General features: G+C 38.7%; 1 protein-coding gene and 1 long non-coding RNA gene across 7 annotated transcripts; one reads left to right on the top strand and one right to left on the bottom strand.

Moving 5' to 3' along the window:
• Positions 1 to 32,510: 32,510 nt before the first annotated feature.
• MITF (melanocyte inducing transcription factor) lies at positions 32,511 to 260,539 on the bottom strand. Of its 6 annotated transcripts, none has more exons than XM_008963956.4 (10): positions 260,228 to 260,539; positions 121,460 to 121,709; positions 62,794 to 63,021; positions 61,662 to 61,745; positions 59,509 to 59,604; positions 51,644 to 51,761; positions 48,983 to 49,057; positions 44,323 to 44,398; positions 41,451 to 41,598; positions 32,511 to 35,995 (listed from the first exon to the last, which is right to left on the bottom strand). In XM_008963956.4, exons 1-10 carry the CDS (start codon positions 260,329 to 260,331, stop codon positions 35,594 to 35,596), a joined length of 1,581 nt encoding a protein of 526 aa, XP_008962204.1. In that variant the 5' UTR covers positions 260,332 to 260,539; the 3' UTR covers positions 32,511 to 35,593. The 6 variants fall into 6 exon arrangements, with proteins under 6 accessions (XP_008962204.1, XP_063458887.1, XP_003811624.1 ...); XM_063602817.1 differs by having other exon boundaries at positions 48,983 to 49,039; positions 121,460 to 121,706; XM_003811576.5 differs by having other exon boundaries at positions 48,983 to 49,039; positions 260,228 to 260,518.
• Positions 96,106 to 165,376, top strand: LOC134729989 (uncharacterized). The gene is made up of 4 exons (XR_010111573.1): positions 96,106 to 112,394; positions 122,887 to 122,972; positions 140,829 to 140,911; positions 157,702 to 165,376. It is a non-coding gene; the product is annotated as an uncharacterized LOC134729989 (long non-coding RNA).
• Positions 260,540 to 269,164: the final 8,625 nt, after the last annotated feature.

Genomic DNA, 269,164 nt, shown 5'->3' with positions numbered 1-269,164 from the left:
TTTAACAAGTATCCAAAACAGTAGATGGTTCAGTTCCTATCTTCTGTATTTCCTCTTCCACTTGGAGGAGAACTGACAGGGATCATCTTCAAAAAGTGGGGTTGACTAACGAAAGTTTAAGGAAGGACTAAGGAAGCACTACAGAGGCTCCCAGGCTGGCTAACAGGTTCTATGTGAACCATGACGGATTAAACAGAAAGCCTTATATGACAAATATGCAAACACAACTTATCACACTCAAATTAAAGTGGTAAATATAAAAATATAAATATAACAATAATAGACACATTTTCTGTGGTGCTTTACAGTTTTCAAAGCACTTTAAAATACCTTATCGTGGTTCGTTCTCACAACAGACTAGGTGGGAGGGAGGCAATTTATGCCCAGATTGCAGGTGGAGAAACTGATCTTCCAAGAGGTGAAGAGACCTTGCTGGAAGAACAAAGCTGAATCGTGGGTAAGGGCACACGTGGTACAGTCAGAGACTGGGGTTGGAATTTTGGTTCCCACTTTTTATTAGCTGAATGGATTGGGACAAATTATTTAATCTGTCTATGCCTTGATTTATTTATCTGGAAAATTGAACAAAATGCTGAGCACTGCTGTGAGAGCTACAAATGCATGATTCTCCCAACAACCCTATATAAAGTAGGATCCCCATTTGACAGATAAAGAAACCGAGGCAAGCAAAGATTCAGGAACTTGCTTAAGATTACACAGAGTAAGTGGCAGAGGCAGGCTGCAAGCCCGGGCAATGTACTACCATTGTATAGCCTCCGTACCTCTTTCATTGATTGGTGAGAGGAGTAAATAACACCACGAATTGACTATAAGTCTAGCATAGTGAGAGTTCAATATGCACTAATAATCCATTCCTATTTGTAAAGAGCCCCTCTTACTTACTGGCTGTCTTTCACTATAGAATGGAAGCTCCACAAGGGCAAAGGTAATGGATTTGTTCACCATTATGTAATCAAGTTCCCTGGGTTTCAGAGTATACACTGGAAAAAGTACCTATTTGTAACTGTTACACCTTGAGTTCTTGTTGTTTCATGAATGTTCCAGGAAGAAGCTCAGCCCTGGAATAGCAAAAATGGGTTGGATCCAGAGATGCCTGAGTTAGACATGAACTTTAGTGAACTCCCCTCATTGCCATACTAAAAACCCTGCCCAGGGAGGAGCTTATTGGCCATTTTCTATACACGTGATGTATGTGGAAGCATGATCAGTGACTGCACACACACTGTGGTGACGCCAGCTCTACATACAATGACTCAGCTAACTAGCCCAAGAAAAGCCCTGTTTTTACCTTTGTTTGGAGAGCTACTGCTTTGGGAACTATGCCCAGTGCCCTCCTTACCTGTTGTAAGTAATAGTAATAATATCTGTTTAATAAATCCTTCTTGGTTGTGGTCATCTGACTATCACCCACCAAGCAATGGAACCCACCCATGAGTAACAATATGAGCCCTAGAACATAGAATGGTACAAAATAGGGGCTTGGAAAATTAATAGTTGAGGGAATGAATGAATGAGTAAATGCGACTTATATTTTGAAGTCTTTTTGGAAGTTGAGGAAGGAGGGGGCCAGAACAGAAGCATGAGTTATTATCCCTAAGCTTATTCTCCAAAACAGATACACTTCAACAATTTTAAAGAAATACCATTAATGTAAAAATTAAGGCTCTGATGAAAAGCATCTTTGGAATCAGAGTGAAATATACAATTGAAGCTTCAGAGGTCAGACCTTAAGACACATAGAAAGGTGGTAGAGGGCTGTTTTGTGTACGTGTGCACTTGCTCACACACCAATGTTGCAAACCCTGCCTCCTTCCTCCCCCATCCTCCTCCAGTCTTGCATGCACCCCACCACAGCCTCTGTACCTCAGAGGAGAGAATTTGGCTGCACCCCTGGGCACAATAAACCAGTTTGAGGGCTGAATGGATCTTAAACCTCCTGAGTCCTATCTCAGTTTTCTATCACCCCTTATGACCTTAAATGCCCCCCAAAGAATTTCATAAATAGACTAGGATCCAAATTAAAGAACTAGATTGAACTTAGGCAGAAAAGTGAGAGTGTCCTTTAAATGCCAATAGGCATTGCCTTTGGCATAACAAAGGAGTTAAAACATAATTAAGATCTGAAGACTGATTACAGGAATGTGTATGATTATTTTTATTATTTTTCTTCTTTCTATCTTTGTGATAGGATGTGATCAACCTCTGCCATGCTCCGTTGCTTAGTAGCAGACAGTCAGAGTTTTAATTATATACTAAAATAAGCTAAAGAACAGAAAACTGCTTTATGTCTAATACGTATATATCAAGAAAGGCATGTGACAGCATCTAAATTGCTTTAGTGCCTGATAAAGAGTGTCTCCGGTAGGGTTGTCATCAAAAGATCACGAATGGAGTAGGAAAGTATTATTAATAAAGCTGCTACTCTCTTTATATGTCCTCCATTGTTTGTGATTCCTTGTTAGAAGCTAGAAATGAATTTTTATCTACCACTAATTTCATCAGGTTTTTTTTTTGAGTCTGGGAGAAAAAAAAAACTTTTGTCAATTCCACTGCCAACCCTAGTTCTCCAAATAGAATTCTTTTCACTCCTCCAGATCTGCAATTCCCAAAATATTATATCTCGCAATAAAAAATTAAAGAAATAGTTCATTCATTCTTTTAACATTCAACAGAGCAATGTTCCAGCAGCAAACCCCAGAGGAGTTTCTGCCCTCATAGAGATTAGATTTTAAGGGGAGGGAAAGATAATGAACAAGTAAAACAATGAAAAGATAATCACAGACTACAACCAGGGTTATAAAGAAAATGAAATATACTTCATAGGATTAGGTTTAGCTGCAAGTGACAGAAGATTCAAAATCATTTGGCTTTAACCAAGCCTGTGTTGTGATTCAGCCTATATATAGGGGCAGCTACAATTTTTTAACACTGGCATCAATTCGGATTGACCAGTGCCCTATTTTGTTTGGTTGGAACAGGTTTATATGCTGGAGCAGTTGCTATATAAGTTGAATGTTAATTGTGGCTTAGAAAGTTTATTTCTCTCTTTCTCACATTAAAGAAGGTCAGAGATAGGTTCTTCAAGTATGCATAAGGCAGCTTCATGAATTCATCAAAGATCCAGATTTGCTCATCATTCTCAACGTATGCTTTCTACCGCGTAGACCAAAGATGGTTGCTTGGCCTTCAGCCATTACATCTGCATAGAGGACAAAGGTGAGAAGAGGGCCATATCTCCTCCCTGTAAGGGTAATTAGTGTTTTGTCCCAACAGTAAGAATGTAGTTTGTGGCTGAAGGGAAAGCTGGAATAGGAAGACATCATTCTGGTTGGCCATAGGCTCACCTAGAAATTAGGTAGCAATTCGATTGCTAAGGAAAAAGGGAGAGCAGGCAGGTAGTTGAGATCACCAAACAGAGTGATGTGATAGGGAGTAACTGATACAGAGGGGCCTGCTCTAAATAGGGGAGTCAGAGGCCTTCTTAGGAGCTAACAACTGAGCTGAGACCTACAGGATGCCACTGAGCCAGCCATATAAAGTGGGAGGAAAAGACTTCAGGCAGAAAGAATGTCTCATCTCAAAATAGACTGGACTTTTGCTCATGGAATGATTTTAACCTCACTTCATAATAATACTATGCAGTTGTTAAATTTCCCTGGGCTGGGATTATAACCTGTTTTCCTCCTAATTTTTAGTTCTCCAAACTCTGAGGCATGTTACATTATAGGGATTTTTGAGTTATTGAAAAAATCAACTGATGCCTGTCTGTAATTTGGCAGCTGGTAGGAAGATGGTTGAGAACATATTTAGTAGTAAAATATTAATATTATTTGATATACTACTTAGGGTTGTGTCTATGTGGGGGCATTGGACAGAGGTAGCCAAGCCAAATAAAGTGTGCATGTACTATGTCTTTGAAACCACCATGAGTGGTGTAAACAACATGTTAGGTTCAGACAAAACTACTTACAAATTAGGATATTAAATCACAACTCACATTACAATAACGTGATTTGGTTTGATGTTCACTGGAATAGAGCTGATCATATGGAACTAATGTAATGTTTTGTGTGAATGTCGCATTAGTTATGCATTTGTTATGTGATTTTCGTGGGTGCCAGAATGTAATTCATTGGAATAAGCAGAAGAGACTAGTGGCATTAAAGCCTAAGGCTAGAAAGGGGAATTTATTTTCATTAAACTTTCCCATACCATAATTAAGGTGACATTATATCCAGTGCATTTTCTAAATGAATATCTTATACTGACATCAAACAAAAGAAGAAATTGGCAATACTATTTATTACTGGAGATCTCATGTGAACAAAGATCACTATAAAGTAAGTGGTTTTTGTCTAAATATATTATGTGGTGGCAACGTGCTCTATTCCAGAACATAGAGATGGTGTGCATGGATACATGTGTATGTGTTTCAAAGCTTTCTCTTTTGTCTGTTGACCAACTCACAGAAGGAGGAAATTGCCACAGGAATCATTATGTGTTTGAATGAAGAACTCTAAGAGCGTACTTCTTCCAAACTGACCAGATTTCCCGCACATTGGCATGTGCCTAGCTGTGAACCTAAGACCAAGTCTATGAAACAAAGAAATCATGTCTGTTCTAAAGCTGTTTGAATGTGAGCTCCGTTTTCAAGGGCAAAGACTACATCCTTTTCATTTCTGTAACCCCAACTTCGAACACAATGTTTGTCCTATAGTAGGTGCTCAGTAAGGTTTAAATGAATGAATGGCAACTCCCATTTGTAACAATTTCCATTTACCTAATAGCTCTCTTAGTCCCTTTCAATGCATTTAACAAGGATCTAATATATAATATAATTTCAAGAGAACAGAAATTAGAACTGATAATGAAACCAATGCCATATAGTATTTATTCTATTGCATGCACCCACCTCTCTCTGGAAACCTCTATCAGTATGAAACATTAAGTATATGTGACTCTGAATCACACAGTACACTTTCAGGTGTGCTTTTTTTGCTTTATTTTTCTAGAATTAGAACCTACCACCTCTTATTAAGGAGATGGAAGGTTAATCTTTGTCATTTGGGCTTCTCTTTCCTTTTCCATGAATTTTTATGTTTCAGGGGGAGCTTGTTGAAAAGAACATTGAGGGAGCAAGGCATTTGGTCCACAGTGCCATTCTCTTTTATCCTTGGTGAAAAGCCCATAGGAATCTTTCTCAACTCCCTCTGCAAGGTCTTTTCACAATTGGCTGTTTCCTTCTTTAATTCCAAGTCTTTCTAAGTGGGTGGTTAGGCTGCTAAGGCCTCATCCTACCTAAATACAGTCATTTTTTTTCTTCAAGGTATTGCTACTTCTCCAGGGACTACATCTCCACGGACCTAGGAACAGCCTCAGGTCCTTTCTGCTCTCAGGTCCCATAAAACTATTTGGGATTTTTACTATCTCCCTAAAGCTTTGACCTAAGTCATAGTGCACAGAGCTCATCTCTCTGCTACCCACCGATATTTCTGTTCTCATTACTCTCTCTCGGACTTTTTCTTCTCCCCTAACTGGGAACTCGTTCTGAAGTTTCTTGAGGGAATCTTTGTAACCAAATATTTGTGCTTCAGTGTTTTTTCTACTTTTCTAGGAGGAGCTGCCTCTGTTTCCTACTGTCTGAAGGTACATTCCTTCTCTAAGTCCATAAAACAGAATAATGTGAGCTTCACAAAGTTGAGGATAGACCAAGGAGGAAGTTATAATATGGAGGGAAATTCTGGTTAGTATTATACAAATATTATTCTACCTAATGGCTCTTCTGTAGGCAGGTAGAGCTAGTGCAAACAAAAAGGATGTGAGGTGGGGCTTGTGGAGTGGGCAGTGACAGGGAATGCCATCTGGGCTGTGTGAAGAGCAGCAAAGATTACCAGAGGGATGATTAGAGTTCAGATTTTGGGGTTGAGAGTTTATCAAAGTTATACAGAGCTTGAGGAAGATTAGGGACCAGTAATCACGAAAACTTGGAGAATAAGTGCTATAGATAAAATGGAGATAGCTATATAGGAAGAAAGTTTTTAAAAAGAAGGGGAAAAGACTGGGCGCAGTGGCTCACGCCTGTAATCCCAGCACTTTGGGAGGCCCAGGCGGGCAGATCACCTGAGGTCAGGAGTTCGAGGCCAGCCTGACCAACATGGAGAAACCCCGTCTCTACTAAAAACACAAAAATTAGCCGGGCATGGTGGCGCATGCCTGTAATCCCAGCTACTCAGGAGGTTTAGGTGGGAGAATCGCTTGAACCCGGGACACGGAGGTTGCAGTGAGCTGAGATCATGCCATTGCACTCCAGCCTGGGTAACAGGAGCAAAAACTTCGTCTCTAAAAAAATAAATAAATTAATTTAATTAAATTAAATAAAAAGAAGGGAAAAAAATCTGAAATCTTTGACACTTCTCCTATCCAGAGTGGAGTTTACCTCCCCTCCCCTTGAATCAGAAAGGGCTCATGATTGCTTGGAGCAGCAAAGTATGGTAGAATGCTCCCTGACTTTCGAGGCCAGGTCATCAAGGGCCTTGCAGCTGCTGTCTGGCTTTTTGGAACACTCGCTCTGGGGTTGCTCCCATTGAGGAACCAGCCACCATGGAGAAAGAAACCCAAGCCACATGGAAAGGCTACGTGTAGGCGCTGTGGTCAACAGTTCCAGCTGAGCCAAGTCTTTGAGTCATTCCAATCAAGGCCTCAGACTTGTGAGTTGAAGGAGCCTCCAAATGATTCTAGCTCCGAGTCGTTAAGTTACCACTCTCTGTTGGAGTCTTCTCAGCTGAGTCCCCAGACACCATGGAGTAGAGATGAGACAAGCAATTCCCCCTGAGCCCTGTTCACTTCTTGACCCACAAAATCTGTGGACATAACAAAATGCCTTTTGTTTTATGCTGCTGTTTTGGGCTGCTTTCTTATATATCAAAGGATATGTGAAACTGTCAGGAAGCAAATAAGAAAAATACTGGAAAATTTGTAGGTTGGAGCTACCCATAGCTGGATTAGAAAGACAGTCCAAAATCAGCCTCTGTGGCACAAGAAGAGGTAACATTTATTGAATGTTAGCCTGAAACAGGTACAGGTCCTTTGACATGTATTAATGCATTTATCCTTGCAACTGTCTGCAACAAGGGATATTATTTAGTGCCTTTTTATAGATGAGGAAAAGAGAAGTTAAATACCTTGCTCAAGGTTATAAGGTGTGAATGGAGAGCATAGAATTAAAACTCAGTCTGTCTCCAGCATCCGTGTTCTTGACCACAACATTATAGAACCTACTGTGATTCAGAACTTGTGTAGACCTTGCAGAAAAATCCGCAGACTTATGAATGTTCCATTAACATATTTGATAAAAGAAAAACGACTATTAGCCTTTCCCCTTATGAAACTCTATTTTAAAGCTTCATCTTTTTATCACTGAAAAATGAAGTTTGGCGTCTTATACCTTTTTAAACACTGTGATCAAATGCCGTTTGGACTTTACAACCTCTAACCAAGATACGATGGCTAATAACAGTTATTTTTGACAGAGATAAGACAACTATTGTTTGAAGGAAAACGTTATGGTACAAACACAACTGAAGAGAAAATAGCAACAGTCATCAAGTGTTGCCAAGTGTGGAAATAGTGTTTTCTATATTTTTTCTCATTAATTTTCACTCCAACCCTCTGAGATGGGCATTTTTACTTCCATTTTCTAGATAAGGAAACTGAGATTCAAAAACCTGAAATTATTTGTCTAAGGTTACATGGTAAGCGATCTATCCTTCTAATTCAAAACCTTGTGTTCTATCTGTGCTTGGTGTCTTAAACAACAAAGGCAGGCAAACAACTCTTATTAACTATCCAAAGTTCTCACAAGGGTTTCTTCTTTGTAGGATAACTCATAGGCTCTATGTAGAATTACATATATTTTTAAGATGTTGCATTAACCAGGTTGAGGATTTCATAAGCCAAGAATCTTTCATCAAAATCTGAATAAACAATGTTGGGATCTCAATCTTTAAAATTATAAAAGAAAGGTAATTTTAATAATAAAAATGATAAAGTATATTCATGCAGAATAAAGGGCACTTCTTTAAACTAAGCACTTTTAGGTTTATGGAAGGCTCAAACAGTTGTCCTGATTTTTCTCACTTAACCATAAATACCTGTAGATGAATGTCATGCTTTGCACAAGCGCTATTTTGTGGAATGGTATTTGGAAACCGATTGTTTAGCTGACTTTGATAAATGCTTTTAGTTTTGTTTTTGCACATGTGCATGCACTCATGCGTACATGAGTGCTTGTGCATGGGCGGGCAAGCGAGTGTGTTGCCAGAATAGAAAAAGACATCAATATTACTAGCTGATTTATATTTTAACTGGTGGCTCATAGCACACCATTATTGAACACAACTCAATGAAATAACTAAACTAGGTTAGTCTAGCATTTTCAGTTAAATGCAAAGGCCTAATCATTAAATGCAACCAACATCCTTATTGAAATTCTAGTACAATCTCATGGCAAAAAAAAAAAAAAAGAAAAACCAACAAACACAAACGTAACCAGTGTTTATGAAATAGAATATCATTGTCTTATCGTAACAATATTTCATCTTCAGACAACGTTTACTTGGTTTTTGACAAATGAAGAAACAATCTATTAGTCAAGAGTTGTCCTTGGGGAAACATGAATGAAAACACTATTCTGTTTCTGGTCTCATTACAATTGTGGTAAAGTTGAACATTTCTTTCCCCTCTCCTTCCTAACTTAAATTTTGCTGTATCCCCAACATTCACACCCAGAGCTCAGGAACAAACTTAACCCCAGCAGCCCCCGCCCAAAGTATGATATCCCTTCCAACCTGCCCTCTTCATCTCTAACATTTGTTTCCAACCCAGCTTCCTGCTTTGGCTCTACTCTGCAGCATCCCATTCCAGGTAGAAGTTTGTGGAGAAATCTTCTCCCTACCTTAAAACAGCTATTCTCCAGCCTAAAGCAATGTATCTTGTTTCTCTCTGCTTTCTTTTCTCCAATTTTTTAATTAGAAAAATTTCACAAAACATAATGTTTATCATCTTAAAATGTACAATTCAGTGGGTTTTAGTATATTCACAGCAATGTGAAACCATAGCCACTGTCTAATTCCAGAACATTTTCATCACCTTCAAAGAAACTTGGACCCATTAAACAGGTACTCCTCAATCCCCCTCCCCACATCCCTTCTCCCTCCCTACCTTCTTGAGCCAACTAATAGCTTGTCTTCGCTGAACCATGAATCCCAGTGTAGTAAATGCACATCTAGCTTCTGTAACTTGATGTTTTCACATTTGTCTTATAGGCGTATGTTGGACATGCCTTGTCCTGGGCAACCTGGTAGTATGTTTGAGTCACCTTGCCTTGGCTCCCCACCTCCCCCATCACCCCTCCCCACCCTTTGGGAGGAGTCCTCCTCCCATGAGTTTACTTTTCAATGTAAACCAGCCAATCCAGACTTTACACTTCTAGCCACCTATCTTGTTGGGCTCTTACATTCCTGGCCACTATCCACGTGCCCCAACCATTCCAAGGACAGTATTAGAAAATTAGGGACAACCTCTATACCCCAGAGCCCACGGAAATGATTCAAACTGGCCAATTCTAGGTCTGCTTCTTTGCTTTTCCCATTCCCTCCCATAAAAACCACAATAGAGGCTCTTGCCTGTAATTCCCTACTCTGTCTTGTGACCTACCCTGGTGCTTCCCCATGTGGCCCCTATGGCATGGAGTGGCACCCACCTGAATCTATCTTTTCAATGGCAATTGTCTCCTGATCTGTTGGTCTTATCATACCTCAAAATCGCAAATATACTATACTCTAAAACACTCTGTTGCCATCTCTCTTGCTGGCCTCACTGAACACAAAGTCAGGAAACAAGGTACTAGCATATGCTCTGCCACAGAGCAGCTGTGTGATCTTAGAGATGTCTGTTAATCTCTCAGGTCCATTTGTTTATCTGTCAAGTGATGAGCACTTCTTAACATTTTATAACACATATCCCACTTTTGGAAACAGAAGAATCTTACGCCTCTATTCCCCTCCTCTGCATATTTGTCTTCACACTCAAGAAGTGGTACCTCCACACTTCCCCAATAAAAAGATCTTTCCTTTCTACATTATTAAATAGCTACTTTTGCTTTTTGAAGTAAAAAAGTTATACTATTTACTATACTTTTTTAAAACTCTGCACCCTGTCTTGTAAATCATTGGAATAGGTGCTTCTAATTTCTCTCCAAATTCTGAAATTCTATTCAGAACATATTCAAAAATATTACTTGAACTGTTACACATGAGCATTCATTTACTCATCCATTCAAATATTTATTGGTTAAATACTGGGTACACAAAAAAGAAAGGCATAGGAATAACTGGTATTGAAGTGTTCTGGATCCAGATTGAGAAGTAACTATGTTCTCTTTTATTTGTAGGTTTAATGTAGGAATACTCCCAAGGATAGATTACATTTTAACATGGCACACATTTTTTCCTTTGTTTTTGGAGGTGACAGAGAAGCTACCTACTTATGGTCCTGAAATTGGGCCAAATAATGCACTTTAGTAGCATCTTATTGGGTAAGAAAATTTGTGAACCAGATATATCCTCCTAAACGCATGCCTTTTTCACCAAGTAGATTGGAGCTGGAAAATAGGTTTCACATTCAGAAACAACTGTGATCAATCAGCTGTGGCTGCCAAGAACACATCTTTATGACTTGTGAAGCCATGTTCAGGCTCAGAGAGATACTGTAGCCACTGATTAGTAATGCCAGCCATGAAAGTGGTTTCAGGAAGTGGTGATGTGAGAACCAAGGGTGGTGTTTTTGTCACCCTTGAGCTAGATTTTCAATAGCAGAGAAAGTTTGCTCACGCTCCTTACTGCTCAGAAACACTAGTAGAGACTGGGTATGAGAAAAAGTGGAAAGCTATGGTGATGTTAGACATTGCTAGGGCAGGATCCTTCTCGCACATTAAATTTGTTGGGAGATGTCAACTTTCGGGGGGCAGGAGAGATCTGAACTTAGCAAGTTAACACATAACTCATAGCCAACCGCCCCCCAAAAAAGTTAAGAAAAGTATCATTATAACTATCCTTTTCTACAGTGAATCATAGCATTTGTGCTAGTTTTATTTCTTGTATAATTTTCAATTTTGAATAATATGTATATGTATAACACTCCATAGTCAGCAGTTTCTCATCTCAAACTAGATATGATTAAAGAAAAAGTTCATCTGACAATGAAAGAAATAAATATTCAATACTATTATCCAGTCTTTTATACTAATCCCAATAAACAGATAAAATCTGCCTGCAGGTTTCACTAACCAAAGTAAGATATACATCCCATGTTTTTTGCTTCCCACTGTTACAAAAGAACAACTACATCTCATTAGCTTTGTTTAGGAAACATACAAAATCCTTAGATACCTTTTAAATTCAAATTCAGCTATTCTTATTCAAGCTACAAAGGGAATTTAATTTGTTTTTGCTTAAGCAGAGAAAACCTCATTAATTTAGATTATCTGAGTAGTAAGGCTAGTAGGGAATAGTGAAAATTCTGAATTAATAGCATTCAAGAAAAGGATGAAGAGGAGCAGCAGGAAAAAGAGAAGGAAGAGGAGGAGAAAAAACTCCTTTCTTCTAACTGTAGCGTATAATATATGTGTCCGCATAGCTAAGCTGTTATTACAAAAGATCCTATACACACACACACACACACACACACACACACACACACACACACACAGGGGAGCTTGTTAAGTATTAACTCACATGATCACAAGGTTTCACAATAGGCCGTCTGCAGGCTGAGGAGCAAGGAGAGCCAGTTCGAGTTCCAAAACTGAAGAACTTGGAGCCCAATGTTTGAGGGCAGGAAGCACCCCACATGGGAGAAAGATGTAGGCTGGGAGGCTAGGCCAGTCTCTCTTTTTCACACTTTTCTGCCTGCTTATATTCTAGCTGCACTGGCAGCTGATTAGATTGTGCCCTCCAGATTAAGGGTGGGTTTGCCTTTCCCAGCCCACTGACTCAAATGTGAATCTCCTTTGGCAACACCCTCACAGACACACCCAGGACCAATGCTTTGCATCCTTTAATCTAATCAAGTTGACACTCAGTATTAACCATTTCAAGTCCACCCTTTGTTAACTTGAACCCAGACACGTCTCCTAAGATCGTACGTAATCTTCAAATAAAGACAACAATGAGGTCATAATTACCCCTAACATAATACAGCTATCCTTCATACAACAGCAAATGCACCAATACCCTACTCAAATATTGTTACATAAAGTTAACAATACTTAAATGCTTATATAAAGTCAATAAATCTTATGTCACATGATAAAGGAGAAAGGAAATAAAATGAAGGTATTTTCTTAGTGCGAGTGTATACTTGCCCAAACATGTTTTTAGCAAAAGGAGGAGGAAATACTCATGACAATTACCGTCCTCGTTTCTAGAGATGGTCACGTAGTGGTAGCTGGTATTAATGATCACCTTCTTCTAATACACATTCTGTATTCCCTTTGCCTTCAGCAAGCATCTCAGTAGGTCGTCATTTTTTTTTCCTGGTGGAGTGACCCAAACCTTCATTCCTGAAGGGTCTGGGTCATTTGTAGTCCTGCCTGGATTGGGCTGTTGTAGTTTCCCATTGGCCTTAACCAGAGGACATGGTAATACTAAGAGACGCCCAGTGGATCTCCTGTATTCCGTTCATACTCTTCCTTACCTCCATTGTGGAGTAGTAGACTGATTTCATCTTGATAGCCTGGGTCAATCACCCCAGCCAACACTATAGCTCCCTTCTTAGCCCGTTGACTTAAAGGTAGGGAGGGCTCAAAGTGTTCAGGTGGCAACCTTAATTTCCAGTTTAATACAAATGTTGTTTTGTCTCCTGGTGGCAGCATTCCTCCCTCTGGAACTAAGACCTCTAGGCCGGCAGAATATAATGTCGCGGAAACAGGAAGGAAAAATTTTTGCTAGTGGATCACTAGGGGTGATGGTGAGTGGTGCCATTTCCACTTCCACCCCTTGATTCCTGGACCCGTGAATTCTGGCTATGGGAGAAACAGTGCTATACATTGGGCGCTGATTCATAGCATACACAGCCTTCTGGAGAACTTTGCCACAGCCTTGCAAAGTATTGTCACCTCGTTGACACTGTAATTGTTACTTCAAAAGGCCATTTCATTGATCTATCAATCCAGCTGCTTCAGGATGATGGTAAGGCCAGTGAATTCCATGAGTATGAGCCCACTGTCACACTCCTTTAGCTGTAAAGTGAGTGCCTTGGTCAGAGGCAATGCTGTATGGAATACCATGATGGTGGATAAGGCATTCCATGAGCACATGGATGGTAGTCTTGGCAGAAGCACTGCGTGTAGGATACACCAACCCATATCTGGAGTAAGTGTCTATTCCAGTGAGGACAAACCTCTGCCCTTTCAATGATGGAAGAGGTCCAATATAATCAATCTGCCACCAGGTACCTGGTTGATCACTGCAAGTAATGGTGCCATATCGATGGCTCAGGGTTGGTCTGTGCTGCTGGCAAATTGGGCACTCAGCAGTGGCCGTAATCAGGTCAGCCTTGGTGAGTGGAAGCCCATGTTGCTGAGCCCATGTGTAACCTCCATCCCTGCCACCATGGCCTCTTTGTTCATGGGCCCATTGGGCGGTGACAGGGGTGGCTGGGGAAAGAGGCTAGTGGTGTCCACAGAATCCTATCCACCTGATTATTAAAATCCTCCTCTGCTGATATCACCTGTTGGTGAGCACTCAAATGGGATACAAATATCTTCCCAGTTTTTAACCACTCAGAAAGGTCCATCCACATACCTCCTCCCCAAATTTCTTTGTCAGCAATTTTCTAATCATTCTTCTTCCAAGTCCTTGACCATCCAGCCAAACCATTGGCTACAGCCCATGAATCAATATATAATAGCACATCTGGCCATTTCACCTTCCATGCAAAATGCACAACCAGGTGAACTGCTCAAAGTTCTGCCCACTGGGAAGATTTCCCTTCACCATTGTGCTACAGGGATATCCTAGAAAGGGGCTGTAGTGCTACAGCTGTCCACTTTCGGGTGGTGCCTGCATATAGTGCAGAACCACCTGTGAACCAGGCTCTAGTCTTCTCTTCCTCTGTCAACTGATCATGGAGAACTCACCATGAGGTCATTGGTGCAGGCTGGGAAAGAGAAGGCAGGGTGGCAGGAGTGGAGACCATGGGCATTTGAACCCCTTCCCCATGTAACTTACTTGTGCCTTCAGGACCTGCTCAAACCCAATTATATATCTACCACTTCCATTTGATGATGGAATGCTGCTGTGCATGGCCCACTTTATGGTTAGATAGATCAGAAAGCACCCAGATCATGATAAGCAGTTCAGGTTGCATGGTGACTTGATGATCCATAGTCAAACATTCAGTTTCCACAAAAGCCCAGTAACAGGCCAAGAGCTGTCTCTCAAAAGGAGAGTAGTTATCTGCAGAAGATGGGAGGGCCTTGCTCCAAAATCCTAGAGGCCTCCACTATGATATACCTAGGGGGCCTGCGAAAGGCTCCAAAGAGCATCCTGTCTGCCACTGACACCTCAGGCACCATTGTTTCTGCTGTGTCATGTGTCCCAAGTGGCAGAGCAGCTTACACAGCAGCCTGAACCTGTTGCAGAGCCTTCTTCTATTCTGGACCCCACTCAAAACTGGCAGTCTTTCGGGTCACTCGATAAATGGGCAAGAGTAACAAACCCAAATGAGGAATGTGTTACCTCCAAAATCCAAATAGGCCCACTAGGTATTGTGCCTCTTTCTTGGCTGTAGGAGGGGCCAAATGCAGCAACTTATCCTTCACCTTAGAAGGGATATCTCAACAGCCCCCATACCACTAGTCCCCTGGAAATTTTGCTGAGGTAGAAGGTCCCTGAATTTTAGTTGGATTTACTTCCCATCCTCTGGCACACAAATGTCTCACCAATAAGTCCAGTGTGTTTGCTACTTCTTGCTCACTGGATCCAATCAGCATAATGTCATCAATGTAATGGACCAGTGTGATATCTTGCAGAAGTGAAAAGCGATCAAGTTCTCTCTGAATAAGATTATGACACAAAGGAGAAGACTAGAGATACCCCTAAGGTAGGACAGTAAAGGTATATTGCTGGACTTACCAGCTGAAGGCAGACTGCTTCTGGTGGGCCTTATGGACAGGAATGGAGAAAAAGGCATTTTCCAAGTCAATGGCTCCATACCAGGTACCATGAGTTGTGTTAATTCACTCAAGCAATGAAGCCACATCTAGTACAGCAGTTCCAATTGGAGTCATCACTTGGTTAAGGTTATGACAATCCACTGTCATTCTCCAAGATCCAGCTGTCTTCCGCAGAGGCCAAATGGGATAGTTGAACAGGGATGTGGTGGGAATCACCACCCCTGCATCTTTCAAGTCCTTGATGGTGGCACTAATCCCTGCAATCCCTCCAGGGTACAATATTGTTACTCATTTACTATCTTTTGAGGTAGAGCCAGCTCTGATGGCTTCCATTTGGTCTTTCCCACCATAATAACCCTCACCCTATCAGTCAGGGAGCCAATGTGGGGGTTCTGCCAGCTGCTAAGTATGTCTATGCCAACTCTGCATTCTGGCACTGGGGAAATGACCACAGGAAGAGTCCAGGGACCCACTGGACCCACTGGACCCACTGTAAGTTGGACCTGAGCTAAAATATCATTAATTACCTGACCTCCATAAACCCTACTTTAACTGGAGGACCACAGTGATGTTTTGGGTCCTTTGGAATCCAAGAGCCAGTGTCCAGCAGTCCCCTAAATGTCTGATCATTTCCCTTTCCCCAGTGCACAGTTACCCTGGAAAAAGGCCAGAGGTCTCCATGGGGAAGTATGGGAGAAATATTCACTGCATAAATTGTTGGTAATGTAGTGGGGTCCTTCCTCAAGGGGACCTGGCCTCCCCTTCATTCAAGGGGTTCTGGGTCTGTAAACTGGCTCAAGTCTGGGAATTGACTGAGGGGCCATGAGTCTGTTTTCATAATTCAAATTAGTCTTTTGTGCATTTGACCTAGAAGTTTTCTGCTTGTATAAATTAAGTAGGAATGCAGTAGGCTTACTATCAATTTCACTTGTAGGAACACTGTGATTAATTAGCCAATGCCAGAGCTCTACAGGAGTCAGACTATTCTGATTGCTGCTTTGCCTCTGCTGTCCATTATGGTAGCTATACCCACCTTGCCTTTGACAGTTGAGTGCCACCACTTGGCCTCTGCCACCTCAGTATACAATTATCCCCATTGTATTTAAATTTTGTAGTTGAGTGACTGTGGTTCCCACTGTTGGATCTGACATACAGAGAAGAGCAATTACAAGGCTCTTCAAAGATGCAGGTGCGGCCCTCACAAATCTATTTCACAAGGCATTGGTCAAGGGTATATCTTCTGGACCCTCCCAGCTGGGATGAGTAGGTCTAAAGCAACTAATCCACTCCACCATCCCAATCTCCCTAAGCCTTTGGATCCCTTCATCTACATTAAACCAAGGGAGATCAGGCATTTCCCGTTCACTCACAGCTAATTTCATATTTCAGCTAACCAAGCAAATAAATGATTAGAACATTTTTAACTCCCCAAGCTGCAATATTAAATGCAGAGTCCCTACTTAGTGGGCCCAAATCAATAAATTCAGCCTGATCCAGCTCTATGTTCCTTCCACCATTATCCCACACTGTTAATATCCATTCCCATGCCTGTTCTCCAGATTTCTGTTTATATAAATTAGAAAACTCAAGCAGGTATTTTCAAGTGTAGCACACCTCCTCATGGGTCACACTCTCAACCTCACCTCTAGGGGCCCACCAGGACTTTAGTCTAGTTACAGATCTAGAAGCAAACAGGGGTGTTGGGGGTGGCTCTTGAGGAGAATCAACATTATCTTGCCTGGCAACTGCCTCAGGGGTGGCCATCGCTCTTGCCTCACGCAGCACGGGGTTTATCTCCTCAGACAAAGGTAGAAAGGTTCCTGGCAGCATGGTTTGGGGAGGGAATGTTGCCACTACTGGGGATGGGGAAGCTGTTTCTTCTGGCCAAAAGGGTTCGTCAGAGTTTACAAACTCAGTGTCCCTAGCGTCATCAGGGTCCTCCCACACATCCCCATTCCAAGTTGCAGGGTCCCATTCTTTTCCAATCAATGCTCTCACTTCAACAGCAGACACCTGGTAAAGCTGTACATGCACCTTTTTTTGCTGGTCAACCACTTATATGATAAGAGCTTGTGTCTGTTTTTCTACAATTTCAGCTGTTTCTCTACGGAAGATAAGACTTTCACTCAGGGCAATCTTAGCAGATTTGAGGCTCAGTATCTGCTTCTGAAGCCGGGACATAGAATCCCTGAGTTCATCATTTTCTTTCATCACTTTGCTCACTGAACGTAGGAGCAACCAACCAGCTTCATTATGTTCCTTGGTTCTCTATATATGGTCAAAGTTATTATGTATAGAGTCACTAAACTCTTTGCCTCTCACTAGCGATGAATCGGGAATGTCAAATGCATTTATTTTGCATAATGCTCTAAATGGTTAATGCCAAGGACTATCAGTGGTGTTCTCCATACTATTAGAGGTAGAGTCCTTAGCATTTTGGGGTCTAATCGTATTAAGCAGCCAACTCCAGAAACCCCAAAACTGACTAAAGAACTCCATCCTTAATATTCTGTTCCTTTACAATCACTCCTGGTACCAAAATCTGTATTAATCAGGGTTATCTAGAGACAGAACTAAAGGAAAATATATATATATATATATGAACTAATGGAATATATATATATTCACTCACACAATCACGAGGTCCCATAATAGGCCATCTGCAGGCTGAGGAGCAAGGAGAGCCAGTCTGAGTTCCAAAACTGAAGAACTTGGTGTTCGATGTTCAAGGACAGGAAGCATCCAGCACAGGAGAAAGATGTAGGCTGGGAGTCTAGGCCGGTCTCTCTTTTTCACATTTTTCTGCCTGCTTATATTCTAGCCGTGCTGGCAGCTGATTAGATTGTGCCCACCAGATTAACGGTGGGTCTGCCTTCCCCAGCCCACTGACTCAATTGTTAATCTCCTTTGGAAACACCCTCATAGACACACTCAAGATCCATACTTCGTATCCTTCAATCCAATAAAGTTAATACTCAGTATTAACCATCACACAGGTCTTAAATAAGACAACCATTTCTTTTTTTTTTCTACACAGCATTCCGGAGATGCAAGATGAAGCAGCTCCACCATATCCAACATAGGACCTTTATCTCTGGTCCAAGGAAGCTATTTCAGCTCTCACTCTTTCCTAGACAGTAGGAAGAAATGGAGGACTGCTCACATCCCATTATGCAGCATTTAATGATAGGGTCACACCTACTTATAACAGAGGCTGGGAACTATGGAACCCAGCAATACGGCTATGTGCTGACCTACAATTCAGGGCATTCTATTGCTAAAATGAAGAAGAGAAAACAGTTATCAGGGGACATTAGACTGCCACAGTCCAGGGGTTGAGAAAAGATAGCCTGCAGGCCAAATCTGGCCTGCCACCTGTTTTTGAACAGTCTGTGAGTTAAGAGTGGCTTTTACAGATAAGCATTTACAATCAGTTTGAGGCTAGGGGACAGGAACTTTGAACCGCAATTAATCAAAATGTTATTTTTCTCCCAAAAGAATTCCATTTTTCTTCATAGTAGAGTTGTATTACAAGAATGATATTCAATTATTATTAAACTTAGCATTTCATCAATGAAAAACTTATAGAAATTTGTTTTCTCTCTTGTTACATAAGCACCAATACTATATATTTAATTTTGCCTTTTGGCTCGAAAAGCCTAAAGTATTTATTTCCTGGCCCTTTACAGAAAAGTTTGCTGACTCTGTCATCATCTGAGTTGGACTAACCTAACAGAATTTCTACGAAGTGTTGAAAGAATGGCTTACAAGTGGCTTAACAAAATGAAATCTCATGACCCTAACGAGTCCAACCTGTGTTTCTAATTATAGAAAAACTTATTTAACTACGTCACAGATCCAGCAACTTCTAATTAGCTAAAGTCCAGTGGAAAAAACAGGCAACTAGGTGAGGAAAAGATTTCTTCATAGCCAAAATCAAAGCACTAAAGCTTATGCATTGCAGCACAGGCAGCAGAATGCCCAGATATTTACACGAGGCACATTTACCTTATACAAGACACAATTCTATTAACTATTAAAGACTTAACTGGATTAGCAATTCTCTCAAGCCCACAGCAGAGCTGGAGCAGTAAATCTGAAGGGGTTTGGGGGGAAAGAAGATGGAGTGAAAGTGCTGCTCTCTAGGGCCTCTTCATATAGAGACCAAAACCTTCATTACATCTCTGAAGCCTCCAAGGACACCATTGCGTTAGAGCTCAAAGTAATAATAATCTTAAAGATGGGTGGAGGAGCCAAGATGGCCAAATAGGAACAGCTCCGGTTTACAGGTCCCAGCGTGAGCGACACAGAAGACAGGTGATTTCTGCATTTCCATCTGAGGTACCGGGTTCATCTCACTAGGGAGTGCCAGACAGTGGGCGCAGGCCAGTGGGTGCGCGCACCGTGCGCGAGCCGAAGCAGGGCGAGGCATTGCCTCACCTGGGAAGCGCAAGGGGTCAGGGAGTTCCCTTTCCGAGTCAAAGAAAGGGGTGACGGACGCACCTGGAAAATCGGGTCACTCCCACCCGAATATTGCGCTTTTCAGACCGGCTTAAAAAACGGCGCACCACGAGACTATATCCCACACCTGGCTCGGAGGGTCCTACGCCCACGGAGTCTCGCTGATTGCTAGCACAGCAGTCTGAGATCAAACTGCAAGGCGGCAGCGAGGCTGGGGGAGGGGCGCCCGCCATTGCCCAGGCTTGCTTAGGTAAACAAAGCAGCCGGGAAGCTCCAACTGGGTGGAGCCCACCACAGCTCAAGGAGCCCTGCCTGCCTCTGTAGGCTCCACCTCTGGGGGCAGGGCACAGACAAACAAAAAGACAGCAGTAACCTCTGCAGACTTAAATGTCCCTGTCTGACAGCTTTGAAGAGAGCAGTGGTTCTCCCAGCACGCAGCTGGAGATCTGAGAACGGGCAGACTGCCTCCTCCAGTGGGTCCCTGACCCCTGACCCCCGAGCAGCCTAACTGGGAGGCACCCCCCAGCAGGGGCACACTGACACCTCACAGGGCAGGGTATTCCAACAGACCTGCAGCTGAGGGTCCTGTCTGTTAGAAGGAAAACTAACAAACAGAAAGGACATCCGCACTGAAAACCCATCTGTACATCACCATCAACAAAGACCAAAAGTAGATAAAACCACAAAGATGGGGAAAAAACAGAACAGAAAAACAGGAAACTCTAAAATGCAGAGCGCCTCTTCTCCTCCAAAGGAACGCAGTTCCTCACCAGCAACGGAACAAAGCTGGATGGAGAATGATTTTGACGAGCTGAGAGAAGAAGGCTTCAGACGATCAAATTACTCTGAGCTACGGGAGGACATTCAAACCAAAGGCAAAGAAGTTGAAAACTTTGAAAAAAATTTAGAAGAATGTATAACTAGAATAACCAATACAGAGAAGTGCTTAAAGGAGCTGATGGAGCTGAAAACCAAGGCTCGAGAACTACGTGAATAATGCAGAAGCCTCAGGAGCCGATGCGATCAACTGGAAGAAAGGGTATCAGCAATGGAAGATGAAATGAATGAAATGAAGCGAGAAGGGAAGTCTAGAGAAAAAAGAATAAAAAGAAATGAGCAAAGCCTCCAAGAAATATGGGACTATGTGAAAAGACCAAATCTACGTCTGATTGGTGTACCTGAAAGTGATGCGGAGAATGAAACCAAGTTGGAAAACACTCTGCAGGATATTATCCAGGAGAACTTCCCCAATCTAGCAAGGCAGGCCAACGTTCAGATTCAGGAAATACAGAGAACTCCACAAAGATACTCCTCGAGAAGAGCAACTCCAAGACACATAATTGTCAGATTCACCAAAGTTGAAATGAAGGAAAAAATGTTAAGGGCAGCCAGACAGAAAGGTCGGGTTACCCTCAAAGGGAAGCCCATCAGACTAACAGTGGATCTCTCGGCAGAAACCCTACAAGCCAGAAGAGAGTGGGGGCCAATATTCAACATTCTTAAAGAAAAGAATTTTCAACCCAGAATTTCATATCCAGCCAAACTAAGCTTCATAAGTGAAGGAGAAATAAAATACTTTACAGACAAGCAAATGCTGACCGATTTTGTCACCACCAGGCCTGCTCTAAAAGAGCTCCTGAAGGAAGCGCTAAACATGGAAAGGAACAACCGGTACCAGCCGCTGCAAAATCATGCCAAAATGTAAAGACCATCAAGACTAGGAAGAAACTGCATCAACTAACGAGCAAAATAACCAGCTAACATCATAATGACAGGATCAAATTCACACATAACAATATTAACTTTAAATGTAAATGGACTAAATTCTCCAATTAAAAGACACAGACTGGCAAGTTGGATAAAGAGTCAAGACCCATCAGTGTGCTGTATTCAGGAAACCCATCTCACGTGCAGAGACACACATAGGCTCAAAATAAAAGGATGGAGGAAGATCTACCAAGCAAATGGAAAACAAAAAAAGGCAGGGGTTGCAATCCTAGTCTCTGATAAAACAGACTTTAAACCAACAAAGATCAAAAGAGACAACGAAGGCCATTACATAATGGTAAAGGGATCAATTCAACAAGAGGAGCTAACTATCCTAAATATTTATGCACCCAATACAGGAGCACCCAGATTCATAAAGCAAGTCCTGAGTGACCTACAAAGAGACTTAGACTCACACACATTAATAATGGGAGACTTTAACACCCCACTGTCAACATTAGACAGATCAACAAGACAGAAAGTCAACAAGGATACCCAGGAATTGAACTCAGCTCTGCACCAAGTGGACCTAATAGACATCTACAGAACTCTCCACCCCAAATCAACAGAATATACATTTTTTTCAGCACCACACCACACCTATTCCAAAATTGACCACATACTTGGAAGTAAAGCTCTCCTCAGCAAATGTAAAAGAACAGAAATTATAACAAACTATCTCTCAGACCACAGTGCAATCAAACTAGAACTCAGGATTAAGAATCTCACTCAAAGCCGCTCAACTACATGGAAACTGAACAACCTGCTCCTGAATGACTACTGGGTACATAACGAAATGAAGGCAGAAATAAAGATGTTCTTTGAAACCAAAGAGAACAAAGACACAACATACCAGAATTTCTGGGACGCATTCAAAGCAGTGTGTAGAGGGAAATTTATAGCACTAAATGCCCACAAGAGAAAGCAGGAAAGATCCAAAATTGACACCCTAACATCACAATTAAAAGAACTAGAAAAGCAAGAGCAAACACATTCAAAAGCTAGCAGAAGGCAAGAAATAACTAAAATCAGAGCAGAACTGAAGGAAATAGAGACACAAAAAACCCTTCAAAAAATCAATGAATCCAGGAGCTGGTTTTTTGAAAGGATCAACAAAATTGATAGACCGCTAGCAAGACTAATAAAGAAAAAAAGAGAGAAGAATCAAATAGACACAATAAAAAATGATAAAGGGGATATCACCACCGATCCCACAGAAATACAAACTACCATCAGAGAATACTACAAACAACTCTACGCAAATAAACTAGAAAATCTAGAAGAAATGGATACATTCCTCGACACATACACTCTCCCAAGACTAAACCAGGAAGAAGTTGAATCTCTGAATAGACCAATAACAGGAGCTGAAATTGTGGCAATAATCAATAGTTTACCAACCAAAAAGAGTCCAGGACCAGATGGATTCACAGCCGAATTCTACCAGAGGTACCAGGAGGAACTGGTACCATTCCTTCTGAAACTATTCCAATCAATAGAAAAAGAGGGAATCCTCCCTAACTCATTTTATGAGGCCAGCATCATTCTGATACCAAAGCCGGGCAGAGACACAACCAAAAAAGAGAATTTTAGACCAATATCCTTGATGAACATTGATGCAAAAATCCTCAATAAAATACTGGCAAACCAAATCCAGCAGCACATCAAAAAGCTTATCCACCATGATCAAGTGGGCTTCATCCCTGGGATGCAAGGCTGGTTCAATATACGCAAATCAATAAATGTAATCCAGCATATAAACAGAGCCAAAGACAAAAACCACATGATTATCTCAATAGATGCAGAAAAAGCCTTTGACAAAATTCAACAACCCTTCATGCTAAAAACTCTCAATAAATTAGGTATTGATGGGACGTATTTCAAAATAATAAGAGCTATCTATGAAAAACCCACAGCCAATATCATACTGAATGGGCAAAAACTGGAAGCATTCCCTTTGAAAACTGGCACAAGACAGGGATGCCCTCTCTCACCACTCCTATTCAACATAGTGTTGGAAGTTCTGGCCAGGGCAATCAGGCAGGAGAAGGAAATAAAGGGTATTCAATTAGGAAAAGAGGAAGTCAAATTGTCCCTGTTTGCAGACGACATGATTGTATATCTAGAAAACCCCATCGTCTCAGCCCAAAATCTCCTTAAGCTGATAAGCAACTTCAGCAAAGTCTCAGGATACAAAATCAATGTACAAAAATCACAAGCATTCCTATACACCAACAACAGACAAACAGAGAGCCAAATCATGAGTGAACTCCCATTCACAATTGCTTCAAAGAGAATAAAATACCTAGGAATCCAACTTACAAGGGATGTGAAGCACCTCTTCAAGGAGAACTACAAACCACTGCTCAAGGAAATAAAAGAGGATACAAACAAATGGAAGAACATTCCATGCTCATGGGTAGGAAGAATCAATATCGTGAAAATGGCCATACTGCCCAAGGTAATTTACAGATTCAATGCCATCCCCATCAAGCTACCAATGACTTTCTTCACAGAATTGGAAAAAACTACTTTAAAGTTCATATGGAACCAAAAGAGAGCCCGCATCGCCAAGTCAATCCTAAGCCAAAAGAACAAAGCTGGAGGCATCACACTACCCGACTTCAAACTATACTACAAGGCTACAGTAACCAAAACAGCATGGTACTGGTACCAAAACAGAAATATAGATCAATGGAACAGAACAGAGCCCTCAGAAATAATGCCGCTTACCTACAACTATCTGATCTTTGACAAACCTGAGAAAAACAAGCAATAGGGAAAGGATTCCCTATTTAATAAATGGTGCTGGGAAAACTGGCTAGCCATATGTAGAAAGCTGAAACTGGATCCCTTCCTTACACCTTATACAAAAATCAATTCAAGATGGATTAAAGATTTAAACATTAGATCTAAAACCATAAAAACCCTAGAAGAAAACCTAGGCATTACCATTCAGGACATAGGCGTGGGCAAGGACTTCATGTCCAAAACACCAAAAGCAATGGCAACAAAAGCCAAAATTGACAAATGGGATCTAATTAAACTAAAGAGCTTCTGCACAGCAAAAGAAACTACCATCAGAGTGAATAGGCAACCTACAACATGGGAGAAAATTTTCGCAACCTACTCATCTGACAAAGGGCTAATATCCAGAATCTACAGTGAACTCAAACAAATTTACAAGAAAAAAACAAACAACCCCATCAAAAAGTGGGCGAAGGACATGAACAGACACTTCTCAAAAGAAGACATTTATGCAGCCAAAAAACACATGAAAAAATGCTCATCATCACTGGCCATCAGAGAAATGCAAATCAAAACCACTATGAGATATCATCTCACACCAGTTAGAATGGCAATCATTAAAAAGTCAGGAAACAACAGGTGCTGGAGAGGATGTGGAGAAATAGGAACACTTTTACACTGTTGGTGGGACTGTAAACTAGTTCAACCACTGTGGAAGTCAGTGTGGCGATTCCTCAGGGATCTAGAACTAGAAATACCATTTGACCCAGCCATCCCATTACTGGGTATATACCCAAATGACTATAAATCATGCTGCTATAAAGACACATGCACATGTATGTTTATTGCGGCATTATTCACAATAGCAAAGACTTAGAACCAACCTAAATGTCCAACAATGATAGACTGGATTAAGAAAATGTGGCACATATACACCATGGAATACTATGCAGCCATAAAAAATGATGAGTTCATATCCTTTGTAGGGACATGGATGAAATTGGAAACCATCATTCTCAGTAAACTATCGCAAGAACAAAAAACCAAACACCGCATATTCTCACTCATAGGTGGGAATTGAACAATGAGATCACATGGACACAGGAAGGGGAATATCACACTCGGGGGACTGCGGTGGGGAGGGGGTGGGGGGAGGGATAGCATTGGGAGATATACCTAATGCTAGATGACGAGTTAGTGGGTGCAGCGCACCAGCATGGCACATGTATACATATGTAACTAACCTGCACAATGTGCACATGTACCCTAAAACTTAAAGTATAATTAAAAAAAATAATAATAATAAAAAAAATAAAATTAAAAAAAAATGAAAATAAATAATCTTAAAGATGACCCTGAGCCATCAAGCACAGGTAAAATTATATTCTTTACAGTCTGTTTCAAGAGGTAGAGAATCATACACTTGAGAAAGCCTATCATCAAAAATAGTGAAAATAAAATTTCGGCCATTTAAAGCGCTAAGTTCAGCTATCCATAAGTTAATTCATGTGGAAGTTTTATTCTCCCAAGAACTCATGTAAATAAGATGTGATAACATGCTGCTTATAAACAAATCCTTCCACAGTCCTAGCAAACAGATTCTCTTAACCTAGTACTTTCACTTATTTTATTTTTTTAAAATAAGACTGTATTCTTATTGACAATATTGTGGCAAAACTTGCCAACCCTTGTCTACTGATCACAAATATGAATACTTTCTATGAAAGGGACAAGAAACCAGCTCAAACTGATAGAATAAGGAGATAGAGAAGGAGAAGGAGAAGGAGCAGGAGATGGAGATGGAGAAGGAGAAGGAGAAGGAGAAAAGGCAAACCAAGGCTATGAAGGAAATAAACAAGATGGTAGGTTAAGGAAAGGCAAATAGAGTCTCCTTTCTATTATGTAAGGTGGTTAGTGCCCTCTTCTCTGAGAAGGTGAAATTTCATCTGAAACCTGAAAGATAAGGAGCTGATTGTTGGAAAAGCAGGTGGACACAGTCAGAAAGGACAACTTGGATGAGGGCTTCTCAGTTTTTAGGGTTGCCTCCTTCCCCTCCAAAAAGGCTAAGTCAATCCCAGCCCTATGGGTAAAAATATGATTAGGAATAGCCTGTCAGTGTATTCCATGCCGCTGGAAATAATGACTGGTCCAGGATTAAACATACTGGCCAATTTGGGCCAATGAGACTCTGGGAGGAGAGAAATGCTCTTTCCAGGCTGGTTGATAAACTGCAAGGTTGTGTTTGGGGCCATTAGCCATTTTGCCACCTCATAGGGAGAGTTTGCCTAAAAATGAAGCCAACACAGAGGAGAGCAGGTCTAAGAAGAGGGAGCAATGCATGCATGAAGTGGTCATTTGAGCACCTGAAGTCACCATTCTGAGTTTCACCCCTGGAGTTTTGTTATGAAAACCAGTAAACTCCCCTCTCTCCTCCCTGCCTTTTTTTTTTTTTTTTTTTTTTTTTCCAAATGGAGTTTCGTTTCTGCAATGGGCAACTGAAAACATCATGATAACAAAGTTGGCTTTAGAAATGACAGAAGTAAGAGTCCATTTGTATTTAGAGGAGTGAGTGCTTGGTGAGCCCTCTGAATACTGAATATTGTAGGTAATTTTAACATAATGGCATTTGTGTATCTAAACATAGAAAAAGTACAGTAAAAGTACTGTATAAAAGATTTTAAAAATAGGATACCTGTACAGGGCTCGTGAATGGGGCTTACAGGACTAGAAGGTAGTCTGGGTGGGTCAATGAGTGAGTGGTAAATGAATGTGAAGGCCCAGGACATTACTGTACTACTGTAGACTTTATAAATACCGTACACTTAGGTTACATTACATTTACATAAAATTTTTTTTTCAGTAATAAATTAACCTTGGCTTACTATAATTTTTTACTTTATAAACTTTTTGATGCTTTTAACTTTTTGACTGTTTTGTAATAACACAGTGTGAAACACACATTGTACAGATGTACACAAATATTTTCTTGGCTGGGTGCAGAGGCTCACACCTGAATTCTCTTCACTTTGGGAGGCCGAGGTGGGTGTATTACTTGAGGTCAGAAGTGTGAGACCAGCTGGGCCAGCAAGGCGCAACCCTGTCTCCACCAAAAAATACAAAAATTCGCCAGGCTTGGTGGCACACACCTGTAGTCCCAGCTACTCAGGAGGCTGAGGCAGGAGAATCGCTTGAACCCGGGAGGCGGAGGTTGCAGTGAGCCAAGATCGCACCACTGTACTCCAGCGTGGGGGATAGAGTGAGACTCTGTCTCAAAGAGAATAAAAATAAAAGTAAATAAAATAATTTTTCTTTTTTATATCCTTATTCTATAAGTTTTTTACTATTTTTCATTTTAAAACAATTTTTAACTTTTTTGTTAAAAACAAGGACAAAAACAGAGACATTAGCTTAGGCCTTCACAGGGTCAGGATCATCAATATCACTGTCTTCCACCTCCACATCTTGTTCCTCTGGAAGGTTTTCATGGGCAGGAACATGCATGGAGCTGTCATCTCCTCTGATGACAATGCCTTCTTCTGGAATACTTCCTGAAGGACCAGCCATTTTAACAAGTAGGAGTACTCTCTACAATAATGATAAATAGAAAATACATAAATCCATAATATAGTCATTTATTATCAAGTATTATGTTACTGTTCATAATTGTATGTGCTATAATTCTCTATGACTGACAGTGCAGTAGGCTTGTTTATACCAACATCACCACAAACATGTGAGTAATGCATTGAGCTCATGGCATGACAGCTGCAATGTCACTAGGTGATAGAAAGTTTTCAGCTCCATTGTAATCTTATGGGACCACCATCACATATGCAATCCATCATTGACCAAAACATCATTATGTGGCACATGACTGTATTTTATTGCAAAACTTGGGTCTTAGGATCTCTGTCTGGCAGAGGATTGAGTAGGGGGTGAGAGCCGGAGAGCTGGTTATGAGAAATGAGCCATGAATAATGAGGAAGAGGGAGATGCAGCTGTAGGGATTTAGTATCTTCCTTCCCTCCCTTTCTATCACCCTGGGGTTAAGGGTGAAGGAAGAAAAAAGTCCCAAATCTGTGCATCTGAAAAGGCAAAAGATTGGCAAGGGTAGAGTTTGTCCAGTCCTCTTGAAGTCTAAGCAATGAGTATCTGTTGTTTTGCTTACAGAGATTCCTCTTCCCGCTTTGGGAACAGTATCCTTTGGAGTCTGGGTGAGTCCCACCTCCTTGTCTCTTGGTCTACAAGGTTTAGGTGCTGCTGAATGAATCTAGCAGAGTGGACACGTGACCCAGACCTGGCCCACTGGTGTGTTCCATTTTTGGGTTATGGTGATCATAACCAAGTAGGGCTGATCAGAACTACTACAGGGACTTCACCATAGCAACTGGGAAAGAGGTGCCGGCTTTCTACTGGACTTTGAAACTGCCAGAGGGGACCTCATGGAGAAGACCTGCCTCCAAGAGGAGGTTGGCACCAAGAAAATTAGAGACAAGCAGATTGAATGCTTGTTTGAGCCCTTGAACCCAGGCATACGTGAAGTTATATTTGCCATTTGGACTTTATGGTAATATGAGCCAATAAATTCGTTCATTCCACTGGAGTGAAATTCCTCTGCTCACCGTTTATTCCTAGGCGAAGAGTGAGGGCTGAAAAGTATTTTTAAAAGACATTGAATGAAAGAAATCTGTGATCTCATCTGTAAGGAGTGGAAAAGGTGTGTTAATGTATTTTCCCTTGGGCTTCATAATACAGTGTTGAAATTCTAAAACAATCTTAGTAAGTCCTATAATATACTACAGGCATGTAAGAATTAATATAGCTCTTGTGGGTTGGCCTATAACCAATTAACAACCGAACTTTGGAGATACAACCTGATCCATCTGTCAGAACTTACCTTCATTGAAAAAGAGTCATTGACAAGACTACATCAATTCTGAATACCATGCAATTCTTCCTAATGTCCTTCCAGCAAAAACCAGTGAGCTGAACCTAAAGTTATAAACCAAATATTTCCTAAACATTAGGTTGTCCATATTTAAAGATGTGGGAGACATTCAACGTAAAGAACTTTTTATAGTACCACTCATAGAAAAGGTACATTGAACATGTGTGTAACCAGAGTGAATATTTTCTTTGAAAATGAAAACATGTTACTTTTTAAATTCAGGAATAACTGTTTCTTAATGCCAATATTTTCCTTAATCAGAATTTTATATTTTCAATGGAGATGAAAACCTAAGCTAATTTGTTTCTTCAGAGTAATACTTTTTTAATGACAATGACTTCTACCTATGGAATCATAAACAAACATAAGCATACTTGCCTTAGGAAAACAAAAAAATATATTTATTGAGTTTAAAAAATTTCTGTAAAATCTCCAGAATTTCCCAAACTGTGTTCTTTGGAACAATTAGCAGGTGTCTTACACACGCGCGCACACACACACACACACAATCCTGTGGCCAAATAAGACTGGGAAATGTTACGAACTCTCAATCCCATTAGCATAATTTAGAATGTGAGAAGTCTTGCAGTAGAAATACCGGTTCACATTTGTTTAGCTCAGCATTTCCCAAAGCTAACTTCCTCAAAATTAACTACAGTATAGCATTTCCCGACCCCAGCCCACCTCCAAACTCCCATTCCTCAAAGCAACTTGTGCAACAGCTTGTGGAACTAGTTCCATAAAGTGAAGTTTGGGAAACACTAGTTTCGTGGTTTCTATTTACATAGATTTTGCTGTCTGAATAATATGTAAGGAATTTTGAGTGACAATTGCACCCATTTGGATATATCTTCAACTGACTCCATAATTAGAAATTTAAAATGCAAATTTTTCAAAAGCAAACTGTCTTTACCATTTAGATGTGTTGCTGAAATTTATTTGGTTTTGTGTATACGCATATTACTTTCCAGTGTATCTGGTATAGGTAATAGGCTCAAAAGACCTACAAATACTGAACACAAATACAATTAACCATGTCTACATTTTATGTATATACAGGACCTTGACAATTTTAATATGGCAGATTTACTCTACACTTTTTTGAGGGGAGGAGGATATATGCCTCTTGGGAAAACCCGGATAATAAAAGCTTCTCCACTTACACTCTGTTCAGACGTGTATTATGGATTCATGTTATTATGGGTGCAGACATAAAGCCACTGCTATTGAGCCTCAGATGTGGCAGCAAAGAATTAAGAGATCATCACCACCTCTCTCTAAATATAATGAAAATCTAACTTTACAACCCTCCTCTTAAAGGAGATTTCCTCATGCTACTTGGCTATGCATGAAGTCTTGGCATACACAAAAAAATAAAAACAGGGTAATTCTAACAGTTCATTTATGTTGGCTGGATTATGAAGATTAACTTCTCAGATGGTTTTCCAAAGAAGTCATCAAATGTAAGTACAATTGAAAATAAAATCCTGAGAAACATTTCAATATTGATAGGAAACTGAAGACAGGATATAGTCAAGACACCACTCTTAGCTGTATAATATCAGTGTATATTGCAAAGGATTAAACAGTTTAATTTTCTAAAGAATATAATAAAGATTTCAGCTTCACTAAGGCATATTTTATGAAAATAATATAATTATTCTCATGGCAGAAGCATACATGCAGAATGTACAGGTTTAAAACAATTTAAATTTTAGGTCATTTGTGCTGAAGATACTTTAATGTGATACATTGAGTTTATTACTAATTCTCTAAAATATTCCTACCCTAGGTCTTACAAACAGCAAGGTTCCTTTCTCCTAAATAGCCTGTGGCTTCTGTCCCCTGGCCAGTTTACACACGTCTTCAATCTATGTTGTAATTCAGTGCTTTGCCAAATGTGGTGTGCATGTCACTGCTAATACATATGATGATTTTAGTTGGTCCAGAAAGTATTTTCCATTTTAGTAATGAAGGTGATTATTATAAGAAAAGCTATCATTTACTAAGCATTTACTATGTGCTGTCAAGCACAAATTCTAGTATTATTAACTCGAATGGTCTTCACAAGACCACTATGTGGTAGCTACTTTTGAGGCACAAGGAGGCCAAATAACGTGCGCAAAATCATAGAGCTAGACATGGGCAGAGATAAGATTCAAACCCAGGAAGATTAACTGAGAGGTCATGTGTGGTGATTGAACGGATATAATTTATTTGAAAGTGAATTGGCTTAATAAAATTTTAAGAAATGTAACTCTGTGGATATCAACTGAAGTCATACACACTGTAGGCAAATGTCTAATCTTCAGGTAACACCACTATAACACGTTAATTGTGTGTGTGTGTGTGTGTGTGTGTGTAAGTGGGGGAAGCAAAAGATGAAGGATCCTTATGGGCTGTGAAATGACTATTTACTGGTAAATATCAGGACAGAAATGTGGGTGAAGGTATTGCTGCAGATCCCCCGGAGATGAAAAGCCCCAATTTTCAACTTACTTGCTTTTGATTTTGCCCAGAATATTCTCTCTTGTTCCAAAAGGAAATCTTCCTACTTTTACATGTTTTTAAGGGATCCTACAGTTATACTTCTAGGGAAAATATAAATAATTCAAATAGGTCTAAAAAAGAAAGGCTTTGATTATTGTATATTACAATTTAAGAAGAAAATTAAACGTAGGAAAAAGCTGACAGTCAGATCAGAAGCATTACAGGAAGTTTCTTGCTCATTTTCTCCAGAGGTTAAACCAGAATATATTTTTTAAAAGGGCAGAAGTTTAAGGTCTAGCTAGGGAATAAAGACATGTTTTGTCTGACACTTCCCAATTCAAATCCAACATTTATCAAATGATTCTTAAGTAGTGTATTAAAAAAAAAAAGGCAACCAGGAGCTGGCAGCCTGGGTATATTAAGCTTTCATTATTGTAAATTTGTATTTTAAAAACCCAATATCTTTTCTGTAAATATGCAAGGGTTTCTCTGACAATTTCTCTTTTTTAAAGCCACCTCTCAATGAAACATTTTAAATAAAACTCCTATATCTAAAATGAAGTCTTGGCATTTGGGAGTTTAAAATCTCCCCAAATTCAGAGGGGGATAAAAAAGCTGCATAATTATAGCTCATCTGAGTGTAAGTCAAAAAGTAATCAAAAATGTTTAAAACCAAAAAGTAACATCTTAGAGTGGCATTTTAAACAAAAAAAGTACTTACTGGCATTTTCTAAATTTTCATGCAATTTGTTATTCATTAAATCAGAAGAAAATGTGCACTACCATTTTTTGATAAGGCAGATAACATTCAAAATTGGCATTAACACAATAGGCCACCACTATGTGAAAAACCAAATGCTTTAATGAGGCTATCAAGAACAAGTCGATTATTTCATTGGATACATTAATATCGATCCATAATATACAGTGCTATGGACCATACAGAAATTATTGCTGCATCCAACAGCAGGTGACTATTATTAACATTACAGTACCAAGCATCCGCAAGAGACAGTCATTTGTCATTTTTTATCAAGAAATAGGGCTGTTTTATACTGTTATTGACATCAACTTTTTCCCAGTGCATTTTTCAAAAATATTAATAAGTTCATTCCTTTGTGCTTTTAACTTCCTATGTATTGTATTTGTTCTTATTGCTTTATTGTCTAAAAACAACCAGAAAGAATTTTGTCATCCTATGTATGACCAGGTTGCTTGTATGCTTTTTGGCAAAGTCAGAAGGTTTGGTATTTCCATTGCCCTACTCAGAGGCAGATGGACAATTTTGGCATTTTGGTCACTCCATATAGAGGCCCAACCCCAAGTTACAATTCTGCACCCGGGAATCGGGGGAGTGGTGTGGATCATTTTCTTGTTACAAACAACAAGCCCAAACCACTGCCTCTTGGCTTAACTAGCCCCTAAAATGAATCCACACTCTATTTGGCAAAAAAGAAATAAATAAAACCACCCCCAAGATTGCAGCATTCTCCTGGGCTTGCTCACCTGCCACCTGCAGAAATTGTCTCTTAAGGAGAAGGGGAGGGGGAGGCAGGCAATGGCAAGGTTAGGAGTTGTGACAGTCAGGGCAGTGGTACAAGATGCCATACTTTCTTTCAACAAAGCTTTCTATATGGTTGCTTAACCATGGTCCTGTTCCCGTGGCTGTAGGTTAGTCAACCTTGCTTTATTTTTAAAAACCCTCAAAATCAGCTAAGGAAAACTAACATCATAGCATCATGATCTTCAACTTTTGCATCCAGCGCCCTCCCCCCCATATAAATATGAAGAGAAAAATAGACAATGCTATGATTGTATCAATGAACACTATGGTACAATTAGCTGTTCATGCAGATTTGCATCACTATTCTAGGAAAAGAGCTATACAGTTAAGGGGGTTGAAAGAATGGGAACTAATTTTCCCTACCCCCTTAAGAAATAAAGCTATAAAACTGATAGCATCACCAATGTTTCCAAGGATTCTCATTGCCCAGCGTGCATGGGAACTATGCAGTTGATTATTTTCACCTAAACCGTCCATTCACACATCTGACGATCACTCCTCTCTGAACCCTCCATCACCCATCACCAATTCACATTTGACATTTAAACACTTTTTAAAAACCCTCCTGAATAAGGTTTCCTGATGAAAGAAGTTGGCACTCTGTCACTAAAATATATTTAATATTAAAAATATCTGAAGGAAAATTGGAAGCTCTTATATTGTCTACATAGGCACCATGCTACATGTTCGTCTTGACTATAGATACCATCATGAAACTTTCCCCTACATTACAGTTCAGTCAGTGCTAGTCCAAAAAAGACTACTGCTATATTTAAGGCACTTCATTCTGAATGGATATGCTTTATGCCACTTGCTATTCAGTTGTAGGCTGCTACTGAGAAATTCCATTCAACAGCCTGGCTCATAACACTATATGGCATCTGTATAAAACATCTAGGCTTGATACATGTAACACTACTGTTATTGCATAGGACTACACAAGTAGATAATGCACTGAAACTAACTTTACAACATTGCTTCTTGTTAAAACATTGTTACCAAGTAACAGTAACTTCCCAATACAGTATTTCTTTCTTAAAAATAAGTTCAACAAGTTTGCTGAAATAAACCCCAATTTAAATGACCATAATGGGCGTATTAATGCTATGGTTATCAATCTCCAAGAATATTGCTATTTTCATGTCCTAAAAATAAATATGTAAGTTTATTCTTTCTAGAAAGCCTGGTTTTAACCTATTAATACTACACCTTAAATGTGTCCAAAAACAGTTCTGAGTGAGACTGTAATTTACAAAATATTCGCAAAGCTGTCTTTTAAACGCAAGACCTTGCATAAAAGTTTTCTTTCATGGGTGTACAAAGAATGCGGAAAACCACCAGTGAGTTGTAAAAATATGGAAAACTTGCCATTTTAAGATGCATATTCTTACAAATTAATACAAACATATTGAAAAGAACAATGATAATAAAGAACCTGTACAAATCAAATGAACAGTAAAACATAATTTAAAAATAAAAATAGTAAAGCCAATTAGAAATATGCCCAGTTCGGTTTTCTTATCAAAAGCAAAAATAAAATAAAAAAAAGTAAAACATACTTTCAGTGCTCCTCAATATTTTACTTTGAGAGGACATTAATTTCCATTTCAAAATAAAATATCTTATGAAAAACTGAATCACACTCATTGATGAAGAAAACTGTAACAGCACAGAATAAAAGAGAGCAAGATTAGACTTTATATTTCAGAGCCTTGGTCTAACTCCCTTCAGTTTCGGTTGGTATCAGTTATGTTTTCTAACCAGACGATCCTCATGAAAAGGCTGCATTTTTTTTTCTTTTACAGAATACGTATTTCTTTAAATAGTTTGCAGTATAAAGACTAAACAAAGCTAGAGGGGTACTGTATCTTTAAGGCAGTACCAATGAATCAATACATTTATAAAATGGAAAAGGGTTAGTATGGATTTCTTTTCCTCTTTCTTTTTTTTTTTTCTTTTTGGTTGCTTTACATTCTTTCAGTTAAACTTTACATTTGATTTCCAAGGAAGTCACAGGCATAAAAATCTCAAATCAAGTTTCCCCTGAATAAAAATGGACAGACATTTCTCTGACGCAAAATCCTCTTGCTCAGAAAGCTAAAGTCTGTGGTGAATTCAGTTCACAGATACTGCACAATTATTTGTACAATACTTTGGAGGCATTTGTAGTTGTAAAATAGAATATACAAGTCTGTTTCACAAAATTCTAAAAATAAAATATATCCTGGGCTATTGATAAAGCATGAAAAAAAATTTCATATTAAAGGAAAATTATCAAGAAAACCCCTTCAGGTAAGTTATTAAATCTAAGAATCAAGAAAGGAAGCAGTTTGTGCGAATGCAGTGCGGGGAGGATTCGCTAACAAGTGTGCTCCGTCTCTTCCATGCTCATACTGCTCCTCCGGCTGCTTGTTTTGGAAGCTCCGGGGGACACTGAGGAAAGGAGTGGATCAGTGACACCGACGGGAGAAAGGGTGTCGTCCATCAGGATGTCTTCCAGTTTGGATCCCATTTTTGTGGGGACACTATAGGCTTGGTTGGCCTCAGTCCCAGTTCCGAGGTTGTTGTTGAAGGTGATGGTGCCATCCGTGAGATCGAGAGTTGTTGTACAAGTTAGGTCTGCGTGATGCTGAAGGAGGTCTTGGCTGCAGTTCTCAAGAACGGGTTCTTGCTTGATGATCCGATTCACCAAATCTGGAGAGCAGAGACCCGTGGATGGAATAAGGGAAAGTCCATGAGCTCGAGCCTGCATTTCAAGTTCCTATAATAAGAGTAAAGATAAAACACTGAAATAGGCAGAGCACAGAGGACTTTTAAGCCCGTGAAACCACTCTATATGATACTATAATGGTAGATGCACGTCATTAGACATTTGGCCAAACCCACAAAATGTACAATACCAGAGGGAATGTAAAGTATAGACTTTGGAGGATAATGAAATGTCACTGCGGGTTCATTGATTCTAATAAATGTGCCACTCTGGTAGGGAATGTTGATAATGGGGAAGGCTGTGCGTGCTTGGGGGAATGAGGTGTATGGGAAATATCTGCAGCTTCATTTCAATTTTACTGTGAACCAAAAACTGTCCTGAAAAATAAAGTCTATTTTTAAAAATCAGATACTTGGAAAACAACAAATCCTCAAAATAAAAGTTTTTTGTTCTTTTAAATTAATGAGCTCTGTATGTTCTAAAGTATAGGAGAAGTACCACTGGTAGTATGTGAAATAAATTTTTAGGTGTTTTATAGATTTGATTATGTATGAAAAATAGAGAGAGATGGTCTCTCACAGATATTAATGTTCACACTGAGGATAAGTTAAAAAATACAAAAATAAAGTTTTAAATGCGAGCTGATAAAAGAAAAATATTATTTGGGAGGCCAAGGGGGGGCGGATCACCTGAGGTCAGGAGTTCGAGATCAGCCTGGTCAACATGGTTGAAACCCCGTCTCTACTAAAAATACAAAAATTAGCCAGGTGTGGTGGCGCATGCCTGTAATCCCAGCTACTTGGGAGGCTGAGGCAGGAGAATCGTTTGAACCTGGGAGGTGGAGGTTGCAGTGAGCCGAGATTGCGCCATTGCGCTCCAGCCTGGGCAAGAAGAGTGAAAGGCCATCTCAAAAAGAAAAAAAAAAGAAAAGAAAAAAGAAACATATTCAGTAAAGAGTTACATAGTTTCATGGTCCTTCAGCTTTCATGGTCCTTCAGCTTTGCACTGAGGTCCCCATGGGTGCTGCAATGAACTCACAGAGCACTGGAGATAGCCTAACATTTCAAGTGCAATGGCAATTCTACCTGAGAACTACTAAACTCAAGATAGTTCTCTTCTAGCATCAGACTTTTCAACCACATGATATCATTGCAAAGTTGGGCTTTTGGCAGTTGCTGTGATTGAAGGAAAACAAGTGTCACATGAACATCATTGTGGCCTGGGAAACAAGGGCGATGGGGTGATGGTGTCCAATCTGATTCCAAGACTTTAGAAGTTGTGCAGTGCCCAACAGACACACACATCCAGTTAGTAAGTAATATGATTATTTAATAACAAAATAAAAATGCTATTTCCTTTCAATTTATATGTTTTATTTTTTCAAATGGCTACCAAGTTGTTAGAACCTAAATACTTAATAAGTTGTTCAGACCTAACAAAAAGAGTAGGTATTTCTTTTGGTCTAGGGGGATGGTAAAAAGATTGCTAAAACACTAAGAGTGCCATGAAGTAAAAAATTTGGGTAGTGATAGCAAAAGCTGTGAAAGTTCTATGCCAGTAACTAAAGTTTTAGAAGCATCATTTAGCCCATCTCACCATGGCAAAGGGGAAGTATTTTTTTAACTCAACAAGTACGTTCTCATCTATAAGATGAACAATTTTTTTCCTTTCCTTCCTCACATACATTCCTATTATTGGCTAAATTGTGTCCTGGAAAACATTTGAATGTTGAAGTCCTAACCTTAGTACCTTGGAATGTGACTGTATTTGGAGATAGGGCCTTTAAAGAGGCAATTAATTTAAAATGAGATTTTACTAGTGGGCCTAAACCCAATAGGACTGGTGTCATTGTAAGAAGAGGAGATTGGGACAGACACACACAGGAAAAAAGACCATGTGAACACACAGGGAGAAGACAGGCATCTCTACAAGCCAAGGAGAGAGGCCTCAGAAGGGACCAACCCTGCTGACAACTTGATCTTGGACAACAACTAGCCTCCAGAATTGTGAGAAAATAACTCTTGTTTACCACCCAGTCAGTGGCATTTCACTACAGCAGCACTAGCTGGGTAATACACTTCCTAAATACCATTGATTCCCCCTGTATCTCATTGCAAAATGCCTTCCAAGCAAACTCTTTCCCTTTTTCCTTTCTGAGTATATCCCTGGGCAGTCCTAAAATGAACCATACAGACTTTAATTGATTCCTGATAAGCATTCTGCTTCTCCATTCCAATGCTATCCCTTCCACGATTGTGAAACAATAATATATAGCAAGAGAATATAAATTTGAAGCAAGTCACCTTTCCTTATCAGAGAGGGGAAGGACTCTCCACATGACATGACCTCTCAACCTCTGCCCACAAGCTGAGAAACATATGTGCCTGCAAAGCCACGTTTCAGTCTAAATTCAAGGTTTTTGGGTCTGCAAAATCCTTCTTTGGATACAATATGAGTAAAAGCCAGGAGCTTGAGATGTCACACAAGTACCTTCAAGTTCCTTTACATAATCTCCAGAAACACAAGTTTCTTCAGGCATCATTTGAAAGCCCTGGGCTATTTAATAAAATAGCAGTTCCACTGACATGAAGGATTCATGCTCTTTCTTCTGTGAAAACTTTTGCGTGCATCACTTAGAGTGAAAATGAAAGAAAGCCCTTAGGCCCATACTGAAAACATGGACTCTTGCAAATCTACACCAACATGCTAATAAGAACAGTACCTCCACACATGCAGATTGTCTTTTCAGAAAAAGAATAATAAAGTTGGATTACGAGAGGCAAACATCTCACTCTAATCCTTTGTTGTCTAATTAAAAATATTTATCAGCAATTAAAGCATTACTCAGATTTCTAAATAAGGTGATAAATCTCATCTAGAGAACTCTGGCTTAATTGCATCGCAGAGCTTTCCTAATTAATAATGTTTTCTGTGATATGCAAAAGTTCTAAAGGCTGCCTCACACCGTCATTGGAAGAAAACCAAGATATCGTCACCATGGAATTTCCAATGCACATATTTCACAATATTCGTATTTCATATGAATATACATGTTTGGAACCCTAAAATAAAACCTAGCTTCTCTTTCAAAATAGTTATTACATTTTAATACTTGTAGAAGGAAACGACACATTAGTACAAGCTGCTTTTTTTTGTTTGTTTTTTGAGACGGAGTCTTGCTCTATAGCCTAGGCTGGAGTGCAATAGCACAATCTCAGCTCACGGCAACCTCTGCCTCCCGGGTTCTCCTGCCTCAGCCTCCTGAGTAGCTGGGATTATAGGCATCCACCACCATGCCCAGCTAATTTTTCTTTTCTTTTTTTTTTTTTGTATTTTTGGTAAAGACAGGGTTTCACCATGTTGGCCAGACTGGTCTCGAACTCCTGACCTCGTGATCCACCCACCTTGGCCTCTCAAAGTGCTGGGATTAGAGGCGTGAACCACCGCACCCAGCCACAAGCTGGTTTTATTTTTATTTTTATTTTTTGTTTTTTTTTGAGATGGAGTCTCACTCTGTCGCCTAGGCTGGAATGCAGTGGCGCGATCTTGGCTCACTGCAACCTCCGCCTCCCAGGTTCAAGTGATTCTCTGCCTCAGCCTCACGAGTAGCTGGGATTACAGGCACCCGCCACCATGCCCAGCTAATTTTTCTATTTTTAGTAGAGATGGGGCTTCAACATCTTGGCCAGGCTGGTCTTGAACTCCTGATCTTGTGATCCACCCGCCTTGGCCCCCCAAAGTGCTGGGATTACAGGCGTGAGCCACGCGCCCGGCCCACAAGCTGCTTTTATAAATAGGTAGACTATGTTCGAGAGATTAAATACCTATAGCTACTTATTGAAGAGACAGAACATAAAACCAACAACAAAAGCCAAAGTAGAGGAGGGGAGGGGAAAGGAGGGCTTTCAAATTACACACAACCTCTACTTCACTACCCAGAGTCTAAAATGCACCCCAACAGGGAAGTGGCTTCCCACCTCCCCGCCCCACAGCTGAGGAATCACTGCAGTGAATGAGAGATGTGGCATTTCAAAATATAAGCATTCAGAAGACTGGAGACCATTATTATAAGTGAATTGCTCTGTTTGAAAAGTTCAACGTCCGGGAGGAGCACTACTAGGTGAAACACAATGGTCGCTAGGGTGTCATACTTCTCATTGCTGTTTCGTAAAATAACTCCATGAATAGTTGCACTGGAAAAGTTGAAAGACAACCCTTGCTTTATGGCAAAATCTAGTAAAAGGTGGGTCAGCCTACTCAAGAAGAAGATATGGTGTCACTGACTCTTACAGATAGGTTGTGTTCAAAGTCAGCAAATTAAAATTACCCTCACAAACCCCTTTTGGTCCATAACAGGGAGTCCGTTTTTGAGGATCATTTCAGAGGAAGTAGTGCCCTTTCACTCAACAAGAGAGGCCAAGCCCCTGAAAGAAGTTCCAGGAGTTGATACCAAAGAGGAATTCCCCATCTCCGGCTTACACTGGTGCATATACCCACTGAATAGGATGACGCACAAATTGCACATATTAATAAAATTAGTATGTCTTCTTCTAAGGGTGTATAGTTTAAGTTAAAGATATATATGTTATAATTCCACTATTTATAACTATCTCCAGGAATTATGTCCTTAATATAAGATCCTCTGGGTGCTCCCAAGTTCCCTGTAAACACAGACTTTGACCATCAACTGCTTCCCGGACCCTGCAAATACTAAGGCATCTTCTTGTTTAACGTGTATAGTCAGTACTTATTTTTTTTATGTTCTACAAAGTCACTGTGAACACTGAATTGGTGAACACTGAAGCACTGTTCCCAGGGGAATTACAAGTTAGGTTCCTGTGAGACCCTAGTCGCAACACTTAATCTGGTTTTATGTATGTTTCTGTTGAAGGTCACCTTATGTAATATATGTTGTTGACTCATGAATATTAAACTCACAGCCAATAGCACTGTAACTCATGCCTGAACGAAGCTTATCCAACACCTGTATTTTCTCTGTAAGCACATCACGGCCTTCTTGCCCTCAGGAACTCTAGACAGTGCTTTAGCATTATGCTTGGGGGTCATTTTAAACAGTGAAATCACCAACAGAAACCACAAAAATGTAGAAAGTACTGAACAGACCACGAAAGGAGCACTTGTTTAGAGGATGAGAGCTGAAACAAGAAAGCAGACAGTCAACCTCGGGCAGGGTCATTCAACCTCACCTGGAAATGCGTGCCATGGGCAGCTCAAACTTGCCACTCTGCACTTGTCCAGGAATGACTGTAGGCACACAGCTCAAACTTGCCACTCTGCACATGTCCAAGAATGACTGTGGAAGTGCCACAGATACTGACTTTGGGGTTACAAGTAGGCAAATTCACACACACAGAATCCACAAATAATAAGGATTGACTGTGTTAGGATCACGTAAGTCAACTCCCCTATGGCTCATTATATCCGTCTTTCTACTGTCCTGAAGTCGGTAAAAAGCAGTAAACTTTACACAACTCAGGCTGCGTACCTGTATTCTGAGCAACAAATGCCGGTTGGCGTGCTCCAGTTTCTTCTGTCGGTTTTCAAGTTCTTTTGCGCGTTGCTGTTCTCGTTGCAACTTTCGGATATAGTCCACGGATGCTTTTAAGATGGTTCCCTTGTTCCAGCGCATGTCTCTGCGATGAAAATGGAGGAAAACAGACATTTTTAGGATTTGAGGCTCAATGAAAATTCAATATTCAAAGCACTCCATTTCTTTTTGAACTTTTAAAATTTTTTTTTTATTTCAGTAGTTTTGGGGGAACAGGTGGTGCTTGGTTACATGGATAAGTTCTTTAGTGGTGATTTCTGCGATTTTGGTACAGCCACCACCCAAGCCGTGTACACTGTACCCAACGTGTAGTCTTTTATCCTCCCTCCCTTCCCCGCAAGTCCCCAAAGTCCATTGTATCATTTTTAAAAGCATTCAATTTTAAAAATAAAATAATCATACATTAATTATAGCTGCCATTCACGAGTGTTTGCCACGTGCCTAGTGTTGCCCACCCAGTTTGTACACATTGTCTTACTTAACCCAGACAAGCACCTTGTAAGAGAGAGACTTTGTGCACATGTTGAAACAGAGACAATTCAACTTGTCCTAGGCCACACAGTACTATACGACAGAGTCAGGACTTAAAGTTAGGTCTGTTGATTACAAAGTCAGTTTCCTTAAACACTATGTTAAAGAGTTATAGGTTTCTAAAACTATAAAAGTTAACTCAGTGAGAATAAACGATGGTAAAACAGATCTGTGAGATCTCACTACTAAATTGTTTATGGCATAAACCCAGCATCCTTCTTTTTTTTTTTTTTAATCAAGGATTATCATGGGCAGGCTATCTAGCCTCTCTTTGTCCATTTCCTCATCTACAAGTATCAGGTGGAACCGGTGAATGGAGGGTCATTAAACAAGTCACCAAGTAATTGATCCTCATCTGGGTTACATTAAGAACAACACAGAAGTTCTCCCATAAGAGGGACAGTTCCAGCCCCCAGAGAATTCCCTGGAGTTGATCCCTGGGGTCTGAACACCAAAGATGGCAACCCAGGGGAATGTCCTGAGATACCCACAGTGAGCGCAGAGACTTAATATTCAGAGCTAAGATCAAAGTAAGAGAAGTAACTTTAGCAGCCAGAGAGAAATGTAGTTAAAATAAATGATGCTTCACGTAGGCCAGCAAGAAGAGAAATCAGAACTGGGATATTTGAGGGGTCACTCAGTTTAAAAGAAGTGATTGTTTCAACCAATTATCTTGGGTTTTGCTTCCTTGTGAGATCCAATCAATCAATTATGCTTCTGAGTTTAAGAAAGGGTTTTCAAACTTTTTTTTTGTTTGGTAATAAGAGGGACTCTTTTTTTCACAGAATAGTGAATATAGATCTCCATTATATAAAATCGACAAATGCAGACTTGCTCTGGTGGGAGAAAAGGTACCGGGCTGAGACCCCAGTCTGTAAGACTGTGTCTCTATAGCAGCCCCAAGGCACATTCTAGAAACCTGGTGTGGGAAAACCACCATATAGATTATAGTCTGTTTTGTCTTAAAACAATGCCTACAATTAAAGATCATTATCAGTTCAGATTATAAACCCGCAAGTATTCTAATACAACGGGGAAAGAAGATATGCAAATAGAGGCTTTCACTGCAGCCCCATAATTTCATAATATGTTGCTAAAGAGATTCACATGCTACAGTTTAAAAGAATATGCTAAAAAGTGAAAGCTGATAAAGAAGAGGAAAATGGGAATTCAATTTCAACTATCATGCAAGACTGACTATAGGAAATGAAGGTCACAGCCCTTTAGTAGGATAAATTTGTGCTGCAGAACTGAGAATCTGAAATGTTTCGGGTTTGAAAATGCCTTTCCTTGAAACCTGGGAAAGCAAAACATTGAAGATGGAATTGTTCTTGTACATTCATCAAAACCACCTCACAATAGGTAATGGTTTTATTTTATTTTGTTACAAATTCTCTAACAGTAACGTGAACAGCAAATTTAATAAGCCTTGCATGAATAATACTTGATTTCATCTTTACATTTTATTAGGTAGCTAAAAGGTCATATTCAAAGGCTAATTTCACAGAATGCCTGTGGGGGCCATTAAAATGTATACATTTTCTAGCCCCTTGCTTCAAATGGGCCAATTTCTAATGGATAAAAACTGTGTGTTTGTTGTCCTATCTGCTGACGTTGCAGGTAACTATAGGCTGGTAGGAAAGACTTGAGAAAATCATCTTTACAGCTGTTATCTCTGAAGGGCACAGGGTGGGTAAAGAGAGACCAAAAGCTGAAATCTAAATTAGCTGACCTGTACTTAATAAGAGGATTAAAACACTACTTTTTTTCCCCTACAATGGTAAAACATACAAAGAGTAGGCAAGTTTTCATAAAAATAATTGACCCTTTTTGTCTGTTGAGTATCATTAAACTTTAAGTCTCTAATGTCTGTTCATCAGTGCCTATTTAGAGATACTGTACAAGTCAAAGAGCAAACAGTCAACAAATCTAGCTGTAACAACTATTGAAAGTTCTGTTCTGCATGAACCATTAAAGGAAATTTTTTTTAAGCTCAGTATTTGTTTGCAAAGAATTCTTAGGTTTCAGAAAGCCACCTCCTCACAACCAAAACATCTAGTGTCCAACAATCCTTTTGCACAATTCAATGCTTTTGTCTTGAAATTTTAGCTTGATGAGACTAACCAAAAGAAAGGTGTAAGAAGAATTTAGGAATAGAACCAAAGGGAGAGGGGAGACTTATTTACTTTAGTTTTTACAACTGCATTTTTTACAACGTATGAAAAAACATTCAGGTATGAAAAATATATGATGCAGATTAACACGCGATTGTACTCACGGATCATTTGACTTGGGAATCAAAGTACCTAGTTCTTTAATGCGGTCATTTATGTTAAATCTTCTTCTTCGTTCAACTTCAAGAAAAGAGCACAGGAAAGGCTATTAGTAACAGTGCCATGTATGCATTTAGCATATCTCATTAAAGGCATGTGCATATTAACTTCTCCAGGTCATGACAATGGAAACCTGAACCTACTTTTTCCCTATTTTTACTATGTTCTTGGTATTGCAGTTAAACATGAGCTACATTTCTTTATCATTTCCAAAGCCCTTAGATACAGACGATTTCTCATTTGCTCTTATAACAACCCTGAAATCAGTTACTAACCTTAGTTACAAATAATGAAATTGCCTTGGAGATACTGTTATTAGGGACTTGGCGAGGACATCCAACAATACCTGGTGAAAGCCCAAATTCTAACCTAAACCCTTAGAGCAGAAGTCAGCAAACTTTCTGAAAAGAGCCAGGAAGTTAGTACTTCTGGCTTTGTGGGATAAGTAGCAAAATTGAGGATATTATGCAGATATTTACTTAAGCGGAGGGAAAACAAATTTCCACACATTTTTTACTGACAAAATTCAAAATATACGAGTACAGTTTTTTGCAAGGCAAATCTAATGAAAAGCATTAGAATTTGCTTGTCATGCTGAAATTTGCATTGTATATAATTTTCATGTCACAGGTTTTTTTTTAGCATTTATTTATTTATTGAGACGGAGTCTTGCTCTGTCACCCAGGCTGGAGTGCAGTGGTAGGATCTCAGCTCACTGCAACCTCCATCTCCTGGGTCATGAGATTCTTGTGCTTCAGCCTCCCAAGTAGCTGGGACTACAGGCACGTGCCACCACACCTGACTAATTTTTGTACTTTTAGTAGAGAGAGGGGTTTCACTGTGTTGGCCAGGTTGGTCTCGAGCTCCTGACCTCAAGTGATCTATCCGCCTCAGCCTCCCAAAGTGCTGGGATTACAGGTGTGAGCCACTGCGCCCAGCCTTTTTTAACCATTTAAAAATGTAAAAAACATTCTTAACTCATGGGCCACACAAAAAACCCACGCCCTAGCCTAGTGCTACCCAACAGAAATATAATATAATTTACATATAAGTTTAAATTTTCTAGTAGTACTATTTAAAAAGTAAAAAGAAAGACATGAAATTAACATTTTCTTAAATCCATTATATCCAAAATATTATTATTTTAACAGGCAATCAATGTAAACATTTACAAATTAAGTACTTAACATTCTTTTCTTCACTCTAAGTTTTTGGAATCCAGGGCGCATTTTACACTTTCAGTTTTACGTCACAATTTGGACCAGCCATATTTCAAGTCTGAGTAGGCACCGGTGGTGAATGGCTACTGTACTAGATAGCACAGCCCTAGAACTGAAGTCTAGCATTTTTAGCTATACCATGAATCTTCACAGCATTCCTATTTTATAAATCTCAGTGTAAGGTCAACTATCATCTTCTTAGGGGAGGATGACATAATAAGGCATATGACATGATAAATGTCTCTAATTAATGTAGTCAAACAAATAAATTCCAAATAATTTAAAGTCTAACAAAATGGATTAAAGTTGTTAATAGTTACTCTAAATACCAGAATATATGCTTCTTTTTGTTCCACTAATAGTCTGTACACCTAGATAAATAATGTGATTCCCTGCTTTCCCAACATAAATTGCAGTTTGTTTTGGCTGAGGGATTATTCCAATGATGAAATCCGTTTTATATAATACGAAGTCCTACCATTAGGCTTGTATAAAATAGAAACCCTAAGTGATGGTCAATGGTTTTGAAGAAGGAATTGTGGGGTCCTTGATCCACTAGCTAACCTTCCCCAAAACTCTGAAGTATGATACTTTCTTCTTTTTTTTTTTCCAAGCACATAATAATCATAAAATTACTCTAGCCCCTCTGGCTCCTTGCTATTCCTCAAGCAAGCCAGACACGCCCCATTGGAGGACTTCATATGGCTGTTCCACCTGCCTGGAACACCGTACCTCCAGATATGTGAACGGCACTGCACTCACCTCCCTCAGGTAGACTCAGATTTACCTAAGAGACTTTCTGGTCACCCTCTTTGAAACTGATTCACTACCTCCCATGTCCATGCTGACACTATACTCCCTTGCCTGCCCTTTGACTCCACGTGGAACTTTCTGCCATCCCATATTCATGTATCCCATTGATCTATTTGTTATGTTTATTCACTGTTGCATTCCAAGTAACCTTGTGCATCTGGCACATAGTACGCTCTCAACAAATATGTGTTAAATAAGAAACAAAACATTTAAAGTGGGATCATACTAAAAAGGACTCTGCATCTTTTTTTCATTCACCAGCATATAGCTGACACCTTTCACTGTCAATATTTAGGTGTACTACATTTTATTTTTAGTTCAGTGACTTCCCTTTCCAATCATTTATTAGAAAGAAGATATAAGCTAGTAAAAAATTTCAAAAAATACAAAGGTGTATTAAAGAAAAAGTAAAAGCCAAGTCTTTATACTATCCAACATCTATATGCCTGGGCAAATTGTCACTGATAAGGGTGATGTCTAGATTGTCTCCCAAGCACATATACATTCATATAAACACATACACAAGCACGTCTCTCCCCAGTGTGCTATTTTTACACAATGGGATATTATACATATTATTCTGCCCCTTGCTCATCTTACTCAGCAATACATGGTAGATGACCCCTAACTCAAAGGCAAGCTTCCCAGGATGGGAAACTCATTTTCTGGTTCACATTGTAGAAAAGTGCCTCACACAAAACAGGGGCGCTCTCGCTCTCTTTCTTTCTCTGTCTCTGTCTCTCTGTCTCTCTCTCTCTCTCTCTCTCTATATATATATACATATATATATACACACATACATATATACATATACATACATATATATACACATACATATATACATATACATACATATATATATATACATACACATACACACATACATACAGTAATGGCTGATTGAATGAGTGAATAAATGAATGTATCCTTTTGTACATTTTGGCAAGTATTCTTACAAAATAAATTCCTAGAAGAGGAACAGCTTGACTAAGGGGCAATCTAACCTTGAGTATTAATTCCCAATGGTTGGCTGAGACTTTTAGATTGCTTCATAGCCTTCAGAGTTTGAGCTGATCATGTTTGCACTTTACTGACAACCTTGACCTTGAGAGTTCAGGTGCCTAATTACAGGTATCTATTGTTTTTGACAAGATCCAACTCAGTTTTCCACATCTCACTTAAGTAGTTTTGGATAATGCCTAATTATCTTGTTTCTAAGGTGTTTTAAAAGAAGAAATATCTTAGGGTAAAATTACTTAGAAGCTGGAGGAGGCCTTGGAGATAACAGTTTATCTCTTGGTTAAAAGATAAGGAGAGCTTCTTACACTTGACATGAGAACTGGGGAGGGGTGTAGCTTTTAAAGTAAAAACCAGCACCCTCAGGACCCAGAAGTTGTGCCTCTCAGTTCGGTTTCTAACCTAGAGAAACAAACTTTCTTGTACACAAAGAGACACATATAAAAATGTTAACTGTGGCATTGCTTATGATAGGAAAAAACTAGAAACAACATAAACTCACAGCAGTTGGGAAGTTACTAAATATCATATAGTCACACTGTAAAATACTATGCAATTTGTTTTCAAAAAGTAGATAGATCTAGATTTCTAACAGCAAAAGGTCTTCAAAACATGCTGCTTAGTAGAAAAAAATCAACATAAAATGGACAATATGATACCGTTTGTGTTAAAACATATAGAAATCCATACGATTTATTTTCTGTGTGCATGTGTCTATATTCTTAACACACAGAAAAAGGTCAGGAAGAGCAATGCCAAATTGAAACCAACATGCATATTCCTGGGGACTAAAGGAGAACTCTGGCCTTATTCTATCATTTTTATAAGGAGAAAGTGTTTATATATGACTCACATTCTTAAAAATCAATTTAAGAAACAGAGGACATGAGGCCATGAGATGAGAAATTCACACACAATTTCCTACCTCCAAGCCCAATCCCTTTTTAAAAAAATCTGTGCAACTTGTCTTACTTGTTTATATTAAACCAAAATTAAAGTATTCGTAGGAGACAACTTGAAGATTTGATCAAGAGTAAATTAAACACGTAAAAAATATTTTAAATGCTTTAGGACTATTTTTTTTAAGTCACGAATAACGTCAGAAATTTAGGAGGCTGCCTCATCCATTTACTCCCCTTCAGATCTGTTTCTTTCTTTCTTTTTCTTTCAAATCTCATTGGAGAAGGTGCTTCCCTAATCCCCTTTTGTTAATAAGTTCCAGTGTGAGCAACACTTATAATTGGGTAGTTGGGGATCAATTCTCCCTCTTACCAAAAAAGAGAGAGAGAGAGAGAGAGAAAACCACTACTAGAAACAAGAAAAATAAAAACTCTTCAGAAACTGAAAATAAGTATATATACAAAATTCAATTTGATCTGAGATAAAATATGGGGAAAATATATACCTTGGTTTCTGTCAAATACAATTTTCTTCCATAAGAGATAATTTTAACAGCTGTAGGAATCAATTCTCCTCTACAGAATTTCTGGAAACATTTTTGATATATGGGGAACATTAATATCAAATGTCATGAACATAAATAAAACCAACTTACTCAGGTTGTGATTGTCCTTTTTCTGCCTCTCTTTGGCCAGTGCTCTTGCTTCAGACTCTGTGGGAAAAATACACGCTGTGCACGTGAATGAAGTCATTAGAAGTTGGAACTGTTTGAAGTTGCACAAAACGTAAACTACAAAATATCTCATTTCCCAAACATACGGAAGCTTATTTGACTTGACTCTAAGTAAAAATATGTTTTTTAAAAAATGATATCTTTCTAAAAAGCTTGCATGTTTTCAAAAGCAATATATATCATATATACAATATGTAAAAACTGGGCTTCCACAAAATGGTAAAAAAAACCCTGGTAAAAATTATATATAGCACACTGTAAACATATATAGATACTAGCAAGAAAGAAATCGATAATTAGAAAACTATGTCAATTTGCTGTTGATACTCTATTATCAGGGGTCTGATATATTTTCTTTTCAGGCCTTAGAAGCTTTCAATCCTTTTTTGATGCCTGTGTAACATGCTGATATAAAAACTGAGTAGTGGCCCAGCATGGTTGCTTGCACCTGTAATTCCAGCACTTTGGGAAGTGGAAGTGGAAAGATCACTTGAGCCCAGGAGTTCAAGATCAGCCTTGGTCTTTACAAAAAATAAAAAAAAATAAGTCCAGCATGGTGGTGCATGCTTGCAGTCCCAGCTACGGGAGGCTGAGGTGGGAGGATCACTTGAGCCCAGGAGGTCGAGGTTGCAGTGAGCCGTGATCACACCACTGCACACCAGCTCAGGAGACACAGAGAGACCCTGTCTCAAAAAAAAAAAAAAAAAAAAAAGCTGCCAAATTGGATCTCTGTCTCTTCTGACTAGTTCACTACTTCATAGAATGAACTCATTTTTTCAGAAGTTGGTGCCAGATTCTGTTAAAAACTGCTGTAATGAAATCATCTAATAACTTAGGAACCACTATTTACTAGCTTGAGTCTATAAAAACAAAATAGGAATAGAGGCATTTGGTGGCAACTGCAATTGGAAAGCTCTATTTGCGTAGCAACTCTTGTGAGATCTCTGGGATAAGAGATTACTTTTTGCCTTACAGATAACAAAACAAAACAAAACAGAATTAAAAACAAAACAAAACATGTTACTTGACCAATCTGGGGATCCAGAAAGCTCTGTTATTTCCTTTTCAGAAGTGATAGCTTAAGCATTACACTACCATAATTTAGAATTTTATCTCAAAATAGAAATCTTTTTAGCATAACTTATAGCCACTGAAGCATATATATATATACACCATATATATTTATTATATGGGTGTTATATATGTATATATGCATATCTATATGCATACATCCATGTATATATGCATATATATGCATATCTATGTGTGTGTGTGTGTATCTGTGTGTATATATATATATATATAAAACTCAGAAGTTGAATTCTTTCAGTTGTGATGGTCAGTTCAAATCATTTTCTAGTTTTTTTTTCCTCACACAGAAGCATGACTTACATACCCTCCACTTCAATGATTCTTAAGTTGTTGTTGTTGTTGTTTTGTTTTGTTTTGCTTTGTTTTGAGACAGGACTCATTCCTCTTGCCCAGGCTGGAGTGCAGTGGTGTGATCACAGCTCATTGCAGCCTGGAACTCCTGAGCTCAAGCGATCTGCCTGCCTCAGCTTCCCAAACTGCTGAGATTACAGGCGTGAGCTACTGTGCCTGCCCGACGATTCTTGCTTTTGTTGTTGTTGTTGTCTTGCAGTAATTTTCCTTTTTGGTAGGGTAGCTACTTGTGTTTTGGTTTTGGATGGTTTTTACTTATTAATTACTCTTTTCACTCAAATCCATGGTTTTTAAAAAACATCTTTCTCCTGCTTATTTTCTAAAAAAAATTTTTTTAAGACATCCTTGACTGGAACAGGAATTCTCTGTACCAAATCCATATTCCATATTCTCAGTCTGTTCATCCAATCCTGCAGGATGCAAGGATCAAATAATAAAAAGAGGGGTGTGGTAAGGGCCATAAAATTCACCATGGTAGAATGCCAGTTCTAATATAGTTTCCACCATGTTTTAATGACCAAATAAATGCCTTCCCTAAAGCATTAAGCAAAGTAGAGAAATAAGTAATTTCACACTTGCCTCAAGAACAAATAATATCCATTGCTCCATTTTATAATTGTTTCCCCTCTGTGTAATAAATCTTTTGCACACAATACAGCAAAAGACAACAGGAGGCATCTGAAGATGTGAGAAATATATTCTTATGCTATCCCAATTGTAGGCCTGAATGTGTGTCAAAGGAAAATTCAGATCTGGGTTCTCAAATGCAAATGCCTCTAAGGGCTTGTAAGAAACATACATATCAGGTAGGGTGGAGACAGTTACAGCTGAAAGAGTTGCCTACTGTCCCCAACACAAAGGGGACCTTCACCACAGACACAGTGATTGGTGACACGCAGTAATGGTGGCCCCGATTCCCAGTATCTCAGGAGATTTTCAAGGATCTCCTTGAAAAAAACAGAATTTTCAAGTATAAATCCTCCGTCTTAAAATATTGCATAATGTTTTAACCACTGCAGAGACCTATAAAAGTTACGTCCGTGAGTTGGATATAGTTTGCACATCACTATATCAATAACTTTGTCTTATCAGGAAATGGACAGAAGTATGCAGTAAGAGGCACATTTACTAGGTGTTTACCTGTGAGCTCCCTTTTTATGTTGGGAAGGTTGGCTGGACAGGAGTTGCTGATGGTGAGGCCTGGTGGGGGCAGACCTTGGTTTCCATAAAGATCAATCAAGTTTCCTGAGACAGGCAACTAGAGAGAGACAAACAGTAACAGAAATTAACTGTTGAACGATTCCCATGTTTTTTCAGATAAAACCTATATCCTACTCTAGGATTTATTTAAGAAAAATTATTTGATACAAAAAATCATTTTTAAAATAGGAAAATATGAGATGTTTACTTTTTCATTCACTCACAGGCATTAAAAGAGAGGTACAGGATCTCCTCAACCAGTTCCCTTTGAGGCAGGAAAGCACAGTCTCACACCCATAAAATGATTACTCTAACTAGCCAATCAGTTTATTTTGAGCATGGAGACAATGAATAATGTGGTGAATGCATTATCTAGTACAACTAGTAGCATACAGTGGGTGTTCAGGAAATGTTGGCTATTATTGTAAAACAGGATTGTATATAAAATGACCTTTTCACCAAATAGGACTTTCCATTAAAGTTAATTTTGTTCCTTCCTTCTCGTATCCACCTCTTCTTCTCTCTTTTTCTTTTGCAAGGAAAAGCAATGAAAGTTTTTTTTTTAATTGGAAATGATTTCCTTATTGCTAGAGAGAAAAAGCGTTTCCTTGAAATTGAAATTTTCCACAAAGCCACAAGAGGGAGCCCACAGACTTTAAAAGAGAGCAAAAATTTACACTTTCAAAAGAATAATAATTAAAAAAAAAAAAAAAGTAAAAGAAATATTTAGCCTTCCCCAAGCTAGCGTCAGAGTTTTTCCTCCAGTTCTGAATGGGCTGTTTTAAAGCAGCGAGTCCTCCTTTGGTTGTGTATGTGCATTTCTTGGTAACTAGCTAGTTGCAGCAGTTTATAGGCCTGTTTTTGTAGAAAAGGCCCAAGTTGATCTCCCTTCCCATGCCCTGAAATACAGTTTGAAATAGTAACTATGGAGAAATCGTTGACTGACCTCACTTCTTCCACTGCAGACACATACCATTACTAGATTGATTCAAACAATTTCTATAACCATGATTACTGGGTAAGACTTAAAGTTGTTTAGCCCTCCCATTTCTTGATTACACATGGAATTGTATTCTACATCTGAGAAAAGTACATTCAGAAAGCATTTAGGTGTGATTAAAGTGTTTAGTGACTGAGAAGTATCTAGTAAAAACTGTATTCAACAGAGTACCTTGCATCCTCTCCAATGACCACTAACATACAGATGAAAATATACCACAAAATACAAGTCGAATGTGCTTCCCCTCATTGATAACCATTGCATCTATTTCTGTGATGGCCTCTAAACATATACTCTATGAATTAAACCCCTAGCTAAAGAGATTTGGGTGGGAGGCAATGGACATGGAATAAGATACTTCTTGATGGGTGAATCAGACACTGGCTCGAACAGAATTGGGGTGGGCAGGGAGGACAGACAGACCAGCAGAATACAACTCCCTCTTTTGCTCCTTTTTGAAAGCAGCGTTTATAGTATATGCATAAAACCTAATACACATACCCCCATACACATGCACAAAAATAGACATCGTGGTCATTTAAAATGCCCTTGTATCGTATTTCAAGGCCCTCTAACTAAGGAATTGATAAAAAGTGACTTTGATTATTAGCTGTCATTTCACTAAGTGGTTTTATTTTAAATAGGTTACCTTCTCAGGGTCAACCTTGCTCTGTGTGTGTGTTTAGTTTTATTCTTGTCCAATTTAACGCAAAATGAAAGGCACTCACATGTTTCAAAACAGCCCTGTAAAGTACCAGAAAGACTAAACTTATACAGCTGCCATGATGTCTGGTAACTCCTTGGATTCCAAAGCTTTATTCCCCTATCTTTTGAGAATTTTGGATTTTGGGAAAACTTTGAGGTTTTAACAAACCAAGAATGTGACTTGAAAATCCAAAGCAATAAGCTAAAAGAAAAATTATTCCACTTGCTCCAGAAAGGTAAATCACACATAAGGTTTTCATATGCAAATTGTATGCAAAACTCACTGTGTTATTATGATGATTTGTTAGGGATAAATAATAGCAACTGATACACATCTCCAAGTCATTGATAGACCTATGTTGAACAGATATCTAATTCTAAGCTTCTTCTGGACAAGAACATATTTTCTAACTATATTCTAAAGAAGAGATATGTACATGACTGAGAGAGAGAATGCTTTCTGCCATAGACAGCGAGATGGACAGGGTGGGGGAGACAAAGAGCAACGTGGGGGATACCTAGTGAGAAATGGATTGAGATGCATGAAAAACTACAGAAAGTACTGCTGTGATTAGTATGGATTGACGACAGTGCACACCAATAAGGGAAATGAATTAAAATCCCTATAGCAAGATGCCTCATTGGGCACTCTACTGAGATCAGACATCATTACTTCCAGTTGAAAAAGCTTATAGCCCTCTATCTACTTCTCTGAAAGATTTCCTGCTTCGGCTGCTTTTCCCATACTTGCTGATTAGGAGTGGGAAGCAGAAAGCATGGCAGAATATTTTGCTGGAGGTCATCTCATTTTTTGGGTGCCTACTTTGGGCCAAGCACAGAATTAAAATGGCACTTTGTGTATGGCATCTTACTGCTTTTTACAGAAAGAAAAGCCAAGATTTTTCCCATTGCCGAAGGAGGTTTTTGGTTGGAGGCTCATGTCCCATGTTAACAGCAGAACTGGGGGTGGGGAGAGTATCAACATGCTGATATTAACCAGTTAGAAACTACAAACTTTCAATTCATCTCCAATTAAACCTGAGGAAATAAAAACCCTGCTGCTTACTAGCCGAATGTGGATACTCCAATTTACCGATTAATGGTGCAGAACTTTATAGCCTGTGCTTAGGAGTCAGAGACCCGGATTAAAATCCTGCCTCTTTAGGAACTTGCTATGTGATATTAAGCAAGTTCTCTGAGGCTTAGTGTCTCCAGTTGAAAAGTGACAACATTCTTCTCACAGGGGTCTTATAAGATTTTATAAGATTTAATAGAGATAAAGTAGGTGAAACAGTGCCTGCTACTTCAGTGATCAATAAGTGGTAACTGCTATGATTAACAATACAGTATTATAATTTTCTAGGGAGTACTGGATTCCCACTTTACAGTTTTGACAGGTGAGCTAATTTTCACTTGATCAACAAAACCACTTGCTATGTTAATTACTAAGTACATTGTCAACGATTAGACAATTTTTTACCAGACTGCAATGCAAATCTAGGAACAGAAATCAGGGAATCTGCAAGGCTGAGGTGACCAGTCATTATTCCAAGTCAGGCATTCTACACTAGAGCTGATTTTGTTTCCCCGGATCAATATCTGGAGGTATTTTCAGTTGATGCACCTGCAGGGGATTTGCTGCTGGCATCCAGTGGGTGAAGGCCAGGGATGCTGTTGAGCATCCTAAAATGCACAGGACAGTCTCCCACCACAAAGACTTATCCATCCCAAATGTCAACAGTTCCACATTTGAGAAACTGTGTCCTAAATGGTGGTGTATGTTCTTTCTATCAACCGTTGTTATTTGCTGAAGCTACTAAAAGGAAGGTTGATGGAAATAATTTAAAATGTGTCTCCTAGCCATGCATTTTAAAGAAAGGATTCTGTAGTTGGTTCTTCTGCATTAGAAAACTTTCCCGATAAATATAGTTAACATTATAATTAGGTCAAAATAACACCTTTAGAGCTAAGAAAGAGGAAGAGACTTCTTCTATTAACATGTATATTTCACATCTTTGTGGGATTTTTATCCAGTCCATTTACCTAAATGACAAGATTTCACTTCCAGAGCACAAACTGCACCATGGACAGATGAAAGCCACAGTCCAATCCGGACAAACAAATTGAAGGAAGATGTGCCTGGGTCTATGCCCCCATACTGGTCTGAATTGAGTTCTTCAATGTTGTGCTCCACCAAAATGAATATTTTTCCAAGTAAATGATAATTGTAAAATGTTATTATTTTTTCTCTCTGGATGGTCCCCTTTTCTGAATATCAATTGAGCACTGTTAACACAAGTAAACTGGGACTTTTATTCTTTGTTTGTGATAGTACAAGAGGGCCCTTGTGCTCTCAGAATAGTTATTTCTAGACTTCAATTCCCTTAGGACAGTTTCCTCTCTAAGTGTTCCTTCCACTTTATTTTTTCCTAAGTAGTTAACTTGAAATAAAGCATTTCAAATAATCAAATAAAAGAAAAAAAATGCCTAACACGAAGAACATTAAACTTTACCGTGGGAAAAAAATTAAAATGTTAATAGGTTGCAGTAGCTTTGTTACTTAATTTTGACAACTAAAACCCAAGTTCATCAAGAATAAGAGCTAGTAACTTACTTTTAGTGAGAGCTTATCAGGGCCCAACTGTTCTAAATGCTTTTTGTGGGCTATCTCTTATAATTCTCCCATTAATTCTATTGCAGTAGATGTTATTATGATCCCCATTTTACAGACAAGGAAACACAAGCAGAGAGGTTGAATCACTCAGTCAAGAATATGTATTCAGATGTCTGGTTCAGACTCTGTGCTCCTAATGTTGAAGTTACATTGTCTTTCCCTTAATGGCAAAATGCTGAAATAGATTTGTTGAAAGAAGACTCTAATGGAGCGCCATTTAGCCTTTCCAGTATGGGGATACAGAAGAGAAGTGGATGCCGGGATAAAGTCAGTGACTTCTAAGGGTGGCTGCAGGGGACTCCTCTCCTGTCTGGGAGTTAATTCAACTCTGCCCAGAGGATCTTTCTTATCTGGAAATTCACTTGAGATGGCCTCTCTGCTCCTGAATTGTCCTTCTCCCCTCAAGGGCTAAAAGAGTCTCCCCCTTCTAGACTGGTAACCCCCGTGAGAACAGGAAGCACACCTTAGTCACCTTCGCCTCCACAGCACCTTGCCTGGTGCTGGCCACCTATTAGGCATATCCATAAATGCTAAATTAATCTTTAATATAGTTTAGGAACAACCAGATAATGAAGGAACAAGGCCTCAACGCTAATGTAGATGGAATGAAGAGGTATGAGGATTCATTCTACTTTTTTATTTTTAAATGTGTTTTTTAAAAACAGGGTCTTGCTCTGTTGCCCAGGCTAAAGGACAGTGGCATGATCATGATTCATTGCATCCTTGAACTCTTGGTCTCAAGTGATCCTCCCATCTCAGCCTCCTGAGTAGCTAGGACTACAGGTATGTACTACTACCCCACCCAGCTAATTATTTACATTTTTACAGAGACGGATTCTCTCTGTGTTGCCTAGGCTGATCTCCAACTCCTGGTCTCAAGTGATCCTCCTGCCTCAGCCTCCCAAAGTACTAGGATTACAGGCGTGAACCATGGGCCCAGCCAGGTATTCATTCTAAAGGACAGAAGCATATATGGGGTCATGACAACTGTCTTCAGAAGGGGTGGTATGTGGAAAAGTTCTCCATGAAGCAAACTGGGACCCATGCTGCAATTTACAGAGTTATTTACTGTGAGGGATATTGTGAGATAGATATGTCTCACAGATAGCTAACATAGAGCTTGATACATTATAGGGGCTCAGTGAAGATCAGCTGAATAAACAAATACTATCAATATTATTTGATATTATAATTAATAAGTTATACTTAATAATTTAGATAACATTATTGAATACAACTTATGTTTCCAATGCTAAATACTACAGATGCTTTACCAAGTGAGTTGACCACATAATATAGGTATATATAACAGCCCCATTTTACAGATGGGGAAACGTAGGGTTTCAGGAAGCTAAATAACATGCAAGGTCACAGAGGAAATGGAAGATTCAGGGTTTGACCCCAGATCTGGTCAGAAACCTCCAAATTCTAACCATTGTGCTTTGCTATTTCCCTAGTGAGCTAGTACAGATCCTTTTATGGAGGCTTCCAAGAAGCTGGATGCCTTGATTTTTTTGTGGAGAATACTAACGAGATGCAAGAGAAGGTCAGGCCAGGTGTAGTGGCACACACCTATAATCCCAGCTACTTGAGGGAGGAAGATCACTTGAGCCCAGGAGCTCAAGATCAGCCTGGGCAACAAAATGAAACCCTGTAACAAAAAAAAAAAAAAAAAAAAAAAAAAAAAGAGGAGGCTAATGCATTGAGTACTAGGTTAGACCAAATGATATCAAAGGTCTTTGCCATTACAAAAAAAGTCAATGATTTTACAGAATCATGTCAATTCTACAGTTCACTTGAGTGTGCCCAGGGACCCATTTGACACCACTAGCAAAATGACCACTCTCACAGCAAAGTTCTTTTGAGATGACTGGGCCATTGCTAATTAATGCTGCTAGAGCAGTGAAATGTAAATATACCCATGTCTTTGGGTATATTTATAAATTCCCCAGGGCATGCTCCCCCAAGTGTTTTACTCATGTTTGTCCTAGGATTCTGAGTGCTAGATAAGTGTAGTTGGCCTCATGGGATGCAACAACTTGTAAGCAGGAAGGTTCCACAGAAGCCAACCAAGGATTCCAAGAGGTTCGGAGAGTATGGCATGGAAACTTTTATCACAATGGTAGAACACCTGGTTCTTCCAAAATCAGGGGGTGGGTTTAAATGGGCAGAAAGTAGACAAACTCTAAATATCATAAAAGAAGCTTGAGGTTTCAAGGGAAGTCCTCACCCCACATGAGTTCAAGGAAGTGAACTTGAAGAATTGGATCAAGATGGATTTAAAAAAAAAGAAAAGAAAATGCTAACTATAAGACTCAATTTTCTGAGGATTCTGGTGTACCTAAGTAAGTGTTATTTTGTCCTTTGACCAAGGGAATTTACTACTGGAAGTTAGTCATACCTTTAAAAAATTTCATTATGGTAAAAAACACATAGGATAAAATTTGCCGTCTTAACCAATTTTAAGTGTATGGTTCAGTAGTGTTATGTATGTTCACAATGTTATCAAACAGATCTCCAGAATTTTTCATCTTGCAAATCCGAAGCTCCATACCCATTAAACAACTCCCCTTTTCCCTTTCCTCTCAATAAATATTGGTCTTTAAAACACTAGTTATTAAGAATATGATAGTCTCATAGCATTGCTCTCAGAGGAAACGGAAAAGGATTGGAGAAGGCATTCAAAGACCTACCAAGCAGGCCTGGCTTTGATACACCCAAGCTATGTAATCTTGCGTAAGACTGTCTAACCTAGTTACAGTTTAAAACTGAGGGCAATGATACCATCCAAACTTGACTCACAGAATAACTGCAAGGACTAAATAAGATCTGCAATAAGACTTTGGTAAAACAGTAACATAAGACTAAAATGTAAGGAATGAAGGAAAATAAACAATATAGGCAAGCCTCTAAATTACAGAGAAAAACAAGTAACATACAATAGCAAATAGGACCACTTGTTTATGAACTGAAGTTGGAATAAATTTTGCTGTTGGAGAAGGGTAACCCCAATGTCCCTCTATCACCTAAGAATATGAAAAAACCTTCTTGAAAAACTGCACCAACTTTTTCAGGCCAACTAGAGCACCACTGTGAATAGTGCAGTTCACAATGGTTCCCTTGGCTGCAGTGTACTGGGTTGGGCATTAGATGTCAAGGGAATTGGAAGGGCTAATGCCCTGTCAAAACTGCCCGTGGACTCCAGGGAATGTAGAGTTTTATCATGGGATTATTCATAAACTCATAAAAACTTCTTAATTTCTGATGTTAAAGTCACTTATTTGTGATCCTGAGATAATTCTCCATTTTACTATTAATACATTTAATCAGTGAACCAGTTACAAAGATACAATAAAAGTTTAAGAAAAAAGAACAGAACCCTGGAAACACCTCAAGATTTTCTACTTAAAAAAAGGTTATCAATACCGTATTTGCCATTTGCAAAGCAGGATCCATCAAGCCCAAGATTTCCTCATTATAACTTGATTCTAGGCTAATGATGTCATCGATTACATCATCCATCTGTAGGAAAAAGGGTAAGAGAAGAGAGACAAAAATAAATAAACTATGCAACACAACCTAAAAAGAGACTCATGGTCTTTTTTTACCCAAAGCAATAATGGTCTTTAGTTAGATTCTAAGAAGTAACTGTCCTCTTTCCACTAAAATAGTATTGAAGTATAAAATAGTATTGAAGACCATTAACACGAATAGGTGATGAGAATAATACTTGCAGCCAGCATTTAATGAGTGATTATGAGTTGCCAAGCATTGGGTTCAAGGATTTTCATAGGCTAAGATTTTGCCCTAACGAAAACCGTGTCATGGCAGGTACTATTATTATAGCAATTTTCCAGGTGAAATAAATGAGAAGCAGCTTGCCCAAAGTCACACACTGAAGAAAGACTGGAGCCACAATTTAACCCATGCTTTCACAACTATGCTAAACTGCCTGCCCTAAACAGGAGAGATGTACCACAGCACTTCATCTTGAATGACAGCTGTCATTCTACTTCCTTTTTTCCCTAAAGACGATGGCCCCTACCCTTTTCTTGCAGAAGGAAAACACCGTCTGTAGTGTTCCACAGGGAAGTGTGGACACTGTGGCTCCCAGGCCACTGGCTATCCCTGCACCCATCTTACAGTGACTTGTAAAATAAGTTTCTCCTTGTACAGCTACCAGTGTGCTTGGTACTCCCCAAGGAGTACACCAGGATGAGGTTATCATTACAGTCGTGGAGCTGACATTCCCACTAGATCAATTTTATTTCTAAAGTACCAAAACATCAGTTATGATAATAAACAACAGTGATTACATGTGCATTGCAGCAGTTGCAAAGACAAGCCTGTGAAAACATTTCTTCGTAAACACCTTATGTATTTGAGCTAGTTGGTGTGTCTGTGCTTGGGTCTTAACAGGACTTCATAGTTACACAATGAAATCACAGAACTAACAGGGATGCTCTTCTGTCTCTTGCCACTTCCATTAAAGAGGAGAGAATCCAAAATTCATAGGTTTGGGTTGGAATCCCAGTTCTCCTGCTTTCTAGATTAGGGCAAAGCCTCCAATCTTTTAAAGCCTCAGTTTCTCAATCTATAAAATGGGGGTTCATAATATTTACTGTCTTATGGATTCTTGTATGATTTCAGGACAAACTGTACAGAGCATTCAAAGTACCAGGAACATAGTAAACACTCAAAAAAGGAGTCTTATTAAGTGACCCCTAAAAAGAATAATTGGCCAGTTTTGAATAACTACTATCCACTGTTTGTTAGGTTCCATTTCTATTGACACCACTTTTATTTGTTTTGTTTGTCTTTAAGAGATGATTTTCTAATTGAGTTGGTAAATATGCAAATAGGCTAGGAAACTTATGAACAACATTTCCTTGCCACTTTTAATTTTGTTCTTAGAAAAATAAAATTAGTGGGCTTGATGTAATAGCATTTTTAAAATATTTTTTTTCTCTTATGACAAAAATAATGCAAGTTGATGACAGGAAACATAGAAAGGCAACAAATTTTGTTGCTTATCATTCTCTCCTATATCTATATACATGCATAGATATATAAATAGATATAGCATAATTTATATATCCATTAAATAGGATGTAATAGAAGAAACTTTAGTTACTTGGGAAAGCATCCATTATATGTTATTAAATTAATATAGTTTCAAAATGTATGTTCCATGAGATTCCATTTAGGAAACAATATCTAGATTATACACACACATCTTGGTTTTACTAATACAAAAATTGCTAACCTACAAATTTGTATAACATATATTGATTATGTTAAAGTACATATTTCATATCTTATTAAAATTTATGTACTTTAAGAAGTTTTTAATCTTTGCAGCAACTTAGGGGAAAAACACATTTTAGTTTATTCTCCCTTGTCATTATTTAATCATGAGATACTATGAGGAAAATGGCAATGTTCCTAGCTTTCTCTATAAAAAAAAAAAAACCAATGGGGGAAAAAAAACGCTTAAGTTTTCAGGAAGGTGTGATCCACCACAAATATAGATTCTCATTACAAAGTGTTCATCCTCAGGCTGCCAAGTCATTCAGTACCTGCATACAGGACGCTCGTGAATGTGTGTTCATGCCTGGGCACTCGCTCTCCGCCCTGTTTTGCTCTTCAAACTTATAAAATCCCTGCAAAAACACAAGCAAAAACAGCCTATAACTTGGATTTGCAAATGACTTTTTAATGACCTGTTCACACAAAGCTGATGGCACAGCAACAAGATGAACCAAGCTTTCAAACAAAGTGGAATCTGACCAAAAGATGAAATAATGAAGGAAGAACTTGTGTCAAATCATCTTGCTAGATGACAAATTTGGGTAGAGAAAAATAAAGCAGTTGGTTTGGGCATAGGGGCAAAGACTTTAGTCCCTCTAGAAATTAAAATCAATCCAACTTTAGAAAAGTTGCCTCCGAATTTGCATAAACACTTCATAGTCCATAGTACGGTAAATCCCATTGAGATGAAGCTCATCATCTCATAATTTGGAAATAATGAGCATTAAATCACAGCTCTCAGGTATTTGTATGCTCCAAATTTTGATGCACCAATTAGCTTGAAGGTAGTTTGAGTCTTGTCTCCAATCCAGCCTTTACCAAAGCAGATTTAAAGGGCAGTGGCAATTTTATTATGAAACAGAATGTATCCAGCAATTAAACCTTTGCGTTTCCGTTAAAGTCTCATGTGCTATATGATTCAAATCCATCCATGCATATTCCATTCTTTCTTCCCCCAACTCAGGGAGAAATAAAAATAATATTCCAGACATTCACAACAAGCGGAACTTCTAAACCGCATGTCCCACACCTCTTCTATTTTTGCTTTTCCTTTTCCACCTCCCCTTCTCCTCTCTCTGCGTTCTCACTGCTTCATAAACTGAAAGGCATGGAAGAGAAGAGAGCACTCAGCTAAGGAAGAAGAAGCAAGTGGCGAAAGTGTCCTCGCCTCCACATTTCACTTGGAGAGGGCCAGGTCTCCCGTCATGTGCTCTACACCCAATAACCCCGCGACGGAGACAACAGGCTGGAATGCCACAGCCACGATGGTGAATCGGGGACAAAGGCTGGTAAATGTGGCCACAAGGACAAACTAGAGTCCACAGTTAAGTGTGGGAATCATATTCAACAGACAAGTTATTTAGCATAAGAAAACAGGAGAGGAGAGGAGACATGAATTACCTCTTTTTCACAGTTGGAGTTAAGCGTAAGCATAGCCATGGGGCTGTTGGGTGCGCTGCTCCCCGGCACCGGTGGCATGACATGATCGCCAGGCTGGTTTGGACATGGCAAGCTCAGGACTTGGTTGGCATGTTTATTTGCTAAAGTGGTAGAAAGGTACTGCTTTACCTGCTGCCGTTGGGCTTGCTGTATGTGGTACTTGGTGGGGTTTTCGAGGTGGGTCTGCACCTGAACATAGCCATGGAGGGAAAAGAAGACAGCGCTGTTATTTGTGAGTTTCAGACGGCTCTTCCTTCAGGCACAAACATGAAACTGACCAGGCCACCAACAGAATAAATTATTAAGCCTTTGTTATGTACCAGGCACTGTGCTAACGGATTTTGATATTACTGAAGTTTAAAGTCTAACTAGTAGGATTTGGGGTAATACTTTGCCCTATTTTATTTCCCTGCTAATTAACTATACATCTCTTTCAAACCTTGTATCCTTCTTCTCATATCTAATAATTAAAAGTTTGAAATTATCTTAGGGCAAAAATTTCCCCAACACACATGAAAGGGTTTATTAAGATCAAACAACAATGTAGAAGTGGCATAATTGTTTGTTTCACTTTCCTTGGCGAACAGAACAGCTTTCTTTTTAAAACACACACACATATACACACACACACACACACACACACACACACACACACACACCTCCTTAAGAACCAACTGTGTAAAATGGCTGTAGAAAATAAATATAAATCTTCCAATGATTAAATCAACTAGTTGTGGATTAATTCTCCCACTTTTCATTTGGACATGATTATTCAACGTTGTAATTAAGAAAAAACTCAACATAAAAAGCAATTCTACATTAAGTAGTTTCTTTCAAATGCATAACACTTACACGTATGTGTTTTAAAAGACATGACTATTAACAAGCCAACAGGATGTTTTTTCTCCTTTCCTACAGACATTAATTCAGAATGAGAAATACTTTTCCCCAAAAAACAACATTATTCAATTTTAAGTCACTTTTTTCTTGATAAAGACAATTTAATCTTATGAGCAATGAACAGCAGCTGATGAAGATAGTTTAGCCACACACTAGGCAAAAAAAAAAAAAAAAAAAGAATCCTACTAATATTTACTTTGTTCAAAACTACATTGAATTACTTCTTATGGCATCAAATAATAAACAGCATTAAAAGAGCAGATTTATACTTATTGAAAACAGTATGTCTATTACAATAACAAAAAGTGGATTAAATCAATTTATTGCATTATATTTCAAAGACTGAATATGAGTCAGAATAAATCTCACCTGATAGTGATTATATTCTAGCATTTCCAGCATAACAACGTTTTAGGTGGCACCAATCCAGTGAGAGACGGTAGACTATCCCTCCCTCTACTTTCTATAATTCCAATTTGAAGATGGACTGGCAAAGAGAAGGTACTATAAACAAGGTATCCCGAGACACCACCGGAAACTTTATCACAGAAGCCCTGCTTATAATAACCTAAGCTAATTAGTTATGCATGTAAAAAAAAACGTTCACATAAGGGCCTTTTTTTTGGAAGCCCTATGAGTTTGGTCTTAAATGTTGATATCAATTTTCCCCCCTGGCTTGACGTCATGCTTTTTTTCATAAATATAAAAGAACCTTTTTAAGTGACGAGCTATCAAAGTCAAACTCACTGTCAGATCAAGGCCAATTCACTATTCATCTTTAGTTCCAGTAGTATTAATAGACAATGGTATTTCTCTTTCAGCAATAGGTTAATAGCAGGATGCCCCTTTGGAGGAGACATCATCTAAAAGCTACTATTACATGAGACTTTTCCAATGGCCGAATAACTGCCACTTCCGACTGCAGGATGACTATCTTTTAGTATAGAAGAGAAGAGACTCTGTGCTGAATGTTCAAGTTCAACAGCCTCTTCTTGCATCCTGGTCTTAATATGCACCTTATTCTTAGCTACATAGATGTGTAACCTGCCTATTGACCTCACATCAGGAAGACCGGGCACTATCCTAAATAGAACATAGCACACATAGAAGTGGATATATATTTATGTGGATAATAAGAAATAAATATCTCCCCTATTTAACTCTCAAATGAAAAAAGCATGAGCATTTTTGCTGAGAATTTTAAAATATTATTCTTAAGATTACAGAAGAATGAGTTATCATATACAACACTGATATATTTACATATTTATTCCTTTATTCATTCATTACTGACTGTTAAGTGTTAAACACTGTACAAAGCATAGAATATACATTGTGAACAAACAGATATAGTTTCCAGCTTTATGAAACTTATATTCTGGGGTGAGGCAAAAAAAGAAAAGAGGAAAGCAAATATATACTTATAAATTATGATAAATGCTTAATATCTACTGCTGACAAATGTTATGTTAAGCTAAAAATTTGAAGTTCAATAATGTTGTCTAAATGCCCAGGATAATGCAGTCCGTTAGGTTGACAATCTCATATTGTTTCAAATGACTGATTTAATATGTACACAGAGGTTCACAGAGATGTTTTTTTATAAAGGGTCCAGACATGATAATGATGAGGACAGTAGACATTACTAAAATAAACATAAAATGAGGGCAATGAGTAGAATGTGCTTATTTCACTATTACACTTAAAAAGAAAAGAGATTCATGTTTAAAAATAAATGTTAATTCACTGGCAGATCCTAATTCTTTAATGAATCAGAATATTATGCTTTAGAAAAGAAAGAAGCAATTTGCTTTCTATGTGGTACTGTCAGTGAGGTCTTTATTACATCCAGGTTTGGGTAAGCAGAATGGGATATATTTGGCTCTTTTACTGTTAATAACTTTTTATTTTTCAAGTAAGTTGAAAGCAGATGGCCTATAAACACTATGCAGTAGACAGAACATCTCCAGCTGTTTCTAACCCAAATACCTCAAACAGGCAACATAAATGAGGAACATGAGCTACGAGGAAGGTAATAAGGAGTAGTGAGGTCTGTGGCAAACCAGAGGACACACATCTATCTAGCAGGAACAGCAGATAAAAACTGCAGCTGATTGTGGCCATGTGGGAATATGAGTCCAGCCTAGCTCAAGATCTCCAAATTTTTCAAGGGTAGCTGGCAATCCAAACTTCTTTTTTAAGTAAAATCCTCCAGGTTTAAAGATCCGATGCTCAACTGTTTTGTGTTTCACAGAGTACAAGCCTCGGCCCACAAACCACTAGAAAATAATCTCTATTTTACACTGTCTATAAGGATAATCTTCATATTTACATTCCCTTGGAGATAGCCTAGGTTATGGGAAGAAGTTTCTCTTCTGAGAAATTAGTCCAAATCCAGGCATTTCCTGGTGCTTCTTTGAAAGACAATGTGCCTGACAACACAGTCAGCGGAGTTCTTAACTTGAAACCTGGGTTCAGATTCTATCTTTGCAACTTAACAACCCATGTACCTTCTGCAATTCATTAACTTCTCCAGGCCCTCATCTCCTAGCGTATTGAATGGGAATGACAGTAGAGCTTGCCTCATATGTGTGTTTTCTGCATTAAATGAGATCATGTTTCTAACAGCCTTAGCACAATATCTAAAACAGCAATTCTCAAACATTTTTGTCTTAGGATCCTTTTACACTTTTTAAATTTATTGTGTTTACATGGATTATATCTATCAATATTTAGCATATTAGAAATTAAAATTGAGAATTTTTGAAAAAACACGATTATACATTAGTAGATATCTCACAGGATGTCAGAACAATGACATCTCAACACGACATGTAGCCTTCGGAAAACTCTATTGTTTACTGGTGAAATGAGAGTGAAAAAGGAAAACAATATCTTAGTGTTATTCTGAAATAGTCCAGATCTGGCAGAACTCCTGCAAGGGTCTTAGATACAACCAGGGCCCTCCGATCACACTTTGAGAACCCCTGATCTAGAATGTGGTTGGCACTCTAGCAACATCACTGCACCAGCAATGTCACTCCCCACTGTGGACAGGTGGTGTGTGACATAGCCTCTATATGTTTACTTCCCTCCCCGAGAAGATGCTGGAGAAAGATACTAACCCTGCCCAAACTCCCTCATAGCATTATTATGAGGCTCTATAGCCCTCTGACAATTTAAAAAGCCATATAAATATAATTTTCTGTCTTCAGCCATCCTAATTCATAGCTTTTTAGTCAATAACTTTGCTTTCATTAATTTTTAAATAGCCAATCAAAGAAGTATGCAAATGAGAACATATATGTAGCATTAAAGAGGACAGAAACATCTTTATGATTTCCTGATAATGTTTGCATGTTTTTGACTTTCCAGACGACTAACCACACTAAGGAATTCAGATAGCAAAAGTTGAGTACTGCTGAACACCTGAAGTACAGACAGCAAAATAAAGCTAGAATACTTTATCATAAAATATTATTTATTGATATAACTTATATTTCATATAAATTATGCTAGCTATCTGAGTTAAAGGGCAAACACCCAAAGGCTTTGTAACTTTTATTCATTGTTAGCACTCCTATCATTTCACCTGTTTCCTTTCTTCATTCAGATCTTGAATGGATAGCAAGAGAATCGGAATGGATCACCTCCTAACTGTCACACTTCAGCTTTACCACTTCCTGGGTAAAACTGACAGGTTATTTTCCATCAGTTTCATTCTAAAGAGATCCTGGAGCACATCACATGTCAGTTTAAGATGGTAGCTATAGATACTACCATCTTAGCTGACAACAGAATTTACTGGGGAAGAAATATCCCTATCTAGATATCCACTATTCTTCTATTCTCTCTACTATTTGTAAACCAGAATTCAAGTAGAAGTGAGTGTAGATTCTCTTAATCCTTTTAGTTTATTTATTTATTTATTATATTTTTAGAGATAAGGGTCTTGCTATGTTGCCCAGGCTGGAGTGCAGTGGCTATTCACAAGTGCAATCATGGCACACTACAGCCTTGAACTCCTGGGCTCAAGTGATCTTCCCACTTCAGCCTCCTGAGTAGCTACGACATGCTTCTACACTCAAATGGCTTTATATATATATATTTTAATAATTCAACAAAATGTTCAGATTTATCACTTATGTTTAGAGAGATAATTTGTTCTTTTGCTCAGCAAGTTTAAAGAAAACTAAAGGGATTACCCTTTAATCAATTGTTACCTATCACCACACCACTATTCTTTTCATACTGTTTTAAAAATGGCAATCCATAGAGAATATCAGTTATGCAATCATATTTCCTGAAAAAAGTGGTAAAACAGAGAAAGCTAGCTTTCTTAAATAACTAGGATAGTCTTGCAAAAGGTCACATCTCATTAAGTGTTGAGGTTCTTTTCAGTCCCACAATTACATTACCACAAAAGAAAACAAAAGCCCAGAACATATATCCTTGGACACATAATATTGTTTACTGTACAATCTGTACAAAGCTGTCCTTAACAAAAAGTAAAAACAACAAGGGTATGAATCCTGGCCTAAGGGAGAAGAATCAAAATCAGATGCAAATACAAAGCAAACCAAAGAGTCTTAAATAAAGAAAGGTTCGAAATGGCTATGGTTGACAAACCCAGTGCTTTTTCTCTACAACAGGAGTCTGTCTACCCATCAGCCCAACTCGGTCTGCTGCCTGTATGGTCTATAAAGTAAGAATGGATTTTACATTTTTAAATAGTTGAAAAAAAATGAAAAGAAGAATATTTCATGACACATGAAAATTAAATAAAATTCAGATTTCAATGTGGATAAATAAAGTTTTATCAGAACACAGCCACACCCATTAGTTGACATGTTGTCCAGGGCGGCTCCCTTGCTGCAATAGCAGATTTGAAGAGTAGCAACAGAGTCTGCAGGGCCCCCAAGGCCTAAAATTATCTACATTGTGGCTTTTTATAGAAAATGCTGACCCCTGCTCTCCAGGAAAGTTTCACCAAACTAGAATTGAACTTTCCTACTCAATAGAAGTTTTAGCAGGATTTGAAGGAAAGAATGGGGTGATTTTAATAAAGAGAAATAGTATATGTATACGTAATTTTACAGTTGTTTTTCCAACTACTGTCTTAACTGGACAAGCATCTTTGTAAGAATACAGGATATGCTTAATTACCCCCCACCCCTTTTAAAGCTAAAGAAAACAGAAACTAAGAGGAAACCTAAACAACTTGCCAGGGTTAGAAACCATAGCCATGTCTCCATTATTCTGTCCGCAGAGGCGAACTAGAGAAGCACCCTCTTCTGTGGGTCAGTTCTGATCTAGGACTTTAACTGAATAAGAAGGGAAGATAAAACTGTGTAAATCCAGAGGTGTATTCCAGGTGCATATTCCAGGTGCATATCCCAGGTGTGCACAAATAAATATATATACATTTATATCACATATTTATGGGTCTGTATACTTTCATACTACTTCCTGTCTTATTACATTGCAGGCTTCTGAATTCAGAGAATTGAGCTGTAAATATGTATAAAAGAAAAGGATAACAAATGTACTTTTCTGAAAATTTGATGTTAAAACAGAATAGACTAGACTAGCCCTACCAAAAATTCCCAGCAAGTCTTTTATCCTTAGCTAATGACCTATAAAACAGTATGCTTATTATAAACCACAAGACGGGCATACTTTGGTTTGAGGACAAACAATATTTAGTAGCCTCAGAAAAAAGGTGTTATCATAAGAAAATCCCTAATATATACATTATTTTTTTCTCCCTCAGGCTAAAATAAGCCAGAGACCATGATAATAAAAAGAACATGTGGTTTTATCTCAGCCGAATAGAAGAGAAAACCATTTCTCTTAAATGAGGGTCTTATAAGACATTATGAGTGGATATGTTACATTAAATAGCACGATGTTTTAAAATATAAAGAACGGAATTAGTGCTCATTCTCTCAAACTTGTCTACCATGTACCAGATGCCATGCATTTTACATGCACTCCTAGCTTATGTCAATTCAAAGTAAAAGTAAGAAAGATATGTGGAATAATCACATAAAATAAAATAAAAGTAAAAAAGATATGGGGATAATCACATAAAATATTCTTGAAAGTCTCGACACAGTTTTCTTTTGCTTTTAAACTGTATCATAACTTTCTGATTGAATACGAAACAACTATTGAAGATATTTGATTTTGATTGTTTTAACTTCTTACTTTGAGTTGTTCCCATCTGAGAGAGTATACTCAATTGTCCTCTTGACATTCACAGAAAATTAAATACCGGACTGGGAGCAAATGTTAATGTGTATACAAATCACTGGAGGATCTTGTTAAATGCAGAGTGTGATGCCACAAGTCTGGGCTAGAGCCCAAGATTTCAGCATTTCTAACAAGTTGCCAGGGGATGCTGACCCAGCCGGTCCAGGGAACACGCTACATCCCGAGCAGCAAGGCTTTCATATGTTCTCACCTGGACTGCTGCCTTCATCAAAAGTTATATGTTCACCATTCAATCAACAAATATTGCTTGAGCACCAACTAGATGCCAGGCAACTGTGCAAATCTTACACAGTGTGTTTAGGTAAGGGCCTCACAGAGTATGACATTGACGCCCAGACCTGAAGTTGGAGAGATGAGCCAGGCAGATTGGCAGGAACGGCATTCCAGCCAAGCATACAGCCCTCAGGTGTGAACAAGCCTTGGTTGCTCAAAGAACAGCAAGGAGGCTCTTAATACATGTTATTTACTTGGCTTTCGATTTACCACACTTGCCTGGTTTTTCTCTCACCTTCTTCATTTCTTCTCACTCTCCTTAGCTAGCTTTCTCCTCTTCTCCCCCCTAAATGTCAGAGTGCCTCAAGGATCAGAGCTTGATTTCATCTATCTACACTCCCAGCCCTGGTGATCAAACCCAGTCACATGGATTTAAGCACCCCAGAACAGAGGTCTCTGAGAACCAGACTCATCTCCACTGGCCTACGAGACGGCACCTTTTGGAGGACTGCAGACTCTCAAGCTCAGCATGTTCATCCACTCTTCCAAATTGGCTCCTCCCACGGTCTTCTGCATCTTCATAGTTGGCAACTCCATTTTTTTCTATTAGGTTGAAACATAGAAAATTGCCATTTTTGTTGGGGGAGGGGGTAGGTCAAAAAATGGTCTCCCTCTGGCTTAACCTAGTTGTTCATTCCACAAATCATGGTTATCTTTGACTTCTTTCTTTCATACCCTGTATCCAACCCATCAAGAAGTATTGTTTCCATCTTCAGAAAATATCCAGAATATGATGGATTTTCATGCTCCACTGTTACCATCAGATCCAAGCCACCATCTCTTCAAACTTAGATGATGGAAAGCTTCCTGACTCTTCTACCTGCTTCTGTCTTGGCACTCTGATGGTGTATTTTCAATACAATGAATAGGGAGATCTTGTGATATTGTCAGATCAAGTCATTTCTCTATAGAAACTAAACCAAAACAAACAAAAAGAAAAACCCCACCTCTGTAATGGTTCCCTACTTATCTCTGAGAAAAAAAAAACAAAAACAAAGTATTTGCAATGGCCTAGAAGTCCCCACATCAATGCTATTCACAGTGCTTATTAGAAAGGCACATTCCAGGGCCCCAAACCAGAGCTAATGAATCAGAATCTCTGGGTATGGTGTTCAGAAATCCACACTAGCTTGTTAGTCCTCCAGGTAGATTCTACACACCCCTGTCCACTGTGCCCACTTCTCCCACTCCACCCCACCCCAGGAGCATTACCTCATTGACCTTGTCTCCTATAACTATCCTAAGGACATACTCACATATCCAGCCCACACGCTACCAGTGCTCCTGATTCTCCCTCCTCTGCTCTGCTTTGTCCAGAACACAGCTTGACACACTGTGGGCACTCAGCAAGTATTTGGTACGTCAGTGAAGCAGTGTGGAACCACTGTGGCTGGCATGCATGGATAAGGGGCAGAACCAAAGATCAAGGGGCCACACTGTGTAGGCAGGGGTTGTAGGCTAGGATTCTGACCACCTCTGGAAACGTCCTGAGGAAATGAAGTGTGACAGTCCCTCAGTCTTCCTAAGTTAGAAAGCTCTAGAGGAACTAAGTCTTCAGGCCAGGCAGTTGATTCACAGCCTGCCACCCTACTTCACATGATAAAGCTTCCTTATCTATCAGGGGCTGCCCAAAGATTGCCAATTCTTACAGCTCTCATCTAGCAGTACAAGCCATTGGGGCCTGTGGGTCTCAAACGACTGGCCGGAAGCCAGAGATTTGCTTTCACCTCTAGCCGTAGACCCCTAGATAAGTCACAGTTATTCCAAGGTCCCCAAGCTGGCAGTCCATGGACACAAACCACAGGCAAGTCTGTTCACCTAGACAGAATTTAGTGTTCTATGAATTGGTCACCAATGATGAAAAATTGGGAGTTTTCAACCCAAAATCTGGTTTCTGGTTTCTCAAACCAGAGTTTGGATTTCTCTTTTCTGGTTGAGAAATCAGAAGATCTAGAGATACCAAACTGCACTCCTACTGGGCCAGCAACTTATCACAGTTGAAAAGCAACAGAGTTGAGAAGTAGCTTCTCCCTTTCAATGAGCACTTACTTTTCATTCTGCAACTCTCATCACTCTTTATTCTGACACTGACAACTGGACTACTTTATTCATTAACCGGTCTGATTCCTGAAGACTTTTAAATCCGCAAATCCTACCTTACCCATTCACACTTCATATCCCTGAACAAGGTTCCAAATCTGATAGAATGATGGTGGCGCAAGTGTGTTCAGAAAGCTACATGAAATGAACAATCTCATATGAGAAAATAAAATAAATAGGTAGAACTGTAAAAGATAAAATAAAATAAATGGATATAAACTTTAAAAAGATACATACATGTTGCCCATGCAGCAATGGCTCTTTTCAAGAACTTTTCTAAGGAGATGATCAGATACAGGACAAAGATTTAGGTACACAGACATCTATTAGAGCATTATCTCTAACAGAAGTAGGTGGACTACTGCCTAGGGCATGCCGCCCATTTTTGTCAATAAGGTTTTATTGGAAAATATCCATGCTTTCATTTATGTATAGTCTATGGCTGCTTTCAAACTATAACAGTACAAGAGCATAGTTGAGTAATGGACCTGACAGCCCCAAAAGTCTAAAACACTCTGCTTTTTTATAGATACAGTTTTTCGGCCATTAATTTCTAATAAAAAAATTGAAAACAAATATCTCATAGGCCATGGATTCAATTAATTATAAGGGAGCCATATAGTTCAGGCTTTCAGCCTCAGCACTATTGACACTGGAGCCAGATACTGCTTTGTTGTGGGGGTGATGTGTGAACTGCCTGCTGTCTCCCAGCATCCCTAACCTATACCCATTAGATGCTAAGTAACACAGCATGTCCCACTCCAGTTATGACAACCAAAACTGGCTCCAAACATTGCTAAATGCCTCCTGGGGACAAAACAGCCCTCAGTTGAGAACCACTACATATAAATGGATCCTATGCAGTCATTACAATCCACATTTTATCTAACAATTTTTTGTTTATTTCTTGTCTAGTACACTACATTGAATTTCATATATCAAATTTTTTTTTTTTTTTTACTTTAAGTTCTGGGATACATGTGCAGAACGTGCAGGTTTGTTACATAGGTATGCATGTGCCATGGTGGTTTGCTGCACCTGTCAACCCGTCATCTAGGTTTTAAGCCCCACATGCATTAGGTATTTGTCCTAATGCTCTCCCTCCCCTTGTCCCCCACCCCTCAACAGGCCCCGGTGTGTGATGTTCCCCTCCCTGTGTCCATGTGTTCTCATTATTCAACTCCCACGTATGAATGAGAACATGTGGTGTTTGGTTTTCTCTTACTGTGTTAATCTAACAATATTTAATGAGAGGGAAAGTTCATTAATGTAAATGGGAACATAAAGCAGGTTAAAAACACTATACATGCTGCTATCCAAAATTGATTTTTAAATGCTATTTATATATATGCAAAGCCAAAAAAAAAATACTAATGACAAATTATTCGGTCAAGTCTCAACAATGACTATTCCCGAGTGATAAATTCTCAGTGATTGTTATTTTATTATTTTCTATAATGTACATGACACTGATTTTATAATTTAAACAAGCTAGACATTCCATGAGAATGAAAGCCTACAGATCTGGACAAATAAAAATATATTCAGGCCGAATTCCTCTACTGAAAATTTTGCAAGCAACAAATAAACCCATGAAGTGGTTACGCAATGGTGAAATTCACCTTGTTTCAACTTTTTCTTGAACTGTTTGATCAGATGGAGAGGACTTTGTTTTTTCTGAAATTTTTGGTCTAACGTTCAAGCTTGTACAGTTTGCATTTGTATAATATTTGACACATTTTTATGGTTTTTCTAAAGGGCCACAATTACGTGGTTCAATAGTGCCTTTATAATGGCCCATTGTCAGGACCGTCCAGATCCCCCCCACCATGGGAGCTGCGAGTGCAGCATTCCACATGCTAGAACTTTTCCACGTGCCCCAGTTTAGCCCTGCCTCAGAATCGCAGACGTCTTTTTGTTGTAGCATTTCCCCCCTCAAATGCCCCCATTGTTTGCAGTTTATCGGGTATTAGAGATGATTACAGCACAGGCAGAACAACTCCTTCTCATAAGTACTGACACTCTTAAGAAACTGGCAGTGGTCAAGTTTGTCAGAGATGAAAACATTGCCTTGGGCCTAAGCAAAAGGTCAGAAAGCCCCTAGGCAGAGATGAGAGCTGCTGAATGCTACTGGTTTGAAGGTCAAGCCCACATGAGCTAAAAACTGTCAAAAAGCAGCCATCTCCTAATAACACAACTTCAGGATCTATATCATGAGACTGAGGGTCCTTCTGGTTTTTGAGAAACTGCATTGGCTTGGGAAATTCTTAAAACTTGCCTTATAGATTATGTTATGATGAAGTTCCAGATTGGAATTAACCTCACCAACAACAGCAGCAGCTCGGCAGCGCTTTCCGACTGGGGCATGCACTGTGCTGAGAACTTTGCATGCAGGTTTAATGTAACCATCCCCACTTAACAAACCATTCATTCATTCAACCAGGATTTACTCAGCACTCATCTAGGTGCTGAAGACTGAGCAGCAACTAAAGCACAGGCCCTGATTGCATGAAAATCATATTTAAGGTGGGGAAGTAGAGACAAACACTGAGTAATGAACCAACAAAGGAATAAGAATCTCATACAATGAGAAGTGCAATGCAGACAGTAAAAGAGAAAAAAAAGGCCATTGCAACAAAGCTATTCTAGAAGCAACAAGTTGGGTGGAACCTCAATGATGAGAAGCCAGCTATGGTGAGGTACAGAAGAGATCAGATACTGAGGTAGGAAGCAGCCCAGCATATTGGATGAATAAGGACAAGATCAACAACCACAGAGCCAGCACTTTTGGAGTATTGACAAGGTCAGTGAGAGCCCTGAAAAGGATGTCTGGGCCAGATGTTGTAGGGCTTTGCAGGCCATTGAAAGGAATTTGATTTTTATTCTCTACTACTTGTAAGAAGCCATTGAGATGTTTTAATAAAGAGAATCAACATGATCTGATGAACACTTTGAAAATGCCCTTGGCTTCTTCTTGGCTTGCACTAAGTCTAATTTAAAAACAGCACAAACATTAAGAGACTTTCTTATATAATGCTCTGAAATGCCTCACGCCACCATGAAGAAGTTGTTATAAGTGGTGCACACAGCTATAAAATACTCCACGTATGCCTGCTTGGGACACACAGCTAAGAATATGACCCACTGTCAGAGTAAAATGGAGAGATGCAGTTTAGTATTGTTAAACATCTGAATGGAATTTCAAATAGATCTGAGTTCAAATCCTGGGCAAGTTGCTTAAATGTTTTGGACCTCAGTTTTCTGTTTACAAAATGGGCTCATGGATCCTACCTACCTAATAGTTGCTGGAGATGCGGATAAGCTTAAGTGATGAGATGCATGAAAAGTACTTGGCACATAGTAAATGCTCAGTAAATAAATAACGTTCTCTATGATTGTTAGCCTTGGAATTTTTACTTTCACATCCAAGTGGATTAGTGTTAAATCATATAGCTCACAATCTCAAAAAAAATATAAAGCCACCAAGAAGGAGAGGAGAGGACTTTAAAAGATGAAGGAAATATTCAGCCTCTTTCCTGTATCCTTTTATCTTTTTCTCTTTAGCTAACTCAAATATCATAGATGGATTGTGAGAGTAAGAGAAAAAGGGGAAAAACATGAACGTTAGAGCTGGGACACTTGCAGGCCACAGTCTCATACAGAAGGCTTTCGTGACATCTTTCCTCTCATACTTCCAAATGAGCTGGCTCAGTCAGTGGTTCTCTTTAACTGGGTTTTAGGGAAATTGTAAATTCCTGAAAATTGTAAGCAAACTTTGACTGTACATTTTTCTGGGGAGAGGTTGAACAAACTACGAGACAGATTTAAAGATGAAATTATGTCTAGGATTTGCAAGTTAGAGGGAGGTATCCGTGAAACAGGATGAGCCGAGTCAATAACTCTCAAAGCTGGGTGATGGGTTACGCGAAGGGTTCATTCTATCATTCACTCTGCTTTCGTATAAATTGAGACAACCTGTACATATTCACACAGTGCACACATATTTATGTATTTGATATTTTATTTTTATTTATTTATGTCCTCTTTCTCCATAAAAGGAAAAGTGTTATGGTAGCATGTTTACTAAGCAAGCACTTAGCACACCTATCAGCCTATTGCAAGTATCAAATATCTGCTTTTTAGCTTGCTATTCTGGACCTTCACCAGCAATTTTCTTCTAAGAGATCTGACTTGGTGTTGCATGAATTGATTATGGATTCAGGAGGATTCCTGTGATTCTTCTGTGGCATTGCCGGCACGAGAACTCAGAGAAATATCTTGTTAACAAGCAAAATAAGCTGGATTTGCCCATGGAGTGCTCTCATTGATCTAATCAGGAATGTGTGTTTTAGCCACAAATGAAACATTTTTAAAAAAACTTGTGCAGGGGATACAGAACTGAATTCATATTGACCTTTTCAGATCAAAAAAATCACGACTACCTCTTTCAAACAAATTGGCCAATGATCTACATGGATGTCATCTAAAACATGTAATCAACTGAAACTTAAGCTTACATAGGTATTTAGGTAGAGCTTTATTTTTCCTCACTATAAAAAGTACTTTGCCAAAAAAAAAAACAAAACCAAAAACCTATGATTTATCATACTCTACAAAGCAAATTCTCAGAGATTTAAAATTTTTTGAAAATCTATAAAAATCTGTAAAGGGAGGACACACCTATACCAGGCCAATATATGTGGTTTGGATAGTCCCATTTGGATTTGTGTGATAAAAATAATGGATAATGCATATAAAGAGGAAGAGGATAGACTACTTCTTTGGAGAATATAGGTAGGAATTTTAAAGGAGGTAGGAAAATGGGAAGATACAGAGACTCCTCATAATTAGGAGAAGAATTAAAAAGTGAAAATAGGCTAGGTGTGGTGACTCATGCCTGTAATCCCAGCACTTTGGGAGGCCAAGGCAGGCCGATCACTTCAGGCCAACATGGTGAAACCCCATCTCTACTAAAAATACAAAAATTAGCCTGGTGTGGTGGTGTGTGCCTGCAGTCCCAGCTACTCAGGAGGCTGAGGCAGGAGAATTGATTGAACCCGGGAGGCAGAGGTTGCAGTGAGCCAAGATCGCACCAATGCATTCCAGCCTAGGTGACAGAGCAAGACTCCATCTCCAAAAGAAAGAAAATAAAGCAATTACTGAGTGCTATGTTACAGGTAGTTTTTCTGAAAGTTTTCAATGGATTCACTTATTTAATCCTCATTACAATCCTAGGAAGTAGCAGATGTTATTATCCCCATTTTCAGGATGAGGAAATTGAGGCTTACTCCTAATCACTTTATGAAACACTACCAAACTATGAGTTATTTACAGGATTCATATTTTCAACGGAATTATTTCTGGTTTTGAAACTGTTCAGAGGGCCTATGTAATCACTATTTCTTCTCAGTATTTGTTTTTGTGCTTTATTATAAATAAGGCTTCTCCTGAGAATTTGGTCCTCAGCTGGGTGGACACTGCTGTTAAACCAAAACGCTACCCAATTCCAAAGTGAACAGAATCAGCCCCTCAAGCCAGCAACGGGTCAACAAGGACAGGACCTAACAACAGAGAAAGTCAATATGGACATTTGTTCTGGGAAAACTGCCTTAGGACTTTGACTAATTTAAGGGTTGAGGGTTTGTTTCTTTCTTTCTTTCTTTGTGAGAAGGATGAGATGAGGGGGCTGGTCAGTCAGCAAACAAACAATCTTCCAGACTCAATGGCAATTTTTGTTAACCAAAGGCATCTCAGTATCATGAGATTTGTAAAGGAAAGGTTAAAATACTGTATGATATAGTAATGTCTTTTATAAGAAAGAAAATAGGCCACTGTATCACTGAAGTACCAGTTGTTACGTACTCAGTTGTGAAGCAGTAACAAAAACGGGAAGAAGAGAAATGTCAAGACTACCCTTTTGTTAAAAACCCACTATATTATGTGGCTTGGATAAAAACAAAAACTAAAAAGCAATGGCGGCCGGGTGTAGTGGCTCACTCCTGTAATCCCAGCACTTTGGGAGGCCAAGGCAGGTGGATCACAACGTCAAGAGATCGAGACCATCCTGGCCAACATGGTGAAACCCTATCTTTACTAAAAATATAAAAATTAGCTGGGTGTGGTGGCATATGCTTGTAGTCCCAGCTACTTGGGAGGCTGAGGCAGGAGAATCACCTGAACCCAGGAGGCAGAGGTTGCAGTGAGCCGGGATTGTGCCACTGCACTCCAGCCTGGCGACAGAGTGAGACTCCATCTGAAAAAAAATGCAATGGCATAGTCAATCCTCAAATCTCTATATATTGTGTGGTAGACAGAAAAGAAAGCGAGACCTCAACATGAAAGAAAATACTTCATTTCTATCATCAAGGGGCTTACAACCGAAGGGTTAGGTGGGGGAAACAGGGAGAGTAACCCACACAGAAATTTACATTAAGGTGCTCCTGCCTATTAAGATGGGAGCTCTCAACTGTACAGGCAGTTTTGCCCTTCAAGGAATTTTAGGCAATGTCTGGAGATACTTTTGGTTGTCATAACTATGTGAGGAGGGGGTGCTACTACTGGCATCCAGTATGCGAGAGTCCAGGGGTGATGCTAAACATCCTACGATGCACAAGACAGCCTTTCAAAACAAAGACTCTTTCGTCCCAGTGTTAATAATGCCACAGTGTAGAAATCCTATCCTAGAAGAGGCTGTGCCAATTTCCTTCCCGACTCCTTTCAGTGGCAGATTTCAGAAGAGGCACAGAAACTAGTCAAGCCCCAGGAATGGCACAGGTATCTCATGAACTATTGACATGCTTCCTTCTTATATCGGATATTCACAGTTATCAAGAGTTATTTCACATCTTGTCTTGACATGCAAAGGAGATGTTTCTAGCTAATTGGAGGGTGCAGGAAACATCATCTTCACTGTAAATAGCCTAATTCAATACTCAAGAATTCATACTGATTTGAGTTCTGGACGTCCAGTCAGATGGACAGGAAAAGCTATGCTATAAATCAAGAATGATCAATTCAACACAATAATGATAAACTATGCCCTAAAACTATATAGAATGAAGCTGAACAATTCTAATGTTTCAAAAAGCACACTAGGAATCTGCTTTTGGTGTTTCTGAGTCATTCCGAACATCAACTATGAGTGCATTATTGATATCTGAGAGTGTCACTTAAAAGTCTCTTATGTCTGATAAAATAGTAAATAAAGGAACGTTTCTATACTTGCAAACAAAACCAGAAGTTGGCTAATGCTTAGCTTACAATAAGCTTACGGAGTTTCACATATAGCCTCCTTACTCTCCCAAATTCTCCACGATAAAACAGCAAATCAGCCGGGTGCAGTGGCTCATGCCTGTAATCCCAGCACTTTGGGAGGCCGAGGCAGATGGATTGCCTGAGGTTAGGTGTCCGAGACCAGTGTCTGGCCAACATGGTGAAACCCTGTCTCTACTAAAACTACAAAAAAATTATCTGGGCATGGTGGCGTGTGCCTGCAATCCCAGCTACTCGGGAGGCTGAGGCAGGGGAATTGCTTGAACCAGGGAGGTGGAGGTTGCAGTGAGCCGAGATCGAGCCACTGCACTCCGGCCTGGGCAACAGAGTGAGACTCTTGTCTTGTAGGGACCAGCCCCACAGGGTCGGTGGGTCTCTCCCCATGTGCAGTGACGAGAGAGTGTAGAAATAAAGACACAAGACAAAGAGATAAAAGAAAAGACAGCTGGGCCTGGGGAACCACTACCACAAATGTGCGGAGACCGGTAGCGGCCCCGAATGTCTGGCTGCACTGTTATTTACTGGATACAAAGCAAAAGGGGCAGGGTAAAGAGTGTGAGTCATCTCCAATGATAGGTAAGGTCACGTGTCCACTGGACAGGGAGCCCTTCCCTGCCTGGCAGCTGAGGCAGAGAGGGAGAGGAGACAGAGAGAAAGACAGCTTACGCCATTATTTCTGCATATCAGAGACTATTATTACTTTCACTAATTTACTACTGCTATCTAGAAGGCAGAGCCAGGTGTACAGGATGGAACATGAAGGCGGACTAGGAGTGTGACCACCGAAGCACAGCATCACAGGGAGATGGTTAGGCCTCCGGAAAACCACGGGCAAGCCTGACTGATGTCAGGCCCTCCACAAGAGGTGGAGGAGCAGAGTCTTCTCTAAACTCCCCCGGTGAAAAGGAGACTCCCTTTCCCTGTCTGCTAAGTAGTGGGTGTTATTCCTTGACACTTTCCGCTACCGCTAGACCACGGGTCCGCCTGGCAACGGGCATCTTCCCAGATGCTGGCATCACCGCTAGACCAAGGAGCCCTCTGGTGGCCCTGTCTGGGCATAACAGAAGGCTCGCACTCTTGTCTTCTGGTCACACCTCACTAAGTCCCCTCAGCTCCTATCTCTGTATGGCCTGGTTTTTCCTAGGTTATGATTACAGAGAGAGGATTATTATAATATTGGAATAAAAAGTAATTGCTACAAACTAATGATTAATGATATTCATATATAATCATATCTAAGATCTATATCTGGTATAACTATTCTTGTTTTATATTTTATTATACTGGAACAGCTGGTGTCCTCGGTCTCTTGCCGTGGCGCCTGGGTGGCTTGCTGCCCACACTGTCTGAAAACAACAACAGCAGCAGCAACAATAACAACAAAAAACAGCAACAAAAAAAAACCCCAGCAAATAATTTTTCATCTGTTCATTTCCTACATTTTGAAAAAAGAAGTTATTTCTTTCCAATATATTTTTTAAACTTTCCAAAGTCATTTGTTCATAATTTTATAAATAACCCCAGACTTTTATTTTCTAATTGCTCTTAAAGTATTATAGAAGTGTGCCAAATGCTCTCAGAGATGGGGCAAGAGGCACATTGTGCTATTCTTTTGTATTTATTAGAAATTTTCCATAATAAAGAGTTAGAAGGAAAGGAAAAAGTGTAGTTTTTAGATATATACACACACATGCACATACATGCACAAATGTTGTCTTGGGTGTTTACAAAAAAATAATTTAATCCTAATGGCTTCAATGGCAAATTCTTTGCAGTTTTAAAGATTCTAGATCGTTTTATTTTATTATTTGCCTCCCTACAAAACTATCTACAAACCACTTAGAAAAACAAAACAAAACAAAAGCTACAGTAGTAGAAATAGCATTAAATTAAACAAGATTGTTCCTACAAAGTTCTTGTCTCAAATGATACCCATGACAAATAAGTGCAGACCCAAATGATCTTAAATGGACTTAAATGGGCTCTTACTTTTAGCAAAATGGCAAGTGGTTTCAATCGCCAAACTGAAGCTTCCTTGTATTATGTATATTATTTAATTAACACTTTGGAAGATGCACTGTGGTGGCTGAATTTAAGTGTTTTCTTCTCCCCCTTTTGGTATTGAAATATGGGATGATGCAGTTATACCTTTACCACTGAATATGCTTAGAAAGTCAACCTTGGATATAAAAGAGAACGAGCGAGAAGAGACAGAGAAAGATTTCTTGAAATAATAGAAATGACTATGGAAAAACATAACAAAAGGCTAAATAATGCAAAATTTTTTATTCTTTTTCCGTAATATAGAACATGATTATTTACTTAACAACAAGCCATGCCATTTTCCATATTCAAAATAGTTATTGGAGAGTATGAGAATAAGTTGTAACAATTCTCACCTTCTCCCTTCAGAGAAAAGAAAATAAGAGAGGAAGGTTAACTTTTATTGAGCAACTCTTATATACAAAGCATAATGCTCAAGCCTTTTCATACATTAATATTTCTCGATGCTCACAATGAATGTAAGTGCTACCACTAGTCTCACTTCACAGATGAGGAAACTGAGGGCAGAGGGTTACATAACTAGCTTGATGTGACTTGCCTGCTTTCATATAACCAGAGATCTGAACCCTGGTGTGCTGGACTCCAAACCAACCAAATACGCAGGATGCATCGTGGCTTCATTTCTCAGAGGTAATCAATGCACTGCTATGAGTGATATGGCAAACATACTTATTTTAAAAGTCCCAAAATTGTTGTCACAAAAAGGAACATACGAGAGAAAAAAACACAAAGGAAATTTTATTGAATTCATCTTGTCATCCTTAATACCAGGAAAAAACACCAATTTTATTACTTTCCTTATTAAAAATATAATGTAGGCCAGGCGTGGTAACTCACACCTGTAATCCTAGCACTGTGGGAGGCTGAGGCAGGCAGATCACTTGAGGTCAGAAGTTCCAGACTAGCCTGGCCAACATGGTGAAAACAAAAAATTTAGCCAGGCGTGGTGGTGAACTCCTGTAATCCCAGCTACTCAGGAGGCTGAGGCACACGAATCACTGGAACCTGGGAGGTGGAGGTTGTAGTGAGCAGAGACCATGTCACTGCACTCCAGCCTGGGTGACAGAGTGAGACTGTGTCTCAACAAAAACAAAAACAAAACCCCAAAACCCATAATGTACTTGACTGGAGAAAATTTAGAGAAAAGGATGAGCAAAAGGAAGGAACAACATATAACAATCCCATGCTGAGAAAAAAACTCTGACAACATTATGGTATTTGTCTTTCTATTGATCAAAGTGGAATGTTAATGTGGTCCCCAACCATGCTAGCAGAGCTGGAGCAAAAGTTGTCTTACTCAAAAACAAAAACAAAAACAAAAACAAAAAACAGTCTCTATCTTTTCTAAAGGAGGATTTATACATATCCCTAAGACATAAAATGTACCAACCAACCTGCCCACCAAGATCCTGAAAGATTATGTCTGGTTTAACCTCTGAGAGTACAGTTCAGATCTGGATTATTAATTTAAATTACATTTTACGATGCTTGACTCTTTACATGTTGTAGGATCCCAATTCCAGGGAACACTTGCAGCTACAAATAGCCCTTTGCTAGATTGCAAGGGATAGAAATGGAATCATCAGTGGGAAGAAGAATATAAGGAATGTTATATGAGAGATTTAATGCTGAAAAACCCTATGCTTTTCCCCAAGCCTTCTGATTTTGCTACACTAATTCCTCTTCAGCACCATACCATGAATGAACCACCCTCATCTAAGAGCAGAATCATAAGCCAGGCTGACTTTAAGGGCTAAAGATGTCAAAAAAAAAAAAAAAAAAAAAAGAAGGCAACTGTATCAAGTCAAATATCATCATATTTTCATATTTCAAAGTCAGGGATGGTAACCAATACCTAAGAATTTCCCAGTTCCAAGTCCTCAAACCATGCATACTAACCTTCATGCCAGTAACGTAAATATTCACAAAAGAGACTTTTCGGTCATTATTCCCAGAACCAGTCTATTGTGATTTTTCAGATACACCCACACACATCCATTTCCAGACTATAATACCACCTGCTCGATTTAAGCCTCTAAATGGCAGGTCAGATGTCCTTCTTGTTTTTCTTGTTTTTATACCCTGTTACTTAATATGCTGCCCATAATGCACTGGACATATAATATGGACACTTAGTGTCCAACATGTACTAGACATGCACTAAACATATGTCAAATGAATAAGCAACAATACCAGAATCTTACAGGAGACAGAAGGTATTCTAAATATTAAAAATGGTAGACTGGCAGATTTACCAAGGGGCTAACTAATACACCATGATGTGTTTATTTTATGATAATATCACTTAATTCTACAAGAATCCACTTGTAAATACCGTAACTGACTCACAACATCCAAGGTAAGGAAAATATTCTGATATATGTAATCGTGATGAAATCGAAACTTTTTACTTTAAAAAATATTGAGGCCAGTGTTAACAGTCATATGACAGTCGTAAGTTTATTATGATGTGCATCATATTACCTTGTTTAGATACAGGATATTTATTATTAGGTCATTTATTTGTTTTCCTAGTATTAAATTAAAAAGCAGTACTTTTTAGTAAATATTTGCTTAACAAACATAGCTTGCCTACATAAAATGTTTAAAAATTTTTAAACAATCCCAAATTTAACTCACTCAATTCCGAACCTGTAAAATTTCACATCAAAAGGAGGACCGTGTTTGTGTTTAAGTCAATTAAGGAAAGGTATAAATCAAGTATACTAATTTTATTATTAAAGACTCAAGGGTTGATAAGATTTCCTTCTGGGTTCTGGAGCCCCAAATACAACATTCAGATGCCAAAGCTTTAGATGTGAACATATTCATAAAATTATGTTTCAAAATAATGAAAATTTATCAGTAATCTCTGACATTAGAAGAATGGCAAAATAAGTCCATTTATTTGAATTATTATGTGATTATTTAAAATGATATATGTGTATATAGCAACATAAAAAAGACACTGAAAATAAAATGCAGATGTAAAAGTATAAAATCTATGATTGCACAAATGTAAAAACATATGAATAGGAAAAAGACTGGGATAATTTTATTTTAAAATAGTTTTGTATCAGAACAATGGAATATGATGATGTTTTCATGTTTTCTGCCTTTCAAACTTTCTAGCATAATTATTGTAATAACAATTTGGCAATTGCTTTGGCTGCAGAATCATCCTCCTACTCTAGAAATGAGAAAATGCAGGTGTTGCTTTGCCAGCCTCCCTTGCAGCTAGGGAATGAACATGTGACTGAGGATCCACCAATCAGGTGTTCTGCACTGGACTCAGGTGTTAGAGAGAAAGGATAAGGAAAAGGAACAGGGACCACAGGGAGTGGGCAAGGCTGTGGGAAGACTGAATTATTGGTGCAATAGAAACAGAGAAGCAGGCTTCCATTGCTCTCCAGACCAATTCTGCAGTGTGTCTGAGGTACTGCTCCTGGTTCCAAGCCTGGTCTTCTTACTGCCTAGCAACTCAGCAGGTAACCCAATATCCTGTCAATAAATTCATTTTCTTTCAAAATTAACAAAAGTTGCTTATTGTTGCTAGCTATTAAAAACTCTGACATAGGGTTATGGTTTTATTAATCCTGTAAATACAGGCATTAGGTTATAAATATATATATTTTAAATAGATACATATTTAAGTATATATAAATATTTGTACATACAAATATATATATGAAGTGGCAATATCATTCATTAATTTTCATGTATTAGGATTTCTTTATACAAACAAGAATTGCGTGGTATGATTCATTTTTATTATGCTTATGATATATATTCTTGTGTTTAAAGGAAATCTATTATAGACTCTGGTTTAGAAAATAATTTTATAATATAGAAAATCTCAAATGAATGGATTCTCTTAGATTTCTTCCCATTGGAAATCACTGCAATGAGATTCTAACATTTTTCTCTAGGTTATATCTTACAATCAAATGTAATATGTGGAGACAGGTAGTATTTCTACTGAGCTTTAGAGAAAAGTGTGATTGATTTATTATGCTTAATACCTATCTCTGAATCTATGTAGTATTGCACAGTGATTGACCTACAGAACACAAGGGTTCCTTGTGACATAAAGGAATACACTTCTCGTAAGGTGTTTACATTTCATTAGAACCTATGAAGAACCTACTAAACTACGTTTTATATCTCCCTCTTGTGCTTAGTGGAATACATTACTCATAGCAGACATTTAATAAATATCTATTCAAATGCTGACTTTATATGAACTGTCCTGAATTGCTTATTATTTTTAAAGGTGGAGCCCTCCACTTCCTCTGGAATATATCTGTAGAGTATAATGGCCTTAACTGCTAAAGGAAAAAAGTCAGACAAAATGAGCTCATGGGTTGCAAAGGAAGAAGTCAGGCTCAGGATTCCTCTTCTTAATCTCCTATTTTAACAACCAGGCAACTAACACAGCCCATCCCCCTGAAGAACTACCCAGCCCTTGGCAATCACCCTTTCTCGAGTACTTACTCATCCAACACCGCACAATGATGACATCAGCCCAGTGCTCCAGGGGGGACAGGTAGGTGTCACCACTGCCAACTCACAAGTAGATGAAGTATCCCAAGCCAGAAGAAGCAATAATTTGTGCAAGGACAGACAATAACTGCACGATGAAGTGGCAGGCAGGTTCATCTCCTGGGGAGTTTTCCCAGCGTGACCCAATTGAAATATCCTCTTCTGAAATATAAAACCGTTCCTCAAAAACAAAGTTGTTCAGGCTGGGTGTGGTGGCTTATGCCTGTAATCCCAGCACTTTGGGAGGCCGAGGGAGGCGGATCACCTGAGGTCAAGAGTTCGAGACCAGCCTGGCCAACATGGTGAAACCCTGTCTCTACTAAAAATACAAAAATTAGCCAGTTGTGGTGGCATGCGCCTGTAATTCCAGCTACTCAAAAGGCTGAGGCAGGAGAATCTCTTGAACCCGGGAGGCAGAGGTTGCAGTGAGCCAAGATCGCACCATTGTACTCCAGCCTGGGTGACAAAGTGAGACTCCATCTCAAAAAACAAACAAACAAAAAAGTTCCATTCTAATAGCATGATTTAATGGGTACATGAACTATGTGTGTGTGACTGTTTGCCTGTCTAGCAAAGACGCAGTAGAGGAAGGCAACCACAGCAGAAATAAATGGAAAAGCCCATGAAAACAACTTCTACTGATAATAAGCATTTTGTTAATTCACATTTCAAAAAGGAAGAAAATTCCCCTTCTCATTTGAAGTGCCATAATCCATTGTGTCACAGTTAATAAAAAGCACTATATCAAATCTAGACTGCATTTCTGAAAGCCTGTTACAGCTTTATATCATCTTGAATATGGGAAGGTTGAGTAGGCATCACCACCAAAACAATTCAAGGGCCTTCGTTTTATCATGCTATTAATACGTTCGTTAGGATGATGTAAAATCACTGGCTTAGTTTACACATCCATGCAACCAGGGAACTACCTGGCTCTCCCTTCCTGTCCGATAAGCTGTGCTATTATTTATATCTGAAAAGAGTAGACTGCACCAGCATAAATGAGATGCAGTCAATCACTATGTGTGATGATCAGGCACAAGGGCTGAAATCTGAGTCACCTTCATGCAAACTCAACTGTGCACCATTGTCACTGCTCCATTACCTCAGGTTTCTTTGGAGTCTTAGAAAAACCTTAGACTACTAAAAAGGCAAATGAGATCTCTCAAGGAAGAATTCATCTCCTAAAGAAAAATAGTGGTATAAAACATGAAATGCAATACATGACATGCTTCCTTCATATCTTTAGGTGGAAGTGTCATTCAGACATCAGTAACTAACATTGTACATTAAAAATGAGAAAACAAGCTCATCAAAAAATCCCAAAAGAATAAAGACAAATATAAACAAATACAAAAAGCCCCCACTCCCTACTCTCTCTTATCTCTACTCTTTAATCAATTTTAGAGTTTACATGCATTCTCTGCTTTATTTATAGGCTAATTCAAATATAATTAAATAAAATATAATTATATATCTATATACATCCACTCAAAACAAACATCTGGTTACATGATACATATTTTTCTGCAGCTTGCTTTTTAAATAATAATAATATATCCTAGACAACTTTCCATGTCAACACACCTAGATCTATCTTTCTTTTCAAAAGCAGCCACCAAGTGTTCCATTTTATTACTAAAAATTTTTAATCATTCCCAGATTCAAAGGCATTTCTATTGTTCTCAATTTTCACTATGGTAAGTAATGCAGAATTGAATATTCTTGCATTATGAACATATTGGACCTTTATATAGGCTTTCTGGAGTGTGGGGTCTTTGAGGTAGAGGATAGTTGGCCAAAGAGACTGCCTGTTTTCCATGTTGAGAGATGCAGCCCAAATTCCTTGCAAAAAGCAATTCTGTTTATATTCTAACCAACAGAGAATCCAAGTGCCCATTCACCCACACTTTCCCCAACACTGACTCTAGCAGGTTTGTGAAGCTTTCTAACAATTTCTGTGTGTGGCTTATAGAATGATGATCATACTTTCTTTGGTAAATTGCATGAGGCTTGGCTTCAAAGAAATCATAGGCAAAGTTCCTGTCCTAAAAGATTATGATAGTATGAGGGAAAATACCAACAGAGATGACTAGAACATGTGCAAGCAAATACAGTGATGGCAAGTTTCTGATGAACACCTTGGTTGAGATGCACCTCATTACTTTTATTTCCCTGAAAGTAGTCCTTACCTTTTTTGTTAACTTTAAAAATTTGTGGTAAATGATAGAATAGTCATTGTTCTGTCTCCCAGAATGAAAAAAAAACCTAAAATATTACCATGTTTGCTTTGGATTAAATATTGAAGACAACAATAAGCCCCATAAGTTCCCTGCTCTCCCTCCCCAGAGGCAACTATTACCCAGAATTTGATGTGTAGTCATCCAATACATGTGTTTATGCTTTTGCAAGATAGCACCTATAACTTTGCGTGATTTTCTTCAAAAATTACATACTTGTTGACCATATATGTGCTTGAACAAACTTGCTTTTATCACTCAATATTTAGTTTCTGAGATCTATCCATGATAAAACACACCCATCTAATTCATTTATTTTCTCTCCTTTATGATGTGCCATGTAATCTACTCCCTTATTGATGGGCATTTAGGTTGACTGCAGTTTGTTGCAATCACAGATAATACTGCAGTGAACATCCCCATGTATGTCTCCTTTATGGCTTCTGCAGGGTGTAAGCCCTGAGGTGGAATCATTAAATGGTAGGTTGCACACACTGGAAACTTTATTAAATATTGCCAAACTGTTCTTCAAGGTATTTGTACCATCTTTGCTCCCACTAGCAATGTATGAAGGTTCTGATTTCCTTTTCTCTCCAAACATACCATTATCAGGCTCTCTAAATTTTGCCAACCTGATTGTAAAATACTATTTGTATCTGTGTATTACTTTAATGTGCAATTCCTTAGGTACAGATTGAATTTTTGTGAACTGCCTATGCATATTCTTTGCCTTCTTTCCCACCCCATCGTTTTCTTATTGATGTTCAGGAGTTCTTTATATATTCTAGGTACTAATCCTACGCTTGTTATTTATGTTATCAATATGGTTCTCCTATTTATTACTTTTTATCAACTTTGTCTTTCTAATTAACACCATCTCCTGGAAGTGTGGTTAAAAACCTAACAGGAATTGCGCACAGTGGTGCATGCCTGTTGTCCTGGCTACTGGGGAGGCAGAGGCAGGAGGATTGCTTGAGCCCAAGAGTCTGAGGCACAGTGAGCTATGATCATGTCACTTCACTCCTGCCTGGACAACATAGCAAGAGCCCATTTATATTGGTCCGTTTTCATGCTGCTGATAAAGACATACCTGAGATTGGGAAGAAAAAGAGGTTTAATTGGACTTACAGTTCCACACGGCCGGTGAGGCCTCAGAATCATGGTGGGAGGTGAAAGGCACTTCTTACATGGTGGCAGCAAGAGAAAATGAGGAAGAAGCAAAAGCAGAAACCCCTGATAAACCCATCAGATCTCATGAGATTTATTCACTATCATGAGAATAGCACGGGAAAGACTGGCCCCCCATGATTCATTTACCTCCCCCTGGGTCCCTGCCACAACATGTGGGAATTCTGGGAGATACAATTCAAGTTGAGATTTGGGTAGGAACAGAGCCAAACCATATCATTCCACCCCTGGCCCCTCCAAATCTCATGTCCTCACATTTCAAAACCAATCATGCCTTCCCAACAGGCTCTCAAAGTCTTAACTCATTTCAGCATTAACCCAAAAATCCACAGAAGGGACAAGGCAAGTCCCTTCTGCCTATGAGCCTGGAAAATCAAAAGCAATCTAGTTACTTCCTAGCTACAATGGGGGTATAGGTACTGGGTAAATACAGCTCTTCCAAGTGGGATAAACTGGCCAAAACAAAGCGGTTACAGGGCCCATGCAAGTGTGAAATCCAGCGGAGCAGTCAAGTCAAATTTTAAAGCTCCAAAATGATTTCCTTTGACTCCAAGTCTTACGTCCAGGTCATGCTGATGCAAAAGGTGGGTTCCTATGGTCTTGGGCAGCTCTGCCCCTGTGGCTTTGCAGGGTAGAGCCTCCCTCCTGACTGTTTTCATGGGCTGGCATTAAGTGTCTGAGGCTTTTCCAAGATCACACTTCACGCTGTTGGTGGATCTACCATTCTGGGGTCTGGAGGATAGTGGCCCTCTTCTCACAGCTCCACTAGGCAGTGTCCCACTAGGGACTCTATGTGGGGGCTCCAACCCCACATTTCTCTTCTGCACTGCCCTAGCAGAGGTTCTCCATGAGGGCCCCACCCCTATAGCAAACTTTTGCCTGAGCATCCAGGCATTTCCATACATCTTCTGAAATCTAGGCAAAGGTTCCCAAACCTCAATTCCTGACTTCTCTGCACATGCAGGCTCAACACCACATGGAAGTTGCCAAGGTTTGGGGCCTCCATCCTCTGAAGCCACAGCCCGAGCTCTATGTTGGCCCCTTTCAGCCACAGTTGGAGAGGCTGGGACACAGGGCACCAAGTCACTAGACTGCACACAGCACAGGGATTGTGCTGGGAATGGCACGTGGAACCACTTTTTCCTCCTGGGCCTCCAGGCCTGTTATGGAATGGGAAGGGCTGCCATGAAGGTCTCTGACATGGCCTGGAGACATTTTCCCCATGATATTGGGAATTAACATTAGGCTCCTTGCTACTTATGCAAATTTCTGAAGCCAGCTTGAATTTCTCCTCAAAAAATGGGTTTTTCTTTTCTACTGCATCATCAGGCTGCAAATTTTCTGAACTTTTATGCTCTGTTTTCCTTTTAAAATGGAATGGTTTTAACAGCATCCAAAGTTAACTTTTGAATACTTTGCTGCTTAGAAATTTCTTCCGCCAGATACCCTAAATCATCTCTGTCAAGTTTCAAAGTTCCACAAATCTCTAGGGCAGGGCAAAATGCTGCCAGTCTATTTGCTAAAACATAACAAGAGTTACCTTTGTTCCAGTTCCCAACAAGTTCCTCATCTCCATCTGAGACCACCTCAGCCTGGACCTTATTGTTCATATCACTATCAGCATTTTAGTCAAAGCCATTCAACAAGTCTCTTGGAGGTTCCAAACTTTCCCACATTTTTCTTTCTCCTTCCTAGCCCTCCAAACTGTTCCAACCTCTGCCTGTTACACAATTCCAAAGTCGCTTCCACATTTTTGGGTATCGTTTCAGCAACACCCCACTCTGCTGGTACCAATTTACTGTATTAGTCCATTTTCACACTGCTGATAAAGACTTACCTGAGACTGGGAGGAAAAAGAGGTTTAATTGGATTTACAGTTCCACATGGCTGGGGAGGCCTCAGAATCATGGTAGGAGGTGAAAGGCACTTATATGGTGGTGGCAAGAGAAAATGAGGAGGAAGCAAAAACAGAAACCCCTGATAAACCCATCAGATCTTGTGAGACTTATCCATTCACTATCATGAGAAAGACCAGCCCTCATGATTCAATTACCAACCCCCCCGGGTCCTTCCCACAACATGTGGGAATTCTGGGAGACACAATTCAAGTTGAGATTTGGTTGGGGACACAGCCAAGCCGTATCACCATGTCTTTAAAAAACAAACAAACAAAAAAACCTAATAGAACTTAGCAGCTGGTAAAGGAAATCACTATATCCTATAACTATAAGCATCAAAGATATTTTCTAAGGACTTATTTCACATAAATAAAACAAACATAAATAATCTCAACTTAAAAGCAAAACTGATAGGTGCAAAGGAACTAACTTTAATACAAATCTTAAAAGACTGTGTTAGCTCATGTAGGGACAAATACTCTCAGATTGTCACTTATTCCTTTCTTCTAACAAGAACAAAAATCCTAAGTGGAAGAATTACCAGATAAAAGGATATAAAAACCACTGAAGATTCTGATGCATTTTGCCAAATTTTCTTATAGGAAAGTTGTACCTAATTTCATTATTACCAGTAGTGCTCATTCATCCCACATCTTCATCAAAGGTTGAATGGCAGTGTGGTAAACAAACCACAAATATCAATGTGGTAAAGAAACAAAAAAAACTTACTATTATTTCCATATGATATTTAAAGAATAATGATTTCATTAAGTTTGTTGAAGTAACACTATTTTTTGAATTGCCAAATTTAAAAAACTTCTACTCAGTACTTTTTAAAAAATGGGGCTGGTGTAGAAAAAGAAAATATTAGTTTGAAAACTCATGCCAAATAAAGGAGCGATAAATGATGTAGAAGAGTTTTTTTTTATTGTTTTTGCTTTGTCTTTTTATTTCAATAGACAAAGCAGAAAATGGAAATTATTCTTCACTTTTCAACTGCATTGCAGACCAGGAGAGACATTCCTACACCCAAGGGGAGCACAGCTCCTTCTGGAATGTTTTCTCACTATGTAAAGTGGTACAAAACTGAGTCACACCCCTAGAGTTAATTGGGTGGCCCAACCACTTTGAGAACATTTCTGTATCCTTCTGCCTCATGTATCCATCTAGATTCTATAGCAAGATCAAAAGGCAAAAGGGCAGGGCAAATACCATAAGGTTTCCTGCAAAAGAGTTTTAGGGAAAAATAAAACAAAACAAACAACAACAAAAAAAGCTGGATATTTTGGTTTACTTCCCTCATTCTTGAAATGAAACTCTTAAAATAATAAATAAATAATTTCCTCTTCCTTTCAAAAAACCATTTGTAACACTTACTGATTTTAAGCCTCTTCTGAGTCAACTTTAAGAAACTCTCTTTGAGCCCAGCAGAATATGATTTTCTTGTGTTCACAGAGAAAACTGCTTATTCTCAAGAGCAATTACTGTGTTTTGGAGCTTAGCCCTCATAAACTTAAAATGTCCATGAAGAGGTGACTGGTCTGAGGAAAGCCTCAGACTACTGAAAAAGAGAGCCAATGATCTAAGCTTAGGTAAAGCAGATGGTCTACCCAGACTTAACAGTGCTCAAAATTACCAGGGATAGACAGGTCAGGCCTCCTGCCTGAAATCAAGGGTGATTTCAAATACAAATTTTGGCACCATAATACAGGCCATTAGACCAGGATCTGAGGAGAATACTACCTCCTGCTTATGAAGTGATTTCATCTACGTGATCTCAAAGTTGTCCATCATGAGTCTCTCTCCAGTAGAATATAACTTTCATGAAAAAAAGAGCTGTTTGTTCATTTGCTTGTTTTGCTGCAATATCCCTGGCACCTATAACAATGCCTGGTACATAGATACCCAATAGATTCATGCTGAATTACACAATGAATAACTGGTTCATTTATTTATTCAACCAGTTTGACACACAGAGCCCCATCTCTAAAACCCACATGACTTTTTCTTCCAGTGATTCAGAAGAAATCATAGACAGGAAAGTTTTGCACATAGAAAGTAGGAGTTCCAGAGCTCAATGGACGACTTAAGTTATATTTCAAGTTTGAATCCCTTTCATTCTTTAGTACCAAAGGTACTATAGCATAGCGATTAGGAACACAAGATTATGGAGGGAAAGGGGAGAGGATCAAACACTAGCTCTATTACTTCTGGTTGTGTAGCTTTGGGTAAGTTGTTAAACCTTTCTTCAGGCAAAACAAGGATTTATGGTGCCTACCTCACATGGACAATGTAAGTACCACATAGGGCAATTTACATAAAGTATTTAGCAGAGTGACCAGCATATATTAAGTAGCCAATTTTAAAAAGCTGCTATTTTTGTTGTGGATGTGTGGTCAAAGAAGCAGAAAGGGAGTGCGTTGACAGCTCCTATTTTCATTCACATCCAACCGTCTATAGGTTGCTAGTCTCCATTCTAGATGCTCTCCATCTGGGCATATTACACAATAAACAAACAAAAACCCAATCATAGTCCTGGACAGATCCTACAATCCACTTCAGAATCTACCAGGGTTTAATTGGCCTTGTGACATGTACTGTGAAGTCACTTCCCAAGTGATAAATAACTACAGGATTAAAGACCATGTAAAATAAGACTTAAAAAATGTTAAAGATTATACAAGTACACTTGCATATAACTCATCCCTCTGCTATTTGGGAAAATTCTGAAATGCTTCAGATAAATCACCTTCAGAGAAAGATAACTAGTAGAATGACAAATCATGGCACTTATTAACCAAAGCAACAAAGCAAAGTTTCAGTTTTACCTCCAATGATTGACATCATATACACAACTATTTACTCATTATATAATATTTTACTACAAAAAACAACAAAAAACAATTTGGAGGTCAGACAATACTTGACTCCAAGACTTACTTGCTACACTAATCAAGAGAGTTTGGTATTGGTGTCAAGGAAGAAAAATAGACCAGGACAGAGATTCTAGAAATAGACCCACACATATAATCAACTGATTTCTGACAAACATACAAAGGCAATGAAAGGGAAAAAGGATAGTTTTTTCAACAAATGATGTTGGAACAATTGGTCATCCATATTTACAAAAAACCCTTCAATTCATGTTTTATAACTTATATAAAAATTAACTCAAAATGAATCATAAAACTTAAAACTATAACATTCTAAAAGAAAACATAGGTGAAATCCTTATGACCTTGGGTTAGGCAAAGAGTTCTTAAATATGACATTAAAAGTATGATTAATTTACAAAACCAATGAACTTGGTTTTATCAAAATTTAAAACTTATGCTTTTCAAAAGACACTATTAATAGAATGGAAAGACATATCACAAACTGGGAGAAAATATTTGCAAAGCATATGATAGATCCAGAACAAATAAAGAACTCTCAAAACACAGACAAACAGCTCAGTTAAGAAACAGGCAAATGATTTGCACACACTTCACCAAAAGAAAATACGGAGATGGCAAATAAGCCCATGAGAAGATGCTCTACATCACCAGTCATTAGGGAAATGCAAAATTAAAAAAAAAACACACACACAATGAGATAGTATTACACACCCATCAGTACACAAAGCTAACAAAAAATTTTAAAGTCTGACCATACCAAGTGTTGGAGAGGATGTAAGGAAATAGAACTCTCATACATTGCTGGTGAGAATATAAATGACAAGACTACTTAGGAAAGCAAGTTTGGCACTTTCTCTAAAAGTTAAATATATGTCTACTATATGATTCAGCTGTTTCACTCCCAAATATTTACCCAGGAGAAATGAAAGAATGAATCCACACGAAGACCTGTACATAAATATTCATAGGAACTTTGTAATATTCTAAGGCTGAAAAAAAAAAGCAAATGCTCATCAAGAGGGGAATGGATAAAAAAAACTGTGGTCTATCTATATAAAAGAATACAGTTAGCAATATAAAGGAATGAGATATTGATACGTGCCACAAAATGGCTGAATTGCAAATTAATTATGCTGAGTAAAAGAAGCCAGGCCTCTCTCCCAAGAAACTACAAAAGGTATGAATCCATATTTTTTAAACTCTGGAAATTACAAAGTCATCTATAGTGACACAAATCAAATCAGTGGTTGCCTGGGGACAAGGGGAGTAGGGCCAAGCTGGGAAGGAAGAAGGGGTTACAAAGAGGTACAAGGATATGTTAATTTTCTTGATTGTAGGGATCATTTCACAGAGGTATAATGTGTCTAAATTTATCAAATTATATACTTGGAACATGTGTACTTTACTATATGCTAATTATGCCTCAATAAAACTGTTTTAAAAATAACAAGAAATAGCTATTATTGAAACTGTACTGTGAATGGGCTGTGCTAACATCTCCAACAATATGCATCATCTCACACTCCTACCAGCCTGTGAGCTAGGTACTCTTTATTCCCATTTTACAAAGGAGCAAAGAGAGAAAAATCTCACTTGTAGACTAAATTTTTCTTTTCTCTCTATGAACTCTGCATCCTACTGACTACTTAATATATACCTGGGACTGTCTTAAGAGCCAGGAGCCTGCAAGATGTAGAAGCCATGTGGTCCTACACATTACTTATGGTTTATAAGGGTGAAAATAACTAATGGGAATACAAAGGATACATTGATACAGACTATACATGGAATACAAGCCAAATTCTACGGAAGGAGTGAGTAGAGATTGGAGGAGAGAGAGGTAGAGGGACCAGGAGGGAAAACCTTGGGGCACCTCACATGGAAAGCAGTGTTTCAGTGGGTCTTATTGGGTGGGCAGGATTTGGCCAAGAATGGATAGAGACAGAAGGACAGACCAGTAGAAGACACATGGAAGAAATTATGTAGCATTTCTGTCACTATTTTTCATGCTAGTCAGCACCTGGTATGGGCAAATTCACAGAATCTAAAAATGATCAAACATTTCAGTTCTTCTCTCAGTCTTCAGTACGGTTAAATGGTAAGGCTGTTAAAATGTAGTGAAGCATCAATTTTTAAACTACCATTTATGTTTTGTCTCTTTTGTTCACTAGTGTATCCCCAGTGCCTAGTACCCGGCTTGGATAGTAAGTACTAAATAAGTATTTGTGAAATAAATGAATGGAAATCCCAGAGAGTGCAAAGGGAGGCAATAATTAATAAAAAAATTATGGGTGATACTGGTTCAAGCTAATCATGACAATACCTTGTTTCTAGATGTGTTTATTCAGAATTTGTGGTAAAAATTATAGTAATAATACCAGCCACTGACATGTGTTGAGTGCTTACCATTTTTGATGCATGAGCATTATCTCATATAATCCTCCGACAACCCTATATTAGTATTAATGTTATTGCCTTTTTGCCAACGGGAAAAACAAAGGCTCTTAGAGGTTAAGTAATTTTGCTTCCAAGTCGCACATCCAGTGCATGGGAGCAGCAGAGTCAGAACCCAGGCAATCTGATCCCAGCACCTTCTACTCACTTGCTGCCCAAACACCCACCATGCTGACGCAGAGTCAGAAGCTACGATTTCTAGAAGTGAGTTGGGTTTGTGAATTTTAGCTCCAGTAGATACTGGAAAAGACTAGTGAGTCTGAATTGGTTGGCAATTTAACAACACTCCTCTTGCTGATTTTTTTTTTAAAAAGGCCAAATTAAGAAAAAAGCCCCCAGTGACAAGGCTGTTGCTTGGCATAAGTAAAGAAATTAGCTGCCCTTAGAGAAGATGACCCTAGCTGCCTCATGACCTAAGATATTTGTATGGTAATTAAAATGGATCTAGGCTCAATGCCTCCCCTGTCCACACTCTCTTACCTACACCACAGCAAGAACATCCATCTGCAAGATAGTTAGTCAGGCTCAGAAGAAGGTCTCAGGTCACAGAACAGAGGACAACCAGTAGGCCGACTGACAAATCATACCCATGACTTGAGCTCATTGATCTAATGTTCTAAACTAGGCTATGCTTATCATCTGAAATAAACAGGGAGTTTTTATAAAAATACAGATTACAAGGCCATTCCTATACTCTAGGACTAGACCTAGCTATTCTTATGTTTAAAACCTCACCAGAGCAGTCCAAAGATTAGCTAATTTGAAAATCACTATTCTCAATTACAAACTCAATCCACATCATAGAGAAAAATTGTTCTTATGATACACATTGCATTTTCATCTCTATGGTTTCATAATAATTAAAAATAAAACCCATAGATTGTGGTCTTTTTAATTCCCAAACTCCTTGAAGACTCAGAGACCATAGCTTACAACCTCTACAAACAACATTGAAATAATAAAACACGATAGAAAGTAGCATTATTGCATTCTTCTAATTACTGTATATTTTTATAAAACAAAAATAATACAAAGTAATTTAAAATTCAAAACCAAACCTATTTGGTTTTTTTTTCTGCGTTTTACCTTAAAAAAAAAAAGGCAGACATTAAAATGTTTCAGAGGTACTTCCCTAAATATCATGGGCTAACAATAACCAAGGCAAAGGCAAGTTAATAACCAAGTCAAAGACAAAGAATTGAATGTGTTACCATCTCAGTGTCCCAGAGGTTATGGGTGTAACTAAAGACTGCACAGTAATTAAAAGTAGTATTTTTTGTCTGAAGATCAAACCAGCATTCTAATTTTTTAAAAAAGGAAAAAGAGCCTCAGGCTGGTTTTCAAAGGGTTCTATTCTATACCAGAATAACCTATGAGCTATCTATTTATCCCTTCATGTGGAGGAACATATAAATTATCCATGCAAACCCACTGGACAGCTAGGTCACTCAAACATAAGAACCAAAGGGTGAAGAATGAGTCATGAATTAAACTGCAATTTTATTTAGGAAGTATTTATGGAGTTTGTCATATGTCCCTGTAATATTTTAGGTGCTGGGGACCCAGCAGTAAACCAAATAGATATGTTCTCAGGAAGTTCAAAGCAAGCTTCAAGTATACATATATTTAGTATGGGGTTAGCTGTCATGGCCTTATTAATTTATGTAAATGGGAAAATAAATAAGGATGCAAAAGAGATGATAAGGATTATTCATTACTGGAAAAACAAAAGAAAAACTAAACAAAGGATAATTACATAACATGAATGCAATTCTTCCTAATAGATACTATGACTCACATATAAAAAGTCTCAAGTCAACTCATGGTCACCTCTCCATTTTTATTTTCACCAAACATTGGGGACACAATCTAAAATTAAGGTTCCATCTCCACTGCCAGTTGGAGTGTGGCCACAGCTCAGTCGCCAATGCAAAGCAAACAGTTATAAAGCAAATCACATTACTACTGCCCATTGCCCCCAACTTTGCCTGACTAAGCCAGCTCCCTCTACTATCCCCATGTAGGCCCAGAATAGTGGACACCTTCCAATTGCAAGGGTGACACGTGCTGGGAGAAATGGGTCCCTTAATTGCCTACACTACATGGACTCTTGATGACATAGGGAAGGGAGGCCATGCTCAGCACACGCTATGTCGTCAAGGCTCAAAGTACTGCCCAAGTCTTTCTGTGATCTCTGAATTAGACAGGGAGGGTTATTTTACATGCTTGCTTTCAGAATTCACCATATTAATTAATGTCATCATCTGGTTGCAATCTATGCAGAACTGTGGAGATACTCAGAGGGGAGGACCAACTATTCTCGGTCTAATATGTGATTAGACCATGGGCCATTGGGAGAAAAATAAGCAATAGGAAACTTCCATGGGCTCAGACTCTATTCACTCTAAGTGCACTCTAACAAAATCTTAAAGAAAATTGAAGTGTGGGGATTGGGGGAGGGATAGGAGATGAACAGAAGGATAGAGTCAGGGTGACAGGGCTAAAAACTTGAGTTAAGTTTAAAGGATTATGCTTAAACCCATGAAAATTATCTAAATCTTGGCAAAATGGAAATAGTAAAAATTGTTATAAAAGGTCATTTTTAAAGCTAAAACACTTGCATTATTAACAACACACTATATTTAGGGAAAGGGCTCTAAATGAAGCTAAATACAACTAATTTTAACACTGATAGTAGCAAAGTTAACTTAAAATTTATCTTTTTTTTTTTTTTTTTTTTTTGAAAAATCACACTGGTTCGTTATCCCTGATTATTTGGTTAAAGGGCCATTCTTTTTATCTAGCTGGTCTAGGAGTGCACTGCTTGAAATTACAACCAAAAACCAAGTCATGGAAATATAAAAGGTTATACTGTAGCAATCTTCCTCCAAACGGCTCAATTCACTTAACACATACCTCATTCCATCCTCATAGGTTTTTTTTGTTTTGTTTTGTTTTTTAATTGAAAACATCGTTTCTGGGAAAATGAACATAGGACAGCTTCCGGTGCTTATCGTGTGTTAAACCTATTTTTCCTTTCTGGCTATTACTTTTCCAGGTAAATTCTTCTGATTTTAATAGTTAACAAATGCAAGAATTTCATAAAGTACGTAATATCTCTAAAATAGACATGGTATAATCACTACTCTATCCCTCTACCTCATTTTTCCTGATTGAGCATTGCTCCTCATCCTTTATTTGCCTTAAACATGTTACTTTTGTTCTTGAACAAATAATTTTGTCAAATATTCCCAAAGTATTCAAAGCAGAACTTCTTCTTAATATGTTTACCCATGCTGCTTTCTCCTTAACGAAAAAAGGGCTGGCTGCAGGCTTCTGCCTCCCCCTTTTTACCCTGTTCTATCAGGTTTTGTCAACTCTAGCTCAAAAAGAAGGTCACTGGTTTGCCAAGTGTCAGCCAGTGTCACCTCATGAGTCAATCAGGATGAGCACAAAGAACAAAGACGTGGGAGGTGTTTGGTTAAACAGGGCCAAGAAGGAGGAGAAGGAATTCAGGTAACTGTACCACACATGTTATGCAAAACTAATTAAGGATGTGCTTTCCAAGCAAAAGGAAGAGAGTTGGTTGGTTCAGAAACAGGAAAATGTAGGCAAGAACCACAGGGAAATATCACGATTTTTTAATTCCATGGAGGACGGTTATTATTGATGCAAAAATAAACCGGCTGCAACAGGGTGGCTGAGGTGTGTGTTAGCTGGGAGCAGAGGGGAGGGTCACCCACTCTCTGTGATTAGAAGTGTGACCAAGAAGGCCACTGTTTTCTGCCTCCACTCCCAATAGGGCCCACCATTACCTTCCCTGAAAATCTATTATTTCCCCACCCCTCCCACTCGGCAGAAATCAAGTCCTCTTAATATGCAAAGACTTCTTTGAATATTAAGAGGTACTGAGCAAGTCAGTTATTCTTAGCAAAGCTTTCTCTATTCATCAAATCTGAGGACAGAATGGTGCATAAGTGGAGAGGGGTCAAAATGGCTTTTATAGAGAGAGGTCTCTAAAACACTTGCTGTATCACGTGCCCCGGCAGACCCCAATGAGAGACATCACTCAGAGGTAACTCAAGCCTAAAGCCCTTGAAATCATTTCTCTCAGAAGTTGCCTATGCTTTTTTCTTTTTGCCTGCAATTGGTTTAACCCAGAAATTCATGTCTCCTGAAGTTATAGCTTATGCAGTCCTTAGAAGACATTCTCCCCAGCAGAATTTTTTCCAGTGGGTTTTAGGAGAAACCTTCATGTGCTTCTGCCAAGGCAGGCATAAGTTATATCTGAGCTGGAGGTTTTCTGAAGAGCTTAGATGACTCCACACTCAGAAGAGGGAATGATAACCCCCTGAGATGAGAATCCTTCTCAGGGCCATGTACCCATGTTGGTTCAGAAAGGTCTAACAGGTTTACGCTGTCTCTGCAAAGAGCAGACTACACTCCTTAAAACCCAGGTGTGGCTCCCCTAGCCTATACCTTTCCATGGCTTCCCATGCCTTTCCATGGCTTCCCATTGCTCTTAAAATAAAGACAATAATCCTTTAGATGGTCTTAAGGATTAAGTCCTGGGAGCTTAAACCCTAGGCCCCTGGCCCCTGCCCACCTTTTAGCCTTGTATTGCACAATTCTCATCACTGCTCTTCACACATAACCACTCTGGACCTCACTTCTTATTTCCTGGAGCTTCTAGCTCTCTGACACTGCAGGGTCTCAGCATCTGCTTTTCTCCACCTGCTGAAATTTTCTCTCACCACAGCTTTCACAAAGCTCACACCTATGCTTCCTTCAGCTCCAAGATCACTTAGTTGGAGAACTCTTCCCGGCCCAAACACTTCCCCCGTTCTCTGCTACATATTCCTACAAAACTTTCTTTCTTTCCTTTACAGCAATTACTGTAGACTTTAGTGTTCATACATCTTTTTGGGTGGTGGTAGGGAGATTGTTTGACTAAGTACCCACCTCTCTACTTAACAGTAAGCCCCAGGAGAACAAGGATCTTACGTATTTTCACTCACCATTAGATCCCTAATACAAAGATGTTCAATAACTACTTGTTGGGTAAATGAATGAATAAATGCTTGTTTCCATTTCCTCTTCCCATTCATTCAACAAATTACCAGCTCCAGCCATTCCCCTCCACTCTCCCAAACCTGTTCTTTCCAAGGTCACAGTGATCACACAAAAGACCAACCCAATAGACACTTTTCAATCCTAGACATGCATGCCATAAACTTCCATTTCAAAACCTTTACCATCCTGGTTCTCCAAGCTTTGTTCCTGTTTTTTTTTTTACATTGCTTCATAAGTTCTCCCCCTCTGTCCTACTGGCTGCTTCATAGGTTCTCCCTCTCTGTCCTACTGGCATGTTCCAGAGTACTTCTCAAGGATCACATCTTCTCTCACAGCCCTCTCTCTGGTGTGTACAATACTCTTCTTTAACTACAATACTTACTCTATTACTGAGTCCCAAACTTGCAGCTCTAGTTTAGACTTGGCTCTAGAAGCAGACTGACTTCACTATCTTGATCACAAGACCCCATGCCTATCTCTCCAGCCTCAGTCCTTACCATGATCCCCTTTGCTGTTGCTCCTCCAGCAAGACCAACCTTCTCTTTGTTTCTTGCCTGCTCTCTCCTGACACAGGGCCTTTGCATATGCAGTGCTTGCTGCCTGAAATACTCATCCCACATCCCTTTTAAACTAAAGTTCACTCACTCTTCAGATCACAAGACAGGTGAACAGGGGAAAGACTTCTTGAACTCTTTACATCACATCTTCCCATTGGCAGCTCTCAAAACTCTGTGCCCCTCTCCTGTCTGGTACCTGTTGAGGCTGAAACTGTGCATGCATTTCTGTGATTATTTAATTAACATGTGTCTTCCCTGTTAGCAGTGAGTTCCACAAGGGCACATGAAAATCTGTTTTTCACTGTATCCTAAAACGAAGAACATGCCTTATATATTGTTGACACTCAATAAATATATTTGTTTTGTATATCAACTCCCATTCAACATCTTTGTAAGAATCAGTACAGAATAATAATGACTAGCACAAGCTGTGACTCAAGTAGACTTGACTTTGTGATTTTATTAATTAATTCACTCATTTGTAGGTTAATTCAATAAATGTTAATTTATGAGGGCTTACTATATGTTAGACACAATGCAAAATGCCCAGGATACAGAAGTGAGCAAAAGAGATATGATCCCAACTCTGGAAGATTTGAATCCCAGGTCTACTTACTAGCTATACACACAGATCAGCAGTCAGCAAACTTTCTCTATAAATGTCCAGAGGATAATTATTTTCAGCTTTGTGGGCACAAGGTCTCTGTTGTACTACTTAAATCTGTCATTGTAGTGTGAAAGGAACCAAAGACCCTATGAAAATAAATGAGCATGACTGTATTCTAATAAAACTTTACCAAAAAAGATGGTAGCAGGATTTGGCCCATGGACATTGTTTGTCAACTCCCAATATAGACCAATTTCTTAAGCTCTACTATGTTCAGTTTTTCTTCTCTGTAAAGCATTATAGTATTATGCCTTCTTCCTTCTGTCTGGCAAGGTTCCATATACTTTACTCCTTAATTTTCTTTAACCAGTGCTTTCTTCTTACGTCTTCTGGAGCCAACACTTTCATCACTCATTCCCCAAATCATTTTGATCGCCTCCCCACCTCCAACTGCATTCCTCCAAAACCAATGCCACCATCTTCACCAGCTCCCATAGAAGTCCACCTTAACCACCTTCTTCTTTCCTAAAAGGAAAATGAAGACACGCTGTTGATGGCTACCCAATCCTGACTGCATCAGACCCAAGCTCCTGGACCCTGCTCATCCATCCAGCTTCAGTTCCCAATACCCTCCTAGTCCTACCTTCTGCTACCTTGCATTTCACTGCTTCACACCAAAATCCAGAGTATGTATTGTTGCTTCATTTCTCTCCTTGTGCCATGCCCCCTCATCCTAGTCTTTTGGGTATAACCCTACTTGTTATTCAAGTTTCCACTCAACACAAACCACTACAGGGATACGTCCCTCACCTTCTGAGGCTGAACTGCAATGTTTGAAGGGTTCAACAGTACTAGCTGATACTGATTAAGCCCTTTCCTACTTGTCCTTCAAGAATCCAATCAAAGCCAACCAGCTCAGGGGCTGTGCTAGGTACTTACATACATGAATTCATTTAATTACAGCTCTGAGGTTGGTTCAGGTGTTTATGCTCTAATTCCATTTCTACAGTCCTGGAAAACATCACGTTCTACAAAAATCACACCTATGAATAGCAGGGCATATTAAGAAAAAAGAAGATTGGGGGCAGATCCCTCAAAACCTATGCACCTTTATAACCGGAGCATGAATAACAACAATCAGTAAACCCTAATTCAGCACCAGCTGGTTAAATTTCTACTGGATTCTGCAGCTAGCATCCCAGACAGCCTTAAACGCTGGGGCTCCTGCTTCCTCTCTCAAAAGGTAGACCACGGATAACAAGTATAGATGCTTCTAATGTTGATCCTTTTTTAAAAAATTAAAATCTGATCCCAGAGACAGCCTTCTTTATGAATGTCCTGTGTTAGCACAGACAGTAGTGTCTCTGCAGCTGCTACCTCTGTATTCTCAACTTCTCCAGAGAGCAGAGCCCTGTGGAAAGCCAAGTAATGCTTTATCTAGGGCTAAGGCTTTCTCTTTAAATATGATAAAACTTGTCTTTGACTACTTCAAGCATTAATATGCTGTGGGAAATGAGCCAAAAGGATTTTCATGTTATACTGACATGACTATCTTATTTGCCAACGACATGGGAGGTTTTCATGTTAAAGAAACACAGTGCAACAGATGTGGAAACTAAGGTTTAGACTAAGTCACTTGCCCAAGTTTATCTAAGGACAGAGCTAGGATTCAAGGGAAGGCAGGAAGGAGAAAGAGAGGGGGAGGAAGGGAGTGAGGGAGGGAGGGAGGTAAATAGGGGAAGGGGGGTGTTAGCATCTATAGAGGTATTCTCCAAGGATGGAAAAAGAGGAAAAGTTGAAAGATCAGTGAAAATGGAAAGCCTTTAAGAGAAAAATTGTCAAAACACACACACACACACCCAAACACTCCACACATTCTCTCTTAAGGAATGAATTAAAATTAGTATTAATATATAAACTGAAGGAAAGTGAGCAAAATATTTATAGAAGTGAGTCACATTGTAAATCCCCCTTCACCTGTCCTATACCCACTGACTGAACATAAAAAAGCATCCATAGCCTTTATTTGTTTTCTGCTTCATAAGGGAAAGAAAATAAGAGCTACAGAACATCCTGTGACCAAAAATTGTGTCAGAGATAAATTTTAATATTAGGGATTTAGCATACTTGAGAACTAAATATTTAATATAGACTTTAGGACATTTGTGTAAATAAACTCATGGCAGTTTAGTTGACAACCTCACCATCTATTCTGAATAAGTCTGTGCTCAATCTCTACTCAAAAGACCTTCAGAAAAGTCTCAGGAATGCAGTAAGTGATAACCAGGATTAACATTATTATTATAATTGGCAAAACACACTCAGACAAAATAATAGCGTATCTAAAAAAGCGGCTTTTCTCAACTCACCTGTTGCCACCCTCAAGGAGAAACTGGTGACTTAAACTATAGTGGAACTGTAAGTATTATATACACTGATGTTCTTTATCATTACAACTGTTTTATGTATCTAACACTTAAAATAAACCTAATGTTTCTTTCAAGGGCTTTTAAAGTCCTTTGTCACCTTCATCTTATCACAAATGAAACTTCAGTGGTCTGTAGGTGGGCGATTCTCCAGGAAAAAGGGGATAATTCATTGAAAGTCCAGGCTAGGAGGGAAGTCTGAGACGCCTCAGATGGGGAGACCTACACCCAGAAAGACAACTTCCCCTGGGTCATACTAGGGGTCCATGCAGAGGCATGTTTGATTTCATGGTTGCAGTATCAATTGTGAAGTAGTGAACTTTGCAAGACTGGTTGGAGAGAATGGCCTCTGGTCTTATCTGAAGATAGTCTATATAACGGAAGTAAGATAAATGGTTTAATAGCAAAAATAAAGGTCAGCAAGTAGTTAGAACTGACTACAGAACAGTCAAGGTGACATGTTTCTAAAAGGTAAAAAATACAAACAAATGAATAAACAATAAAAAATTAAACTTGTACCATAAATTACAGAGATTAGGGGTGGAGGAGTTAGGATAGCACAGTAGTCTTTTTTTTTTTTTTTCACTCTTGTTGCCCAGGCTGGGGTGCAATGGCATGATCTTGGCTCACTGCAACCTCTGCCTCCTGGGTTCAAGGGATTCTCCTTTCTCAGCCTCCCAAGTAGCAGGGATTACAGGTGCTCGCCACCAAGCCTGGCTAATTTTCATACTTTTAGTAGAGACGGGTTTTCAGCATGTTGATCAGGCTGGTCTCGAACTCCTGACCTCAGGTGATCCACCCACCTCGGCCTCCCAAAGCACTGGGGTTACAGGCGTGAGCCACTGTGCCCAGCCAGCATAGTGCAGTCCAATAACATTAAATGGACATATCATGTAAGGAAGAAGTCGAGTAATTCCAAAGCAAATGAATCAAAACACTTAGAGACTAGATAAAAATGGTGATGCAAATTGATTAGCAATGAAAACACTCTGAACACAGATTACTTGTTTTCATCAGTTGACTGGTTCTGCAATGTAGGCCCTGTGGCTTAGGGGCAAAAGGCTGTGATTAAATGTATTTTGAACCTTCAAGTTTCCCCAAAATAATAAGGCTTTCAAAAGTGAACAGTTAATAAAATCATATATGGTCACTCCTATTTAACCTGAATTCTAGAACCAAAACTGTTGGCTTCTCAGCTTATAAGTGAAAGTTTAATTTCAGAATCAGGAAACATTTTGATAGCCTGATGTCTATTAATTTTTCTTGAAACTTTAACCCCGATTTTTACCACTTTCCACAGAATTTTCTATAAGTAAGGATTTAACAGCTGCCTAATTTGGCTGTCAATCAATAAAAACAACATATAAGTCTTTTATGTAGTGGGTGTAATTTGGGGGAAAGTTAAAAACTTTGGCCAAGCATCTCACTACTCCTTATCCCCCAAAAATTACTGTTAGAGGAATCTACATAGCCAGGCAGTTTTTAAGAATTAAAATTCCTTGCTGCTGCAATGTAATTCAACAGTAATTGATTAAAAGAATCTTTACACATCCCATGCATCTCTAGAGAAATTAATTCTAGATCATAGGTAGAATCAACTTTCCTAATCTTCTACCAAAGCATTAACCTTCTAGTCACTTCTCAAGAACCCATTATGTGGCTCAATTACTGTGGACTGTGTGTCTCTGGTTGAAATGCTGATGACAGTGATCAGCATTAAAAAGTATTGTGCCTGGCACCGTGCTAAGTGCTTTGCAAGCATCATGTCACTTATTCCTCAGAGCAACCTTATGAGCTAGGGACCTTTATTATCTCTGTTATGCAAACAAGGGAATTCAGGTTGAGAAAACATATGGATATCGCCCGATCTAACTCCAGAGCCCATGCCTTTCAACACTGCAACCAGATAGCAGGTGTAGGCATAATCAAATGCCTCTGGGCAGGAGTTCTTTGAATGAATTTTAATTGAAAAATGCAAACCCTAACAGAAAAGAAAAGTAGGTCTAGGAAACAAGGTTCACGATCCAGTGCAGAAGTCCTCAGGGGATATCTTAGGGTGATTTCTCCTTTTCTTCTCTTACTAGGTGGACTATAACTATGAAAGGGAGGTAAGAAGGTGAGAAGGCAATCAGTATCATCTGGTGGAAGAAAAGTGCACTTCATGGCTATATATGAGCCAGATCTCACCTAAGGCTGTACTTGGTCATCGTGCTGGACATGCATGTTAAGGACTCCAGCATCAGAAAGAGTTGATCTTTCCCATGGAGCTTCCTAAAATGACCGTTTGTTTTATTTCAACAGAAAGGGCAGGATGGCCACATGCACTGGATATACTGCCTTCGGGCAGAAAACCAATACAAAAAAAGAAAGGAGAAAGGAAGAAAAACACTTTCTCTTGATGTCAATGCCCCAGTGTAAAAGACAAAGCCAAGACTACAGCCACGTCAGTAGAAAGACCTTTGATGTCAGAGACAGACCATGAAGGGCCTACTGCTGGGGGAATTACAGATGTCAGGGGTCTGCAGACTCTGAAAGGGCCATTTTGTGCTACCATTTATCTAAATCCAATTTTGTAAAAAGAGTAGCTTCTAAAAGTAGAATTTAAATAACTCTTGATAGCTAAAACACAGTTCCTAAAGAAAAGTGGCTTTTTTCTTTAGAGGAGCAACCAAAGCAGGGCACAGACCATTTTTATGGCAGTAAAAATACTGTCTATGATACTATCGTGGTGGATACATGTCATTACACATTTTCCCAAATTCATGGAATGCACAAAACCAAGAGTGAACACTAACATAAAGTTTGGACTTCGGGTGATAATGATATGTCAATCTAGGTTCCCTGACTGCAGCAAATGTACCACTCTGGGGTTAGAAGCTGTGAATACGCATGGGCAGGGATAAATGGCTATCTCCTTATCTTCCGGTCAATTTAGCTGTGAACCTAAAGCTGCTCTAAAAAATAAAGTCTAAAAAACAAAAAATAATATTTTTAAGTAGCTTTCAATCATTTTTAAAAGTCAAATATTTCAAGGCCCTATTTGATTACGAGTTGTGCTTTGGTTTTTGTTGATCAGGAAAATGCCTAAAAATAAGAAAAAAAAATGAAACATAGAGCTCTGATATCAATTTGTACTTTATCATAGCAGCATCTACATTTATTAGTAAAAGAGATGAATGGTACATATGTGACATACATATTTAATTTACAAATATTTGTGGACAAATGGATTCACTGACCCTCAGAGTTCCTGGAAAGGCCCAGTGCTAAAGCAAGTCATTTTAGAGTTTCTTATTGTTTTCTTATCCTCAATTCACCTCCTCAAGACTTGACAGAATTAACCTATTTTTATAAACTTTTCATAAATATATGCACATAATAGAATGTACCACATGTACAAAATACCCTAAATAGCTATTAGGTGTTTTGCATCTTCCACTGAGCAACTCAAGGCAACATTTCCTTTGCCTGTCTTACTCCTCCCCTTTCTTCTTAAAGTGCTTGCCCAGTGTACCACTGTTGGAGGTTTGCCATAAGTCTTTACATGTTAAAGGATCTCAGAGGCTCTACAGTAAAGAAATTTAATTGACTTTATTTGCATCTGCATTTTCTAATTTTTCTTACATTTCTTACAAATTAACCTCCAGGTTTCTACAGCAGTGATTCTCAAACATGAGCATACTTTAGAATCTTTCAGAAGGCTGGTTAAAACACAGATTAATGAGCTCCACCCACAGAGTTTCTGGTTCAGTAGGCCTGGGATAGGCACAGGGAATCTGTATTTCTAACGAGGTCCCAGGGGATGCAGTGGCTACAGGTTCCAGAGCACACTTTGAGAACCCCTGAGTTACACGATGCTTTCCACCATTTGAGGTTAAGTTCTAAACATCTTAGCTTCATGTCAAACTGATGAACAGAGATTTTATATCAAAATTAAATGGCTTGTCAGAATGTTCAATTTGTCTTCCCTCTCTATGAGACATTGGGAGTCCCAGGTGTCAATAAAAATGGTCACAATTGCCCATATTCATAACATTGTATTATGAGTTCTATCAAGATTCTTCTAATTCATTAGTTGAAAAATTATTTAGGTATATCATTTTAAAACAAACCTGGAAAGCTACTGGAAAACTGAAATCAACTTTGCAATGGCCTGAAAGTTTATTAACTTATGTTAATGGAAGATAATAAGAAAATATTGAGATTAATACAGACTCAGAAAATAGATCTAACTTCAAACTAAGGAAATCATGAAATCTGACAACGTGATGATTTTTCTTTCTGGAGGTCATAGCATGGTTAACATTTTTGCTCCCTTGGCTTTCTTGCTTTTTGTAATTGCACAAGAATGTGACTTTATAGGCTCTTAGTATTATATGAAGAACACATTAAATCTCTCTAACACAGTTTACTAATTCCAATATAATTGACTCATTGTTTGCATTAGGAATGAAAAGGTGACTAACAAAATATAAATTATCACTTAGGTATTATTTCTGGTTTAATAAGTGGTTGAAAATTACTATCAAAACAGAAAACTTGGGTATCTAATGAATTAGTAAAGAACTGTTTCATTGCATTATGAGTTGTGCTATAATTTCCTAAAAATATATCGCAAGTTAACTAAGAAAGAAAATTGCCTTAGAAACATCAGCACAAATAAAAATCATATATAAAGCCCCACCAAAAAAACCTAGTTTTCAATATCCTTCATGTTAATCAATCTATGTAATGTATGGTAAAGAACAATGTACGATTAACTAATCTCCTTGTCCCCTAATGTCTGTTTCACACCAAGAACGTTGATTAAATACTCATATATTCGCAAGATTTTAGACATCTTTAACACACCGGACAGGTGCTATGTAAGTGTGATATGTGTAGGTTTGAAAAGAACCTGGATTGAGAGTATGAGTAAGATGTGTGGCTAACAAGTTGAGGGCTGTCACCATGCTCAAGTCTGAATGGAAGGCTATTGGCAGAGATGAGTCAAAATGCCATGTTACCAAGGGTGACTCGTTGCTGCTTTCTCCTATAAGAGGCTGTTTTTGACAGGAAATATCAACCATACATAAGATATGTCAGCTAACATGGGCTCCAAATAATGAGCAAGAAAATAATGACTAATTTTTTTGTGTTTTCTTTGTGGCGGGCAGTAGGAAAACAGTAATACTTTGTAGGTACAATAGTGGCATATGAAGATGGCAACTTAGAGAAGATAATAATTTTTATATTCGTGTGATTAGTAATTGTAAATCATTATGTGATTTATTATTACCAACAGTAGAGCAGAATCCTTTCTTGAGCACTTTCCATCTACTTGGCTAATGCCTTAGTTCTGTGCTGTCCAATGCAAAGGCCACGTGCGGCTGCTGAGCACTGGAAATGTGGCTTGTTCAGACTCATTCAGACTGAACTTTTCATATAATTTAATTTAAATCTAAAGACATATTCAATTTATTTATTGGAAATCTTTTGAATATGTTTGAAACAAGTTAGGTATATGAATCTAACTTTTTCAATTATACATTTTATAAAATCTAAACACAGGTCAAATAAATTTTCTGATGAAAATTTAGTGTCCAAATTGGGGATGTGCTGGAGGTATAAAATATACATGCAATTTTAAAGGCAGCACAAAGACTTAGGAAAAAATGTGAAAATATCTTGTTGATAATTTTTATACTGATTACATGTTGAAGTGATATTTTAGATATTTTGGGTTAAATAAAATACATTAAAATTAGTTTCACTTTTTTTTTTTTTTTACTATTTTTAGTGAGAGTACTAGAAACTTTGAATTTATGTACTTGGTTCATATTCTATCAGACAGCACTGCTTTCGTGAATTATCTCATTTAACTCTCGCAAAAACTCCCCAGGGCGAGTATTATTACCTCCATTTTATAGATGAGGACACTGAGACCCAGAGGGAACAGGAAATGTGCCCAAGTTCACAGAGTTATGAATCAGAGACAGCCTAATCATAGATTTTCAACAGGGACCCTGATTAAGGTCTCATCTCAAAGCATAATGAGGTCCATCAGTTAGCATTAATGGGAATCTGGCATTCAAACTATAATGCACTACAGTGCTTGGATACTAAGGGTAAGAGGCTGAAGTCATGAGGTTCTGTGCTTCTCATAAATTCATTCTTTTAAGATTAGCCTGCCTGCCATAAATATCACCAAATATTTAACAATGCAAAAAAAAAAAAAAAAGGCTATTACTACAGCCTGTCTTACCAGACGAAGGATTCAAATTAAATTCCATCAAATCACACCGAGCCAATACACTTTGACAAGCACCTCACATCCCAAATCTCTAAGAGCCTGGATTTTTTCGTTTTTTGTTTTAAATTTGTTCCCCTTTTCTCTTCACCAAGACAGAAAAGAAAGCCCAGTAAAATGCTGAATGGGGCAAAAGAAAACGCAACAAAGTTAATAGGGGGGCCATAGATGGCCCTTCAGAATTTGTAAAAACACAAAAACAAGAGGGCGCATTTCCATCGCTGCACAATATTGCTTTTGTTTAAGAGCCAAGTACCAGTCTTGAAACGTGTGGGTAATAAATCAGCAGGCATTATTTTAAATCAACCGGTTTTATAAAATAAGCCAAGAGTTGAAAGAGGCAGGACTAATTACCAACATTCCTTGATGAATTACTTAGCGGCGTGTGCTAAGTCAATGTACGTCTACGGCTTGATCCCCAATTTTATCCCGTACTTATTTCCCAGGAGGTAAAAAGAACATGTGGCTAATTAAGGCACCGATCTCCACAGCCAGAAGTACTCAAGGTAAGATTTCTTTCAAAAGAAAAAAAAAAAAGAAAAAAGAAAAGGTTCTTTGCCTGGTACTTATTAATCTAATTTTTACTACTTCACTAGAAAAACAGAGCTAATCTTGTCACCTTTAGGCAGTCTGAACTACCATGCAGTGTTCAGAAAAAATGTTACATATTTGTAATTTAGCCAATAAGAATTTCTTAAGCCTTTCCTAACTGGCAGGAATGTCTCTGGTTTGTCACTTCCAATTAAGGCTCAACAAAATTTCCAGCCCCTAAATTTTAATTATACAAAACCCAGGCCCAACAGGGGAGATTACAACAGAGTTATGCATGGTAGTAAGGTAATAGAAGTCTGAATTTTGCTTTTCATTTTGGGCCTCTTAACTACTTTTAAAAATTACTTCCCAACCGGGTGATTGAAATCCTTTTGCTCACTTTGAATTTTCAGAATCCCTACACCTTGTTATCTTTCTTCTAGGAAAGACCACTAGAGTTACATCATGTGTCTAAGTCTAGTAAACTGGTGAGTTTACACCTGACAGAAGAACTGTGCTCCTCAAAAAGTTGTGGGTGACTCAAATAAAATGCATCAGGACATCACTTTACATAAAGAATGCATGCATATGCTCTCCTAGTAAAAATCATAATAATAATGATAAAGCCTTTGACCACCACCGCTTCCAATCCCAATACTCATTCCAGAGACAGCTGGTAGAAACAATGGTATAGAGGCACCTATACCCTTTTCTAGGACATTCCCTATTTTTAAAAAGAGTAATTAAAACAATTTCTTTTTTAGGACCATTCTCTCCTTTAACAGCCCCTTGCTTTACCTGATTCATATGCTCCAATTCAGATTCATTTCCTTTTCATAAAGTTATAAATTACTAAACAAAAAACATCTAAATTTATAAATAAGATCTGAATAACTGCTATATTATCTGGAGCTAAATGTTTTTTTAAGTTCAAGCTGATCCTCAAAGAAGTCAATAAAAGGAGACACATTCAGGGCAAGAGCCAATATTCTAGTACTGATTGCAGTTATAACCTTGAGTGAAGCCACTGTACTGATTTACATATTTTTAACACAGATCACACCCACCGATTTTAGTAGAGCAAAGTTAAAATTAGATTTTGCTTACACATGTTCACAATCTCTGTTCAAAAGCGTGCTTACTGAAGAGTCTTTCAAATTAAGTGGTCTTTCAAAGCTAAGTCCTTTCTTTAATTGTTGGGATTAAATAGGTAATATTTGTGAAGGAGACTCATGACTTTTTCAATATAGTAATAGAAGATTTATTACCACTGACATTTACTTAAAAGCAAATAGAAAAACCACCAGAAATGAAGTTCCAGTTGTTAAGTGCTAAAATATGGCAAGAGCTCTAATATTGCAAGGTGCATGGGAAAGGAAAAACCAAAAATGCAAACATAATTTCAGAAGAAAATTGATATCAAAAGTGTGTGAGTCTACTGAATTATTTCAAAAATCATCTAAAACAATGCAAATATATTAGTAAATACTCAGAACTATAAAGCATATGAATTGTAATAGCATGGACCATCAAGATCTTTAGAATATAAGTGACTTGAGTTATGATTTTTGGATGTTGTTACAGAAACTTTCACTGTAGTGCTTTTTAACCCATAATGATGACTATCAATAAAGCATAAATTACCATGGGGGTCAATGTGGCCAGGAAGTCTTTTTATATAATAAAAATACATCCAGTTCTTTCATCTGGCATATTGTGGAGACTCATGAGGATATTTTAACTATTCAATAGGGAAGCCCCTTACTAATTCAAATGTTTAAGTTCATGTATCTTTCTGTTAAGCCTGTGAGACTCCTCTGTAGTTTCTCTTTGACCTCCCATTTTGCTCTAATATATTCTGTTACTGGTGATTCTTTAGAAATGTTTAGAGCATGTCCTTACAGTAGGATGTGTGCTTATAAGCAAATAAGGTAGTGTGTGGAGTCTATGTAACCAGGGATCAGTGATAATCTCTCTAAGCCTCAGTTTCCCTATCTGGAAAATAAGGCTTATCCTACTTGTTTCCTAAGGTTACTAAAATAATAAATGAGCTAAAAGACCTGAAGTGTTCATCCCACCATCCAATCCACCCTATAATTAATATCCACGTTGTCAAGGAGGCACCATTGCCTTTCCTCCTCCAAGGTGCTTCAGGTAGTGTCACATTCACATCAGTAATTCCTATAAAAGTTTAAGCTATGGATTGAAGCTCTGTAGTAAACATTTGCTACAAGCCCCAAGCTACCGTGTCATTTGAGAGGCTGAACATTGCTATCTCTCCCTCCTAATGTTTCTCAGGTCATTCCCTCCAGGAGAGGTATTACCACTAATGGCCCATGGAGTTCAACTATATGAGTTCAAATCCTGACTGCACCACCTACTTGGGTGACTTTCTGATGACCTAGTTGACCCCTCTGTGACAGTTCCTGCATCTGTCAAATGGGGATGCTAATAATAACTACCTCACAGAGCAATGGTGGCATTAAATGAGTCAATACAGGTAAAGTTCAATGCTGGCACATGCTGATCATGATTGTTCTCATAACAGTTCTCCTGGGGAGACACAGACCAGACAGAATATAGGCATCACATCTATAGGAGCCTCCACAAATGGTCCCTAAACAAAACACAAAGAATTGGGAAAGATGCTGGTTCCTCTGCAGGAATGTTTCTCAATCTTTTATTCATTAGTATCCCAATAAAAAGCCTTTTTAGACATTTTTCCCCTAATTGCTTCTCCTTCATCCCCATCACCATAAAATTTTAAAAGATACATATACTGTTTATCGGTTTATGTACTGGGGCTTTGGAGGTTTAGAAACCATTGTAACATCTAAGACTTTTTTGCCCTCCAACAATCCATTTTTGTCCTACTTGTGGGGAGTGACTTCGCCCCTGTTGAGGATGCACGCTCTACTGGTCTCATGACATTAAAAAAGAAATTACCATTCAGAGTCAGATGACACTAGGCCCACTCCAATTTTTAGCCCTCACTTCCAGGCCCCAGACCTTACTATTTTCCTTATGATACTGCCTTCACCTCCAGCAGTATGGAATTATGAGAACTGTGTAAATGAAAGGAGACTGCACCTATTAGTGTAGCCTCCTCTAACAGGAGAAAACGAGGAGGAGCCAAACAGGTGTCTCTTCTCTTTGAAACCCACAGGATGAATTCAGTGACTGCAAAGGGGCTCATGGAGAAGATGGCAAAGATTCTCCTACTTAAAGAGAGAGCGCCATGCTGCATATCTGTCAGCATTTCATTACTAGCTACTAGTCAAGTGTCCACCAGGTACATCAAGCCCTATCCACAACCTGATGAAATCAAACCGAGATTCTGCTGTACAAAACCCAGATTGTGCTGTACCCCTCAGTTACATGAAAATGCCCTTGTGGTCATAAAGGGAGAAATCATTTCCATTTTGTGCCAATATTGCCCAATGAACATGTAATTAGAGCTGAAGTTCCAATGTTTCCAGAAACTGGGATTAATTCATAGGCTTAGTTGTGTAAAGGCTGAATATTTTGTTTCAGATAGTTGGTCTCATGGGTCTGCTCTTTTAAGTAGATAAAACCTAAAAATTTAAGCGAAGATGACTTTCTTCAGCCAGCATTTCATTACTAGCTACTAGTCACTAAAAGCAGTGCAGACAGAAAAACCAAGTCCAACATTAATCCAAAAGCACTTACTGTGATTCTTGCACTTATTGCAATTCTTGCACTACTGAGCCTGTGTTAAGTTTGACTTTACCAAGTAAGACAACTCTATGGAGCACCTTCTTGTGTCAGCCCTGAGATCGCTAAATCCTCACCCCCAAGTGTTCATAAAGCAGCCTGGGAAGCAAAGGGGCTGCCACTCAGTGCCGTGCAAGCTGGTACATACTTATACACTGAACCAATTAAACTGCTCTCAAGACACAGGGTGAGAAGTCCTCACTGCACATAGGGAAGAGTGGACCTTGAAGTGGGATTCTTAAAGATAGAGACAACCCAGAAGGAAAATAAATTATATATTTTTTTGTTCCATTTGCAAATATGAACAAAGAAAAATAAAGGGTTTATGTCTACCTGATAAAAACTGACTAACATATTTCTTCAGACCTCGCTCCTACAAAAGGCAACTGATGGTAGGGTTATTAAACAGAAAATAACAGGAAGGCTGCACCCTAAACTGTTAACAGTCGTTCCTTCCAGGGAACATGATGGAAGGGAGGCGGTGGTAGGCAGGGTGAGATTCATATTGAACTATTCTGCTGCATTGTTTAAATCTGTTAAAAGTTAACAAGTATTATCTGCAATTTAAAAAGTCAATAACGTGAGTTTTAAAGAGAGAGAAAATTACCTTATGTGTGACACTGAATGATTCAGATTCTGCAGGGAAATGAGGTTTCTGGGAGGATGAAGAGCTGTCTGTTGACCTGAAATCTGAGTCCCTTTCTCCCCCTGAATGAGGATGTAGCCTTGCAGACACCAACATTGATTCAAAAACAAAAGGACACCAATGTTTATAAATGATCCCTGAAATCAAGGCTGACAGGTTGTTTGTGTAAGTCAAACTACAAGGGTCATAAGTATATGCTGGTCCATGTGTGAATGGACTATGCTATAAGAAGAAATCTCAGACATAGCAGGTCTTCACCTTATGAGAATAACACCTCTAGCAACAGATCCCCTAACTGAGGGGACCAAGGCAAGCTGATCTGAGACACACTACATCTGTTCTGGCTTCTTGCAGCCACCATGATGCTATTTAGGGTCTGTATTCCTGGCTAAATAAACCAGAAACAAAATCTAAGGGTAGGTTGTGGGAGAAGTCCCTTTTGCCAATCTGTAGCCCACCAATCCACCTGTAACTCCACACACATTTTCATGTTCTGTGTTATACCTAAAAAATAAATCACACCTTGAAAATTCTACTCCATGCAGATTTCATAATTTACAGAGAAAGACTAGTTCAGTCATTAACCCTTCCCCTCACTAGTGAAATATGGAATGTCAGTTTTTGAAAGAGGGTAACAAGGAGCAGGGCTTCCAGCCCACCTCGCTAGAATCTCAATCCAAATGAGAGGCAACTTTGACGAGATAACCACCAAATAAATGCCCACGTAAATTTAGTTTACAATGTAGAGGGTCCCAGAAAAAGTGCTTCTGTATTTGACAAACAGCAAGCATCATCACTAATTACAGAGCAATTTGCGCAACTCTTGAGATGATTTGGAGAAAAGGGAACATTTAAAAATAAATTCCTTCAAAGTAGTTAAGAAATGCCCCAAAGTAATAAAAAAAAATTTTCCTTTTAAAATTCATGCAACTTTTCCCTTAAGCAGAACAGAAAAATTCAATGGACAATCCATTCCAGAGAAGACACTTCGACTTTGCCTTTAAAATTTTAAATTTCAAGGTGAAAGGAAGGGAGGGAGAGACAGAGGTAGTGGGGAATCCTTGGCAACTCCCTTCAGATTTCTGAACAGAGAAACATTTTCAAACTGTAAACTAATGTTTTCAAGCTTTCAACCGTCAAAGCCCATCTTGGGAAGGTAGTAGGGGAAGAAATCCTGATGAACTTCTCAGTCCAGGTGAGAGCGACCAGTGCTTTTATAATTCATCAAAGTCAGAGAGACAAAACTATGAAAACAGATGCTTGGTGACTATATAAATGATTAACTTGGTGGTTTGTACCGTGATGCTTTAGCTATAAGGCTGAACTCACCTACAGTCCTGTCCCGTTACTCTGTTTTTGTTTGAAAAAAGCTACATCAAATTTCAAACTTCAGGTTTGCATGACTTGCATGTCAGCAAAACCCACTTGTGGAAGAAACTGATTCCATTAATGGTTCTTGATGACTTTTTTTGTTGTTGTTAATTCACAACTCAAAATACAGGGTGTGTTCACCATTACAAAAAAATGCATTATGCACTCCAGGTGTTGGTTAATTTATGGTAAAAGAGCATCCTTAAATTACAATACCCAATTGGGTAAGGTTGTTCTTAAAAAACTTGGAGAATATCTTTACTATGTAAATATATAGCAATAAGACTCATGATTCCATGTCCCCAAAAATGAAAATCAATATGAAGGAAAATTCATATATTATTAAATCAATATAGAAACCAGAGGCTAATCTTACAAAGATTCATGAACTTACTCACGGCACAATGACTATACGTTGAGAAATGAGTGGTGCAGATTTTCGATCTCTAACCCAAAATCTGACTAGTCCTAAGTTTACCAGATGTCAATAATTTTTAAACATGCTTTATAAAGCTTCATATTTTAAATTTTACTCTGCCAAAAAAAGGGATTAACCTGAAAACACTGCTTTAGCTTTTTGAAATCAGTCATTCATCCAGATAGCAGAATGTTGGTAACTTAACTTTGAGTGTGTATGAAAACTAAACTATGACCTTTCTTCCCTCTGGTTCTTACAAACAACTTGGGAGACGGAGAGATTTAACCAGATTCTCTAGTGCATGCAAGTGTGACTAATTGTATACATCTACCTCCACTGAGAAGCAGGCATGTTCTGTTTTAGCAAGTTAAACCTTTAAAAATTAAGTGAATTTACTCAGGCCATACTATGAGAAAATATTTATTCAATATAATCTGTATCATAATGCACTCGATTAGTATACTTGGTATTACCATTCTTTGAAAATATATATTCATGGAGAAATAAATGGTCCAAGATTAAGCATATTAACTGTTTTGCTATTAACCACTTACTTCACAAAATTATGCTTATGATTTAAAAACTATAAAAAAGAAAAAATAACCACCTTTCTCTCACTTATCTTTCTATAATGTTTCATAATACTTTTATACACAAAATTTTGAAAATAAGCCAACTATATTTATGAAGTCCTAAGTCTTTAAGTATCTGAAGCAATCACTTATATGATATTCTCTTTAAAAATGTTATCTGATTTTCTTAAAATATTGTCTTAATAAAATCGTGTATTCTTATTTGTTTCTTCATTTAAGAATACTAAAATTTGTCTAAATAGCTATCAAACCTAACCATATAGCTATGGCAATAATTCTTTATTTTTATTTGTATGACATAGTTTACTAGTTTATATAACTGAAATATAAAAAAGCAGAAGTTAAATAGACATGAACTATATTCAGAATGAAAGAGAAATTTACCTAATACTTATTTTTAGTTAGAGTATGTCGTCCAGTTGTAACAATTTATTTGTGCTTTAACTTTGGACATTTTTCTGGCATACATAAGTTAGGGGTTGTAGCTCAATCCAGTGTCACCAGGACACAGCAACATATAAAAATATTGGTATGTTATTCAAACAACTTAATGTAGATTTTAATTTTAATCATTTTCAAAAATAATATATTTACAGTGACAAAAACATTTAGAAATTATGCTCATTTTTAAGATAATCTGGAAATGATGTTTCAACACGTTTTCATTTGGGTAATTTCCTCTCTATCAGTTGTAGCTGCCTTAACAGGAATATTGATTTTAATAAAAATTCTTTAACATTACCTTCAGTTGGATATAACCCACTAGTAGCCCAAATCCATGGCAACTCTTCTAAAATTTGCCCTACAGATTATAAAGGTAAACTATTATGATGAATAAAATAGACATATTTCTCCACATCTTGTTACTATTTAATTCATACAATTTTAAATAACCTAAGGTATACACAATAATTATCACCCCTGCAGGCATGAGACAACAACTTAAATCTTAAATAATTCTTAAATCTATAAAAACTTAGTGATCATATCAATTTTCACCCAAGCAGAACAGAAAGATTCAACGCATCATCTACTCCAGAGAGAAAACCTTGAGTTAACTGACGGGTAAAAAAAGAAAGAGTAAAAAATCCATTAACTGTGGCAATATCCAGAATTTCAAACAATCACATTAGAGTAAAACTTTATGCTAAACTATTTGTATCTTTTTTCCCTAACCCAGTTTCAGTTGGTTTCTTCATCCGAGTTCCATTATTGCATCACTATATTTTAAGTCTTCGCAAATAAAAAATAATTGACTCTTGATTTGTTTTTTAAAGAATCTCTTTCCTACTTCCTGGTAAGGTTCACAGATTGATTCCTGATTATAACACATCATCTCTCTATTTACTTTAATAGTAAACTTTAAATAATGGGAGACATTTTTTCCGTGCACACGGATGAATGCAAAAACCAATAATGAATCACCGGTCTGTAAAGTTCACATTGTTTAATGAACAGTAACACTTGAGACTTTTCAGAATTAGGTGAGCAGGTACTAAAATAAAAAAAACTAAAAATAAGGAAGTTCCTCTACTTTCCTTTTAACTTTCCTTGAATCAGTCATATTTAAGAACTAAAATGTTTATTCTTAAACAAGGAGTATCTCCCTATGTGATGTGGAAGACACATGTGTGAGATGGAATTCTATTCTTAGACTTGTTACAATTTTCCTTAGTAATTAGGAAGCTATATGTCCCTAATCGAATGATGCTAACAAGCTCCTGCAGTTTCTACTCTAGCAAGAAATCAAAGAGACCCAAAGCAGACAACTCACTTCAGTAAAAGGATTATGTAGTCTGGTTATCAAAGCACAGAAAGCTCTTCTTCAATCTTATATGTGAAGAGCTCTCTAAAACAGTCAGATTTTACAACCAATATTACATACTAAATAAAAAGAAAAGTAAAGAGTGGCTATGGAAGGTATTTAAGAAAAAAATATTTAAGATACACGAATTATCAGAAGAGGCCCACCTCAGATAACTCTGGTTTTGAAACTTTCCCAAAGAAAGATGTCATCACAACAAACATGTATTCCTACTTGCAATTTCTCATGGAACATTGACTCCCACCATTTACTGATTGTTACTATTACAGTTACAATGAGTTTGCATCCTTCTTTTAAAATATAAAGCCATGTAAGAATTAAGGGAGTTGGAGTTTTCAAATATAATTCTGAAGGGTCAGTCTAACAAAATACATATTCAGATAAACAAAACACCTAGCAAATGGAAAATGGAAGAGAGTTTGGTCCAACCAACAAGAGCAACACTCACGTACCTTAAGGACTTCCATCGGCACCTGCGTGGCAGAGGGAAGGGTGGTGGGCACACTGACGTTTATGGCTGGTGTCTGACTCACGGGCACTCTCTGTTGCATGAACTGGGCCGCCTGCAGCTTCTGCTGCTGCTCCCTGCGCTCCTGCTCCTGCATCTGCTCACGCATGAGTTGCTGGCGTAGCAAGATGCGTGATGTCATACTGGAGGAGCTTATCGGAGGCTTGGAGGCCCCAGGATGCTCCGCGGAACTGCTGTGGGAAAACCAAAATGCATACAACATTTAGTTTCCTAATGAGACCCTTCGTTTGCACTTTGGGGGTATCCTAAATTGCACCAAACTATAAAATGAGTCTGCGCAAATATAATCAAGTCACAGAATGGTACTCCACATAATTGAAAATCAAGAGGTGACAGGATTTAAGTCATTAGTAGTTGAATTAAAATAAGTCAGCTTGATTGCATCAAGGCATTTTTATCAGGCGGCTTAATTTTTTTAATTTTTTTTTTTTTTACATTTTATGCTGCACACTACTCATCACCACCAAATATAGCGCCGCCATATGCACTGCCAAGAAGCAAAGCATCTTAATGGCACCCAAATTTCCACATTTAAAAATAAATTGCTTGATTTGCTTTTTTGTATAACTGAATCTAACCAAATAACTACTCCTACATGTTATCTAAGTTCTTTGAAGATGCCTAAAATGTTTACTAACAAAAATTGATTAAAGAAAAGGTGAGCTTTGCCAAGAGGAAATTTTTCTAAGATAAAATAAGTAAAAATAATTAATGAAGGAAGCATTTGGGCCAGAATGTTAACACTGAACTCGACCTCGCTCTTTGGGTAAGGGGGCAGAAGACGAGCTGGTCTGACAAGCCAATACTTCTCTGTCTGGTTTTCTTTGTGCTGTCTTTTCTTCTGATTCACCTTGGCATGCCCTCTACTATGTTACAATGTGTTCTCTGTGCATTCCCCATGAGGACTACTTCTAATGGTTTTGGTACTCACTCTACCCAAAATAGTTTAAAATTCTGAAACCCTACTCACAAATTAAATAGAAAAAACTTCCTAATTTTCCTAAATATGGTTTCTGATAACTTATCTTGCCAGCTCTATAACATCAAGTTATTAAATCTCTCTCTGTCTTAGTATCCGGAAAAGAAGGATAACAATAGTTTTTTACCCACTTACCATTTATAAAGGTGGGAGCTGTTCTTTTAAAATTTCTATTGCATCATGTATATTTTAAAGCCCTACTTCCTAGGGATTTTGGGGGATTAAATAAAACAAGGCACATAAATCCCCTAGTACAATGAGTACCATGTAGTACTGGCTCAACAAATGTTTGCTGTCACTATTATTATAGGTAGAAAATGTTTCATTGTTTATTTCTCTCTCTCTATATATTTTTTAACGTCTGTGTTTAGGTCAACGGTTCAAAACCTTAGCACCTGGAACAGAAGAAAAGGAACATTTGAGAAAATATTCACTCTTGAGAAAGTCATGCTTCGAGGTAAGTATTTGTACTTTGAACTTCCTTCCTTGAATATAAACTCTGGTATTATCTTTTACCTTCTAATAAAAGGCAAAATGAAGCCTTAAATATCATTGACCATCCTCATGAGCTCCTTAAAGACAGGAACCTTCAGGCTCTGAAGGTAACAAAACATGCTAGGGGATGAAGAAGTATTGGTTTTACCCTCACGCTGTCCCAGAAAAACTACACAATAACAATTTAACAGTTCGCTTATTTTCACAACAGGAAATTGGCTCAGTATATTGTCAGAGAATCAAAATGTAACATGATGCAACCATTAAAACTAGTGTAAAAATATAGTTACTGATGTGAATAAAACTACACAATATAAAGAACTTAGAAAAGCCAGATACAAAATAGTATTTAAGGTAAGATCCAAGGTTTGTTTTTTTTTTTTAATAAACGAACTGTCCATGACAAGAAAAAGCATAAGAATAATGTTACTCTACACCATTGCTGGTATATATTAAAACAGCTTAACAACACTACCAAAAAGCTAAAAATTGTTCATACAATTTGATTCAGAAATGTTGTGATGGACAATTTTCCTAAGTAAATAACTTAAATGTGCAAAAACTGATATTAGAAAGCTCTTTACAAATTGCAAAACATATGAATAATAAAAAATTTGTCCCATAATATGAGAATGGTTAAATACATTATCATACATGAATTCAATAAAATACTACCTATTTTTTTAAATTGTGCAACTACAGAACAAAGTGGGAAATGTATGTAACAAGAGGGAATTTAAAAGTAGGATTCAAAAGTATATTTACATTCTAATTTAAAATAAGTGTAGTATATGCATGTATACAAGTATGCAAAATGATTAGTAGGGAATGTCCAAAGATCATGATAGTTGCCAGGGTGAGAATAGAACTACAGGTAAATTTATCTTTCTATCATTTTACTCCCCTCAACTATAAAGAAGTCATAGTATTTTTTCAATGGCAGAATATATGCCTCTAGACACTAATTTAAGACCACGAAAAAAGGACTTGAGTGATCAAAATCACCATTTGGCTAGAAGAAAGGGGACAGAATCCAACATAGACAAACACTTTGACAATACGATGGGAAAGTGGTGACTGTATCCAGTACATTGGCAAACTTGGAAGTGCTCAGCATTCCAGAAAACCCAAACCCTCTTTCCTTCATGTTTTCCTACATTTTCTACAGACACATACAAATCGAACAGCATTAATACCTTGCTTATTATTTAATATCATGCACTCATCCACATATTAAGGGCACTTGGCCATTATTCTAACTCACTTAAAATAATCTACTCACTTGACACAGCTCTACTAAAAGAGCATTAAAAAATGTATTTTCCCATTTTAGAGTATGTGTTCAAAGCTCAAATGTACCTTCCTAAGCCAAGAAAAGAAAGAGAGCTGTGATGAGGGGCATGGCGGGTGGCGGGGGGAAGCACGGGGGGAACAGTTATTTTAAAATAAATAAATAAATAAGCGGCCTTACTATTCAAAGCCTGTCAGGTTAAAACATTCCCAGAGAGACTGATCCTTTTGATAAAAACAGAAGCAAACCTTTGTGCTGTAGCAAATGCAGCTGTGGAATAATCGCACTAATTAGCTGCTCAAGACGAGTCATTGGCTGTGATACTGGGGGAAGAAATCCTTTCAATTAACAGTAAAGCATTCTTAAGACATCTTAAATTAAAATTTCTAGTTATCAACTGCACTAAGTCTTCATACGTGAAAGTCGACAACAATATCATTCAAAGCATTTTCTGAAATATCCTGTCTGAAAAACAAATACGTATGTATGAAGTAGACCAGTATAAGTAAAAAGAAACCCCACTAAAAAATAGAGCAAATATATTTTTATAGTTATATAAATATAGCACAGCTCAGTTAATTGACAGTGTTTTAATAAATCTTCCTGCAAAAAAACCCAAAAGTGCAAAGGAAGCATTAGAGTCGCCTCATGGCACACACTCCCTGCGGGATATTTCCACATTGTGAAAGATGACTCCCAGATTCTCAGCTTTGCTCTCAATCTTCTAAACATCCCTTTCTCTTAGAAGTAACTGAATCTGCAATTATCACCTTCTAGACAAAAATGAGGATATCTGCATGTCACAATGTTAGCAGGACAAATGAGCATAATGTCTTAAGCTCCAAATCGAGGTTTATGTGAGAACATTACAAGTGGCAACAATGCTTATTTTTTAAAACGAGGACTTGATGCTGAAGCTACTAATGATACACAAGGAGAGATGTCCAAATGTGTTTAATTTTAAAAGCTAACTGAACTCATCCCAGGCCATGAAGCTGAATCTTCGCTAGATAATCCTAATTCCATGAGTCTGATTCCTTTTAATCAGATTATGTAAAGGTCATTTATTCAACAAATAGTTATTGCCAGGTGCTGGGAATACCTGGTTTCTAATCTCATAGAGTTTAAAGCCACAGTCACATAATTCTTCTGAGACGCCTTAAAATTAAGTCAGTTACCTAGACTACGGAACTCTGATCAAGTCCCACATGGGAAGGTGGGCATCTCACCATCGGAAAGCTCCCTTTGAAAGCCGATGGGCAGAGAGACAAATGCCTTTACTGGCATGTATCGGCATCACTGAAGCCAGGCACACAACTCCCCTGAGAACTGAGAATTTGTCAGCAATGGCTCGAGGAGGAGGGCCACCGATTGGACTCAAGGGCTAGCTCAGTCACTGCCGAGCTGCATGAGCTTTAATGAGCCACTTGACCTCTCTGGGCTTTTCCAAAACCCAGCATTTTAATGTGCTGCAGGAATTGGGTCAGTTAATGTTCACTAAATTAAAGTGTTCAGCACAGTGGCTGGAGGTATACAGACACCAGATGGCCACCAAATGTGACCTGAGTTCCTACCTCTATGGCAGAATTTACATTCTTAACCTTCAAAGCCTCCCTCTTCTCTGTGATGGTATAGGTATTTTGGACATGGGCTCTGAACCATCTGACGTATTCCTAAATCCCAATACCTTATTCTACTATCTTTGTCAGCCACCTAACAATATCAGAAATTCCATTAAATTCAATGCTCCAGCATCCAAACATCTGTCTGCCCACCCCTCACCTTTGACATGATGCCAGTGTTCTTTTACCATCTCATAGGGACTGGTCTTTGGTCTCAATATCACAGTCCTCTAAGACAGTACTCTGGTCATCAGTAGAACTAGAGATGCTAAAGCAATGTTATACTTTTCCTTGCGTTTCCTTTAGTCCACTCCTCAGGCAGAGTTCAGCTGGGCTGTGCGGTAACTTGTGACTGTGGCCCAGTTAGTCTATCTCTGTGCTTTGCAATACATCTGCCTCTCAGCACTGTGGTGAGGATTAAAATTTTTAATAGATAGAAAAACTTAACACAATGACTGAAACATGGTCCAATAAACTGGAATACAGTTCAAAAATTAGTGGTAAAAATAATAATATTAAACCATGAGCATGCTTCTTCTTTTGGATACAAGGAATCTACTTTTTATATGCCTATGTGCAAGTTTGGACCACAGAAGATATGTCTTGTAAAGTTTAGCCAATATCCATTTAAATGAGAGAACTCAAAAAACTTTTTCAGGGATAGAGAGAGAAGATAATTTATTCTGCAAATCTCTCATGAGCCATAAAGTAGGAATTGTAGCATTTTTATTCAGTAAAAAATAATCTTCATCATAGTCATTTGGTTGATAGAGCTCAAAGCCTAGTATTTGTTTGCACTGATGTACAATTTATTTATGTCCAGGAGGCACAGTGGTTGACATTCACATACACAGTGAAGACACAGGAAGGTTCAATAGTGTTAACCTCCTGGGCAAAGGAGAAACCTATGTCATGTATGGGTTAAGCTACAGGGGTTTCAAAATGCAAAAGGCTAGCTGAGAAAAACAAAATTCGCTGAGAACTTCATCTCAAATAAAAATGTCCAGCCTCATTCCTGGAAATTCTGATTTGTTTAGGTAAGGCCCAGGAATCAATATGTCCACAAAAATTCTGCAGCCGATTCTGACACTTGACTGATTCTGATGTTTGGAAACTAATAGTAAAATACCCAGGATCACTTGTCTGCATAGTAGGAGAGCTGGAACATGAACCCATATCTCTAATTCTTAGACCAGAATACTTTCTTCCATGTCTGAGAAAATTTGCATTCCATTTCTCACCTCCAATCAGCCTTCCCAGAGGTCTGAAGAGTCCTTCTGATACTGAATGCAACATGTTGGATGGGACACAAGGAGAAAGACTACTTTACTCCTGCCAAATAGGCTATGAGACCAAACAAAAACATCTATCCAGAAACTTCCAACGGCCCTTTATGGGTACAGCACAACTGCTTTATCATAAATGAAAGGAACTGATAGGTTGAATCTACAAGAACTGCCCCCAACCAGTCCGTTCCACCAGCAAAAAGAAATTCTTCACAATCTATTGAAAGTGCCACCAACTGCACAAATCAGAGTTGGTAAATGGCTATATTTCTTTTAAATGGTAGTCTGGGTGTCTAACATTTCAGAGTGAATGGCACTTCTGTTATCTCAAACTTTCCATTCCTTCCAAAGTGATTCAGGATGAGTTTTTCACCGTGCATGGTGGAAAAAAATACTAATAAGAAACTATATCATCCCTCGTACTTAAAATAGCTGGGAGTGTAACCCATGTAAATGTGAAAGTACCAGATATCATAGTTTGGCTTCACACTGAGATCTTCTGGACTTCTGTCAACACCTAACTTGGGTTTTAGGCATCAAGAAAAAGAATGGAGATCTGCCAAGATTCCACCTTTTTGGGGGTAACATGAGCAGCTCAGATAATAAATACTCCAGGTCTCTGGCATAGCTAAAATACAAAGGCTTACAAAACATAGCCTCATGCCCCATGTAAATGCTTTCCAAAAGCTAGGTGCTGCTAGACATGCAGGATATCATGGTGTCTCAACTGGACAATGCTCCTATCTCCAGAGCTTTGTACATTTCACAGTACATAGGGAGAAAAGCATTCTAAAAATTAAGAACCACCAATCATACACAACTTAAAATCTGAAGTCTTTTCTTTCTAATGCTGAGACCTCAATTCGCTGCTAAAAATGGAAGATGTTTCATATCCATTCAGGATTCTCCACATTTTTTTTAAGCTGGACCTTCAACAGGTACCAGGAAAGACTAATCTCAATGACTGATTAGATAAAAATCAAGGAGAACCTTAAAAAGTTTCCCAATATATCAGTATTCTCCAAAAATCCATACCAAAAATGACAACCTGGGTGCAGGAAGAAAAAATTAAAACATTTCTTCATATATATTTTATATTATCACTTTCATTTTTTATTTTTGTACATGTTATATAATAGTATAGTGGCACATGTACATAACTTATAAATCAAATGAAAATGTGTTGAGAAGGTTTTCTTGAAAGAAATTAACTAGGAAGAAGGATCAAAAATGTTTAGAGACCTCTGTAACATATGAACAATGCTCTTCCAGGCAATTTTCATCAGCAGATTTTTTTTAAGTTGGTTATTTTTTTTTTACCAAAGTGTTTCTCACTTATGTATACTCCAACTAAGAGGAATATCAAGTTCTTACTAAAAGATATTTTAAACTAAGTATATGAATTTTGCCATTTCCTCATTTTATGACCACGACTGATCTCCATTTTCCACAGATGCCACTATGGGTTGGCACAATCTTAACACTCAATTCCTTTCAAGGAAATCGCCTCTGAGAGCCAAACCATTGAAAGGTTATAAAGAAGATAAAGTTGAAGTGCCCCACACTCAAGTTTTCTGTTTTTCATATCAAGCTTCCTTTCACTAGACTGTACTCTAGAATTCTTGCTTACTCTGTCCAACTATGGAATCCCATTCACATCTAACTGCCATGTTTTAAAGGGCTTTGAGAAATTCATCCCTTAAAGTAATTAATACGGCACGGCAAGATGCTCCACTGAGAGTATTTTAAAAGAAAAAGCAATTTTTAAAAATCTAACACAATGACAAACTAATGACAGAATTCAGACATGAGTGTGAAAGGAACTGGAAGAAACTTTTTAAAGGTAGAAAGCCCTTCTGTTTGTACTCAAATAATTGTTCCAATCACAGGGCATGCTCTGGCTGTTTTTCTAGACATTATAACAGATCAGAGAAAATTCAAAAGCCTTAGACCACCATCACTTAACAATTACTGCATGTCTAGCACACGTCAACCAAGATGCAAAGTTTCCAACATTGTGTTGAAATCAAGACAAAAGTACAAACTGTAATCTAAGGAGCAGTGAATGGGTACACCTGTCATGGTTTAACAGGCAACCTTACACATAGAAGTAATGATTTATGGTGGCCACATGGCATTTATAGCTGCCCAGCATCCTGTCCCACTTGTTTGGTAAAGTACCTGATTTAACCTTGAATAACCAGCCTCCTTCACTTTCAGTTCATGAGGTTATGGTGTTGCCACTACCTCCAGACATGGAAGTACGACCCTGGCCAATCAGGAAATCCATCCTTCTGGTCACAAAGACTAACTCAGGAATGTGCTTGTGCCCCAAGACAATCAAGTAAGAGTTATCCCTATTCCTTCAACTGAAACTATTAGGTTAAAATGAGTCTCTTTAAACTAAGGTTTGAAAAGCTGGTAGGATGTAAATCTGGAACTTCCTGGATCTATCCGAGAAGAAAGCCAAACTGGAGGAAACAGTAAAGAAAGAACAGAGGACTAATGAGAAGGAATAACAAAGAAAGAGGGAGCCAGTGTTTATATGACATTGAGCACCTGTATCAAATCATTCCTGAAGTCACGTTAGCCCTGGACTAACCCTGGACAAGGACTTCACGAGGGCCAATCAAACTCCATTTTTTCTTAAGCCAGTTTGATGTACCCTGGGATACTACAGCTGGTTTTGTAACATTTAAAAAATATCAGTAATACTGGGGAAAAAGTCAAAGTATCAGCCTAAGACCTACAATTCATAAAACCTAGCACCCATCTATTTTCCTATTTTCTCTTTGTTTTGGCTAGGCACACTCCCACCCACAACATTTCCCAGGTTTCCAGAGCTAGACTGGCTACATGCTAAGTTTTGCCAATTAGATTTAAGTAGATAACAGAAGTGCCAATCACTCTGAAATGTTAGACACCCAGACTGCCATTTAAAAATATATATATCCAGGTGGGTGGATCACGAGATCAAGAGACGGAGACCATCCTGGCCAACATGGTGAAACCCCGTCTCTACTAACAATACAAAATTTAGCTAGGCATGGTGGTACACGCCTGTAGTCCCAGCTACTTAAGAGGCTGAGGCAGGAGAATCACTTGAACCCAGGAGGTGGAGGTTGCAGTGAGCTGATATCCCACCACTGCACTCCAGCCTGGCGACAGAGCGAGATTCCGCCTCAAAAAAAAAAAAATATACATATATATATATAAAATACACATATATATACACACACATATATACACACACATATATATACACACATACATATATACACACATATATGTGTGTGTATATATATACATGTATATATGTATGTGTATATATATATAAACACACACATATGTGTGTGTGTGTGTGTGTGTGTGTGTGTGTATCCATTTACCAACTCTGATTTGTGCAGTTGGTGGCACTTTCAAAACATTCTTAAGAATTCCTTTTTGTGATGAAACAGACTGGCTTTTTTTTTTTTTTGCCTGTTTTTTTTATTAATTCAAATACAACTGACTACGGCAACTGTACTATAGCATAATATAAATTAAAGATCAAATATATACATCTCCATGGTGGTTCTAGGTGAAGAAAAATAGGAAAGAACAAAGATCTTCAAGAGTCTTCTAAGACAACCCCAAGAACACCACCAAAACTGTTTTCTGGAGTTCTATGTAAGACTCCATTTCAACATAACTTAAAGTTTACATCTTAGGAGACTGTGGGATCCTCAGCTGGAGAAGGACATGGGGTGAGAGGTATTGTGAAGTGAGTCCTACGAGCAGGAGGAGCTTCATACGACCCATCTCATAGTACCTCCTGAGGGGGAGGCAGTTCCTATAGATTCAGCCTATCGGTTCCTTTTGTTTATGACAAAGCAGTTGTGCTGTACCCACAAAAAGCCATGGGCAGTTTATGGATAGATGTTTTGGGGTGGTTTCATAGCCCATTTGGCAGGAGTGAGTAGTCCTTCCCATTTGATTCCATCCAAAACACTGAATTCAGTATCAGAAGGGCTTTTCAGACCTCTGGCCAGGCTGACTAGAGGTGGGGAATAGAATGTGAATTTTGTCAGACATGGAGGAAAGTGTCCTGGCGTAAGAATGAGAGATGTATGTGGACTCATGTCGCAGCTCGCCTACTAAACAAACAGGTGATCTTGAATGTTTTAGTATTCATTTCCAAACATGGCTGAGTATCAGAATCAGCTGCAGAAAATCTCCTTCAAATGATCCCCTTCTCTAAACCTTCTGCCACCATGTCTCCTGTAATCTGGCTGCACTGGCTGGAGCTTCAGAAGCCATCCTGAACCATGAGAATGAGGGCCAGACTCAGGGATGAAACTGGTATGTGCTTGGTCCTTCATGACCTGGTCCAATCTGCTCCAGGAGGGCAGAGATATTTACATGTTTTATTCACATATTGTCTCCCCAGCACATAGTAGAACAAAATAAATATTTGTTCAGTGAGTAAAGTTGGTGTCTGTCTCCCAACAAATATTCTACCTCATAGAATCTAATAATACTAGTACCTTAGAGTTGGTGCACCCTTATTCGAACCATTTGCTTGAATCATCCAGAGACGGAGAACTCTGGGCTCTAGGGATCTACGACAGTTCCTTAATTCTAAGAGGAACTTTCCCTCCACATGTTAAGATTTCCCAAGTCAGAAGAGATCATATAATCAATGAATATATTTTAGTAAAGTTTCTTTCTCCCCCAAATAGCTGTCTTTTTTTTTTTTTTTTTTGAGATGGAGTCTTGCCTCTGTCTCCCAGGCTGGAGTGCAGTGGTGCGATCTTGGCTTACTGCAACCTCCACCTCCCAGGTTCAAGCAATTCTCCTTTCTCAGCCTCCATAGTAGCTGGGATTATAGGCCCGGGACACCATGCCTGGCTAATTTTTGTATTTTTAGTAGAGATGGGATTTCATCATGTTGGCCAGGCTGGTCTCGAACTCCTGACCTCATGATCCACCTGCCTTGTCCTCCCAAAGTGCTGGGATTACAGGCGTGAGCCACCGCGCCCAGCCAATAGCTGTCTTATAATCAATGGTGAATTGGACTCAGGGAAATACACCTGGTAGACGAAAACCGTGGCATCAGGACCAATCACGGCCCCTCAAGAGCTCAAATGAGTTACAGTTTGGTAATTCAGAAATCTAGGGATAGGAGAAACCCACTAGATAAAAAAGCAGAGGAAGAAATATTGATTCATTTAGTATCTTAAGTGAAAATCCACAGACCACAACAGATAATAGCATTAAGCCCTGGAGCCAGGATCCCTGGGTCAAATTCCTAGCCCTGTCATTTCTTAGCTGTATCACTTGGGCATGGTTTTTCACCTATCCAAGCCTCAGTTTTCTCAGCTGCAAAATGGGGGTGGAAAGACATATCTTCTTCATAGAGCAGTTGTGAAAATTAAATGTGTTAATACAAGTACAATACTTAGCATAGTTCCCACAAACCATGTGGACATGAGTAAAAGTTAGGCAATGAATTCGTCTAGTCTGTGTTTTAATTCCTGAAATGGTATCTGCTGAACATCTTAATATCTAAAAACGAGTCAAAGCTGACAAGTTACTTTCTAGGGAGCCAAAATTCTAGAATGCTGCCTTCTGCTATCATGTTCCTTTTCTTTCCTAGAGGAAAATACAAAACAATTAATTCACAGTGTGTGCTCTCCTAAAAGAACACGCACAGAAAAGTTAATGGGCAATAACTCAGTGAACAAGTTTTGTCAAACATGTTTGTGAAGAATTTCATTCTGAGAGTGTATAAGGGAAGCATGCTCTTATGACAAGTATTTTAGTTAACTAAAAGAATGAAATTCAAAATTAAGAATTAATTTGGCTGTAAATTCAGGTTTGACATTACTACCATTCTTACGTAGAATCAGAATAGCAAGTTTCATTTGTTCACGCCATCCATTATTAATATTAAAAAATTAGTAAGTTATAGAGTATATTTTTGTAGAGAATGAATCACAAAGAGTAGACATCATCTCCCCAGCTAGTATCTCATTAATAAGGCAAAAATTTATAACATTTCTAGCATAGTGACATTTTAAACACATAATTATATATACTTTGTTCATAAAATGCTCTAACATTTTATAGAGGTGAGTAGTTAAGCTGTTATGACGACATAAAGAATGAAAAAAATCTAAAGTATCTATTAAAACAAACTGCAGCAGAAATAGAAGCTCAAGAAATTAGAAATCATTTTTAAAACTACCTTTTATAAGACCTTTTAAAGATGTATCTACTGAAAATGATGAACTTTAACCCACACTTAAACTTATGGTAATTATATTTATATTTTTTAAGAATCAAATTCTAAAAATAGATCTGCTGCATCTAGTATTTTTCCATTATTCTTGCTGTCTTTAAACACACCTTCACAAGCTGCTGAACATAATGCCTTTCTGACTTAATCAGAACCTCTCCCATGACCCAGGAACGTTCAGTAAATAATGATTAAGCTCCAGAGGTAGCTTTTGCATAAGTTGATTTGCTTGAATGCCTATTCACTTGGGGACACAGCTTTTAGCATTGTTTTCAAATCTTATCACCTAACAGTGAAAGTAAATGTTAAAGGATGTGGGGGGAACTATACTCTGTTTAGTTTTTCTCCATTTTAATATTTCTTTGAAATTGCCATTTTTTAAACTTGTTCTACATTTATATGCCAGGCAGACAATTATGATGTTTGGATGTCTGTTTCCCCTTCCAACAGAAAAAAATCAATATACAAGAATGCAAAGAAGATGTTCATTAATGCAACTCTTACCATTCCACAGTCGGGGAAAAAAAAAAAAAAAAAAAAAGGTGGGGGGAGAAACCAAAAATTCACAGTGTTTACAATGGGAGAGTTTGGACAAATGTTACTACTGTATTAAGCACACTGTTTTCCTGAAGAAAATCCTGTTTTATTCATAACAAAGCTGGGCTGCAGTCTATCTTGCAATCATAAATCAAGCTCTGCTCTAACTCAGATTTTTCAAGCAGTCGGGGTATTTTTGTCATTATTAACTTAAGACCAGTATTCAATTTTAAAGGAGAGGGCAAGGATATTGGGTTAGCATTTCTATCTACCACCCCCACCCCCACCCCCAAATTAGTTGTTATCCTTGTCATAGCCACCTACCAGAGGTTACAGCTGAAGCTGATTAAAGCCAGTGAGAAGTAACAGCTTCAGTATTTTTAACTCCCAATAAACCCTTCTCTTCCTTTATCCTCCCCCTTAAAGAGAAAAAAAACTGCTCCTCTTAAGTGGTCCCGGGATTATTTCCAGAATAAAACTTCACTTACAGATACAAGCTTTCAAAGGAGCATGGCATGAACATCTGAACTCTAAGCGCCTCCATCTTTTTTCCTTTAAGGTGTTCTGCAAGCCCTTGGCGAAGAGTGAAAGTCAAAGTTAGTTCTGGCACTGGCTGTGTCACTAGGGGTGGCTCCTGATAAGGCCCTGGAAACTCCAATCCAAACACAGCTCTGTGCTAGAACGGTGCCTGGTTTCTGTCTGCAACAGCAGACCTGTTTAATCCAGTACCTACTGTACCTGCAGGACAAAAACGCTGCCTCACACCACAAAGAGGGCTACTCAAGGACCCAGGCACGGCCAGGGAGGCAGCCCAGCAGCCAGGCAAGCACCTCGGGAAGCTTATTTAGCCTTACCCAGCTCCGGTACTGGCTGAGGCTTGCAGAGACTGCACATTATTAGAGAACTTAAAAGGAGAGGTAATTTCACATACCAGTGAATTGTCAACACTTACTGGAGTCACAGAATCTAGGAGGGAGGACTGTGGAACTGCTTGTGTCCCCTCTCAGTTTGGGAGCTCTCGGGCATCAACTCATCACACAACTCTAGGTGTTTTGCCTCTGTGCACAGGCATTTTTGGAGCTTGATAATTGAATATGCCCTCCTTGCTGACAGGCTAGAGATCCAAAACAGCATTCCTTACCCTCAGACCCCAAGAATATTAGGAGGGTTGTCCTTGCCCAGTTCTGGTGGAAGTAAAACACAAACTGCTCCTAATTATGGCCACCATCTTTCAGGACACACAAATCGTTAGGCCATAAACTGTGTATTCTTAAGACTGTCATCCAATCTAATTCTGAACACATTGGTATACAAGAAGAAAAATCAGCAATACATGTTCTCAAAAAACACTTTAAAATGCAGACATGACAACATCAATATTATCAAATATTCATGCAGCTCCTACAGGACTCAGCACACCAAAGATGCCCTACAGAGTTATGAAAATATTGTATGTATGTTTCTCCCTACACACAATTCAAAGGTCATAACAAAGACATCTGACACTGACTAGCTGCATACACTGGGCAAGTTACTTCACCTCTCTGTGCCCACATTTATCTCCAAAGTAAATGGTTGGAAAGTAATGCAACCTCTTTCAGCCATAATCAAACTCAAATTACGTGATATAATGAAATTATCTTTTTTTTAACTTCCCTCTAATGCTAGGAAATATCTAGCCAGGAGTCTAGGCCAAACTATTTCTGGTTCTGTTTTTTCTCTGCTCATTTTATTCATTCTTTCTTTCTTTTGTTCAATAAATATTTATGGAACACCAAATGTGTCCCAGGCATTGTGTAAATGCGTGGAGTTTACAGTCTAATGGGAAACACATATTAAATAATCACATAAATATGTAATGAAAAATGTCATAACTGCTGCAGAGAGGTGAAAAAGTTAAAATTTAAGGGTCAGAAAAGGCTTTCCTTAGGCAGGGACTTCTGGTCTGAGATCTGAGCTGGGGAGAGGAGGAGTATAGAAAAAATGCTTTCCAGGCAGCAGTAACAACATATGTAAGAACTATGAGGTGGGAAGTTGGCAGGCAGACTCACTATCACTGAAGGACATAGTATGAAGGAAAAACATGGTGCCCGTGAGACCTACACAGTGACCAGGACCAGACCATGAAGGATCTGGTAGGCCAGGGAAAGGTCACTGATTCTGTTTCAAGATGAACAAGAAACCACAGAGAGATGGCAAGCAGGGGAACGATGAGCTCAGATTTGAGTTTTTAGAAAGGTCTCTCTGGTTGCTATGTTGACAGACAACTAGAAAACTGGCAGAGTTAGCTACTGCAATAGTCCTGGTAGGAGGTGATGGTAGCTCATGGGAAGGGCAGATGTGCAAAGTGGAGAAAAGTGGGCAGATTGCTTGTAAAACTAAGGACCAATAAATACAATTAGAGGAGAAAGTTCATCAACAGCAGTCAATGAGCACTTTCTACATGCCAGGTACTGTACCAGGTATTGGGGTAAACAGATGACTAAGATGTTACACTATTTATCTTACTAACCTATCCCACCTCTCTTTTCCTGCCTCTAGCACAGTTTGCCATGAAAATCAAGAACATAGATTCTGACGTTTATTTGTCCAGGTTCAAATCTCACCACTTACTAATTCTATGACTTTGTACAAATTTACTAAATTTTCTGGGCCCCAGTTCTTTCACCTGAGAAAGGAGAAATAAGTGACTACCCATAGGTTATTGTTAGAACTGAAAGAGATGACAAGTAATGTGTTCAGCATTGTCTCTGATGCATAATAAATGCTCAATTTTTAAAAAAGCTCTTACAATTACAATCATGGTTAGTGCTACCTGTCCTGTATTAATATTGACCAATCTAGAGAACTAAGAGAAATGAGACAGAGTGAAAAAAACAAATGAAAAATCAAGAAAGTGGAAGAGCAAGAAATAAAGAAAGGATAGGGAATAACCATATCAGAAACTTTAAGGGATTATTTTCTAAAAAATCAAGCCAGGGACAGTGGCAGATGCCTGTAATCCTAGCTACTTGGGAGGCTGAAGTGGGAGGTTTGCTTAAGACCAGGAGTTCAAGACCAGCCCAGGCAATGGAGACCCCATCTCTTAAAAATAAATTTTAATGAAATAAAATAAATAAAATTTCAAGCCAGATTTCCTCTCTCACCTTAGGCACTATTTAAAGCTGAGTAAACCTACAAGGCACTCGGGTACATTTTAGAACTGAAACTCTGATTTATTACATGCTCACACACAGGGAAAATCTGTACCCTCCATGAGTTCTCAAATGTTGATCACAAAACCAATGGTATCAATTCCAGCCATTCCCGAAGGGGACATAATGTGATGCCAAATATTCCCCTGGCAGGTTCAGCCAGTAACATCACCTGACTTTTTATGTTGGACAATCCACCGCCTCAAGAAATATTTCTATTGACAATTTATACCAGTACTTTAGAAAGATCTACCTTACAGTACAGTTCTAAGGGAACCTTCTTGGATACAGCAATGAAACGTCCACTAGCAAATGGACCAAAGCTTGGCTTAAATATGAACACAGGCCACCATATACAAAATTCATGAGATGTTACGTGCATTTCCCAGCACTAAAATACTGCTCCTCAAGTCATCACCCAAATTAACAAACACATGTCTTCTGGATATCAAGAACCATGTCCATTTGGTTTAATGCTGTATCCCTAGAACTCAGCAGAATAAACAGTCCATGGCTTGATGAATATCTTTAAAATGAATCAACGTAATATGTAAGCAACTGTCTTGGGCACATCTGTACTATTCAGATGTGTTTCTTGAATTTGTATACATATATGTATATGCATATGAACACACACACATACACAGAGGGAAAGAGAGAAAGAGAGAGATACCCAAATCCTAAGTTTAAACACAGACTAAGAATTTGTAGTGTGGTTGGGGAGGAAAAAATAATATCAAAAAAACTAAGCACAAAATGCAGCATAAAAACATCACCAGTACTCCAGTGCTTCTGAAATAATAAGTACTACTCTTTGCCCTAAATTGCAGCAAATCAACTACAGTCATCAGAATTCTTACTGACCCTTTAAAAGCTGAACCTTAACTAAAATGGGATTTAAAGTAATCAACCATCCAAGTGACAGTCAACTTTTTCCTTGGAAGCTAAACTGGGTTTCAGAATCTTTTTGGAAGGAAAAATTCAATCACTGCTTTGAACAGGTTAGAAAAGAGATAAGGGATTTTACTTGTTATCCTGTCCAAGACTTAGCTGAAGAAAAGTAATGCTACTGTTTTATCATAGCTCAAAATTCTTCTTATTTTATTTAGGCATTAAATGTTTTATTGCCCAGCCCGAGCACACCATATTTTCTTATATTCTTTCTTCTGATAGTCATTTTTCTTTCCAGTAAACTCATACTTCTACTCAATAGCCCCACAACAGTTAACACTTGAGAGCTTACTATGTGCCGGGTCCTATGTTGGCCCATGAACTACACACAATTTAAGAAGCATCTACTTGGTCTTGGAATGTTTCATTATGATCCCAGCCAATGGTTCCCAAACCTGTCTTCCTATCAGAAGCACTTGAGGAGCCTTCTCCTTACCCCACCTCCTTAAAATAAATACAAGAGATTTAAGAAGTATAAAGTTCAAGGATCTTTCCCCAAACAAATGAGTGAGTGAGATTCTACAGGGGTACGGTTTAGAATTCTGTGTTTTTAAAAAATGATTCTCATAGGGGTCTAAAGTGAAGTCAAGTCTAGAAACCACTAATATATAATATAACATTATAATATATATAGCTATATATAATATTATCTATGTAAATGGTCTCTTAAGAGTGGCAGGAAAATACTCAAGAATGGAAGCTCCTTTTATTTATTGAATAAAGAAGTTACTCATACATTTTAATTCTTTAAAATATCCATGTGGAATGTTCAATGAAAGCCTTATTGTGGGGTAATTAAAGAGTTTCATCAAAGTAATAATGAAACTCACAAAGTACTCTCAAGAGTAACACACACATCTCTTTTGTCCAGATGGCCTCACACTCACGTTCTGGGAAAAGTCACATGCCACCGGAAGGCCCTTCAATCCAAACATTTATTAGTTTTCCCAGCATGTGTGTGAGAGGCACTGTTCTCAGCGCCATGGGGAAGACAAGGATGAAGATGCAAGAGGCTCTGCTTTCCAGGCGTTCACTCCAGAGAAACCCAAGACTCACACTCACATGCCAATGGGAAGAGGGTACAGGGAGGACAGAATGCTAGAGCCCTCTTCTCTCTCCTCTGCAACTCCTTCCCTGGCCTGGCGCCTCCTGACCTGGCAGATGAAGTTTTGCAGGTCTTATATTTCTTCCTCAGAGAGGTCTTCCCAGACCATCCTTCCTAAAGAAGAAACATCTCCTTTTGTTTTGTGCTCTTGAAGCAAGCTTCTTTCTTTTATAGCACTTAATTCAACTTGTAATCCTTTTATTTATCTATTTGTCCTGTGTTCTTAAGGGCAGGTTCCTTGTACTTACCTTTTTCTCAGTGCCTGGCACATAGTAAGTATTTAAATATTTGCTGGATAGATGGATAGAAGGAAAGAAGAATGGATGAATGACTGACAAAAATGAAAAAAGGTCAGATAAGGAAGGATCTATGAAGTATAATTTGAGGGTAGCATTTAATTAATTATGAAGAAAGTCAATAGTCATAAATGGGATATACAACTATGTACTCTTTATTTGCAAGCTTTTAGTGGCTGAGCACAACTCACTTTCATGGAGAAAGTATTGGGGTACAAATTTGCAAGGAACTGGTCCAGCGGCTCTAATTTGAAACCATCACAGCATGACTGAAGAAAATTTGTAATGACTACCTACTTGCAGAAATAACTGTGCAGTAGCACTCACTCACGTTTATCTCTTTCATCCTGTTTCTATTTTTTTCTCCTATCAAGAACAGATCTGCCTGTAACAGTGATATTACAGCATCCTCTCAAAGACAGCTCATTGTCCCCGGAAACCAAGGAAGCCCTTCAAGGTTGAAAAGGAAAATAAAGAAGAGACTAAGATGACCCCACATAAACCTGATTGGGATGCAGCCCAACATTATTAAAGAATGGTTAAGATATTTATACAAACATCCAGAAGGAAAAATTAAATGTTTTTAAAAACTGTTTCAAAGAATCTGTCCAGAGGATAAAAATACAGTCTACAAAGAGGCATCGCAAATTCTGTCTAAAGTGAATTTTTAAGCAATTAACAAACAAAAATATATAAAATATTAGCTTGACTCTTTAATATAATAATCAATACCACGGATTAATCCCTTACCTTAAACTCTTTGATATTCTCTCAGTGTTCATTTCAAAATAAATACTTGTTCCTGCATTAAAGGTTATGTAGAGGCTTTTCTTTGTTATCTATAAATGGCAACCAGTATTTGCAATAAGAAAACTACAATCTAGAATATAAACAGAGTAGGTAAGACAACACAAAGTTGGAGAGAACGCACTGATGAGATTATGCTGCTTTGATAATATTTTTAAATGAGAAATTTAGTAAAAATGCAATTTACTATCTTATCAAGGTAAGTAAACAGGAAAAGATAAGGCCGTCACCAGTGTGGGGGACAAAGTTATTCACGAGATGACTTTACAATAAATAAAATCTCCACATCAGCTCCTGAAAATCATGGTGCTTTTATCTCAATTTATGGGTTAACTCTTTACTCATTTAAAAAGAAAAATGTGGACATATATTTTACTGTTAGTAACTTTTTTTAAGTTATGAAATATTGAAGGACAATAAGAATGTGAATGTCTCTGCCTATCTTTTAGGGGTGTTGTGGATTGAAACAGGAGAGTGCATCACCATCGTCTTCATCTACAACATCAGTTTCTTCTTCCAAGCAGGAGTCAAGGTATTATAATATTTTAAAGCAACATGCAATATTTTAAAGCTGTAGAAGTGGCCTCCATGGACCACCTTGGCTAAGCTCACAGCCACTGAGATGAACCCACCCTTCCCTTGATTCCATCTCATTAGGAGATCCCAGGACATCAGCAGTTCCATGGACCATCTAAATCCATTCTGGTCCAAGGAGGAGCCAGAAGAAGGGACTGAGATAAAGAAGACAGGGATATTCTGCCATCTAGATTTTATAGTCTATTCATATAAATTAAATGTTTGTATTCCAAAGAGTGAGCAGAAGGTAGAGAGACACTGTTTCTTGCAGACAACGATGCCATTGTGGAAGGTGGTATGGAAGTCACTGGTGTGCAAAAACTCCAATATGTAAAAGATGTGGTAAGGATCCAGGGCAGTGGTTTCAACCTGTGGGCAGCAAACTTCTGAGAGGTCTGCTATTTAATAAATGTGTCACTCCTATGGATATAAACATGGCACCATTTTTCCAACTGGAGACAGGATAGTGTGGTGATTCAATGCAGACACACACACCACCCTTCGTATCCTAGTTTTACTCTGGGTAAGGCATTCGACTTATGAGTCTCAAGATCTGCATCTATAAGATGGGAATATTAATACTACCTATTTCATAGAATAATACTATGATTGAATGAGATAAAGTATGAAAAGTACTTAACATGGTACAAGAAAAATAGCACTCAATCAAGGTGACACAAGGAGCGAGGACTCTATTTCAAAACATTGTTAGGTAATGAAAAGTCAGCCCTTAGAGCCTCAAAGAACTTTAAATTCTAGGGCAAATAAAAGTTATTATTTGGAGACAATGCTTAAGGTAGTTTTGAATTTTGATATCTTAAGAGGTAGTCCAGATTCAAAATACATGTAAGTTCAGGAAAGGTATAGATAAATTTGTGAATAATATATTCATAGTGCATAACTAAAGACTAAATATTGATGGTATCTGTAACTTCTGATAGTAGACAACAAACTATGTCTTTTCAGTGGCTGTCTTAGCTACAAACCAAATTCTAGTCCAGGAAACCTTCTGCTCTGATTCAGTGTGTCAATCATAATTTTTATTTATATTTTTTCTATGTAAACATACCCAGGAGTCACACAGGAAGTCATGTATTTAAATAAGTAAAACTATAAAAAAATCAAACCTCTTTATGCTAAATAAATCACCTTATGTTAAATTTTTGCTAACAGTCAAATTTCTCAAACTTTTAAAGCATCTCAAAACTTACTCTCATACTAATGACATCCTGTTACAGTTATGCTGGGCAAACAGGATTTAAAATGAGAAAAATAATATTTGCACAAAAATCCTTCCTGTCTGTTGATTAATCATAATAAACTCTAATCAATCATAATAAACTCAATGCACATTAGCTTTCTGCATCTAATTGACACTCTAGGGAGTCTTACCTATAATCAAAGTATATATTAATGTTGATAGTAAAATATTCAAATAACCAATATTTTAAATTAATAGTCTGTAATTCCAATGAATATTACCATGAAATAATATAAAAGACAAATTAAATCCTTACTTAAAATACTGTCGTGTTCTTAAAAAAATAATGCCTAAAAAAGCTACTAAATTCTCCCCTTAACATTTACTACATATTAATTACCTGCCAGATATAACAGGTAAGGCTGGTAATACAGATATAGAGAATAATATACACCATAATTTAAGCTTATCTTGCTCCTAATATCAAACAACATTGGTTCATTTTTAAAAGATGTTAACAAAATCATGAATAAAAGAAGGAAGAGTCAAAATTATTAAAATCCATTCATCCACTAAACAAATATTTATTGAGCACCTCCTATGTCCCAGGCACTGTTCAATAGGCTTAAGATGCATAACTGATATATCATGATTATTAAGAGAAAAATGTTCTGGGGTAATGCTGAATGCTCAAATTATTTATTAATTTAAACAGACAATGTGAAAATTGAATGCATTTGCAACCTTTAAACACCATCTACAATGATATTCCCATTAACAAAGATGTTTAGTTTCTATACTTGATTTAGATCACTGCATTTTCATTTATTAGCGTGTTGGGAAAGAAACATGAAAATTTGAAAAAAAAAAAACCATGAGATCACGTCTCTGCCTTATGTGAAAAAAGAGGAGGGAGGAGAGAAGAGACATGGAGAATTCTTTATCATATTGCCACACTGATAACTGTATCTCATATTTGCATATCATACCCCATGTTTATTATTAAACAAATCTTTTTTATTTAAAGAAAAAACTGGGGGGGCAGGGATTGAGATACGAGTATCCCGTGCAAAATCAAGAGGTTAATGTGCCACAGGTCTGGAGTTTGAAACTCCAGAGCCCTCACTTTCCTCTCTATGGTTCTCTGTTCCAAGTTTTTGTAATCTACCCAGTGAGCACAAAAGCAAACTAATTCTAAAATTAGAACCTTGCATGGAGTTGCCTCTTTACTTGTCTGTACCCCACACTAGATTCTGAATTCCATAAAGGCATGAACCATGTCTGTTTAGGTCACTACTTCATTCTTTCACCACATACAATTTCAGACACAGAGAAGGCACTCAATAACTATTCACCAGTAGGTTAAATGATTAATTAATTGACCATAATGGCTTCTCTTGGCCACCTCTGATGATGATCTGACTTAAAAAAAACAAAAACAAAACAGAACAAAAAACACACACAAAAAAACAGAGAATGAAGCAGACTTCCCTGAATATTATACCAAGCATGAATTCAATTAATGGCATTTACTAGAAAGAAACAATGTTTGTCCTCAAATAATTTAATCTAGTTAGAAAAGAGACTAAGAAAATATGAGATTACAAGGAAGAAAAAAAAAGTAACCCAACATATCAACACAATTTATACTTCTTAATAGAAGAAGAAAGTTCTCAAAAAAGGAAATAATTTTTCAAAAAGGCTTTCTAGGGGAAACAAGGTCTTTGGAAATTTGGGGGAAAATGATAGGCTTCCTTTGAGAAACATGGTAAATCTTGAGCAAAGGTTCCCAAAGTGTGGGATACAAGATGATCTCAAATCGAGATGTACAGACTTCACATTAACTAAGCATGGAATCACACAGTGAGAAGGGCCCTTTCAAATTTCTTCCATCTAAGGAAAGTCTCTGTTTGATGCTAATATGTCTTCAATCTCTCAACACTTGCCCTTTGTTCACAATACAGCTCAGACCTCAGACACCCGCCAGTCCAGACAATATACCTAGCAAGAATCTAACAATTTTCTTTCAATTTCATTATATTGATTTTAATACCTATTTCCATTCGTGGCTTCCATGTATGATAACATTTCCTTTAAAACATGTAATATTTAAAGTTCCATGTGGTTTTTGCAAGCAAAAGTAATGAAGTTAGCATGAGAATAGCTAAAATTTAGGAAACACTGATTGAGAGATATAAAGAATGTGCTAGAAACTTCCAGTGGAAACGAGATTAAACACAGCCCCGATATAGTGGCCCACTCTATTGTGGTGAGAGGCTAATAGCTACAAAGAATTTCAGTCTGATAAAGAAAACCATGTAGGGTTCTGAAATCACAGTAAGTGAGCCCAGCCCTAATCTCTCACTAACTGTGGGAAATGAGCATGACTCTCAGATATGATTCCATACAGAAAAAGTGGGAAGCTGGCCAAGTAGGACTGAGAATATCACCATGGAAGTTACACGCTGCGTTTGTTGATACTGCCTGTAAATAAGACCTCTAGCCCAGGGGAAAACAAAACAAAACAAAAAAAATCAAGGCTGTCAGAACAAAATGTCAGGCATGCTAGAGGTTGATGCTTCGATATATAAAGACCTCTCCTCTAATGCTGTGAAGGTCACTCTGTCCTGTGTTATCTCCTGGAACATAAATTTAGCTTACAGTCCATTTTTGTTTTGGTTGTTATCTAATTTCATAATGAAGTACCAAAAGAGATTCCTAGTACAATTTTCCCCCCAGTATTAGCTATATAGTACTTCATACACTAGATGGAGCCAGCTTTATAATGCTTTGGGATTCGTGAGCAGGTTTTGTGTTGTACTTGAAAAAAAAAAAAATCATTACACAAAGTTACGGAAGAGCTGTGTGCTAACTAAATATACTTTAAATGTTTTAAACTTTCATTTCAGAGGTCAAAAGGCCCTATCATTTTAGCATTTTCTATAACTCTTAAGCTTAAATTAATATCAAAGTATCAATAATACTATAAAATGTGTATTTCAAATATATAAATCTTGTAACTCATTGGTATTTAACTTCTTTATTAACATGTATTTATTATTATAGATTTTTAAACTGACAATTTCAAAAAGATATGTGCTTTTTTTTCTTTTAGTTTTTTTTTTTTTTTTTTTTGCTTATGGGAAATGGAAGCAATTTTTAAATGCAATGCAATGAGCATGATCATCTCACTTGGACTTATAAAGACTGCCTCTGGATTAGGAGGGGTTTAGGGCAAAGAGAGTCACACGTATGCAGAATGTAGACCATGAGAGCAGAAAAGTAGTCCCTGGGGGGCGGGGGGTAAAACTGATAACGTGCTTACAACATGAGGGCGCTGGTCTCCAGGACCAGTAAAAGTCAACTACCAAAAGACAAAAGAAAAATACCACTGTTCACAGTCACCAACCTAGGGCTGGGATGGGGCGGCAGGGAAGTACTAAGAGGAAGGTAACTTCTATGATTCTCTCCAGTCAGTCATGGTAGCTCACTGCCTTTTCACTGAATTTTAATACTTTAGAGGAGTAATTCTCAACAAGGGACAATTTTGTCCCCATGGGACATTTGACAGGTCTAGAGACATTTTTGGTTTTTGCAAACAGAGAAGCAAGTGCTACTGGCATCTAGTGAGTAGAGGCCAGGGATGCTGTTAAACATCCCACAATGCACAGTATGGCCTTCACAAGAAAGAATATCTGGCTGCAAAGGTCAATATTGCCCAGATTGGAAAACTCTATTGTACAATAAGCACCTCTTTCATACAGAAGACAAAATACAGTCAGCCCCTCTGTATCCATAAGCTCCACATCCACACATTCTGCCAACCATGGATCAATAGTATTAAAAAGAAAACAAATAAAAACAATGCAACAATAAAAAATAACACAAATAAAAACTCAATATAGTATAACAACTACTTACATGGCATTTATGTTGTACCAGGTATTAGAACTAATCTGCAGGTGATTTAAAGTATATGTAAGGATGTACATAAGATATATGAAAATACTACACCATTTTAAATCAGACACTTGAGCACCCATGGATTTTGGTATCCAAGGGAGTCCTGAAACGAATCCCCCAAGGATACCAAGGACAACTGTAGTTCCACCTCACTGTAAACATTAAATTATTAACAAAAAGTTTTAAGTGTATGGGACACAATACATGATTTACTTCAGTCTATCACATATGCCACAATATTAGGGTCAATGGGTCCAGGGATTAATGATTAAGAGGGAAGTGATCAGCTGGGCTCGGTGGCTCACGCCTGTAATCCCAGCACTTTGGGAGGCTGAGGCGGGAGGATCACGAGGTCAGGAGTTCGAGACCAGCCTGACCAATATGGTGAAACTCTGTCTCTACTAAAAATACAAAAATTAGCTGGGCGTGGTGGCGTGCACCTGTAATCCTAGCTACTGGCAGGAGAGTCACTTGAACATGGGAGGCGAAGGTTGCAGTGAGCTGAGATCACACCACTGCACTCCAGCCTGGGCGACAGAGTGAGACTTTGTCAAAAAAAAAAAAAAAAGACGAAAGAGATCAATAAACTGAGGAATAACATTAACACAATGCATCACTACACATCAGTAAACATGAGTGATATGCCTTTACATGGATAAAATCAAGACAGATGTGGAATGAACAAAGATGTCACATAGAATCTTGCCTTATGACCCCATTTATTTAAAGTTCAAAGTATAGTTTAGTGATGTAGTCAACGATTCTAAAACTGTAATGAAAAGCAAAGGAGTGATTAGAACAAAAAGGATGATGGTTAACTAGGTAGGGAGTAAAGAGGAGAATGCCTCAAAGATGAGGCTTCCAGAGGGTTCTATTTTTTAAGATGGATGGTGGGCACATGGTTATTCATTTTATTGGTCTTTACTAAATGGACAGGTATTGCTTTCTATATGTACGATATATTTAATAATAATAATATTGAATATTGTTAGTAATGAAAAAGTTAAAAAATAAGCCATATAGGGAAGTAAAGAAATGGATACGGCAAGTATAAACTACTCTTTAAAGACATTAAGAAGGATAATAGTGAATTTTGGCATAATTGGCTAAGGTACCACCAGGGTCAGAGGTATCTCTTACTCTTCCTTCCCCTTAACCCTCTACTGAACAGACGCTTATCACATCTTATCTATCAACCACCATCTCTGTTCTCACAGATATTCTGACATGGTGAAACTCTGGCCTGGACTACTAGGTTGTTCTGACAACTTCCCCCAAAATATTATACACCTACTACTAGATAACACTTCCTAAAGCATGATTTTGCTGTTTTCAGGCAACTATGGTCACAAAATTAATGGTTCATCACTATACAATGAATTAATTTTTTAAAAATGTTTTATTTAGACTAGCAATCAAGCACCAACTTATCCTTCTGGACTTATCTATTGTAATGATTCAAACAAATATAAACAACTTATTCTCTAACTCTAGCTGTACACTCTTGCTTGGGGTGTTCTCTTGCCTGGAGTACTACTCTTCATGCACTCACCATCCCTATCAAAAAAACACTACGTATTCTTCAGTAAAATGAAAGGGAGATGTATTACCAAATGTTGGTGAAGAACAGAGCAAATGGCACACTCAGATGCTGCTCCTGAGGGTGTAAATTCATAGAAAGACTTTTGGAAAATGGTTTGCAGTATCTACCAAAAGCTGAACATGTGCATGCCTCATAACCTAGTAATTCCATTTCTTAACCCAAACCAGATAAATTTATATGTGTGTTCACCAAAAAGCATATAGCAATAATGTTCATTGCAACACTGCTCATAATAGTGCAGAACTCTAGGCAAACCAAATTCCCATCAACAGTGGAATGGATAAATGGTGATGTAATCATACAATGGAATATCCTATGAGAATGAACTACTGCTACATACAAACAAGGGATAAATCTCACATACATAATGTTAAGCGAAAGAACCCAGATATGAGAGTACATGCTGTATGATTTCATCGGTATGAAGTTAAATAAAACCCAGACATGATTAATCCATGGTGTTAGAAGTCAGGATAGTGATTATACTTAGAAGAGGGGTTGACTAGGAGGAGGCACAAGGGTGCTAGTGATGCTCTATCTTAGAGATTGGGTGCTAGCTATCTGGTGAAAATTCCTCAGGCAGTGCATGTAAGATGTGTATACTTTTCTGTGGGAATATTAAACTTCAGTTAAAAGTTTACTAAAAATACTTTAAAAATCTACTTATTCTTTAAGACTGTTCCTTGACAAACCTTCCTCACTTTCTTAACAATCTTCCTTGATCCCATCTAGATGCCTCTTTCTCCTCTAATGTCCCATAATATAATTATAATCTTAAAATCACCCTAAAATTGTTTGTATATGTTTGCCGAAAGAGATGGTTACATTACTGAGTGCATGGATCAGTATTTCCTTTAGGATTTCCCATAAAGCACTGCATTATAGCAGCTCACCAATAAATATTTGTGAGGTTTAAATTAAATTTATGGAACTTAAATTACATATATCGGCCTTTTCAAAGCAACATTTCTTTGTGAGCATGTGAGCATATTGGGTAAATGTTTTCATCTCCTTTTTTATTCTTTTACTTTTATTTAGATACACTAAAATTCACCTTCCATTCGAGTTTTGAGATGCACAGAGCCATGTCACCACCAGCACAATCAAGATACAGAACAGTTCCATCACCTCAAAATACTCTCTTGTGCTACTCCTTTGTAGTCAAAACAGCCCCCATCTCCAATCCCAGAAACCACCTATCAGTTTTCTGTTTCTATGTTTTGCCTTTTCCAGGATGTCATATAAATGGAATCATATAGCATTTAGGCTTTTGAGTCTGTTTTTTGTCCCTTAGCAAGTGCATTTGACCTTCATCCACATTGCTACAGGTATCGGTAGCTTGTTCCTTTCTATCGCTAATTAGTATTCTATTGTATGGATAAACCACAGCTTGTTTATCCTTTCACTAGTATAAGGACATTCAGACTGTTTCCAGTTTGGGGTAATTATGAATAAAAGGTGCTATCCATTTTTAAGATATACCAAAAAAAGAAAATTTGCAAATGACTGAGCCAAGGTCACAATTACCAATAATAAAAAGAAATGGTACATACTTAAAAGAAACCTATAGGAAAAGTATAAGTCAGTATTCCTATGTCAATAAAATCCAGCTCATAATATATTTTCTGTAGAGAGATTTTAAACTAACTTTTCTATATTTGGTACACATTAATGAGCCAGAGTTCAGAAGTATCCAACCAAAGCACCTTTCCAAAGGTTCCTTCTTGCCAATGTGACCCTGGTGACCAGACGATTATAAATAACTTTTATGTCTTGATCTATGTGTAACTATTCATCATTGCTGTGTAAGTCAGCAATGATGCCCGACCAGCCTCTGCCTTTCATCTGACCTACTGTACTCATTTGCAATGCACAGAGTGGGTGGCAAGTGATGGGCCCAGCACTTGGGGGCTCCATGAGCATGCAAAGAAACAGGCTACTTAGATGATTATGCAGAGGGGGTAACTACAGCTGCACTTATTTCTGTTGATTTAGACACAAAACAACATATGTCCAAATCCTCAGGGGCAGACTATCACAAAATTTCCATTAGCTGGCATTCTGGGTGCCTGTCTGGGGAGCCTGAGCCACTGTCTATCCAGGGTCAAGGCCACAGGGAATGGAAATGCCCAAGAAAAACATTTTAAGGAGGTAGCTGCCTTGCACCTGGCACCATAGTTAATGACAGCACATCGGTTCTAAGTCTTTAAGACTCAAAAGCAGCATGCAAACAATCTTTCCTTTGCAGGTTTTTGTTTCTCTGCAATAGTCACTAGGAAAATCATGAGAACCTCATTGTTTGGCCCCTTTCAAAAGGTTCTTAAGTAATAATAATAATAGCAGCTAATTATGGAAGGTATGCTATGTATTCCCATGCTAAGCATTTTATATGCATTACCTTATTTTAATCTTCAATAACAACCTTCTACCTTTAATATTATTTTAGTATCCCTTTTACCAATAAGGAGAATGAGACTTTAAGAGACTGTATCACTTGCCAAACGGTTTGCAAAGAAGGAATTCAACCCAAGGCACAGTTGGAATCTAGATCCTATGTTCTTAAGCCACAGGCTATATCACCTCATTGTCTAACTAGTAACTACATTCATTCATCCAAACACTCCAAAAATATTATCCTATTATATCCATCTAGGGAAATAAACATAAATATGATATGCTCCTTTCCTCTGGGAGCTTATTACTTATGGGAGGGTGGGGGATCCTATAAACAATAAACACCTTGATCTTTTTGGTCAAATACTTTTCTGAGATTCATATGAAAACTACAGACTTCAGAGAAAATTCACACAGGCATAGACACAAAAAACTCCATTGACTGCTCAGACCACAGGTTAGGAATCCCTGGAATACTTAACTAGCTGACCACAAACTGCATGGAGTTTTGATTCAGATAAGAACAAAATATTATGAGAATTCGAAGGAGAGACCCCAGAGTAAAGACGTCCTGAAGATTGAGAGGTATATAAGTCAGGCAAAGAAACAGGGATGATGGACCTTCAATGGTGAGGCACATGCTAGGAAAAAGAGCTAAAGAGGAAACAGGAGGAAAGCAGGCAGAGGCAACAGGCCCCTGAAATGGTCCAAGCAAGAGTTTCCTACTTCTAGAAAGGATGTGGTGAGGATGAGGTATCAGAGCCCAGGCTCTGGGGTCAGACAATACTAGCCTCAATTCCAAGGTCTTCCCATTTCTCATTAGCTATTCACCCAGGGGGAAATTACTCAAGCCTTCTAAGCTTCAGTATCGTCATCTGCAAAATGAGCATAGGAACAGTCTCAACTTCACAGGCTGTTGTGGAATAATGCATAGATTAATGCCTGGCATGTACTTCGCACAGAACCTGAAGTACAAGCAGTGAATACACTGCAGCCACTATAATAAACAACATTATCATCACCGCCACCACCATCTTGGTCACCAGAGCCTGATACGAACATGGCATCACAAAGGGAACTCCTCTAAAACAGCACCGTAACTGAAATCCTTAATTTACATCCAGGCCATCCTGCTTCGTTCATAGACACAAGAGGTACTGTAGAAGAATCTTTGCCCAAATAATTTCCAGTGCAAAAAGCTATCTCTCAAATTCCTTCCTTTGTATACTCACAGCATATAATTTATTCTCATTAATCACACAATAATGTGAGAAGTACATTCTAGAGAAGGGGGGAAAATTATAGAAGTCTTTGGGATGTCTGTGGTGGGTTTGTTTTTGAACATCATCAGTGTCTGCTCTTTCCTTACATAAGGATAGAGATCACGAGCGAAGCAGATGTTACATGATTGTCATTGCCATCATGTTCACAACAAGCATCTGAAAACATAAATTTTTGCAAAGCCCTTTTGCACTCAGTTAGTCTTTGTCACCACTCTGAGCATGATATTACCGTGCAGAAAGAGAAAAATGGTACAAAACATTCTACTCGATTCTTCTTCATTGTGTTTTCAGTAATCATTTATTTTAAATTCTTCCTGTGGTCTAACAGCTAACATGAAAGTATCATACTGGAATCCATCCATGAGTGCTCGAGGAAATGTGTGGAGAATATTGTGTTTTGATTCCTCAGCCATGGTAATAGACAGAACATTCACAAAACCCTTGCTCTTTAAAATATTCCATGGCCAGCCAATATTTGTCAGAGTGATATTGCCATAGAGTCAGCTCTGGAAAAATAAAGTCATGAGAAAACACAAGCATTTTCATCTTCCCCAGAACGCTGGCCAGGATATCTGCTTATCTCTGCCATCTATGCTGACACCATCTACAAAAATCACAATGTTCCCCTCACTTGAAAAGCACACAAATGAAAGGAAAGCATAGGATTCCAACAATTCTCTCTGAACCCAACAGACTGCTGTTATAAATTCGCAAAGCTTTCTTCCAGCTTTAAATTTGTTCTTCTGCAAGAGCATCGTAACAACTGAGCTCATTCTATCTACATGGAAAATAAGCAGAAGAAAACCTAATTGTTCATGAACAAGAATTTTTTCATGAAATAGAAAAGAAGGAGTTGAAGCTGATGGGAAATAATGTGGCCAGCACATCATTAAATGTAGAAAGAGCTCTTAGGCTATGAAGCATGTGGGATTGGGAACATGGTAGTTAGGAAATACCCATGTGTTATCTGAATCAAAACAAGAATTCCTGTTATGAAGGGGTTCCCCAGTGGCTTTTAGAAAATCTGATATAAAGTCTCAAGAAACTGAAACATGGCAAAGTCTTGGAGGAGTCCACAAAAAAGCCAGAGAAGTGTGAGTTACAGAGTAGACCTTTCTCTCCATCTGAAACCTGTTCCATGTGAAAGAAATGATTTTTCATCAGAAAAGATCATCAGTCACTAATGCCACTAACAGAATCCATTCAGCTATTTAGTGAATGATTTTTTTTTCATACTTCTGTTTCTGTAACTGCTAGTTATCCTTCTCTGTACGTAACACACTCTAGGAGTTAAAAATACAACCCCTGGAGTCAAACTACCTGGTTCTGCCACTTACTAGCTCTGACCTCATTTCCCCATCTGTAAGTAAAGATAATAACTAAATGAGTTATGCAAATAAGACATTACCACTAGGTCTGGCCTTTGCGCCACTTTTCAGCCTTTTCAATCTCCTCTAGTTCTAGTGTGTCCTTCTTAGGAAGGAAACAGGCAGAATGTATGATGTCTTTCCAGCATGACGCCAACACTGTCTTCCAAAAGAGCTTGAAAATGCATCCCTTGATTTTATTCACTCTTTACCAAATATGTACTGAGCTCTTACTGTGAGCTCATGGGTACTATATTAGAAGTTGGGATACAGTAAGGGAAAAAAACGGATATAACAACTAAGACACAATCCTTGCACTTAGTCTGGTTCCCACTGTCCCACTGTCCTTATAGAGGGTGACCAATATTTAGCTGAATTTAGAGGACTGTCTCCCAATCAGTGACACTAATGCCCTCAAGAGGAAACAGTCAAAGAATCCCAGGTCCCTTTCCTGGGTCATAATAATCCCCAGTTTGATGTGTAGATGTGTCTTGCTAAGTGCAGAAAATATGGAATTATCATTAAAGAGAAATTCCTTGGACACATTTCAGGACTAGGCATCTTCCTTGTCATTAATCTCTGGGACTGTATTAAACAATCAGCTAAGATCCTGCTTTTGAGATGCATTATATTCCTTTTTTTTTTTTTTTTTTTTTTTTTTTTGAGAAAGAGTCTCACTCTGTTGCCCAGGCTGGAGTGAAGTGGCACACTCTTGGCTCACTGCAAACTCTGCATCCCGGGTTCAAGTGAGTCTCATGTCTCAGCCTCCTGAGCAGCTGGGATTACAGGCACACACCAACATGCCTGGCTAATTTTTGTATTTTTAGTAGAGACAAGGTTTCACCATGTTGAGACCAGGCTGGTCTCAAACTCCTGACCTCAGGTGATCTTCCTGCCTTGGCCTCCCAAAGTGCTGGGATTATAGGCATGAGCCACTGCGGCTGGCCAAGATGCTTTATATTCTTTTAAAACCATTGTTGTGTCTATCTGTTAACTGCACAAATATTTACCAAATGCTTACCAAGAGCCAAGGACTAGACTTGGCACTGGGTAGAAACTAGTAAGGCATGGTCCTTCTTCTACATAGAATCTTAGCATTTTAGAGATGAGTTCCCAGACATGGTCCAGAAGGTCACAGTTCACACCATTAGGCAAGGCAGTATTTGAAATAAAAGCCATGTCTAATACTAAATCCAGTATGTTCTCTCCTTCAGGATTTTATTCTCATTGCTGCACCTTGGTTTGCTATGCTCTTCCCCAGACAGCTGCACAGCTCACTCCTCATTCCTCAATTAATTTAGATCTCTGTTCAAAAAAAAAAAACCCTAGGCAGCAAGGTCTAACCTATCATCCTCAAATTAAAGAGAAAGCCCTTTGGTGTTATTTTTCTTTATAGCACTTACCAACTCCCAGTAGAATGTAAACTCCAGTAGGGCACATATCTTTGCCTTTTTTATTTACTGCTCTATCCCCAGCACCAGAACAGTCCTTGCCACAAAGTAGGTGCTCAATAAACATTTGGTGAATGAATTAACCTAGTGTTCTTTTTACCTACACATGCACACACAGAGCCATGACACTCCTGCCGAGGAAGCTCGCGACCCTAAGAGGGACATTAAAGAAAAGCCAACTCAGTGCCTGCCAAAGAGTAGAACATGCTTTGACAGCAGGATCAGCTTGGGTGGTGGACCAACAATGGGTTGCAGACCAAGAAAATCAAGGAAAACAGGACAAGTAGCATTCAGCCTCAGTGTCATGGAGGCAATGGGGGAGGTAAGGAAAAGATGTGGTGAACTAGACACAAACACATCTAAAGGCTAACTGGGTCTAGTTGTGTCTTCATATTTCTCAAGGAGATACGGAAATCCCGAATTGTATGTGAAAATTACTTAACTCTTCAGTTCTTAATGCAAAATCATAGAGAGTCAACCAACTTTAGGTACAAAACAATATATGTGCTGAATGTCTCATGTTTTCTCAGAGTTTCTGTGAGGAAATAGCAAAAAAGAAAAAAGAAAAAAGAAAAGAAAACAAAAAATTGCAGAGCTCTGAATGGTACTAGAATCAAGTAGACTCAAAAATAGGTCAGAAAAATAGCTGAAATCACTTTAAATTTACTAGGCCAAAAATAAAAATAAAATGATCTGGGAGAAAGAAGTCATTCTCCTAATTTTAATATTTATATATTTAATACATCTCGCTTCTTTCTAAAAGGACTTAAAGCAATTTATGAAAAAGTACACAACATCCCAAGATGAACCAATGATGGAAAATTAATATAAGTGGATGAAGAAAATAGAATGAAGGAAAGATAATTCAAGAAAAAAATAAAATGAGTTCAGGAATAAGATTAGTACACAAATGCAAATAAAAGCCTGCACGTTTTCTAGAGGTGGGTCACAAATTGCTTTCTAAGCCAGAGGGTTTACAGTTAAACATCTACAGGGCCCAGGCAGGTAAAATTAAAAAAAGAAAAACTGAAGAGTGCCTGTTCTATTTTAAGGAAAATGGCAATACTTTACTGAATCCCATGGTTGCCATAGTGACATGAGAGTTCAATGTTACCAGATCTGATTTTTCAGTAAATGCTAGTAATTCAAACACACTTGTGTGAAATTGTCTCAGCACTGGAATGCTGGAAAATAGTTTTTCTTTTTGTTTGAAAAAAAAAAAAAAGCTGTTTAAGTTCCTCGTAGATTCTGGATATTAGCCCTTTGTCAGATACACAGATTGCAAAAATTTTCTCCCATTCCATAAGTTGCCTGTTCACTGTTATGGTAGTTTCTTTTGCTGTGCAGAAGCTCTTTAGTTTAATTTGATCCCATTTGTAAATTTCAGCTTTTGTTAGCCATTGCTTTTGGTGTTTTAGCCATGAAGTCTTTGCCCATGCCTATGTCCTGAATGTTATTGCCTAAGTTTTCTTCTAGGGTTTTTATGGTTTTAGGTCTTATGTTTAAGTCTTTAATCCATCTTGAGTTAATTTTTGTATAAGGTATAAGGAAGGGGTCCAGTTTCAGTTTTCTACATATGGCTAGCCAGTTCTCCCAAAACCATTTATTAAATAGGGAATCCTTTCTCCATTGCTTGTTTTTGTCAGGTTTGTCAAAGATCAGATGGTTGTAGATGTCTGGCATTATTTCTAAGGCCTCTATTTTGTTCCATTGGTCTATATATCTGTTTTGGTACCAGTACCATGCTGTTTTGGTTACTATAGTTCTACTACAAGGACACATGCACATGTATGTTTATTGCAGCACTGTTCACAATAACAAAGACTTGGAACCAACCCAAACGTCCATCAATAATAGACTGGATAAAGAAAATGTAGCACATACAGACCATGGAATACTATGTAGCCATAAAATAGGATGAGTTGCTGTCCTTTGCAGGGACATGGATGAAGCTGGAAACCATAATTCTCAGCAAACTAACACAGGAAAGGAAAACCAAACACCACATGTTCTCACTCTTAAGCGGAAGTTGAACAATGAGAACACATGGACACAGGGAGGGGAACATCACACACCGGGGTCTATCATGGGGCGGGGGACTAGGAGAGGGAAAGCATTAGGAGAAATACCTAATGTAGATGATGGGTTGATGGGTGCAGCAAACCACCATGGCATGTGTATACCTATGTAACAAACCTGCACGTTCTGCACATGTATCCCAGAACTTAAAGTACAACAAACAAACAAAAACGGTATGGGTCAAAGAAAATATGTCTGTGGCCATAAAGAGGAAGAAAACATGATCAGTTACATGACTAACTATATACATAAAATAAAAACCCAAAGTTGTGTAGAAGTACAGTCATTTGTGGTATTGAAACCAGAGAGACACTTCACCCAAGAGTCTTCATAAAAAGGACATTGTAACACCCACAAGACAGACACCCCATAAAATAAAGATTTGTAAGGCTCTATCTTGTAACGAGATTCAATGGGGGCAGAGGCATAATATTAAGTATAATCCAGTAAAACTAATTGCTGGGGGTGGAGGGAGGATGCACAAATTTTCAGGGACATCAAAATCTCAGAATAGAGATTTCTGCTGGCCTAGATTATTTCTGGTAGAGATTATACAGATTTCCCTGAACTATTTTATAACCAATGACCCCTTTTGATAAATGTAAATTTCTCACGCCTTCTTTCAATATTGACACCTTGGAAAATGATTTCTCAAACAACATACCCTTCTTCCCTCATTGTTGTTGGGTATCCAGAGAAACAAATGAACATCTGTCCTTCACACTGTAATCCATAGATATTGGTTTTTCATAGCAGCATTTCATAAGTATTGAGTACTTATGGAGTACTCATTGAGTACTCAAGGTTATAGTCCCTGGCAAGGACCTGGAGCGAGGTATTCTACAGGGTTTTCAGTTCAAGGCCATTTGCTTTACTGGACAGCCCATCTGGCAGTGGAACTGAAAGTTGTAAATGCCAAAGCCCTTGGCACACCTCCAGACTCCAGCCAGGGAAGGATATGTAGGTAGGACCAAAAGTCTCCACAAGAAAAATAACTTTCTGTGTCTGTTCCAGGTCACAAACAAACAAACAAACAAAATAAAGTTTACACCACACAGCAGTGCTCTGTGGAAGCCCTGGGGTGGTGATGGGGAGGTTGGGTTCCACACTGGGCTCCTGACATGCCTAGAGCTAGTGCAGCTTTTTTTTCATCCATCTCAGACAGTCAGTTCTGTCATCACGTTGATTTTGGAAATGCAAATTTGTGACACAGTAAACAACTTGAGCATAAGAATTTTGGTTTGCTTGTGCGTGATTCTGTCTTCAAGAAACAGTAGGTGAACACCCTGAAAACTGCACCCAGCTGCACCAAGCACACACTTCAAACATCTACCGGCTACCTCAGTTTACTAAGAGTGTTATGCATCACACTCATTCACTTCTGATGCTATAATTTTTGATCCAGTTTCAGATAACCTTCCTTCTACCACTTCATAATAACTCACCAGCTGCAACTCTTCTGAGGCCACTTCTACAAGCAAAATCCAGGTGTTATTCAAGGCAAAGTAAGAAGTTTGTTGTTGTATTAATGTATCACTTAAATTAAAGGGTATAAATCTGTCTACTGTGTTTATTAGCTTCCTATCTTTTCTTTTTTAAGATGTCACTGATGAAATTTTTTAGCATTGTGCTCCTAGCCCCATTTTTCCTATACATCGTGTGTTGTCTACTGCATGATTTTGGAGTAGCCTGATGATTTTTTAGAAACACATATGTTGTGTTATAGCAGAACTGACTATACTTGGATTTTACATAAAATCTTATTTGAAAAAATGAATTTTGCTAGAATGTAAGTTCCACTCAAAGCTACTATGCTGCCCAACTATAGAGGACACCACTCACTTCATATTTGACATGTATCAAGTTTACTATTAATTCATCAATGGGAGATTTAACAAAGAGTTACGTAAAGCTTAACATATGTCATGAAAGTATACTGTTTCGAAGAATGTATTTGCCCACTGTGGAAAACTAAAGGCAAACAAAAATATATAAAAGACAAATTATTCATCATCTTCACAGGTAAACATTTTGATATTTTTCCTTTCAGTCTTTTTTCTTCGTACATATAACACCACTATTCCTGCCCTGTGCACAATTTCACTTGACCTACTTATTTTAGCTTGGCTTTAAAATTGACCTGCCACTTCTAAATTAAATATGATTTCTTTTCAGAGACGAAAAGAAGTACTGCCAAATTGACTCAATCATTTAACATTAATTAATTAACATTAATTTAAGATAGTGCATGCTTTCTGCTGAGCACTGTGCTCTGTGACATACAAATTAGAATATTCCATAGTCTGTGCTTAACCACTAAGAGGACTGATTAAAGTTTCCAAATTTGGCACAGCTGCAACCTTTCTTACCCTTAAGATGAATTACTATTTTCATTCCAGTTCTAAGATTTGTTAAAAATATAAATTGTATAAATAGCACAATCAGAAAAGAAAATGGACTTGTATTATTAGTTTCCTGCAAATTACAGCTTCAAGAATTGCATCCTGCACTTTTTATCTATCACCTTTTCAAATATTATACCACCAAAATTAACTATACAAAACAAAGATGTGTTTGAACATTTTAAGCAATAAACATACACATTAAAGTGTCATGAAGATTGCCTACTATTTTTCCCTCTTCTTTCTTCCAATCATTATTTTAAGATCTGATTATTTTGTATGTGTGAATATGGATTTAAGGGTTTAATAAATTACATTGAAGATATATGTACTTAAGCCCAGTCTTGAATGTATTCTCACCTATAAAAGGTGAAATATGTCTGTCATTCCATAAGCTTAATTAAGTTTCTGAACTGGCAACACACAACTAGGAGTAAAAAGCAGTTTAGAGGCCTGGTGTGGTGGCTCACACCCGTAATTCCAGCACTTTGGGAGGCCAAGGTGGGTGGGTCCCTTGAGGCCAGGAGTTCAAGACCAGCTTGGCCAACATGGTGAACCCCCATCTCTACTAAAAATGCAAAACTTAGCCGGGCATGGTGGCATGTACCTGTAATCCCAGTCACTCGGAAGGGTGAGGCACGAGAATTGCTTGAACCTAGAAGGCAGAGAGGTTGCAGTGAGCTGAGATCACAGCACTGCACTCCAGCCTAAGTGACAGAGTGAGATTCTGTTTCAAAAAAAAAAAAGAGAAAAAAACAGTTTTGTGCTTCATCCTGAATCACCTTTCGATGACATGTTGAGAAATACTGACAAATGATGACAACAGGACAAAATCCAAAGAGGCTGGATAATTCACATATCTAATAATCTGCTCTGAAATCATTGATAATTAATTTTCCTGTCGATCTCTTTTTTTAAAAAAAGCTCTTTGGTAAGTCATTATGGAGGTTAAAGAATGGCAGAAGAGGTGCCAGTCTCCACCACATTTTATTCTTCCCTTTCCGAGGTGCCAATCTCCATCACATTTTATTCTTCCCTTTCTCTCATTGAAAGAAGCAATTGTCTTCTTATTCTAACAATGTCTGGATGGTAGCTGAGCCTTCCATCAAGACTCCTGTCCCTTTCAAAGACCTCTGTATATATGTGACACGATGGATTAAGTGTTCCAGCTCACCCCGGGCAATTAATTTTCTCAAACCTCACAGTGGTTCACCTTATTGTGCCCATAGAAGTGTTCCTGGCACAGCCTTTTGAGAAGGGGTGAAAGCAAACCCCATCACATTTCTACCAAAGAAGATCTCACAGCAGAGGACAGATGACCACCCTTGCAAGGAGGACCAGAAGTAAGGTCTAGGAGTGTGGTCTGGACTGACCCTTAGCAACAGAGATATCTCTTTATAGTATCATCTCAGATTCTATTCCATAATATACCCTTGCTTACATCAGCATTTAAAAGCTCCTAAATTACTGATCAGCTGAAATGGGATACTTTTCTACCCTTACCCAAAATATTCAAGAATTACTGATGTCCCAGAAAGAGAGGCCACATTAACCTCCCACTTCACACAGCCCTTGGCACAGAGTTTCAGACTTGGGGAGGAGGGGTGTGGGGGGGAGGGGGATGGGGTGCAAGTATTTATATGTGAGATCCACAGCACTAAGAACATAAATGCTTTCATTTTTAAAGGTCCTAATGTGAACGTTTTCGTTTTTCAAAAAATCAACTGAAATTCCCTTACTTTTTTTTTTTTTAAATATCAGTTTCTTTCGTGGGTACTGAACATTAATGAATGGAAAGTCGGTTCCCTTCTGAGCCCCCACACAGATATAACTACCATTCAGAATAGCTGTGGGCCACTGACATGCCCCAGCCCCTCACGGTGGCCTCCATGAGCTGAAACGAAGTGGGTGGGACAGCTCAACCAGCCGATGGCTGGGAGGATGCAACTAGACTCTTCCTTTGAAAGAGCACCTCAAAACTCCGTTATTCATTAGAGTATCCTAAAATAGACAAGAAGATAAAATCCTCAACTATGCTAGGCACCAGAAGAAAAAAAAAGTAATCACAAAATGAAAACTGCCTTTAAAAAGTAATTAAGGTTAAACTTAAAAAAAAAAAAAGAAAATCACATGATTTTGTTCCTCATACTATAGTTAATGAAAAGGGGCATTTAACTTCCAGTGGGAAAAGCAGTGTTTTTATCGTTTCATCAGCGATTACTACAAAGCTCATTTGTAACGGCTTGGAGAATCTTCACTTTTTTTTTCAAGAACCAAAGTTCTCTGGAGTTAGAACCCAGCCACTTATTCTAATGTCTAACATTCTCCCAAGTCCCTTTAAAAGAAAAAAAAAATGAACTTCACATTGACTGATGCATGACATTGTTTCAGTACAAAAATGAAAAAAATGAAAAGCTGTGCAGGTTGAAACCATTATTACATGTCATAAAGCAGCAGTAATGGCCACTCAGCAAAATCTAAACCATTTTTAAGATCATAAACAAGCACATAAAGTGTGCTACCTAATTTATTGGAAACCTCCTCTTGAAAAGAAAGGGTCATGAAGGGCTGCAGCTCAATCATACTGCTCTCCACACTTCAGCCACAGAACTTACACATGACCTTTGCAATTCCCCTTGCAAATTCTTTCAGCACTTGGGCATTCGACTTTTAAAATTAGGGGGAGGTAAGGCAAAGCTTCAAAAATGAGCAGCAGGAACACTAGAATATGCTGAAATGCGACCAATGTCTCTTACAGAAGAAATGCAGGCAATATTGATTTACAGAATCTAATGCAGAGAGCAACTAGTCAGATCTCCATTACCACTTTATATTTTAAAACCAGAAAAGCAAAATCAGACTTACCCTGGGAAGCCATGCTATAGGCTGACTCAGAAAAATAGCCTGTTGACAAGCCAAAAAACAGTTACAAACCAATGCTCCAGAAACTCACAGGGTTTAATCCTCCCATCCACCTACTAACCCCTGCTACTACATATGCGTCTGGCTTTTATTAAAGAACTTCTGCAAATGTACAGTGGATGAGTAATCATTCAGACTTCGTAAAACACGCCAAATCCGTCACTAATAACAGTTGTTTCATTTACTCATCACATTTTTGTGTGCCTCTATTTTTTTTTTTTTTAGCAAAATTAGTGCTTTTGCTGATGTAAATTCCCTGCCACCTGGGCATGCATATAGTGTCCAAAAGGCAGGAGGCTGCCTATTCTGTGTATAACTTTTTCTGAGTCTTTATCAGTTGTAATGTTGAACTAATGTGAAACGCATAGCCTACTTGACAAACCATATTTTAAAATTAATATTACCACTATTTTCCTAAGTACAAGAACATTTCTATTCAATTCTACTCTATCTTCTTTCATTTAAAAAGGCAATTGTTTTTTATAATAATAATTAGAAATGCTAAAGAATATTAAGCATAAATTCATTCCTCACTATCTCCCCATCTAATCCATTCTGTAAGATATAATCACTGCTGGCAATTTGAATGCACCCTTCCAGAATGTTCTATGTACATATTATGCAAGTGTGTATACACAAATACACACATGCATACACACTTCAAAAAACCCTTGGGGACTGATGAGTCTTGAACATAAGAGTTTTCCAGATTTTATAGAGATAATAGAGATCATATACAGTATAGTATCTCCAGTGAGATCAGGGCAACAGTTTGTAATCAAGTACATTAATATTTCTGCCGGGAAACATATGAATATTCAATTAAGTGGAATAATAAAGACTATAAATAGCCTTGTGTCACTTCAGGTCAGGAAATTCTGCCAATGAGGTATCAGACAAAAAAATCCTTCGACATTCAGAGAATTTTGGATTTCAGATTTGAAGATAAGATATTTCAGACCTATTGTTTTTCTCCCAGTTAGATCAAGTTTTGGAAACTTTAACTATTTTTATTACAAATGTTTATGATTGGAAATTTTTTAAATACACATGAACAGAATTTAAGTCACCTATAAAATCCCACTAGACAGATAATTCAGCTTTTATTCAGTCATATATTGAGTGCCTCTTGAGAGTACAGGCTCAGTACTCTGTGGGCACATTAAAAAATTAAAGCAAACACAACTCCTGTTTTCAAACAAGATAGAAAGTAATACCTGCCTTAAAAAATCAAAAGGTATTGCGCTACTGAAGCTCAAAGGCAGTGTCAAGTGGACACATATTATCTTTTAGGCTGCCCAGCACCTTTTAAGATACTTCCTGTGCTTGAAAAATTCCCCTTCTAATGAATGTAGAGGGAGACAGAGATAGCTTTGACTTTAGAAGCCAAAGGTTCACTTTCCCAGACTCTCTTGTAGCTAGCATGGAGACATATGCCTTCAGGTTCTCAATCAGATATATATGGGACAAATAGTGTGAAGCTGTATGTACACTGGCAAGGAAAGATGCAGCTACATCTGGAAGCTCTAAGGGTCAGGGGCTTGGCTGTGTGGTCTAGTGGTCCACACTGGGGATGTCAATGGTGCAGGCTGCAGTATCTGTGCCCAGTGAGGGCAACATCAATATTTCCATTGGATCAGTTCTACAACACGCTGGAGGAATCAGTCCTGGCCAGTCAGCCTCTGGTTTGTTTCTCTGGCCTCCAGGGACCCAGAGCTCCTAAAAATCCTTTAATATACACATGAATATATCTTTTTCTGCTTAAACTAGGGAGGGTTCAGTTTTCTGTTGATACAACCAAAAAATCTGACTGCTACAAGGAAGAAATTTCGTTTAACAAAGCAAGGCAGCACAATGTACTGAAAAGCTGAAAAGAGCAGTTTCAAAATTTGACTGTTATCCCACCCTGCCCTAACTGGCTCTGGACCCACAGACAAGCTTATTGAATTATTTGCTCATCATATCTATAAAATAATAAGATCCACTTTGTAATCATGAGAAAGAAATGTGTTCTTTCATTGTATTCACTCTCTTGTTCATTCAAGTATTTATTGAGCTCCTACAATATGCTACACACCCTACTCAACGCCAGGTACTAGGGTTGCTGGATTTAGCATTTAAACCTACCAGACATCTGGTTAAATTTGAGTTTCAGGAAAACCATAAATAATTTTTCAGTATAAACATGTCTTACATTTGGCATATACTTATACTAGGATATTATTTGCTCAATAATGTTGCAGGATACAAAAATCAACATTAAAAAATCAGTAGTATTTCTATATGCTAATAGTGATCTACCTGAAAAATAAATCAAGAAGATATTTCCATTTACAACAGCTACCAAAAAATAAGCTATATAGGAATAAACATAACCATCAGGGTAAAAGATCTCTACAATGAAAACTATAAAACAAGGAAGAAAGAAATTGAAGAAGACACAAATAAATGAAAAGATATTCCATGTCCATGAACTGAAAGAATTAATATTGCTAAAATGGTCATCCTATCCAAACCAATCTATAGCTTTATTATAATTCCTATCAAAATACCAATGACATTCTTCATAGAACTAGAAAAAAAATCCTAAAATTCATATGAGATCACAAAAAAACCCAGAATAGCTAAAGCAATTCTGAGCAAAAATAAGAAAGAAGCATCACACTACCTGACTTCAAAATATACTACAAAATTATAGTAATCAAAACAGCATGGTACTGGCATAAAAACACACACAAAGACCAATGAAACAGAATAGAGAACCCAGAAATAAATTAGCACACCTACAGCCAAATGACTTTTTACAAATGTGCCAAAAACACTCAATAGGAAAAGGACAGTCTCCTTAATACATGGTGCTGAGAAAATCAGATATTCATATGCGGAAGAATGAGACTAGACCCCTACCTCTCACCATATACAAAAATCAACTCAAAATGAAATAAAGACTCAAATGTAAAGCCTAAAGCTATGACTCTACTAGAAGAAAACACAGGCAAAATGCTTCACAACACTGGGCTTGGCAAGGATTTTTTAAATAAGACCTCAAAAATACAGGCAACAAAAGCAAAAATAGACAAATGGGATTACATCAAACTAAAAAGTTTTTGCAAAGCAAAAGACAATTAACAGAGTGAAGAGACAACCTACTGAATGGGAGAAAACATCTGCAAACTAAACATCTGACAAGGAGTTAATATCCAGAATAGCTAAGGAACTTAACAGCAACCAACCAACCAAATTACTCAATTAAAAAATAGAAGCTGGGTGCATACCTGCAATCCCAGCAGTTTGGGAAGCTGAGGCAGGTAGATTGCTTAAGCCCAGGTGTTTGAGACCAGTCTCGGCAACGTGGCAACACCCGGTCTCTACAAAAACTACAAAAATCAGCCAGGCGTGGTGGCATGCTCCTATAGTCCCAGCTACTTGGGAGATTGAAATGGGATGATGGCTTGAGGCAAGAGGTCAAGACTGCAGTAAGCCATGATCGTACCATCACACTCCAGCCTAGGTGACAGAGTGAGACTTTGCCCAAAAAAAAAAAAAAAAAAAGGCAAAAGAGCAAGCTTAATAGACACTTTTCAAAAGAAAATATACACATGGCAACAGATATGAAAAAAGTACTCAACAACACTAATCATCAGGAAAATGCAAATCAAAGCCGCAGTGAGATACTACCTCACTCCAGTTAGAATGGCTACTATCAAAAAAAAAAAAAAAAAAGAAAAGAAAACAAGTATTAGTGAGGATGTGGAGGATGTGGAGAAAAAGGAACACTTACACACTGTTAGAGAGATTGTAAATTAGTACAGCCATTTTGGAAAACAGTAGGAAGGTTCCTCACAAAATTAAAAATATAACTACCATATAAATCCAGCAACCCTTCTATTGGATATATATCTAAAGGAAATGAAATCAGTATGCCAAAGAGATATCTGCACTCCCATGTTTATTGCAGCACTATTTACAATAGCCAAGATATGTGATCAACCTAAGTGTCCAACAACAGATGAATGGATAAAGAAAATGTAGTATATATACAGAATGGAATATTACTCAGCCATAAAAAAGAATGAACTCCTGTCATTTGCAGCAACATGGATGAAACTGGAGGCTATCATGTTAAGGGAAATAAGCCATACACAGAAAGACAAATATCATATGATGTCACTCAAATGTGAAATCTAAGGGGAAAAACAAGCTGACATCATAAAAGTAGGAAATAGAACAGTAGTTACCAGAAACTGGGAAGAGGATGGGTGAAGAAAGGATAGGGACAGGTTAGTGAACAGATACAAAGTTACAATTAGATAGGAGGAATAACTTCTGGTGTTCTATTGTACAGTACAGTGACTGTAGTTAAAAGTAAGGTATTGTATTTTACAAAACAGCTAGAAAAGAGGTTTTTGAATGTTTTCACCACAAAGAAAACACATATGCATGAGATGACAGATATATTAACTATGCTGATTTGATCATTATGCAACATACGTTTCAAAACATCAAATTATACCCATAAATATGTACAATTATAATGTGTCAATTTTAAAAATAAATTAGTAAAATGAAGGTAATATTTGTTTTGAGTCACAATTCAAGTTTCACTGAGTATCCATATTTAATCTGGCAATGCTACTGGGTGCACAGTAGTGCATAAAAGAGGCATGGCTACTGCTCTCACAGACCTTCAGTAATAGAGGCTGAAGGAATGCAGGTGGACAGGCAATAAATAGGCAAACAATTACATACAGTATAAATAGGGAAGCAACCATATACAGTGTAAACAGGGAAGCAACCACATACAGTATACATAGAAAAACAATCACATATAGTGTAAACAGAGAAAAAAGCACATACAGTGTAAACAGAGAAACAACCACATACAGTGTAAACAGGGAAACAACCACATACAGTGTAAATAGAAAAACAACCACATACAGTGTGAACAAGGAAGGAACCACATACAGTGTACATAGAAAAACAATCACATACAGTGTACATAGAAAAACAATCACATACAGTGTAAATAGAAAAACAACCACATACAGTGTAAACAGAAAACCACATACAGTGTGAACAGGGAAGGAACCACATACAGTGTACATAGAAAAACAATCACATACAGTGTACATAGAAAAACAATCACATATAATGTAAATAGAAAAACAACCACATACAGTGTAAACAGGGAAACCACCACATACGGTGTAAACAGGGAAACAACCACACACAGTGTAAACAGAAAAACAACCACATACAGTGTAAACAGGGAAACAACCACATACAGTGTAAATAGAAAAACAACCACATACAATGTGAACAGGGAAACAACCACATACAGTGTAAACAGGGAAACAACCACATACAATGTAAACAGGGAAACAACCACATACAATGTAAACAGGGAAACAACCACATACAATGTAAACAGAAAAACATATATAATGTAAATAGAAAAATAACCACATACAGTGTAAACAGGGAAATAACCACATGCAGTGTAAACAGAAAAACAATCACATATAATGTAAATAGAAAAATAACCACATACAGTGTAAACAGAGAAACAACCACATGCAGTGTAAACAGAAAAACAATCACATATAATGTAAATAGAAAAACAACCACATACAATGTGAACAGGAAAGCAACCACATACAGTGTAAACAGGGAAACAACCACATACAGTGTAAACAGGGAAACAACCACATATGGCATAAATAGAAAAACAATCACATACAGTGTGAACAGAGAAACAATCACATACAGTGCAAACAGAGAAACAACTACATACAGTCTAACCAGGTGTATAACCACATACAGTGTAACTAGGCAAAGAGTATAACTAGGCAAACAATCACATACAGTATAAATAGGCAAACAACTACATACAGTGTACATAAGGAAACAATCACATACAGTGTAACCAGACAAACTACATACAGTGTAACTAGGCAAAAAAACACATATAGTGTAAATAGGGAAATAACCACATTCAGTATAAATAGGAAAACAACTATATATGGTGTAACTAGGCAAAAAAACACATACACTGTAACTAGACAAACAACCACACACAGTGTGACTAGGCAAACAACAATATACAGTGTAAACGGGGAAACAATTGCGTACAATGTCATAGGAAAACAGCAAGCTACGAAGGTGATCCACTGGGCAATAAGATGAAAATACAAAGGGAAAGCATGAAGATAGGATGGTAAGGAAAGGCCTATCTAGAAAGTTAACCCTGAAAAAAACATCACATTGAAGGGAGTAAGTCACCTCATAGAAATGTAGAAGATCTTGCCCAAGGTCTAGCACATAGTAGATGTTTGGCATCTACTTTCTTTGGCAGGGCCAGAACCTGCATAACCCTGAGAAAAAATGCCTCCTTCGCTTCATATCCTCAGAAAGAGGCCTCTTTGGCCTCACCCAGTCCTTTCCCTTGAGATAGAGAAAGATGTTAAGGGGGGTATAAATTGACCACCAATGGCTTCCTCCTTCTGATGGTCTGGCAGCCATCATCTGTCTACAACCTCTTGAGAGATGCCGAGACAGAACTGCCCAGCCCAGCACTCCAGAATGCCTGACCCAAAGAAACCATGAGAGTGAACAAAATGACATGTATTGTATTCACTCACTAAGTTTGACCATGATTTGTTATGCAGCAGTAGTAACCAAATGTTGGAAAGACCAGAGAGCAGCCAAAATGCTGAGCATTGTGGATGGAAGTGTAAATTGGGGCACCGGCTCCGGGAGACTGGCTGGCTGTACCTAGGGAAGCTGAGCATGCGTACACCCTGTGTACCACCCCAGCTCCCACTCCCTCGGGCACCGTTCCACCACTGGTTCTTGCGGACTCCCACAACAAACTCTCCCTTCTCTGCTCACCAGAGCCTTCCACCAATTAGGCACACAACCCCCAGATTAATCTTTCTAAAGCTCACCTTTCACTGTGTCATTCTGCTCTTCAAATAATCTCCCATGTATATACTTAATAAGTATTTGCTGATTGATTAACTGTAAGATTCAAATCTGGGGAATTTTACTTACCTGGCACTGAGGGGTAAAAGAAACAAAGCAAACAACCCAAGCATTCAGAAATTTACAAGGCAGCTCCTTGAAATGCCCTCCACAAAAATGAAACTCTTGCCGGAATTCAAGATTGTTGTGAAATACATATATAGAAATATGTCTTGAGGACCCAGATAAGTTACCTACTGCTATCTAGTCAAACAAAAAAATTGCAAAAGATATGGTATTACTATGATAATGACAACCAACATCACAGCACACAGCAAAGAATGGATTTTAAACCTGAAAGGTCTTCCTTTGCATGGCAAGGGGAGAAAAAGTTTATCCCCACCATGGAAGAGGAAAGAAAAAGGAACAGAAAAAGAGGACAAGAACGTCAACCCTTAACCCTGTCGAGGATTTTCTGCTAGTGCCCTACTCCATGTCGATTGTCCAGACCATATCATTAGTGATGATAATAATGGGGGGGAAGCATAATTGTTAACGGCTGCCATTTACTCCGTGCCCATCATGTGCCAGACATTACACTGAGCCTTAAGATACTTACATCTTCAACAGCATTATTCCAACCAATATTTAAGTATGGTACTATGCTAACTGCTTGACACACATCATCTCATTTCAGCCTCAGAGCAACCCTGCAAGGCTGTGTATCGTTATCCCTATTTTGCAAGATGAGGAAACTGAGGGGTAGAGAAGTCAGCTAACTTGCCTAAGGTCTTATCCACAAACACTTTGAGGGTCTAGGGTAAAGCAAGATGAAACAGACAGCAAAAATCAATAAGAAAAAGATGAAAATGGCTAATGGGAATATTTGTAATCTGAAAACAAAATACAGGGATACATTAAAAGCTAATTTATGGCAATGTAAGACATGAGATTCATGAAACCATAACCGATGGGATGCAGTATACATGGAGCAACCAGCCAAATTTAAGCTCTATGTTGGGCACACTGAAAGGGAGAGACAGATATCATATCTGTTCATTCATTTATTGAACCCCTTTTTCATTTACTGAGCACCCATTATACACCAGACAGGTTCAAAGTGTGGGGGATACAGCAGTGAGAAGAGACAAACATCCCCACTTTGATGAAGCATCGGGATGGGGAGGGAAATACTAATGATAAACCTGATAAACCAAATAACTAAGCACAGAAAATGTTAAAGGTAGCAAGTGCCAGGGTTAAAAATAAGCCAGAACAAGAAGCAAACAAAGGGCCAGGATTTGGGGGCCAGGAGAGGAATGCAATTTTAAACATGGTAGTCAGGGTAGGCCCAGAGGATGACATCTGAGCAAAGTCTTGAAGGAGGTGAGGCAATGAGCTCTGTGCGTGGTAGCAGGCCGAGCTTTCCAGGAAGTACACACCCAGGTGAGCTCCTGTGCAGCACACTGGGCAAGAGTGAGGAGGCCAGCCCAAATGCAGCAGGGAAGCACAAAGGGGAAAGCCAGATTGAGTAACGGGGGCCAAACTGCAGAAGGCTCTTGTGGCCTCTGTACACCAATGATTCTTTGACTTTGAGGGTCATGAACCACTGATAGAACCTGATGAAAGCAAGGGAACCTCACCCCAGAAAAGAGCATCTGCACAAAACACTGCCCTAATTTCAGAGGCTTAACACCTTCCTGATCCATCCTAGACTCGCAGAGCTGAAACATCGCCCAGAAGATCACATCACGGTCCCTCCTGCTGAACCAAAGAAACACACAGATGGAACTCTCTTTTTAATGATATCCCTAGAGGAAACAGTGATACGTGGCAGTGAATTCTAAGGTTCCTCCACTGTCTGAGGCTCCTCTCAACCCACTGTCATCACCAAACTGGGAATGCCATCCTCAGGCATCACTGGCCCTAAGGGAGGTCACCTACATTTGTTACCTGGGACTTACTTCCATCAGCTCAAAACCACACCAATAGTGATGTTAACATCCATAGGGAGAAAGAATGTATGCATTAGTAGTCCAAGTGGAACCAAATGACAGGTGGAAACAATCTATCACCTGACAGTTGGTGTGTGTGTGTGTGTGTGTGTGTGTGTGTGCATCCACACCTTTGTATATACACAAATATATTTGTATATTTGAGTTCTTTTCATATTAGCTAAAATAAATCAAGAATTTTTTTTTACTGCTGAATTTTATGTGTTTGGAATAGTGTCAGGCACAAAGTAGTTCCTCAATAAACGATGGCTGAACAAATGAATAAATCCAAAGAATTACTTTTTCTGAATCAATCTAGAAAAAAGTGGATCAAAAGTCACAGTTAAACAGAATATTTGTAGTGGAAAGTTAAGTGGATATGGCTTAAAGGTTAGGGGACATGAATTTTAAAATCTCAATGCAATACAAGCCACAGTACTCCATGTCAAAATTCATGCCTATAGAATAACAGAAGTTATATCACTTTCTGTCATCATGATGCAGGTTCCTCATCAATGCTTCTAAACCGTCTGTGGCATTAGTTTGTTTGTCTTTTTAACTCCAAATCCATCACAGGCTGATACTTTTATAGACTATATAAAAGTGAATTCTTAGACAAATGAGATGAAAAACAAAACAAACACAAATATGCAAGCCCAAATTTGTATTATTAGCTTCAACAGACCTAAAGTTACTCTTTCCGATTGCTCTAAAATTTCAGAACGCTCTATTTCTATTCTTAGCATATTGTAGGACAGCACCACACAGTTCATGAAGCAGTCCAGTCCATGGGTCACACTTTGAGTGGCATGAATCTTAGTAAAACACACACACACACACACACACACTCACACGAGATTCCAGTATTCAATTCAGATGCCAATGTTGTTGTTCTCTAGCTGATAATGAAAAAAAATAAAGCTCTGCTTCCTATTAAATTTGTCAGACACTTATATAAACCATCAAGGAATAAAATTAGCAAGTTCATGATGCTCATGTCAGACTCAAGGAATATGTTCATACATGATTATGCCTTACTTCAAATCATCCCAAGATTTAAACACAGAAATTAGGGTCAGATTATCACTCATTTTATAACAGGTTGTACATTTAGTGGAATAATTATAATGAGACTCATTTTATATATCAAAATACCATGGTGATTTTATATTTATCTATTTATATAATATAATCTGTATATTTACTTTCTATATTTATATATACATATACACAGACTTACAGAAACATTTTATTGTGTAAACTAGTATGGTGAATTTTTTAAAAGCTATTAAAATGTTGTATACTTAGGTAACAAGTGGTTTCCTTTATTCTAGGTGAGTTAACATTATCTACTTGAGAATCATCCTATACAAGCTAAATAAAAAATTGATTAGATATCACCTATAAATAAAACTGACCTATTACTCTTCTAAGATGAAAACAAGTTGCCCTTTTTTATTATTACTAAAATAGCTCCAGATTAATGAAGGATGCTCACTAATCTTCTTAAATTATTCTTCATCTTAAAATACAACCTTTGAAACTATGTACACATAATCCTGAAATCTCTGGTCAAAGCTCCTTAAGTTGGGGTGAGTTAATAATTTTCCTCAAAGTTCATCCAAATGTGCATTCCAGAGAAAAGCATGCTTGAGGCTAAACATGATGTCAATACTGACTGATTTACTTATTAGCTGGCACCCATGCCAGTAATCATACCTTGGGCCAATTGTATAGAAAGGTAAAGATATACTTGATCACATTTATGACAAGAATTTTATAGAGGCAGAAGTCAACTGTTACCTTGAAGCTGCACAGAGCTTCCATCACATCACCTGGCAGAAGGAATAACTATTTATTGAATTATGGAATGCAACTGTTGATTCCTCATTTATTGTAGGCTGTGGAGGTCACTGCTGCCCAAGCTTACTTTTGTGAGACACAGGAAGTCATCGGGGTGCCTGGGCCACTGATTTGGAGCCTTGGTCTTCTGTATATCTTGTGCATTGCCAGTTTACTGATTTGACAGTAAAGTGATGTGAAGGTCAAAAAAAAAAAAAAAAAAGGGAAAATAAATTGGGAATTATATTCCAAAGGTCATGTCCACTGATTCAATGGAAGTGTTTAAAACATGTTTAAAACATGACTGAGCCAAGAGACTCTGTGCCAAGTACCTTCCTACTGATTGCTCTCTCTGGGAGGTTTATATTTCCCTCCCCATTGATATCAGGCTTGACGTGTTGTAGGCAAACAAATGTGAGTACAAGTGACATATGCCACTTCCCAGCAGAAGTTCTAAGAGCCACTCTGTGGTTCCTCTATTTCCTTTTTTCTCCTATTCAAGACAAATATGTCCCAAATGGATAGTGCTCGTTAAGCCTTTGTTTCAGAAGGAATTGGACAAAGATCAGAGCTACTGTCAATCTGTGAGTTTTGTAAGTCATAAAATTTTGAAGTCCTTTGTTAATGCAGCAAAACTTAGCCTCTGCTGACTGATACAGTGGCTTTGTCTCACTGCGCATCCACATCTTTAGGAGAAAAGCCTGCACCACAGTGTCTGTTGAAGACTTGAGGGTAAAGCTGAATTTTCTCAAGTCCTCACTAAAGAACTCAACTGGCAGTGGTGGTACTGGAGAAAGATGATCCTGTCCCCCTCAGATAGGATGGGTTACACCGGTGAGAGGCTGTCAAAGAGCAATGTTAGCATTCAGAGGATGGCATGAGAAGAAGAGGATGTAGGCTAATACAACAGCAAAAACTGAGAAGAAAACTCAGGAATGAATAATGTCTGCTCATTTATTCAGTTCCTGTCCCCAGTACCTAGAATACAACAGGCAGGTAATAATTGTGGCAGAGAGGAAGGGAAAGGAAAGATAAAGAATCAAACATTACTCCAAAGATAAAGCATGTGCAGGCCCTGAGAAAATGAAAAACACTGTGTACAAGCAACCAGATACAAATACTAAAATAAGCTTGGCTGATACTTTGCTATAATGTATAAAACTTTAATTTAAAAAGTAATGGCAGCTTCCATTATTTGAGTACTTATGTGTCAAGCACTGTGCACAGTATCCATCATTTTATTCCATTATTTCCCAAACCCTGCACAACTGGTATTAGTAAGCCCATTGCCAATGAGGAGACAGGCTCATGAACATAAAGAACTAGACCAAGACTGAACCATTAATGAGTTGTCTAACTCCAAGCTTGTGTCTTCAACCTCACATTTTGCTGTCTTCCAATGTCCAAAAGTTTTAAAAAGTAATTATAATGAATGTTCATAGCCTCATTGTAAATGCCCCAAATTAGAAAAGGCTCCAAATATCCATCAACAGTAGAATGGATAACTAAATCCTAGTAGGATTAGATAATGAAATACTATATGGAAATGAAAATGAATGAACTATATAACTACTTACAGCAATGAGGAAGAATCAATTTCCCAAACATAATCATGAACAAAAGATGCCAGGCCCAAGTAAGTACCTACTATATGACCATATGGCTTGTTCCATTTCTATAAAGGACAAGACAGGCAAAATTAATCTATGCAGTTGGTAGTTAAGATACTGGTTAACCTTGGGAGGGGTAGTGAATAAAAGGCACAGGAAGGAAGCATCTAGGGTGCAGGTAATGTTCAATTAGTTTACCTGAGGGCTGGTTAACGAGAGTCCAGTTTGTCAATAAATCATCATGGTGTACACTTATAATATGTACATTCTCCTCTCTATATATTCCACTTCAATATATGTAGTGTAAAATTTTAAAAAGATGCACCCGCACATTTACTGATCTATTCTTTTAATGTGGACTAAAATATCATTTAATTTTAAAGTATATATCATATTTTTCCAAGTTCTGTAAATCTTAATATATAAATATAAAGAAATAAATCATTAGAGATTAAAAAGTAAAGTTTGGAGGGAAACAACCAGCTAGGAATCAGATCTGTTTTGCTATATTTTTGTGTTTTCTAACTAGGTGCACACTCTTGAGAGCAACACACTTAACCTCACTCTTGGTCAGTTTCCCCATCTCAAAAATAAAGGGATCAGACCAGATAATCCTCAAGGCACCTCATTCTGGTTTTTCTTTTACTTCTGCATCATACGCTGGCCCATATCATACTGCTGCAGGATTCACACAGAAAAGGGGAAGAAAAGAACAACTGCTATGGCCCTATCACAAGATATGAGGGTGGAAGGAAACAACGCTTGACATGCACACTTAATCAATTTAGGATTATCAGTGTAGATATTATCACTTTGCAGACAATCCCCAGGAACTGAACTCATCCACTAGGCCCCCTCAGCAGCCTTGTTGTGAGAACCTGAAGTTCCCACACAAAGCAGAATGGTCAATTTGTCAGACAATGAATTTTTTTCACTCTAGTGTCATCAGAACCACTATTCTCTTCCTCCAGTACAGATAATGGCAAACTTCCAGATTTTCCTAAAATTGGTTTATTCAACCAGAAGAGTGCAGGGAAATATATAATAGCATATACATTCTGATTTCACGCTCCTTTGAACAAATCCATTAGATTCTCTTTCAACCACTTGTTTTTTGCAACACAAGCACAGAACCCCATAATACTATTGATGGGACCCTATATTAACCCAGGGTCCAATTAGGAGAGATGGTTTGTCATTTCATCTATTAAACTTCCTCTTTTCAAACTACTGTCTGAAAATAGAAACTTTAATAGAAGAAATTACTAACTATAACAAGACTTAGCTAGCAAGAAGTAAAGAGAACCTGAAAGAACTTTAAAGAATATAGGAATGGCAGAGACAAGGAATGGCCATTAATTCTAAGACAGAGATACAAGGCCCAAGGGAGAGCCTTTATCCCCAGGGCTAAGAGCCAGATCCCTGGAGACAGGGAAGTTGCTGTGGTGCTTCAGTGGTGGAGCTTACTGGAATCCATCCTCTAGGGTTTCAGGGAAGCTGTTCACAGGGAGGTGTCCCACCAGAGGCACCCTGCTACAAAACAGCCCAAGGAGAGGTGCCAAAGGAAGCCGCTGGCTACCAGGTGCGGCTGTGGCCACTATGCACTGCATGGGCCAGGCACTAGTGAAGCCAGAGGACAGGAGGAACATGGTGCTGGAGAAGCCACAAGTGCTGTGGGAAACAAGCCCTGGAGATGTCTCCAGTGCTGCAAGAGCCAGGTCCTGGAGAAGCCATGGATGCTGCAGCAGCCACGTGAGAACGCACGCCAGATTTAAGAAGGAAAACCCCTTCTTCCTGTGACATCTCTCCAGCACCCTCTCCTGCCAAACCTTAACATCATACCATTTAAAGAGTTCAGGTCCATTTTCACAGAGCAGACAATAAAGAGTGAATTTGGACCTGAGAGGCAATAAATTGATAATCATCACAGAACCTAGAGGAAGCAATTGCAATAAGTTCTAAGAATCCAACACCCCATATGCATGCTATTGATATTGACATGTTCTTGTGAGTACTACCCTGGATACAGATGATGAAACTGATTTAGAGGGAAAACAGTTCTCTTCTCAAGATACAATAAAGTCTGGAAACAGCCAGAATAATAGAACTCCTTTTGGAGTCAAGTGCAGGGCTCTTGTTTCCTGGGGTACATTCAAATTGTCTTATTTTCCCTATATTCTGAGTTCATACCAAATCACTTTTTAGTTGGTCTTAATCTGAAACAGCCATTGACAATATCAGTCTTCTGACAAATGCTGACAGACTTTGAATATCAAATCTCTCACTGAGCTACAAATAATGTTGCTCATATTTTGACCTTTGCCTGGCCATTTACATGAATGTGGTAACTGTTTTATAATAGGATAACTTCAAGCCTGTATGTATTTGGAATGTGTGAGTCGTGGCCTTTAGTCTAAGCTCTGGTCATTCTGCTAACCAAAACACAGGCTACAGGGCATATTTTGAACCACAAAAGAAATCATAGGCTACCACTCAGTATGCTTAGGAGAGCAGGATTACTAATCTGGTAGTATCACAAAGAATTCTTACAGAAAAGATCCAAAATAAAGGAAACAAGCAAACATTTGTCTGTAACTTACTTTGGTGCAGATCACAAAAGTTTTAGAGAATGTCAGATCTGAGGAAAGATTCTGATACTAAAATAAATAAAATAACTATAATCCATAATACATATTTACCAAAAAAGGGGGAAAAACCATAAAAGACTGTTGTCTTCATATGTTGAAGCCCTAACCTTAATATGATGTTTGCTGGTGGGGCCTTTGGGAGGTAATTGAGTTTAGATGAGGTCATGAGAATGGGGCCCCCAGGATGGCATTAGTGCCCTTATTAGAAGAGACACCAGAGAGCTTCTTTGGCTCTCTGGGGATACAGTGAGAAAGCAGCCATCTGCCAGACAGGAAGAGACCTCCTTATCAGGAATCAAATCTGCCAGCACCTTGATCTGAACTTCCTAGCCTTCAGAACCATGAAAAATAAATATGTTGTGTAAGCTACCAGTCTATGGTATTTCATGATAGCAGCCTGAGCTGCTAAGACAAAGACTAAGGATCAAAATCCAACTATATGCTGCATACAAGCAACAAGCCTTAAGTCTAAAGACACAGAAAAGCTAATTTAAAAAAAGGATGAGGCCGAGTGCAGCGGTTCATGTCCATAATCCCAGCACTTTGGGAGGCAGAGGCGGGCAGATCACCTGAGGTCAGGAGTTCGAGACCAGCCTGGCCAACATGGCAAAACCCCATCTTTACTAAAAATACCAAAATTAGCCAGGCGTGGTGGCATGCACCTGTAATCCCAGCTACTCAGAAGGCTGAAGCAGGAAAATTGCTTGCAGTGAGCCGAGATTGCACCACTGTACTCACCCTGGGTGACAGAGTGAGACTCTTTCAAGAAAAAAAAAAAAAAAAAAAAAAAAAAACACCAAGTAAATAAACCTTGGAAACACCAAACTAAAGTACTCAATAAGACAGGGTTGAGTAATGAATTTCAGTTGGGGCAAAAAGACTTTAGGAAAAAAATAAAATTAAAAATGAGGAAATGACTTGGGGAAAGCAAGCATTTGGTGTTTGTATGTGGGTGGGTGAATTCAAAATCTGGGAAATAACTTAGTCACCATTCCATAGTGCAGTTCAAGGAGGGAAACACAGAAATTGCTGTTATTCTCTATCTCATACTCAGCTGGTTTATTTTCCTGGTAATTAAGTTTTTCATTTCTTGTTTCTGTTCGGGTTGGTTAGGTTTGGTCTTTTTCTCTCGACAGGAATGCAAGCTCTGTCACTTTTGAAATATGCCCTTTAGTCTGTGTTTTGGTGTGACTTTTTACACTTCATTTCCCCAGTGCCTATGACAGTGCCAGGAATGGAATAAATACTCCAGAAATATTCAATGGGTGAATTAACAAAATCCAAGAAAGAAACTTTTTATCTGATTACATATCTAATAGCAAGGGTGACACAGCAAGCACATTCTAAACCAGGGGCCAGCAAGCTTTGTAGGTAAAGGGCCAGATAGCAAATATTGCAGGGTTGGTGGGCCAGGTATGATGTCTACCACATGTTCTTTCTCTGTTTGTTTTTTCAACATTAAATGGCTGGGGGGAAAAACATTCAATGTAAAAATCATTCTTAATTGTAGGGGCATCCATGAAGAGGCTGACAGGCCAGGTGTGGTTTATAGTTTGTAGACCTTTGTTGTAAAATATCATCTATAAACTCAGAAGATAAGAGCAAAATATTTTTGAGAGAGAGAGACTATCAAGAAAATCCAGTTTGGGCTGGGCATGGTGGCTCATGCCTGTAATCCCACCACTTTGAGAGGCCAAGGCGGGTGGAACACTTGAGCCCAGGCGTTCTAGACCAGCCTGGCCAACATGGCGAAACCCCATCTCTACTAAAAATACAAAAATTAGCCAGGCATAGTGGCATGCGCCTGTAATCCCAGCTACTCGGGAGGCTGAGGCACAAGAACCCCTGAGGCAGAGGTTGCAGTGAGCCGAGATCACGCCGCTGCACTCCAGTCTGGGCAACAGAGTAAGTGAGACTCAGTCTCAAAAAGCATAATCAAATAAAATTTTAAAATTAAAAAGAAAATCCCATTTGAACTTTTGCTTTTTTTTTTTTAGTTTTTTTTTTTTCCTTTTCTAAATGAAGACTTTAGGATCCTAATATTAGCCTTGGTGGTTATCTATTTATGAGTTTTTTAAAAATCTAGGTCTAATTTGATCCTATTGAAGGAAAAAATTAATTCAAGGACCTGGAACAATAAAATGCAAAGTGAGCAAGTTGCAATGCTGCAACAGAGAAGCCAACTTGAATCGAAGTGTACGGTTTCTGCCATCTCTCATTGTTTCCCATACATCCTACCAATTAGATTTTAAGTTTCAGCAACCTCATTAGTTTTTCAGGCTATATGACTCAAGCTTAGGGGGTTGGGGGTGGAGGGCAGCAACCCACAAAACAAAGACTTCAATGTCTCTAAAAGCTGAGAAAATTCCAGCATTGTCAGGGCAGATACTATTTATAACCCATTTAATGTGTATGCTCCCAAATGCATTTTCTACGCACAGCATCTGACCTACACTTCTGAATTCCTGGCTTTAGCAATGGAAGTGAAGCAGCTAAAAGTCTGACGATCAAAGGGAAAGAAATGAACTCCTTGCTATTATTATTTTATAACATCCAGCATCATGAGACAAACAGAATCGAAGGGTTCCTGTTTTTGACTCACCTTTGTCAAGAAAGTGCCTCATTGCTATAAGTTTGGGGCTCAAATTGCTGGAAAATGTGGGTTTGGAAAATATCCTACAACTAGGCTGAAATTTTTTTTAAAAGTTGTGGAAAATCTCATTTAACTTTTTTCCAGAACACACACACAGACACACACACACACACACACACATGAGTAAATGCTGAGACATTTTATTGAATGTGTATATATGTGGCCTATAATAACACACATTCTATTTCTATGTTGACACTTGTATTGCACCAGAGCAGGGATCTACAGGAAGATATCTTGTCACGATGTTGCCCAAAGTGCAGAGTGTTGGGCAGGCCAGCATCGCAGCAAAACTTTCTATAATGATTGATTACAACAGACTGCAAGCCCTGCACATCACCTCCATTCCATTCATGGATCCGAACCAAATTAATTTTCTCCTGTGCCAATTCTATCACTTCCCCTAGGTTTACAAAGAAGTTTTACCAGGCCATCAGAATCCAAAAAGAACTGAACATTTTTGTCCTGGCAGAAACTTAGAGTTTAAAAATAAAACAATGAGAATAAATTTTAAGCTCTGTAAAGCTCTTAGTTTCTAGAAATTTCTTTTACAACTGAAAAAAATAATCCTACTCTTGTTTTCATTGCTACATTTAAACTGTAAGTTACTAAGAAGCTAACTTAGAAATTCCAAGGTTTGGATTCCATATCTGATCTACTCCAGAATAAAGAGTCACATCAAAGTGTAACTTGGACACAGTTCCATGAACATCCCTGGTAAAGTTTCTCTCAAAAGCAGCACTGTCTAATAGAAATATAAAATGAGCCACACATGTATATTTCAATTTTCTAGTAGCCACATTAAAAAGAAAAACAAAATGAAGCAGGTGAAATCAATTTTACTACCTTATTTACCCAAAACATAATTCAAAACGAATCTATATTAAAAATTGTTAACAAGATATTTTACTTTCCTTTTTCATACGAAATCTATGAGGTCTGGTGTGCATTTCACACATACAGTACGTCTCAATTTGGGCTAGCCACATTTCAAGGGTTCAATAGCTACCACATTGGACATCAATGCTCTAACTCTAGCTTTTAAGTTTTTGTTTGTTTGTTTGTTTTTTGAGACAGAGTCTCACTTGTCACCCAGGCTGGAATGCAATGGTGCAACTTTGGCTAACTGCAACCTCCACCTCCCGGGTTCAGGCGATTCCCCTGCCTTAGCCTCCCAGGTAGCTGGGAATACAGGCATGCACCATCACTCCTAGCTTTTTTTGGTACTTTTTTTTAGTAGAGACGAGGTTTCACCATGTTGGCCAGGCTGGTCTCGAACTCCTGATCTCAAGTGATCCACCTGTCTCAGCCTCCCAAAGTGCTGGGATTACAGGTTACAGGCATGAGCCATGGCACCCGGTCTCATGGTTTTTTTGTAGTTTTTGTTTGTTTGTTTGTTTGTTTGTTTGAGTTCACTCTTCCAACCCAGAAAGTTCTAGCTGCAATGGCACGGCTATTATCAGGAGAAGAAGATATTCTGAGAAGTGTTTCAACTTCCTGGACAAGTTCACACTCGGTCTCTGCTCTCTGGCACAGCCACACTTCAGGCCATCTGTTCTAATGGAACAATGCCTGCCTGAAAGAAGTTACTAGCTTCCAGAACCAGACATGCAACCATGGCAAGAAGATTCTTCTAGCTTAAGCACTTCCAAATTCTGAACTTCTGAACTTCATTTTTCCCAGGTGCTGCATCTGGACATTTAGCAGGGCTTAAATTAGTTACCATTTTTTGAGATCCTGTCTTTGGAAAGAGGGGCAAAAAAGCAAAGCTGAATCATTTTTAGGATGGGCCTTTGAGGAAGAAGGTTATAGAAAACACAAGCTAACACTGGAGGAATCACTGTGCCCTTTAGATGGCATTTTTAAAAACAAATCATGACTTAAAAAGCCCCTTTAGTGTGAGGCTTTATTCCCATTCTACCTTCAACTCAACAACTATAGTTGTTTTTGTTCATGCACATTTTTCTTCTTGAAGGTGAATCTTATTAAAGTTTTAACTTATTAATCAGATAGAATTGAGGAACACTGAAGCATAAGATTACTGCTTTTCATTTTAAACACTTCAGTCCTCTTTGATTGTTTCCATACACGTGTATTAGTAACAAAAATTTTAATTAATTTATTTAAAGAAGAAAATTAACCTGTTAATGCCCATGGGACTCTAGCATTGCTTTCCTTGTGAGTAAACACTTTACTTCTCCAATTTAAAAATATATCTTTGAACATAAATCCTCTCAATATTTTATGAAAGTGTTCATTAAAATAGTCATAAAAGTTTTCTTTAAATCCAGTATTTTCCATTAAAAATTTTAAATATCTAGTGAGTATATATTCATCAGAAGCCCAAACTGTACTTAATTCATGTTTTCATTCAACAAATATTTATTTAGTGCTTATATTATAAATGCTACATAGGTGCTAGAGAAATGGAGATAAACATGGTTTCTTCCTAATAGGGCTTAAATTGAAGACTGGAAAGGTGGGCATGTGAGTAATAACAGTGAGGATATGAGCATTAATACTGGAGAATTGTAGAAAGCATACAGTAGTGGAACTTACGTGGTTACACTGGGATACTGAAGCTAAGATTTGACTGATGTAGAGTGGTCCACTAGAAAAACTGAGGGATAGGGACGGAGTTAAAGAGGAAAGGGGAAATCAATGCCTCCTCAAGAGAATGAACAGGACACCTAAGAGGAAACAGAAGAAGGATAAAAAGTCTAGTATAGTTGGATAACAGAAAGAAAGAAAAAAGGATGGTGGGAGGAGCAACAGGGGAAAAGGGGAAGCAGGCTTCCTAGGTCCCCTTAAGTTGCATGAACTTTGTCCTACTAATGAGACGCTATTTAAGGGTTTTAAGAGTTGATCCACTCAAAGGGGAACAGATTAGACTTAAGAGTATAGACTGGCCCAGGAAAAAGTCCCTGCATTACAATATTCAAACTTCATACTGCATTAAATATTCATACTTCATACCTAAGTATGAAGTTTATCGCTGATAAAACCATCAGCAAAGTTTTATCCTAACAATATCTAATGCATATGTGTTTACAAAAGGAAGGTGTTCTGGACTCCTAAGTATAACTTTACATTCTGAGGTGGTCCCAGAGTAAGACACAATGCAGGATATTACAATCACATTCCTGAAGATAACCCCAAAAGGCTCGATATTGATCAAACATGAACCAAGCCCCTAGAGCCAAAAGTTTTAATTCTATTACCAACTTGTACATTATTGTTACTACATTTATTTTTAAGACAAGTATCAAACATATAGAAAAATACAAAGAAGAATATAACATACCCATACATGCACCATTCAGATTCTAAAATGTTGTCTGGAATATTTGATTCATTTTTTTCAGAAATAAAATATGATGGATCCAATTTAAGACTATTTTGAATTCTTGCCTGCTCTCCCTCCCATCTCTTTTCTCAGAAAATAATTGTTTTCCTAAACTTCATGTTTCTTTCCAAACCAAGTTTTTCATGCACACACACACACACACACCACACACACATCCATCCAGAGTATACGGTAATGTTCTACATATTTTAAAATTTTACGTGAGTAGTACCATTGTACACATCATACTGCAACTTGCATGTTTAATTCAACAATTTCTCAAATACATACACTAGTACTAATGAGAAGCTATCTCACGGTTTTAAGATTTGATCCACTCAAATGTTAACAGATTAGACTTACAGCACAGACTGACTCTGGAAAAAGGCCTGCTTTTGAGGGGGTGAGACAGGTTTGGAAAATTATGAACCATTTCAGGTATATCAAAATATCAAATAGAATAAAAATAATAATAAACACACCTATGTTTGCACCACACAGCTTAAAAAGCAAAACATTAAAGATATAATCAGGTTCACTTTTAAAGGCATTTTAAATACAGTCTTCAGGAGCTTTGTATCCCTAAATTTATATGAGTATTTTCAGAAAAAGCATCAACTCTTCTGGCTACCACACCCAGAAGTCATCAATGAATTTTTCTGTAACTTCTGTGACTGTTCTGCAAGCAGTGAAAAGGAAGAGTGTCTAAGCTCTCCTTGATCCTATCACATTTGTGACAATTAACTGCCACAAGACTTGCAGCACTTTCACTTTGTAACATAACAAAAGCATTTTTTTCTATGTAACATCCTCACTTATAGTGAAAATACAGACAGCTGAATACCACCACCACCACCACCATCATCAACATCATCATCAATGAATGAGCCTTAATATGTATAAGGAACTATACTAAGCATTTTACTTGCACTATCATAAATAATGCTCATAAACCCCTATGAATTAGGTACTACCATGCCCATTTTACAATAAAGCAGCTAAGTCAGAGAGATGTTAACTAATTGCCAAAGATCAAAACTTAGCAAATGCTGGGAACCAAATCTGAAGTCCACATGTCTGATTCTCAAACCCCTGGTCTTACATAAAAATTGTTAGAGTAAATTACACTTCAGCCATGAAAAGCAGCTGGTACCAGATTATTTCTCCCACTACAATCAACTAGAAAATCAGACAAAAATATATGAAACAAGAGTTTTCAGTTATTAAACAACAGTTCATGACTGTGGTTCCCAAAGGAAGAAAAACAAATGAGATGAGCAGTGTGATCACCTATGCTTTCTGTCTAGAAATACTTTCCAGATGGTGGAGCAGAGAGAAGGAACCTGAGCAGCAGAGAGGAGTCTCAATGACATGGAAAGAAACGGTTTACATTTGGGGAGAATGAGATGGTTGGAATATGCAGGCCACAGTACAACAAAGGAAGAGACCTAGAAGTCTTTCTAGGGGTGTCCTTGAGTCTTTGGCTGAATAGTAATGTGTATATGCAGAGGGTGAGATGTCACTGTGCTGGGCAAACAGCAACTACTAGAGAAAGAATGACTACCAGGAAGAGAGCATCTGTAATAAAGTTATAAACTGAACAACTTTCAGAGCTCATCAAGGGCTGGGAAACATTCAAGTTCCAACCTGCAGAAGTGGAGAGACTTCTTTAAACACCAGGAGTGTTCTGTAGAGACCCCAGAAAGACCACACTTGGGTATAGGGCTAAACTAAGCCTACAATAAGACGACTTTAGATCCACTCTCAGAAAATTTAAAGACAGCCCTTGAAAGAATCAAGCTGATCCCAAGGAAATGATCCGGTTTCCAGAACAAAATTCAACACTCCTTACAAAATGATAAAATCCAGAGACACACAGCATAACATTCACAATGACTAGCATTCAATAAAATACAGTTGACCCTTGAACAATGTAGGGGTTAGGGATGCCAACTCCCCTACCCCACACACACAGTCAAAAATCCACATATAACTTTTGACTGTCTCCAAAACTTACTCAACAGAGAATAGCCTTCTGTTGATCAGAAGGCTTACCAATAATATAGTCAATTAACACATATTTTGTGTGTTACATTTATTGTGCACTGTATTCTTACAATAAGGTAAGCTGGAGAAAAGAAAATGTTATTAAGAAAATCACAAGAAAGAAAAGATATTTACTAATCATTAAGTGAAAGTGGATCATCAAAAAGGTCTTCATCCTCATCATCTTCATGTTGAGTAGGTTGAGGGGGAGAAGGAAGAGGGAGTTTGGTCTTGCAGACTCCAAAGTGGCAGAGGCAGAAGAAACATCACGTACAGGTGGACCCAAGCAGTTCAAACCTGTGTTGTCCAGAGTCAACCTTATTACTAGACAATGTGGGCAGGAAACGGTTAACTTGGTAGGCCTGGGTTGCTAGAACTCTGCACATTCCAAAGAAAGGCCTATCTTCAGGACTGGACCTTGTTAACTCCTAGGAGATAACCTCTGAACCCTTGGAATATTCTGCTTTGTTCAGTGTTTTTGTATGTCTGAGGTCTTGGGTCATACTGTATTTATGGTAAACATTTGTTTTTGTATGCCTGAGGCCCTGGGCCCCACTGTATTTATGGTTAGCATCTGTTTTTATAAACCTGAGGCCCTGAGCCATGCTGTACCAGTTTACCAGAAAAGTTTATCCTTACAGTGCGATTTAGGGCAAACACCTGTTTTTGCCCAGGGAGAAAAGAAGAGCTGAAGTCTTAAGTAGTTGAGGTCAGTTACACAGACACTATATGATCTCCAGTAAAATCCCTGAACATCAAAATGCCAGTGAGCTTTCCTGGCTGGTAATACTTAGCCTTTGTTGCCGGGAGAATCAAGCAAATCTCCATGTGACTCCACTGGGAGGGGACACCTGGAAGCTTGCACCTTCTTTTTACATGCCACAGTAGATTAATAACTGGCATGCCTCTTTGGTATACAAAGATACCAAAATTTCAGACTACACACACACACACACACACACACACACACACACACACAAATGGCAGTAAAGCTGGCAAGTTAAAAAAGTTAGAATGGGGCCGGGCACACTGGTTCATCCCAACAATTTGGGAGGCTGAGGTAGGAGGATTGCTTGAGCCCAGGAGTTTGAGACCAGTCTGGGCAACATAGGGAGACTCCGTTTCTACAAAACATTAAAAAATTCACCAGGCATAGTGGTGGGCATCTGTAGTTCGAGCTACTTGAGAGGATGAGGCAGGAGGATCGCTTGAGCCTGGGAAATTAAGGCAGCAGTGAGCCGTGATTACACCACTGCACGCCGTCCTAGGTGACAGAGTGAGATCAAAATAACAAAAATATATAGAATGGAAGAAGACTTATTAAATGAATGAATGAATGAGTCAATACTTAAGTTGTTCCTTATAAACTATACCACAAGGTTGGGTCATCAGACACTGTGAACTCATTACATTTGGGAAGATGGCCAAAAGTATATGGAGAATTGATTATTTAACCTGTTTCCTATTTGACCTGAGAATACCGCACCGGCAGAGAGTTGCACTTTTTTTTTTATAAACAGGAAATAGGTTGAAAAGGAAATCAAGAAGCTGCCCAGTGACACAGTGACCTGACCAATAGCATATAATGTTTTCCCTAGTTCCCATGAGCCAGCCATACCACCATTTACCTCATGGACTGAAAGGCATATGAAACAATGATGAACCATATTGTTGATAGGCATCTAATATCTTCCAGGGACATCTAAACACCTAGTGGCCCTCCATTTAGTTCGCATAGATTTTAAGGGGTCTCCAGAAAGTAATGGATTTGCAATCTTTCATTGCCTAGTTAAGTCCATTTCACAATTTTATCTAAGATCCTTAAGTATTCTCACTTTTTGTTCATAACACCAAGTTTTTAAAAGGCACTCTTTAAAAATTACTGACTTTCAACTAGATTTAATTCAATAAATGCTAATCAATTTGTCAGTTGTTAAAAAGAACGGTATTGTATACTCACTGAAAATGAACTTTACACCTTTTAAAGAAATCTCAAATATACAAAAGCTGTGTAACTCCAGAAAAGCTAATGATTCAAGAGACTTGTGTTCCAATGTCAGATCTACAAGTAGCAGTGATCTTCCTTTTCCACTATAGCAATATGAAACAGTTTGGAATGCAAGGAAAGTTGGCCTAGGTCTTTCCAGCAGTAAACTCTACCAAAAATCCTTAAACTTTTGCCTATCACATAAGCTGAATTTGTAAGTGACTCTGAGAAAGGGAATGATATTAATGCCCAAAGGTACTGAGAATTGCAACAGTGCTTCCCAGAGGGAGACTTATTCCACTTGGTGTAAATGCATAATGGAAGCAAAAGAGTGGAAAGCTTTTGTGCACATTCAACCTACTGACAGATCCAATCTTTCTTTGATTTTACTTTATCTTCCCTTAGCTACCTGGCTATGTCAATGAAAAGTTATCTTGAAGAGTAACATTAAGGAATGAGAAAATCTTCTGAGTCAGGTTTAATGTCAGTGTCCAAAAGTAAGCCTGTTCACTGCCAGGCCAATTTTCCTCAGTCCTGAATGCTTGACACCCTTTCTATTCCAATTGTATAATTGGAATAGTACATTGTAAGTGGCTCATAGTAAGTACACTTATAATGGTATATTTAAGGGTCCATTTGGGCATTAATATCATTACCTTTCTCAGAGCCACTTACACATTCGGTTTATGTGAGAGGCAAAAGTAAAAGGATCTTTAATCGATTTTACTGCTGGAAAGACCTACACCAACTTTCCTTTCCAATTGTAAACCTTTCCCATTGCCCAATCCACTATGTAGGAGACAATAAAATGATTTTAGGATATGCCAAGTGAGGACAAGAAGGCCAACCAACCAAATCGTTTACATGCATGCCCTAATTCTTGTTCTTCACTGAATGCAAAGAAAGAAAATCAGTAACTTTATCACGAATTCATAACACAAAGAACTATGTCACCCACATTGTGAGCAGAACCTCATGAAGAAGTTGAACTCTATCTAAAAATATATATTTGAAAAACTGAGACAATTGAGGCAGCAAATAATTAGAAATTCTGAGAAAGAAAGAATAACCATTGGGAGAATAATAAAGCTGTGAAAATTAAAAGTTGACAGAAGTAAAGAAGTATTCCATTTAGAATTCAATGAACACTTAAAAACTTTGCCCCTCAGGCATATTATGACTCAGTTTCTCTTCTCTCCTAGCTCTGTCTCTGAAAGCAAACAACTTAAATCTCACATTGTCTAAATGTCTGAGGGGATACGAGATGATCTCCTTACTGGTGTGCCATTTTACCTTTTCAAGGCATTTCTACAACTATAATCTATTTTTTTTCATTACCCCAGCCCTATGAGACTGCACCATTTCCATTTTAGACAAACCTGGGAGAGTTAAGCACCTTGGGGAAGGTCATTGAGCTATTTTGGGACAGAGCTAAGACTATAACTTACTGTCTTCATTCTTTCCACAACATCACACTCTTTTGCTTATTCCCCTTACCCCATTTCTATTTTTAGTACTGCCCCACTGGTTACTGAAAAGTTTCTACTAATCTAATGTTCTACTCAAAGCATCTGGGGTTGCATAAGGACAGAAACCCACTGAAGGAAGTACAAGGAAGGAGGAATGATAAGGAAACAGCAAGAAATTTCAGTTGCCCAAGGACAGAATTAAATACAGGTGGGGCCCTGAGGACTGGAACTGGAACCAGGTCAGGGACAAAGCTCTCCTCTCCGTCTGTCTCATGGGCCATCGAGTTGCAGCCCTGTGGAATGTGCATGCACCTTGCCTCACACACCTTCTCTAGGATTCTCTCTGTGTACACAGTCTTCCTCAAATCACACAAAGACCAAGGTGGTAATCAAGCTCTCCCATCCCTTCCTTGTCATTCTATGCTTCCCAGATGATAATGACATTTGCATCATTACTCAAAGTCTCTCCAGAATGAGTTAGCTGTGTGTTTGCCAGCTGAAGATCTGGCAGGCTTTGACTGAATGTTCACCACTGGCTTGATTAGCTGTGGCAAAGGAAGGGAACGAGGCAGCAGGCTGGAAACCATTCTGGGAAACAGATAATTCATACACTGGGGTATTAAATCAATACCCTGTAGAGCAGCAAACTGCTAGTATTGGCAGGCATCCTCACTGCATTTAACCAGACTTTATGGATGAGAATACTGAGGGCTTTGTGGTACAGTGATTGGTCCAGGGGACAGAGATGCACTGTGGCAGTCATGCCTACAGTCCATACACCTGGGTTCTCAGAAGCCATATATTTTGCTCGGAAACCTATCATCAAACTTGTCCAATCCATAGCTAATGCCATAGCCCTTCTCTCATATCAAGCTATGTACCTTGATACATAAATAGCAAATCTATCATTAGCCATAACATGTAAATACTCGTAAAGTATTTCAGAGAGTCTCAACCCTAGCTGCCCAATAGAATTACCTTAGGAGCTTTTAAAACAAATACCAGTGCCCACCTTAGACCAACATCAGAATCTCTGAGAGAAGCTTCCCAATGCTGGTATTTCAGTATTTGAAAAGCCTCCAGGGTCATTCTAATGTGTTGTCAGAGTTGAGAACCACTGCTTTAGAACCTTAAAATTAATGTGCAGAATATATCTACAGAACTTCTTCAACATCTCTATTTTAATTTGAAGTTAAAATAAGGGAAGACCTGAAATCATTTAACATTATATTTTAGATCTCAAAGTTTTATCCAAATTTTAGGTAGTGACAATTAGAGCTACGATTTAGTGATCATCTATCATGCATTTTACAAATATTAGGTAAAATATAAGCTCCATGAAGGCCAAAGAATTGATTTTGTTCTCTGTCATTTCCAATGTTAAGCACCAGTCCCATGTACACTGCAGATGCTTCGTAAATATCTGTCAAATGAACAACTGCATGAATGGCCTCATTTATCCCTCACAGTGGCCTCTGAAGGTAGGCATTATTATTTCCTTGTCACTGATAAGGATTTTTAAGCTAAGACTAGTAGACTTAAAGCAATATATGTGTTCCACCTATCACACAGATAATGTTGAAATTACATGTCTTTTCAGGGAGTTAATCAAAACTGATCTTTTGATAAAAGATCAAAACTAGTATGTTAAAAAAGTTATTTTAAATCCTACTTCTATTACTTAATTTCAAAAGCTGAGCACACCGCCATCAAATAAATCTCTGGACTGCCCAAGCTCACACTGGACAGCAATCCAAGAACCCAGTTTATAGCAAACACAGTTTGAACTTCAACAACCTATCCAATTCAGTGTGAAAGATTTAAGAAATGAATGGAAAAAAATTTAACCACATTTAAGATAAAATATGACACAATGCTTTGTAAAGACATGAATTGGCAATCAGTAATCAAAACCACCTGCATCATCCCTGAACACTGGCCTCAGTCATTCTCAGTATCAAATGCTGCAACAAGATACCAAAATCTGTACTAAGCTTTTGAAAAATAACATCCAGTTTTTCTGGCCAGTCAGTATGAGGCTCAGGACAGAGGACCAAGGGTAGATGAGCGTGCTTAAAATGAATACTCAGCTTAGGGCACATACAAGAAAACTGAAAAAGAAAGAGCCAGTAGGTGAAAATGAGAATTTCTAACAACATCCTTCCTCACCTCAACTCAAGCAAAAGAGACTGCTAATGAAAACAGAATCTCTAAGTATAAACTAGAATTGAAATTTCATAATTTGTCAAGATTCAAGAGAGAAGCAAAAGAAGAGAGACCCATAAGAGAGTCTCCGCTTCTTGTTTAACTGAGAATATTTTTGGAAGAATGTTCATGGTATTATCTTTAGAAATTTAGAATGCCATAATGCTAAAAGCCATGTAGATCAATAAAGGCAGAATGAATGACACAAGAATCCAAAGCCCACAAAAGAAGCAAACAACAACATCTCATTACTTGGCTAACATTTACATTTAAATACCATTGTCAGCCTGATGCTATGTTATACGCAATAGCAAGTCTTCTGCCAAAAAAAAAAAAAAATGTACTTAGTTCATTGATGTCTATACACACTCATGTGACCCTGTAGGTTTTTGTTTTTAATTCATAACCTTTATTACATCATACTTTAATATGAGCAACAGCCTTATAAAAGAATTATGTGATCTACCAGTTGGGCCCAAAGTCTAAGATGCAGGCTGGTCATAGATAAAGCATCTGGGAATCCACACCTTAACCCCTTCAAGGCACCAGGGTATTATTTAGAAGATTATTGTTCTGGCATCCTAAATGATATCTTGGACCTGCTGTCCAAAAGGCTAATTGAGAAGAGATCAGGGTAAGAAATCAGTGACACAGCAATACTGGTTGAGATCATGCTACAGTTCAACTCTTGCCTAACAACTTAAAACTCTGTACTCTCCCCCACATTCACCCCATTCCTTATCCTATTTTCTGAGCAATGCTTCCATTTTTATTTATAAAACAGGCTGACCAGACACAACAAAACTGTAATATTATTATAGGAGAGCAGAAAATAATTTTAAATACCCTTCCTTCACCATAAGAGTCTGTTTCCAAACTCTTAAGTTTGGAAGAGTCCTGTTGAGTTTGCTCCAAAATATCTCTTAAATGTATCCATATGCTCCACCCCCTGTTACTACTCTAAAGTCATCATAGTCTCCCACTTGGATTAATGCAAAGCCACTGAACCACTCTCCCCAAACTTACTTTTGTCCCCAGCCCCACTTCACCCTACCCATCCCTGTTCAATCTCTTCTCCACGTTACAGCCCAGATGATCTTTTCCCAAAGCACATCTGATCATGTGATTCACCCATCTAAAAATCCCTCCCCCTCACCTCCTCCACTAAAATCTATAATGGCTTCCCACGGCAGTTAGGGTAAAGATCTAAACCCTTCCCAGGGAGGTCAAGGTCCTGCATGGTGTGAACCCTACCCAGCTTCCTAGCCTCTTCCCTCACCAGGCTCTGCTCTGATGTCCATGAGTGAGTCTCCCTGGTCTTCTGGCAATTCCTTGGTCACACCGTACTCCCTTCTCCCCTACTCCACTCCTACTCTTCTTCCAGAGCTCAGCAAACACTTTACCTCCCTAGGGAGGCCTTCCCTAACCCATGACCAGATCAACTCCTCTTACTATATGCACTTTATCATTTTTTTATAGCTATAAATTGGTATTTATTATCTGATTATTGGATTTGTCTATGTCTCCCCCATTACCTGCAAGCCCCATGACAGAGAATATGTATGCTTTAATTACAGTGACCATTCATCTCAACTTTCCTGAGATAGTTCCAGTTTATACCTGCTGCCCTAGAGTACTTAAAAGTGCCCCCCTTGACTCTCAAAGGCATATAACTGAACTAAAATTTGTATGGTTATTCTGGTTTCAGTTCATCATTGAATCCCCTGTAAATACTTTTACAATTATATCAAGTAGTCATTAAAATTGATTGAATTATTAACGAGTACAAATCTTGTAACAGAACACTCTAATTTTATATATTTATATTTTTTTATATTATATATTATACTATCTATATTTTTATATTTTATATCTGTATATATAAATACATATTATGTCTCATTCTTATGCCATTTTCTGAGCAATGCTCCCATTTTTATTTATAAAACAGGCTGACCTGTTAAGTCTATATATTATTTACATATTATATTTATATATTTACATATGTATATCAGGCAAAAAGCCAAGATCAACCAAGTAGCTTCTACCAAACTGCTAAACAAACAGAGTCATCAAATATACAACCAACTCTTAACAGTCTCTGGCATTTGCAATCACGAAGCTTAGTTACCAACTATGCTACACTTTAGATCAAGTCTAGAGAAGGTGCCATTGTGTCCATGTTACTCCAAAATGGGTCATTGGAAAATTAACTGCTTTGATGAGGTCAATGCCTCAAAGGCTGTTTAAAGAACATTTTGACCCAAATAAAGGTATCAAAGTGTTTATCCACCACAGAAGTTCAACAAAAAGTATTTTGCCTTAATAACTTCACTTAGTAAAAACAAAGTGATATTCGTATACATGTTGTTGTAGACAAGCAAGACTCATCAAATTCAACCATAGTTGTAGAAGAAATGAAATTACATTTCCATTCATTAATTGGGTTCAACCAACATAAAAGGTCTTTGTTCCACAATTGCCTTTGAGAAGGGAAATGTAAAATTAAGCACAGTTCACGAATCTGCTTTGGGCATTAGCCAATATTTGATCATTAATTCCATCAAAGCAGTAATAGCTTAGGCGAACTATTTTGTAACTATAGTTCTGAATTCCCCATTAATCAGATTAAAGAAGTTAAGAGATCCTTAGGTTGCCAAGACCAGAAAATAACATCCAAGCATTCCTGGGGTTGGGGGCAGACTATCTCATTCTTAACCTGGCTCCAGAAAGCTATAATGTACCACAGGAATTGTAAATAAAAGAGAAGTCAGGCAATAAGACCACCAACCAACATGATAGGTGAAATCATGTAACTTAAGAGAGAATATGGCCTAGGTCAGCCAGAATACCTGCTTGGTTTAGTTGTTTTCCTATGGGGTGAAAATTCTGAACAATCTACGCAGCCAAGATAAGAATCTTCAACAGGGAACTAGACAGGAATGAATGTGTAAAACCATCTTCAAAAGGAAGCTGTGCATCAGAATTTCCTTGCATTACTCATTTTACTGGCTCGTATTTTTTTCCTGTCTTTAATTACACATGGAAATAAACTAACAATAACTGTGGTTTTCATTACAAGTCCATAGGCCCACAGAGTCTCAAGTGAAACAGCTCAATCTTTATCAGAATCCTGTTATTTATTTTAAAAGCCTCAGAAAGAATGGAGGCAAGAATTAAACCCCTTAGTGGATAGCACTGTCCTCGCCGGGCATCTGACACTTTTGTCTTTCATCTTCAGCAAGAATTATTATCCTCATAAATTGCTGCAAACCCAACCTAAAAATTAAGTGGAACTGTTACATATGAGTTCTTAGCCTGAGTTCTTAGCACTGGAGTTCAAGGACCCACCTCTAAAGGTCCATAAATCTTATGATTATATGCATAAATTTGTAGTGGTCTAACTACATTTTTCTGGGGAAAGGACCTTTATCTTCAAATTATACATTGGTTCTTGACCCCCAAAGTTAAAAAAACCTTTCTCATTATCAAATGAATTCCTCATTTGAAAACCAACTCTTCAGTTAAAAATTAGTAAAATGGGCCGGGTGCAGTGGCTCACACCTGTAATCCCAGCACTTTGGGAGGCCAAGGCAGGTGATCACTTGAGGTCAGGAGTTCAAGACCAGCCTGGCCAACATGGTAAAACCCTGTCTCTACCAAAAAAATACAAAAATTAGCCAGGCATAGTGGTGGGTACCTGTAATCCCAGCTACTCAGGAGGCTGAGGCAGGAGAATCACTTGAACCCGGGAGGCAGAAGTTGCGGTGAGCCGAGATCATGCCATTGCACTCCAGCCTGGGTGACAGAGTGAGATTCTGTCTCAAAAAAAAAAAAAAAAAAAAAAATTGGCTCTGCTAACAGATACCGTGGACCCCAAATCCGCTTTGCAAAGTAGATTTTCACATAATTAGTCTATATTAAATGGACTAAGTCATAACAGCTCTATATCCATTCTTCTAAAAATGCATTTTTGGCCATGCATGGTGGCTCATACCTGTAATCCCAGTACTTTGGAAGAACAAGGCAGGAGGATCACCTAAGGCTAGGAGTTTGAGACCAGTCTGGAAAACATAGCAAGATCTTGTCTCCACAAAAAAATTTAAAAAATTAGCCAGACATGGTGGCATATGCCTGTAGTCCTAGCTATTTGGTAGGCTGAGGCAGGAGGATTGCTTGAGGCCAGGGGTTGGAGGTTACAGTAAGCTATGATCATGCCACTGCACTCCAGCCTAGGTGACAGAGAACGACCTCGTCATTTAAAAAAAAAAAGATGCATTTTTTCACTCACCAAATATTTATCGAGTGTCTGTTGCATACCATGCACATATTAAATATTAGAGGATTGTGAACAAAACTAACATTCTTCCTGCCCTTGTAATATATAGCGGAAAAGATAACAACAAATAAGCAAATACACAGATGATTAAAATACATGATAACAAATGTTCTTAATCACTGCAAAAAAACCCAAGAAACCAGCAGGTAGCTGTCATTTAGCATAACATGAGATGGTCAGGGAAGGCCTCATTCTTTTTTGCTCCACCCAAGGAAGAAATCCTTAAAAATTATTAGAGGGGGATTCTGAGGTGTGGAATACCTTTAAAACATCAAAGTTACCATTAAAATTTTAGATAAAATTATAAATGGTCATCAAAATATTTGTTATTTTTAAATTCTAGTTTCCTTCCAACCGAGAAGAAAGGATTACAAATGGAGAGGAGGTTAAGAAACACGTGGCAATAGATCAATTATCTTCCTAACTTAAATTGGTTAGCTAAGAAGACAAAGGGAAATTGCAAGATCAGAAAAAAAGTTACAAGGCAAAATTATGTCATATTGTAGACTTGGTTCTTGTTAGTTTAAATAGAATGAACATGAAGTCAGCAAATGATTCCTATAACATGTCTCCACAATACACCCAGAAAATGACAAGCTTTATTCAAAAACTAGATTCAGAACCATTAGCAATACACGTGTGTGAAGGAGCTGTGCCCTCTATCTATACCTTAATGTGGTTTTATGGCTCTGATAAGCAGGACAAAATTATTGTATAGCCTTTCAAATTCAAGGGACAGGATTCAGCATGATTAAGTCTAGAGACGTCATCACGCTGACCTTCCACAAGACAGCCAACTCCCAGATCTTCCTTCACTCAGAGCTCCCTCACTGAAGATGGTCTCTGCCCCTCCAGGACTCTGAGACCCTGCAGAGACCCTCGAAAGCAGAACAAAAAGAAATTGAAATGATACATGTTAGAGTCAAATAAAAACACTTGCTCTCATATCACAAAAGCAAACCACATCTTGAAACTACCAATTCTTAACTGCACTTTCGTACATAAACTTTCCAAAATTCAAGTAAAAAAAATAAACATCCTAATATCAAGTGTATATTTTAAGAGATTTATTCATAAAAATGTAGTAAATGTTGGGCATGGAAGAATGATAGAGAGAAAAGGTTAAGTGTTAAAGAATGTGGAAAAAGAGGGAAAAGCCAGAATAAAAGAGGGAGCCTCAACCCCGAAAGGGTGCAAAGGGTTCAAAGAGATTAACTGTTGAGGAAAAGGTGGAGAAGGGAGAGGAGAGAAGAGAGGGATTAAAGGGGAAAGGGGGTAGGGGAGACGAAGGGGAGGGAAACGGGAGAGAAGAGATGGGAGGGGAACAAAGGGGAGGGAAGAAGAGAAGAGAAATCTAACAAAACTTGATCAAGAAACAAAATCTTACATTGTCTGTCGTAACAACTGTTCACGTATTTTTAGTACTTCAGAAAGATCATAGAGTTGGCTGTCCCATGACTCAAAGAATTAAACTGTTCAAACATTTCAGACTACAAAGGAGTGACCAAGGAAACTGTGTTTTGTGGTGTTGAACTGCAAGTTCTTCCATAAGCACAGCACAGGATACATTTGCTTCATGGATTCTTCTATTTAGACAAGAACAGAAAAGAAGAAAAAAAAAATTAACAGCCTAGCTAATTTGCAGTGACTATACACTTCTAAAAAAGGGACTTCCCAACATCAAGGAAACTGTTTACCTCTTCCTCACTACGGGAAAATTTGTGGTTAATTAAAAAAAAAAAAACATGAGTTATTAGATCAATGGAGTTCATAAGAATAATAACAGCAGCAGCAATTCTTGTTTTTTCCTAGGAGGAAATTACAAACTGTTGAGAAGCAAGGCCTTAGATGTATCGTTTTGAGATGTATATGTGTGTGCACACACATGTGCTTGTTTTCTGTCATTAAAGAAATTTCTACAATAATAGACACCTTTTTAAAAAAATTAGATTTACTTTTATTCAATTCAATCTTTTTTTAATAGGTCAAGGCTTTATTTTTCTTTAGGGAAATTAGGTACTTTATGACACTAACCACAAAACCCAGCAAACTATTTCATACCAAAATAATTATTAAAAGTAAACCACAGGGCTCAGGAAATGTCCAAGGAAGAGTTCCTTCTCCAAGCATTAACCTCCAAAAGTCCTCAGAGACACAGAAAAATACAGCCCCTGTTTCTGAAAGGATTTTTACTTGCAATGAAATGATAAAACTGCCATTAAACATAGGGTTTATGAAAAGACAGACAACAGAGTTTCTTAGGGGTTATATACCCAAGAAGACGGCAGTGTACAAATGTATTTTGAATAGTCAATGAATAAATGAACAAATATCAGTGTGAGGCCTCCAAACACACAGCTTCATAAACTGGACTTTTGTATACTGAAGCATATTTTTCATTTCTTATGTTTCATGTCAGAAATGTTATCTTTCATTTCTCAGTAAGGTTTGGCTGGCAAAACAGAAGCTGCATAAGAATATGGACTGTGGGCTGGGAGCGGTGGCTCACCCCTGTAATCCCAGCACTTTGGGAGGCTGAGGCGGGCAGATCGCCTGAAGTCGGGAGTTCGAGACCAGCCTGACCAACATGGAGAAACCCCGTCCTTACTAAAAATACAAAATTAGCTAGGCATGGTGGCACATGCCTGTAATCCCAGCTACTAGGGAGGCTGAGGCAGGAGAATCACTGGAACCTAGGAGGCGGAGGTTGTGGTGAGCCGAGATTACACCATTGCACTCCACCCTGGGCAATAAGAGCCAAACTTCCTCTAAAAAAAAAAAAAAAAAAAGAATATGGACTGTGGACTAGCACAGAGTAGGTGCTCACTAAGTGTTTGGGAAGTTAATGATCAATAATGATTCAATACACAAATGAATAGTGAAAAATGAATGGATGGCGGTTCCCTCACACATCACCTCAGTTTCCCTGTACTTGGCCTGTCACCCACCCCATGACACCATATTTGAGTCTCAAGCCATCAGAATATCATCTGAAAAGTTAAAGGGACTTGCCAAAAACTAACTTTATTTCACTCCCCGGATTTTCATGAAGGAATGGAATAGTTTCAGGGAGAACATCTAAACGCGCGAATCAGAAAAGAAGTCGAATTCTGCTCCTTGATCTGGCAGGTCCATGACTCTAGGCCAGACTTTCTCAGCCTTGGCACGATTGACATTTGGGGCTGGATCATTGTTGCAGAGGCTGTCCTATGCATTCCAGAATTTTCGGCAGCACACCTGGCCTATACCCAGGAGATGCCAGTAACACCCTGCGCTGCCAGTTGGGACCACCAAAAACAGCTCTCCAGACATTGCCCAATAGACATTGGCAATGTCTTCTGGGAGCTAAAATCATCCTCAGGTGAGAGCCACTGCTCTAGGCAAATCTCTTGGTTGCTTAAGCCTTGTTTTCTCATATGAAAATGTGTACAATACCACTTTCCTCAAGTAATGGTTGTAGTAATTAAATTACAAAAATAACAATAATGACAATACTAACAATAATAAGACCCATGTTTATTGAGGGCCTATTACATGCCAGGCACAGAATAGAGACAAATCACTTGATTCCCTCCAATCCTCACTACAATCATATAGATTGCAGTTCTCTTACTCCCATAAGCACCCAAATAGCAGTTGTCATAGCCAAAATTCAAATTGAAGTCATCTGACTCCAAGGCCCTGAGCTCTCCACCATACTCTATAACCCATTTTCCAATGCAGTTTGTCACCCAGTAGGCCCTCAACAAATACTTGTCTCCTTCAAACATTTTTCTTAATTTTCTTTTCCCAGAATAATCAAAGTTTGGTATGCCTTCCTACTGCATGGAATCTAAAATGGTCCCTTAAAGTCCTCATGTAAAATATATCACAGTTGCCTCTTCAAACCTTATAATTAATGACTTCCTGCTGCCTGGTATATGCAGCAATGCTTCACAACCCTTGATATCTCTTGGCATCAGTGCTGTCTATATTCAACTGTTAAGTTCCTAGAAATCAGAGACCACAAATAAAGTATCCATTACACATTTCTAGGTGATGATGGTGACCCTGGATATAAGAAAACTATACTGTTATTGATTTGACATTGTCACAGTTTACAATGAAAAATTCATATTCAGAATTTCAGAAGGATTTAAGACCGCTGAACTTCAATCCAAGTTGAGTAATTTTATTTTTTTCAGTACTAAATTACATCTAATGAATGGGAGGAGAGGGAATCTATAATTATTTAAGCTTCTTAATTCCAGGCCTTTAGTCCTGATATTTTAGCCACTCGAAACAATGGAATACAAAATGAGCTTGGCTAATGTCAGCCGAGCTTTTTCTACAGGATTTCAAAGATCTTACAAGATTAGTGTGCAAATGAACAACCTTCACGGTAACAGCATATAAGGAATAGCATTTAAAGGTAAAAAAAAAAAAAAAAAAGTTACACAAGGAAAACAACAAACCATAAAGAGGAATTGTTATTACCCCAATTTCCTTTTCTGACTTTTATTCCTATAATGAGAGGTTTCTATAATTTATACATAAGAATATTTACTTGAGGTCTCCTTTGGTAGAATAAATCCTAATTTGTAGGCCATAACTGCCTTTTTCTGGTTCAGTCACTTTCTCTAAGCATGCTGTTTCCCAGTTATAAAGTAGTATTTCAAATTCTATTTTATATTTCCCCTGTGCTACAGAGGGCCCATTCAAAATTTAGAGCTAATAAAAATGACAAGAACAATATCCAATTTTTTTTAAATGAAAAGGGGGAAGGAACTAATTAAGGCCACTAAGAGTCACCACAAAAGAATAAAAGAGACACAATGACCACTTCACAACACTAGGATGGCTATAATTTTTTTTTAACTGAAAATAACAAGTGTTGGCAAAGATGTGGAAAAACTGGCACCCTGACACATTGCTGGTGGGAATGTAAAGTGGTTTGGCTGCTGTAAGAACAGCATGGCAGCTCCTTAAAAGATTAAACATACCATGTGATGATCTATGGTATGTTTAATCATGTGACCCAGCCATTCAGCTCTTAGGTAAATACTCAAGAGAACTGAAAACATATGTTCACACAAAAACTTGTACAAGAAAGTTCATAGCAGGCAAAAGTGGAAGCAATTCAAATGTCCATCAGCTGAAAAATGAATAAACAAAATGTGGTGTATCCCTACACTGGAATATTACTTGTCCATAAAAAGGAATGACCATAAAAACGTCATTCCTTTCAAGGCTGAATCTTGAAAATATGCTAAGTGAAAGAAGCTAGACATGAAAGGCCACATAATGTATAATCCCATTTATATGAAATGTCCAGTAGGCAAATCCATAAAGACAAAGTAGATTAATGGTTGCCATGGGATAGGAGCAGGGGAGTTGGGACTAACTACTAATAGGTACGAGCCTTCTTATTGGGGTGATGGAAATGTTTTGGAATTAGATAATGGTGACAGCTACACAACATAGTGAATATATTAAAAACTACTGAAGTGTACATGTTAAAATGATAAATTTCATTTATGTGAATTACAACTCAATTTAAAATTATGCTAAAAGAAAAATGTAGAGACTGAAAAACACTAAATTTATAGATGTCTATTTAGTTCCTCACCCCTTATAACCACACAGCACCTGATAGTGGTCCCAGTATAGGTTTCTTTGTGAAAACCCCCTGCTCTCTTCAGTGACATGAACAACAAAAATGAGAAACCAATGCTGGAAACTTTAAACAATGAGAACCAGTTTACCCTAAGAGCATACTAAGGAGATTACATCAGAGTAGAGAACTACAAAAACAAACAAACAAACAAAAAACAGTAGATTTTTGACCAAAGAAATAAGACAGTGGAAGAAACTGTTTTAAAGGGAGGGGGCATTTGTCCTAGGAAAGGAAGACAAAACAAAGGCTAAACTGCTACTGTGTCTTTGCCCGTTTTGGGTGTATAACTTTGTCCACGTAAACAGATAGACGTGGCATCCTACAGGTAAAAAGAATATTGTAAATCAGACTTAAAAACAACAACAACAAAAAAGAGCCAATGTGACAATGCTTAAATCAGAGAAATAAAAACTGTAGCAAAGGAAATACATGCCCAATTTTCTGTCAGGTCACTTCCCAGTTATTTCCTCTTTCCAACACTCCACAACTATTTCCTGCTCAGCTTCTTCCTCACTCCCTGCATTTCTTCATTTAACCATTCGTCCTCCTGCACAGACACACCATTTTTCCTCACTGGTGTCCCAAATCATTAGCAAATCTGCCTTCTCACTATGCATTCTCCCAAGGATGAACCTCACATCCTACAACCTCCTCTATCTCCTCAATTGTTGCCCAGATATTTTATATTATCATCAGATTATCATCATAATCATTCATTCATTTATTCACTCACTCCCTCAACAAATGAGTGTGTTGGAGAACTAAAGAAACATACCATGGTAATCCAAGTCTGACGCTCTCTCTGCTGTATCAGAACCTAGGGCATCAGAGTCTAGGATGAGACACAGAATTCATCAAATGATCACACAAATAAATGTAAAAGGACAAGCAAATTAAGTAATTAAGTACAAGGCAAAATGAAGGTGATGTATCAGGACCTATGAGTGTATTAACAAGGGGATGAGTAGGAGAGTGAAAGGGTGGAAGGAGAGGTAGAAAGAGGTCAGACTATTCCAAGAAGAAAAAGCAGCATATGCAAAGGCCCTGTGCAGGGAAGGAGTATAATGCATTTTCAGGAATAAATGAAGTCCACTTTTGCTAAAGCACTATGGGGAGGCAATGTGGGAGACCAGGGAGGTTGGCAAAGGCCAATCCATTTGGGTCTTTATAAAAACACAGGGGGAAGGGTTAGAGGGCTGTCGCAATAATCCACAGAGAGATGATAGTAGCTGAGCTATGAAAATAGCAGCAAAAATACTGAGATGTGGACACACAGTCTAATCATGAAAATGACAATAACAACCACAATCATAATAATAGTAGCAGCTATCACTTGCTGAATGCTTATTAGGTGCCAGGAACCATGCTATGCACTTTAAATATATTGTGTTTTCCTCACAATAACTCTGAATGATAAATAGTATGACCCCCATTTTGCATGTGACAAAACCAAGACTCCAAGGGGACTAAGTGACTTAAGTTACTTGGCCAAGACTGTGCAACTGACATAAACATACAGCAGGAATTCAATAAAGTCGATCTGCCTGGCTTCCACTAACACAACATGGTTTCCTCACTATAAAAATAACAATAACATCAGCTACTATAAAGCCAGGAACTGTGCTAGGCACATTTCTATCAACTGGGCTTTTAATCCTCCCAACTGCATGATGTAGGTAGCATTATCCCCACTTTACACATGGGGAGACTGAGGCAGAACCAGATCAGTTACAGGCCTAAGGTGGGTACACATATCCCAGCTCAGAGTCACAGTACTGGGATTCAGATCCACTGAAGCCAACAAAAAGTTCTGGATGGTTTTTCCTCTTCAATTTGGATGCTGATTAATTAAAAATGAAAACTATGAGTCACCACTTTATCTGTGATCAGTTTAAAGCCCTCCATAAAAATCTAAAATGTACGTTGCTTCTGCAACCAACATTTATATTTTTATTGTAATCTCTGACCCACAGCACTCAGGGGTCCCAGATTTGTATCACTACCTGTTACCCTGGCACTGACTGCAAAAAGATAAAGATAACCTTGGTTATAGATTAAAAATGTTGGGTATTTCCACCAACATGGGTGGAAGAAATGACTTTGACAATCAAGTCATCTTGGGGAATCGTATTATTCTTCACAAAATGTACAGTGAAAGTGTCAGCATTTTAAAATCAAGACTGAAAATAGATGTTGCTTTCAACCAAAGAGGACAATATTAAACTATGAGAATTCAAGAAAACAGAAAAGAGTGAAATGGGCTCCCTAAATTCTTAATTACTCCACCATCACACCTATCCCCCTTCAAAATATAAGGCAAAAATAATATCGTATTATTTATTTATTTTTTTAGTCCACCAAAATAGAAAATCTTTCCTGTCTGGCCAAAAGAATCCATTTCTTTTCTGTAGTCCATTCATTCCCAGAAAATATTTAATAAATGATCTTTAGTATAACAGTAGATGCTATAATAAGTCTTCATTTATATGATTTGTAGAAATTTCCATCGAGACAAAAAATAAAATACCTCTCTGAATATGTACAATCTGAGAACACAGGTTAAAAAACTCGAACAAACAAACTCCTTGAGCACAAAGATTGGTATTTTAGATTTCCTGTATCACTCTGACCTTCAGCACCTGGGATAGGTGTAATACAATTTTCCATTCACATGTGGCATTAAATTGGCTTGAAGGGAGTGAATTAGAGGTATACCCTCTGGACTAAATTATAATACAAATCCCTGCATACTCCCATTAAAAATAATTTATAAAATTAGAATAGTAGATGTTCTCCTTGCTAATGTATTTAGCATATGTTAGAGTCAGAAAACCTGCAATAAAAGTCTCCTATAAAATGGGTACAGTTTCTGCAACCTTTATCACACAAACATGGTCTTGGTGCTTCTGCTTTAACCACTTAACCCCTACACATCACTTGTTGGTGGGATTTGCTCAAGTATTTTGAAATGTTTAGTTTGTTGTCAAGGCAATAGATATGGCCTAACAAATCACTCTGTCCCAGGTTATGTTTCATGACTATCTTAGAAAGACGGTGTTTGTAAGCTTCACAAACTGCTGTGCATCCAAGCAGCTTTAAATGTTTTACTACCTGCAAAAGTATTTAGGAAATTCCTCATAGGCACTAAAAGAAAAAAAAATCCTTTCAGATGAGATTCCCTTTTCTAAATAAGAAAGAATGCTTTGCCATATTTCTAAAATGAATACAAACTAAACACAATCTTCAAAAATAGCAACAGAGGCCAGGCGCAGTGGCTCATGCCTGTAATCCCAGCACTTTAGGAGGCCGAGGCAGGCAGATCACCTGAGGTCAGGAATTCAAGACCAGCCTGGCCAACATGAAGAAACCCTGTCTTTACTAAAAATACAAAAATTAGCTGGTGTGGTGGCACATGCCTGTAATCCCTACTACTCGGGAGTCTGAGACAGGAGAATCATTTGAACCCAGGAGACGGAGGCTGCAGTGAGTCAAGATTGTGCCACTGCTCTCCAGCCTGCGCGACTGAGCGCAACTCCGTCTCAAAAAACAAAAACAAAAATAGCAACAAAAGATTAAAATTTTGCTTCATAACAGTGGATTTGATTTATGATGTAAAAGACCCCTATATAAAATGTTGTGGTATACATATGAACAAAAATAAATCACAGATAATCTAAAAATGTGTATTATATACTTATATTTTTTAAATACATGCCTTTGAAATTAGATTGATTTAATATATTAGCTTTGTATGAGAAATATTTTGAAAATATTTGCATGTTGTAATTAGATTTATTTTTTACCTTTTATTTTCTGAAACACGGTTTCACTCTGTCACCCAGGCAGGAGTGCAATGGTGCAAAGAGGGCTCACTGCAGCCTCAACCTCCCAGGCTCAAGCAATCCTCCCACCTCAGCCTCCCAAGTAGCTGGGACCACAGGTACACACCACCATGCTCAGCCAATTTTTAAAATTTTTGTAGAGATGAGGTCTTGTCACGTTGTCCAGGCTGGTCTCAAACTCCTGGGCTCAGGAGATCCTCCCACCTCGGCCTCCCAAAGTGCTAAGATTATAGGAATAAGCAGCTATGCCCAGCCTAGATTTATTTTTAAATAATGTAAGACAGTTCATTGTTTTTTAAAAACCAAATGCAATATTTATATCAAGAGTTATCACGTAATTTTCTATATGTTTTTTAAAAATTAGAAGTGTTCTATATCAGGCTCTCTTAAAAAGAGGCAAATATTAATTTTAATGCATGTTTCATGGCATCTATTAAAATATACTAGTTTGCAAATGAAAACATAATACATCGCTTGGGAGAAAATTAAAATTTTAAAAGAAAATCTATTTACAACAGCATCAAAACATTTAAATAACTAAGAATAAATCTATCAAAAGATGACCTAACCATTCCACTCCCAGGTATTTAACCAAAAGAAAATACATCATCCACTGAAGACATGTACAGGGATATTCAGGGCAGCTTTGTTCGTCATATCCTCACCTAGGAAAGAACCCAAATGCCCACCATAATGAGTAGAAAGATTGAATAAATTATTCATACATCAAAAAGTACAAACTACTGTTACATGTCCCAGTACGAATGTATTTCAGCTATACTGTTAGACTAAAAAAGCTAGTCACAAAAGAACAAATACTATTTGATTCCATTTCCTTGGAGTTCAAGAATAGACAAAACTAAGTCAGAGTGATTGAGGTCAGACTAATGGATTCTTTCGGGAAGTGCTTACTGGCTAAGATGGAGAAAAGGGAATCTTCTACAGTGCTGGAAATGTCCTAATTCTTGACCTGGGCAGTAGCTACATGGGTGTGTATCTATGTATAAATAAATAAACAAATAACAAATGCAAAGCAGCCTGGATGACACTACTATTTTTTTAATGCCTGTGAATTTTAACGTGTTGCCATTACCCTGATGACCAAGCTATCACGATTAAAATGCCAACCAAGGACATGAGAATTGGTTCTCCAGCATCTTACCTTGCCATTAAGGCACAAGAAGGGAGATGCACAAAGTTTATAGCCCAGTCCATAGGATCATCAGGTCATCTTTACAGTCATCTATTTGGAAAAGGAACCAAATCAAACAACACAAAGCCATCTGACTTTTTGTAAAAACAAAAAACAATGCTTTAATAAGGGGTCACATTTCTGATGAAGGGCCTGATGCCCAGCTTTGCTCACATACATAACACCACACCCTATTTCGTTAAGCAAACCAACCACAATAGCCACCTGCAAATGTGAAGAAACTTAAATAATTATATATATAGCTCACCTTTTCACAGAAAAAGATTATAGAATATGTAGAAACAGCAGTTTCCCTCAGTGATCTTCCCAAGGGGGCTATTTTGCTCAAGGCCAGAAGTTGGGGGAGACTCAGTAGAAAAGATACTAGGAGAGGAAAGAGGTCATTGGCTACCTGGATGCCACTGCCTCCTATACACTTCATATAGCTGGGGTGACATGGGTGGGACAATGTGCGCCTCGTGAACTGCTCAAATCCCAGTCGAAGAAAATGATGTCAGACGCAAATGGCATTCCTGCCTCATTTGAGTAGGTGTTGCCCCACCACAGCCAGAAAATATTCAAACTGTCTGATTGAGATAGCACAACTTATAAATGAGGACACTGTTGTCTATGTGCCATTATGGATACCAAAATGGCATAAACTGAAGATCATTCCAATGCTGGCTTGTACACAGGAACTAACTGAAGCTCACTATTTGGGGCCCAATACCGAGATTCACTTCTAATGCATGTGACATTACATTCATGTTGCCAAGTGTTGGTGAATACATAAAGAAAAGTAGTGTTCTTCCACATAACTGGGTTTTTAAATATATACCTTATATACACTATAGGAGTGGTTCTCAACAGGAGCAATTTTTCCACCCAAGGAACATCTGGCAGTGACTAGAGACATTTTTGGTCATCATAACTTGAGCATTGGGAGAGGGTGCATGCTATGAGCATCTAATGGGTAGAAGCCAGGGATGCTACGTGTTCCACAACACACATCACAGCTCCTCACACCAAAGAGCTATATGACCTAAAATGACTAAAATGCCGAGCTTGAGAAATCCTTCACTATACAGCATAGATAGCTATAATGCAAAAATTCAAAGAGGTAAATCAGCAAATTAGAAAATCTGGCTGGGTGCAGTGGCTTACGCCTGTAATCCCAACACTTTGGGAGGCCGAAGCAGGCAGACTACTTGAGCCTAGTAGTTCAAGACCAGCCTGGGCAACATGGCGAAACCCCATCTCTACAAAAAATACAAAAAAATTAGCCAGGTGTGGTGGCAAGCGCCTATAGTTCCAGCTACTCAGGAGGCTGAAGTGGGAAGATCACTTCGGCCCAGGAAATCGAGGTTGCAGTGAACGGTGATTGCACCACTGCACTTCAGCATGGGTGGCAGAGGGAGACCCTGTTTAAAAAAAAAAAAAAAAAAAAAAAAAGCTAAAGACTTTAGCTCATAAAACAAGAAAAAATTTAAAGTAATAAATCAAAGCAAATGAAACATTTAGAAACCCTTTAATTTTCCTCTTCAAATATTATACAGGGTAAAGCTTTAAAAATATGTATATGTAATTAAAATATGCAATGCTATCTTTTTAGTGGAGGAGAGGAAATTTTTAGTGGGGCAGAGGAATCAATCAATAAGGAATTTTATGAATAAATTGTGATAAAACTATACTATTAAAAAAATTGGCCATTAAAAATAGCGATTTTGAGCTAAATGTACTGATTTGGAGAGATGCCAATAAAATAATGCCAGGGAAGTCAAGTTACAAGATTCTGTACACAGAACGAGTCCACTTTTGTAAAAATTAGAAAAACAAATTTCTCTAGATACATATCTTATTTGCATGGGTTGGGGAAGGATTGTTGATATAAACCAAACTCTTAATATTGATTTCTTTAGAAGAGTAGGATTAGGGATGGTGAGTAGGGAAATTAACCACATTTTATCTATACACTATCGTTATTCTTTTGGAATTTTTAAAAAAATCATATAATGAAAGCTTGAGCTTAAGAAGGGAGGGAAGGAAAAAGCAAGGAGATGAGAGAGGAAAGAAAAAAAGGGCATCACTGTAACAGCACATAGGAAAACTTGAGTCTGTTGTTCCTATTTTTACCAGTGAGTGCTGCTGTTGACCAATTTAATGGATAAAAGCAGTGAAATAAAATTGAAGAAAGCAACTCCAAACATCTGGACCTTTGCTCACTATCAGACCCTTTCAGCTAGCAACACAGTTTAGTTCAGTTGGCTTTGTTTTGTTTCGTTTCTCTGATCCACTACTCATCTTTGAAAATTCTTCATCAGATAGTGATGGAATCAACTAGTCATATCTCTTTTCAAAAACAGAGGCACCAACTGTGCTAGATGACAGCTTCACTTCTGGCAAGTACAGATAAGGATTCAGCACATCCGTCTCTACTTCAAGGAGCAACTCTCAGGGCACAGCAACTTAATTATCCAAGTCTCATTCCCAGAAAGTTCCCCGAATACCTCTGCTCCACCAGTCTTGGAAACTAAGGCCTCCTCTACTGTTGTTCACTATTATTCAAAGCATGAAACTGCATTTTCCAAGTTCTACTGCACCAATGAAATAGACCCAGCATGAAACATATAGGCAGTTCTAATAATGCCTCTTGCATACACACTTAAATGCACACACAGGGATGTCATGCAGTGCACAGCTTTGAAAAACGCACAACTGTTGCATTCCAGTATTTTGCCTCTACTTGCCATTAGATGCCACCAGCCCTATCTTGAAAAATAACAGAATAATAAGATTTAAAAGAGAAAAAACTGTGCCCGTTTGAACTTTCAAATACCCAAGGTTTTTATATTTTGCATAAGTAGCCATTCTTCTTAACTTGCCATGAAGAGGTCTTGAGTCTCTTGGGTCTCTAGATTCCTTTCTATTGACAGGCATTTTCTTACAACTTGCACATAAAGAATTGCAAAACATGGTTGTTTTTGCTTGCAAAATAATGATTTATTACCATACTATTAATCCAGTACTAGTAAAATGAACTCAGGAACATGTATTTGTCTTTTCTATGTTATGACACTCAAACCACCACCACCACCACCACCCTGTTAAGAAGAAAACAACTTGGAGAGCTCTTCAGCGATCGTGGAGTTTTCTTTCATCCCAGACTTGAATCACAGTCGCGGAGGCCGGATTTCACAATCCCCCTCAGGGACTGCAAGTGCTGGCGCCAATCACAGCATTTCCCTGATTAGCAAACTGGCTTTAGACCCTTCAAAAACTTTCACATTTGAAATTTAACACATCTATATTTAGAACATGACTTGCAGGACAACATTTGCTGTATGCAAAACGGCAAAAGAAAAAAGGGCATTGGGACTATATTTGTTCATATAGAAATACAGAGATGATAACTCTAGGACCTCAAACAGAAGCAGAAACCTAGAAATTAGTGTCTCTAAAAAGAAGTTAGTGTGGGGGCTCGCAGAGCATCCACCATCTACAGTCTATTATTATTGGATGCATTTGGAATTAAGAAGTTTAATATCTTAAACCTACAAATACTGTGGCCAGGAAGTTAGTATATCTGCACGAGGACTCGGGTCTTGTATAAGAAATTCGAGAGTGAGAGAAATGAATCTGAATTTCATGCCTAGGTCTGAAAGGGGGGTGCTACTCCTCAGCTACAGCCATTTGTTGATTGGACAGACTAGGGACTTGGAATTTCCAGATTCTCCAGTTTTCCAAGAGAAGCCAGATATAGGGGTTTTGATGTGAAAGTTCCTAATTTTTAAAAAATATTGACCACTATTTCACATTTGTCAAAAACTGATTGTCCATGGGCCACATTCAGCCTGTGGCCTTGGGGTTTGCAACTTCAAGTAAGATGTTGAAATACTCAATGAAGTAGTAAAATTAGTGCCAGGTGATAAATGTGAAATTTTTTAAATTGTGGTAAAAAACAAATAAACAAACATGTTACATAAAATTTACCATTTTAACCATTTCTAAATATACAGTTCATTGATGTTAATTACATTCACATTGTTGTGCAAGAGATCTCCAGAACTTTTTTGTCTTGCAAAACTGAAGCTCTATACCCATTAAATACCAACTCCCTTTTTCCCACTACCCCCTCCCCCTAGCAACCACCATTGTACTTTCTGTCTCTATGAGTTTGACTCCTCTACATGCCTCATGTAAGTGGATTCATACAGTATTTACCTTCTTGTCACTGGCTTACTTAACTTACTATAAGTGGATTCATACAGTATTTACCTTCTTGTCACTGGCTTACTTAACTTACTATAATGTCCTAAAGATTCATCTATGTTGTAGCATGGCATATGACAGGATTTCCTCCCTTTTTAAGGCTGAATAATACTCCATTGTATGTATGCAGCACATTTTGTTTATCCATTCATCTGCTGATGGACATTTGGGTTGCTTCCACTCTTGGCTATTGTGACTAGCACTGCTATGAACATGGATGTGCAATTATCTATAGGACCCTGCTTTCAATTCTTTTGGACATACATATATATATATATATATATGCACACAAAACTGGGATTACTGGATCACATGAGAAGTTTGTTTGTTTGTTTTTCTGAGACACAGTCTCACTCTGTTGCCCAGGCTGCAGTGCAGTGGCACGATCTCCATTCATTGCAGCCTCTGCCTCCTGGGTTCAAGCAATTCGCACGCCTCAGCCTCCCAAGTATGTGGGACTACAGGTGTGTGCCACCACGCCTAGCTAAATTTTTTATTTTTAGTAGAGATGGGGTTTTGCCATGCTGCCCAGGGTTGTCTCGAACTCCTGGCCTCAAGTGATCCACCTGAGTTGGCCTCTCAAAGTGCTGGGATTACTATTTTTAATTTTTTATGAACCTCTATGCTCCTTTCCGTAGCAGCTGTATCATTTTACAATCCCACCAAGAGTGCACAAGAGTTCCACTTTCTTTACATTCTCAACAACACTCATTATATTTCTTTAATAGTAGCCATCCTAATGAGTATGAGGTGATACTTCTCTGTGGTTCCGATTTGCATTTCTTAGATGATGAGTGACATTGAGCACTTTTTCACGTGCTTGTTGGTCATCTGTATACCACTCCTGGAGAAATGTCTCTTAAAGTCCTTTGCCAATTATTTAATCAGGTTATTTTATTTTTTGTGATTGAGTTGTGGGAGTTCTTTATGCATTCTGGATATTAACCAATTATTAGATAGATGATTTGCAAATACTTTTTACCATTCTGTAGTTTGTCTCTGCAGTCTGATGATTGTGTCATTTGATGCACAAAAGATTTTAAGTTTAATGGAGTAGCATTCATCTGTTTTCTTTTTTTTTCTAGCACCTAGAAGACTGTCCTATGTCAATTTTTTCTTTTGTTGCCTGTGCTTTTGGTGTTACATACAATAAATCATTGCTAAGTTCAATATCATTATGTGTTTTCCATACATCTTCTTCTAGAAGTTTTATAGTTTTGGGTCTTACATTTAGGTCTTGAATCCATCTTGAGTTAATATTTGTACTTTGTGTAAGATAAGGGTCCAACTTCATTCCATTGCATCTATCTAGTTTTCCCAACCCCATTTGATGAAGAGACTGTCCTTACTTCATTGAATCATCTTGGCACCCTTGTCAAAGATCATTTGACCATATATGCAAGGGTTCACTTCTGAGCTCTCTATTCTATTACATTGGTCTATTTGTGTGTCTTTATGTCAATACCACACTGTTGTGATTATTGTAGTTTTGTAATGTGTTTTGAAACCAGAAAGTGTGAGTCCTTCAAATTTGTTCTTCTTTCTCAAAATTGCATTGGCTATTCAGGTAAATGCAAATTTTTGGTGAAAGACTTCTGGGTCAAGTTTTTCCAAGGTCCAAGGTGTTAAGGGTTCTCTTTCAATCTTCTACCACTAGTAGTATACAGAAGCACTAACTGCAGAAGAATTTACAGACATAATGCAACTTTCCAGAAATTTTAAACTTAGCATTAGGTATATAGCATACTCAAAGTATCGTGGCTTCTCTGAGAGAGAAAATAGTGGTTATCGCAAGGACAAAAAAACAAACACCGCATGTTCTCACTCATAGGTGGGAATTGAACAATGAGAACACATGGACACAGGAAGGGGAACATCACACACCAGGGACTGTTGTGGGGTGGGGGGAGGAGGGAGGGATAGCATCAGGAGATATACCTAATGCTAAATGACGAGTTAATGGGTGCAGCACACCAACATGGCACATGTATACATATGTAACAAACCTGCATATTGTGCACATGTACCCTAAAACTTAAAGTATAATAATTAAAAAAAAAAAGAAAATAGTGGTTAAGAAGACAGGTCCCAGAATTAAAGAGATCTGGGCTCAAGTTTTGGCTCCACCACTGCCTGTCTATGCAGCCTTGTGAACCTTATTTAACCTCAGTTTTCTCATCTTCAAAACAGAGATAATGACAGCATCTCCTTCACAGGGTTGCTGTGATGAATAAACAGAACAATGCAAATAAAGCACTTAGCACAGCGCTTACCCAGCACACAGTCAGCACTCAGTAACTTCTGGCTACCACCACCATTCTTGTTATTTATGCCTTTCAATAATAACTATTTTATTTTTATCAGTGGTGTAATTTTTGTAGGATAAAATGTAATGTTGGACACTTAGGAGATCCATGTGAAAACAGGTATCTTTTATGTATTAAAACATGAGGCTCAATGTCAGAAATAAGGAGCAGTCATACTGAGATCAAGAAGAGAAAAAAAGTGAGGGTAATTTATACTGCCCTAATGAAACCTCACACTGACTCATCCAAAAGGCATTTGGAATAGAAAACCACAGGCCAGATACAGATTCAACTTAATGCTTTACAAATTCAAAAACCAAACACCAAGACTTTTCAAAAAGTGGAAAGAAAGAGAATCCTTCAATTTGGTCTAGTCTAGCCTATACTACTCAGAAACAGAGAGGAACTTGGAACGAAACCCTTTACAAGTTAAACCTTGATCTAGTCGTTTATTCATTAAAAAGCCAGTTTCACACATAACTGCTAACATGAGAATACAAGAAAACTATCAGGTCAATTGTGTCATGAGTCGCAACTATTTAAATCTGCATCCATTCTCACTTTGGAAACTACCCTGATTTTCCTCTAGGTTTCATACTTCCTTTGGTGAAGTTCAGTCCCCCTTAGAATTCAGGAATGGAACATGGTGCTGGTGTCTATACTAACAAGCCTAAAACCCATTCCTTCATCACATGCACTGGCTCATGAATGGAACATGACTTAAGTGTGGCCAATAAGAACGGTTTGAGCTTCTCCTTTGCTATCGTGGAAGAGCTCCCAGAAATCAATCTCTCTCTCTCTCACCACATGCGGGAGAGAATAAGCAGCCCCAGCAGTATTTGGCAGACATCTTATCATCACGAAGTGGAACCAGCAACACTCTAAAAGTGACATAACACCATGAAGGCAGAGTGGATTGGATGAGAAACCAGGTACATGATGATAATTCCAGGCCTATGGTCAATCCAACCATGACACTCAAAGCAAGTCCAAAAGGATGTGGACTCTTCACCTAAACGAACGAATAAATCTCCTTTGTTGCTGTAGTTGGACTTTCGGTCATTTCCAACTGAATGGATTTTTACCTAATATGCTCCTCCAACCCTAATTTTAAAGAAATTGTTTTTTAATGACAGTATTTCCACGGATGTATGCCCCAGATAACTGGGCTTCAAAAGGATACGCCCATACAAGCAAACACATCTCATTTTCCACAGTCTTATATAAAATCCATAACAATGTTACTCGAGGATTGTCACCAGTCATCTCAGTGCAACCCATAAGAACTTGAAGATATGTCTCCTGAGAGCAGTAAACACTTTTTAGATACATTTCCTTTCCTCTCCTGAGTAAGCTAAGGGTATTTAATCTGTCCTAAAAGGATATACATTCATTTTTCGATGTTAACTAAATTGAAGGAACTCTAGATATTTGATATGACATTATGAAGACCTTGAACTTCAAAAGCGTCTTACCTCTACAGAGCCCAAAGGACTTCATACTCATTTACTGTCAACAATCCCGTAAAACAGACAGAAGCAGGGATTCATGCCCTAGAGGCAACAAGAGGAAGCCACTGACAAAGGTCACCAGGCACCAGGTAGTTGCAGAATGAGAAAACCATCAGGTAAATTGTGGCATGAGTGCCAACTATTTAAATCTGCATCCATTCTCATTTACTTTGGAAACTACCCTGATTTCCCTCTAGGAGTCAAACCTCCTTTGGCAAAGCTCACTCCACCTTAGAATCTAAGAGTGGAATGTGCTACTTAAAGCATACGCAGGAAGCACTCAAGAAGTGTTAGGTGCTGCACTGCTTTTGTTGTTCTCCAAACAGATGTTAGAATGTACAATTTCCAATTTATTTGATCACTGAACCTTCCTTTTCCCCCATTAAGCCCTGTATGGCATTATTATCCAGGTGACCTTTGAACTCTAGTTCTTGAACTATGTTTCATATCCCTCTTCCTCCTTCATCCACGGTACAAATCACCCTGGATGTGTCTACCTGCCCATCTCTTTTTCTCTAGCCCAACCTTTCTACCTTTCACCTCCCACGATTCCTTTTTTTCTCCCTTGGCCATTCAGTAGATGGACATGGTCTCAGGCAAAAGGCCATGCTCAATTTCCCAAGGATGAACTTTCTCAGGTTGTATTTCCCTCTCACTCAAAACCTCAACTCATAAAAATAAGGAAAGACAATCTTCAGGTCATGGAGCCTAAATTACTAAGCAAAAACCAGTTCTGATGTGATTTAAGGAAAAAGCAAAGCAAAAAAGGCAGTAACAACGTGCATTTCTGTCAGAGTGTGGTACTATGGTTAAATGCATGAATTAGGGCACCCAAGCAATCAGCATTCAAGCCCCACTTGGATTGCTTACCGGTCATGTGACCTGGAGATGAGTATCTGTAAAACTGACATGAAAGATGGTACTGAGCTCATGGGATTGTTCTGATTTAAATGAGATATTGCACAGAAGGTACTGAGTAGAGTGCCTGGCACATGGGAAGCATCAATAAATGCTCACTACTGCTATTAAATTACTGCTGCTGCTGCTGCTGCTTGCTGTTATTTCAGGACACCACTGCCGCAGCATGCCGTGACTCACTGCTCCACTCAGCTTGCCTGCCTCAGCCCTCATGAAGAATGTTCAAGTGCCCGCAGGAGAACCTGAATTATGCTCAGTGCCACACAGATCAGCCCAGCTCTGCAGCCCAAAGTTCTCCACTAATACAAAGCTTTCATGGAAGACACAGCAGAAAGACAATCATCTTGTGCTATTAAAAAGAAAAAAATCCAACTGCAGCACTTTGACAAAGATAACAAGGAAAATAAACAAAAGGCAAGCAGCTGGCTGCAGGGGCCCACAGTCCAGGCCAGTCTCTCCAGACTGGGACACAGGACCCTTGAGATTTCCCTGGGGATCTTCAATGAAACACAAACCTTGGATCTGACCTTCAGAAGAAATCACCACAATAGTTTCTTAACTTTATGACACTTAGATCATCATTTTCCTATTTTAAGAAGTCCTTTATAAAGAAGAATCTGCCTCTAAAATCATTGCCTGGCTTAATATATCTTCAGGGAGTCTCTATCCAAGTCACCTGGAAAAGTTCCAATCTCTAATAATCCAACTAGTTATCTACCACGGATTAGAGTGGAGACTAGCTGGCTAGTTCAGCTTCCTCAAAAAAGTAATTTCTCTAATATGGGGGAGGGGGAAGGAGGGAGGGAATTTACCTTTCAGGAATATCTTTAGTTAAAAACTTTGTGTTTTTAAAAATCCATTAAAGCTTCTAGCTTTGTAACTGTTTTCTATACTAAGAGATCTCAAAATCTTTGACACTAAAACTCAGGGAGTCATTACTACCTATTCTGAGATCACAGAGAATCCTCAAAATGTCTTCTCAAAGAATTTTCATTCCTCCCTTCTCTTACCCCAAAAAGTAGCCTCTATAAATGTTAGAAACGTTTGCATTAAATTCTGGGATTTATAGTAAGGAGGAGTATTAAGTTGCTTCTGAAAAGCATTGATTACAACACCCACTAGCAAAGAAAGCCAGAGTTATCCTGAAAAGAGAACAAACAGTATGTTGTTCCTTCCTGGAGATTTGCTATGGAAAATAGTGGGTATTTAAACAACAACCACAACAACAACAAAACAAAAAGCAACTCTTCCCCAATGGCTCCTTTTATACAGACCACAAAGGAAAAGATGGAATTGTGATATTGATAACATTAACAAAAGCCTTTCATCGCAAATAAAAAACACAAGCCATTAAAATACCCCTTAAAATAGTTGTCTCTAATATATTTGAAAGGGGAGAAGAAACAGAGACAGGAAAGAGGAAGGGAACAAAAAAAGACAAAATTAAATTGAATCTTTATCCCTATGCTGACACATTTCAGACCATGCTTATCAAACTATAGTGGGACAAAAATCACAAAGAAGCTGAGCGACATGCAGATTCCTGAAAACCTCAAATCAGTAGAGACAGCTGGAGTCCAAAGACCCAGGAATTCCTATTTTTAACACATCCCCAGATGACCCTGACACAGGTAACTCTTAAACTACACTTTGTGAAACACCACTTTTAGAAATACACATACACGAACAAAAAAAAAAACATATTCTGGATAATTTAAAACATCCTTTATCAGAACCTTGCAAATAAGTATAATAAGGTATACCATTAGTCTTTGGGCAGATCATTCGATTAGAGTAAGTAGGTCCTTAGTCATTATCTGTGGTGCAGAAAGCAACATAACCCAACTTGGCATTTAATAAAAGAGAAATAATCTCCTTTATTAAATATATAAATTATATATATATATATCCTACATATCATATATAAATATCTCCTTTGAATACGTGCACACACACACACACACACACAAACACTTGACAAAGTATTCTGTATTCAAATAAAGCCCCTTACCTTTCTTTTCTATTTGTTCAACAAAAACTATCAGTCAAGAATAACTAGGAATATTAGAAGAGTCTATCACATTGTTAGAAATCTAATACTGTACAGATGGGCAAGAGAGACAAGGAGCATCCAAGCAAAAGGTAATTTCAGTTATCTCAACTTCCCCACAATCTGTCAGAGGATACCTAGGTCTCTACTTCCAAACCAGTATTGTTCTCACACCTGGAAAAGAACCTGTCTGTTCACATGCATTAAATGAACTGGAATATCATTCCAATGGAGAATCAGAATTTCCACCTCCTGGAAAGGATGGAATAAGGTCAAAAGGTGTTTATCAAGGGAACTGGTCTGTTCCTCTCACCCTACAGTACATTATACTGAAAGCAGTAAAAATTAGATGAGAATAATTTTCCTTATCACTAGTAGGAAATTATCTGGTGATGTTTAGGACTCTATTCTCATCTCTGTTAAGGAAATGTGTTAATTTTTATGTTCTCTGAGGCATGTGCAAAACAAAAACACTCACCTAGAACATAATCCCCTCAGTATTTGCCATTTGTAACTCCAATTAAGAGATTAAATATTCCTAGATTTACTGAAGTAGATAGTAATAAAGGATATTCAAAATTTATGAAAGGTCTGATGGTTACTTTGAAAGAACTAAAAATCCTGAGAAATAAGTATAGGTAGAGAATATTTAATCAGGGAATGCTCTAGAAGCAAGAAATGGCCTACAATAAAACAAGCTTCAAATAGAGAATACTGCCATGTGCAAACATTGCCCTAAAAACACACCCTCTGTAATGCTGCTTGGGTTTAGAAATAAGACAAGACTGGGTTCGAGTCACAGCTTATCACTTAATTAGCTTTGTGACTTTGAGTAACTCACACAACCACACTTAATCTCAGTGTTCTCATCAATTAAATGGAAGAATAACAGCAACTAATAGACTTGTTGTGAAGATGAAATTAGATAATGCATGCAGAGTCGCTAGCACATAATAAGCATTCAATAAATGTTAGCTACTATTATTCCATTATAAGGGTCAGGTGTATGGGTATAGGGCTAATTTGGCCTTGGCATCCACTGATTGATAGAGATGATAAACAAAAATTAAGAGCTTATGAAGCCACAGGTCAGGGGGCCAAACAAGTAATTCAAAATGGCTCATGCCTTATTTAAAAAGTCAGCTGTACAACCACCTCTCTAAATTGTTATAGCAGACTGAGATTCTTACAGGGCAGGGCCTCTGTGTACAGCCACTCAGGCTGTGCACTGCACAATGCCAGGGGCTGCCATTCCTAGGCCATGATCTGAACATGCTCTCTGCAGTTGTACAATGTTGCAAACCTGTCTGGAGTCTATCAACTACCTTCTGGAGATGTTGAACCCTAAATCTTTAGTATAATGAACTGTGTTAGTGTCTGTTCCAAAGGAACTTAGGAACTCATCAATGAGACAGGCAATCTATTCTGGATTCTTCAGGAACAGAGCTCAGTAAAGGGGTAGAAAGTACATTTAGAAAAAAGCATGCCAAGCCTTCAACAACATATGCTGTCCCTAACTGTGTTGGAATCACTCAAATTCAGAAAGCCTGAACAGCAGGGAGCTCAGACTAATACCTGCCAAGACCTGTTGCTGTGGCTAGGAGGTACAGGGACTGCTTGGGAACAGAGATCTTGTAAAACATGGAGCTTTCACCCTTTTCTTATTTGCATAAGCAGAAGTTCCAACCTTTGGGGGTGTCAAAATCTAATGAGAATTTGATCAGAGTTAATGGCCCTTTATTGGAAAAATACAGTATACTCCCACATTTTGTACACATTTTCAAAAATCTAAGCAGGGATGACTTCATAGGCATGAGATCTATGCAGGTGCACAGGGCCCTGGGCTTGGTTTAACGCTCGCTGGTGTCGTCTTTACAATCTTAACAAGGGGCTCCACATGTTCATTTTGCACTGGGACCTGCAAATTTTGCAGCCAGTTCTGAGTCTAAGGAGAACAAAAAGCGCCATGATAAAGTACATTTTAGTTGCATGTATTCAGGCTAATAAACATTTGGAAGTCTTATGTAACACACTTTATTTGAGGGGCTCTTTTCTGAAAAGATACACGATTATGGACCCAACATTAACAACCTGGTCACGTATTTGAAAAGAACATGCTCACCCAAAGCAGAAAAGATCTGTCTTATCACTTAATAGTATTATTTTTTAATGAACTGGACACCAAATAGCTACAAATGAATTATGCTTCCAAAGGAAGCCACTGTATTAACAACCAGGTTTCTCCAGAATCACAGTTACTACTAAAAAAAAAAAAAAAAAAAACTCACTATTATGTGGTTTTCTAAAAACTTCAAAGTAACATGAATGCTAAACAGGAGAATTTGCTATGTCCCTCATTTACCTTTGATAAACAGTGTCACCAATATCTAGACATCTTGATTTCAGTGGTAGGTTGTCTCCAAAGATGGTCACCAATGGACAAGGCCTCCCATCATTCATGCTTTGTGCAGTCCCTTCCCACAGTGAATCTGGGCTGGAGCAACTTGCATTAACTAACAGAAAGTGGCAAGAGTGATGTGCTAGCAACTCTGGACCTAGCCTTAAGGAGACTAGTAGCTTCTATTTATTCCCTCTTGAAACAATCTATAAGGAGTTCTGAGCTAACATGTAATTAGTCTGGTTACCCTGCTAGAAAGCCCACATGGAGAGGCCACAGGAGGTCCTGAAACCAACGGAGAAAGAGAAAGTTATAGCCATCTTAGAGCCCAAGGCAGGCTTCAAGATGTCTCCAAATCCAGCCATCATCTAATGGCAATTCCATGAGAGACCCCAAGCTAGACCAGGAAAACTGCTCCCCAGTCAATGATCAGAACTATGAGAGATAAAACAGTTATCTCTTTAAGCCACTCAATTTACCCAGTAATAGATAACTGAAATAAGGTCTAAACATTCCATCAAGAAAACAAAGAACCCACAGGGTGAATCTAGCTCACAGATGACTGCTCATTGGCATGCATCTTCTTTGTAATTTTATATTAGGTAACATTTAAAAATTGAGAGATTTCACAAAGAAATTTAGATTTCTGGCATCTAAGAAATCAAAACACCAGCCACACCGGACCTATAGTCACAAATGGTAACAACCAGTGGTAGAATAGTAGTTATCCCTCTAGACAGAACTCACTGTTTTGTCCAGCCTAACATCGTTTCCACGTGGCCCATTTTCCTTCAGTTGCATTGCCCTGTCTCTATTAGATCATATTTTAACCCCTATAGTACTTACCAGACTGCATGGCACACAGCTGACCCTCAATACCTCTTTGTTGAGCAACTACACAGAGCATCAGCTTCTCTTATCAGCCCCATATTGCCAAATATCCCTTCTTCCCAATCCTATTGTTATGCCCCTATTCTCAGATTATTGCAAGAGCCTCCCAAAGGTGTCCTAGCTTCCATGTTCTTTTTCCAATCCATTCTAGTCCACAGCTACTAGGACAACCCACTTAACACAGACTTCAGCATATCATGGATTTCCCTTTAAAAGACTTCAGTTGATTTACCGGTTGTGAATTATACTAAATGTTACTACTGGGTGACACTGGATAAAAGATACATGGATATCTCAGTACTTCTCACAACTGTGTGTTAATCTATAATTATATCAAAATGAAAATTTTAATTTTAATTTTAATTATATATATTTTTTGACCCCCAATTTCACTTCTATCGACATTAAGTTTCCGTGAATTTTTAAGTCTTCAGTTGCTCCCCATCACATACAGAACAAAGTTCAAGCTCGCTCAGCCAGAATTTCAAGGGTCTCCTCATTTTGACCCTTATCAAAAACAGTAAATCCTGAAAACTTCTAATGTACTTTGCACACTACATGTGTGTGATAAGCCTGGGGCCATCCTCCATTATCCTGTAAATCTTCTGCATTCTCCAACATGGAGTTCACAATATCTCCCAGCAGAAATTAATCTTTCCCTGTTCCACACTCCATCATATTTAACTTGCACCTTCAGTGTGTCATAGCCACCCTTGTTTCAGAGGCATTTTTGTGTATGTTTGTAGTAAGGATATAAAGACTGTCTCCTGCTCTTATCCCAATTTCACCCAATTTCACAGAACAAACCAGTTCAGAGAAGTTAAAGAAAATCACACAGCATCGGGGTATGCCTTGAGATGTCTATTTCCAAAAATCTCTGCACCTTCTGCTATGCCTCAGAATGACTGTTAGCTAAAACAGTCACTAACAGAATTCTGCAAACATTAGGTGGTGAGACTATCTTGAATTAAACTGCAGCAAAGGACAAATATTTGCACTTCATGATACCCCGAATAATGTTACCTTCAAAAAGAGTGAATAAACATTTCCCTTCTGTAGTTTTAAACACAGAATAATTATATTCTTCACAGATCAAAAGTCATCATAAAGGGTATGACATTTTCCATCATACATTCCCTGCTTTTACTTGCACATCAGCTGGCGAACACCAAATGGAATTTTCCGCACTTGCTCGAAACCCAGAGAGGTCCACTGAGAATTTAGTAATAAGGAAGATTTGGAATAAATCTGAGAGAAAAAAAAATGGTTTTTGCAAGTTGAGAATTTTAATCAGGGAAAAATGTATTTAACATATTTTAAAGACTACTCAGAGCTATATGTGTTAGAAGGTATCTAAGAAAAATATAGTCAAACTTTAAGCACACTTCATACTGTATATGTTAATAAGAAATCATAGCTTGTTCTCCCTTCTTGATTTACACTCTTCTTAAAGCAGTTGTGATGTCCGGAGGAGCAGCAGCCATCTTGCAACCATGAGGTGACAAATATTAGAAAAAAGTCAAGACAAATCACTGAGATGCTGGTTCTGACATCATGGAGCCACTAAACAACGGCAGTGATTACAGAGCCCTGGGCTTCTTGTATGGAGATAAATAAATCCCTATTTGTTTACACAACTGTTAATTGGCAATTTAATTTCATGCTTGAAAATGCAAACCTGACTGAAACACAGGTTCTACCCCAAGAACCAGACTCGTTCTAAAACAGTCAAATGACTATACTCATCTATTATACCCCATAAACATCCATCTACTATACCACATATAGGAGGAAGAATTAATATTCATCCTCCCCAATCTGTTTTGTCTACCAAGAGCCTCATCTCCATGAACAGCACCATTGTTCTAACCACCTGCCCATGTGAGAAATCTAAAAGACATCCTTCCCTCCTTGCTCTCTCTTACCACTTAAGTCCAACGAATCACCCACCCTACGATTCTCCTTCCCTGATATCTCTCAGCTCCACCTCCTCTCCATCTCCACAGGCAAGTCCAGAGTGACCCCAGCTCTTGCCTACACTGCTCCTTATTGGTTTTCTTTGTCACCATCTCCTACAATACATTCTCTGTGGCACCGCCAGAGTGATCTTTCAGTAACACGAATAGAATGCCCTCCCTCCTACTTAAAACCTTTCCATGCCTCTCTATTGGCCTTCTAATAAAGCCCACCCTTCTTACCATGGCTTAAAAAGTACTTCATTCTATGGCCCCAGTGATACTGAACTTGAATTTATCTTCCCTTCCAGGTTCCCGCCTTCCAACCATGGCATACTGTTATCAGAGATATGCACATGCCTAGCGGAAGTTCCCCCATATATTTTTGATGGGATAACTTGACTTGTCCTTCTAGATCATATAATCTAGGAATTTCATCAGCACTTCCATATTTTGACTTGAAAGGATCTGACATCCAGGCCTTGATGCGACCATTAGCACTTCTCTGCACACCTGACTTCTCAGTGCAAGCTCCCACCCTTCATTAAAACACAGAGGACTTCAGGACCAATGCTATTCAAAGCCCTGCTTTTCTCAAACATCATTTGTACTCTGTATTATAATCACTGTTTTTTCTTCCCTAGTCACTTGAAACAAAAAAGGAAGTTGAACTTAAAGATATATTGCAAAACAACACACAGGTTTAAATATGGATATTGTAGCAACAATGACCCAAATGACTAAAGTGGAAAATGTTACCATCACTGGAATCAGGACTTATTCATTTCCAGTGATGCCACAAACAAGATATAACATTGAAATTTAGACCATGTCAAAACTTTACTCCATGAACATAATCTCAGTTAAGATAGGAAATAGACTTGACTTAAACACAGTTTATATGATGACTTTTTAATTTTTTTTTATTTTGGAAATTTTAGTTCCTGATGTTTCCTATGAGTCATTTTCCATGAATATAAAACTGTCCACCCAACACTGACCCTGACTAACTCTGATCTTTTGTGATCTGCAAAATTGCAAATGCATGATTATAAGACTTTTACTGGATATTTTTCAATTTGCTGCAACAGCTCCATTTATAGAAATACAACAACAGTAACATTACTCTCAACATTATTTTCTACATATTAATCCTTTTTATTTCCACAGAGTGTTTGTGGAATTCACTTCGAATATAAGTTCTATATAAGCCAGAGGCATATTCATAGTAGGACTAAAAATAATGGAAATAATCATAGTAATGGTAGCAGCAATTACAAGAAAAGTCTTTGCTATGAGTATTATTTTCCATGTTCCAAATCCTATGCTGAGCACTTTACATATGCATTATCTCACCGATTTCTCATAAAAATTGACATTATAACTAGAATCATCCGCATATTACAAAAAGAGAAAACTGAAGCTCAACATACTTGGTACATTATGAAGTCTGGTTCAAGAACTTGCAGACTAACTGTCTGCAAGACCCAGACTTCTTAATCACAACAAACGTATATATAGCACTTACCATGAACCACAAGTTGTTATCAACACTTGACACATACTAACTCAGTTAATCTTCATAATAACCCTATGTAGCAGGTATTATTACTATCTCCATTGTGCATATGAGGAAACTCAAACATGCAAATGTCAAGTAACTAGCCCAAGATGGCCCCACCCCTGAGTGCAAGTCCAGGATTCAGAAGCCAGGCCCTCCAGAGTCTGTGCCCTTAACTATTATCCTATGTAGTGTACTATCCCCTATCTATAAGGCATTTATAATGTGCTGGGCATTGTGACACACTTTCCATATATTATCTCATGAAATCCTCACAATAATTCTGAAGGTAGCTGGTATTTTTATCTCCACTTTACAATTCTGAGGCTTACAGAAGTTAATTCAGTGGCCCAGGGTCACACAGTTAACAAGTGCCACACTGGTGAATATAAAGTAGCAACTTCTAAGTTTCACTCTCCCACTTCCCTAGTTATTTTCCTAAGGCATGAATGTCTGGGAAATAGCATGCATCAGATTTTCCACCTCTTTAAAACTCTTCAGTTCATATAATTTAGGGTGTGACTATTCATAGATACCTTTGAGCTAATCTTCTGGGAGCCAATGTAACCGCAATGCACACTGCAAAACAATGCACGCTTTCTCTGTAAATTAAAAATGCCAACCGAGCTTGGGAAAAGCCCATCTTTTGATATGAACAATTAGGGCAGTTTAGTTTTAGAAATAAAGAAAGTCCACTGTTCCTGCTTTTCTTTTTTACACACAGTAGGTAACTCTGCTCTTTCTTCTACAAAGAGTCCCAGTCAGTTTTCTACGCCTACCATCTTAAAAGTTCCATTACACAAGCCAAAACAAATCCCTCCAAAAAAAGCATTATGAATCCTATTAATGAAAAGTGATATTTTCTCTATTCATTTTTAATAAAAAGAATGGGGGATCCAAATGGCATTAAAGCTCATTTCTGGAAACAGAATTAAGAAATAAAAATGCAAATATTGTAAAATAAATTGACAAATCACAGCCCCTCATGTCAAGCCTATACCAATTAAAGAATGCTGATTTGTGTGTATCATTGGGTTTTGGTTTTTGCAGAGACAACCCTTAATAAAATTCCAGAAGGCCACAGACTTGGTGATGTTAGAGACAAGAATCACATCTTCTGCATCCTCAATAATACACAAAACCAATAACAGTTGTTACCCTAAGCTGAGACAGGCAGAGACATTTCACATAAATAGGTGAGAGAAAACCAGTCTTCTTTTCAGTCATTTACCCTTTCACTTATGGAGTCATACACTGCCTATCTGTGTTACAGCCTGGCTTAACCTCTGAGAATAAAATGGAGAACAAAACAGCTGTGCTCCTTGGCCCTTTGGAGGAGGGAAACAAACACTGAACATACGGATGAATATAGAATAATTATGTAAAAAGCATGAAGGATAAGATTAGGAAATCATAAAAGAAAAGCATGGTAACCTAATTCAGATGAGGGGCAAGGAGGTGGGTTGGGAAGCAACCTTTAAGTGGAGACTAAAGGATGAGTAGAAAAAAAACAGAAGAATGGCAGGAAAATGTTCAAGATGGCAGGAAGAATGTGTGTGAAGGCCTGAGGTGTAAAATAACTGAAAGGAAGCAATGCAATGTGAAAGTCAAGGGCTCTTGGTTCCTGTTTCCAGCATCACCTTCTGAACCTCAGTTTCCCCTCCAGCTCTAACAGTGCTCATTGGTATGGTCATTTGCCCCCTAAGCATTACCACAGGACAGCTGAGGTGCTAACATGCTAGCCTTCTCCTTCTGAGAGCCACGGTGCTGGTAACCATGGTAACTTTCCTTAGCAGCAAGGCCTCTAGCACCCCACACCCCAACATACACAGGGAGCCTCAATTGAAGGGGAAAGTCTGGGAAAGTGGAAGCCCTCCTACCTCTTGGAAAGTTGCTTCCAGAATCTTTGACCTGGAAACTTAGAATACTCCTAGGCTGCCCAAGAAGCCAGTTAACAGAACACAAGGAATACATTGCGTCAGTGGATAAAATGACTAGGGCTCCACCTGACTCCCAACAGAGTTCATACTGGAGGCCTGAAGACAAGGTAAGACTAAAGCAATACTTCTCCACAGAGGAAATACACAAACTGACTAGCCATCCTGCTACCTGGGGTACCAGTCTAGAAGGAGCACTATAACATCACAGGAAGTAGAAGAAATATTCTGGTGGAAAGGAGAAGATTAAGATGTCCAAAGGACATTCTTGAATAATAAAAGACGGTCCCTAAACCATCTTCTAATAAGAGTTACTTACCAGACCTTGGTGTGCCAAACATCATGATGCAACTTTGGGGCAGAGCCAAATTGCTCAGGGCTGTAGAAGAAAGCCTGCCAGGCCTCTGGCACCTCCTAGCATGTGTGGCACTAGGTCTAACTGGTTGTTGAAAATATTAAACATTTTTAAAGAATATTGGTGTGAAGACATACCCGAATATTAGTCTGCCTGTGCTCCCATGGGCCTGCACCTAGTCATGGCTTCTGGCCCTCTTTTCTGCCATTAACACCACTTTGTAGGGTACTGTCTTAACCAGGACTGTCTCCTCCATTAACAACACTTTATGAGGTACTGTCTTATCCAGGAATCTCTCCTCCTACTCAATTCCTTAAGAAGCTGTGTCTTATTTATCACTGTATCCCAATTGATAGCTCAGTGCAATACTCTACAAATCAATTCTATTTTCTATAACAAAAAATAGTATTAAGGCTAGTGATAAAGCTTATAATCTGTGTTTACCCTTACCATTTAGTCTTCAAGCAACCTTTAACATCAATATATAGAAGTATTAATGCTTCATAGTTTTCAATTTGAGATGTTTATGGAAAATTTTTTAAGTAAATAAAGCACAGAAAGATAATTTACAAATCTGTGGTCCAGCTATGCATACTCAAGGAGAAATGTAATCAGCCACACACATGAAATACTCACAGGAAGGCAACTAATCCAGGGTAACAGTATCAAAACCTGGAAGGTCATGAAAAACTATCCAACCCACAAGCGTTGTTTTATAAGAAGGAATAAAATTGAAGCTAAGGATGCTGAATTTATTTGCCCCTACCTAGTGACAAAACCATGGTTTACATGATCTCCAAATTCACAGACCCCTGTTTTCCCCCACCACACTGGGCTGCTACCTGAATTAATCAGATCACGCTACTCCTTTAGCTAGAAATCTGCAACGGCTCCCAATTTTTAATGAGTAAAAGGCAAAGTCTTTACAAACCCTTACAGTGTCTGCCTCTGCCCCAATCCCATTCCTTCACTGAGCCCACCTCCTGCCATTCCTGGAACTCCCCACTTTGCTCAGCCTGGTCCAGCCACTGTGGCCATGATGCTGTTGCTGAAGTAGACTCACTCCTGTCCAGATACTATGTACTTACTCTTCCTTCTGTCTGCTGTGCTTTGCCCCCAAATACTGGCATGACTCCCTCATCTTCTTTGGGTCTTTTCTCAAATGTCATTTTCTCAGTGAGGCAGTCCTTGTTCACTCAGTTTTAAATTACAAGTCACCCCAAACCCAGCCATGCTTTATCGTTCTCTATAACACTTACCAGCATTTAACATATTATGCATTTTACTCATTCACATATTTATTTCTACATCTGCTTGCCCATGTAAGTTCCATGAATACAAAGATTTTCAACAGTTTGGTGCCCTGCTGTATTCCTCATACCTAGACAACTTCCTGAAACATAGTAAAACCTCAATAAATATTAGCTCAATAAGTGGGTGTATGGATTGATGGATAGAGTTCAAGAGTGGCCCAAATCCAGAGAATTCAAGAGCTGTGAAATGTTTGCTAGCATCTGGCAGCCCATAGGAAGCAGCTGGTGGCATGGGTGTCATCTACTATCACTATGTACCCACTTTTAACTGACACTCACTGATACTCCGCATGAAAGTCAGTAAACTAAGGAATGAAGTGACATAAAGACTTGTCAAAGCAATCCCTTTTAAGGCTGCATGACTCTCTGGGTTAAAGAGTGAACTAGCAAGTAAATAATTTTTATCAGAAACAAGATGCTGTCACATGCACAGAAGTGGAAATCACTTCTAAATTGCTTCCCTGTGCCCCTCAGCTTAAGACAGAAAAGGATGCTTTGCTTAGATTGGACATCCCAAAAAAGAGACTAGACTTCAAAAACTTTCTGGCATGAACCAACATTGGCCATTAGGCCTGAATGGCTGGCACAGCTGAGCCTCCATGCATCATTCTAAATATAAAACATGAAGCTTCAATTATAACTTAATGACAGATATATAAAGGAAGATATTAAGAGTGCCCAAAAATAAGGCAGTAGGAACCAAGGGTACATATTAAAACTACATAATATTTGGCCTGGCCATCAAGGAAAAAAAATTAATAACATTCAACCAGACCCAAACTAACATAAGCAGTTTATGCTCTTTCATGTTTAAGAACCCAATAAAGGTTTGCATCCAGGCTACTCTTACCCCACCAGTACCTGAAATAGCAAAAACATCCACAAAGAACAACTTGTCCAAACTTAAAAGACATACATCAATCCTAATTGAAGAAAATTAAAAACCAACGATCTCCAAATGCATCACCAATTTCCAGTCTAATTTAGAGCTTTATAGCCCAACACACACATAAATGGAAACGTAGAAAAGTTTTCCATTCCCAATCTTAGCAATCCCTCTCATGCATCAAGCATGCATCGCAATGGCAGGCTACCCAGTCCAATTCTCTACACACATCTGTTAATCAACATGAACCCCATGTCACATTTTAATTCATTTGCTAGAGAATTTGGGATGATTCAAGTTCTGAATGCTGGTGCCATTTTTAAATGGCATTAATTTCACATGGAAGTATTTCAAAAAAACAAAAAAGGAAAACTACTAGAACTGTTGAAAAATATTTTAGCATTTGCTGCAATGGTAACGCTTACTTTCCAGTATTCTCAATTTCCTTAGCTAAATTTAAGAGGGCTATAGGTATTCTCTTAAATCTATGATGGCTGAAGCAGCTATGTGTGTGTTGCATCCTATCTGTAGAATCCTCCCCGTTCACTAATGACACACTGCTGGAGAATCACTTGGGACCATTCAAAACCATTAAGGCTATTAACTCTGACTTGGGCCAAGTCTAATAAACAAGTGTCATCCAACAGGAAATGAGTTAAGCTGGCTTGTAAAGTCATTTAAGCAAATACTCAAAGTCAGAGTGCCTGACAAGATGCTTCTCATGGAATTCTTTTGCTGTTGATTTTGCCCAATTTAAATCAGAGCTCACTGGAAGTGTTCATTTCAGGAAAAAAAAAAAAATCCCATGTTTAAATGGAGTAACTTTCAGTTGGTTTAAGTGACCACCTAAAAGAATTCCTAAATGTTGCCCAAGTCTCTCTGGCTGTCTCATACATAGCAACAGCAGGTGCACAATAAATAGTTAGGAAACCAACATGGAATGAATCCAGGTCCACCTACATAAAATCAAGTTTCTGATCTGGAAATTCTAGATCATAAACAGTCACACATGAGAGAAGCGGTTGCTGTCAGTTACGGTGGTGCTGTATATATTTTTGTCATGTCTAAGTAACACGTGCATTTCAAAATGTGGCCACCTTCGGGTACTTGTTAATGCTAAGCCCACGCCTAGAACATTTCATTTCCCAAATGAAATCATTCTTATCTTTGAATAGTTCTCTCACATATTACCTTCAAAGAAACCTGTCCTAATAAAAGCCATTCCTACTCTACTTGGCCTCCAGATTTAACCACTTCCTACATTCAACCATCCTGGGACCTAGCTTTACTAGACTTCAATTTTGACCTTATTTATCTTGCCTTTTGTCATAATTGCTTCTTGCTTTCGTGCTCCATTAAACACTAAGGTTTTTGAGAGCAGGAACTCAAAACACTTTAAATTCCTCTCTCTTCATATGCAGTTGCTTTTGCACAGTCAATACACAGTAAATGCTGATTGAATTGAAAGGATCTCACTCTTAGAATGCAATTCTCTCAGAGTCTCCAACTAGTCTAGTAGCTTAAAGACCAATCCTACTTAAAAATTAACTTGAATTGTAAGTACAACGAAATCACTCCAAGTTATTAACCTAACCATTGAAGTGTTTATTTTCCTACTTGGAAAACCAGGTCAACCATAGGGACCAACCTACCCTGGATAGGTGACTCTAAAAGTAATGAGGTAATTTCCTTCAAAAATGACAAAGCTTTCAGGATTCTCTGGAATGCATACCCATTAATGTGTCACCATTAATCATTCCCTTTAGTAAAAGCAACACTAGAACATTTCAGAATTTTCAAGCAACATCATACTATATACTCAGGTATCAACATAATCTCAATTTGATGGTCCCATGGCTTACACAGGGAGAAGGAATTAGGAGGTAGATTTACCAGAGATACTAAGAAATCTTTTTTCAAATTTATGAAACTATTTCTATACTTATGCCCCAAGGATGTTGTTCACTGCATTTTTATAAGCATCCACAAATATCTATCTGAGTGAAAAAATGAATGAGAGGGCAAAGGAGTATGTTTTACTACCAAACTAGCATTGCTAGATTTAGCAAATACAGAATGCCCAGTTGAATTGAATTTCAGATGAATAAAGAATATTTTTTAGTCTCGCTATCCCATGAAATATCTAGAACAAAGTTATAGTAAACAATTATTCTGTATCAGAAATCCAAATTTAACTGGCCATTCTGGATTTTATCTGGCAACTCTGCCCCAAATTCAGAAATTGCATTATTGAGTCTCCAATTTAAAGAAAGAAAAGGCACTGGCACATGCCTGTGGTCCCAGCTACTCAGGAGTCTGAGGCAGGAGGATCAGTTGAGCCCAGGAGTTCCGGGCTGTAGTGCACTTTGCTGATCTGGTGAGTGCAATGAGTTCGGCATCAATATGGTGACCTCCTAGGGGACCACCAAGTTGCATAAAGAAGGGTAAACCAGCCCAGGTTAGAAATGGAACAGGTCAAAACTCCCGTGCTGGTTAGTACTAGGATTGCACCTGTGAATAGCCACTGTACTCCAGCCTGGGCATCACAGCAAGACCCCGTATCAAAAAGAAAAAAAAAAAAGAAATCACATAGCAACGACTACACTTCGTGAAGCCCTAACTTTCAGAAAGAACAAAATAAGTAGTCAAAAAATAATAATTTTTAGAAAGCTCAATATAATGATGGCAGGAAAAATAGTTGAGTAAGATATGAGTGCTAACTAGGTGCCAGATTACCAAAATGAAAACCCTATGTGTGCATAATCTCATTTAATTCTTGCCACATCCTTATGAGGTAGGGACCATAATTATTATCATCATCATTATTGTTATTATTACTGTTATTATTATTTTACAGATAAGAAATCCAAGATACAAAGAGAACAAGTTGCTCAATGTCATACAGTAGTACAACAAAGACTCAAACCTTGGCAAATTTAACAAAGGACTTACATGCTTACCCACTACCTCATTTTACAGGTGAAGAGAGAATCTTAGTGATTTGCCCAAACTCACACAGCCACCAATCAGTGCAGCTGAGATTCAAACCTAGAACAGTCCTACTCCAGAGTTTTAGCCTCAACAAGCTATTGCCTCTCCAAATCATGCAAAATGGGACACATGCCCTCCCCACCTACATCAGCTGCAATTACCATCCTAATAAATTTGAATGCTTCATCTTTAAAACACTGTGCTTGAACTTACAATGGCTTCCTAGGAATTTGTATCAAACCCATTCAGCTGAATTTTGACTCCACATTATTATAAATGATTCTGGGTTGGATAGGGAATGTGAGGAAGATTTCTATTAGGGGGAGGAATTTGTTGTTACTGCCATTTCTGTACCAAAACATCACTTTAAAATAAGTCACTTATCTAGTGTCTACCAGTCTTGCTGCCTCAAGGCAAATTCTTGCTTCTGCACACGAATTCCAAACACCGGTAATAACCTGGAACACAGATAGAATGGCTAATCTGAAGCAGCCACCAAAGCCAAATTATGTATGGAAGACTTTTCTTCTTGGATCAGGAACTCAACAGCCCGGATTCTTCCATGTAAAATATCATGTTCAGAAAATATGAGAAGATATCTAGAACTTTTCCTGGAGCAGATTTACTTATGGGAATCCTCATATGCCTTATTCTAGATGCTTGTCAATCTATGGAGTGAAGACAGGTGTCTTTTATTAGGGGAGGAAGGTGTGTATGTGAGCATGTGTCTGTGTGTGTACATGCAAGCATGCTCCATATAAGGCACAGACCTTGAGGTTTATCTTCTTATCTAACTTTATCCTCCAAAATTTCCTATAGAAAGCAGAGAACATGTTGTCAGACTATAAATTAACTTCAGGAAAGGAGGGGAATCTGTGGAGAGCATGGACCCTAAGAATTTTGCTCATGCACCTTATAAAGACTACTTAGTAATCAATCATTTTCCTTTTGCTTGATTGTGGGCAGAGACTATGTCTACTTTACACATGATTGTATTTTCCAGGTGCTTGGTACAGAACAGGCATCCACCTACATGATAAAGAAATGAACAAGCAGTCACTTTATTGTCAGCAGTAAGCAGTTTACATATAGCCTTACTTTTGTCCTCACTGTCCTTGAAATCTTTAACAAGGTTTTTACCCTCTTGCAATCACAACCTATCTTCAGGGCTGAACGATGCATGTGTATCATCGTTCCTCACAAAGACAGTTCAGCTGGAACCATCCTAACTGGCCTCTGTGACACCAGCCCTGGCCACCCTCCAACCCATTCTTCATTTGGCAGCCAGAGCACTATTCCTCTGTATGAAGCTGGCCACACTCCCTGGTGCTCCAGCCACACTCCGTGCTTAGACTGTCTCAGTGCCACACTATGCTGCACCTCCATGCCTCGGTCTACCTGGAATGCTTTCCTCTCATCTGTTTGACAATCATTTTTTATTTTTATTTTTTGTTGTTTTGTTTTGTTTTGTTTGAGATGGAGTCTTGCTCTGTTACCCAGGCTGGAGTGCAGTGGTGCAATCTCGGCTGACTGCAACCTCCACCTCCCGGGTTCCAGCAACTCTCCTGCCTCAGCCTCCCAAGTAGCTGGGATTACAGGTGCACACCACCACACCTAGCTAATTTTTTGTATTTTTAGTAGAGATGCAGTTTTATCATGTTGGTCAGGCTGGTCTCGAACTCCTGACCTCAAGTGACCCACCCACCTCAGTCTCCCAAAGTGCCAGGATTACATGCCCCTCCATCTTTCGTCTTTAAAGGAATAATTACAGACATAGCATCATACTTATGTCACTTTGAGTTACAAGAAGGCAGAGTCCATGAATTATAGGCTGGCCATTTATCAATAGCATAGTGCTGGCATACAGGAGGTGCTCCATAACTGTGCCCCAGATGGAGACATGTGCTTTGGAGAGTAAAAGTGAAAAACTCTGCTAATCTAATTATATCTTCATATCTTACTCCACTGGAAGAATACTGTCTAGACCCATTCATTAAGTTCTATCTATTAATATATCTGCTAAATCTACCAGAAAAATTATTGAATGGAGGGATAATGGTGCATGCTGTTGTCGCTATTGTTTAAATGAACATCTGCTGACCAAGAAACATCACAGAATATTGCCTATTTGTAATTGGGCTTCAGGGACCAAAACCAAAAGGAGAAGGTACAGTAAGTTTTAACTCTTGTATCTACGGTGAGTCATGGGAGCCTGATGCACTAAATTCAGAAAGGCCCAAGGCTCCTCCTGGGTTCACAGGAAAGAGTGAAGTGACAGTTGGCAATATCTACCGTACTGCAGCAGAAGGAGGGAGCAACACAATCCCACATACTTATCCCTGATCCCATCTTTAGCCTTCATTGTATATAGCGGGAGACAGATCCACAGGGTCATATGAGTAGGTAGCAGCACAGACAGGTCTGCAACCAGGCCTCCCAAAATGTGCATTCACTCATTCATTGATTCAACATTTTTTTAATACAAGGTCCAGCATGATGGTATTTACTGGGATAAGACAAAATTATAAAGAGGCTAGGTGCGGTGGCTCACGCCTGTAATCCCAACACTTTGGGAGGCCGAAGTAGGCGGATCACTAGAGGTCAGGAGTTCAAGACCAGCCTGGCCAACATGGTGAAACCCCATCTCTACTAAAAAAAAAAAAAAAAAAAAAAAAAATTAGCTGGGCATGGTGGTGCACACCTGTAATCCCAGCTACTCAGGAGACTGAGGCAGGAGAATCACTTGAACCCAGCAGGCAGAGGTTGCAGTGAGCTGAGATCGTGCTGCTGGGTGAAAGAGACTCCATCTCAAAAAAAAAAGAAAGAAAAGAAAAGAAAGATAAAATGATAAACAAAACCATTCATGGTCACCAAGCTAGTGAAATATACAATTCATTTAATGCATACTCCAGTTAAATTACAATCTCATGATATCTGCAATTCTTACCTTGTTCAACTATTAAACTTCCATTTTCTTATATTTAGTGACATTTTCTACACAAACATAAAACCTCTTTTTAAAAAGATAACTCATAGCCCAAACAATTCAACAAATTCATAACTATTTTTCCTTTCCGCTCTTTATTCTATTTATCCAACTTTTAAAACTCACATTTAACCAAAAGCTCCACAATGACATTTGAAATATTTTCCAGATAGCTATACCATTCCAAAATCTCAATTAAAAGAACTTATCATTGCAATGTTAGAAGGCAATGTTGGCTAAGTGTATATGGATCTTATAATACAAATTTTCCCGAGACTGAATAATCATAACTTATCCTCAGCAATGCAAATCAGTGCTTAAAAGGTCTTATGGTAAGGAAATCATATTTGTATTCCTAATCGAAACCTTAACTACTAACAGTTAAACTAAATCCACTCTCTTATGAAAGATAACAGCAAAGAATCAGTCACCAGCTTACAGCAAATATTCCAGCACATATGAGCTTGGTCTGCAATTCTTCAGTTTAATCTTATTTTTCTTTTTAAAAATGAGGGAAATTAATTTGTGGGAAAATTAACCAGGAAAAGAGATTCCTCTGAAATCTTAAACAATTTTGTCAAAAAAAAATTTTTCACAGAAAGTAAATGATCCAAGATGGAAATATCTATAATTTTCACTAAAGAGTTTCTATTTTGACTCTGGAATAAACATATGACTTTTCAAATTCATGTTGGTTTGCAAAATTCCAAACACCAAGTAAGCACTCATTTCCATAAAGTAAAAAGACACATTCTGGTCTTATTCTAAACAGGCTACCAGAAAACAAAACTAATACTGTGAACAAACAAATCTTCGCTAAAACTCGTTGAAATAATCCAAATGGTTTCCATTCCAGGGAAAATAGTAAGTCAGCAGTTTGCATATGGCTACCTTTTCTAAATACACAAAATAAGCAAAAATGCCACCAGAGGAAAGTGCGAATGCTGAACCCTTTCTATTTCTGTTTCCACGGGACTGCAGTTCAATCAATACTGCCCAGCAGCATCCAGCCATCCTGTGTGCACACTTCCAGATGGCTTCCAGCGTCCAGCACAGGAGCCCAGAGAACTCCCAGGAAAAGGTTCATGGAACCATCACTCAAACCACAAACCAAGTGATAAGAAAGCCTGAGCCCCAGACTCCCACTGTTAAAACAAGGAGAGGCAAGCCAGAAAAATTAATGTGTAGAGGGCTGGAGCAATCAAAATTGTCACAAATAACACAGATCCTAAACAAGAAAATGATGAGGACAGAGCTAAGCATTCCTTAAAGGAGCAAAGGCTCTGAACAAACAAATAAATTAATCACAACCTTTCACATAATACCAGTAACGGCCTTGAGTCGGAGAAAAACTGTTGAGTAAAAATATTCTATATAAGGAAACTTACTTAAGGGAAGTATTCAAAACCTTTCACCCAGGGTAGAAGACAGTCCAAAGTGCAAAATCAGGAGTGAGACTCCTCTGTCTGGGGTTATTAAAGGGCACATCAGAAAAGCATCCTAAGCGCTACATTATTTTTGAAGTATAACAGAAAAAGGAAAAGGAAAATTGCTGTTTAAACTGCAAGACAAAGAATTCATTTTCAAATCCCTATGTTCCTACAGTACTTGAAAAGACAATAATTAGTCAAGAAAATAGCAAAATGAGGAAGTGGTATTCTTTTACAATTTCTGTTAATCCCCACCAGCTGTAATTTAAGAAATTCAGTGACATCAGCATTTATGTTTGAGCCAGCAGAATGACAGAAGGACAACTGCAGAATCATCTGAGAAGAGGAAAAGAAATTTGGGGACCACTGGAAAATGCATTTGGAAATGTGGAAAATTAATGCACTTTGCAGTGAATCACTTCTACAGCTTCAAATACCAACACTGCCAAAAATAACATAAAAAGTGGAAAAGGAAGCATAAGCACTCCAAACCTAATCAAATGATCCAGTGGAACTTCTGAAAAAATGTTCACTGAAACAAGTGAACTGAACATTTCTGAAAACAAACAGAAAGCAATCTAGCCATTTATGAACAAGAACCAAAGATTTCATATGATATAAAGATTGACATCCCTTAAAAAACATGCTATATAAGAACCTGTAAACTGAGGTACTTTGGTTATCATCTGTATTACCTTCTTGAAAACAGGCACAGAGTCAATTTCCTGGTTTCCTTTTCACAGAGAGAGAAAATAGCTCGTGGGAAAACCACTGAAGTATTTTCAAGGTGTCCCATTTGACTTCAGAGATGGAGCGGAATAGGTCTGAATTCCCAAGATTAATGCCAACCATTAGCTTTTACTTAGGTCAGAAGCAAAAGGAGAGGACAATCACACCAAACTCGACTGACCAAACAAGCTACAGAAGAGAGCTGAAAACACTCACCAGGGCTGCCTTGGCCCTTTGGCGGAACATTGAGTCCACTGAACCGTCTCAGAAAGGAGATTATTACAAAGATGCGATTGCAGACGTTCTGCCACACGCTTACGTGCACCTTCTCTCAACACTAGGAAGGCTAAATTAGAGATAGAGTGATAATTAACAGGATCCTTGGCAGCAGGAGCTGGCTTCTTTAGCAAACCAGTAATTGCTGCCTACTTAAAATGACAGGGAATTCAGCCAGGAAGGAGGGAGGTGCTAGATGGTAATCATAAAAGGTAAAATAGACTTTACATCAACAGGTTACTTGGCTCCAAAACTACCTCTTTATCTATAGATTCAGTTAATAACATTAAATAAATTCAACACCTCACATATGAAGACTAGAGATCAATAATCCTCGCAAGGAAAGGACGCAAGGACATCTGATGAAAATCTATGTCCTCCTTCCCACAAATCTTCCAACCCCCAAAATGTCATCAATTACTACTTAAACCATGAAAATAATTATCAACTTCATAAGATATCATATTGGAAAAGAAGATACTTCCCATAAGTGATATATTTTGACTTGGAATTCTTTTGAAAATACCCAGATGAGAAATTTTTAACAGCAGCCATAAACACTGTTTATGCCCCCTGTTCTGACATCAAAGCCTTTTCCTTTGTTGGTAACCTCTCCAGAAAAGAAAAGGTATTTAACTCAGAGGTTGTTTACCAGGACGACTGAGGATTGCTGGCAAGGTAAAGAGCAGAGTTAGCACAGGGTGTCCTGGTTTAAACCTCCAACCCCAGGAAATAAGACAGCCCATCAACCTATTAAACTGATTATTAAACATTCATCTAGACACTATTCCCAGAAGACCAGTACCCACTACACATTCCCCAGCAAGAAGCAAACCAATGTACCTCTAACATCTTTAGATGCTCAGACTCATGGAGAGATGAGGATTCAATCTTCTGCTGTAGGGAGATGACTGTCGAGATAAACCAGGGCAGGAGGCCCATGGTTTCACAATGACTAATGCTGACCAAAACTCTTCATAAAATCAGCTCCATAGGTAAAGACCTAGTTTGTTTGCTCAGGAAAGCCCTGACTCTCTGATAAAGGTGCAAAGAATTCCCTGATTGTCCTCCAAGAAGAGATCATTACAAGGCTAAAGGCTTTCAATCAGGCTTATGATGCAGCCCAGGAGTCCCTGTCGATAATATCTCAATGGAAATCTTAAACATTTCTTGTGGTAATTAAAGACACATGCAAGGTAATGAATCAGGGTTAGAATCACTGGGAACTTGGATGTTTACACTTTTCTTGGTATGGATGAGAATCAAGTCCTTTTTTTCTTATTATTATTTTTCTTTCTCCTCTCTCATTAATTAAAAGTAAGAATGCTTTTACATTCATTCTGTGAATCTCTAACTCATCACTGATAGAACCCACTAAATATATGGCTCACCATTAAAGCCATTAACTAGGATTTTTTATAACTTCTTCTCTGCTAGATCATTATATCCTTTTATTGAAAATATTTAACTCAATACTTTGCACTGACTAATGCTCTTAACACCCACAAGTCAAGGCAGAAGTTATGCTCATTACACAACATTATGATGTTTCAAGACCTCTGGCATGCCAAAGATAAACAGTCCAGAATGGAACAGACTGGCTATAAATTTATGAAGACACACAAAAATAGCAATCAACAAGTCAGGTTAGTAGAAAAAAGAGAGAGGGAAAAAGAGATGAGTGAAAAACATCCAGATGTTATGAGCTACATGTTCATGTTCAGTAGTAGAACACAAGGATGGCTATGTAGACAAGACAACTTGATGTCATCAAGTAGCAACATTTGAAGATTATTAATAAGAAATGAGGAAAATCTACCACTTACTTATATACCACACCCTTGTGAATGATTAAGTATCCACCATCCCATCTTTTCCTACCTTTCTTGGAGGCTTCACAGCCTACCTCCTTTCCTTCTTCAGAAGCAGCTTTAGAAACAAAGGACTATGCACACAGGCATGCTGTGAGCACCTTTAATAGATATAACTATTTGTTTTGGATTCGAATGTTCAACCACACCCTGAGTCTTCTGCCTTTACTTCATAAGAAACCTAGTCTCCTTTCCATTCAAAAATCAACATAAGTTGTCACTCCTGATCACTCCTGCCTCTCCCTCCAAACCTCCGAACACCAAAATACATGGAAACCACTGCAGCATGGTGAATAAGAGAGTGAGCTTTGAAGTCAGACAGTCCTCAGTTTGAATCACGGTTCAACCTTATTTGAGTAACTTAAGATAGACAAGTGACAGAAAACAGACAAGCACAAGTTTCTTCATTTATAAAATGGGATCCTATCTACCTCGTATTAGAATTATATTATATAAAACACTTAAATACTGTACGTGGTAGATAGTAAGTGCCTTACTATGTTTATAATTCACCAAGATGTAAATTATTAATTCCCGATGTTTCTGTTTCTTCACTTTTCTAACACAGAAAGAATTTTTTTTAATTACATAGGTACCTTCCTTAACTCCAGTATAATATGTAAGAATACTATAGAAATATATAAAAGATAGGCTAAAGCACTAACACAAGGCATATCTGTAAAGAGGGCTTTAAAAATGCTAGATGCTACTGTTATTATTATTGTTCTTTGTGCTCCGTTGTCACTAAATTGTGTGATCTATCTGCTATGTAACTTGAAAGTACAGAACCTACTGAAACCAATTCTTTTTCTCCTTCTTTCTAAAAGAATTCCAAGCAATCCCAACAAGTACTCAGTTTATGTTTACAATAATGACCATTCTGATAACTATAATATGCTAATTTCCAATGCTTGCAAAAGTCAAAATCATCACCTTTATCCTCTAGGCCCTGAGTAAGCTGAGCCTGGTTACCTCAAAAACTGCCTACACCAGAATTTCTAAGCCATCCTGAAGTAGAGACTACCAGCGCTTATTTCCTGGTCTCCACAGGAAGAAATGAAGAAACCCACCAGAACTAGCAAATGGCACCAAAGGCAACCTCTAGGTGCCCTCACTGCTCATCAGTATAAGACACTCCCAGCAGTGCCATGACACTTTACAAATGCCATGGCAACTCCCAAAAGTTATCACCCTTTTTCTAGAGATTTCTGAGTAACCTGTACCTTGATTTGCATGTAATTCCAAGTGGGTATAAATACTGCCAGTCTACAGTCCATACGCTGCTACTCTCGGTGCATGTCTATGGGTTAGCCCTGCTCTGCAAGGAGCAGATACTCTGTTGTACACTGTTGCTTCACTAGACCTGCATTCTTCCACCACCAGCTCGTTCTTGAACTCTTTCCTGAGCAATGCCAAGAACCCTCCCAGGCTAGGCCCCAATCTGGGGGCTCACCTGCCCTCTGTCAATCCTACTGCTTTTTGCTGGATTTTTCAGCAATGGTCCATAATCTCTCTGTGGTCTTTTCCTGGGTCCCCAACCTCACACTCCACCTTATTAAAGAGTGATTAAAAATCTATCAAAATTCTACCATATCTGAACAGTGAATCCTCAGTCAGCTTTAAAGATCTGGAAGTGATGGGCCATTTTTATTGGCAAACAAACTGATAAAAACGAGAGATCAGGGCTGGGCGCAGTGGCTCACGCCTGTAATCCCAGCACTTTGTGATGCCAAGGCAGGTGGATCACGAGGTCAGGAGATCGAGACCACCCTGGCTAACACAGTGAAACCCCGTCTCTACTAAAAATACAAAAAAATTAGCCAGGTGTGGTGGCGGGTGCCTGTAGTCCCAGCTACTTGGGAGGCTGAGGCAGGAGAATGGCACGAACCCAGGAGGTGGAGCTTGCAGTGAGCCGAGATCGTGCCACTGCACTCCAGCCTGGACGACAGAGCGAGACTTTGTCTCAAAAAAAAAAAAAAAGAGAGACATCAGGTACCTGGAAAAGCGTTATTAACGTCGCTCCCTCTGTAATCCACAACATCTGAGCAGATAGTGTTTTAAAATGTTTTCCCCAGTGGGTAAGCTTTTTAGTCCAGAGGAAGAACTGCTAGAGAAACACAGATGCAAGAAAACAGTTTTTAATATAGTCAACCCTCATTATTCATGGATTCTCCACTTTCAAATTCACCTACTCACTAAAACTGATTTGTAAACCCAAAATCAATATTCTCAGAGTTTTTACAGTCAATCACGTGCACAGAACAGCAAGAAATTTGAGTCCCCCAACATGCACGTTACCAATTGAGGTTAAATAAGGTAATGGTCTGCCTTCTCATTTCAGCTCTCACATCATATTGTAAAAAAGTGTCCTTTTCACAGTCTATGTAGTGCCACATTTTTTGCACTTTTGTGTGTTTTTGTTGGTGACTCCTCTATTCAGTATGGCACCAAAGTTTAGTGCAAAAGTGCTGTCTAGTGTTCCTAAGTCAGTCAGGTTATAGTGCTGCTGGCCACAAGTTCAATGTTAATGAATCAATAATATATATTAAATAATGTGTCTTTACACAGAAACACACATAAAACAAAGTTATGTATTGATAGATTGATTAAATGTTGCGACCAGAGGCTCTAAGGAACTTATCCTGTATTTCCCTAGTAGTAATCATTCAGTATTTGCTAATTCGGTATTTGTAGCAGCTTTATAAAACAAAAATAATGAGAATTGACTGTATTTTTAGCAGTCTGTATCTTTAGCACCAATAGCAGTAACAATCATCACCCCTACTAACTTTGTATTGAGAATGTACATATGCCAGTCATTTTACATATTATCTTCTATAATCCTCACAGTTATCCCAAGAAGGACATGCCATTAGCCCCATTTTATAGGTAAAGATATTAAGGCTCAGAAACACATGGCAAGGGCTCATAGCTAACAAAAGAAAAGGTAAGATAATTTCTTACACATTTTCCTGAAAGGGTTTAGCAAAGTTTCCAAAATTTACTGACCCCTTCTAGCACACCAGAAACACTTCAGCCATCTAGGTCATTCTTTATTCAACAAACATCATTGGACACACTCTGTATCCTGGAACCTTGAGATGTCCAGTGAACTAACAAATTCCCTGTTCCCATGGGAACTAACCAATAATAAAATAAGTATTACCGGATTGGGCTATTGATACATAAGAAGCTTTTGATTTATTAAAAGATACATTATTTTAAAAATAAAGCCTTTTAAAAAAGTGATAGCTAAAGGCCATCTGCAGTGAACACCAGTTAAAATATATTTCCAGGCTGGGCACAGAGGCTCACATCTGTAATCACAGTGCTTTGGGACTCTGAGGCAGGAGGATTGCTTGAGGCCAAGAATTCAAGACCAGCATGGGCAACAAAGCAAGATCCCAACCTTAGAAAAAAAAAATTTAATTAGCCAGGCATGGTGGTGTACACCTGTAGTCCCAGCTACCTGAGAGGCTGAGGCAGGGGAATTGCTTGAGCCCAGGAGTTTGAGGCTATAGGAAGTTATGATTGCATCCCTGCACTCTAATCTGGGAGATGGAGTGAGACCCTGTCTTAAAAAAAAGTAAATAAAATGAAATATATTTCTGAGTGGTGGGAAAGTGTGTGTGTGTGTGTGTGTGCATATAACATATGATATATTTATATATATATATTCATATATATATACTTTCTGAGTGGTGGAAGAGAGTATTATATATATAGACACACACACACACACACACACACACACACACACACACACGCCCTAGGGTAACTCCAGGTTCTTTTCCTATCCCAGAAAGACCTCCCCTGGCCTTTGATGGTCTGATCTGGGATCCACACCATCACTCAACAGCTACCCATTTTCCACAGGCAACAGTGGTTCAAGTTTGACCCTTCCTGCTCCCCATTATCCTCAGCTCAACAAATATTTATTAAGCATCCTTTTATACTACAAGGCAATGAAAATTTGCCCGAAGATCCTACACATAATTCTCAAACCATAACTCCTGGAAAACAAGAGTAAAAGTCGGATCTCTTAACGTCCACCCATTTAGATACTCAAGAAATATATCTATTCTGAAAATGTCCCAAACTGTTTTTTTTCATCTCTGATAGCTGGCTCTTCCCCAAGTTCAGGGTGTCCTAACTCTCAACACCAGCCTACACAGCAGATTTGTCCTGTACTGTCACTAAAATGCAGAGTTCAGAAGCTCATCCCACCATTCCACTTCTGACCAAACCTCCTCAACTGTCTTCTCTCCTGTGCTTACAGCTTCTCTGAACACATAAGCACTCACTCTAAAGCACCTACTTCTATGTCAGTTTCTTCAGTGTGTTTGTCTTTTTGTTTCAATCACAGAAAGAGGAGAATTTCATTTTTCCTCTTTTCTTATAAAACTCTGAATGGGAACTGTTTAACCAAGAGTCAAGTTTTGGTTAGTAAGAATACTGGAGAAAGTCTGAAAATATTTTGAAAAACACTGCCTTGAGGATCCTACATATGTTTGTATGAATATATATATATGGATTCTGATAGAATATGCATTCCTTTAATTGGTACTCAAACTTGGTAATCTCATTCCTATGCACACAACAGCTGATAGTTGGGGGAAGTGGTCTGGAAGACTCCTGGGCTGCAACCCAGTGCTAATATAGGTTTAAAAACTTGCCACAAAGTCTACAGAATGGGAGAAAATTTTTGCAATCTATCCATCTAACAAAGGTCTAATATCCAGATTCTACAAGGAACTTATACAAATTTACAGGAAAAAAAACAACCCCACCAAAAAGTGGGCAAAGGATATCAACAGACACTTCTCAAAAGAAGACATTTATGCGGCCAACAAACATATTTTAAAAAGATCATCATCACTGGTCATTAGAGAAATTCAAATCAAAACCACAATGAGATACCATCTCACACCAGTCAGAGTAGCAATCATTAAAAAGTCAGGAAACAAGAGATGCTGGTGAGGCTGTGGAGAAACAGGGACGCTTTACACTGTTGGTAGGCGTACAAGTTAGTTCAACCATTGTGGATGACAGTGTGGCAATTCCTCAAGGATCTAGAACCAGAAATACCATTTGACCCAGCAATCCCATTACTGGGTATATACCCAAAGGATTATAAATCATTCTACTATAAAGACACATGTACATGTATGTTTATTGCAGCACTATTTACAATAGCGAAGACTTGGAACCAACCCAAATGCCCATCAATGATAGATTGGATAAAGAAAATGTAGCACATATACACCATGGAATACAATGCAGCCATTAAAAAAAATGAGTTCATGTCCTTTGCAGGGACATGGATAAAGCTGGAAACCATCATTCCCAGCAAACTATCACAGGAACAGAAAACCAAACACTGCATGTTCTCACTCATAAGTGGGAGTTGAACAATGAGAACACATGGACATAGGGAGGGGAACATCACACACCAGGGCCTGTCGGGGGTTGTGGGGCAAGGGGAGGGAGAGCATTAGGACAAATACCTAATGCATGTAGGGCTTAAAACCTAGATGATGGGTTGATAGGTGCAGCAAACCACCATGGCACATGTATACTTATGTAACAAACCTGCACATTCTGCACATGTATCCTAGAACTTAAAGTTAAAAAAAAAAAAACTTGCCACATATACCCCAAGCATTTGAGAATTCACTATGTGGTTAGAGTTTTTTCAGCGATAGAGAACCAAACTGTTGCTTATTTACTCAACAGTGATAAGGCAATGAGAGAGTCAATACCACCTGCACAGAGAAATGTTTCTGTGATTAACCATTTCTTCCATTCTTACGCAAACTTCTAAGTTCTAGTAGCAATGACACCAGTAGTAGCACAAAACAGCAGTAGGCAGAGAGCAATAATCATAGTACAGGAGGAGGAGCAGCAGTAAGGTGAGCAGCAGCAGCTGGTATCTACTGCACCCTTACTACAGGTAGCATCTCATCACCTTATTGAATATTCGCAACTATTCAATGAGGTAGGCACCCAGTTGTCCAAGTTAGTCAATGACTAAACTGTAACTGATGAAGGTATCCACATACATGTGTAATATAATCAAAATCTCTCCCCTGAGAAAGATGGATACTATTTGGACTAACCCCCCTTTCTGCTTTTTTTTCCCCTTTATGCTTGCTAGTGACCAGTTAAGCCACAGTTTTCAGGAGAGAAATTGTGCGACAATCAAGAAAAGCAAACTATCATATTCGTGTCGGGGAAAGAAAAAAACATTGAAAACTTATATCCTAGTCTCTAAAGTGGCTATATACTGCTATTACCAAAAAAAAAAAAAAAAAAGAAAAAGAAAAAAAAGAAAAGAAAAACCCAGAAGGGTAAAAGATATAAAGATTTTGAGGCTCAAGAATATAGGGCCTTATGGCTTATATTGGATAAAGATAACTATATAAACAGGCTGCCAAGTCAAGTGGGAAAAGATAAGGTAGGAAGTCACTATGGCCAAGGCTGAAACATGACAGTTAGGAATTCGAGATTTCTGTGTTGAGACAGCAGTGCTACACAGCCTTGGTATTGTGTAACCCCAATTAGTGTATCTCATTATTTATTCCTCCACTTAGCTATAGTCTATAATTATGATGAAAGGAAACATGTTGATAAGGACAAAAATTGTTCTGGCAACAAAAGTAACACCATGCTTGTAAATAGCATGTGCCATCCTTAAATATCTTCCTGTTAGGCATCCCACCTTTCACCACTATTTGACCTGTATCAACTCCCAAAAATCCTAATGCTGATTACCTAACTTAAAGACTATTTACCCTCCTCCCTCCCTTACCCTCCTCCTCCCCACTGTTCTATGGATCCTCTCCCCCCAACCCCCACACTGATTGCCTTTGAGTCGTTTTTTCTTTATTAAGGTGTCTAAAACTAGAAATTCAAGTCAAAAACCTTGTTGATGCTGTGAATACAGAGGTAATCAGAACGAGGGAACTAAAAGCCAGGCTTTGGGCTGAGCACTCTACCCATGTATTTCTTTTAATCTGTACAATTACCCTATCACTTAGATCATATTATTATGCACTGTCCTCTTTTAGCCTCTGTATTAGTCCATTCTCACACTGCTACAAAAAAAAATACCTGAGACTGGGTAATTTATTTTAAAAAAAAAAAGAGAGTTGTAATTCGTTCACTGTTCTGCAGGCTGTACAGGAAGCATGATGCTGACATCTGTTCAGCTTCTGGGTTGGCCTCAGGAAAGTTACAATCATGGCAGAAGGCAAAGTGGGAGTGAGCCATCTCACATGGTGGAAGCAGGAGCAAGAGAGAGTGACAGGGGGCCAGGCACAGTGGCTCACACCTGTAATCCCAATACTTTGGCCGGCCAAGGGGGACAGATTTCGAGACCAGCCTGGCCAACATGGCGTGTTGGTATGCACCTGTAATCCCAGCTACTCGGTAGTCTGAGGCAGGAGAATCACTTGAACCCAGGAGGTGGAGGTTGCAGTAAGCCTAGATCATGACACTGCACTCCAGCCTGGGTGACAGAGTGAGATTCTGTCTCAAAAAAAAAAAAAAAAAGGAGAGAGAGAGACTAACAGGGGTGGTGCCGCACTCATGAGAACTCACTCACTATCACAAGAACAGCACTAAGGGGGTGTTGCTAAACCATTCATGAGAAACCACTTCCATGATCCAATCACCTCCCATCAGGCCTCACCTGCAACATTGGGGGTTACAATTTGACATGAGATTTGGTGGGGACACAGATTCAAACCATATCATTCTACCCCTGGTCCCCCAAATCACATATCCTTCTTCCTTCTTTCACATTGTAAAATACAATTTTCATTTTACATTTTACAATTTTACATTTCACATTGTAAAATACAATCATGGCTTCCCAACAGTCCCCAAATTCTTAACTTATTCCAGCATTAACTCAAAAGTCCAAAGTCTCATCTGAGATAAGGCTAGTCCCTTCTGCCTATGAGCCTATAAATTAAAAAACAAGTTAGTTACTTCCAAGATACAATGGGGGTATAGGAATTGGGTAAATTTTCCTGTTCAAAAAGGAAGAAATTGGCCAAAAGAAAGGGGCTATAGGCTCCATGCAAGTCCAAAAGCCAGCAGGGCAGTCATTAAGTCTTAAAGCTCCAAAATAATCTCCTTTGACTCTATGTCTCACATCCAGGGCTCACTAGTGCAAGAAGTGCAATCCCAAGGCCTTGGGCAGTTCCACCCCTGTGGCTTTGCAGGGTTCAGCCCCTGCAGCTGCTCTCAAGGGCTGGCATTGACTGCCTGTGGCTTTTCCAGGCTGAGAGTGCAAGTTGCCAGTAGATCTACCATTCTGGGGTCTGGAGGATGGTGGTGCTCTTCTCACAGCTCCACTAGGTAATGCCCCAGTGGGGACTCTGTGTAGGGGCTCCAACCCCACATTTCCCCTTTGCATTGCCCTAGTAGAGTTTCTTTATGAGGGCTCTGCCCCTGCAGCAGGCTTCTGCCTGGACATCCAAGTTTTTCCATACATCCTCTGAAATCTAGTTGGAGGCTCCCAAGCCCCAGCTCTTGCACTCTGTGCACTTACAGGCTTAACACCACATGGAAGCCACCAAGGCTTACAGCTTGCACCCTCTGAAGCAGTGGCCTGAGTGTAACCTGGGCCTCTATGAGCCATAGCTGGATCTAGAGCAACTAGGATGTGGAGAGCAGTGTCCCAAGGCTATGCAGAGCAGCAGAGCCCTGTGCCTGGCCCAGGAAACGACTCAGTCCCCCTAGGCTTCTGGGCCCATGATGGGAGGGTCTGCTGCAAAGTTCTCTGAAATGCTTTTGAGGCCTTCTCCCTGTTGTGTTGGATGTTAGCACTTGGCCCCTTTTTACTTAAGCAAATTTCTGTAGCCTGCTTGAATTACTCCCCAGAAAATGGGAAGGCTTCAGGGGAGGCCTCAGGAAACCTGCAATCATGGCAGAAGGCAAAAGGGGAGTGAGGCATCTCACGTGGTGGGAGCAGCAGCAAGAGAGAATGACAGGGGAGGTCCTACACACTTTTAAATGACCAGATCTCATGAGGACTCACTCACTATTATGAGAACAGGACCAAGGGGATTGTGCTTTTCTTTTCTACTACATGGCTGGGCTGCAAATTTTCCAAACTTTTTTACTCTGCTTCCCCTTTAAATATAAGTTCAACTTTAGGTAATTTCTTTGCTCACACATGTAAACATAGGTTGTTAGGAGCAGCCAGGCTACATCTTGAACACTTTGCTGACACATGTAAACATAGGTTGTTAGGAGCAGCCAGGCTACATCTTGAATACTTTGCTGCTTAGAAATTTCTTCTGCCACTTACCCTAAATCATCACTCTCAAGTTAAAAGTTCCACAGATCCCTATGGCAGGGACACAATGCAGCCAACCTCTTTGCTAACACATAACAAAAGTGACCTTTATTCCAGTTCCCAGTGAGTTCCTCATTTCCATCTGAGACCTCCTCAGCCTGGACTTCACTGTCCATATCATTACCAGCATTTTGTTCACAACCATTTAATCAGTCTCTAGGAAATTCCAAACTTTCCATCATCTTCCTATCTTCTTCTGAGTCCCCCAAATTCTTCCAACCTCTGCCTGTTACCCAATTCCAAAGTTGCTTCCACATTTTCAGGTATCTTTATAGCAATGCCCCATTTCTTGGCACCCATTTTCTGTATTAGTCCACATTGCTATAAAGAAATACCGGAGGCTGGGTAACTTATAAAGAAAAGAGGTTTAATTCACTCATGGTTCCATGGGCTGATTAAATCACGGTGCTTCACGGTTCCACAGAAAGCATGATGCTGGCATCTGCTCAGCTTCAGGGGAGGCCTCAGGAAACCTGCAATCATGGCAGAAGGCAAGAGGGGAGTGAGGCATCTCACGTGGTGGGAGCAGCAGCAAGAGAGAATGACAGGGGAGGTGCTACACACTTTTAAATGACCAGATCTCATGAGGACTCACTCACTATTATGAGAACAGGACCAAGGGGATGGTGCTAAACCATTCATGAGAAACTGCCTCCATGACCCAATCACCTCCCACCAGGCCCCACCTGGAACACTGGGGATTACAATTTGACATGAGATATGGTAGAGACACAGATCCAAACCATATCAGCCTCTGCTGAAACAGAGGCCACAAGAATAACTTGCCCAAAGACATATATATAGCCAGTAAGTGGCCAAATTGGAATTTAAGTTCAAATCTGTCTTACTCTGAAATTTAGACTTATTAGACTGGTTAGAAGTCTTAACCAGTTTACAACAAGAACAGATCAGCGCTTTTTCTCTAAAGAATGTCAACATGCCAAAAAAAAAAAAAAAAAATCAAAATGCTTGGGTCTAAGTGGATGAAACACAGGGGTAGGCTGAATTTCCTGGTAAATAAGGAATCCAGAAATTTTCTTTTGGCTTGTGTTACATGACATTGGCCTTGCCCTTCCCTCTCACAGTCTGTACTTCATGATCAGAGAAGTGAACAGCTTGGTGAGATTCAGAACAAGGGGAACGATTCCATTATGTCAGGACATCCTCATTTGTGACAAAACAGATGCTGGCTGGTCACATCCATTCCACCTCTCTGTTTTGGAAGCTCCCACACTCTACAAACTGTCTGGAATTCATTAAGACAGGAAAACAGGCTGACAGTAGTATTAGTATTTCAAATTTTATTCAGCAGAAGTTTTGTGAAAAACAATTTGGTCATGTGGACATGCCCAAAACCACCATCACCCTGTTTCTCAACCAAATCTTTCAGTCAAGTGACTGCAGTATGCTTCAAGTTTCACACTTTTAGAGTGTAGATTAAAATACAACCCCTTTTTGAGATTTGGGCCAGGGCTCCTTATGGTAGTAAAGCTAGGTTAACTCTAAGTCACTCAGAGATCACATTATACAACCAAGAATCCTATCCATGGAAGGCCTGGTTAGCCCCATCTTTAGACTCTTCTGTTATTTAACCAATAAATTCATTTTCTGATTAAACACGGCAAATATGGGTATTCTGTCACCCAAGCTTATATATTATTTATATCCCATCTCTATGCAATGCTTTCTATCACAAGTTCATTGAGCAAATCACCCCCACTCCCAACACCATCACCACCACCTTAGTGCCATGATTTTTTCAAAGTGTGATTCAACCAATAGTATCAGCATCACTTAGAAACATGTCAGAAATGCAAATTCTCAGACCCTACTCCAGACCTACCAAACAGAAACTGTGGGAGTGTGTCCCTGCAATCTGTTTCAACAAGCCCTACAGGGAATGCTGATGCACACTCGAGTTTAAGAACCACTGCCCTAATGATTTTACCACAAATCTCATGTCTCCATATTAAATACTCTTGTATTGCTATTTTAGAATGAAAAATTCCCCAGATCAGAATACATTTAGTTAAAAAAAAAAAAAAAAAAGGAGTGTCACTTGTATTGTCAGGCCAGAGATAATCATTGATAATAATTACTCACTGGTTTTTAAAAAAGGAAAAAAAAAAAAAAGGAAAGCTCTATAGTTTCCTCTAGAAAGTTTGTTATCAGATCTATATTACTGTTGTGGTAGCACCCAAGAAAATCCTGGGATTCACTTTGAACAATGTGCACCCCCGTGAAACCAATCCCTGTGATAAGGACACGTAGCCAGGCCTGTATCAGATTCTCCACTCCTGGAGCCATGAAATTGACTTTTTTAGAAAGATATCAGGTATATGAACCCAAAAGTAAGAAAGAGGGGTAACACTAGGGAGAGACTCCCTAAGGACAGCAGATTGACATGTGGTATCATTGACTCCCAAAAACAAACCCCAATTAATTGTCCTTGCCATTCAGCTCCCCGCCGTTACATCACGCACTTTAGTGATTTTGATATTATGACCAAGCAAGCACCATCAAACTCTCTCATTCACTGCTGAATCAACAATTTAAAGCTTCCAAATATAATCAGTATTGTTAGAATTACCTTCCAAAATCCTATCATTTAGCATTTACTCATCTCGCATTTGCCTAGATAAAAAATATTATTAGTGTGTACCTACCCAAAGACCAGTGGAAAAATTACCACACTGAGATGATACAAGATGCAGTTCCAAAAAGTCTACACGCTGGTTGTTTAATATACCATAAGCCAGTGGCCGACCTCTTACAAGTTATCCTCCAAGCATACTTCTTTGCAGCAAATGGACAAACCTTTATTTGGAATGTGACCAGGAATCATGCCAGTTGCTTATATTTTTAGGTATTGCTTCACATAAGCTATTGTAAACTCTTCCTTTAAAACTAAATAAATAGAATTTTCAAGAATGCATATTTGGGGTCACCCTCTTCCCTTGAAAGTAAATGACCTTAACTGGCCAACACTATTTTAATGTTTATTCTAGGCACTCTCTGCCAAAAGCATTATAAATTAGTTACAAAGAGTTCTTATTGGCTGAGGTGCCAGCATCCTAAATTTAGATGGTGCAACTATGCAGGCTCACCAATACAGCAGAGCAAAACTAACACTGAAATAATACCTTTCCACCTTTTGCTGAAAAAATTCAAATGCTAAAAACAAAACAAAACAATGACAAATATATACCTAGTCCTTTTGATGGAAGGGAATGTTACAATTTGACCAATGACATATCTGTGTGTTGGTTCATGAACTCAGTTTTAGGGCACCATCTCTACGAATTTAGGACACACTGCAGGCAAGAGGTACAGTGTGGCTACATCTCAGTGAGGTTCTCTAGTAGCCTTCACCAGGATTGAGCTAGGTCCTGAGTTAAACAAGGAAATCATCTTTAGGATTTCCATGAGCATTTCCTTTCACCAAATTTCAAATCTCCAGCTGTAAAAATAAAATGTATGTTTTTGAAAAACATGCTTCCTAGAATCAGTTAGTATTTAGGAATATTTTATAGTAAAGGTACCAAAGTAAATATAGCATTCCTGTCTGTCATTTCGTAATTTCATATATAACCACAGCCACCAGGCTAAGTGAAACCTCTCTGCCCCAAGTCTTCTTTCCACTGAGGCAAGTCAACCTTCCCAGAAGGAAACCTATTCTACAAATACAAGCTATGCTTTCTCCCAACAGTGGGGACAACCACTTTTCCAATGATGCCCTTAATCACATGGGAAAACTGATGAATGTGTGTGAATGATTCAGCAAGTTACCCCACTTTGGAGAAGAGGCAAGGGTGGGGAGGGTGAAGACCACAGATGCCTTCCTGAAATTGCTCAATGAGGCACAATTTCTTATATGACAGGATTCTACCAGTGCCCTCTATAGGGCATGCACTTAGACTTAAAATATTTGCTGTCACACAACCCAGTATTTTTCGTTTTGAAAGTTATCACTCTGGCCGGGCATGGTGGCTCATGCCTGTAATCCTAGCACTTTGGGAGGCCAAGGCAGGTGGATCACATGAGGTCAAGGGTTCGAGACCAGCCTAGCCAACTCATGGCGAAACCCCACCTCTACTAAAAATACAAAAAATTAGTCAAGCATGGTGGAACACATCTGTAATTCCAGCTACTTGGGAGGCTGAGGCAGGACTACTGCTTGAACCTGGGCACGGAGGTTGCAGTGAGCCAAGATCATGCCACTGCACTCCAGCCTGGGCAAAAGAGTAAGTCTCCATCTCAAAAGAAAAAGAAAGAAAGAACATTATCACTCTGTGGGTACTTGAATCAAAGAACACAGCTACTAAAATCCAAATGCTTTGAAGATTTTTTAAAGATGTCAAATTAAATGCATGCCACTTCCTGTGGATGTCAAAGTTGGTGAACACTGGAGGTGGTATGTGGGAGGAGAGCTTCTTCTTTTTTGTTTCTGCACCAACACTGACATTTTCACAACAGAGTGGACAGGAAGCATGATCTCAGGACCAAAACACAGGACTAGGAGTCAGGAGTTCTACACTGGTTATTTGTTCGTGGTGGGCGTGTATGTTTTGTGAAATCATCTCAGGCTTTCCTTTTTAATCCTCAATTACTTAGGCCTTTCCTTAACACCAAAAAAGTAATTAAAAATCCAGCCCCAAAAACTATGGTCAGACATTAATTATGTCAGGACAACAACAGTCAGGAGAACAAGGGATGACATCAAGTAGGATGATCCTAGAGGAAAGAAAGGATAACAAAAATAACAAGACCCATCTCCTCTTTTAGTCCAGGGTTAGGTTTATAAAGACAAGCATGAATCTCTGACTCACTCAACATTAGGAAAACATTTAAGACTGAGTTATAAACACTTATAACAAAGATTAATGTCTGTGTTTCTTTTTCCACTATTCATATGTTAACTTCAGTCCTATGGGTAACCCTGAACACCTACTAAGCCTCAAGCCTAATATTAGCTGCTTTACATACATTACCTTTTATCTTCACAGAAGCCTTGCAAGATGGCAACTGTCCCATTTTACAGAAGAGAGAATTAGAGTTCAGAAAGGTTGGATAACTTGACCAAAGTCACAGAGCCAGTGAGTGGTAGTGTCTGGATTTGTGCCTTTATGTCAGATATTCAGTCTTGCCTCAAAATCACTTCTTCCAACAGGTCATTCCTGATCATACAACCTAATAAAAAGCCCCCTTCTTTCATAGGCCCATTCTACCAATAATGCTCCATTTAATTTCCATAGCAGTTAGTAAAACTCATCTTGCTCATGTATTTGGTCCATTGTTAATTGTGCACCACCTCCAAGATGTATGCACCATGCTGGCAGGAACCCATCTGCTTCTCCACTGGACTCCCTATGGCCAGCACAGAGACTGACACTCAGCACCCAGTCCTTGAGAAGTCCCCAGAAAGGTCAGCCATTAAAGATAGAAGCTTCATCACTCTGAATCCCAGGACAGGGGTCTCAGGTGAACACTCCAAAGGTCTACTTCTCTACTCTTCACAGCATGCATCCAAAGCCACAGGAGGGAAAGATGAAGCGAAGAAATAAGAAAGCCACATTGTAGAAATGGGCCAGAGAAATAAGCTTACCATTGAGAAGCCAAACCTGGTCCTCCTCCCAAGATCATTTGCAATAGAACGGGAGGTGCAGAAATTTCAACAGAGATCCCAGACCTCCCTGTGGGTCTTCTCGACCTCGTTTGTCTCTATAAAGATGCAGACTTATCCCTTGGTATAATTCCTATCCTCGGAGTACACAATGTTCACTAGACTCACAAAAACCTTCTTATAAACTGCAAATTTGCCTTTATAATATCAAAAGCTTGTGGTGGCTGCATTTAATATCTTTGACCTGTCTTCATGATTATTTTCTCCAAATAATGCATACTTGGAGTGCAGTCAAACATATTTTTATAATTTATTCCGATTAGACAAACCCTCAGCAAAGTACATTTTATACCTCACACACACAAACATACACACACAAAAAACAAATGAAACTCTCACTTATTGTCCTTGAAAGATGACAAAAAAAATAGCCAAGTATTTTTTTTTCCTATTATTTATCCTAATACTGCCAATCCTGAAACAAAGCAGTTGGAGAGGGAAATTTAGTAACTTTGATTTGTCCCAAGATACATTTTTTTACACTGAGGTCCTATTCCTGACAGTAAGCACATGTGATCTGTTCTAAAAAAAGGATATTTTCCACTTCTTGCACAACTGGAGCAGATATAAACATCAGCCTGTGCAAACTGCACTGCAGAACTCAAAGGGAATTAAACATACGTCAACTTAAGTAAAATCTGTAAATAGTAGTAATCGGGAAAAGGAAATCTCCAATAACAAACAAAACCAAGACTGAGAATCCCACTTTAATCAAGTGTTCCATCTAATCATACCACAAAACGAATCTGCATAGTACGATTTGAACATCTGCAGGTTGAGGCACCTCAATCTTGTCTATTTTGTTTTGGATGCATGATTCTATACATGTTTTAGTTATTCTTAAGAGAAGGGTAAAAACTGCTATCATAGTAAAATTCTACTAGAAAAGGAGGAATTAATTTCATTTACTAACAGTGCTAGGTGCTATGCTAAACACATTTATACATTTTTGCTTAGTTTTAAAAGTTCTACCAACCCTAAGGGGGTGGGTTCTATTGATCTCATTTTACAGCTTAAAGAAATTGAGACTCCAAGAAGTTAAGTTTCTTGAACACAGATGTAGTGGTTAAGTTGCAAAGCAGTGACCACAGACAGCACTTAAGCAGGGCTCCCTCTAAACCTGTCCACATGCATGCAGCCTCTCTGTCACCATGAGGTATCATCAGGTGCCTGGAGACCACAAGGAAGAGCTTAAAGAAAGGCTAGAAGTTTAAAAGGCAAACGGAAACCCTAAATGTCTACTTTAGGACCATGCCCTCCAAGATGTCTAACATTTTACTTAGTGTAGAGAAACACATTTGACTATTGTTTCACCTTTAAGGCCAAACTCAAACACCCCTATTTGTCCACAAAACTGCCTCCCCAGTTCCCCTTCCTCTATTAAATGCCCCCAACTGCTGATGCCCACCCTGCCACAGGGACCACACTCTGCCTTGTATAATTAGCTGGATCCATGAGTTCTCTTTCCCTCACCACACAGGGAGGGCACAGTATGATGTATCTTTGAATTTTGCACAATCAACCAGGCATAGTACAGACTAGAGGACAAGAGCATGTAGCTACAGAAGCATCAGTTTAAATCCAGGCCCCACCAACTTGGCATACCTGAGTTTCCCTCTCTGTAGAATGAGAATAATAAACTATTACATACACCCAAGGTTGAATTGACAGCATTAATATAGAGTTAATGTTCATAATAGTGCCTAGCACATAGGAAGCACTAGATAAGTCTTAACTGTTTTTAAAATTATAATTAATATCATTATTGTTTTTTTTTATTATGATCACCTCATGCAGATTTCACAAAGATTAAACAGGTTTTACACACGTAAAAACACTTAGAATGGGGCTCACACATAGTACATACTCAATAAATGTGACCCATCATTATTAGTATTAATGTGCACATACTAGGACTCAATAAATATGTGTTGAACACGAATTCTTATGGATACACTAATGTCAAAATTGTTAGTTTTTTTAACTAGCATAAAAGAATTGTTATGATTAAATGAAAAATACAAAGTGTAAAATATTTATCTGAACACTTCATTAGAAGAAAAGCAAAAAGGAATTTACTAACATTCAAAGAACTGTGTTGCATAACAACACTTGCCTTAGAGAAGACAACCACAGTCAAGCAAATGCAAAACACCTTCCAAAATGCCAGGTTCACTGCTAGGTAATAAAGAAAATAGCAACAAGAACATCTGCTAACATTTACTGAGCATTTACTATGTGTCAGCACTGAGCACTCACTGTGTGTCAGGTGCCATGCTAATACTTTTCCCACAGTCAATGTAACACTTATATTCTTGAGACTACTGGAGGCAGGCCCCTATTTGCCAGATGAGGAAACTGAAATTAGACGTCACCCAGCCTGCCCAAGGTCACCCAGTTAGTTAGGGACAGACATCGATGGCAGAACAAGGCTCTTCATCTCTATGCTAGTGGTTCCCTGCAGATTAGACAGACCAAAAAAAAAATCAAGAAAACTTTCAGAAATCAAAAAATGATTGACAGTTTTGTTTTGCCAAGAATGGATTATTATGTCATCAAAGAAAGGGCATTTTTTAATATGAAGACAGGAGAAAAACATCTCAGCATAACTCCAAGAAATGGCAGGGGCCTTACACCCAAATATATGTAGGTATGCGTGTGACGCAACAGTCTTTGTCTTTCTCATTTCACCCAAACCTTTAAAAGTTCACACCTTTGTGAATCAGCATTTGGGGATCACTGCTGTATCCTGTCCTGCCATGATAAAGCTAATACTCACTTTCATTCCCATTTCTAATTTGCAGAAAATGTAATAACAGCTGTCTAAATAGTACTAAAGATTTAAGAAGAAATTGGAATTAAACTAAGCCAACTGTGAAGTCTGTCCAGGAAAAGGACATTAACAACTACAAAGCCATGTGGACTGAGTAAACCAAACAAAAGGACTATGAGCCTGAAAGATGCTCCTACGTTTTAAAATGTTTTTGGGTACAAAAGACCTGTAGAGACTTCCTCTGCTCCTAGGAGCTCATTCAACAGTTTCACATTTGTTTCCCTGCCATGACTATGCCTATGTGAATTCTGGGCTCACTCTAGATATTCAGCGCTTTTCCTCTGCCACCCAACATGCAGAACTCATTCCCAGGAGAACACAAGGTTTCTAAAACCTTGTTGGAGGAAACAGTGTGCAAACAATTCATTGGAACCTTTTCCCACAGCATGTGTCTTCCTATACACAGCCCTAACCACCAATATGACCAAAATGAGATTCACATAATCTAAATCCAGCAACTTCAGATTCCTAAAGGCAAGGATGTCTGGGTTAGAAATGAAATATGTCCTTCCTCATGAAAGACTTGAATATCTGAGGTTAGCCCCAATGAACAATATATGAATTCCTCTTTGGAGAAAGCCTAGTAGGTATCTATTTTAAAGGAAACACAATACTCATTGCAAAAACAAAAAACCAAATACCATACCTTGAGTGGGTTATGGTATTAAGGAAGAAAGCAACACATACTCAAACAAATATTTATTGTGTCACGCATTGTTCTAAGCCAGTGGTTCTGAAATGAGGGTACTTTGCCTACCACGGGATGTCTGACAATGTTCAGAGATGTTTTTGGTTGCCATAATTGATAGAGGCAGGAGTACTGGCCTCTAATAGATAGAGGCCAGGGATGCTGCTGGACATCCTACAATGCATAGGACCCTCCACAACAAGGAATTATCTGGCCCAAAATATCAATAGCACTGAGGTTGAGAAACTTTGTTCTAGGCTCTGGGGACACAATAGTGAGCAAGAAACAAACAGAAAACCCTGTTCCCTTGGAGTTTGCAGTCTAGCATGGAGAAACACGTAATAAACATAACATACTGGAAAATTATACAGTAGATTATAATATAAGCCCTATGGGGAAAAAATATATAGCTGCACAAAGAAGACAGAGAATTTGGAGGAATAGCAATTGCAAATACTGTGGTCAAAAAAGGGCCACACTATCAGTGTGATGGGAATGATGTTTAAAGAATGAACTGTAAAGAAAATAACAAGAACAACATCTGCTAACATTTCCTGAGCACTTACTACGTGCCAGGCACCATGCTAATACTTTCCCACAGTCAACGTCACACTTAATGTTCTTAAGACTCCTGGAGGCAGGCACATACTGGTTGGTGGGGGAGTGAGCACTGGGTCTGTCTGGGCAAAGGATGATCAAGGCAAGTGCAATATAAAAATGCCCAGTGGTGGAAGGGCCTGGGGTATTCCAAAAACAGTGAGGAGACCAGCCTGGCTGTAGCAGAGGGAGGTAGGAGGCAGGCAACAAGAGATAAGGTCAGAGCTGACATCTTAAGAACCTTGAATTTTACTGGGAGAAATTAGGAGCCATGGGCAGGTTCTGGGCAGAGAATGACAGGATCTGACTTGAGGTTTAACACAGAGTTGCTTGACCTCAGCACTACTAACAATTTGGGACCAGATAATCCTTTGTTGTGGGGGCTGTCCTGTGCACTGTAAGATGTTTAGCAGCATCTCTGGCCTCCACCTACTAGATATGGGTAATGATCCCTTCCACTGTAACAATCACAAATGTCTCCAGACATTGTCAAATGACCCCAGGGGGCAAAATCACCTCCAACTGAGAACCAGTTTTAACAGGAACATTGTGGCTACTATACTGAAAATTCACTAAATGTGGGTATTGCACTTTAAAAGACTACTGCAATAATCCAGGCAAGGGCTGATGGTGGCTTGGACCAAAGTGGTAGCAGAGGAGGTGGTAAGAAGCGGGCAGATTCTGGACATATTTTCAACTCTAACAACTCTGGACAATCCAGAGAAGACAGTTGATAGGCAGAACGGCTACAGCAGTCTTCACATATCAATTTCAACTTTTTCCGACAAAGACTTGTAAGAAGTGAGGTGCCCCAGCAAAAACATAAGACAAAAAGCAATGAGAGAGAAGGCCCTGAACAATGTGCAGCCCTTTTAAGTCACACAACAGATGTCGACGACAATACCTTAGACAACTGTGGAAAACAGTATAGAGAAATGTTGCCAACTCCATATATTTATTCACAGATTTTATTTAACTGGTTTATTTCAAAGAGCATGTGTGTGCTCCATATACAAGTTTTACAACAACTTTTTTAATTTAGCCTTCCTTTCCCTGCTGGTTCAGGCCCACACCTGTTTCTAGCATTAACGTGTGAAGCCATTTCTTCCCACATACCCACATTTTCCCTTACACGTGCCTGCTAGCTAGCTACTGAGGACGTTCACCCTTACAAGTCTTTTTTGCTGACTCTGAAAAAGAACAGGCCCAAATCGTCCAACATGAGTTTCACGGCACTCATTTGGGTTTTTCCAGATGGTATTTTCCTCGCTCTCTCAAACTGATTTAATGTTATGTATCAGCTACCATCAGAAATGTTCCAAACAGTCCGGTTAATTTATTTCTTTCAGGATTCCACACACACACTCATTCCCTCATTCTGGCCGTGTAAGCATTTGCTTATAGAAGCAAAAGCAGAGACTGCCCAGTAAAACACTGGTCCCTTCAGCCGAATGCAGATAAAGCCCTGATGAGCATAACCAACAATACCCTTCACACAATATTACTCAAAACCCCCAGCCCCCAACACACACAATCTATGCTCACACACAAAACAGCCATTATGAGGAAAAAACACCAACTAAAGGCTGGTTTTATAAGTCCAACTGCTTAGGCGGTTTCCTTCCAATCTGCCGTGAAGCATCTACAAAGAGGCTTCAGCAATGGCAGTCAGTAGGACCGCTGTTCCCAGATTTTCTTCCTCAACTGGGATAAAGAGTCCTGCCACAGCCCTGAAGGAAATAAACCTGGCTGCACTTTCCACTAGAAAAAGAACCAGCCCAGTGCTCGCCAGAGGCCAAGATTACACCACTTGGCTCCTCGTTCAGTTGCCCTTCTCCACTCACCCTCATTTCAAGACCCTCTCCCACTCTGCCAGCCAGGCCCATTCACCCAGGCCCCACCCACAGCGAAGGGCAAGGCAGGAAGTTACAGCCGAGTGCAGAAGCCCTGCTGGATGCTTCCAATGATAGCCTTATCCTAGCTCACAGCTTAGAGGGGTGGAAATAAACCCTTCTCAGCTATTCCAGCCTCCATTGACCATGTCCCTTTTAGGAAACATTGTAAACGAGAAGTACGAGGCGTCCAGAGTGGCTGCCGGACAGAGAGAACGGAAGACACCCAATCCATTTCGACAGACAAGTGGGAATGGAGGCAGCAAAAAGGGTGGCTCAAGGGAAGTGGGCACTAGAGGGGATGGGGCATCAGAGCAGTGGATGTCTTCACTCCTCGTCTAAAAAGTTTCTGAAGTCCCCAGCGAATTAAACACGTGTCTCTGCCAAGCGGGGTACACTCCCAGTAACCCCCAAGACCAAGGCTCATTTCCCCTCTGCAGGTAAGGCCTGGATTTGAATGGGACTCTATTTCCAGAGAGTTTAACTTGGACTAGGGGACACGCCCACCGCTGCCCTGGCCCCTCCCGCGCCCGCTAGCAGCGGTCTGGAGGTGAGAGGCGGAGCCCAGAGAAACCTCACCTGCAGGAGCCCAGGGGCTAGTTTCCCCACAGAGACCGGACTCCCAAGAGGTGACTCCAAGCGAACTAATTGCTTCCCTCCAATGTCGCATCTCAGTCCACCCAAAGCTCTCCCTCTCCGAGCCCTCAACCCGCTGGGATCTTCAGAAAGGGGGTTCACTAGAACTCTTTCTCCCCCATCCCACCAGGACAGCGTCCCGGCCCGGCGCTCCTCCTCCCCCACATCGCGCCAGGTCGCTCCCCAGCCCCCACTCAGTCTCAGCAGCTGGCATCCCCGGCCGAGGGTCCCCGCTCCTGGACGCTTCGTCCCCGGCGACCCGCCGCGCCCCCGCGAAGTGCGCTCCATCCGAGCTTCCTAAAGGCGCACTTGGGCCGGGCAGGCGCGGCCCCCAACTGCGGGGGGCAGTTCGCCCTCTGCCCCGGGGCAAGGGCACTGGGTCCTTGTCCCAGAGCTCCCGCGACCCGCTCTCCTCGCCCCAGAGTGGCAGACGCAGTGCCCCCCAGCCTCCCGCTGCGCCTCTGTCCAGCTGTCACCACTCACCTGCTCTTCAGCGGTTGACTTTTGAGTTCGTAATAGGTTTTGGGCTCTTCATGAAACTCCTCCCCGACTTCGAAATCCGGCACAATCCCCGATTCGGACTGCATGGCTCCCGCTTCCCGTCCTTCCACTGCTGGAAAGTGAGAACAGAGCCCGGGGGCGGAGGGAAGGTAGCTGGGCCTGGGTCCCCCGAGCCGTGCGCCCCGGCGCAGTGCCGAGCTCTGCCCGCTCGCCGGCTCGCGGCCGCCCGCCCCAGCGCGGGGAGTTTACACTCGCACCCGGGCGGGAGGGGCCGGCGGCCGAGCGCCGCCTGGGATCTGTAGTTCGGCCCGGGCGGGGCATTCCCAGCTCGCCTGGGGAGCCGCTCCCACGAAAACTACAGCTCCCAGAAGGCCAGGCGGGGGAGAGGCAACGTGGTGGACACCGCTAGTGCAACTCCTGTTTGGATTCATTGTCAATGTCAGCAGCTCCTCTCCCTCCTCTCTCCCCACTTGCTTCAAGGGTACAGACTTGGCTACTTAATATGAACAAGAACGGACACTGACTGCTCTTCTACCATCTCCCCGACCTCTCAGCTCAGACATCTGCGAGGGCACGCCAAGTGCTTATTTTAAAAATAAAATAGTCAAGGGTTTTGGCACAAGAAAGTTTTAGCATTCGAGCCTGTCTTAAAATAAAAGGACTTCCTATCAGCTCGCATGCTTCCCTGGGCTGCTGCGACATATCAGCTTGTCCTCGGATTGGAACAACGAGGAAGAACTTTCCCTCGCTCTGTAATGAAAACGTTATTGGAGAAATTGTTCTTGTGCGTTCCTTTTCTAGAACTAAGTCTGGACTTTTACAATAGTATTCATCAGTTGAATGGCTCTTTCCCCTTTATCCAAGTAGCCACTTCTAATCTAAAGCAGCAATTGAAAGATTCGGTTAATTTTAAAAGGCACAAAGTTACAAAATAGCGTCGTTGCTCTCTGCTTTTAATTTCTCAGTTGACTGGGAGTTCAAATGAGATTTGTCCTAGCATTTCAGGAGTGAAGATGTACAAGTGAACTGTACAAGTGTCAACCCCTTCCCGAGCTTCCCGGAACTCACTTAGGGAAGAGAATTTTAAAACTCTCCGTTGTGGCTCATTTGTACTTCTAGTCCTTCCCTCTGATTAGCTCCAGTAGGACGTGTTCCTTCTTTTCAAAAGTGTTTTGAGGCATCAGGGAGGCAGTATAGAGTTACAGTGGCATTTAAAGGTATAAGACTCAGAGTTGAAATCCCCAGTCCTTCTAAGAAGAGCTGTGCAATCCTGAGCATGTCACTTGGTTCCTAGAAGCCTCCATTTCTTCATCCATAAAAGAAGAGATTGGCAAACCAGTTTTAGAAGATGTTGCAAGGTCAAATGTAAGAGAAAGTGATTTGCAATCTATAAATCTCTGCTCAGTGGTCATTCTTTATTAGGTCTTGAAGTTATTCCTTTCAGATTAACATCTCATTTTGGTGTTTGGCCTTTCAGAATTAATAAACTAAATGACTGTCCTAGGAGAAAATTCTAAAGAGGCTACAGTGACAACTGGGCACCTCCCAGGAGTTACCCCTTTGCATGTCTTGCCTCCCACTGAAACATTTTAATTTCACATCAGAAAAGACATCCAGTAGGATGGGTCGATGTTAGAGCTGGAGTTCTCAAGGTGATTTGGAAAAAGTGCAGAAGGCACACTATGTTGCAGTAGCAATTACCAAATTTTCAGAATAAAAATTAGTCCCCAACATACGACTTTTAGGCCCTCCCCTGAAACTATTAAACTATGTCAGAATACCTGAGAACACCCCTAAGGAAAGTGGGAGTTTTGTGCTCATAAAAGTGGGATCCTAGATTCCTTAATAGATGGACTGCTGGAAATTAGCTGTCAAAAGCAAACAAAGAAAACATGTTTCCTTCATGTTCTCTGGGAGAGAAAGAAGAAAGATCAAACATGAAGGAAACATGCAGTCTAGACTTCTAATCTCATCTGGGCTCTCAATTATCAGTGCTTGGAATATGGGAGGAGGGGTTGTCATAATAACTTATGGATGTTACAGACGTTTAAGGGGTATGGGCCAGAGACACTACACATATTGCACAATAACAAATTTTCTTGTCCAAATTTCAGTGGTATGTATCCCCATTGAGAAACACGGGAAGCTGCCTAATCTTTGGGCTCACCAGAAGTTTTTTAATCTGAGGGAAGCTACGGATCCCCTTCTCAGAAAATACAGATAGAAACAAAACTGTGCATAATTTTGGTCAGCTGACCCACTGAAGGCTATCACAGACTTTATGTTACAACTGCAGTTTATAACTTCTTTAGATCTGCAGTGAAACAGTCTACCCATCACTTATTACATCAAATAGTGACCTTCCAGACCTAAGGGACTAACCTCAAAGGAAAAAAAAATCAGGAAAACCAAGACCTCCGAATTCATCTTCAACTAAGTACACCCGCAAGAGAGGTCTCCGGGGTGCAGACCTCTGAGCTGAGGTTGTCCTGAGGTTCACACAGATAGCTGTTATTTTTTTCTCCTATACCTTTTCTTCTGGTCTCATCCTACTCCTTGTTCAGGAAAACTTATTTTCCATTACATATGGCTGGGTTATCCATTACAATGCAGTCTGCTACCCAGAGCATTCTGATTCCTTTAAGACTGGACAGGGGACCTTGAGATGACTAGAAGTCCTCCTTAGGACTTCTCTGCTAGGGCAATGGGAGAAGACTGTTTGCTTTGCTGGAAGGAAGAAAATCTGGAGCTACTTACCCGTGGGCAATTAGGGAAGTTAATTTGAAATGGAAGAGAATGAGATAAGATCAACAAAAAGAAGAAGAGACAAGCAAAGATAAAGAATAGAAAAGTATGACAACATTGTTTCACTTCCTTGTTCCACCCATACCTGAAGTCAGATATCCTTGGACTTTTTAGATATATGAACAAAAAAAAATTCCTTTTTGCTAGAACTATTTTTTGTCACTTGCAACCACAAGAGCTTCGCGTAATCACCATAAAAATATTTCACTCCTTTAAATGGATGATTTTCTGTGGATTGCTATACCATTAATCCACATAACCAAAAGCTGGCCACCTGATAGATGTCCCCTGTAATCCCTCTTCATTAATGAGTTAAGCCCTAGGGTTAGGTACCACTTTGAAAAATAGATGATAACAGTCAATAGATCCATACATTTAAACTAAAGACTGAGCCTATTAAATGTACGAAAGCAATGACTACAGATTATAATTGTTGTTATTAATATTACATGTATTTATGTAATACATTACTTTTTACATACACTTGTCACATGCATCTCTTATTTGAGCTCACAAAAATCCTTCAGAGATGGATAGGCAAGGGTTCCCCATTTACTCTATACTAAATATGTGCAAGGTATGGGCATGGCAATGTGTTAGGTACCTGGAATACAAAAATATATTTGACTTCCTCCCTCCCCTCATGAAGCTTACAGTCCATGAGTTGAGTCAAGGCTTGTAACACAAAGAGAAACCACACATAAAGCAGCAATGCTAAGCAGCAGATACCCAGTGTATGATTTGTACTCTCATATCCTCTTAGCTCAACAGCTATTTTTGGTGCATCCACTCTGTGCCAGGCACATTGTGCCCTAGGTATGGGGAAATAGCAATGATGACACATATGTGGTCCCTGCACATAGGACATGGTCCTTGACTTTTTAGGAGTAGAAATGGGCAGGATTTAATGGATAACAAGAGCAATAGATAAATACTACAATTGTCTAAGAAAAGAGCAATCCCCTGGGGGTCGGGATATTAAGACTCCTGGAAGCGATGTGACTAAGCTACATCTTTAAAAAAAAAATCTAGGGTATATGAAAACTAAATGTAATCAAGCCCCTAGGTCTAACCACCAATTCACAGGAAAAAAAATGCGAGAGAAGATCACGTCAATAACATCACAAAAATAGAATCAGACAACCCAGAGATTTAGAAATTCTGTAAGACATTGAGAAATTCTTCAAAAAATAAATAGCATGAAATAAAGGGGAAGGAAGAACTTGTAAAGGCTTTAGAAGATTTAAGAGACATATTAGGCATGTGAATTATATATCAATAAAAAAATGAATTAGAGGCTGGGCTTGGGGGTTCATTCCTATAATCCCAGCACTTTGGGAGGCCCAGGTGGGAGAATTGCTTGATCCCAGGAGTTTGAGACAAGCCTGGGCAATACAGAGGGACCTCATATCTACTAAAAATTATAAATAAATAAATAAATAAATAAATAAGTAAATAAACAGGAAAAAAGAGACATATCACTGAAATACCTTATGTGGACTTTATTTGGACCCTGATTAAAACAAACCAATTGTAAAAATTCATTCTGGGGAAAACTGGGAGAGTTTGAACGTGGGCTGGAATTGAATGACATTTTAAAAGTATTGTTAATTTGTATTAGGTATGATAAGTATATTATGCTTATCTCATTTTTATACTCTTTCTGTTAGAAATACATATAAAGTATGTATGGGTGAGATGATATGATGTCTTGGAGCTGCCATAAAATATCCCATCTCCTCTCCTTCTATCCCCAAAAAGGCATGGGAAAAGAAATATGAAATGTAAATGGTAACATGTTGAAGCCAGGTGACAGGTTATGGGAATTCACTGTACTATTCTATCTACTTTAGTGTAAGCTTGAAAATTTTCATGATCAAACATTTTTTAAAAAATAAAGTAAGAAAGAAAAGAGAGAGGAAACTATCATAACAATTTCTTAAATGGGTTATGATTTCTGATGAAATTAGATTAAAAGGCATGTCATTCAAAAAGAGAAAATGGACATGATGAAGATACGGAAGCAGGATTGTGTCTGATATGTTTGGAAAAAAAGAGCCAGCAGAAACTAACTAGGGTGTATTTCAGCAGAAAGGAATCTTCAAAAGTCTACTGAGTAGCTCACCAAACCTAAGGAAAGGCAGCAGACCCTAGCATATAAGCCATGCAACTGGGAACAACTCCAAAATCTATGCCATAGAACTGGTCTAGTGAAGGCACACCCACACCACTACACCTCCCACCACTATTGTATCACTAAACATCGTAGCTTGCACCTCCAGTACTGCACACAGGACACTGTTGAAATGCTGTTACCACCATCCACCACCAAAATGGATTCAGCAAAGTCCTGGCTACTTCACCTGCTTATCTTCCAATCCAATTGGTGGATCTAGGTTTTGTGCCCAAGCCTTAACTGCAAAAGATGCTAGCTATCCAAAACTCTTTCTCTATTTTAAAGACTATAAAATAAAAAAGCCTATGTTGCAGCCTCCCTGGCATGAATATTCAGTCATGTGTCCAAAAACCCAAAAATCTTCCCATTCCCCTCCCTTCTTAAACACAATTCAACTTTTGTTTCTGTTATTTGAAATACATTCTAATGAGCACAGGAGTGAACAGGAAGAGGCTATCCAGTTATCTAGAAAGAGGGTGAGATAGGTATACATGAAGAAAAATATAAATAACAGGAAAATACCAAGGAAACAGGATGATAGGGTTGGGGAGAGGTGATGATCAACAGCAGAGTTTTCTGCACCATCCTCCCAGCATATATATTCTTTCTATGTGTGCCAAGGCAGTGGATATATGCCAAGGCATGGGCCCTGCCCCCCCAAAATAATTTAAGCTACACAAAGTTTAGACATGAAGCATGTCAAATAGGAAGATAATTAATTTTTAAGACATAAATATGTTTAATGGATTTTTAGGGTCTTTTAACTTTTTGGATTATGGATTTCTCTGACACTGTTGAAAGCTGCAGACCTTCTTACCAGAAAAAAAAAGTGCACAGTAAAAATTTCATCTGCAAGCTCAGAGGCACAAAGGACCACCCTGTGGTCTACTATGGCTCCTCCTGGATTCTGTGGATCAAGAACTATTAACTTCTAAATATATTATTCTTGAAAGTGCTGTATAATATACTTTTCTAGAGCCACTGCAGAGGGCAAGGGGGCAGGGGAAGAGTGCTATGTTGTGCAGATCAGGAGAGGAAGGTGTTGTGCCCCTCTCAAAGCGTCGTCCATGAGCCATGTCCATGAGAATCACCTGGGGCTTCCATTAAAATGCAGAGCTCCAAACTCAGAGCTAGAACTATTAAATCAGAATTGCCAAGGGGTGGGGATGAAGAATCTGCATTTTTAGCAAACTCCCCAGCTAGTTCTTATTCATGTAGGAATTTTAGAACCACTACTTTAAGGGATGACATCAAACCAGGCTGAATGAAATCTCAACAAAAATGAGAAGAAGACAATTTGAAAATAATCCAATGTGAAGTTTGAGGAGCTTGGATCTGAATATAAGAGGCCACATAAAGGGATTAGGAAAGGACTGGCTGCGATCTGCAAGGTGGCTTAAACAGGTTAGAAATGATATTCTGATAGGTCTCAAGAGTAACTCATTGCAATGGAGCAACTGTGAAGTCAACAGGGTTCAGAATCAGCAGTGAGCTTGGGGATGGCTTTACCTTGTTTAAAACAAATAAGTGCCTTGTGGCTCATGAGCCCCAACCAGGCAGATGGCAAGAGATGGTTGTCACCCCAGAGCTACTAAGGCAGGAGCGAAAGAGGGGTTGGACCCTAATGTAGACTTAGAGACTCCAAACCTAACACTGAGCAGTAACGGAAGGCTCATGCTTTTAATTCTTATTCCAAAGTGTCTGAGATCGCAGGATTGGAGCAAGAAGGAGAACACAAAATATTTCACAACATAATATAGCAAAAGATGGAAGATAAACTTCAAAGTGGGCATTTCTGCTTCTCTGTCCTCCTTTACATTGCTACCAAAGCAACGTTACTTGCTTTTATGTAAAATATTCTAAATAAACTTATTTTTATATTAGAAAAGTAATAATATTTATTCTTTAAAAATTAGAAAATGCGGATAAGTAAAAAAAAAAAGCACTGGTAATCCTACTATTCAGATATTTATACCTAGTCATATGTAATTCAATATGTTCATATAATGTATAGATATATAAATAAATATTCAAAAGGAGATCACACTGAATATACAGTGTGGTCACTGACTTTTCCCTGTCTTGAATTTATTATATGTTTTTCCTTGTCTATAAATTTATTTTAATATTTTTAGAATATATAATTTTTCCACTATATATATTTACTAGAATTTATTTTTTTAATCTCTGCATTGTTGGGCCTTTATTTGATTTCCAAGATTTCACTCTTATAGATAAAGATAGTGTCGCTGTTTTCCTAGTAGCTAAGTCTTTGGTCCCATTCACATTAATTTCCTAGAAATTGAATTGCTGGGCCAAAAAGCACTCCTGTTTTTGAAACTTTTGTGAAGAGGTATCTTTCTAGAACACGTATCTCACCTTCCATTTTCCCCTGATTGAAATCTTTCAGGATTCCTATTGCTAAAGAGTAAAGGCCAAGCTATTTAACCCTGGATACCCAACTCTCCATGTCCTGGGTCCACCCACCCTTCCTTCATCCTCTCAGATCACCCCCTGAGTTTCATATTAAGCAACTGCAATAACCCCAAACTGCTTCAAGTTCTCAGAATTTGCCAGTCTGTTTTTCTCTTCCCCTTTGGCCTAACGCAATTATTTGGACTTAAAACCTCAATCGGGCCGGGCACGGTGGCTCACAACTGTAATCCCAGCACTTGGGGAGGCTGAGGTGGGCAGATCGCCTGAACTCGGGAGTTCAAGAACACCCTGGGTAACATGGTAAAACCTGGTCTCTACTAAAATACAAAAAATTAGCTTGGCATGGTGGCACGCACCAGTAGTCCCAGCTACTTGGGAGGCTGAGGCACAAGAATCACTTGAGCCCTGGAGGCAGAGGTTGCAGTGAGCCGAGATCATGCCACTGCACTTCAGCTTGGGCTACAGAGTGAGACTCCATCTCAAAAGAGAGAGAGAGAGAGAACCCAATCAGGTGTTACCTTCTTCAGGAAGCCTTGCCCAACTCTAGCAACCTTCACCAGATCCCCAAGTTGGTCTTGGGCCCCATTCCTAGATCCTTCACATACACTGTCTGTAATACACTGGATTATAATTATCTACATAACTTTTCATGCACATCCACCAGCACCATCACACACAAACCCAGTACACCGCTGCCCTTGCCCAAACTGTGAGCTCCTACAGGGCTGGGACCATGCCCATGATAGATACTCAGTAGCTGTCTATTGAATGAGTGAATGAATTAGCTGTAAGTAAAAGAAAAAATGTTTTCTAGCAAAGTCACATTGGCTCCTTTCAGTAATAACAAAGATAACGCACATGAAAATGGGATTTTGACTAGATTTTCCATAGTGTTCATATGCAGCAAATAGGCAAATATTGATTGAACAAAATAACTGCTTCATCACTAGGGCTCTATCCTAGCCTGAACTGATTTATCAGCGTAGAATTTAGCCTGTGTCCCAGTGGCATTCCTGATAAGGAGCTGAGATCTTTTCATTAAAACAACAAGCAGACATGTTAAGACTTGCTACTGGGTGATTTGGAGAAATATGCTGAAAAATAACTGAAAGAAGCATATTTAGCACTTATTAAGGTTACTGAAATAGGAAGCACAATAAGCCAAGATGCAGATACACTTCCTGCGGTGAAGTTTACAGGGATAAACCTCAAGGGATTTGACATTCCCCTCCATGTTAATGCAAAACATTGTCCGAAAGTTTTAAAAGATAAGCATTCATTTATTAGGTTACAGAGGAAAATACATTCATCTTAATTTTCCACTAGAACCCAGTAAGGAATAGGTGCTCAATGTACTGCCATTGAATTGACTTGCCAAAGTAATATGTTAAAATAGCAAGATCCAGGAGTCAAAGTTCAAGAAGTTAGAAACACAACACCTAGGGACAAGTGAAGAAAGAAAGTTACCCAGGATCTTATCTCTTAGAAAGGAATTAGAGTGG

This window comes from Pan paniscus, chromosome 2, assembly GCF_029289425.2.
Source record: "Pan paniscus chromosome 2, NHGRI_mPanPan1-v2.0_pri, whole genome shotgun sequence".
Taxonomy (NCBI): domain Eukaryota; kingdom Metazoa; phylum Chordata; class Mammalia; order Primates; family Hominidae; genus Pan; species Pan paniscus.
This window is presented reverse-complemented; position numbering and strand designations above follow the sequence as displayed.

Bases quoted from the DNA above. Each gene is read 5' to 3' on its own strand.
- MITF (XM_008963956.4), bottom strand. From the start codon at position 260,331: ATGCAGTCCGAATCGGGGATTGTGCCGGATTTCGAAGTCGGGGAGGAG. The intron at 44,399-48,982 runs GTAAGTTGGTTT...CTTTTCTTGAAG, and splicing joins AAAGGACAATCACAACCTGA to TTGAACGAAGAAGAAGATTT. The intron at 35,996-41,450 runs GTACGCAGCCTG...CTCTTATTATAG, and splicing joins ATTTGTTGCTCAGAATACAG to GAACTTGAAATGCAGGCTCG.